At 42.4% G+C, this 246,079-nt stretch overlaps 1 protein-coding gene across 2 annotated transcripts; it reads left to right on the top strand.

The window, feature by feature from the left end:
• Positions 1 to 9,279: 9,279 nt before the first annotated feature.
• Positions 9,280 to 219,002, top strand: chchd6 (coiled-coil-helix-coiled-coil-helix domain containing 6). 2 transcript variants are annotated; one of them, XM_031901175.1, is made up of 9 exons: positions 9,282 to 9,440; positions 16,542 to 16,695; positions 16,787 to 16,850; positions 17,318 to 17,462; positions 38,643 to 38,744; positions 73,296 to 73,379; positions 117,733 to 117,803; positions 161,723 to 161,858; positions 217,884 to 219,002. In XM_031901175.1, exons 1-9 carry the CDS (start codon positions 9,357 to 9,359, stop codon positions 217,905 to 217,907), a joined length of 864 nt encoding a protein of 287 aa, XP_031757035.1. In that variant the 5' UTR covers positions 9,282 to 9,356; the 3' UTR covers positions 217,908 to 219,002. The 2 variants fall into 2 exon arrangements, with proteins under 2 accessions (XP_031757036.1, XP_031757035.1); XM_031901176.1 differs by lacking the exons at positions 161,723 to 161,858; positions 217,884 to 219,002 and adding an exon at positions 118,831 to 119,182 and having other exon boundaries at positions 9,280 to 9,440.
• The last annotated feature ends 27,077 nt before the right edge of the window (positions 219,003 to 246,079 follow it).

Below are 246,079 nucleotides of genomic sequence, written 5' to 3'. Positions count from 1 at the left end.
TTCAGATCTCCTACCTTAAGTTTGCTAATACAATTATTTAAACAGTAATTAAACCAAATAGGGATTGTTTTGGCTCCAATAAGGATTAATTATATCTTGGGATCAAGTACAAGGTACTGTTTTATTATTACAGAGAAAAGGAAATCATTTAACCATTAAATAAACCCAATAGGGCTGTTCTGCCCCCAATAAGGGGTAATTATATCTTAGTTGGGATCAAGTACAGGTACTGTTTTATTATTACAGAGAAAAGGGAATCATTTAACCCTTAAATAAACCCAATAGGGCTGTTCTGCCCCCAATAAGGGGTAATTATATCTTAGTTGGGATCAAGTACAGGTACTGTTTTATTATTACAGAGAAAAGGGAATCATTTAACCATTAAATAAACCCAATAGGACTGTTCTGCCTCCAATAAGGGGTAATTATATCTTAGTTGGGATCAAGTACAGGTACTGTTTTATTATTACAGAGAAAAGGGAATCATTTAACCATTAAATAAACCCAATAGGACTGTTCTGCCCCCAATAAGGGGTAATTATACTTAGTTGGGATCAAGTACAGGTACTGTTTTATTATTACAGAGAAAAGGGAATCATTTTACCATTAAATAAACCCAATAGGACTGTTCTGCCCCCAATTAGGGGTAATTATATCTTAGTTGGGATCAAGTACAAGGTACTGTTTTATTATTACAGAGAAAAAGGAAATATTTATTAAAAATGTGAACTATTTGATTAAAATGGAGTCTATGGGAGATGGCCTTTCTGTAATTTGGAACTTTCTGGATAATAGGTTTCCGGAAAAGGTGTCCGATACCTGTACCTATCACTGCTAACTGTTTCTTTAAAAAGTATGAATGTTGCAATCACAGTTCAGTTTATTTGTAAACATTAGGCAACTAATTCACCAATACTCCGGCACCATTTGCATTTTCCCAAATTGCACTAATATTCATCAGATACTTAGGGACATGGCCATTGTGAGCCCCCAGCAATACAACTCCCCACAAAGGAAGTGGTTTATTGTTCATTTTGATTTTGGGGCAATACACATATAAAAGGAACTTGTTTTAAAATTGCCTCTATCACCCATCACTTTCACAAAATAAAATGGATTGTTGGACATTACAAATAGATTTCGCTGCACAGCATAAATACTGAGACAGAGCTATTTATCTTATGTTGTGTCTTTATAACAACTTGAAACAGGAAATAATGACACAGAGAGTGGTGAAGATGGCACACAGAACCACATACAGAATTAGTACGGAGGCCTAGGAGGGTCTCATTATACATATGCAAAAAAAAAACAAGTTTATTGTTGGCTTCCATGTAGAAGTGCTAATTCAGCAGGCTGTTCCCTCTCATTTTTCTTCGTTATTTAGTCGGAGACAGAACAGGTGCAACAACGGCTTTGAGAAAAACAAATATGCCTGGGATATCACTGCATTTATCACTAAAGATCTATAAGCTGCCCATCTGCAAGCTGCTGCTCACACTGCCCATTCATTAAATCCTTACTCACCAATCACACCCATTCTGCTAAAAAATGGTGGATACCCCAGCAAGAAAAAAAAATAGATCTAAGTAGCAAATGGGCTAAATGTAGCTAAAGTGCTGAAGCTATACATTAGGTAAAAATCTGCAGAAATGACAGGATATATTTAGAAAAATCCTTATACACAGTGCTTAGTGAAAAATCTGTCACAAAACTAACTAAAACTTGTGTATTATAATAAAATAATGTACCCCCTGTTGTAATATATAAGAATATTAGAAGTTACCTCTGAATTTCATAACCTTTCTAAAAGCACTTAGCCTTTGGCCTTGGTGACTTATAGTATCCTAATATTTTACAATAGGGGGTACATTATTTACTATATAATGCACAAGAGCCTTGATTATCCTATAAATATATCCTTATAAACAGTGCTTAGTGTTGTCATCAGTTATAATCAGAGTACAGAGTATGTAATTTCTGTTACATGACTCACTAAAACTTGTATATTATAGTAAATAAAGTACCCCTGTTGTAAAATATGAGAATATTAGAAGTTCCTTCACCTGTATAAACACTTGGCCTCGTGCCTTTATATGGTCATGGAACTCCTCGGTGACTTATAATATCCCTTATAATATCCCTATATTTTACAATAGGGGGTACATTATTCACTATATAAACAGTGCTTAGAGATGTGATGTCACATGACTATCTAGTGTATTATAACAAATAATGTACCCCCGGTAGGTGGTCATGGAACTCCTGGTACTTATTTTAAATACCTGAACTTGAATGCTTTCTTTTATTGGAGAATTATAGTATCCTTATTAGACCCACCGGTTGCTTTCTAAAATGAAGTACAATTACAAATTGTCTCAGAATATCACAGTCTCTATTATATTGGAGTCCAGTTTAAAGGTGAATTTACTTTCTGTTTTATGAAACGAGAACGGATGTAACTGCCAGCCCTGTTCCCCACCCACGTCTGTGTGTTAAAGATAGAGACAGACATGGGGGAAAATGGGCATTGAAGCTATAAAGTTACGCTTTTTGGGTGTGGCTGTGCTCATGCATTAAGTTTACAGTGCTCTCCATAGTGAACAAAACCCATAACATTAAATGCAATGGAATACACAAAATATATTTTTTTAAAAATACAGTTTTTTTTACTTTATAAAAAAAAATAAAAATATATATATATATTATAAATCTAAAATTTTTTGGGTGTAATGGCTTAATGTTCTGTTACAAAGTTACAAATGTATTTATTTAGTACAGGATAAAAAAAAAAAAAACACTTGCCAAAGGTCACAAGTAGCTGATATCTAGAATTGGCCTATAAGGGGCCCTTGCTTGGAGATTCTGTATCAGCATGCAGCATTAGCCAAATGACCACAAAAATATATTTTTTATGTGCCATTTCATCTTTGCATCCTGCACAACAGAATGTTACTGTACAGATATTCATAACAGTGACTGATATTGTAGTTGTTTTCTCACACAAACACTAACATAACAATCTTTGTGGTTTTTTTGTTTTTTTTCCCCACCTCTCATTAATAAACTGGATGATGTTAAAGCCTGTGGGTAATGAAAGATGTGGTAAACAGATGTTCATATTGCTTCATTTGTAAATCAAAAATTCCATTTCCCAAGTGTCCTCGGAATCCTTCTTGTATTATTAATGTCCCTGGATATATGCTCTCATGTAAATGGCAGTGCAGAGTGCAGATGAAGGAATAGATTTTGTGTTTGCTAAAAGCAATATAAAAATGAGATGACTACTGTATTAATCAAAGGACTCGTTAGTTTTGGTCCTTGGCAAAATATGTGTGTGTGCAAGAGCGATGGGAAGGCAGCAGCATGGGAGCGGCATCCTTCACTGCAACTGGTAATTGTATAACTTGATGAATTTTATGAGCGCACACATATACAGACTCACTACATATAATACATATGTAAATGTTTTCCAAAATAGTCACATTGGAGCCAATTAACTTATACATGAATCCACAGGTTGCATCTTATCACAGCATCACTGTTCGAGAAGAGATGACTAGGGTCCCAGAGAGGTGCATATATTCAGGACTGGACTGGGATTCTAAATAGGCGATGCAAGTACACAGAGGTACAAACAGCCCCCACCAGCCCAATAAATAGTGAGTGTCTATGGCATCTGGCATGGGCCTGCATGTATTGGAAATATCTATTGGTTGTTACACTTCTACTTTGCAGCAGCATAACTTTAGAAGAAGCAGACCTATGACTGCTGGGGGCAGAATCAGACTGGGTTACTCTGGACCCGCTGCCACTCTCCACTGATGGCGGTGCGTTTCTCTTTGGAGCAGCAGAGTGGAAGTGGCTGGGGCCAGAGCGGGATGTGGGCAGCTGGCAGGCAGGGCCGGATTTGTGGCGAGGCCACAAAGGCCGGGGCATAGGGCGGCACCGAAATTTTGCTTCCATACAGAGCAATGGGGACCTCTCCCCACTGCTCCGTAAGTGAGTTTAAATGTCCGCTCGCACGAATGGGCATGTAGGAGGGGGGTTGATGAATGGGGGTGGCCTCGGGGCACCTGGAAAAGAAATCAGGCGCTGGTGGCAAGGCACACCAGGTTTTTTCACCCAGTATCCTGTGGGCCAATCTGACCCTGGCTGGGGGCCCAAGAGGCAGAGCAGAGCCAAATCAGACACTGACCGATAAATAGTTCATATACAGTGAAACCTCAGTTTTCTATATTCTGCCTAAAACTAAGTCCAATCCTTTAATTAAAAGTATGGGATCTATTTTACATGAACCAGTATCCAAAAAGCTTTCAAATACAGCTATGCTAATTTAAAAAAAAAAAAAAGTAATTCCACATTTCCGATAACTAAGCCATGTTGATAGGAAAAAACATGGTGAGTATCTGAAGCTATTGAATCCATGGGCGTCCACAGAAGGGGGCAAGAGGGGGCAAGAGGGGGCACTTGCCCCCCCCTGGAAAAGTAGCAAAAAAACAAAAACCTTACTCCGTTTCTGCACTTTCCCCTCAAGCCCGTTTTTGCTGTGCTCCGATTGGATCTTTCTTCTTGTGGATTCTCCAATCAGAGCACAGCTTCCTTGACAGACAGTAAAATTGACCAATCAGAGCACAGATGCACACAGGGATCGGGAGATTTTGCAAACTGGAAACAGAAATGAAGACTGAAAAGAAGCTGTAACTTTACCTAAGAACCAACTCTCAACTTTTGCTGCAGTTTTCATCCCACAGGTACTATACCCAGGCACTATACCCAGGCACTATACCCAGGCACTATACCCAGGCACTATACCCAGGTACTATACCCAGGTACTATACCCAGGTACTATACACAGGCACTATACCCAGGTACTATACCCAGGTACTATACCCAGGTACTATACACAGGTACTATACCCAGGTACTATACACAGGTACTATACACAGGTACTATACCCAGGTACTATACACAGGTACTATACACAGGTACTATACCCAGGCACTATACCCAGGTACTATACCCAGGCACTATACCCAGGCACTATACACAGGTACTATACACAGGTACTATACACAGGTACTATACCCAGGTACTATACCCAGGCACTATACCCAGGCACTATACCCAGGCACTATACACAGGCACTATACCCAGGTACTATACCCAGGCACTATACCCAGGCACTATACCCAGGCACTATACCCAGGCACTATACACAGGCACTATACACAGGCACTATACCCAGGTACTATACCCAGGTACTATACCCAGGTACTATACACAGGCACTATACCCAGGCACTATACCCAGGCACTATACCCAGGTACTATACCCAGGTACTATACCCAGGTACTATACCCAGGTACTATACCCAGGTACTATACACAGGCACTATACACAGGCACTATACCCAGGCACTATACCCAGGCACTATACCCAGGCACTATACCCAGGCACTATACCCAGGCACTATACACAGGCACTATACACAGGCACTATACACAGGCACTATACCCAGGCACTATACCCAGGCACTATACACAGGCACTATACCCAGGCACTATACACAGGCACTATACCCAGGCACTATACCCAGGCACTATACCCAGGCACTATACCCAGGCACTATACCCAGGCACTATACCCAGGCACTATACCCAGGCACTATACCCAGGTACTATACCCAGGCAATATACACAGGCACTATACACAGGTACTATATACACAGGTACTATACACAGGTACTATACACAGGTACTATATACACAGGTACTATATACACAGGCACTATACACAGGCACTATACCCAGGCACTATACACAGGTACTATACACAGGCACTATACCCAGGTACTATACCCAGGCACTATACACAGGTACTATACACAGGTACTATATACACAGGTACTATATACACAGGTACTATATACACAGGTACTATACACAGGTACTATACACAGGTACTATACCCAGGCACTATACCCAGGCACTATACACAGGTACTATATACAGGTACTATACACCGGTACTATACCCAGGCACTATACCCAGGCACTATACCCAGGCACTATACCCAGGCACTATACCCAGGCACTATACCCAGGTACTATACACAGGTACTATACAGTTCTAAAGAATCACTAGCTGACATTAAATTGTTTTTTGCCTGACCTGACAATTAAAATAATATATAATCTATCCCCTACCCTAACACATGGAGGGTAAGTTAACTCTTTCCCTCTGAAAAAGCTCATTGTGTGTTTATATATTTGTTGTTGTTTTTTGCACTTACTATTTTTTTTTTTTTGTCATTGTTTTGTTCATTTATAGTAAGTTACAGTGGGGCCAATGTTGTGTATCAGTGCCAGTGTTATAGTGCCAGGGCCTGAATATCTGCCCTCAGTACCCACTGTGTTTCACTGTATATAATGTGCTGGGTTTGTAAATACAGACTGCGTCTCACTGTATATAATGGGGAGTCAGTACCCACTGCCTTTCTTGCTATAAAACTAACATAAACACATCTAAAGGGGTGGTTCACTTTTAAGTTAACCTTTAGTATGTTATAAAATGGCCTATTCCTAGCAACTTTGCAATTGGTCTTCCTAATTAATTTTTTTGAATAATTTGCCTTTCTCTTCTGCCTCTATCCAGATTTCAAATGGGGGCCAAAAAATATTGCTCTGTGAGGCTACAATTTTATTATTATTATAATTTTGTATTACTTATTTTTCCAAGTAGGCCCCTTAACTATTCATATTCCCATCTCTTGTTTAAACCACTACCTGGTTGCTAGGGTAAATAAGACCCTAGCAACCAGATAGCTGCTGAAATACCAAATGGAGAGCTGCTGAACAAAAAGCTAAATAACTGAAAAACCATTAAAAATAAAAGTGAATTCGAATGCGAACTACCCCTTTAAGCTAACTGATCACAAACACAAATGTTTGCAGATCCCCTAACAGAAGTGCGCGTATGAATACTTTTACATCCTAAACATTTTAGGGTAAAAAAAAAAAGCACCCCCACCCGCACTTTTGTACAGTATCCCTGGAAGTCAGTGGGAACGGCAAGAGGTAGTTGGGAGGTTAACTTTTTACGCCAGCAGCGAATCCACTAAGTGTCACATTAGCTGTAGGTCAGTCTGTGTATGGGCCATCATTAGCCTCCCCTAGTATCATCCTGCAAAAAAAAAATATATATTTATAAATATATATATATATATATACAGTTCAAAATGTACAGCACTCACGAAATAGAAGGTTACTGATCGCCTGGGTGCAGTCCTCGTTAGCGTAGATAATAGGTGAAAATGGATCGCATCACACAGGACTTATAGAAAAAATATTAATTTTATTTGGGTGAACAGCAAAAAACTGACGTTTCGGCTACAGCAGTAGCCTTTCTCAAAGTTACACGTAAGCAAACCAAACAGAACTTAAATACACAGTGTGGCGGGAAACTACATCGTGACGTGCAAACGTGACGTATCCAATACAGTGTAAACCATCAGATCCCTTTACTTTTGTGCAAACATATATGGACATTATTTACATCAAAGTAAAAATAAAAATAAAATCATTTGCATGAATAAGAATAAAAAGATTTGTGTACTCAAAATATGGTGTGTCATGATTATTTCAACGCCAATGTTTATCTGATCGACTCATATACATAGGACCGCGGGGCTGAGAAGCCCTTTTCACAAATCGAGCATTAGGTAATTAATCAATCTTAATTCACGGGGATCGTTTTATAACATATCGCTAGTTAATTCATTATAGAAAACCCATTGATAGACTGTGCCATAAGGAAAGGCAGTCAAGTTCCTTATGGCACAGTCTATCAATGGGTTTTCTATAATGAATTAACTAGCGATATGTTATAAAACGATCCCCGTGAATTAAGATTGATTAATTACCTAATGCTCGATTTGTGAAAAGGGCTTCTCAGCCCCGCGGTCCTATGTATATGAGTCGATCAGATAAACATTGGCGTTGAAATAATCATGACACACCATATTTTGAGTACACAAATCTTTTTATTCTTATTCATGCAAATGATTTTATTTTTATTTTTACTTTGATGTAAATAATGTCCATATATGTTTGCACAAAAGTAAAGGGATCTGATGGTTTACACTGTATTGGATACGTCACGTTTGCACGTCACGATGTAGTTTCCCGCCACACTGTGTATTTAAGTTCTGTTTGGTTTGCTTACGTGTAACTTTGAGAAAGGCTACTGCTGTAGCCGAAACGTCAGTTTTTTGCTGTTCACCCAAATAAAATTAATATTTTTTCTATAAGTCCTGTGTGATGCGATCCATTTTCACCTATTATATATATATATATATATATATATATATATTTGTCTGTTGCAGGATGATGCTAGCTTACTTGCCCCCCCTTGGAAAATTTTCTGCGGACGCCCATGATTGAATCTATAAATGTTTTAATTTATTAGAAAGATTATTGTTTGGGCTTTACAAGGCTAAAAACCAGACAGATGAGACCAGAACAGGCCTAAGAAAAACTGAACTGTTCAGGTCAAAACTGGACAGGAGACGACCAGGGCTGTATTTATGTCTGGTGCTACCCTAGGCAAGGGACCTAAATACCACTATCACTTCCCCTGTCCCTCACCACCCCAAGCTCTGTCACCAGATTTCCTATGGAGGGCATATTTTTTTTTTTTTTTTTAAATAAAACCTATATATAGGCAACCCAAGGGCCACCCCCCCAAAACCTGCCACCCAAGCACAGGTACTCAGTTGCTTAAATATATATAATATATATATATATATATATATATATATATATATATATATATATATAACCTAACTTGCCAGGATTTGCTTTTTGTGAGAGGGTGCCTAAACAGTTATTCCACCCATTACTTGTAGTATATATATATATATGCCTATTTATATCTGAGCAATCTTAAATTAAATTTAAAAAAAAAAAAATATATATATATATATTTTTTTTTTATTTAATTTAACATTGCTCAGATATAAATAGGCATGTTACACAGCTAGCTAATGCTATTTTAATGAACACATTCGCAACAAATAACACAGTAACAGAGAGCAATAAACAAACTCATAAAGTAGGCTGGCTGGCAATAACTTCACCACAGTGCACCGCGCCCTCACAGTTCTGCCAGAACTACAACTTCCAGAAGACCGAAAGAGAACAGCGCCGCTCTTGATTGGTGGAAGCAACCTAAAGCGCTGCGATTGGCTATTGTGTTTTGTTCTCTGCCAATGAGCGCCGAGTGGTTGGCACATGCGCACAGGTTACTAGTCAGTCTCAGGGCAGCTGCCTGGAAGTGGTTGCCGTGGTAATCATCATGGGGGGCAGTGAGAGCACCGGGAGGAAGGTGTCCTTCGGGATGGATGAGGAGGAAAGGGTGCGAGTGCTGCGAGGAGTCAGGGTGAGAAGAGGGGCTTATCCGTATTATCGCAGTGCATGTGGTGGGGCTGCATCATTGTGCTTCTTGCGACCACCAGACTCAGTACCCTCAGGGGATGCTGGGAAATATCTTGTGCGTGTCAATGGATGTGCGTCCTTATGGCATGGCATGACAGCCCCTGTGCTCTGTGTGTAGCACAAACAGCTTTGCAGGTTGCTCATACTAAGTTTATAGACAAACTTCGCCTCTCTGATATTTGCAGAACGACAACTTCCCACATTCTGCGATAGTGAATCAAAGGTCGCCTGTTCCACTGCGATTAATGGATCTCAAAATAGTGGAGTGGAGTTATGTGGTTAATATATGGGGCATGTGGGACTGGCCAGTTGTGTTTATAGGGTGCAGCAGTTCTATCTACACAATTCTGCAGTCAGGGGAATTCAAATGAATGGGTTTAATGGGAATATTATAGTACTTACCTTAACACCTTGTTTGAAGCTGGGATTGTAGAAATGGAGCTGGGCCCCTGGTCATTAACAGATACCTAAGGGCCCAATTTAACACCTGTCACTCCCCATCTGTTCCTGAACAGCAACTTCTAGAACCCTCCCTGATAATGTAGCTACAAGGCAGTATGCTGGGTATTCCTGATATAATATATATATATATATAATGTTCCTCTCTGTCCTAACATTGGTCCTGGAGCTTACCGTACTTGGGAATCCTGTTGTTTAAATTCATAGTTCATACATCTGATGGTACATGGGGTATATTCTCTGCTTTTTCTCATCCAGTTGTCAAGTGCCCAAATGTGCTGCTTCCTTGTTAATTTGAAAGAGAAACATGTGACAGTGACAGTGCTATTATTCTGGGGAGGCAGAAGTGGTGGTGCGGGTCAATTGTCCACCAACTGAAAAGCCCTGTTAGTAAATAAAGCATGTGTCCCATTGTCCAAGGCTGATATCAAGCCCTATATTGCAGCCCTTGGGCAATTTTGTGTATATTGAAGATTGAGTGCTTTTTAACCCAAAAAGCTTATTGAACTTGTGCTTTGCAGGCTTTCAGCCAATCAGCTCTCTTTTAGTGTCTGAGTGTCACTGAGCATTTCCTGCTTAGTCAGCTAACTCTAGGGTCACTGACTCTAGTTGGGAGCCTTGTATTAGCAGTCTAAAACTGCAAATATCTCAGAAACCACAAGAAATAAAAAAAACATTCCCAGAGTAGCAATGTGGGGATGTTACCTGTTTTAATTGCCTTCTGTGGACTCCAGCTCTGAAAAACTTGCCTTGTCCTTGTCTTTGCAAATACAAGAAGACATTGCAAACCTTATCTGATGCAGAATGGGAATACATTTTTGTGTGTGAGGTTTTTATTACATGTGAAAATGATATATGAATATTATGTAGCTTTTAACATTGTTTTTCCTCTTCTTCCCATACTTAAAACATTAACAGTAACTGAGAAATTAGATTACTAAAAAGAACAAACATTGATTGAATTTATTTTCAAATAGCGTATGTATATACATGGAAGTTTACTATAACTAGCTTCATTGTAGCACTCAGAATGCAATAAATGAATAGAGCCAAGAAACACCTAGGGGCCCATTTAAGGACATTCATATTTTTTTTTGTTTTCCCTATTTGTGGTTTTTAGAGTTAAGACTAAATTGCATGTAATTAAATTTCATATAATTAGTAAAACATGAATTTTACTAATTACATGAAGTTTGTGATTTATTAAGTGAAAAAAAAAACAAAAAAAAAGGACAAAACGACATTAAAAATCTTTCAGGTCATGTAGAAGTCAATGGGATCTGTCCCAGGACAATTGTAACAATCTTTATTTAATTCTTGGTTTTAGTTTTCATGTTTTTCATGATTTTGTTTTGTGTTTTTATTTGTTCCTGCTTTTTATACTCAGATATTTTAAGTAATGACCAGACATTGGTCGCCCCCCCCCCCCATCCTGTGTGCTCATGTGCGACTTTGGCATACTGCCCCTACATTTGTGCTGCCCTAGGCCTGGGCCTGGTAACTTGGGCACACTGGGCCCCTCCTTTGAGGATTCCTTCCTCCATCGCCCCCCTCCTAGACCACTTGCACCTCACCTCCTGGCCCACACCCTTTAAGAGGGCGCCCCATGACCGTGGGGTCTGCTCTATAGGTAGCTATGCCTTCGGTTCTTATGCTGGAATTTAGTGTTTGCCTTTTTTTATTACATGGTCTTTAGTAAATGTTCTTATAAGATAGTAGAGGCTTTCTCTTTGCACGCCATTGTTGTTCAGTGCTTTCCTGATTGTGCACTGGATTTTTTTTTTTTTAAATGGCCTTAAGGGTGGATAGTTTGGTGAGGTTTCCAAATGAGCAGATCTTTCCTCCAGTATGCCCATAAGGATAGGAATAGGAGCCATCAGAGCAAGGCTATGGCCCCCCAATCCAATGCAAAAATCAAACCATTATGTCTTTGACTCATTTGTTTAACTGGGTTCTCATGATCTAGTTTTAAGACTTGTATGAAAAACAGATCGCATTTTAGGTCATATTTATGCAGAAATATTGAAAATACAAAAGAATTCACAAACTTTCAAGCTCCACTGAATGTCATATTAATAAGATATTGCCAGGTTTCAGTTTTCTTACAGGAATCTGTAAAAGCACAAGCTTTTGTTCAGCCACCAGGCACCTGTAGGTAGCCATGTTGGATACACATCAGACTGATGCCATGTTGGTACTGGGTGCAGTGCAGTGACCTGATATCTTGCATATAAATGTTTTTATTGGTGTTCCAGCCTTCTGTCTGTGGGCAGGTAATCAGGGTATGGCCTTTATAAATAAATGTTAATAATAATAATAATAATAACAACAACAACAATAATAATAATAATAAATGGCATTTGCAATAAAAAAATGAGAAATGTGTTAGTCACTTTAAGATTATTGTTTCATGATGCTATGTATTTCCCTCTAGTGGTAATATAATGGAATTGCATGAATAAACCGCTTGTCTTTTCCTTAAAAGAATGTTGTTCAATAGATATACTACCAAATCACTTTTTAACGAGACAAAAAACTTAAAGACTTAAAAGGATAAGATGAGAGTAATGATACCTTAATATTTTTTACATTTTATACTGGTCCCTTTGATGTGCTATTAGTTGTTTATTTTTGGAGGATTTTGACTAAATCCATAATTTTTGTTAAAAATTGATACCATATCCTTCGCAAAAGATTTGGCCAAATCTGAAGCTTAAAGGAAAACTAAACCCCCACAAAAAAGACTTAAAGGAACAGTAACACTTAAAAATGAAAGTGTATAAACGTAATTACAATATAATGTACTGTCGCCCTGCACTGGTAAAACTGGAGTGTATGCTACAGAAACCATTCTATAGTTTATATAAATAAGCTGATGTGTAGCCATGGGGGCAGCCATTCAAAGGAGAAAAGGCACAGGTAACTTAGCAGATAACAGATAAAACACTATTGTATTCTATATAGTTTTATCTGTTATCTGCTGTGTAACCTGTCTCTTTTTTCCTGCTTAAATGGCTCCCATGGCTACACAGCAACTTATTTATATTAACTATTGTAGTTTTACTGTAGCAAACACACAACTTTTGCCAGTGCCGGACAACAGTACATTATATTTTAATTACTTTTTGGTGTTACTGTTCCTTTATCCAGCAGATAGTTTATATAATATGAAGTGGCCTATTACAAAATCTTGTCAAATTGTAATATATATATATATATATATATATATATATATATATATATATATATCAGTAAATATTGCCATTTACATCTTATGCCTTGAGCCACCATTTTGTGATGATCTGTGTGCTCCCTCAGAGGTCACCTGACAGGAAATGCAAGAAGTAGTGTAATAATGTAACAGGAAGTATTGTGGGAGCAAAAGACAGAACTTTGTCAATGAATTGGTTTGTGACCTAACATATTTGTGTGCCCTCGGTTTGTTTGTGTGCACCCCTTATTAGTACAGTTATTAGTAACTGAAGCATGCAGGGCAGAAATGCCCAACCCCTGTGTCTCCTGCTCCTGATATTGAGGGGGGGGGGGCATCACATTCCCTGGTTATGGCCAATCAAGGAAACATGAGCTGAGCAGACTCTAAAGGTGGCCATACATGATCTAGTAACATAGTAAGTTAGGTTGAAAAAAGACATACGTCCATCACGTTCAACCATAATGCCTATATACAACCTGCCTAACTACTAGCTGATCCAGAGGAATGCAAAAAACCCATCTGAAGCCTCTCTAATTTGCTGCAGAGGGGAAAAAATTCCTTCCTGACTCCAAGATGGCAATCGGATCAGTCCCTGGATCAACTTGTACTAAGAGCTATCTCCCATATCCTTGTATTCCCTCACTTGCTAAGAATCCATCCAGCCCCTTCTTAAAGCTATATAATGTATCAGCCAGTACAACTGATTCGGGGAGGGAATTCCACAACTTCCTTCCTTTCCGAATATTTAAATGGAACCTCCCTTCTTCTAAACGGAGTGGGTGCCCTTGTGCCCATTATATATTTATATATAGTTATCATGTCACCTCTTAAGCGCCTCTTCTCCAGTGTAAACAGACCCAACTTGGCCAGTCTTTCTTCATAACTGAGACTTTCCATACCCTTTACCAGCTTAGTTGCCCTTCTCTGGACTAAAAACAAACATTCAGACTGAAATTGTAGGATAAAGCCTGGAAATGCATTGGTACGAAAATTATTGGGGGCAATAATTCGGAGCCCACACACAGTATGAAAATTGTACGATTATTTGAGTGCGTGTATGGCCAGCTTTAAAAACCCCTAAGCACAGATAGAGACACAAGTTGAATAACATTGTTGCCCCTGTAGCCAAAGCTTTATCACTATTGTATGAATAACTCTAATGGTTTGAATGGATTTGTTGAAACAGAAATGGTTAATATCTCTGGCCATTCAGCACTTCCTTGTTTACTTTATGTGGTGCACTTTATTTGCTTGGGAAAATGTATATCGCTAGCTATTTCTCCACTTCTATCAATCCGCCCACAATATATTTTTTAGATGACAGGTTCTTGACATTTTTCTTGATGTAAAGTTCAAGGGGTATATTAACTGTATTTATAGGTCTTAACATTTTTTGTTGCCAGAATTCAAGCTCCCTTGACAGTAATGAAGGTTTATTGCCATCGCTTGTAGAACATGTCTGCGAACTTTTAAATGACGGCTGGTGATTCAGAAACAAGAAATAGCGACTTCAGCTTTCCAACGCTCTGTGAAGTCTTAAAATTCACGTTCAAGCCTGATGCACAGCACATTATAGCTTCACTTGGCTATAGTGGTTTTCTTTTACTGAAATAATATTATTATTGTATGGTGCTGAATAGCTATAGTCTCTATATAAATAAATAAAGATAACTGTGATGATTTGATGGTCTTTGCACAGGAATGTGCATCCTGAGTCCCCCTAGTATGGAGGTTGTTGGTTTAGTTTATGCCCCCCATGGCGATCCAACCCTTAAGGTGGCCATACACAAGCTGATTTAAGCTGCCAATTCAAGTCCTTCAGACCATGTACGGGGACCCCAAAGAGGCCCATCTGACTGATTTCTGGCCAAAAATCAGCCAGATGTCAATTAGGCAGGTTTGATTTTCCCATCACATTGGGGACTGCATTGGGTTACTCCGATATTGCCCGCCTTAGATGGGCATATTGGAGGGAAGATCCACTGATTTGGCGACCTTTCCAAAGGAATGGATCATATAGTTTATGATCACATCTAGTCAGGGCCACTTTAGCTTATTACAGTGTTACAGACCAGTCCATCATCCACAGTTCCAAGGATATATTTCCAATACATATGTTTTCACTGCAAATATCACCCTAATTTACCTTCAGGTTGGGCTCACAGGTGTATCTAGGAGAGAAAATGGGCATTCTTCATGAATACCACCCTAAGGGGCTGATTTACTAACCCACGAATCCGACCCGAATTGGAAAAGTTCCGACTTGAAAACGAACATTTTGCGATTACTTTGCGATTTTTTCGTATGTTTTGCGATTTTTTCGGATTCTGTACGAATTTTTCGTTACCAATACGATTTTTGCGTAAAAACGCGAGTTTTTCGTATCCATTACGAAAGTTGCGTAAAAAGTTGCGCATTTTTCGTAGCGTTAAAACTTACGCGAAAAATGCGCAACTTTTCGCGTAAGTTTTAACGCTACGCAAAATGCGCAACTTTTTACGCAACTTTCGTAATGGATAGGAAAACTCGCGTTTTTACGCAAAAATCGTATTGGATCCGAAAAATTCGTAAAGAATCCGAAAAAATCGCAAAACATACGAAAAAATCGCAAAGTACCGATCATTACGAAAAAAACGCAATCGGACTCCATTCGACCCGTTCGTGGGTAAGTAAATCAGCCCCTAAGTGTCCTTCAAGGTAAGACCCCACCTTTGCACCATTACAAGGCTGGCCAGCCATTCAGTTTGGGAACCACTGCCCTAGATGTTTCCCAGCTGCAGTTCTCAATACCCTGCCTGTAAGGGAGATCCTGGGAATGAGTGGTTCACAAACTCAATGTCCTCTAGGCAGTCATCAAAGCAATGGCTGAGGTGATGTCTTTAAGGACAAGTAGTTGAAAATGCAGTGATAAATGTGGAGTTGTACTTCTGTTAGATGTACTTATTATGCCTATTTTAGTAAATGCCCCAAATCAGCTGTGTAACATTTATTTCCTGGTATTCCTTCATGTCCCCATAGGATCCAATGCAGCAGATGGGAGAGGGGAAGGTAAATTAGGGTGAAACATGTGGGTGAATGCACATGTATGGTCATGCTTTAGGTTGTTATGAACTAAATTGGACCACAAGGGGGGCCTTAACCTGCAAGTGTTTACTTTCTTGTATTCTACCTATCAGCCCATAGGTACACAATATAATCCACCCCTACAGCATTCAGAGCAGAAACCAAAGTGAACAAACAATCATCAGTGACTCTGTGCTCAATTGTCTTTGCTTATAAACTTGGTAAATGGTAACAGAAGTAATGGCACAAAGCCATGTTTATTCTTGGGTTCTGTTCATCTGTAAAGGATGCTTCTCTTACATCTTGCAGCTCTCTGATGAAGTCGTTAATAGGATGAAAGATTCCGACTTGCCTTCCAAAGACCAAAGTACATCGGCGGCCTCGGGGACGGCTTCAGCTCCTGCAGCCTTCCCTTCCAAAGCTGGGCCATCAGCAAGCCATCCAGCAAGCACATCTACTGGTGGTAATACAGGGATTATCTGGTGTAATTACTATGTAAGGCTTTGTGGGGTATAAATACACCTCATTTACGTATACTGTAATATATATTACAGGTGCTCACAAGCCAACGGCAGCAGGTGTAGGCCAACAGTATGCAGAGGAGGATCTCTACAGAAGGTAAGACTAAAGTTTTAATAGTTTATGCTAGATAGTCTGTCAAAAGGAAAATAGTCTGCTGTATCAGAACTGTCCCTATGTGGTCTCCCACAAAAGTTGTGACTCTGATACTTAGTAGGTTAACTTGGCCCTGGGAAGGACACAACCTTGGTGTTTTATAGGACAGAAAGGGTATTGGCTGTGGGCTCCCAGTGTTTGTGGGGTAGCTTGGGGAATGATATATAAAAGTACAAAGAACACATATAGGGGCATATTTATTATATGCTGCCAAGGAAAATACATGCTGCTGCTATCTGCCAAGTCTTTAGAATGCATTGACAGGAATGGAACATGCACAAACTGGGCAGATTTTGATATGGAACTGCATACTTTTATGAACTCTACCCACAAGTATGCACTGACCTAAAGTGCTACCAACACTTGGATTGTAAATGGTTTTGTGATGAGTTGCTCTGTTTGTGCCTTAGGTATGAGCGAGAACAGGCCATCATCCAGGAAGAGCTAGCTCGTCTTGCAAAGAGAGAGAGGGAGTCAGCCCATGAGAAGCTCAGCGCCTCCATCCTGCGGGAGAAGAACTCCACCAATCAGGAGCGCAGAAAGGCTGAACACTTGGTGAGTCTGCACTTCTTTGGCCTCATAACCCCCAGCATCCTGCAGGGAATTTGTTGAAAGCAAAGGCTGCACTTTTGTTTAAGCACTAAAATCAGTATTGGCTGTTAGTGGTTTCTGGCACGTGTAATTCAGATCCTTTAGGCATCGAAATTATTATTATACATGACAAGTGCTGTGGCATTTCTGTGTAAGATTAATGACTCTATCAGTACAATTAAGTACTTTGTCAACAGAGCTTACAGTAGGTTGTTTATGGCAGCTGCTTTCATACATAGGTTATATGCATACATAACACCATTGCACTAATATTATTTTTACATAAATGTATATGTGATCGCATTTGTTGCTGTGCGGTCATCTAATGGATTTATTTTCTGTGACATTGCATGGTATAAAAGAGCCATGGTTTGTTTGCTTTGCCTTGGTTTATCTGTCTTGTGTCTCCTACTATGTCACTAATAAGTACATATGCTGCATGGTAGATACTGTCACACAACTACCATTAAATACACTTTTACTTCATAGAACCAGACAAGTGCCTTTTGAGAAGTGTCCCTTTGACCAGGTAGTGCCCAGCTATTTTTAAGCATAAATAAGAACCCATTCCTAACTGGAAGTGTATTGTTGCATTCAGGATAGTTTTGCCTGATGCATCTGAATGAATGCAGCTGTGGGTGCATCTAACATTTGGACATATTTGCATCTAAAGTCTGTTAAAGTGGCAATATATGCCATTTCAAGTGATGTTATATAGTCACAAGGCGCCAATTAATTGCAACCATTTTGCACAAATATATGTTCGGCCGTGGTTGTAAATAAGCCTTATTATGTACATAAATAATTTTTTTGGTAGAATTAAGGTATGAAGATCCAATATTCTGGATAACAGGTCCCATACCTGTACGTTTTTCTTTAGATAACAGTAAAAGAGATGTGTTACATTCTATAGTGAATGACTTGGCTAAAGCAAATCTGCTCCCTGAATTATATACCTGCATTTCAGTGGATTTTGCTTCAGAGGAGCAACCACTCTGGCAGCTGCATCACACAAACTCTTGATGGAGTGGTTTACCTTTACGTTAACTTTTAGTATGTTAAAGAATGGCCAACTCTAAGCAACTTTTCAATTGGTCTTTATTTTTTTTTTATTGTTTTTGAATCATGTGCCTTCTTCTTCTGCCTCTTTCCAAATTTCAAATGGGGGTCATTGACCCCAGCAAACAATTATTGCCCTGTGAGGCTACAGTTTTATTGTTAATTTTTATGACTTATTTTTCTATTCAGACCCTCTCCTATAAATATATCAGTCTCTCATTCAAACCACTCCCTGGTTGCTAAGGTTATTTGTACTCCAGCAACCAGTTCACTGCTAAAATTCCAAACTGGAGAGTTGCTGAACAAAAAGTGAAATAATTAAAAAAAAAACCCACAAATAATAAAAAAGAAGACCAGTTGCAAATTGTCTCAAAATATTATACTCTACTTAATAGTACAGGTATGGGCCCTGTTATCCAGAATGCTCGGGACCTGGGGTTTTCCGGATAAGGGGTGTTTCTGTAATTCGGATCTCCTACCTTAAGTCTACTAAAAAAAATTATTTAAACAGTAATTAAACCCAGTAAGATAATTTTGGCTCCAATAAGAATTAATTATATCTTAGTTGGGATCAAGTACAAGGTACAGTTTTATTATTACAGAGAAAAGGGAATCATTTAACCATTAAATAAACCCAATAGGGCTGTTCTGCCCCCAATAAGGGGTAATTATATCTTAGTTGGGATCAAGTACAGGTACTGTTTTATTATTACAGAGAAAAGGGAATCATTTAACCATTAAATAAACCCAATAGGGCTGTTCTGCCCCAATAAGGGGTAATTATATCTTAGTTGGGATCAAGTACAGGTACTGTTTTATTATTACAGAGAAAAGGGAATCATTTAACCATTAAATAAACCCAATAGGACTGTTCTGCCCCCAATAAGGGGTAATTATATCTTAGTTGGGATCAAGTACAAGGTACAGTTTTATTATTACAGAGAAAAAGAAATCATTTAACCATTAAATAAACCCAGTAGGACTGTTCTGCCCCCAATAAGGGGTAATTATATCTTAGTTGGGATCAAGTACAGGTACAGTTTTATTATTACAGAGAAAAAGGCAATCATTTTAAAAATGTGAATTATTTGATTACAATGGAGTCTATGGGAGATGGACTTTCTATAATTCAGAACTTTCTGGATAATAGGTTTCCGGATAAGGGGTCCGGTACCTGTAATAGTTGAGTAGTAACTCAAAGGTGAACAACCCCTTCAACAAAGTGCTGATTATTTTTTCCTTTTACATATATTTGTACTGTGCTCTCCTCCTCGATATTTGAAAAGGTCTATTAGGCGTTTAAAGGGAAGGTGTTACAGAACCGGTGCCTTTGAGGATCATCTTCCCCTTTGAGTTTTGCCGAGCTCTGTTTCTGTTTCAGCTCCATAAATATTGTAAGAGGATTTAACGCCGTGATTATAAATGCTCCATTTTATTTAGTTTTGTAATTGCTTTTGCCTGGGGGCCATTTAAGGTATTAGCATGCCAGATCTATTCTGTGCCCCGGTGCTTATGCGCACCCCTCAATCACCGCTCTTAGCTCCCAGCTTTTGATTTATTAAGAAGACAAACAAGCTATGTTGAGGGCAAATTGAATTTCTATGTGATCAATGTACAAATCATGCCCTCCTTAACCAACATTTGTATTATGAGACAGAATCATGGAATCTGACACTTGCTAAGGTCCTGCTTGGCTTCTCATTTAAAGGAGAAGCGTAAAAAATGGGTCAGTTTAACAAAATCATATATTTGCACATTGATTTCCTTTCAGTAGCTATACCTTGTGGATATTTCTGTATCCAAGACTCTATTCCAATCTCAGTATGTCTGCATTTCACTTTTTTTTGTTCTGTACAAGGCTGCCGAACATGATAGTTTGATGAATGAAAACATTCTAAAAGTAAAATATCAGTTTGTTGATTACATTTAACAGAGGTCTAGTGAAGCAGTATTAAAAAATGATTTGACCTTGAAGCCTCACTATTTCCTTTTTAAAGAAGGATGTCAGCTCTACAAAGAATTAGTTTGGAGATGCTTTACTATTGATCCCCAACCAATGGCTCATGAGTACCATGTTGCTCACCCCCGCCCCCCCACGCTGATGTTACTCCCGGAGGCCTCAAAGTAGATGCAAATTTTTACATTTCTGGTTTGGAGACAAGTTTTGGAAGCACAGAGACACAGTTTTACTCCAATCAGGGCCTCCTGCAGGCCAGCAGTTCCCATGGGGGCCAATCACAGCCCTTATTTGGCATCTTCAAGAAACTTTTTTCATGCTTGTGTGGCTCATCACATCTGAATGTGGCTCACGAGTTAAAAAGGTCGGGGATCCCTGTGCTACACCATATTTTTTGACTTCTGAACTAGCCCAAGGCCACCAACAGCAGCAAGGGTGAAGACACATGGGCCGATTAGTTGCAGCGACTTTTCTGCCATAAGATAGGATAGCGGTTGCTGCGACTAATGGCTCGCGAGTTTTCGCTACACAGGTTAGTCGCTGAAACCTTTTAAAAAATTGCAGTGACTAATCGCCCTGTGTGTCTTCGCCCTAAAGATCTGTGCCACTGAAGATGCCGCTAGTATTTCTTCAGAACTTTTCAGCACATTCTCTGGTGTGCTGTCAGTTATCTTAGCTTAGGGACTGGCCAAAAATATACAGTATATACATTTCCTAATATAAAGATGTTTAGTTATTAGTTCAGGTTCAAATTACATGACAGTGTAGAAGCCAAATAAACAGCATCAGCTTCTATGACATATGTATTATCCCTTTTTGATAACATTTTGATGATTTCTGACAACCTTTAAAGGAAAACTATACCCCCCAAAAATGCAGGTGATTTTAAATTCATGACTATACATAAGCTAAAATCAAAAACTAGAGGCTGAATGATGTTTAAGGACCAAAATGTGTGATTGGTTAGTAATCTAAACTACCCATGCCCATTACTACTGACTGTTCCTGGGCCCTGTTGATCCTTACACCACCCCACTCAGTACCTAAGCACCTACATTTTTTTATTTGTGTCCAGTGGGTGGCTAATAAGGATTTAGAAACAGCCAGATCTGCTACAATAATAGTCAAGTTACCTGGTAATTAGTTACTTGTCTGGTTGCTGATAGGAAGCGCTATGGAAACTGCATATTCCCATATATTCCTTCCCAGCATGCCAGGACTGACGGATACTCAAGCAAAGAACAATAGAATCAATAAATTGGCTTTAGGAAAACCATTAGTACAAGTACTGGATAGGAATAACTGGTCATCAAAGTACAGATATGGGACCTGTTATCTGGGTTTTCTGGATAAGGGATCTTTCCATAATTTTGATCTCCATACCTTAAGTCTGCTAAAAAATGATTTAAACTTTATAAAATCCTGTAGGATTATTTTCCCACCAGTCAGGATTAATTATATCATAGTTGGGATCAAGTACAATATACTATTATTATTATTATTATTACAGAGAAAAAGGAAATCAGCTTTAACAATGTTAATTTTTTTATTATAATGAAGTCTATGGGAGATGCGCTTCCCATAATTCATAATGGGTTTCCTGATACCGGATCCCATACCGTACTAATTTTCAACATAATCGAGCACTTGGACTTGCAACAGTGAAATCATTGGATAACACTTAATAAGGGGCATTAGATATGACCAGGAGAGAAATCCGTTGAATGAATATTTAGGAAAGAAAGGGATTTTGGAAATTCCCTGCCGGTGTCATCCTCAGCTTTCACATGAGATTGCTATAACAAACTCTCGGCAGTTTTGCAGACAAGACATACTTTTGCACCGTTTCTCACAAATTTTATCTCCTCATCTGCTAAATTGGAAGCTAGGGAATCCGCTCACCTATCACAGGGTAATTGGGAGTAATCTGATTGCTCTGCATTTCACCGTTGTCAGCTGCAACGGGACGGCTCCAGAGAATACATCATCGCATTTAAAATAGAGCATAATAACATCACTTGGCAGCTCCATCCTCGTTACATTCGTCACATAATTCCCTTTCCGATAAGTTTCTTATTTGGAAGGCTTTAACAAGTGGCCTACTGTTAGGCAATTTCCAGTGACTGCCAGGAAATTTGTTAAGGCAATAGTAATGGATAACGAGATCTGGTAATATTCTCTGACACATTGGAAAGATTCAAGTGATATAAAAAGACAATGTACATAGAATCCCACATGGCACATAGCAGGAGCGAGTGCAAGGAGCTTATGGGAAGGCTGAATTGCAAAGTGTGGGGCTTGCAGCAACCTTTTTAGGATCTGGCCACAAAGGCCACAAAGAAGGGGACCCACTCATCCATTCAGTTTCAGTTGAATTGGATGATCTTCTGTTTTTGTGTGTGGCAACAGGGCTGCCATCAGGAATCCTGGGGCCTCCTACAACTAAAGGCAGTAGTACTAATACAGGTAGGCTTGTGAAAGGGCCCTATACACGGGCCAACATAATCTGTTGGCAGCTTTAATTGGGTTGTGTATGGTCACCTTTGGAAGTAGGAGGCCCAACAGCCAAGTAATCAGATCAATCTGATATCAAACAGCCAAGTGATCAGATCATTCTGATATCACTCACCTTAACGGTGGGCATGTCAGGGAAAGATCCTCTCTTTTGTTGACCTAGCCAGACTAGTGGGTCTTTCAGTGTATGGGCAATGTAAGCTAGCAGGGTCCTTTCCTCAGTGGGCCCCAGTTATAACCCATTGGTCACCTGAGGTCCTGGGCAGAGGGCCCTGCCAATATATAAAAAGGGACCCCAATGAAATAAAATGACCAGCACACTCGTGACCACACAACTAATTAAGTGGAAACCTTGCTCAGATCAACCCAAACCCTGCCAACTGCCCACAAGCCCTACCCTATTTACTACAACTGATTCACCCTTTTACATCTCTTGGGCCCCCTTCTGCCATGGGGCCTCTGACTGAAGTATCCCCCTGATAGCAGCCCTCTGTGGCCACAAATGAGCATTAAATACCCAAAATAGAAATGGCAGTTGACCAACTCATGCTTCATTATCCAGCCCTAAACAGGATGGAACTCTCTTTTATACTGACCTTATACAGTGCTTTCCAGCTTTTCTCAGGTGGCAGTGGGCCAGCTATCCAACAAAACATATGTATATAGGCCAGACTATGATAAAATGAATGTGTGATACAAAGTCAGTGATGCTCCTGAGCAGGCAGGAGGGCCATGCATGACCTATCGGCCTTTATTTTAATAACTTTAATGTAACAAACTGACGCACATATGGATAAATGGTCAAAATGCTTACAAGTCAATAATTCAAATGAAATTTGGCTAAGAGTTTTTCATATCAGGTTCTTAATCATCCAGAATGCTCATTTGGGGCCCTGCACATAGAAACACAATTATAAAATACACTTGAGATAGATTGCATGAACTGATTGATCTTTTTGTTTAAAGGGCACCATACCCTGAGGAGATTTGTTTAGTCTGTTGGCCACGCTGTACCAAAATGATTGGCCTTAAAATAGAGGGCAACAGGGAACTCTTGGCAGTGATGTTGGCCAAACACATTTAAAACTAACACTCTCCTTTATGTGGGCTGCCGCATTATATTTTCTATACGTAGCACTTTTACTGGAGCAGTAATTACTGTGTGCCTTTAGAAAGCCAACAGGAGAATGAAAGCCGCTCACATAACAATGTACACTGTTCTCACATTAAGCTTCTTCGTTTGGTGCTTTAAGCTGCAATTACCATCACTTATTCATTTCACCTGACAGAAGTTATCAGGAACAAACTGTTAGGAAGGACGCACGGCGCACAGCTAAAACCAAGGTCGTCCCACTCTCCCCGGTCTGACAGCTCTTCCACGCTCCCTCTTCTATGGAAAAATTAATTGCCACTTCTAGAGATAATCTTATTCTATCCTTAAATTTTATTAGCGTATATGTAATTATCACTTACCCTCCCGTCTGGCTGGAATTATACAGCGTCAGATGCCTGGCACATATTACCATCTGTGCTAGATAACACTTCTCACCTGCCTTGTCTCAGTGACCAAGCTCACTGCCTTCCCTGCCTCAGTCAGCCATGCCGCAGACAGGCACAGTCATCAGAATAAATCTACGGAGAGTTCCGAGGAGGAAGATGGAAATCATTCTGCCCAATTAGTCTGTTCTTCCCCTGCCGGTTTTAAAAAATGTCATTGATTCTTGAACTTATTTCAGACCCAGGCAAATATGTGCCTAAAATATATCGGCGCTCAGTATCTTTTTCAGAGCTTGCCGAGAAGCTTGTTGTGCAGTATTAATCTGCTTCTGTCGCTCTGGCAATGTATTATTTCTACTAATAGCCTGTGTTCCTTGCCTTTAGGTTCAGAAGGCTTTTTATTCTTTGGTAATAGAATATATGTTTTATATACACACATCTTATTGTAGAATATATGAGACAGTGGCTTAAAACTTAATTAAAGAAGTAGGATTATATTATACAGTATATTGTGTGCTCCTGTACCAGCTACAGCCCTTTAGCCGGTTAGATCTGAGCCCCTGAAGAAGCCCCCAGTAGCCCCCCCATCTTCTTTTCTGCTGATTCACTGCATATGCTCTGTGCTTACCTGAGGTTAGGGACCCACTCACAATATACTGTATATATTTAATTAACATTTTACAATACAAGGCTGTTAATAATTCAGATTATTAGTATATGGCAGCTCTGAAATCTGCAGTTTGTGTCAGAAATAAATAATCAGCCCTGTAGCATCAGCTTCTATGACATGGAACCTCATTTTCTGCTTGATAATTTGCGACAACCAGTAAGGTTAGCTTCTCAACAGCTGCCCAGAGCCCACTGAGCATGTGTGGTGCCACTGACACTACTAACAAAATCCAAGATGGGGAGCTCCTATGACAACTTTGAGGGCCTAAATTATTGCTACTATGGAGATGCTAAACATTTAGGCTGGTGCATTAAGTTTAGTATAGAAAATATGGAATTTCTAGCTCTATTCATATTTGGAGTTTAATTTTTCTTTAATGTGAGCTCAGACCCTTTTCTCCCTTTTGGTATGTATACAATCTACCTTCTTGCTTTCAAACGTGGTAATAGTCTGCCTTATATATTTGTATATTTAACCATGACTGGTGCTGCTGCTATTGCAGCCTATATATCTAAAATCTTCTTTGCTGGGGAAATCAAAGATGCTAACTGTATGTAAGCCTCATATTGAGGGATAAGTGGCCTTGGGCACTCAGTAGTTGCCTTCATCCTGAATTCAAAAATATACAACTGTAGGCAATTAATAGTGTGTTCTGAAGAGCTCACTAAATAGTGGTGCACAATTACAGGTGAGAATTGTGTGAATATTGTTTGTTCTGGCGATTTCATGGGATTCTCCAAAGGGAGATTGGAAGCAATTACCATGCTTTTAGCGATTAGCAATTCTATACACTCTGTACACCGTTAGCTTAAGGCACTGGCGTTCAAACGTCTTCATTTCAAGCATTACTTGAAGGTCCAGCCTTTAGTCATGGCCCCCCTTAGCTCATGAAATGATACAGGAAAATATAGATGTATCAGTCATTTAGTCATAGCTCCAAGAATATCTAGAATAATACATATTCACCCCAAATCTTACCCAAAGTGGCCTTTGGGTGTATCAAGGAGAGCAAATGGCTAGTCTCCCCTGTTCTCACTTTTAAGTGTTAAAATTACATTCTGCCTATTGTTTGTATTTAAAAAAACAACAACATATTTTCTTATTTTTTGCTATTATAAAGCTATAATTTGAAGGTCTGTGTGAACACACCTCCCTTTCCCTTTATAAACAGGGCAAATTGTTCAGAACTCCCTTTCTACCTTTAGATAGATAGATTTAGATAGCTCATTATCAGGGATTCTTAGTGGATACCCATAATTGGATCATCATGCTGTTTTGTGTGGCTTACAGTAATATTGCTACTGTAAATAACAGTAATATATTTGAATTGTTGAAACTTTAATTATAAAATGGGACTATATGCACTTGGCCATACACAGAGAAGTATCTTCTGGGAGCTTGTCAAATATTGACTTTATTGCCTGAGCAGTGCTAGGTGTATGGGTCCATCTGAAGACAGATTTGACAGGCCAAACTGCGGTCCCATCTGACCTGCAGAGTCAAACAAAGTGAGATAGGAATCTTAATTAAACCATGGTTGGTGCTCTAATAACAGTTTCTGACTTTTCACTGTAGTGTTTTGCTGTGTAGGGAGGAAGGTAACCACACTCTTCAAGTGCATCCCAATTAATAAGAAAAAGTGCGTTTAATCAGAGCTCTTTGTAAGATGTGCAGAAAGAGGATTAGGCTCTTTTAAACCGGGCTCAGCCATGTAGATCCAGCTGCCGGCGCTGACAGTACTTTCCTGTTTGAAGACAGATTTTATCAGGAAATGTATCTACCTAATAGAACAATGAAATTAATTCTGCCAGATGAAGCCTTGTGTGGGATTTGTGCAGAAACTAATAGGATTGCAGCCCAGCATCGGGTTGGCTATCTCTCAGGGTTTAATCCTCAGTGCGTTGGCACATTTAGGCTCTCTTCTGCTTTCTTTTCCACTTTCTTTATAAAGTATAAAAACAATGTGTATATTTAATAAAATGATCAAATGTTAAGGGATTAACAAGAGATCTGATTGTTGAATGATGTAGATGCATGGCACTCTGGAAACTGCTTGTTTCTTCAAGAGAAATAGATTTGGCCCAATTATTGCGAGTGACTGTGAAAGTTGGGTAATGTGAATTCAAAGGGGTACTGACATCAAAATTCTGCCTATTTTTGGGACTCTTATTTCCTGGGATGAAAGCTTTTTATGAAGATGTGGGATATTTTCCACCAGAAGTTCTTGAAATGTATAGTTCTTGTTTAGCTAGGTCATTAAGTAATTGGATCTTTGCCCAGTTTGGCCAGCCATACTCTGTGCCTACTTGGGCTGGTCCAGTCGTTTCGACAATGACTAAATTGTACCGCAGACTTACGGAGACACACCAGGAGAGTGTGCACCACTGTCAATGCGCCAATGATGTCCTTGCCCTCAATGGGGTTTTTTAACCTTGATAGATATAACTCTAATAGATATCTGTCCAGTTTATACCCAGATATTGGTTGGTGGGAGGTTCCCAATATATGAGCCAATAAGCTGCCAAGTAGGTCTTCAGGGGCCAAGTTATCAGATTTTTTTTTTTTTGGTCTATGACCACCTTTAGTGTAGTCAGGGATTGCATGGGCTGGAGTTTTTTTTTTTATATTTTCTCGGAATAGTAGACAATAGCAGAAGTAGGACACAAATTAAGTAGTTTACATACCACAGCTCCTTCCAAGCCCTCACAACCACTTTTGCCATGTAGCCCCTTTGGTTTCCCTTTCTTGCCATAGTAGCCATGGGCCAAAGGATTGTATTGCAACAACAGAAATAGGAGCCCATCAATGAGCCTATGCAGTCCTCGATCCAAAGGGAAAATAAAACCTGCCCAACTTACATCTGCCCGAAAAATTGGTTGGGTAGGCCTGTCTGAGGTCCCCATACATGAGCAGATAAACTGCTGAATTGGTCTGAAGGGCCCAAATTGTCAGCTTAAACCTGCTCTTATATGGCCACCTTTAAAGAAGATTGCTTCTTTTCACCGGGGAGTGTCGTAATGTTTTTTCCCCAGGCTGGCGCTCCTGTTAGGAGAGAACCATGCCAGCCTGTGTTGCCATTTTACTTTCTACTGACGGTCCCAGGCATCCCATGCACAAATTCCTGTTTGTGTACCCGAGGTTTTACTCTACTGTGCATTTGCAGAACGCCAAGTGCCACGGGAACTAAAAGCTGAGGTAAGCAGATGACAGCTTGGCACTGCTAACAGGAGCACCAACCTGTGCCTAACATTTCCCCCCCCCTCAGAAAATAGACACTTTTATGATTTACATGAATGTTGTATTTTTTTTGTGGTTTCTGAAATATTTGCAGTTTTAGACTGGCTGCTGCCAGTAAGGAGCTATGGCAGCACTTGACCTAACTGTGTAGTCAGTCAGTAAAGTCGCCATGCAGTAAAGTTTAAGGGCTACAGTGCCAGTCCACTCACTCGCTGAGCATCAGATTAGATCAGAACAGCCATTTAGTCTCACAAAGGCACCACATTATGCATTTTAAATTTCCTCCTTTTTTAACATACAAGCAATTTATTCTTATAGGGGAAATTATCACCTAATTTTAAATCTTCTCCCACAAGAGCAGATTGATAGTGAATTCATAAGCTGCATGAGCGGAACTGCTCATTCCTTGCAATGAATATTTATCTAATTATAAGTACTATGTATCCTGCTTTCATAGGCTCTAGCAGGCTGCTCTAATGAGATGCAATCTCCCATGGCTCAGAAAGGTCAGATGTGATCACTGAGGTTCAAAGTGAAAGGAAATTATCATATTACAATTTTTCAACACGGTTATTAATGAGAAGAACCAAAAATAACCCTTTTTACAATTAAAATTGAAATTTCTTATCCACCCCCTCCTCCTCTTCTCAGTCTCTGATACAGTTCATGCAAGTAATGTTGGAAAGTATCCTGTATATAAGAAGGGTTTATTTTCCAGTAGACAGCGTAGAACAGACATTTTCATTGTTAGGAATATTATACTCCCAGAATGAATACTTTATATCTTATTAAGTGGCCTATTAAAGGAGAAGGAAAGGCTAAGTCACTTGGGGGTGCCAAAATGTTTGGCACCCCAAGTGACTTAGATCGCTTACCTTGTACCCCGGGCTGGTGCCCCTGTTAGGAGAAAACAGCACCAGCCCGGGGTACCTGCAGCGAGCCTTCCTCCTTCCTCTCTCGCTGCCGGCGAAATCCGTGGGCCGGCGCATGCACAGTAGAGTGAAAAGCCGACTTCTATGTTTAAGATCGGCTTTTTCACTCTACTGCGCATGCGCACGCAGCGAATATGGAAGAGGAAGCGCTCGCTGCTACCCCGGGCTGGTGCTGTTCTCTCTGAACAGGGGCACCAGCCCGGGGTAAAAAGTATGCGATTTAAGTCACTTGGGGGTGCCTAACATTTTGGCACCCCCAAGTGACTTAACCTTTCCTTCTCCTTTAAAGAATCTCACCAAACTGGAATATATATATATATATATCGGTAAATGTTGCACTTTTACATCCTTTCCCTTGAGCCGCCATTTAGTGATGGGCTGTGTGCTCCCTCAGAGATCAGCTGACAGGAAATTATGCAGCTCTGACTGTAACAGGAAGTAGTGTGGGAGCAAAAGGCAGAACTCTGCCCATTAATTGGCTGACGTGACCTAACATGTATGTGTGCCCTTGGCTTGTGTGCACCATGAATAGTGCTATCCCAGGGGGCGGCCCTTGGTACTTATAGTACAATTTTCTCTTTAGGATTAACCAATAGCACATACTGCTAAAAAGTATATTTATATATGAGCTGTTTTATGCAATCACAAGCGCAATTTCTCGATGGGTACACACTCCAGACACGGGTGAAGGGGGTTAAGAAATAGCTAATCCTGACGCGTTTCGTGTCTTTCAACATGTAGTCATTGGACTGTTTTGTGCAATATATTTTTTTATAGAGACCTACATTGTTCAGGGGTATATTCTTCCTTTTTCTGGAGAAAGAAAATTCTTTCTTAATCCCTTATATGTGGTAACCATCATCCCTTTTCTTGGCTTTATTGGTATACAACCGACTGATGATATTCCTCTCTGATCATAACCTCTTGGACCCCCTACAATCTGGCTTTAAGGTCCCAAAACTCCACAGAAACTGCTCTAGCAAGGCTATCTAATGGCTTCATTCAGTGTCCTACAGTGGAGTATTATCTTCTGTTAGGGGTTCCTCAAGGCTCTGTCCTAGGCCTCTCTATACTTCTTCCTGTGGGCAGATAATTAACAAATGGTTTCCAATACATTCTCTATGCTGACAATATGTAACTCAATCTCACCTCACCTGATCTAAACCCAGAACTCTTAAATTGTGTCTGCTTTTTTATTTCTGCCATTGCTACTTGGCCTGGTGCTGGTGCTACAGGATACTGTATGTTGGTGCTTTATAAAAATGTGTAAATATTCAGTGCTAGACTAAATTCTCCAAGGACCCTCTGCCAACATTTTTTTGTGGACCTTCTGCAGGTCTCATTGCTGCGGTACCTGCTCTTCTTCCCCTTAGTGCCTGCAATAGTATTACTCCAGCGGAGCAGGTACAAGCAAGAGGGAGGTTGTGATCCCCTTCTTCACAGCCTTGGGACCTGCTGATAGGGAGTTACGCCACTGTCAATAAAGATATAATAACACAACATTTCTACAATCTGAGGCAGCAGCAGTAGTAATGGTTAAACCAATTACATGAGAATATTTGTTTTGCAGGGGCCACTCCCCTTAGCGATTATACTGCTGGGCCCCAGCGTCTGGGTTTGGTTTCACCCACACAAATCACTCCATGGACATGAACTGTAATACCAAGCTGTCTGGGTTCTGCCCTGGTCTGAGGCCAAAGATGTCCCTACATCTGCCTTTCTGTATTTCTAGATTTATTTCTGTTTTGTCCCCTAAAAAAGGCTCAATTATCACATTTAAAGTTCAGGTTGGAGAAACCATATTCACTTGTAATTTGGATTACCAAGCCGTTAAACATCAAATAAACCCAACAGGATTGTTTTGCCTCCAATATGGATTCATGCAACTAGTTGGTACTAGTCAAGTACAAGGTACTGTTTTATTGTTACAGAGAAAAAGAAATCACTTTTAAAAAAATACTTATTTGCTTATAATGGACTCTAATGGATACTTTCTTCCCATAATTTGAAGCTTTTTGGATAACAGTTCCTATAACATCATTAGATGTGAGTGAGATGTGACTCGAGTAGGAATATCAAGCTCACATACAACTGGATAAACTTTGCTTCCTTTTTATGCACCTACTGTGCCACAATTAGCCATCAAGCCAGAGATAGTCACAGTAACTGCAAGGGATGTTTTAAAAGGTAAAGTTAATTGTTAGTTAAAGGAGGAAAGGCTAATAAAGAGTTAATCTCAAGCTGCAGGCACCCCTTCTGTTGTCTCAATAGTACCCTTAAGTCTCCCCATATTTCACCTGTTCAGATGATCAGAAGCCAAACAGAAAGAAAAAAAAGCTGTGTAAAGAAAGTTCCCATAATGCTTCGCTCCTGCACAGACACCGAGACCAGTGTACATGCTCAGTTATAGTATAGTTACATAGTTACATAGTTACATAGGGTTGAAAAAAGACCAGTGTCCATCAAGTTCAACCCATCCAAGTAAACCCAGCACACCTAACCCACACCTACCAATCTATACACTCACATACATAAACTATAAATACAACCACTAGTACTAACTGTAGATATTAGTATCACAATAGCCTTGGATATTCTGATTGATCAAGAACTCATCTAGGCCCCTCTTAAAGGCATTAACAGAATCTGCCAATTACCACATCACTTGGAAGGGCATTCCCCAACCTCACTGCCCTCACCTTGAAAAACCCCCTACGCTGCTTCAAATGGAAGCTACGTTGCTCTAATCTAAAGGGGTGACCTCTGGTGCGCTGATTGTTTTTATGGGAAAAAAGAACATCCCCCAACTGCCTATAATCCCCTCTAATGTACTTGTACAGAGTAATCATGTCCCCTCGCAAGCGCCTCTTTTCCAGAGAAAACAACCCCAACCCTGACAGTCTAACCTCATAGTTTAACCCTTCCATCCCCTTAACCAGTTTAGTTGCACGTCTCTGCACTCTCTCCAGCTCATTAATATCCTTCTTAAGGACTGGAGCCCAAAACTGCACCGCATACTCAAGGTGAGGCCTTACCAGGGACCTATAAAGGGGCAAAATTATGTTCTCATCCCTTGAGTCAATGCCCTTTTTTATACAAGACAGCACTTTATTTGCTTTAGTAGCCACAGAATGACACTGCCTGGAATTAGACAACTTGTTATCAACAAAAACCCCTAGATCCTTCTCCATTAAGGAAACCCCAAACACACTACCATTCAGTAGATAGTTTGCGTTTATATTATTTCTACCAAAGTGCATAACTTTGCACTTATCAACATTGAACCTCATTTTCCAGTTTGCTGCCCAGTTATCTAATTTTGTCAAATCGCTCTGCAAAGCAGCAGCATCCTGCATGGAACTTATAGTTTTGCACAATTTAGTGTCATCAGCAAAAATAGAAACAGTACTGTCTATGCCCACCTCCAGGTCATTAATAAACAAGTTAAAAAGCAAAGGCCCAAGGACTGACCCCTGCGGTACTCCACTACCAAACTGGTCCAATTAGAAAATGTTCCATTTACAACCACTCTTTGTACTCTATCCTTCAGCCAGTTCTCTATCCAATTACAAATATTATGTTCTAGGCCAATATTCCTTAATTTGATCATTAACCTTCTGTGAGGTACTGTATCAAACGCTTTAGCAAAGTCCAAGTAGATGACATCAACTGCCATTCCAGCATCAAGGTTCCTGCTCACCTCCTCATAAAAGGCGACTAAATTAGTCTGGCAAGATCTGTTACGCATAAAACCATGCTGGCACAAACTAATAGTATTGTGAACTGCAATGTATTAAAGTACCCTATCCCTTATTACCCCTTCCAGAAGCTTTCCTACTACTGATGTCAGACTAACAGGCCTATAGTTTTCAGGCTGAGAACGGGATCCCTTTTTAAATAACGGCACCACATTAGCAATCCGCCAGTCTCTTGGCACCATGCCAGACCTCAATGAATCCTGAAAAATTAAGTGAAGAGGTTTGGCAATCACAGCGCTCAGCTCATTTAATACCCTGGGATGAATCCCATCCGGCCCTGGACCTTTGTTTACCTTTACATGTTCAAGTCTCTTTTGAATTTCCTCCCAAGTGACCCACGCGTCAGTAGCTAAATTACTAGAACTGGGCATATTAAAAGGAAAGCCTTCATTATCTGGCTCCTCAGATGTATAGACAGATGAAAAATAAGAGTTCAAAATTTCAGCTTTTTCCCCGTTCTCATCAACCAACTTACCCCCCCCGTGATAATAAAGTTCCCACCCCTTCTTGCTTCATTTTTTTACTATTCACATAATTAAAAAATAATTTAGGATTCTTTTTACTCCTAGCAGCAATATCCCTTTCCATTTCTATTTTAGCTTGCTTGATAGCTTTTTTGCATGCCTTATTTGCTTCCTTGTACCTGATGAAAGTTTCTGCTGTCCCAGCTAACTTGAATGCCTCGACACTAACACTTTTATTCAGCCATAAAGGTTTTGCTTTGCGATGCCTCTCCTTGCTTACAAGGGGGATATACTGTTGTGTATACCTGCAAAGCAATGTTTTAAAGATGTTCCATTTTCCTTCTGTGCCTAACCCCATGAAAAGCCTTTCCCAGTTGACACATTGCAGAGATGCCCTTATACTGGCAAAGTCTGCACGTCTAAAATTGAGCGTATTAGTTACTCCCTTATAGCGCTGTCTCTGCAGCATTATCTCAAAGGAGACCATGTTGTGATCACTGTTCCCCAAATGCTCACCCACACAAATGTTAGAGATGAGTTCATTATTATTAGATATCACCAGGTCCAAAATAGCGTCATTCCTAGTGGGTTCTTGAACCGCCTGAAATAAAAAGTTGTCATTTAGCATATTTACAAACCTACTAGCTGTTTCTGACTTAGCCACCCCATTACTCCAGTCAATGTCTGGATAATTAAAGTCCCCCATAACAACAACTTGACCCAGTTTTGAAGCCTCCTCCATTTGCAACAATAGCTGGGCCTCATCCCCCTCATCTATACGGGGTGGTTTATAGCATACACCAATGATCATTTTCTTTGTGACCTTCAGCCCTACTGAAATTTCTACCCAAAGAGATTCGACGTTTTCATTGGTAATGTCTTTATTACATGGCTTTAAGTCTGACTTTACGTAAAGACAAACCCCTCCACCCTTTTTAATCTCTCTGTCCCTCCTAAAAAGTGTATAACCAGTTAGTAAGACTATGAGTCAGCGTCCTGCTGATTGGCTCAGATCCACATTCCTAAGGGGGGGGGGGAATGAGTTCTTAGCATTCTTGAGGGAGGGGGGAGCAGGAGAGGGGAGAGAGTGGAGAGCTGTGTGTCTCTGGCACAGGAATTACAGACACAAGAAATCTTTTGACAGAGGACTCTGTGAGTGCTTATGGCTGTATTTACATAGACCTTTCTGATAAAGCTTACTTAGTTTTTACCTTTCCTTCTCCTTTAAGTTTGGGGAACTGTAGTAGATATTATCATGCATCCAAACTGCATTGACTGCTTATTCTTTAAATATTTAATCTTTTTAATTTTAATAACTGGATCTTTTTCATTTTTCTTATAGTTTTTTTAAATATGAATGGTGTCATAGTTTATCGTTGTGCTTCCTCAATATTATTTTCCTTCTGCAAACAGCCCAGCTATTCTGTGTGCCAGAAGTACTCTGCAAACAGGCTGGACTGGCAGTCTGTGGATTCTGACCAATGCCAGAGAAACTTGCTATAAGATGCAATAGGTGTTTACTGTTTATTTTTTAGCCTCTGTGTACTTGAAATGCCAGGGCCTATTTTGAATCCCAGTCCGGGCCTGATTGCAAATAGCTGCCTCATGCCGGAATTAGCCAATTAAAGCAAGGAAAACCTGTCAGTGGCTCACAGCATGTGTGTGGGTTTGCAACTGGAAAAATTGTTTGGTTGAGAAAATCACAAAAGAATTTATTAAACATCCACTACAGTTTAAAGGGCAGTTAACTCATGGTAATTTTATAGGAGAACATATTGCACTCAGAGTTGACAGGCCACTTCATGAAACTTTAAGAGACGAATTTAGATTTTTATTTTTTTCTTAACTGGAAATTTGACTCTTCTGGTGGGAATTGTGTTCTCTGCACTAGCGATTGTTCCTATTGTTGCCATCTTTTGACAAATCTAAATGCGGGCTGTGGCATTTTAGGGGTGGGCCAATTACATTTGTGGGTGGGCGGTGACTTGTGGGGATGGATCCGCGTTGTCAAGGGGTGTGGCAATCGCTGCATCAGTCCTGTCCTGTCTGAATTTTCAAATTTTCCTTATCCCGAGCAGGCAGTTTTCACCCGGACAGCCTTTCCGAAAACCGGGTTGTCTGGGTGAGAACCGGATGGGGGGCAACCCTAATTGCACCCCTCCTTGCATTGGTCCAAGTGCTGGGGTCTGGGATGTTTAGACCAGCATAGGGTGCGGCCAAAAGGCCAGAAGCCTCCCTGATTGCACTGTTGGGATGGTTCAGGGATGACACAGCTGCATTGTACATTCCAGATAGCAAGACGAAGCAGTTATGGAGGTGCATAGCTTTGATGAATGTGCATATTCCCCTTGGTGCTATCAGTGTGAGTTTATGGAAGAAGAATACTGTGGGGTTAAAGAGAAGCCGCTTTATTTTCTCCTCCCCTCCCTGCTTGGTTGAGTTGATTCCCAGCACTGTCCCTCTGCCGCTCCGGCTCTTATCTCACCGCTCTGAAGGTTAATTTGCGTTCAGAGAGTTTGTGCAGATTCCAGCAGCCGATGTTCTTGCAGCCAGTCCTGCTTTTAATGGCTGATGAGGCTCGGCGCAGTATTGCTTCTTTGCCCTTATTTCTCTGAAAACAGATTTACTGGGGAAAGAAAATCTGTTGGTGTAGTAAAGGTTTTTGGCTTGTTCTGTATGCGGCAGTGCTGATCCTCTGAAGCAGCTCGGCTAATTCCTGTGGGACTGTGGCACAACAAATAATTCTTTGGGGTTTAACATAGAAACATCTATTTGTTTATTTATATCAGTGTTTTATGCCAGAGATGTATAATGTGCAATCTTTTTGCTGCTGTGAACTATAAATTCTTACAAAGTTGCTAAGAATTTGTGGTTAACAGTGGAAGGGCACAGGCAGCCTCAGAATGGCAAATCTGTGGGTTCTGGCAAATGCCAGAGGGGCTGCTGTAAGATGCCATAGACACTCACTATTTATTGGGCTGTTTGGGCCTGGTGGGGGCTGTAATAAAAGTATTACCCCAAGCCTTAAAGGAATACTGTCATGGGGAAACATGTTTTTTTCAAAACCCATCAGTTAGTAGAGCTTCTCCAGCAGAATCCTGCATTGAAATCCTTTTTTCAAAAGCACAAACAAACAAATTTTGTTATATTTAATTTTGAAATTTCACGTGGGGCTAGCCATATTCTTCATTTCCCAGGGTGCCACAGTAGACACTTTTCAGCTCCTAGTATGTATCAGAATAGCACTCAGTAGTAAGAAATCCAAGTCCGGCTTGGGACTCCTCCAGTTCCATGGGAGTAGGAGAAACAATAGGTTAGCTGAAAGCAGTTCTAATGAGTAGTGCTGGCTCCTTCTGAAAGCTCAGACTCAGGCACAATGCACTGAGATGGCGCCTACACACCAATATTACAGCTAAAAAAATACATTTGTTGATTTAAGAATAACATATTAAATTGCAGAGTGAATTATTTGCTATGTAAACAGTGTAATTTAGAAATAAAAAGTATACAATAAAAATCATGACAGAATCCTTTTAATGTGCCGCAGGACTGTACAGCAAGCTGAATGTAAATATAAAGAAAAGCTAAAAGCTTTATACTGTAGTGGTTATAGGTAAAAACATAAAAAAGTGAAATTTAAGAAAAGTGAGTAGAGAAATCCACAGTTGTCCAATCAAAGAGTAGTTTATTAATGCCCCAGATACAGGTGCAGTGCAAGAGAAGTATGGAGTGCAATATTGTAACTCTTAATGTTCCTTCAACAAGTGCTTGTGTCCAGACCATACTGTATCTGCACTCTATACCTATTGCTGATGTAGTGCTGGCAGAAGTACTGGGGTCCTTTGTACCCTGCACCCAAGGGGGCTTCCTAACTGGCATGTCTAAATGACTGGCAAGTTATGGGGCAGAAGGGGGGACACTTATGTGCCTCCCCCTGCCTGCCTCTCATTAATACAACACTACCAAATGCAGGCAGTGCTCTATCCATGGACCTGCTCTCATAGTGCAAAATCCAGAGCAGGGTGCGAAAGTATAAAAAACCTAGCGGTTTGCACCCTGCCCTGCACTTTGTAAATGAGGCCGTAAGGGATTTTTTTTTATCACAGTAGCAGTTAAAACACATGTGCCCCCCTCAGTATATATTTATAAAGCTCCAACATATTCTGTAGTGCTGTAACATGGGAGGGTATATATAGTATATAGCAAATTATATAAATACAAATGATAAAGATGACCCTGCTCTTTAGAGCTTACAATCAAATGAAAGAATGAAACATGAGACAAGGGGGGGGGGCTCTAACAGACAGGAATCTCAGGACACTGTTGTGTCTGGGGCCCAACGGAGGCTGTGACCTCTACGGAGACCCCCACCTCCCTTGTGAAGTCCCTCCTTCTCCAGCCACCACATACCCCCCATTTGGCCATTCTTGCTGCTTTGAGTACTAGGAATCTCATGCCACTTGTCCCGCAGATTGTAGGCCAGTGGTTCTCAACCTTTGGGGGTCGAACGACCCTTTCACAGGGGGTTGCCTAAGACCATCGGAAAACACATATTTCAGATGATCTTAGGAATAATTTTATGGTTGGGGGTCATCACAACGTGAGGAACTGTATTAAAGGATCGCGGCATTAGGAAGGTTGATAACCACTGTTCTAGGCAATCAGAATGCCTGTGGCAGTGGGGCCCATGAAGGGTGGGACCAACTAGTATTTCTACCGGTGTCCCACTAACTCAGTTCGAGGCTTGGAATAGGAAGGATCTGTAAGCATGGATGGGCATATTTAGTGCTATAACTGACCCTGAGAGGACCGTGGCAAGCTAAGCCAGCCATATGCCGTCCACCTAAGCCCACTGCAGCTAACAGATTGTACAACTTACTATTATACTTAAAAGAGAAGGAAAGGTATGATCACTGGGGGATCACTGAAATCTGCACCGGTTCAGGGTACCTGGGCAAAAGTTATCCTCTTCCTTCTTCTGTCTTTGTGCCACTTGCACATGCGCAGTAGCGGTAAAAGCTGAAATTTACGAAAAAAGTCGGCTTTTTCATTGTAGTGCGCATGTGTGGGATCACAAAGAAAGAAGCCAGGAGGAAGAGGATCACTTGCTTGCAGGTATCCCGAGCCAGTGCAGTTTCCTGCTGACAGGGGATATCAGGTAAGTGATTACAATCACGGGGGGTGCCTTATATTTTGGCCCCCCATCCCAAGTGATTATACAGTTCCTTCTCCTTTAACTGTTTACATTGGGTATTGTTATAACTGGGTATAAAACACCTAGTGTGTTGTGGGGAAGTTCCTAGGGGGGCTATAGTAATAGGTCCAGTGTTTTATCTTGAGTAGACTTAACCTTTATTGTCACAAATTCATCATAACAAAAACAGTTTTTAATAAAATCAGTGTAATCATTTTATGCAGATCTGCTAACTGAGAATATTAAGAGAATTATAGGCCTCATTGCAGCTGAGTGCAGTATGCAAACTGCAAAAATGCAATCGGCTATCTGCAAATAACCGTAGGCCTCTGCTTTTGGAGCACAACGACCAACCACAAGGTCTTTGGATCCAACATTGGCTTATCATATAGACACGTGGGGTAGGGTGCATCAGGGCACAAAGCTCATATTGGGGCCTTGTCCTTACTCTTTGCCCTAAGGTAGGCAGTAAGGACAGGGCTATGCTGTGCGTTCTAACCATGCTCTATGCTACTGGGCGCTAGATTTTTCATCTGACAATCAGTGCAGAGCACTAAGGGGCACGCTTTTGACCCCTTATATGTGTAGCCTTGAGCTTGCCAATTGCCACAATTTCCTTGCCTGGCTTTTTTGTATGAAAATGTGGTTACGATTCGATTGGCTGCTATATATTCGTGCAATTTGCGGCAGTGCTTTGTACTGATGTGCGTATTTATTATGTGTTTGATTGGCTTTTTCTGCTGTCACTGAAGCAGCCAAACATTAGAGATAGCAGAGGATTAATAGGGAGATTATGGGTAAACTTTGTATTATAAGGAATCTGCTTTGTGCATCTCGGGCTGGAAAGTGCCACATCGCACATCTATTCCTTGTAAGGGCACTTAGGTATGACATTGATTTGTGCTGCTCTGCTCTCCTCCTCTCCCAAAACCTTCACATCATTAATTTCTGTGCATTCCCCCTCCCCTCGCTCTACTCTTATCTGGGGCCACCGGCACATGTGCTCAGGAGATAGCCGGGTGACTTCTTCCTTGGGATTTAAGTATCGGCCAATAGCTTACACAGACTCCCATTCTCTAGATGACTGCTCGGACATGATGTAGGAACCCTTATCTTAAGTCTGACACACGTTGGACATTAATAGAAATACATGCATCAGCCGTGTGTGCAGAATTTCAATCAGGCGCTCCATCCATGCCTTATGCTCACAGGGGCAGGCTCCTCTGGAACACTTTTAGTGCAGCGCATAGGGCTCAGTGTGTTTGCAGAACAGTGGGGTACATGCCCGGGGCACTGGGTACCCTGCACCTCTCTCTGTACCAATGTAAACTCCATACAACTCCCAGAGAAAATACGGTGCAGCACTTCAAAATGGTGAAAAAGGTGAATTTTATTTGTGCCATAGACAAGCCAACGTTTCGGGCAACCACACCTTTAAAGGGCACTGGGTACTCTGCTCTCTGTACCAATGTAAACTCCATCCAACTTCCAGAGAAAATACATTGCAGCACTCCGAAATGGTGAAAAAAGTTAATTTTATTTGTGCCAAACGTTTTGCGGTTGCGGTTGCCCTAAACATAATCTTTGGCACAAATAAAATTCACCATTTTCACCATTTCGGAGTGCTGCACTGTATATTCTCTATGAATTATGGATTGCCCCTGGCAGTGGGGAGGAGCCTGCCACTGGCAGTGGGAGGAGCCTGCACCCGACGCTACACAAAGTGCAATATAGTGGAAGCAACATTCTTTCTACTTTCTACTCCCTGAACCCCGCAGTGCCATCCATGGGGTGCTGACAGTTGTAATTCATCGACATTTGCCTGTCTCAATATAGTAAATAGGCTTGGAAAACATTGATTTTTGCTTTGCAAAGACTGAACAAAATCTGAACTTCAGTTCTCATATTCAAATGCAATAAACTGAGCATAATTCTGTCAACATTTTTTCCTGTCTTTGCCCTGAATGACAGTTCTCACTGAAATTACATTTCAGAGTGATGTTGACAGAGGGTAATTTATGACATTTGATAGTTGCTATGAATATGTGTAATATTGTATATATATCTAAATATATACAAAAATATATATATAAACTACCTCATATTGTTATATATCAGTTATCCATTCAATGTTTAATTTTTGCTTTTTATTAAAGTAAAGGAACGTCTCCAGTAACGCTCCATACTGTTGGGCAGCTTTATGCTGCTGCTCCTTGGAGATTAACGGGAGTTGGTCTCTATTCATTTATGATGCATGCAAGCCTGCGCTCATTGCACCATCTGCCACCGCTGCCGATTAGCTTCACACTGCACAGATTATGGCCTTCTCTGGACTTAGGGAGACTTTTTATTCAGTGTTTTTATGGGCTTTTGGCCTAAGATAATTTCAACCTTTAGCCGTAATTAGATTTAACATTGTTTATGTATATTTAACTCAGGCATAGTTAATTAGGGGTGAACAGTTACTAAAGTCTATTAAATTCAACCCCTCCAAACAAACTCAAATGCACATATATACACAGACACTTACCAACCAATCTATACTTTCTCATATATAAACTATATATATCAATATCTATTATACTAACTGTAGATCCTAAGATTACAATAGCATTGAATATTATACTTGTTCAAGAAATTATCCAAGCCCCTCTTAAAGACATTAATAGAATCTGCCATGCCAACCTCACTGCCCTCACCATAAAGAACCCCCTACACTGCTTCATATGAAAGTTCTGTTGCTCTAATCTAAAGGGGGGGTGGGCTCTGGTTTACCTTGATCTTTTCTATAGGAATAAAGATCTGTACTTGTAAAGTGTAATCATGTTCGAAAACATTCCAAATGTAACAGTCAAACCTTTTAGTTTCATTCTTCCATCTTCTTTACTAGTTTAGTTGCAGTCTCTGTACTCTCTCCAGCTTATTAATATCCCTTTTCTTAGAAACTGCACTGCAAACTCGAGGTGAGGCCTTACCAAGACTGTAAAACAGTACTTAATTTGCTGCAGTAGCCACTAAATTACCCTGCCTAGAGTTGCACAATATGTTATCCACAAAAATTCCCAAATTCTTCTCAATTAAGGACGAACCCAATCCCGAATCCTATATCATTAAGGAATATAACTAGCATTATATTCTACCAAAGTGCATAACCTTGCATTTATCCACATTAAATGTCATGTAATGAACGCCTGTAATGAAAGTGTAAGTGAATATGTAGGAAGAGCAGTTATGTACCCAGGTAAATAGTAAGTTACTAATGAGAAAAGGACAAGAAAAGTAGGTTTGCAGAAATCAGAGTATTACTATTAAGTATCAGTATTACTCAGAAGCAGGTAAGTTTAATGTTTGGCTGTAAACAGTGTTATAATTAGCACTGTGTAGGTATGGATAATAGGTATAAGATAATATAGGCCTACAATGGACAACATGTTGCCCATCAGATTTTATTGTGGAACAATAATTATAATCTCAATGGAAGAACACAAAGTTCCTCCTGTATTGTAAGGCTAGGGGCACACCAGGCGGATTCTCCGCCCCTTAAAATCCACTCCATGTGACGGCCCCTGGGTTGATACAGTGGCACCCAGTTGAGTGCAGGCACATCAAAAGTTGTTAGGGGCCAATTTCCAGCTTGCAGATAAATGCCTGGTGTGGCACTGAAGCACTGAAAGCAAATGCTACATTTGCCTTTAATAAATGTTGATCGGTGCTCACTACATAGCAATGCATGAGCTAACGGGCTGATTTACATAACTTTGATTTATTAAAGGTCAACACATCTCTAAACTCTGGCTGGACTAAAAGCAGCTCAGCAATTTTATACAGTAGCTCATTTTTATTTAAAAGGTTGTACTCTGACCGCCATAGATATGGAGACTTATTGTATCATACAAACTGATATGGAGCCTTATTGTATCATACAGACTGATATGGAGCCATATTGTATCATACAGACTGATATGGAGCCTTATTGTATCATACAGACTGATATGGAGCCATATTGTATCATACAGACTGATATGGAGCTTATTGTATCATACAGGCTGATATGGAGCCTTATTGTATCATACAGACTGATATGGAGCCATATTGTATCATACAGGCTGATATGGAGCCTTATTGTAGCATACAGACTGATATGGAGCCTTATTGTATCATACAGACTGATATGGAGCCATATTGTATCATACAGGCTGATATGGAGCCTTATTGTAGCATACAGACTGATATGGAGCCATATTGTATCATACAGGCTGATATGGAGCCTTATTGTAGCATACAGACTGATATGGAGCCTTATTGTATCATACAGACTGATATGGAGCCTTATTGTAGCATACAGACTGATATGGAGCCTTATTATAACATACAGACTGATATGGAGCCTTATCGTATCATACAGACTGATATGGAGCCTTATTGTATCATACAGACTGATATGGAGCCTTATTGTATCATACAGACTGATATGGAGCCTTATTGTATCATACAGACTGATATGGAGCCTTATCGTATCATACAGACTGATATGGAGCCTTATTGTATCATACAGGCTGATATGGAGCCTTATTGTATCATACAGACTGATATGGAGCCTTATTGTATCATACAGGCTGATATGGAGCCATATTGTATCATACAGACTGATATGGAGCCTTATTGTATCATACAGACTGATATGGAGCCTTATTGTATCATACAGACTGATATGGAGCCTTATTGTATCATACAGGCTGATATGGAGCCATATTGTATCATACAGACTGATATGGAGCCTTATTGTATCATACAGACTGATATGGAGCCTTATTGTATCATACAGGCTGATATGGAGCCATATTGTATCATACAGACTGATATGGAGCCTTATTGTATCATACAAATTGAGACAACAACTTCTGTGCATGATCAGAGGTATCTATATAGGACGTGGCAGTCAGCCTGAAATATCCCCTGCTGCCGAGTGAACGCTAATCCATCACCATGTATATAAATATTATCAGCTTGTGAATTATTTCTGACAGATGATCACAACAGCCTGACACCTGTTCCCAAGTTCACCGGCATGGCTTCCAATTAAAGGCACAATCAGCAAGGGATTGTGCCACTGTACAGCGAGGGGGATTAACACAAAAATCCTTTTTATGTCACGTAGGCTGAAGTCAGATGATTAGGCGCTCGCAGAACAAGCATGGAAAGAGTTGATGCTAACTGATCAGATTGGTAGTTTTAAAACATAAACTGGTATACTGTACCTTTTATCAGGAAGGACATTTGGCAGTTATAGTTCAGCAACATCTCAATGATCTCAAGGTTTTTGTATTTTTTATATAAATTCTGTACTTAGAAATACCCCCCGCATTCTGGTTTAAAAGTTGTATTTTGCTTATTTGGTTGGAACATGCTTTGATAGGCAGAAACCCAATTCACAGCAGGGCTTCCTTTCTTATTTCTTATCTACAATCGGATAACAGATTTTTGGATGTTTAATTCTGAAATTTGTGTCCTGGCATATTTTTAGTTTTCCAGATGCCCTCAGCCATGTGACTTGTGCTCTGATAAACTTCAGTCACACTTTACTGCAGCACTGCAAGTTGGAGTGATATCACCTCCCTCCCAGCAGCCGATCAGCAGAACAATGGGAAGGGAGCAAGATAGCAGCTCCCTGTAGGTATCAGAATAGCACTCAATAGTAAGAAATCCAAGTCCGGCTTGGGACTCCTCCAGTTACATGGGAGCTGGAGAAACAATAGGTTACCTGAAAGCAGTTCTAATGTGTAGCGCTGGCTCCTTCTGAAAGCTCAGACACAATGCACTGAGATGGGGCCTACACACCAATATTAGAGCTAAAAATATATTTGTTGGTTGAAGAATAACATTTTAAATAGTAGAGTGAATTATTTGCTATGTAAACAGTGTAATTTATAAATAAAACGTACCCCATAAAAATCATAATAGAATCTATTTCAGGTCAGATTCAGATCATAAGTTGTGTTCCCAGGCATTGCAGCAATGTCCTCTTCCAATGATTTTATCAGAAAGTTACACATCAAAGGTGTGGCAGTGGGGTATTTTATTTAATTTGCACGTTGTGCATCACACTTGGCAAATGGTTGCTATAGAGCCTACCTGGCAGCCTATTTAAGCACACCCTGAATAAAATGTGCCTTTTGGTGCCGAATCTTCATCCAATCTGATATTCTTAAAGTGGTATGCTCAGATTCTTTGCTTTGATTTTCTAACTGTTGAAATCTAATTGCTGATTGGTTGCCCTGGGCAACATCACCGTTAATGCTTCACTCCACTGTTTGCACAGCATAATAAATATACCTCTTAATGTTTTGGGCTTTTGTATCAGCCCATGGCCAGCACATCCCATTAGTACCAAAAAAACCCTTCCAATTAGCAGGGAAGATCTGTGCCCCCAAACATGCCCCAGTCGCCCCCCATCTTCTTTCCTGCTGATTCCCTGCACATACGCTGTGCTGCTGGCACTTACCTGAGCTTAGAGACCGACTCACGATATTACGCATACCTGAAATATAATGTTCTCAATACAGGGATGGCTAGTAATTTTCCCAAGCTTAGCTTCCAGAGCACACCGAGCATGTGCAGTGCCACTGACACAAAAGATGCCCTAATGTAATCCAAGATGGGGTTCTCCTGTGGACAACTTTGAAAGCCTGAATCATTACTGTTATAGGGCTGCAGTACCTCTGGGCTGGCACAGTAAGCTCATAATATAAAATACAGCATTTTTATCCAGATTCATTTTTAGACTCTAGCTGTCCTTTAACCTTGTGCAAACTGTCATTTATTCACTGCCTAAACTGCTGATATACATTTTTTTCTGACTTTTCATATAGTCTGTAGGCAAATTGTACTGGTTATATGGATTATACTTTAGGGTACTTGTTTCTAAAGCACTTGCCTTGAGTGACCCATGATTCTTAGTATAGTTTGTATTAAACTCCCAGGCCTCAGCTTTCCTACTTATGACTCCCAGCATGCATCAGTCAAATAAACCTTGGTTTTTGCACAATAAAAACATATAGAAAATATATAGTCATCTGCCTTCTGCTACATTGTTTCAGGAGTAGAATAAGCAGAATATAAACATGCAGACGTGGCATTTATTATGCACCGTTTCTTTGGGTGGTGTTCCCCTTTAAAGTATTTTCTTTCCTAATTTGTGCCTCAGTCTGCACTTGACCAGATTTGCTTGGTTGCAGTTTACTGCTAGTAGCCGAGTGTATATTTTATGTAGCATTTAGTATAACAAAGGCCCCAGCCTCCAGAATAGCATAACAGCTGCTTCACCCTTTACTGTTAGTGGGACAGAAATGCACAAAAGGATTTGTTTGCACTTAATTTGCCCAATAATACATTTGAGTCTTCATTTTTTTTTCTTAAAGGTATAGTGACTAAAGAAATCACACCTCTGTTATACCCAGGACCCGGTGTCCTGTGGAAATAATAAGGGATTTGCTCATTAGCGCTTACATTTTCTTGTCTCCCCAGCTTACGAGGGAATAGAAGGGGGGGCTGATGACACGGAAGGAAAATCAGGGTGTTACAAATTTACCAGCAAGTACATAGCCAGTACATTTGCAATAGGTTGGTAAAATACTGGTCGGTTGGCCCCCCTATTTTCTTACAGTCTTCAAGGTGTCCCCCATTGGGCTTGGGAAATATGAGATTGCTATATTGCTCATGTGCCCGGGGGCACCTGGCAGAACTGCACCCCAGCCACTACCGTTCTGCTGCTTACTTGCTGCAAAAAACAAAGATGGCAGTGCCTTCCAAAAGTGAAATGTCTGCCATCTTTATTTTTTTGCAGTAAGTAAGCACCACGGTAGTGGCAGTGGCTGGGGTTTCAATGGGGAGCAACTTTATGTCCTTGAGTTGGGTAGTCAGTGGGCCCCAGGTAACCCAGTCCAACTTTGGATGTTAAGTTGTTGCTCGGCAAACAGTACCTTTGGCTGGTGCATTTTTGTAGTAAAAGCTCCAGCCTGGGGTAACAAATTAGCACACATTCATGGTGAGTTTACCTATCCTTTAATTTACTGAAGCAGGAAGTGTCCCCTGCCATTTGCCTGCTCTGTTTTATTAATTGAGCTGAGCAAAGAAGCTGCAAGCTGCAAAAAAAAAAAAAAAAAATTGCATTAGTGCTTTGACATTTAATTAAATGCTAGGGTACCTTTAAGCATTTCTCATATGTATCACATAATGATAGTGTTTCCTATGTAATGGAAAAGGATAGTTTAGGGAGGCACCTACTTGGTTAGCACTCACCTTTGTTTACAGCTTATTCCATTCCTGCTAGATTCCGGTACAGCCCCAGCCCTATCTTTCACATTCTCTGCTGTGTGGATAAAAAAAATCCAGTGTATATAAAGTAAGCCATGCTTGGAACTAGGAAGAAGCTTTATGAAGCGAAACATGGCAATAGCGACATCCCAGCACACACAACCTTTCATATTTGGCTTTGTAAAGGTCATGAGAATAGAGAGCTGATCTCCAAACACACCGAACCCCGCACACACCTGCTCCATTCAGCTTCTTTTTTCATTGCACTTTCACAAACCACCCACAAGATGGCAGTCACGGGACACAAGCCAATCTCCAATCAGTTGCTTTAATTTTAAGGATAATAATAAATGAGAGAGACTCAGAAATGTTGACTCTGGCTTCTGCTATTTACACGCCTGACTTCAAAGGCTTCAAACAGCTGCTTTGTTCCATGAGGCACTTAACCATTTGCCTGTTAGTTTGGGCCACGGAGTGCGGCTTTGCAGGTATTTCTTTCCTTGCCTGTTCTGCAGAGAAGAGTTACTGTACAGCCTCAGATTAATCCAGACACTCAGCAGCCCTGTACGGAATGATCTTGTTAAAGACTGGTTTCCTATCTATGTGAGGGGTAGATTTGTTAGTAAGCTACTGGGCTAGGACTGAGTGAGGCCTGATATTGACTCCTGTTTCAAACGCTTGTGATCTTAACCATATCATTAATCCCACAGCATACAACTCCCAGCACCCCCAGACAGCAGAATATCGCCCAGCCCTGCATTATGATATGGGGCAGGTATTTGTATGCAGCAAATATTCTATTGTAAAGTGCTATGGGTTATTAGTAGTGCTGTGTTGGTTAAGTAGTAGTTGCATAGGAACAGTACTAAATGCAGCTATAATGCTTGCTTGCTACTGCCAGTAACTCCTATATCTAGGACAACATTAGGTATCAAGTGGAAGAAATAATCTGACACTTTACAGATGTACAGATTATAAAAAATGTATTCCCTTTACAGTCAAGCTGCAGTTATGGTAAATAGTATTCTCTCGTCTCCCGATCCCCATTTATATGGGTGTAGCCGGATTCTGAATGAAAACCATGCCCAGAATCTGCCCACCAGCTGTTTTAGAATCAAACTATCATTAGTTTCAGCTAATTTTTGGGTAACTCGGGAAGGGGGGAGTTGTAGTTCTGCAACAGGTCTATGGGGGATGCTTGACATCCCAGGTGACGGTTTATAACGATACTTTTTAAGCTGATTGCAAGGTTGGCATTGCTAAATAAAGATTTGACTTATTTTCCTTAGTTTTCTTAAAGGAAAACTAATACTTATTAAAGAATTATAGTAGAAAGCAACACCTGTTGGGCTTCTGTACCAGCCCACGGCCACCGCAGCCCTTTAGCAGGAAGATCTGAGCCAAATATGCCCCCCATCTTCTTTTCTGCTGATTCACAGACCTACTGCCTAAGCTTAGGGACTGACCCACAATACATAGTATATATGGTATATAATGTAATATTCATGGTACAAGGCTAATTAGTAATACATTCAGATTCACCTAACATGGCAGCTAAGAAACCAGTGCATTCTGCATCCGATTCTAGTAAATTATCCCTGTAGCATCAGCTTCTGTGACAGATGAACCTCCTTTTCTGCTTCAGAATTTCCAGTGACCCCTAAACTTAGCTTCTCAACAGCCGCTCAGAGCCCACTGAGCATGTGCAGGGCCACTGACACTCAAAACATGGCTTAACAAAATCCCAAATGGGAATGTCCTGTGGACAACTTTGAAGGCCTGGATGATTACAGGACTGCTGATACTCTGGGCTGGTACATTAAGCACAGCATTTAAAATGCAGCATTTGTGTGCTTGTGTATAAATAAATATAATTAAAAAAATATCAATGATTTGCTTTTAACTGACTCTGTGGGATAAATATACTCTATGGGGTATATGTATATACAGTCAAACCTCAATTTTACTTACCCTGATTTTAGGTTTTTCCTAATGTTTCACCATTTTTTTTTGAGGTCCCACCATATATATATATAATTAATGAGTGTGTGTGTATATATACAGGTATCGGACCCCTTATTCGGAGACCCATTATTCGGAAAGTTCCGAATTACAGAAAGGCCATCACCCATAGACACCATTTAATCAAATTAATTCACATTTTTAAAAATGATTGACCTTTTCTCTGTAATATTAAAACATTACCTTGTGCTTGATCCCAAAGAAGATAGAATTAACCCTTACTGGAGGCAAAACAATCCTATTGGGTTAAATTACTGTTTAAATAATTTTATTAGCAGACTTAAGATAGGGGATCCGAATTATGGAAAGACCCCTTATCCGGACAACACCAGGTCCCTAGCATTTTGGATAACAGGTCCCATACATGTATATATATATTCTGGTTTGTCCCTGAGGAAGAGCACAGATTGTGCTCGAAACGTTGGAATTTTTTCCAATAAAACCACTTTTTCTTTTGTATCAAGTCCCTATGTGTGCGGCAATCTTTCTATTATATTGTATATATATATATATATATATATATATATATATATGTATATATACCCCACTATTTTGAGATTTGTCTGGGGGACAGGGGGGCCCGGACCACAGGGTCTGCTCCCTTTATATAACTCCCACCCCCAGCTGCTCTCTTAACCTGGAGGGGCAGGAGGGTCCCAGCTCAGTGTTGTTATGCCACTGATATAAAAAATGGGACCCCACAAACCCTGGCCCCCAGCACATCCCCTGCTCTCCCCCTGCATTCTCTATGTCGGTGCGCTTCTGGGCAATCTACTAAAAAGCCTTGGATTCCGGCAGGGCGACTGCTCATTAATCATTCCCCGTACAGTAGCGCTGCTCGTTCGACATATCCGATAAGTGTGGATATTTTTATATTTTCCTGCGCTCGTTCATTAACAAGATAGCATCTAAACTGAACCTTCCTATAAGGGTTTTTATTCTGTTAATGCATTTCTGCTCCTAATTAATAATGCATTTTCATTCATGAACAATAACTCGTTATCGATTGGTCTGTGCTGCAGGACAATTAATGTCATCTGCCTATGGTTACAAGTCAAATGCAATGACAGGCATGTATAATCCAAAAACCCACCGGGGCAATTAAGAACCAGCAATCAAAATGTATTGATATATACATGTAAAAATATCATCGTGCCGGCCGCTAATGGTCAGCAGTCTGTGTTTTATAAGGCAAAGTTCTAGACTGTAAAACTGGTTTCCTGTGCAGCTTTATTTCTAGAATACTTACTGGCAGGTTGGTCTAAAGAATAAGTAAGAGAGAGGAGCATTTATATTTTTTAAACTATAAATGGGCAGATACTGACTATGAGTGCCTATAAGTGCCGTACCTGACTGATATCTGGCAAAAAATTGGGCACATATCAAAAATCTTTTTGGCGCGATGATCACATTAGCTTGTTGAAGTGGTCCTCACCCCGATGTCCTGTATCCCTGTTGTTGTTATCCAATCATTTGGCCCTATCAGTCAGTCACTCAGCAGCTTTAGGGGATGGCCCATGGGTGCCCAGGGGGCCAGAAACTCGCCTCAGGTGGCAGCACCGCCAAAGTTACCAGGGGTGGCAAAAAGCCGCTCTTGGTAACTTTAAGAGCGGAAATTACGGTTTTTAAAATGGAAATTCAGCTCTGCAATTGTGCTCTCTACACTAGTGATGCGGCCCCCCCTGAACCCCCCACCGGCGCTGTAAAGGTAAGTGCCGGGGGGCGGCATCAGTGGAGCCGCCTCGGGCAGCTCTGGGGCTGAAAACGCCCCTGTAAGTGCCTATAGAAACCTTTAAAAAAATTCAGGGTAGTTTACCTTTAACCATACAGAAAGACAAAAGGGATTGATCAATGCACATTCCCTGGTCCCCTGTTTCATAAGTAAATTGTCTATTAGTTTCATGCTAGTGCATACAGTATATTGACAAGAAACAGGGGTTTTTAGTTACAAAATTATGATCATAAGATTGGTAAGCCACCATACCACGTCAAGGTAAACCCCGTATGGTGGTCCTATCTATTTACCAATCTTATGATCATAATTTTGTAACTAAAAACCCCTGTTTCTTGTCAATATACTGTATGCACTAGCATGAAACTAACAGACCATTTACTTATGAAACAGGGGACCAGGGAATGTGCATTGATCAATCCCTTTTGTCTTTCTGTATGTTTGTAGTTAATTTGGCCAGATCAGTTGCACTTCCATTGTATTTGTATACTTTATTTAGCCTTGGAGTGCTCCCACAACCTCTTTTTGTGTAGTTTACCTTTAAGTTAACTTTTATTACTTTTTACAATAGCCAATTCTTAGCAACTCATTTACTGGTATTCATATTTTTATATTATAGTTTTTGAGTTATTTGCCTTCTACTGTTTCCAATTTCAAATGGGAGTCACTGGCCGAGCAGGCAAAAATGGTTGTGCTGGGAGGCTATTGTTATAGTTACTTTTTACTCATCTTTCTGTTCAGGCTTCTCCTATTCAACTTCCAGTCTCTTATTGAAACCCCTGCCTGGTTGCTAGGATAGTTTGGACACATAATAAAGATGAAGACCAATTACAAATTGGCTCAGAATAATACTCTCTACACCATACTAAAAGTTAATTTTGGGGTGAACAACTGCTTTAAAGGCTAAATTCAGCAACATAGTTGATGGGGGGGTACCCACTCTTCCGTATTCAGTAAATTCACAAATATTGTCCTGTGTATTTGTTGACTGGAGAAGGGAGGATATGGGCCACGGTCTTGTTCCCAGGGCAGAACAGTATATAAATACAGCCCTGCTCATTGGGCCACAGATGTGGTCTACTACTGACAGGTCTCCCATGGGTTCTGATAAAGTCCCAGGGCCAATCAGATCACTTTAATTTAGTCTATCACCACGAACAGGCTATTTGTTGGGGTTTTATTAAAGGGGAACTGTAATCTAAGGATTCTTCTGTAGTTACCCTCTGACCCTGGGCACAACTACCCGCTCAGCAGTGGCTCTCGGTGTTCCCTGCTGCCTCCATAACTAATATGCCGAGGCAAGCCTGGGTGACTGTTATCAAACCGCTGTTGATTGCAGTCTCAGTCTCTCCTTGCACATTGGTTCTGTTCCACCTAATTTGATTCCACTCCAGCATATCATCACTTAACTCAATAATGCCAGACTGGAAGTCCGCTTTCTCTCTCTCGGCCATATTGAGACTTAACCAGTTTCTTGCTGTAGAAGTTAATGGCACAAGTGCAGTGCAAGGGCGGTCGAGTTCCTAATGAGACCCAGTAGAGTGCATGTCCCTTCTGAGAGTGCTAATGCCGAGTGTTCTGTCAGACATCAGCCTTTCCCTGGGGGAACATGTAAAACACACTCGCCATCTCCCAGAAGGATCTTTAATACATTCATAATAATTAGTCCCCTAATGTGTCATTTAATCGTATTCATTCTGATTGGCATCTGCTGCTCCATTTGCAGTCTGCTTGGATTTTGCTGTTGCTGTCTCCAGCCTGGCAATAAAGCAGCACGCTCCTTATAATATTTCTTGGCTATGGCCTGTCCCTTCTGGATTCTCTGCTTCATATCGTGCTGTGTATTCTTCACCTGCCATCTTGGATGCCCAGTACCCTAGCCTGATGTGCAGCTTACATTGTTACTACCTGGCAGGTTTAAGCTGAATAGGAGGGTCAGACAGAAAGGCTACAGACCCAATCTAGGGTTGTACAACCTGTGGGGGTTGCACCAGGCTCAGACTGGCAACTACAGGGAATGCTGTAAGATGCCATACACAGGAACTGTTTATTGGGCTGTTTGGGCCTAAGCATTGTAACTACAGGTATGGTACCTGTTATCCAGAATGCTCGGGACCTGGGGTTTTCCAGATAAGGGATCTTTCCGTAATTTGGATCTTTATAATTTAAGTCTACTAAAAATAATTTCAATATTGAATAAACCCAATAGACTTGTTTTGCCACCAGTAAGGATTAATTATATCGTAGTTGGGATCAAGTACAGGTACTGTTTTATTATTACAGAGAAAAGGGAATCATTTAATCATTAAATAAACCCAATAGGGCTGTTCTGCCCCCAATAAGGGGTAATTATATCTTAGTTGGGATCAAGTACAGGTACTGTTTTATTATTACAGAGAAAAGGGAATCATTTAACCATTAAATAAACCCAATAGGACTGTTCTGCCCCCAATAAGGGGTAATTATATCTTAGTTGGGATCAAGTACAGGTACTGTTTTATTATTACAGAGAAAAAGGAAATTAGAAAAATTTGAATTATTTGCTTATAATGGAGTCTATGGCCTTTCCGTAATTCGTAACTTTCTGGATAACTGGTTTCCGGATAGGGGATCCCATACCTGTAACAGTACCCTAGGACTAGTAGAAATAATAAAATAATATGTAATGGCTTCCTGTAAGCAGTGGGAAAATAAGTGAAGTTCTAGACTGGGAAGGCTTCCTTATAACCCTGCCTTTTGTGCCAGTCAGGCATTCAGAAGGTGTTGCGCAGTAAATCCTCCCCACCATATTTAATACTTCTGCTAAGGTTTCTTTCGCATTGGAAAACAGAATAGAATGGGACTGCGCCACATGGCAGTTGTCGGTGGGTCAAACAATTAGCTATATTTGGCACAATATATACCGTATATACTCGAGTATAAACCAAGTTTTTCAGCACTAAAAATGTGCTGAAAAAGTAACCCTCCGCTTATACTCGCTTATATACGGTATATGGATTCCCAGATGAAATGCGCTCGTTGTGCGCGCACCCCATAGCCAATAAAATTGTGTTCTTGAACCAACAAATGTATTTTTTTGGTTGTAATATAGGTGTGTAGGCGCCATCTCTGCATTGTGCTTGGGTCTGAGCTTTCAGAAGGAGCAAGTGCTACACATTAGAACTGCTTTCAGGTAACCTATTGTTTCTCCTACTCCCATGTAACTGGGGGTGTCCCAAGCTGTACTTGGATTTCTTACTATTGCGTGCTATTCTGATACCTACTGGGAGCTGCTATCTTGTTCCCTTCCCATTGTTCTGCTGATCTGCTGCTGGCAGAAGTAGCGGCTGCACCCTATGCTTATACTCGAGTCAATAAGTTTTTTCAGTTTTCTTAGGTAAAATTAGGTACCTTGGCTTATATTCGGATCGGCTTATACTCGAGTATATACGGTATATATATGTATAGCAAACAAGGGAAAGTTGTGCTCACAGCTAAATTGTAAACCATTAGGCCGAGGTGCCATGAGGCTGTGACCACAAAATTCATACAGACAGAAACAAGAGATCCTTTGAACTCCCATTATCAATATATATAGGGCATTATGACACGTGTAGTGTGCAAACTGCCATATTTATTACCCATGCAGCATTTCCCCCATAATTCTGGAGTATCTAGAACTCTATTGCTTATGCATAGAGAGTTGCATCTGCTGCAATAGGGCCCACTGCATTTACACTGAACATAATTGTGCTTGTGTTTGTTAGCAAATCAATCAGCAGTGGGAAACTGGCAATACTTGTGCAGCCAGGGTGGTAGAATCTCCAGGGTTCCTTTGCCTCAGAATCATCAGAATAGGCAGGACGATGCAATGGTTTTTAGCACAGGCCCTCAGTAGGCACAATAGTTTTGCCCATTTTAGCGCTAACGGACGAGATCATAAATGTGACACATGCACAAAAAAAGTAGTAGTTGTAGTGGTAGTAGCAGTAAGTGCTTGGTGTGAGCCATAAAGTAATGTTGTGCAGCATCTATACATCAACAGGCTAAGATTGCAAGCTCTAATGTTACCTTGGGTACTGGCCAGTATTTGTGTAATGTACAAATCCTTCTCTTGTACAGCACTGTGGAATATGTCAGCACTTGATATTATAATAGCCTACATCTCTTAATGGCTTCTATAGAAGATATACAGCCGCCAGGTGCATGGGAAGTCACGTGTGCGGATCAAGGCCCCTCACTATAATGAGCCCTGTTCTAGCCTGTGAGTGGGCTCGGCATTTTTATATCATGTACACAGGCTGCAGTGCCTTTCTGCTGTTTACTTATTTACACTCTATTAATGCCATAAACATTTTTGCACATAATATTTACTCAGGATTTACACAGCATTGTGCCCTCCGCCCCCCTCAGCTGATGGGACTCGCTATTCCCAGTATCTGGCTGTGGCTGCTGGGATTCAGAATGGGCTGCAGCAAGTTTTACATCCTCGATGCAGAGGGATTTTATAGCTGGTTGTATTCATAAATATAAAAAATTCAGGGTAATTAAAATATTTTATGAGTTTTGTGATCTCATAAAGTCAATATTGTGCTAACTACACAAATTCTGCTAAACGGGACAAAGCATTTTATTAAAGCGACACAGACAGAAAGCTTGAAAGGGGGCTAAGCTTCTGTGACTGTGCCTTCTTGCCCAGTTGGGCTTAGTACAGGACAACGCCTATCCTAGCCATAGCTTGAGGGTATATATGTGTGTATATATATATATATATATGTGTGTACAGGCTTTGGGAAACCCTTTTTAATACTGCCTTGCTTGGTTTTTTTCTTGTTTGGCCACATTTCATTGGCCATTACCTTTCAGTTAACTTTTAGTATATTATAGACTTGCCTATCCTAAGCAATATATTTTAATTGGTCTTCATTATTTATTTCTTATAGTTTTTGATCTATTTGCCTTTTTCTTCTAACTCTTTGCAGCTCTCAAATGGGGGTCACTGACCCCGGCAGCCAAAACTATTGCTTTGTGAGGCCACAGTTTTATTTTTATTGTTACTTTTTATAACTTGTTTTTCTGTTCAAGTCTTCTCCTATTCATTTACTGTCCTCTCATTCAAACTGCTCCTTGGTTGCTAAGGTAATTTGGACCCTTGCAACCAAATAGCTGCTGAAACTCCGAATTTCCTTGTGAGGCAACTTCGGGGACTGAAGCAATGCGTATACCATCCCACCGGCGATGTACAGTCTTGCCGGTGGGTCAGCATGTTGGAGAGATAAGTGACGATTTATTGCGGGCAACTAAAATCCCTGTGTGCCTCTGCCCTTATATATCAGTTGCAATTAGCTTTGTAGCTCCATTAAACATGACAGATGTAACCTCACATTTTCGGAATGTTTGACCCCATTTCCGCTGACACACAAAAGATCAGTATGATGTTATGTCATTATACAGAACAGGGTCATAGGATAATACTTGCCCCATTTGCTTGGGGGACCAGGCAAAGGTATTGCTTTTTGCACTCTTAGTAAGCGATGGTTTTCACTTCATGGCTGAGCTGTCCCTTTAAATGTTGCACATTCACAGTGCCAACTTCTTCTCTGTAGTAACTTTTAATTTGCCCACTACCGAAATTCTATTTATAGAAGCCGCTAAATGGAAAGCATCTGTACCAAATAGCTAAACCGCATATATACCGTATATATATATATATATATATATGTACAAATCATTTTCCTATTTTAATTTCCTTTTTTACTAATGTGTGTGAAGACTGTTCCCAAGAAGTTGGTAATTATTTAATTATTCACTCTGCAAATTGTAAAATTAATGTTCAAGGGTTGTGTTGAATGACATAATTGCAATTTAAAAAGGGCAATTAATCATAAGCCATGTGTTTTAGTTGCTTTGCCTGCTTGCAGTTCCTTCATGCAGAGCTTTGGTCATTCCTGCAATAGACGTAACCTTTTCTACTCCAGACACCCTCCTTATGTTTCTGCATGTATAAATGTGGCATGGAACTTGCTTCAGCAGGTAGGTAGGTGAGCTACAGGGTAGCAGCCACATAGGAGGAATTTAGCCCCCCCCCCCCCGAATAACTGTTGGAGACAGGACACTCTTCAGTTTCAATTAATATTAATAATAAATTAAGAAAGAGAATCTGTATGTTATATCCCACTGATAGGTCCTGAATATATATATATATATATATATATATATAATATCAATCAACAAAGTATTCAGTGAAATAAACAACCATTTATTGGCTCAAAATTGAACAAACAATTAAAAAAAAGCAAACATACTATACCAAACAATGGATAGGTGCATCCCAGTGCCTCATGGTACCCACTCTGCAGTTTCCAATATCCCTCAAAATGCTCTCAGTGGGATTCTGGAATGCTGTGATATGTACATCCATGACATATATAATTTCCCATAGAATTTTTCTTCTTCTGTAACCAGCCCTGCCCTAGAGAAATAGAAGTGCCTTATTTAAAAAAGATAAGTAACAAACAGTGTAAAGGAAAACTATGCTCCCAAACAATGTAGGTCTCTATATAAATATATTGCATAAACAAGCTCATATATAAAACCCTGCTTCATCCAAATATACCATTTTCATAAAAATATACTTTTTTAGTTGTATGTGCCATTGGGTAATCCTAAATAGAAAATTGCCATTTTAAGAATTAAGGGCCGCCCCCTGGGATCATAGGATTCACAGTGCACACAAACAAGCCAAGGCACACATACATGCTAGGCCCCATCAGCCAATGAATGTGCAGTTCTGCCTTTTGGTTCTTCACTTCTTCCTGTTACAGTTAAAGCTGCATTATTTCCTGTCAGCTGATCTCTGAGGGAGCACACAGCCCATCACTAAATGGCGGCTCAAGGGAAAAGATGTTGGTTAAAGATTCATTCTGGGGGTATAGTTTCCCTTTAATCACAGCTGCACGAGAGAAGTAAAACAGAAATCACAAACTTTACTAAATGTGCAAATAAATGAGTATTTTCATAAGCCCCTGAGAATAGATACCAGGTACCCATTGATGAGTTTATACTGGACAAGCCTCGAGAAATAAGGGGTTCAAATGCTTTTCTGACCATATGGGGATGTTTGATTCTCCCCACAGTGAGTAAGTCACTCCTGGATCTAAACAAATACTACTCAAATTGAGCCTGGCCCTGAAGTTCACCAGGTCCACTCAGGATATTAACCATACAAAGGTATACATAAGTATTAAATAATAGTTCACATGGATTCCTTGTTCTATAGAAACATTCTAAGACCCTAGAATATATAATTAACCTTGAGTTCTGAAATCTTCTTACAAAGGCAGTAATTCCCTACCGGTGTCCTGTTTTAAATCTTTGTTCTTTGATACAGGTATGGGATCTGTTATATGGCAGTCCTTTATCCAGAAAGCTCGGAATTACAGGAAGACCATCTCCCATAGACTAAATTTTAATCAAATAATTCATAATGTTTAATAAGATTTCCTTTTTCTTTGTAATATTAAAACTTGTACTTGACTAGGATATAATTAATCCTTATTGGAGGCAAAAACAATTCTATTAGGTTTATTTATGTTTAAATTATTTTTAGTAGACATAAGGGATGGAGATCCAAATTATGGAAAGACCCTCTTATCTGGAAAACCCCAGGTCCTGAGCATTCTGGATAATAGGTCCCATACCTGTAAAATATAATATGTAAGTGTTTATAGCATGCACCTAAAACACCAATATCTACACCCATATTGCTTAGCTGTGCAGGGTCTCAGCCAATGGAGCAAAGGCACTTTGGCCAAGGAAGGTCATTTCTGACTCTCATGAGAGACAATTTAATTCTCTCTTTGCCTATGTTAACATTATATCCCCCCCCCATACCATGTGATAATTCATTGCACTGTTCAATGCCTTATTTCCTTTAAAGACTTTGGGCTGAGGCTAATGCTGATTTGATAAGGTTCTCTCCCTTTTTGTGTGTTTAATTTGAATTGCTGGCAATTTTGTGCTTCACGGACTTGAGCAAGGAATTAGCGGGAGGGTGGGGGAATGGGCTGGGGGAGGCGGCAGGGAGAGTCCCTTCTGTCACTGCCGATTGCCTCATTCCAGTGTGAAGGTGTGAAGGTTTATGAATTTTTATGGGCAGCAAAGCAGCCGAGATGCTAATGAAGGAAAGGTGCGAGAGAGAGAGGGGTAACAGCATTTTGTTGCATATAATTAAGTGACCCCTCTTGGTGCCAATGTGACAGATGAGGTGGAGGAGGGAGAAGATGGCTGTGCCGATTAAGACTTGCCCGGCATTGCACACAGCAGGCCCGCTTACCAGACCCAGAAAAGTTGTCAGAATAGAACTTATTTCATTGCAAACCATTCAGAGATACGCCTGTGCTCCAGAACTCATCCACCCCCTCTCTGCCTGTCTCGCTCACTCTAACAAATGGCACCTGATTGATTAATTAGGAATCCTTGATCTCGCAGCCTCTGTGAGATCATTCCATTCACACTGCAGAACACAATGGAACATCAGAACTTATTTGGACATCATGAAATGCATGCGTCCAATGGATAGTGGCCAAACGACAACTTTTGTGTCTACATGCTTAGAAGGAAAAGAATAGGCAATAGAGTATGAGATTACAATGTTACGATAGCACAGAATTTCAAAGAATGGCTTCCCCTCTTGATTTTAATTGGTCCACATCAAGGATCTTCATGAAGCTCAGTGAAGGTACTATACTTAGACCAAAAATAATGAATTTTCATAAAAATAATCCCTCCCCTTTTTTTTTTTTTATAAATGTGCTGTTAACAATTAGATATTCAAAGCTAGCAACATAAAGTCATATTTATCATCATGGAGCAGAACTGAAGTGGCTATACACGGGCAGATATTAGCTGCTCATTTGGCCCCTTCAGTCCAAGTTGGCAGCTTATCTGTTCATGTATGGGTCACTCCGTTTGGCCTACCCAACTGCTCTGTGGTCGAAAACTGGATTTGCTCAAGGTGTTTATATCTGTGAAAGGATCCGCTTGCTTGCTGACCTTGCCAAATGAGCAGATCTTTTTTAATGTACGGCCAGTTTAAGAGCTATTATCTCTCACTCCTCTTTCCTTTCCTCCTCTCTTCACTCTTCTCATCTTTCTCTTTCAACTCTGTCTTCCCTATATTTCCCCCTCAGTCTATTCTCTTTTCGCTCACCTTCCTCTCTGCGTTGTTCTCTTTCTGTCTAATGCTCCCTTTGTTCCTATCTTACTTTTTGTAACAGCGCTTATTAAACTATTTCAGCTCAAGTCGCCCATGAAGGTCTAAGGGCTCTGGCACACGAGGACATTTGTCGCCTGCGTTTTTCCCCCTGGCGCTTTGGCGACAAGTTGCCACGACAATACCCACGAAGAGATTTCATGCGAGTTGAGCTCCAGGCGATCTGCTACCCACGGTATACTCAACAGTTACCCCTCCCACATGTTTACTCAAGTCGCTCAGAAAAGGGTCTGTGTGCGATTTGAAACAGCAGGCGATTTGAAGTAGCCTCGTATGTTTTGACGCTGGCGATTTCCATTGATTTACATTGGCGTCTTGTCGCCAAATCGCTCTCTTAAAAATCGCCGGCGACAAATCTCCTCGTGTGCCAGAGCCCTAACACTTGAAAGTCCAAGTTTTGATCAGGACCCCCTTATACTTATGAAACGAGTACAGATACAGGAACATGTAAACGTATCAGTCATTCAGCCATAAATTCAAGGACAGCAAGTACATATTTACTCCAATAACTGTCCTTCAAACTGGGCTTTCAGGTTTATTTCGGAGATCAAATGGCCATTCTCTTTAGTTCTTATTGGCCCTTAGGCTAAGCCCCTCCGCTGCATCTGCAAACTTGAGAAGCACTTCTCTATATATTTATCTATACATGTACAATTCTGTACAGTTTTGTTTATTGCTATGGTAGTTGGAACATTGAGTGTTACCATCCTTACATACTGTGAGGTTTGATATAATATCCTATATTCTCATATCGATATAATCATATATTCATATATGCATGTATTTTGATAACTTTGGTACACTTTAATGCTTAGCATATCATACTCCATTTTAGAAATGTATCTCCATTTTGTAACAGCAAACAGCAAGGCTTGAACATCCCATAATAGTTGTTTTTCCCAAATAGTACCCTTGTACAGCTTGCACCTTATGAAATACTCATTTTGAAAAACAACTAACACCTCTTCTACTCCTTGTGTCCTCCTTAAAATTCCTGTCCCGCATTAGCCACTCTTGAAGGCCATCCTTGAAGCTAATGAGGTTCTACTCTTATTTTTTATAATGATTCCTTTGTATCTGCACATACACAAGGGGTATAAAAGCTATGATCACGTCAGAATAAACTGAACAAGTTTGAACTTCCATTGTGGTTGTGTCCTTCTTGTTCCCGTAATTACGTCTTTGTCCTGGCAGGAGGGCTCCCACAAGTCACTACACTTACAGTCTGCGCTCAGGAACCCTAACACATACAGAACCTTATGCTATACTAGTTTTGCATCAGTGTTGATGTTGTTGTGTGCTTATGACTATATGACTGTACTATGGGCAGGTGATTGAGCAGCACAGAAACCAGCGAGCCCAGCTTCTGATAGCGAGATGGTTAAGCCCCTTGTGGTGCTGGTTCCTACAGTCTGAGAGTGGGATTCATGTGGTTATACATACACAGATGCAAAGGAGTAATGAATCACTCTCAAACTGCGCTCCTGTAAAATTTAGTGCTGTTGCTTAATGTCTTTCAAAGATTCATTTATAATCTGCACATTTTCTGCCTTGTTACACCCGTCAGCAAAATAATGTTCTTGTTCTCTCCTCCTGAACACCGGCACCTCACATTATAGACCTAGTACTTTCTATGTTTATGGACATTTACGTTGTCATAAACAGTCATTTGCCCATCATACAAGCATGTATCGACAGAAGCAAAATGCCTTTAATAGTCTAAATAAAAGTGTGTGTGGGGGGGCACATTCATATGGAAATTTAGATACAACTGCTGAAATGCCGTATGGATTCAATCTCCGAAAGACTGTTTGGTGTCAATAGCAATAGAGCAGTTTTCCTGGAATTTCCTATGAAATGTAGGCAGTGATTATTAAAATACATTATTCTTTTGGGTGTATCATTATGCAGAAATGTTCCAAGCAACTCTGTCCATATTCTTTGAACAGTAATTTCTGTTTCTTGGAGTGATGCACCAATTCCATAATTTTAGGATTTGGCCGAAATATGAATCTACCACAGAAGATTTCCTTACTTAGAATCAGAACCCTTTCTTCCATATTCAAATATGAGCCAAATCCAATCCGCAATTTCTTCAACTTTATTGCACACACACAAGTGTCAGTCAGTGCTAGGGATGTTTGGGAAAGATACCGTATATACTAGAGTATAAGCCGATCCGAATATAAGCCGAGGTACCTAATTTTACCTAAGAAAACTGGAAAAACTTATTGACTTGCGTATAAGCCTAGGGAGGGAAATGCAGCAGCTACTGTTAATTTCAATAGTCAAAATAAATACCAATAAAATTACATTAAATGAGGCACCAGTGGGGTATATATTTTTAAATATTTATTTAAAAGAAATACATTAAACTAGCTCAATCAGCAACCAAGCTAAAACACAAAGAGTTAAACTATGTATAGATTATATAGAATATAAACTGCAATGTCTATTTCAGAATGGGACAGGTGAGGATGGTAGATGAAGATGAATTTTGGAGCGGGCAGGGCACTGGAGGGTCTGGTTGTGGGTGGCCTAATTTGCACACAAAGGCCAGAGGGTGCTAGTCTAGAGGGACCCATGGCACCCGACTCGAGTATAAATCGACATTTTCAGCACATTTTGGGTGCTGAAAAACTAGGCTTATACTCGAGTATATACAGTAAGTAAAGCGGCGCCCAGTGTGGTTTTTTTCCTAAAAGGAGGACTGGCCTGGAGAAAAATTGGATTTGACCTTTCCTTGTCCTTTAGAACCAAAACTGAAAGGTATTAGGGCACATGTGCAATGAGCAAAGTGCCTTGCTAAATTTCTGGTGTTCGGCATGTGGGTGACGCACATACCCTATTTTGGTGCAACTGAACTGCGTCAATTGATGCAGGGAGCTGAGGGTAGCTAGAGCTAATACCTGGTCTGGAGGTGGCAGTAGCACCAGGATTCCACACTGAATTCAGAATGGAAGGCAGGATCCAAGTAGTGAAAGTGGTTTTATACGCAACTGACTGTGGGGAAGGGTGGGGAGCACAGCTACTCTTGAAGACGTACATATGAGCCCTCTTATCTCTCAATTATTGGTCAACACATGTTCCTTTGGCCAACTATGCATCCAGACCCACCCGCAAGTAAAGGTGTTAATAACCATGTCTCCACGTATAAGTGAGAGATAAAACTGAGGCAGAAGGAGGCACTATACTACATGGCACAGTGGAAGGGCTTTCTGCCTCCTTTTAGTCCTTCTAACCCTAACCTCTCTGTCCCTCCCATCAGAATCTCTTGAAATATACTGAGAAAGATAAACTGTAGAGTCTATAATTTCACCTTCACAGCTCCTAGACCTTAATATGTCTCCGGCGCCTCCTCAGGAGGAAGAAAAAGAGAAGGTGATCTTGATCGAAATCATTTTTATTTAATCCTTATCTCTTATTATTAGAAAAGTTCAAGGACATCATTAAAACCATCTGGATATTTAATCTGAAGGAAAAACTGTTTCATCTGTAGCTTCTATTTTTCCCGATCATTTTAGTGTGATATTCTCAGCCAATTTCTTCCCCATTAATCTTAATCCATCTTGATTTCCGCAATGCTCATGGGTAATGTCCCTGGAGAGTAGTTCTTTCTCGTCTTATGCATCTCTGTATGAAACACCCCATTAATGTGTGTCTGAATCCTTCTGAATAGTCTCTTAGCTGTACATGTGCACTGATACTCACGTGTACCAGATGCTGTATGTATAGAACATATCTTGGGGCTCATGTGAATAAATCCTCGCCTTGGACCAACTGATCTGTAGCCTATGGACTCTATAGCTGTGCTGTTTCTTTATCCAAAAATCAGCTCACCTAATTAAAATGGATGTCAACATGATTCTCCACATTCAGTGCACTACTGGACAATTTTAATTTTGCATAGAATATTTTGCAATTGCATGATGTGATTTATATGGAATTTTGTGAAATCACCAGTGATCCATGCTCTTCCTACAATACTCCAGTTTCAGAAAATCCCCTCCATAGTCCATGTGTTACAGGTTATTGCCATTTTCATTTAAAATAATCATTAGGACAAATCTCACCCTTTTCTGTCTTGACTTTCCTGCATTCAAAAAGCACCCCCTGTCCATAACTCAGTGTATGTAATATTCATCTTCCTGTCAGTTCCAATTTAATGTATGTATAGAGTGATGGAGACTATTGAGATGTTATATAAGCAAACAAATAATAAATGATTAAGATACCAGGACTTTAAATAGTAACAGAGAAATGATAATTTTTTTTATACTATAAATACAAAGGATATTAGACGGCACGGAAGATTTCTGTAACCATATAAAGGCACAGCATTGCCTGGGGAAGCCTGTATTGCTGCACCGGTGCCCCGAAGCTCTAGGGCAGAGACTCCCAAACTAGGGCTAGTTTCAAGGCCAGTTAGGGGTTATTTGGGGTTTTCACCTATTGACTTCCTCAGACATTGGTGGAACTATAGTATGGCTGACAATAGCAATGTTTTTAAATATAAACAAAAGATTTATATAATTTGAGGGGCCCTAAATTTAAATTTAAGGAGAAAAAAACAATTCTTTAGGGGTCTGTTAGGCTTGAATATGATGGATGGATGATGGAAGTTGCTATGTTTTGCAATTGATAGGTCCCTCCAGAATAGTGTTTGTTTCTACAGGCAAGGTGTGCAGTTTGAGACTCAAGGTTGGGTAAAGGCCCTAGAGGCAAGGTGTGTGGTTTGGGACTCCAGGTTGGGTACTGAGCCTACAGGCAAGGTGTGTGATTTGGGACTCCAGGTTGGGTACTGAGCCTACAGGCAAGGTGTGTGATTTGGGACTCCAGGTTGGGTACTGAGCCTACAGGCAAGGTGTGTGATTTGGGACTCCAGGTTGGGTACTGAGCCTACAGGCAAGGTGTGTGATTTGGGATTCCAGGTTGGGTACTGAGCCTACAGGCAAGGTGTGTGGTTTGGGACTCCAGGTTGGGTACTGAGCCTACAGGCAAGGTGTGTGATTTGGGATTCCAGGTTGGGTACTGAGCCTACAGGCAAGGTGTGTGATTTGGGACTCCAGGTTGGGTACTGAGTCTACAGGCAAGGTGTGTGATTTGGGATTCCAGGTTGGGTACTGGGCCTAGAGGCAAGGTGTGTGGTTTGGGACTCCAGGTTGGTTACTGAGCCTACAGGCAAGGTGTGCGGTTTGGGACTCCAGGTTGGTTACCGAGCCTACAGGCAAGGTGTGTGGTTTGGGTCTCCAGGTTGGGTACTGGGCCTAGAGGCAAGGTGTGTGGTTTGGGACTCCAGGTTGGTTACTGAGCCTACAGGCAAGGTGTGCGGTTTGGGACTCCAGGTTGGTTACCGAGCCTACAGGCAAGGTGTGTGGTTTGGGTCTCCAGGTTGGGTACTGGGCCTACAGGCAAGGTGTGTGGTTTCAGATGCCTGTGTGAGGCGTGTATCCATCTGCATTCTTAGTATTCAGTTGTACAGAACCTAGTTCTTAAGTATCATGTTACTTTGAAGATCTGGGCAACTAAAGATGATCTACTTATGCTCAAATTAAACCTCAGATTTAGTTTAATATTTATCAGAATTCAACATTTTAAAATGTTGCTTTCCTAGCGAGTAGAACCACCTCAGTCTATTAAAGTTTTTCTTCATGATAATACAATATAAGACTTACATTCCTGCACCATATTCCTTTGACTCATATGCTTTTGATTTTTATTCTGATATGTTTGGAATACCTAGATTTTGGGGTCAGGTTATATTCAGCAAAAAGCACAAATGATCTTAACATGGAGAGCCAGTTATTTCAGTGAAGACTTTGACAAAATGCTCCCCTTCTCGACGTGTCACTCTTTGTCACTCAGCCATTAAGAACCAAGGGGAAAAGCACCACCCGTCAAGAATTAGGAATAAAAATGCATGAGGTATGTGGAGTCCCAGTGTGAGAACCTTCATTTATGCTTGCTGTGCCCAGTGCCTGCAGTTTGATAGCCCCGGCTGACATGCTTTGAGCCATTGTAAAATCTCCAGTGCCAATTCTGCCCCAACGTGTGAAGCTTTAAAGTGCCGTCACCGCTCACTGCTCTAATGTTTCTCGTTTCTTGAGCTTTCTCTACAGTTGGTGCACGCAGAGCTTTGTGCCGCAGAAACTCCGGCTTAATAAATCACTGACATTCTTCTTTTTTCCTTCTCTTTCCCCCCCCCCCCACCTTTTTTTTCATTTTGCAAAGCCTGCGGATTTGGATGAATGGGTAAGCACTGTTTGGCTTGTGTTCTTGCTTATTTCACTTGTCATGTTGTCACTGTGTGGGGACTGTTGGTAGAAACTGTAGTCAGTCCCTCTAATTTCCTTCCCTCCTTTTTTTCTTTTCCATTTTCCTTTAAACGGTTTTTAGCTTGTTATCAACGTGCCATTTAGCTAATGCAAGAGGTTTTAGAAGCTCCCTGCTCATGTGGAAAGGTCTCTGTGAAATGTAGTTAAATGGTACAATAGGGGGCTTGGACTCCAGTACAATAAGGTACACGGAGGCTGGGGCTCATCCAGACTAGACCTATTTATTCTGCAGTTTAAGGGTTGGGTTGCATTAATTCCATAATTTGTAAGACCTGGCCAATTGTGCATCCTCTTCAAACAAATTTAACTAATGGCTGAAAAAAAAATCTTAATTTGCTTAATAATAATGACAGACTAATAAGGATAACAATCAGGATAGGTGTAAATAAAATGACATGCCCTCACTGCCCTTAGTTTGGAGTTAATCTGGGTTTATCAGTTAATGGAAGGGGTTTAGAGATGTAGTCCAAGAATGTTGCAAGGTATTCATGCCTAAAGTGTTGCCTATCCATATGTTAGCCATTGTGACATGTAACCCTATAACCATAGTTTTCTCTGGAGTAGAAGTGGTCAGATGTTGCTAGAAGCAATGGCATTCATGGAATCCCAAGCCTAATCCTGGATTAATGTATCACTTATTGGTGCCCTTCTGTTCATACACAACAGACACTTTGATGACTGATATTTTGTGAGCAGATAAAATCAAAAGAACCTGTGACCTCAAGAGCCTGTGGCCTCACTAGATGGTTTCCATTGGCATCAGTTGGAAGCATTGTGAGTTTCCCACACACAGCTCAAAATTGTGTTACCTGCCCATGATCATGTCACTTACAGTAAGCACAGTTCCATAAAAGTGGATTTATGGTCTGATGCATTTTCTGAGCGGGCATTCTGTGCACTGGGCACACAAGAGTCTACCCCCTCCCCCCATATGTCATTAGTTGAATAGCCCTGCACAGAGTATGACTGGTAGCAGACTCAAGGGCCCACTGCTGCTCCCCGCTCTGCCCCAACCACTGCCGCTCCCTCTACTGCTGATCATGTTCCAGTTTGGGCCACATGGCCATCTTTGTTTTTTCACAGCAAGTAAGCAGCAGAGCATGAGATGGGGCAAAGCGGGGTGTGGGACAGTGGCAGGGCCCAACAGGCCAGCAGATTATCACCCCAAAACAAGTGCAGCCATACTTGTATTTATCAAAATGCCTAGACTACTCTAGCACACTCCTTTTTGTGTTTATATCTGATTGAAGAGGGCCGGCCAACTGCACTCTAATTGCCGCTGACAAGGTGAGAAATTAGTGCTAAAATGGCGCATGGAGAATAAGAAAGCTTTACCATAGACACTGTTCCAAAAGTAAACAAAACAAAAAAAAACCCAACATTTTAGTCCTTAATTCTCCTTTATATTAACATACAAATTATACAGTATTAAAGATAAACAGAAAAGCTACAAATTAAATCAGCCCTTTTATATGAGAAATGTTCTAAATGGGGAAAAAGAAATAGGAGCTGTCTATAATGTAAGGGTGTTAATTGCACACACCAGTTATTAGGACCTCTTAACACATTTCAAACATCAAGCAACAATTACTCAGAAGAGCCTTCCTATTGGTTGGAATCCCGAGTCAGGAGATCACAGGTTATCTTCCATAATGAGTTCTTGCATACATAATATTCATTAAATGTTGCAGCATGTTGCTCTTCTTCCTAATGGCGACTCGCTGTAGCCGGAGAGGTTAAGCGCTGTCTGCCACTTCCCCGTCACCGAATGAGCCAAACTGGCAGAATTTCTAGGCTATTCTCTGAATGTCGAATGTAGCCTTTAGGAAGCTCATCCTGGTGCCCGCACATGGTTATCACAACCCATTTCCTAAGGAGCTGGCACCACGTGCGCTGCAGTTCTTTCGCTGCTAAGGAAAAAAACAAATAATTCTACCCATTGTTTAGTTAGACTTGTTGTTGGCAGAAGTAAAAACATACACAGAAATTAGACTGAACCTCAGACAAAAACGAGAAGCCCCAAGTGCCTATTATAAATCATTAGTGCAGAGAAATATTTACACTTCTCAAATACAGGCATGTGGTCCTGGAAAGCATATGCAGATGCACACGTGCCGCCACTAATTACTCTCCAGAACTCCTCCCTCTTGATTGGCAACACTTTCACTGCCACGGGAGCAATGGCAGGCCTGCGGCAGCTCTGTGGTTTTAACTGTTGGGGTTAATTAGCCTCCTCAGCTGCCTACTTGTACCTACAGGGCACTACAGGACCCCGGGGAAATATTGTTTAGTCTTTGTCACGTGGTGATACAGAGGAGAAGCCAGTGTCACGTACTCTCACAGAGGAGAGGCTAGCAGGTGAGAGCCTATATGCTGGATAACCTGGGCTGGAGCCATAGATGGCAGAATGGAGACCAGAAGCCCCGATATGAATGAATGATAGGAATGAATATTCAAACAAATATACAGGCCAGTGACTGATGAAAGGCAGGCTGAGACGGACTCCAGTAATTGGGCCAATAGTCGGAGCTGGCAACGGTCAAGCACAGCACAGTCCAGTATTGGGCCAGAAGTTTTAACAGGCAGCAGGCAAACGGAGTTGAAGAACAGGCTAGAAGTCAGAACCAGGAGATCCACATGAACAGGGCTAGGAAGGGGCACAGGAGTACAGGAACAGGGCTGGGGTCACAGGAAGGGATTCAGGGACTAGGAACCAGGTGGGGGTCACAGGCTGGCTTATAAAGGGTCTTCATTAAATGATGAGCTACACAAGGGGCTAATGAGATAGGCAGAGGAAAGGGAGCAGACAGCAGTAATATAAAATGTACATAGAGAAACCCAAGCAGGATCAACACAAAGAGCCGCTAGTGGCTCAGTTGGGTAATTCACCAGCAGTTTAAAGCAATCGAATCCCGGTAAGTCCTTGACAGTCTTGGGACAAAGCAATCCAGCAATTATGAAAAAGTATCATTCACTATCATACAGCTATTGTTGGTCTGAGCTTGGCACTTCCAATAGCCTATAGCTTTGTTACCATCTGAATGGCAACCTTACTTCTGTAGGCATCAGGAACTTTAAATGCTGCCTTTTTGACTGACATGGAGATGAACAAAGTGGCCACCCAGAAATATATGGAGATACAAGTAGAGAGGTGTAGAGAGGTGTGACAGGACAAGAAAAGGATTGCACAAGTTATTTTTTGCTTAATAGGCAGTCATGATATAGATTTCAGGTAAGAGACACAGGATTCTGGCAGTTACAGGTATGAAATCCAGAAAGTATTTTAAATGACATGTCAACCCCCAAAATAATTTTTTTGCCTAATAAAAGAAAACATAATTCCTACTTTCCAATGTGCATTTATTGAAACATTTTACTGCTTTAAAAGTTATTTGTAAATGTAATTATTATATAAAGCAGCATTTGCTGAACTCCTGGTTGTTACTTTTTAAACAATGTTGCAAAGCTCAGTCTCCTCCAGCGAGTCAGGTCTGTCAGGCTGCTGGGTTGGGTTGCAATGGTTCAACAGTCAGAGCTACCAGGGAAGAGAATAGAAAAGGACTGGCAAACACTGCTTCTAATAGCAATTATATATGCAAATAAGTAAAAAACCATTGGTTAGACTTGTCCTTTAATGATATGATTACAAATTTTAAAAAATCTTTCCTTTTTATTTGTAATTATGAAATAGTACATTGTACTTGATCCTGACTAAGATATCACATATCGTTATTGGAGACCATACAGTCCTGTTGGATTTATTTAATGTTTACATAATTTTTTTAGTAGATTTAAAGTATGGAGGTGCAGATTACAGAAAGACCCCCTATCCGGAAAACCCCCAAGTCCTAAGCATTCTGGATAACAGGACCCATACCTGTACAATTTAACATACAGTACATGGCCAATTAATTAATGGCGTTGGAGATTTTAGCCACACCAATAATTTCTGACACAGGAGCCTCTATATCATACATCTGTATTTATTGACAATTCTGTGTTTCATACTTTGTGACAGTTTGAGAAAGGCCCTTACTTGTTTCAGCACAAAAATGTCCCCATGCACAAAGTGACTTTCAGACACAACAGGATTTGAATGGCCTACACAGAGCCCTGAAATCAACCCAACTGGGCTCCTGTAGGATGAATCGAAATGCCAACTGCGAGCCAAGTCTGATTCCCAACATCAGTATCCACATCAGTATGTATGAATGGGAGCAAATCCCACCAACCGTGTTCCAACACCTGGTGGAAACCATCTCAGAAGTGTAAAGGCACACGTAGAGGCAAAACCGACATGTGACATTATCGCGTCACAGTTTGTTGCCAAACTCAAAATAAAAGGACCAATGCCTGATTATAGAACTTATTCTGTAAGTGCCTGGGGTGTCCTAAATTGCCTTTCTGATCTGATCTGCTGGTTCCTGACTCTGCTATCCTGTTCTGACTATCCTGATTGCTGCCAGCCTCATCCTGTGCATGAAACTGACTCTCTAAACCCTTCAGATACCTCACTAGTGCTAAGTCATGCCTGCCAGTAATCAGCTTCTTCCTTGGTCCCAACTTCAACTTGGAAAAGGGCAGGACCAATGATGTACAATGAATATTCTGAATGTTGGAGACAAAAGCATTGCAAAAGCCACCCAGTCCAACAAATGGCTTCCAAAATGGTATCAGTCACCCACAGCCTGATCTGAATGTGAATTGGCATCCTTGAGCAGCAGTGATCTTTCCCCCTTACCCTTCCATTCAAGCATTCCTCGCCTGCAGGATTTCTTTGGGATTCTGTGTCAGGCTCATTGAGTGTCAGATGAGGCTGACATTTAAAACACGGCAAGTCAGACAGGGCCCTTTTCCTTACCAAATACACTCAAGCCTAAACTTCTTGAAGCCTTTTCTGTTTACCCATTGCAGTCCGCTCCTGGGGGAAGGAGAAAAGCAGGAAGCCTTCAGATGCAATCTTTCTCCCCTAACAATCCCTGCCAGCCTTCAAAAGACAAATCTTAGCCCTAGGGAAGCACTTACGTCTAGGCTATTTCATTCGGTGGTGGCGACAATGCTTTTCAGCTCATGGCATTGACAGCTCTTAAAAGTTCAGGCTACGAGGCAGAATCCTTTTGCCATAAAGCATCAGGGCGATGCTGTTGGATAGGGCGGCATCCTTCCAGGTGCGCCTTTAGACCTAATCTCTACTAATTCGACTTTGTTCTAATTTTTTTGTTCTTGTTGTCACACAGAACACATTAGAAAATAAAGTGATTTTTCTTTTATTTGGTTCAATCCTCCACCTCTGAGGGAAGCTTCAGCTAAGCAGTAAATTAGTTCTGATATTTGCCTCTTCCCTTATGAGAGAGGCAAGTCCTAACTCTGAGTATGCAAGACATTTTCCATGCATGTAAATAGTTACTGATACATTTATAGTAAGCGACAAGCTTTTCATAAGGAGCTCTTAATAGCTTTTCTTTTTTTTGCTTCTATCGATTTTATGTTTCCATTTTCCATTGCAGAGTGTTGTTATTCCATTGCACAGCATGCAGCATGCGTTGGCGCTTTATAATATGTTCATAATCCTCTGCTAACTTGTGTTTCCGTGGGAAGTTGGAGCCGCAATACCATGAAATCGGTTTAAGTTAACACTACGGAATCATTTATAGCTCCCTTTCAGCCGTCAGATTCAGGAATAATTTTTTCTTGTTTTGAAGCCTTGTGTATAGTGGTTAATAATGTATTATGATTTTATATATATCACACTCAGGGCTGCCAACGGGGGCCCCATAAAGGCGCAGCATTCAGATGCAGCCAAGTGTGTTTACCATGTTGTCGTATTATGTATCTTCCTGTTAATACTGGGGAGGAAAAAAACAGGTGGTGCCTGGTCTGTGACATTTTCTATTGTGTTTTGCTGGCAAGTCTAGCACCATCTACAGGCAGGATTTAACACTCAAAAATGGTGTCTGGACATGGTCAGACCAAATGTGAAAACTTGATGGCTGCATCCGTATACTGTATATAAAAGGAGTCATTTACGAACAGTGTGCCAGGCTCCGAGCTGCCACAGTTGCACTAAACCCGTGTTTTATTGGTAAAGAACATGGGAATTTGCATCTGAAATTGTACTTTGTACAGTTCCCTTACTTTGTAAATGACCCCATTTATACATATGTTGCTTCCTTATGGGTAAAAGGGGTTTCTAAAACCAGACACAATTGTGCTTTCATTTTGAGGCAAATTAGGACAAGTTTTTTTTTCCCACAATGCATTGTTTTCTGCAGTGTTTTGTTCTTAGTTGCATGCACTACAATTGCTCATAATGTATCGAATGGCCACAATTGCATTTTGACACGATTGTGTCACTTCCGGACTGTGTTCCAAAGTGTGGTTACATCCGATTCACTGGGCACAAGTCAGGTGCAGTTATTGTGGGTTTTGACACAAGGACCCTAATGAATAGCGTCAAAATGTGCTTTCCATTGTAGGTGCTCTTGGTAACCCCACGGCCACCTTGCCCTCACGCTCAGTAATAATGGGGGTGGGAGTAAAAGTCAAGCAAGCAGTGTGGGGACAAGAGACAGTAGAGGTATATCCCTAACCCCAATACTGTTGCACCCTAGTCTCTTCCGCCTATGCCTAGTTCCAACCCTGCATTGCGTCCATTGTAGAGCGCCCTGGGGTGTCACTAGGTAAATTTCATTCTGCTTATGGCACATAAACAGTGAGAAGTATCCTTCACTCTGAGCCGCCATAGCAAATGTTACAGCCGTTCTATTATTCAGACATCCCCATTGCTCCCTAGTGTCCTGCTCTTAAAATTGCTGTTATTTTTGGTGCAAATATTATAATTTTTTTTCCATATTTCCTAGGCCAAGGAACTTGAGCAGAAAGAAGCCGAGCTGCAACGCTTAAACACTTTCTACAGGGAGCAGCTGTCCAGCATTGAGAAGAAGGTCAGTGTCCATTCAGTAGAAGATATTATTATTATGTCTTGTATACAATCATTTCTTTCATTATTATGTTCATAGGTTACTGGTGAACCCTTGCCTTGACTACTGTGTATATAATTAATATGTATGTATGTATGTAGAGCTGTATTAATATTTATTAATGTGCGTCACAGAGATTGTTCATCATACATATATCATACATATATTACACAAGAGCCCTGAATAACTTGGAATTATTATAACTTATTGTAAATAAAAAACACAAGCTGATGGAGCATGCTTCATTTGTTTGTACAAAAGAAAGAACCTGAAGGTTGAGGGAGTGATAAAGAAGTAAATAAAAGGACTATTAGTGACAAAATAAATAAAAAATTCTGTCTCTTTAACAGGGTATAGGACATTGTTATAGCACCCAATGCCATGCCAGGATGAAGTGCACACTTCCCTTTGACTGTTGTTTCGCTTGTGCTGCCACCATGCACTCACAGGAGTAACACTCACAGGAGTATCACTCACAGGAGTAACACTTCCCTGAATAACACAGGAGTAACACTAGTAACACTTCCCTGAATAACACTCACAGGAGTAACACTTTCCTGAGTATTCAGCAGGATCTGAATGGAGCTTGGACTAAAGCAGGTATGGCCAACCGTCCCCATCCTCCTCCTTCCCTTCAGCTATAGAACTGCAAGTCCCAGAATTACACTGAGACAAAGGCCAAGAGGGTCCAGACCCATTTGTATTCTGTTTGGTGCTACTAAATTCAGTTGTTTCCTTACACATTCATTATACTGCCCTTCTGCTATTGCCTTCCAGCTATTAAGCCGCCAATGCTTCACTACTCCAGAACATGTCTGGGTCAGCCTTTACATTGCCTGTTTTGTCTGTAACTGTTTTTGTTACATATTCCCACTGCTTCTTTGCCCCCAAAATTAATCTTTGTCAGCCCTGAGTTTGCCCCTTAGATTCCAGCCAGTCACTCACACAAACCGCTTCTGTTTGTTTGCCCAGGAATAAAACTGCCTGCCCATTCATTCCTGCCAAGCCTGCAGCACTGCTAATAGGTTTCAGCTCTCAGTAGTCTCCCACTCCCCTTTATTTATATATAGCATCTTTTAACAGCCAAGAACTGGAAGCAACAGACTGGACCAGCCATCAGTTTTGGACTGGGGTGTCCGGTTCCACCAGGGCTGCCACCTTAGGGGCCCCCACCCTAGATGCAAAATCGTGTCTCCATTTATGAAACCTGCCACCAGCCTCCAACTCCCCCCCACACCATATCTTTTCCCTCCTTGCAACTGTAATCAAGGGTGGAGCAGGGAGTGAGTCTGGGCTGGCAGAGGCCACAAGTGCCCCAGTGATCCTCTAGCGGCAGTGCCAACCGGGGTTTTTTTTTTCTGGTGGCCTGCCGGCCCTGTCCAACCCCGACTGGCCTGATATATGGGAATACTTATAACATATTGTCTTGATATGCTTACTGTGCAACAATTACACAAAGTTCATTGCATTACAATAGGAGAAATCAGTGCTTTATTGAAATGAACAACACCAAGTTCTAAACTCATTGTTTTAAAATGATGAATAATTAGAAGTTCCCTGCAGAATAATAATAATGTGTGCAGTGTTGGACTGCTGTGATCTGCCACAATTATTATTTTTCTTTGTTTCTGAAGTCCATGAACTGGAATTTTAGCTTTAGCTCTAAAGAATTTTAGCATAAAGTTAGTAAGGTTGTTTTTTTGTGCTGCCAGTGGCAGGTACTGGTGCTGTTAGACTGGGCTCTGTCTGGTATTTCAGCTACCCAAAGGCCCAAATAGCCTCACACATGCCAAATATAAAGTATCAGTCTGTGGCATCTTATAGCAGCCCCAGTGGCATTTGCTAGAGCTTCCAGATTGCCATTTTGGGCCTGGGCCTTCCCATAATTTAGAGCTTTCTGGATAACAGGTCAGGTACCTGTATACCTGCTGTATTTTGAGGTCTATTCTGTATAACTTGAAATGCTAATAAAAATTATTGAAAAGAGATGAGAGCTCTCCTTTATATGAATAAAGGATGTCCCTTCACCTTCATCTCTCTTCACTCCCAAACATCAGTTTAATGACAGCTGGAGGGCTGCAGGTTAAAACACCCTGATGGATATACTTTTTGTCTGCTTTTTCTCCAGTAAAGGGCCCTTGTGTTACTGGGGGCTCAGGGCAAACACAATCTCTCCCCTTCCCTAAATCCATCCCTGAGTTCAGCACCATTATCCTACAGCCATTTGTCTCCAAAAAGCACCTTGGAATACAGGTATAGGACCTGTTATCCAGAATGCTCGGGACCCAAGGGTATTCCAGATAAGTCTACTAAAAAATCAATAAAAAATGAATTAAACCCAATAAGGTTATTTTGCACCCTGTAAGGATTATTTATATGTTAGTTGCGATCAAATACCAAGCACTGTTTTATTTTTACAGAGAAAAAGGAAATCAATTTTAAAAATCTGAATCATTTCATTAAAATGGAGCCTATGGGAGACAGGCTTTCCGTAATTCGGTGCTTTCTGGATATCGTGTTTCTGGATAACGGATCCCATACCTGTACTTCTATTTCTCCCAAGCATACATATTACCTTTACTTCTCTGCAGTAATAAATGGGGCCCCTGTGCAGGCATGAAACCTAATGCCAAGTTCTCCCTAAAATTCTTCCAGTTTAGTTGCTTTCTGTATAATTGCAGCACCCTTCGGTTGCACAGAGAAGGCTTTAAGCTGTCACTCTCAGCAGTCGCATGTATAAATGCACGCTGAGCCAAGCTGCCTGTATGCTGGGGATGATAAACAGGGCACAGCACACACCAGCCAGCTCTAGCTGTCCAAAATATAATTGTGTTTCTGGAACGGTGACACGTGCCGGAGCCATCGGCGCCCCCATCCACATGCAAACGCACCAGGACAGCGCTTTTATCCCTTCTAACTAAATAAGCAATAGAGCCGCTGTTCTTGTGCCCTGCTAAGGTTAAAAAATAAATTTGTTCTGTTTCTCCCTCCTCTCATTAATCACTATCAAATGATTCTGGCAGAAATATGAATAGATTTAGTAAAGGGGGGAGGGGAATGTGAATGAATGCCGCTTTATTAAAATATCTATACAACAACTGTACCTTTGGGTTAATCATATCTTGACTGTAACTACTGTAATTGAGAGGCGGTTACTGGACATTAAAGGATAAATAACTTCGCCGAATTGGAGGATATTAATGGGGACGTAAACCCAAGTGTCACATTTGCCACTGTTAAGTCGAATGGAATTACGAACCATTTTCCAATACAGATTCATTTTCAAGTTATTTAGAAATTGACATAATAAAAGCAAATGTAACTCTTAAACAACTTAACAGTATGTGTTTTCAATTATTTGAAAATTGTTTGAAAATGAAATGGAAATTGCTATTGAAAGCAAAATCTGCCTATTCTTTGTTGCTCACTGCACTGCGCTTTGCACTCCAGCCAATACTCTTATGTTCCACAATGCATGGGATATTATGTGAGACCTGTAAAGAAGAATAGCAGAAGGCTGCAAGGCATTGTGGGAGGGGAGCTGCTGCAGGAGTGTTACATGTAGTCAGAATCAGCAGTGTAAAGTATAGGAACAGACAGGTACAGGTACATTTATAAATAACTTTAAAATAATTTAAAATGAATAATGAAGGTTTATTGGGAAGTTGTTTACAGTTACATTTGCTGCTGTGCCAAATGTTTTATTTGGCTTAATATTCATTTTAAAGGAGAAGAAGGAAAGGTAGAAACTAAGTAAGCTTCATCAGAAAGGTCTATGTAAATACAGCCATAAGCTGTATTTACATAAGCACTTACAGTCCTCTGTCAAAAGAAACACAGGATTTCTCTTTTTTTTTGTAAACATGATGTTCCAGTGTCTGACTTCCTCTCTCAGAAACATCCTTAATTCCTGGAGCCAGAGTCTGCGCAGTTCTCTCCTCTCTCCCCTCTCCTGCTCCCCCCTCCCACCAGAATGCTAAGAACTCACTCCCCCCTCCCTTAGGAATGTGTGATCTCAGCTATAGTGGCTAGAGCTGCAGCAGGAAGCTACCTAAAATGGAAGCTGCTATCTTAAGCAAACAGAGAAAGCTTCTAAAGCTGTTTACCCAGGTACAGTAATGGTTTCTGCAGAATAAATATATTGTTCTAGGTGGTACTAATGTGGCAAATCTATTGGCAATAAAACGCAAAAATGCCTTTCCTTCTTCTTTAAGAGTAGAATGGATAATCCTTAAGAAGCTTAAACAAACAACATAGATAGCAGCAAGAGTAAAAAGAGCCCTTCCCTCACATAATTCCTACCTAACTGCTATCTGACCCACAGGAATACATCTGTCAGTGGTGTAAATATAGAGGAAGCAGACCCTGTGGTTGTGGGAAGGCTGGCCCAGGGGACAGAGTGGCCTGGATCGCAGGGTCGGAAAGCGAACAGGCGGGAAGCAAGTCACCCTAATGAGCGAGTGGGCTGGCAGGCAGGAAAGGGAGCGTGGGTAGGGGCTGTGGTGAGCGCTGGGCCTATCCTAAATTTTTGTTATGCCACTGGTACCAGTATTGAGGAAAAAACAAAGAAAGTTCACCCAGCACACCCTTACCTCCTCCAACAATTCTTACTCGGTGCACAGCCCAGAGAGTCGGCACTCCCAGCACAGTCCCGCAAAAAATAGTTGACCGGCACAACAAGTGTAATGCAAGCGGGGCTTAGCCCCTGCGTGCTTATTCAAAAAATAGCAGCAACGTTTCAGGGGCATACCCCTTCATCAGGCATCAGTATTGAGGAGCCTTGCAAAATCCATATTATTACTAATGTAGCGGGCTAGTCAGAGTTAATATTGAAATAATGCAGGATTTTGCTTATTTTTGCTCATTACTACATTGAAAATTATATCAACATTGGTCAAACTTATTAAATCATTTCTAAAAGGGGGCTTCCAGCATCTAAACACAGTGTGTTACTAATAGTAGGTAGTAGCTTTATAGGGGTCTTTTATTTACTCTACCTTAGTTGGTTTTTCAATATTAGGGCTGTTTTTGTACGTAATTGTTAGTGGAAGTCCCTAAACCTGACTGTTTTGCCAACCTGACTGTCCCTTCTCAGCCTGTCAGTTATAGCTTCTAATGCTAACGGCCTCCTGCTGAACAAATATGGCCGCCCCCTCATAGAGGAACATGGGGGATCAGATAGGGAATGTAAAAGCATTGGGCAAATTCTTAAAAGTTTAAATTATAAACAGCATGCAAAGACAATTTTATGATAGATCTAAAAAAAGGTTTTGTTTCTTGTGTCAGTATCTCTTTAAAATCCCATTCATTAAAGGCACTTGGGTTAAAATGTTGCATTTATTGACACACGGGATCCCTAGAGATACCACCACCTCTGGATCAACACCAACTGGAATTAAAAAATGTCCAGCACAATTGTGTCTGATTTGTGTGCAGCTGTGATGCATGGGCCTCAGTTGCAACTCCCCCTCCCAACTACAACAACAAAGGAATTATGGGAAAAAATGGAGATTGCATTGGAAACTTTGCACTGTGCACTTTGTGCATCTCGGGTACAGCAGTAAATGACCCCCTACAACTCTATTACTGCTGTTGGTTAGTTGGTCTGTTTAGTCTTTTTCCATTGTCGGGTCTCTGCCCTGTGCTCAGCATCAATTAAGTAGGACACAATGCCCATAAAAGCAGAGTAATAATATATTAATATAGGTTTGAGAATGTGTAAGGGATGTGACAGAAGAATAAACACACAACATGGAAACCAAAGTACTTCCAGTTCCAGGAATTAGACCAGAAGGTGAGGGAATTGCAGATGAATAGGAATTGCTGTAAATCAATTGATTCCATTTATAATTGAAACAACTTGGAATGTATGAGAATATCAGAGATTCATTATTTCGGTCCATGAAATACCCCCTTGCCTCATGGTTAGAAAATAACCTGGCGGAAAGCAACTCATTTAAGCTAAAAAGAAACTGTATCCATGTTGAGGGTCTTGGGGGAGGCTGAGCAATAAGCAGGAGAATGCCTTGGTTGGAAATAAGCTTGCGTTCGGCTTTGCTAGCAGCTCAGCAGGAGCACAGGAATGAGAAGGGAGAAAATCTCCACAAGAATGACGATTGCCTTTCAAAAACCCATCAGTGAAGCCAAGACAATTTATGAAGTTTGCCTCTATGAAGGCTTAAAGCAGCCAGCAGTAAGTTGTACAAATGTGTTTGGCTGGATCTCGCTGCTGATTGTTCATGGAATCGCAGTATAAGGATAATGGAACAATATGTGGCCGATATTACGGGCAGCCTGGAAGGGTGAAAGATTTCTCTCTCAGATGATTCTGATCAAAGAAGACATTATGAAGCAGTGGTATGCTATTTATCTTTCATAAGGGCTGGTTTGGCAAGAAGAGCCAACCTTCCTTCCTTCTTCATAGAGGCCAATGCTTGCACGCAGGAAACATTTATCTGAGAACAAAAATAGAAAAGGGCATTATATATTATATCTTCTATACATCTTGGCCATGTAACCACACCTAGCATTATTAATTGGCAGTAGATTATAAGCGGCTGGGCATGAAAGCAACTGCTCGTTATTCAATTATTTAATCTGTGGGTTGAATGGTCAGAGATCTGTCCATCTGCATTGCCATTGGTCAGTTCATTAAGCCTAAATAAGTAGACCTGTGCAGTAATCAGAGGTAAGGGGAAAATGGTGGAAAATGACCCTTACCCCAAAGACATGATCAAAATGGGTGGAACTGCTTAACCATCAAGGGATATACACATTGGGCAGCCTGTCACCCCTATTGCCCTCCATTATATCATAGTGCGCTATAAAGAAACTAGCAGGAAGTAGGCTTTGTAACCAGAGGTCATTGCTTAACTTTTAGTATGTTGTAGAGAGTGTTGTTATAAGGCAATTTGAAATTGGTCTTTTTTTATTTGCTTTTTTCTAATTATTTTGCTTTTTGTTCAGCAACCAGAGTGGATTGAATTCAGTGGAATATGAATAGAGGAGAGCCTGAATATAAAGATAAGAAATGAAAAGTAATAATAACAGTAAAATTGTAACCTCACAGGCCAATAGTTTTGTGGTTGCCAGGGTCAGTGACCCACATTTGAAAGCTGGAAAGGGTCAGGAGAAGAATAAGGCAAATAATTAAAAAATAAATAATAAAAATCGATTGAAAAGTTCTTTAAGATTGTTAACAGGCATAACTGCAGCAACCCCATGAAAGTGTCCATACTTTTTTGACTGAGCAGCCTTCTGTGATGAAGAACTGATTGGCACTGTCAGAAATTAATTGGGAAGACAGAAAATCCCAGGGGTCCAGAGCCATGTTGAGCCATTGATGCAGTCCGTTGTTGAAGGGTCGGCACGACAGGTTCAGTTATTGACTTAAGGGTCAAACAATTAGATTAGCACAACTTGGACCGCCACCTGGGTGGCTGAAAAAATCAATGTTAAGGTTGTCGGGGTTATGCTGGGAGTTGCCACTGATATACCTGATGTATATTATGTACTTAGTAAATCTAGCTATGTTTTTGTTGTAAAGTGGCCATGCTGATTATGGGGCCCCAGGGCAATTGCCCCTTCTGTCTAGCTCTACAATCACTGTTCATGGACATATTTGAACATCTGGGTGCCAGACCTCGTACACACGGCCCAAAATGTCTCCCAGCACCCACTGGTTAAAAGAACATGGAACATATCAATTTTCAGCAAGCAGCCAAGTACCCTTGATTCTCTAATTATTTCAGAGCTCTCGTACTGTAGCTTATATAAGTGATTGGGGAACTAAAAACAAATGTGCCATTTCCCGCACAGGAAATAATGTAGCTTTTTCCAAATTGTAATGTTTTTCAGATGTAAAGTAGTTCTTGGCTGCAGGAAGCAGAGCCGAGATTGTACAAGAGATGTAATGTGAGATAGAGGGTCGATATTGTTGTTTCATTACATTTTTAGTAGTTTGGGGGTATTGTTGCTACAGAGTTTGGACTTCTCAGGTATCAGCTCTGTTTGCCAATTTATCATTACTGCCTTGCAAAGGAATATGCAAAAGCATGAAACCCCCCACAATATATTAATGTTTAGTACATACCAATAATAACTGTATTGCTAGGGTTCCTGTCCTCTGTGTAATACTGTTCTGAGCTGTCCCTAGTGGGGTACTGGACCCTGCTGGCACTAGCTATTACTCGGTATCACAGTCCCCAAACCCAAAAGACGACCCTTGCAGTGTCAAACCGCCTGTAGTCGTGTGTGCGCATGTTTTGATAAATTGGATAGGATTACACTGACATTTTTCTGATTTGGGATTGCTTTGTTTCCAGTTCTTGGCATCAAAATGACATTGCAGCACAAATCTACTGCACTTATTGATAGTGGCAACCAAGGAAACTTCAGGGATCTTGAGCCTAGGAGCCCAATTTGGAACAGAATTTAAGATGCCTGCAGGGGCATCGAGGGCAACCATGTGGGAGTGCAGGGAGGATTTCTGGATACAAGTACCTTTAAAGCAATACTGACACGTTCCATTGAATATTCAAAAGAATGTGTCAATATTTCTAAAAAAACAATATGCCCCAAAATGTATTCTCAGAAAGTTATCTCCGAAGGTGCCCCAGCCCAGTGGAAAAGCACCAGGTGCTCTTCTTTTGGTCCAGCTGGGCGGGAAATTGTTCCATAAACTGAAGTACAAAGGAAAACAGTACTCTAGCTTACTGAATAGACATCCAGCAATGTCAGAGTGTTGGCTGTGGTATGAACCGCTAGGCTGGGGAGGCACCTTTGGAAAAAAGCAAAAAAAAAAAATTGCACCCAGTCTTTTTAGTAATACAGACATTCTCCTATGACTTTTTATATGGATGTATCAGTATCTCTTTAATGACATAAATTCACACGAATGTGTCCATTTTTGCTCCTACTTTTGTGCTTGTAAAGTAACCTGATTATGTTTGGGTTCCTTTACTGCTTTGCTTGGGTGGCTTTACTAACTTTACTTCAATGCCAAAAGGCCAAATACAGCCCTTTAGCATGGAAGATCTGTGCCTCTGAAGTTGAAGATGCCCCCCATAGCTCCCTATTGTCCTTTCTGCTGATTTACATCATATTCTCTGGGCTTATTTCATGCTTAATGATTTCTATCAACCTCTAAGCTCTAACAGCAGCCCAGGGCACACTGAGCATGTGCAGTGGCAATGATACAACAAAGATGGTCTAGCAAGATCCAAGATATCCAAGATAGAGAGCTCCTGTGAACAGTTTTGAAGGCCTGGATAATTACTGGTATAGGTTTGCTGTACATCTGGGCCTGGACAATAAGTTCAGTATATATATATATATATATATATATATATATATATATATCCGCATTTCTTGCGATATATGTTTACTGTAAAGGTTTTAGTTGACCTTTAAGGCAGGTGCCAGCCTTGTGCAGCTTTACAAATTGCAGCTTCAGCAAAAAAAAAAAAAAAAAAGCCTGGGGGGGTATTTTACACTTGGCTTGACACATTAAGGGCCTTCTTAAGTGTCACCATACTAAAATTGGTTGAATTTTACAGATTTAGCCATTTTTTTCCAGCTTTTACTTCTTCATCTTTAACTGAAATTTCGCATTCTGATACAACCTTCGACATTGGTCAGATGTTACTATAAACTTTTGAATCTTTATAATAGGCATTTCCACATTTCCAGCGGAAACTGACAGCTGAGAGCTGGCACTTACTGTATAGCCTTTCTCGTGCCGCCGTACGTACTCATTCAAATGTTGATAGTGAGGTGTCTTATAGCGAAGAAACATCTCAGTCACTTTAATTGAAGCGAATCAAAACAGAGGTTGAATCCTTCTTAAATACAAATGAGTTCCTTGGAAGTACCGGCCCTTTCTTGTAAAGGCTTTTCCAGTTTTTTGGCTACTGTGTGTAAATGCTAATCGCGCCGCTCGGCTGTCCTTGCCATGAAATGATATGATCATTTTCTCTCCAGTCTCCAGGGGAGGCAGGAATTAAGATTCACCCTATTCCCTCCCTGTGGCGAGATCATTATTCTGTGAGAAGGGGTTCATACTGAGGCTTGCTTGCAGATCTTCGGAGAACGCCTAATTGAATTTGAGTATTGTTCCCCGGACCCCCAAGCAGACTTATCTGCACGCGCGGTCAGTTCCTCTTCCTTTTATCACCTCTGCGGATAGGATGAATGCAGATATTCAGATAACAGAGGATTAGGATTTTGAGGATAGTTATTTTTTTTTTTGGATATCTGAAACAGCAAAACGTCTGATGTCGTCTTAAAATTGCCTTTAAAGGAGCAGTGACACTAAATATGGAAATGATTGGCTTGACATCTTATTCAGCTGTAGCCAACTGGCTGGTAAAAAAAAGATTGGAAGGTGGGAACCCTATTTATCTTCATGCACCAACTAGAGGCGCTTCTGGATCTGCTGCCAAACTTACCCCCAGCTTGGGCCGAGCCCCACTCTTTATAAGAAAAAGCCACAAAAATGTGGCATCTAAAGGAGATGGAAACCAAAAATCACTGGTGGGAAGTATCAAGTTTTTAGGCACTCCTACCCTAGGCCAGTGCTCCTCTTCATCCAAACACAACACCCTGGTTTACTTTATGCTGAGCGCCGTTCTGCGGTGTTGATCTCCTAGTTATCTTCTGCACCTAGGGTTGCAAGGGCACCAGGAGAACACCCAGGGGCGTTGCCTCCCCAGGCCCACATCCTGCCCGGGACTGGTTTGGGAGGATTGGTTTGCAGTGTCTGTGATAGGACAAGGTTCGTGACAGAGGTGGGGGACCTCAGTGGTTGGGGTGGTGGGGCCCCAGGCACCCCAGTCTGACATTGCCTACACTGATTCTAAAATGGCACTTGCAAGAGAAAATATTGGGCTCTGTACATGTACTTGCCCAAGGCGGCCAGAGGATTCTAGGGAGGCCAGAAAAAGACGATGGTGTTGTTCTCAGCATAAAGTACCCTGGATCAGAGGCTAGCATCACTTGGGGGTGCCTAATAAGTTTTAGGTTCCCTTGTCCTTTAAAACTGTCATTAAATAAACACTGCCACAAAAATATTTTTATTACTTTTATCTCTACACCATTAAGACATTTACTTTGAAATAGGTAACCAGTATGCTACCTGCTCATTGGTGGCTATGGCTTACTAGACCTTTTTCAGCTTTTATTATATTGCCCCCAATTGTATTTATAAATGCTATTAGGGCATTTTGCCTTTCCCTTTCCTTTTGTTACTGTCTCTTTAATGAAACACCAAAGATGATATATTTTACTGTCATAATTGGAAATAAATGCAAGCCTTGTAATTTCAGCCATATGCTACAGGGTCTTACAGTATGTGCGGAACATCTTTTGAACATCCTTTTATAATTAAATTTAAATGATTGGGAAAAGGACCAAGTTATAATTAGAAGGAAATAATGCATTAGGAATAGATCCATATGCACCATAAACAAGAGGATGTTGGCAGAGGAAATAATAATTATTCTATCATGCAGTGCCAGGGTTAGGGGTGAGGGGACCCCTGACAGTGCTGGAATAGTTTGGCCCTTATATAAATAAATGATGTCCAATCTGTAACTCTCTAGCTATTGTGGGACTGCAGCACCTGCTTAAGGGCTTTGGGTTTACTATCTCTCATGTATTAACTGAAAACATCTCCTAATTGTTACGAACAACAATATACTTTTTATATGTTTTCTGCCAAAGGTGTCCTGTAATGTGAGGTGGGAATTGGGTTGCCACCAAACCAGTATTTTTCCAGCCTAACAAGTAATGGATCTGATAGGAGTTCAGTTGCATCCTGTACATTGATTCAGAATCACATAGTGGGCAGCTACATGGCAAAGTAACATAACAGCCTTGTGCCCCTAGAGTTTTGAGCTTGAGTCTCATCAGGGGTCTCCACTGATCTTGTATGTTCTTCTTGTGTCCACTCTGACTTCTTCCCACACTTTAAAAATGTTCTTGTGGGTAAATTGATGGTGAGATTGAAAGAAGTGTATATTTAGTTGCTGTTCCACAGATTATGGATAATATATTTGCTACCTTGGCACTCCAAAATAAAAAACACGTATTTGTGGTGCTTGAACCATTCCATAGACCCTTGGCAGGGTCTCAATGTAGATAATAGTCTAAACAATAGGATAAAGGGAGCCCCCCCCCCCAAAAAAAAAAGTTTAATACTTGTCACATCTGTGGCTAATAAACCAGCTATGGTCCCTTTTGCATTTTAAGTGTGCGCAGCTTCCAATCTTTCTGACTTTTGTTGTGTCAATGCAACAGGAAAATTAAATTGTAAGCTCCACTAGGTCCAGGGCTGATGTGACTCTAAGCCGAGGATCAGGAAATGTTGGTTTGATGTATCGTCGTTTCCTACTTCGTGTTCCTATGCCAGTTCCACCTAAAGGGTGAGGCGCACAAGTCGATGCTGAATACTGTAAATGACGCCAACTGGACATGGAAGAATTTCACCGAAATTCTGTACAAGTACAAATGCAACTGCATCAATTTTGGGCCTCAGGTGCAACTCCCCCTGGTAATTTCAACAACACTGGAATTATGGCAGATAATGCAGCACTGTGGGGGCAAAAACATGACAATTGCATTGGAAATCTGCACAGCAGTTGGAAATAAAATTTTGGAAGCAGTTATTCTGCCTGTTGATGCTTTCTAATTTTAACATGTCATAACTCCCCCCTGGTGTCCACAACAACGCTGGCATTTGAGGGGAAAAACACTGCATTATGGGGAAAAATTGAAAATTGCACCTTTGCCCACTGCATAAATAACCTGTATAAACTGAGTTTCCAAGAATTGTGGGAAAGGAATTACTACAAAGAACCCATACAGGTACAACATCAGGTATTGGGAATTCCAGTATAGTGTTTTTCCACTCTGCAAATGCACTTTATTGTAAATAAATTCTGTGTATCCCTCTATGTAATTTGTAGCTTGTAGGCTTGAGCATTAATAGGAAGGGCAGGAAATAAAACAATCTATTATTAATGGACATGATTGCACAAATACAGCTGGCTTAGGCACACTGGCATCAACATAAACCCAAAAATATGCCGGTTAAGGATGTTTGTCAATGTAAATTGGGTTTATAGAGTCCCTACTGATTGCTTTCCTTTAAAGCCCCATCAATTTTCTAAGCGGAGAAGCCTATTCTGCAAATAAATACACACCCTGAAAGATCCCGTCTCTGCATTTAACACCAGCGCATGGTGGCTAGCACTAGGAGATGGCTAAGAGTACCCACTCGCTAATTCTGCCATTATCCAATACTTGCTAAAACCCATAAAGTTCAGAAGTGGGAACACCGAGGAACATTTCCTTTCAAACCATTAGCAGAGAAAATGACTAGTAATGTGATGAACTCAAGAAACATTTCTATTAGGATATATAAAACGTAGCAGATGTCAGATGGCGCGCCGCTCTGTATATGCCCATCTAAGTGCCTGCTTGACTGATGTACTGTACATTACCTCAAATTACATGCAGCCACCATGCAAATAGCAGCTAAGTGTTTGCTTCTGTATCCCGTCTCTTAACGCTTTATTTTAGTCTTAAATTGTGTCCTCGGAGTAAAAACGCCTTGCTTGAACGTTCACATTTCATTTATGGCTTTTCCCTCTTTACAGCGTTCCCATAAAGCAATCATCACCTTGAAAAGAAGAGCGTAAGCACCCTAATTAGCGGCAATGGGAAAAGCTGCAGTCTGTGTGGTTTCTGTATAGAACCCAAGGGAGCAGGAAGTTCAGTGTGCAGGGAGGCAGCAAAGATTGGCATTCATGGCAAAATAAATTACACTATGACTTCCATGTATATACTGTATAAGGAGCAGGTTTGACGGTACTGTGCTTCTGCTGGAATGCAGTGGCAAAATTAGCTATACAGCAGACTGTATTGCATTCCCTCCTCTCCTGGCCATTTTCTAACTTTTTTTTAAAATACCAGCACAACGCATTGCGACCCAGGGAGGTGCGATGCGAGAGGAAGGACTGTTCCCACAGTCCCTGGTTTGACCAAGTTACACCAATGTTGGAATGTCTTCCATATGACTTCCAGCAAACACTCACAGGGGAACAACACAGATGGTGCACCCCATGTTCTAAGGTACTAGCCTGCTAGAGATTGCAATTTCCCTTGTGTGTTCAATATAAACAGCTGATGTTACTCTATAAGAAGCAATTCATACACAGTTTCATTAATTTGCTAATTAACGGTCATTTCATTTGGGGTCAGTGGAGTTTGTCCTAAGGCTGATGCCACAAATAGCGTATGGCATATGTTTTTGGCAAGCGGAAAAACGCTTGCCGAAAATATCGCCATACGCTCCTACCTGTGCCTGTACTTGAATGAATGGAATACGCTTGGGTGTAGGCACATTTAGCCAAAATACGCATAAAAACGTGAGACTTTGCATTCTCTCACGTTTTTATGCCGATATCGGCCCCATGTGTCTGCACCCGGGCTTATCTCATTCATTCCAGTGCAGGCACAGGTAGGCTTATGTACACTGGCATATGGTGCATATGGCGCATATTTTCTGCAAGCGTTTTTCCCCCAACCAGTGGCTCGGGGCAACATATTGCTCCCTAACCCCTTGGATGTTGCTCCCAGTGGCCTCAAAGCAGGTGCTTATTTTGAATTTCTGGTAAGAAGGCAAGTGTTGATTGCATAAAAACCAAGTATAATGCCAAACAGAGCCTTCTGTAGGCTGCCAGTCCATAGGGGCTATTAAGTAGCCAGTTATAGCTCTTATTTGCACCCCCAAGGAACCTTTTTCATGCTTGTGTTGCTCCCCAACAATTTTTTTTATTTAAATGTGGCTCACGGGTATAAAAAGTTGGGGATCCCTGATATACACCATACGCCTGGTGTGGCATCAGCCTAAGTTTAAATCCAAGTCTTCTTGCTGTCATTGCTTGATATGGAAGTTACGTATGTTTTTGTTGGCACAAATAAAATTCACCCTTTTCACCATTTCGGAGTGCTGCACTATATTTTACCTTGTGTATGTTTTTGCATAAGTTACAAAGACTGTGTACGTTTAGGGGCCCAATGATCTTGCTGTGGGGCCCAATAACTAGTCAGTAGTATAAAAATATTGGGGTTCAGTGGAGTTTCTTTGAAAGTAATGTTTTTGCATAACATATGTAACTTATGCAGTTTATTGGGGGTCAGTGGAGTTTGCCCCTTCCTGCCCCTGTCAAGCTTCTCTGCATGGTCTTTTAGTTTCTAGGCCAGTTATGTAAGTTTCTAGGCACTTTTTGCTGAAGTTGTGTAAAGTGTGTAAGTTTTGACATAGCTTTATACATAACTTATGCTATTTGTGTAACTTTTGCGACGCGGCCGGGCCCCCATTCGGAAGCAGATTTTGCCGGGCTGGGCAGAACACTACCCTTTCTCCCCCCGTTAGCGGCCCCGCTAGGCTTTGTCTTAGCTCGTCTCTGTAAGCTTTCCTGTGGCATAAGCTGTGTGGTTACTTTGGCTAGCATAATGGCATGCCTTCCATTGTTGCCCACCAACAGGGCTGGCAATATCATATAGGATCACTCTGGGTAACTTTGCCATCCCTTGGCACCAAACATAGCCAAACAGTAAAATGATTTAAGTCAGTTAAATATGGATTTAATGGCCAGGGATTGTGGTGACATTATTCCCCTTTCAGAAACTCTGTGCTGAAACACCGCTCAAATCAATTCTTGGATAAACGGATCATGCCGTGGTAGCAATGAAACTAATTTGGTCCAGTTTCTATATCACTTCTTGTAATTGTCCTCAGTGGCGCTTTCTGCCTGCCTTTATACTGTGTTGTAGCGTCAACAAAACTTACCTGTTAACCTTGGTGGGGAGGTCAGACCCAGATCCTTTCAGCTGTTTTCAGGCCATCCTGTCCTTGAAAGTTTCTTCCATTAATGCACCTTTTGCCATGAAATGTTTTCCCTAAGCCTGCCCTTACTTATTGCTGTCGCTCTAGTCAAAGCTAATGGGATGATGGGTTTCTTCAGGGTAAACAGGTAGTCAATCACTTGCAGTCAAGTTACACTATATCAGTGGCTACCAAGCTGTGGGGTTTCTATGGGGGAACTTGGAGCCATGGCCAGTTAGGGTGAGAACTGAGGAGAATGGCCTTTGGCTTTCCTATAAACACCTGAACGCTTAGCTCGTCAGTCAGGGTGAAAATGTATTTGCTGCCTCAGAATATTTTCCAAACTACGGGGCTGATAAATCAATGTTTCAATTCAAACTTCTTTCAAAATTCAATTTATTTAGCAAAAACGCCCCAATTCGAATTATAATTCCCAAAACTTGAATGTTACCTTTTTTTATAAAGCACAATAGAAAGAAAGAAATCCAATGTAAAACATCAGCATCTAGAAGCTTGCAAGGTCATGTAGAATTCAGTGGAAGCTGTCCTAGGTAAAATGTATGTGGTTTTTTTTTTTTTTAATACAGGTATTGAATCCTTATCCGGAAACCCATTATTCAGAAAGTTCTGAATTACGGAAAAGCCATCTCCCATAGACTCTATTTTAATCAAATAATTCACATTTTTAAAAATGGTGTCTTTTTTCTCTGTAACAATAAAACAGTACCTGTACTTGATCCCAACTAAGATATAATTACCCCTTATTGGGGGCAGAACAGCCCTATTGGGTTTATTTAATGGTTAAATGATTCCCTTTTCTCTGTAATAATAAAACAGTACCTGTACTTGATCCCAACTAAGATATAATTACCCCTTATTGGGGGCAGAACAGTCCTATTGGGTTTATTTAATGGTTAAATGATTCCCTTTTCTCTGTAATAATAAAACAGTACCTGTACTTGATCCCAACTAAGATATAATTACCCCTTATTGGGGGCAGAACAGCCCTATTGGGTTTATTTAATGGTTAAATGATTCCCTTTTCTCTGTAATAATAAAACAGTACCTGTACTTGATCCCAACTAAGATATAATTAATCCTTATTGGAGCCAAAACAATCCTAATTGGTAATTTTTTTAGCAAACTTAAGGTAGGAGATCCAATTTACGAAAAGACCCCTTATCCAGAAAACCACAGGTCCCGAGCATTCTGGATAACGGGTCCCATACCTGTATTGACTTTTCAAATTTTTATAATTTTTTGTAGACCCTTTGAAAATGATACCAAAAATACAAAGTCAATGCATTCAAATTTTTTTTTTTTTATATTTTTTATTTATTTATAAATAAGCAAACATTAAAAGTTTGGTAAAATTTTGAGTTTAAGCAAACTGATAAAAAAGCCTCTATGACTAATATGTCATTATTTTCTTGTATCTGTACTCAGAGCCGGGCCAAGACGACTAGGCGCCCTAGGCAACCCAGCCAGCCATCTCTTACATCATGTGGAGGTGCATAAACAAGGGCCCGGACCAGGGGTAGGAGAAGAAAAAAATACGTGCACATCACCCCCTTATCGGCATAAGGCACATGCCTCTTCTACCCCTAGTTGCGGCCCTGTCTGTATTTATTCATGAGTTCAGGGGGGTCCTGACCAAATATAGGACCTTCAAGATGGGCTTTGGCTAAATTAGGTTGGACCTTCAAGTGTATCTCAAACTGAAAAACTTTGGCAACCAGTGTAGTTTGGCAAGCACGCTGCCCATGGCACATTGAGTATGGCACAATAGAATGTGACTGCCAGGAGATGAATGCATTTTGTTCTTCAGATTGATTCCAGAGACATTCTTGATCAAAATGTCTTGTGTGCTGTTGCCTAAAGGCACAGGAGGACTCAAAGAAGTCATGAAGAGGATTATGGGGCATTGATAAAACACTATTCCTCCTAACAAAGCAGATCTGCAAGCCCACTTAGAAATGCTTTTATAAAAGCAAAGGAAAGCCCTGCAGCAGGAATATGATTTTTTAGATTTGTTGCTTAAAACTTTCATTAGGCAGATACAAGGAGACTACAATAAAAACGACTTTGTGTGCCTTCGTGCAGCCACCGGCGGTTTGCTAGTTTGTTAACCATTTTCTTTTGTTCCACACAACTAAAGGGCAATCTTCCACTCCGTACTTTTCATTACAGAAAGGGAACAGGGGTAGCATCAGCCCTTTTGTCAGTGCATTCTGAAAGAGTGACTTTCAAAACGGCCGTTCTATTCATGGAGTCATGGGTTATCCACAAATGGAATTTAATGTTTTCAATGCAAACTGTCACTGCTTAAATATTATCTTCTGCCTTTTTGAGCATAAAGTGTCATTTCCGCCGCTCTTTTGTTTCGGGAAGAAATATTGGAGGACAAATGACTCTGATATACATGTCAGGCGTGACAGTCCTTGCAGGAAATCACAACAACAATATAGAGGCTGTCTGTTCCATCAGGTAGAAATGCCCATTCGGTAAAGTGATTGTCACTCTGAACATTCCACATAACTGACCAAACCTTGTGAAAATAATTGTCTTGCTCCAACATCTTACAAAGAGGAGGCTCCTCTATACAACTTCCACTTCTATAATCTGCTGTAATGGTTGTTTGTGTAGTACTGTGATAAACAGAGGGGCGGCAGTCTGTCTGATTGGCCGAGGCATGGTGTAGCCCTCTTCAAAGTGCGAGAATAGGTGTAAGTGTAATGGCGCAGAATAATAGACTTTGGTATATAAAGCTTAAAATTATAATGGCAGCTTTTAACAAAAAATAATAGCCCCCCCAAATAACTGTGTTTAGATAGGGAACACTTCACTCCCCTGCTGCCCAATGCTCAACAGAGGAGGCAGCTGCTGTACATGGCAGGGACTAGAAATCCAGGTTCAGGAAGAAAAGTTGTATCTAAAGATAGTCAAGTATAAATAGTTAGCATGTGAAATTATTTCTAGAACAGTTCTTTTGGGTCCTGAAGCTGATTTTTAAACTTTATTTGGATCTCTTAGAGGAAAACTATGGCCCAACATCTTACAAAGCTAATATATATATATATATATATATATATATATATATATATATACAGGTATAGGACCCGTTATCCAGAATGCTCGGGACCAAGGGTATTCCGGATAAGGTGTCTTTCCGTAATTTGGATCTCCATACCTTAAGTCTACTAAAAAATCAATAAAACATTCATTAAACCCAATAGGATTGTTTTGCATCCAATAAGGATTGATTATATCTTAGTTGGGATCAAGTACAGGTACTGTTTTATTATTACAGAGAAAAGGGAATCATTTAACCATTAAATAAACCCAATAGGGCTGTTCTGCCCCCAATAAGGGGTAATTATATCTTAGTTGGGATCAAGTACAGGTACTGTTTTATTATTACAGAGAAAAGGGAATCATTTAACCATTAAATAAACCCAATAGGGCTGTTCTGCCCCCAATAAGGGGTAATTATATCTTAGTTGGGATCAATTACAAGGTATTGTTTTATTATTACAGAGAAAAAGGAAATCAGTTTTAAAATTTTGAATTATTTGGTTAAAATGGAGTCTATGGGAGATGGGCTTTCCGTAATTCGGAGCTTTCTGGTTAATGGGTTTCCGGATAAGGGGTCCGATACCTGTATATATCTAAATAAACCTATTTATAAATAGTGTTGTGCCATTGGCTAGTCCTAAATAGAAAACTGCTGTTTAAAGTATTAAAGTACTAAGGGCCACCCCCTGGGATCATAGGATTCACAGTGCACACAAACATGCCAAGGCACACATGCATGCTAGGCCCCATCAGCCAATGAGTGGACTTTTACCCCCACACTACTTCCTGTTCCTGTTAGAGCTGCAAGAGTAAATTGACTTTTAGTATGGTGTAGGGCAGTGATCCCCCAACCAGTGGCTCGGGGGAAACATGTTGCTCGCCAACCCCTTGGATGTTGCTCTCAGTGCCCCCAAACCAGGTAGTTATTTTTGAATTCCTGACTTGGGGGCAAGTTTTGGTTGAATAAAAACAAGATTTCCTACCAAATAAAGCCCTTGTAAGCTGATAGTGTGCATAGAGGCCCCTAATAGCCAATCACAGCCCTTATTTGGCTCCTCCATGAACTTTTATGGTGCTTGTGTTGCTCCCCAAGTCTTTTTACATTTGACTGTGGCTCACAAGTAAGAAAAGTTGGGGAACCCTGGTGTAGAGAGTGTTATTCTAAGACAATTTGCAATTGGTCTTCATATTTATTTATTTTTTATGGTTTTACAGTTATTTTGCTTAGCAGCTCTCCACTTTGGTATTTTTTGAGCAGCTATCTGGTTGCAAGGGTCTTATTTTCCCTAGCAACCAAGCATTGGTTTGAATGAGAGACTGGAATATGAATAGGGGAGGCCCTGAAAAGGCAGATAAGTAAGCAAAGCAAAGGTAACATTGTAGGATCACAGAGGATTCGTTTTTGGCTGCTGATCCCCATGTGAAAGCTGGAAATAGGCAGGAGAGGAAAGCAAATCATTTGAAAACTATAAAAAAATACACGATGAAGACCAATTGCTATGTTTCTAGGAATTGGTCATTCTATAAAATACTAAAAGTTAGGTTAAAGGTGAACCACCCCTTTAACTCCAGTTCTACTTCCAAACCACTGCCTGGTTGCTAGGATAAGCCCTAGAAACAATGTGTCAGTTTACATTCCAGACTAAAGAGCTTCAGAACCAAAAGGTCAGTTCATTGCAAATGATCATATATATAAAGTACTCCTTTAAATATACAAATGAAATAGTTTGTGGATGCGCTCTTTCAGTTGCGTTTTTGCAACATTACGACCATAGGGCTCATAACGAAAGTGGGCGAATATTCATGCTAATTGTCATGTTTTCTACCCACAGTGGGGAGTTACCTTTCTGTATTGGTAATTTATGTTCAAGATGTGGCACCCACTGGGCCCACCGGGGCTGCTGTCTCAGGAGCCACTGCACCACCACTGTGGCCTTCACACCCCCCATAGGTCCACCCCACCACCCGGTTGGCCCCTTCCCCTAAGTGTGCATAATTTAAACTTGCCTTCAGCGCATTGGGGGAGGGACTGGGCCTGGTTGGGATTGGGTTAGGGCCGGTGGGGCCCACCGTGTTCTTTACCAGTACCCTGGTGGCCCAGTCCCACCCTGGTGGCCCAGTCCCACCCTGGGCAAGGTGAATTTTGTAATCCAGTCGCCATGTTTTTTCCCCCATAATTCCAGTGTAATTGTGGCCACGCTCCGAATTGCATCCTCCGCATTGCGTCGAAACACATGACTGCCCTTACACTTCGACACAAATCTAGTGCAGTATTCTGAATATTTTGTGTCCGATACACCTATTGGCATAACTTGTAGCGGAAACGTCAGTCTACCGGCAGAAGGGGTAAGATGGACATGTTGGCAACCATATGGAAATATAGGACTGTATTTGCACTAAAAAGGGGTAGGTCACCTTCAAATTAACTTTTAGTATGTTATAGAATGGCCAGTTCTTAGAAATGTTTTAGCTGGTCTCCATTTTTTATTTCTTAACATACTCTTTTCAGCTTTTAAATTTGGTTATTGATTTCAGCACCAAAAATGTATTGCTCTGTGAAGCTGCAATTTCATTGTTATTGTCACTTTTTATTACTTATCTTTCTATTCAGACCCATTCCTATTCATATTCCAGATTCTCATTTAAACCACTGCCTGATTGCTAGGTTAGTTGGGACCCTGGCAACTATATAGCTGCTAAAACTGGAGAGTTTCAGAATAATCCAGAGGGCGATGACACAATGGCTTGTATATTAATCTATGGAAACTAAATCGCAGTAATTAGTCACCGCGACTAATCGGTCCGTGTGTCTTTGCCCTTAAATAATTAATAAACCACAAATAATACAAAATGAAGGCCAAATGCAATTTTTTTGAGAATAGCACACTGTACAACATATTAAAAGCTTTGTTTAAAGGTGACCAACCACTTTATGTACCCTAATAAATCTGTTTCAGAGCTCACACTTTTTAAAAAACAAGCATTAATACAAACACTGTTCGATGGTAAAACTTTATTACTTTCGCACAGAGGAAATATTTTTGCCCAAATGAAGACTTTTTTGCATTCTGCTTATTTCTATGACATGTTCCCATATGTAATACAGTGATCAATTGACTGCAGGCAGTGGTTAGTAGCAAGCCAGGCCTAGTTGGCAGCTTGTGAGTTAATAATAATAAGGGAGAGTAAAGGTTATCAGGACAGAGGAAGTAAATTATATATGAGCTGTTTTTCTTTCATTTTAATGCAGTATTACTGATTTATTAGCGGCAATGTAGCCAGGCCTATAATCAGATCCTCAGAGACCCCCGGGCTGAGCGCAAATGCAGTTCTGGGGAGAATCTGTTCCTTCTCTCTAACATCAGTCTGACCTGCACCTCCAAGTGCACTTCAAGCTCAACCTTGGCTGCCAGTGAGATCCTGAGGGTTGTAGTTCAACAACATCAGAAGGAATACAGGTTGGTCATTACTGAGCTTTCTCAGAGCCGTCAGTGCCACAGGTTTGTAACGGGCTCTCCACGAGCTTCCAGCCATCTGCTGACTTGTCACATTTATTTCCCTTGCTTAAATGGAATCTCAGAGACGTATGGGAGAAATCGTGTCTAAAAGAGTTACTGTCACATGGAGCCCATTTATCATTAAAGGCTCAGTAAACCTTACAGGCAAAGGAACACTGTACTCATTTCTGTGTAGGGTTTATAATGCCATAGGTTAATCCCGATAGGGAGCCTCATTTATCTGTATATTCATATTTATCTATATTATTTTTCTAATGCTATGCAGGGGCTTTAATGACTGGTGCCCTCGTGTGGCTGCATTTTTGGGATATTTGGTGGAATGGTTGCTTGGATTTGCCAAGGCATATTGTTCGAATGAAACATTTGAAATTTGCGCCATTTTGGTAATGCTTGTGGTAGGGATGAGAGCCCTGCTACTCGGCCTGATTACTCCCCATGTTGTTGCATGGCTCAGCTCAGGTATTAGTGCTGAGAGCAAGAGTTATAGACAAAGAATATATATTTAAGTGGTTGTGTATAAATGTGATACTTGTGTAAAGCACAAGTGGTGCAGAATAACCTGTAACTGGCACCTGGGTAAATGGCACCAGGGAGCACCTTCTATGGGACCATGCTTATACCTATCCAAGTCACCATCTGTCTGGAAGCTGCATGGTTCTGTAACTTAAATAAACAGGGGAAGCCAATCTATACATCCAGAGGGGTGATTGCAAAAAAAAAATGGCATCAACCATTATGTTTTTGCATTTTTCCTCCCTGCACTGCACTTTGCATCCAAGGTACAATTCCCCAATGAATAAAGCACTGCCTGCATTCTGCAATACTGTATTTATGTGGTATGAAGGGGGGGCATCACTCCTATCCCTAACTTGATCAGATGCGGAAGTTAGGGAGCCCTGATGGGTGCAAGACTATGGCAGAAGGCTGTGCCAGACCAAGTTGTATTGGTGCCTAGGGCCTGGTGTCCACCAACCCACTCCCAGCCACACGCCATTCCTTGCTCACTGACCTCCCCCACTCATCGCTAGCCGCTGCCCCTTGTGCCCGAGGCATGTGCCTCTGTTACCTGCCCCTAGTTAAGGCCTTGTCTGACGATAAGGATTGGGCTGTTTTGTGCCACCTTTGCTGTGCACCATGCTCTGTATTTTTCATCATATTATAACCAGTACACTAGTTCTTAATAAATGAGCACTAAAGGGCATGATTTTTTGGGGGCATAAGTAAATAATTCCTTATGTGATTCTTTTTACTCTCATAGAGCACTTTTATCATGTATATGATCTTACGCCACCATAAAGCCCATAGCTGCGCTGACAGTACACTTGGTCTTCCATGAAAATGGCCGCAGCCATCACGCGAATCAGCCGGTAAATGTGAAGCCTGTTGTCCCTCAGCGGAAGATAAAGAGACTAAAGAGGAAAGCGCCTAATAAAATGAAAAGGCTTTCTCTCCTTGCCCGAGGCTAGCTTTTCATGCTCGCCATTATACGTTCTCCAGAGCGGCTTCTTCTGAGTCCTGATGCTCAATCAGCACGTTAGGAGCCTGTTTACCTGTACCTGTCAGGTTGAATTGATTGCTCAAGTGAGCGCCCTGCATTCCCTGCCTTGGAATCACTGCCAGTAATTGCAAAATGCAAACCAGAGTGGGGGGGGGGGGCACAAATACCCCCTTTCTATATGATTGCCACTTCTTACTCTTGCTACACAAGCCTTGTCCTACGCTCCCATTTCCTCTCAACACAGACACAGTTGTTTATTTCTTTTTTTTTTTTGAATATTCTTTATTTTTCCATTTTTTAACAGGGGATAGGTGGGGGTACAGAAAGAAAAGAGGGGGGGGGGGAAAGGGAGTATGTTTATTTATTTTTTTAAAATTTCTTTCCGAAAACTGAAATTATCCATCAAATTTATTGTTTTGGAAATTTAAATAGGGATGCACAAAATCCAGGATTTCTTTAACTCCTTCCTCACCTAAATTAGGATTCAGATTCAGACGAAACTTACGTGCAGGATTTGGGGTTTGGCTGAATCTTAAAATAATGCATCCCTAATTCAAAATGATCTAAATAAGAAAGGGAGCTTAAAATGTAGGAAAAAATTATATGTGAATTACAATAGTAGATTAGATTGAGAAAGAGAATCTATAAGTTATATCTCACTGATAGGTCCTGAATAAATATATGAACAAATAACAACATATTTCAGTGAAATTAACAAAACATTTTTTGGCTCAAAATTAAACAATAAACATACTATACTATACCAAACAATGGAAAGGTGCATCCCAGTGTCTCATGGCACCCACTCTCCTAACGCGTTTCGCACCATTTGGTGCTTCAGAGGTGGTGGTACATAAAATATATCAGTACAGACATAGACTTCAAAGGAATCTGGAATTACCACCAGCCCCCTTCTGGGGGTTGCATCGGTAGCTGCTAGGGTTACCACTTTTTCAATGATCTATACGAGCTGGTTGGAGTATGGTCACAAAAAGGGGTGTGTTGGTGATGTCACTGTGCGGGGTATGATGTCACAGGGGTGGGGGCACAAAGGGGACAAGTTGCATCATCAAATGTGAAATCTGGAAAGGATTAGGAGAATATGTAAACTAGAAAGGGGCGGGCTGGGGCCAAATTGAAATTTGATTATAAATTTACATTGTAAACAAATTTGTAATACCGGCCCCGTCCTTGGCTGGTATTTTACCGGCCAGGTGGCAACCCTAGTAGCCGCAAATGACTTTTGTCAGCTATAAAATGTTATTAAATACTCCGTGCATGGAAGAGACACCCTTCCAACATCAATGCTCAGGAAATGGCCTTCATCCCAACTTGTGTGTAATTTATCAAAATCAGTGCTATTTTGCCTCTGTATTGGTACATCATGGAAGTTTAGGCGGATGCAGCTTAGTGTGTCCCCTCAGGCTGGAGTTGGTAAAAAATATGTTAGTTTGCATCCGGATTTTGCAGTGCATTCAAAAAGGACCCTTTATGTTTTAGAAAATCTAAAATTAAAGGGGTGGTTCATTTTGAGGTAACTCTTAGTATTTTATAGAATGTCCAGTTCCTAACAACTGTGCGATTGGTCTTCATTATTTATTTTACGTATAGTCCCCAGTGTGTATAATAATATAATGGGACCCCAATTTGATCTTGATTGGAAGGCTATCATTCAGGGTCTGTACATGGACCATCATAGTCTTAAGTGCTGAGTTACAGTACGGTTACTTTTATTTTCACTTAGAACTTAATTTGTTGCTGTTCTTGTTTTTGTTGGCAGTTGGTCAAACGGCACCCCCTCCCATATATGTCAGATTGTCTGATCTATTTTCTGGTACAGATATGGGATCCCTTATCCGGAAGCCCCTTATACAGAAAGTTCCGAATTATGGAAAGGCCATCTCCCATAGACTCCATTACAAGCAAATAATTGGGGGCAGAACAGCCCTATTGGGTTTATTTAATGGTTAAATGATTCCCTTTTCTCTGTAATAATAAAACAGTACCTGTACTTGATCCCAACTAAGATATAATTACCCCTTATTGGGGGCAGAACAACCCTATTGGGTTTATTTCATGGTTAAATTATTCCCTTTTCTCTGTAATAATAAAACAGTACCTGTACTTGATCCCAACTAAGATATAATTACCCCTTATTGGGGGCAGAACAGCCCTATTGGGTTTATTTAATGGTTAAATGATTCCCTTTTCTCTGTAATAATAAAACAGTACCTGTACTTGATCCCAACTAAGATATAATTACCCCTTATTGGGGCAGAACAGCCCTATTGGGTTTATTTCATGGTTAAATGATTCCCTTTTCTCTGTAATAATAAAACAGTACCTGTACTTGATCCCAACTAAGATATAATTACCCCTTATTGGGGGCAAAACAAGCCTATTGGGTTTATTCAGTATTTAAATTATTTTTAGCAGACTTAAGTTATGGAGATCAAGATTACGGAAAGATCCCTTATCCAGAATATCCCAGGTCCCGAGCATTCTGCATAACAGGTCCCATACCTGTACAGATCACCCAGTGCATGGGTTACCCACCAATGATCAGACAGCTTGGTAGGAAAATGGCTGAATTATTTGTACAGGCGTGGCCCCCTTAATGCTCTGATTGGCCACCAGCTCTGTGAATGGTTTAATGTTTTGTTATGGCCCTGCCTATCTCATAGCTTAGGAAAGAGAGATTACAACAGGCGCACTCAGCAAAAGACCTTAATATAGTGATAAATGTGCCATATGCAGATATTAATCCAGTGGCTTCCAATGCAGATTTATGTGGCCACTGAATTAAATGCCTTTAAAAAGGCCACAAAAGCTGTAGCTCCTTCTGTTCTGTTACCCATATGGCAAGGTTGGCCCCCCAGCTTCATTCAATGCTGGGTGGCATCACACAGCCTTTCCAAATTTGCAGCAGGAACCCAAGCACCCGGCGTGAGTCAGCTTTTGCTTTCGTACTGGAATGCTTCCCTCGCCACCCCCACGCAATTTAGGCTTATTACTATAAACAATAAATGAAAAGCCTGGCTCTTTCCCACTGCTTCCCAAGTCTCTGTGTAATGCACCTGCGAGCAGAGTCTCCCATTATTCAGCTCCTTTTCCAGAGACTGTATTCTGGCCGCTGTGGAATTACTTATATGCACTTACATGAGAAGAATAAAGAGAGGAAGGTTCATTGCTGCTATTAGCTGCATTTTCTTATTCAGATGCAACTTTGGGGGAGGGAGAAAAACTTTGAAAACCTATAGATCCATTGTTTATTATTTATAGAATTATTGCTGGCCAAATGTACCTTTATGTTATATTGCTGCATTGTCTGGATGGAGCCAAGCGCATGTGGGTTATTTGCAAACTACCTCTTCCCACACGTTCCACAGTGTAAGTTTAGGTTCTGTGTTTAGTGCTTTTGTAGGCAACGTGTGGGGCTGGGAGGTGTACATGCATTATTATATGGAATTAGGCCCGTGAATGGAACCTTAGGTGGCAGTGTAATAAACTGCTGGCTAGCAGTGGGTTAATACTTCTGCTGTGTTAGTTCAGGTACAGATACACACTGGAACTTTTGATATATTTATTAGAACATGGCAGGTAGATCTGGCCTGCTCCATGCTTGCTTTCAGCTTAACAGGAAGCACACAACAGGATCAGGAATATCATCATCAATTAATGGCAAAACAGCAAGAATGCCATTAACCAAAATGTCTATACAAGCAGGTTACTACATTCCTCCCTTTTTAGCAAAAAGTAGATCTCAAAAATATATATATATTATATATATGTAACCAACAGTTATAACTCAGTTCTAAACATTTTAAGGCAGAAATGTCCAAGTTAACAATAACATAGTGGCATTATAAGTCCAGTCTGTCAGGAGGCTTGCGTGCCCGTATCGGATACCTCCGTTCACCCTCAGAGGCTGTAGCACTGGTTGGATTAGATGGATTGTTGGCATCTGGTTCCTGTGAGGGCGCTACAGGTACTTGAAAGTCAATGGTAGAAAATGAAGGAGGTACAGGTGACACACTCTTATCTGGAACCAGATGCTCCACATGGACATGAATGTGACGATTACCAATTTGAACCTCATACGTTCCCTGGAGACCAAAGGCGCCCTGAGTGGCGGAAGTCTCGAACCAAGACCTTATCACCTGGGTAAAAGTTTCTGATTCTTTGTCTGGAGCTATTATGTGCTTTGACTTGTTGCTTCTGATGTTTCTCCACTGTATCAGCTAAAGAGGGTTTAAGCAAATCCAACCTGCTTCGGAGGTGCCTCTTTAAAAACAGTTCCGCTGGGGTACTTTCAGTGACTGAATGTGGCGTATTCCTATAATTAAACAGAAAACGGCAAAGTCTCAACTCTCCTGTAGTGCGAGCGGACTCACTGGCTACTGAGTGTTTCATCCAGGCTTTTTTAAATGTCTGAACAGCCCGTTCAGCAGCACCATTTGAAGCTGGGTGATAAGGTGGAGTTAATTTGTGCCTGATACCGTTTTGTTTCAAGAAGTACTGGAATTCCTGAGATGTGAACTGAGGTCCATTATCCGAAACCAATTCCTTTGGCAGACCATAGGATGCAAACAAATTACGCAGCAAGGTAATCGTTTTCTCGCTTGTACTCGTTTTAGTGGGTAACACCTCCAACCACTTGGAATAGCTGTCTATAACCACAAGAAATGTTTGCTGGTTTATTTCGGCATAGTCAATATGGATTCTTTCCCACGGCGATGTGGCCCATGTCCATGGGTGAAGGGGTGCAGTGGGTGGCTGATTTTGTACAGAAGCATAAGCAGTACACTGACTTACAAAAATTTCTATATCTTGATCCAGGCCTGGCCACCACAGGTAACCACGAGCTCGTGCTTTCATCCTGTTTACACCTGGATGGCCTTCGTGAAGTTCATGCAAGAGCCTCTGACGATATTTTGGGGGAATGACAACCCGTATCCCCCACAATAAACAACCTTGATCTATGGAAAGCTCATCTCTCTTTTCAAAATATGGCTTAAGGATTTTGTCAGAGCTGTAGTTCGGCCAGCCTTTGGAAGTAAAGTCCCACACTTTTGCAAGAAGAGGATCACGACTTGTTGCAGCTGCAATATCTTTGCAAGAAATAGGTAGTTCCTCTGCAAATGAAACTTGAAAAATGACACTTTCGTCATGAACATCTGTTGTATATGGGCACGGAAGCCGTGATAGAGCATCTGCATTCCCATGATCCTGAGAACGTCTATATACAATATCATAGTCATATGCCAATAGGAGTAGTGCCCACCGTTGCATTCGAAGTGCTGCCAATGTTGGAATTGCTGATTTTGGCCCAAGAATGGCCAGAAGTGGTTTGTGATCAGTGACCAGTGAAAACTTCCTTCCATAAAGATATTTATGAAATTTTTTTACTCCAAAAATAATACTTAGTGCCTCCCGCTCTATTTGAGCATAGTTGCGCTCTGTTTGTGTTAGGGTTCTAGACGCAAAAGCAATTGGATGTTCTTCTCCATTAGGCAGTATATGTGATATAACTGCTCCAACTTCGTAGGGTGAGGCATCACATGCTAATCTGAGTGGCTTACTAGGGTCATAGTGTGCTAGCCACTTGCTGTTGGTTAGTCTTTGCTTTGCATCCTGAAATGCTTTTTCACACTCGGCTGACCAAGCCCACTTGGTATCTTTCTGCAAAAGTTCATGTAAGGGTTGTAATAATGTTGACAGATTTGGAAGGAACCGTCCATAGTAATTTAGCAGTCCTAAGAAGGAGCGTAGTTCAGACACATTTGAAGGTGAAGGTGCATTAACAATAGCAGTTAACTTTGTTTCTGTTGGGTGAAGACCTTGTGCATCTATGCGGTATCCTAAGTATTCTACAGACTCCTGGAGAAAGTGACACTTGGACAATTTTACTCGCACCCCAGATGCTTTTAATTTTGATAACACCTTATCTAACAGTGCCAAGTGCTTTTCAACCGTTGAACCTGTAATTAAAATGTCATCCAGAAAACAGACCACATGATCAATTCCTTGAAGAATCTGATCCATTGCATGCTGAAAAATTGCTGGAGCTGTAGATACTCCAAATGGTAAGCGCTGGTATTGGAACAACCCCTTGTGTGTGTTGATGGTAAGAAATGGCTTTGAATCCGGATCCAGCTCTAGCTGTTGATAGGCATTTGATAAATCAATTTTGCTAAAGTATTTACCTCCAGCAAGTGTAGCAAACAAGTCCTCTACATTTGGTAGTGGGTAGGGTTCTGGTTCAATACAGCGATTGACAGTGACCTTGTAGTCACCACAAAGTCTAATAGTTTTGTCCTTTTTTTGGGACCACTACAATTGGGGCAGCCCAGCTGCTGTATTTGACACGTGACACAATACCATAATGTTCCATTCTTTCTAGTTCTTTCTCCACAGGTTCTTTAAGAGCATATGGCAAGGGACGTGGCTTATGAAAAATGGGCTTTGCATCTGAATTTACAGTGATAGTTGCCTTTAGCCCCTTAATACTGCCAAATTCTTCCTTAAAGAGGGAGTCATGTTTACTCAGGATCTGTTCCAGATTTTTGTGAAAGGTAGCTTCAGTTTGTTTGATAGTAAATATTTTAGCCCAATTCAGCTTTAGGTGCTTCAACCAATTTCTGCCCAAAAGGGTGGGCCTGTCGCCCTTCACAACCACTAAAGGCAATGTAAATGACTGACCTTCATATGTGACTGGTGCTAGAATCTCACCAAGTACAGGAATCTTCTCTCCAGTATAAGAAGTGAGATGTAAAAGTGAGTTCTGCAGTGCAATTCCACCTAAACAGTTCTTGTAAACAAACTCTGATATGAGTGATACAGATGCACCTGTGTCAAGTAACATGTTTACTGGATGCCCATCAATTTCCAGCTTAATATGAATGCCATCATCTCCCCCATGTGTAGTATTGACTGTATTCAAGTCTGTGCAGTCACTTTCCTGGCTGTCACAATTAGTCACATATTGCGCCCTGGCCCTGCCTAGTTTGCTTCTGCAGACACGAGCAATGTGGCCTAACTTTCCACAATTTTTACAGGTTTCTGATTTAAATCTGCAGTTCAGTTGCTGATGCAGGCCCCCACAGCGGTAGCAGGGTTTGACCCTTTGTGTCTGAAATGCCTGCTCACCTGTAACTGACACTGTAGGCGGCTGTGGTGAATTTGGTGAAATGGGTTTAGACTCTGTAGTTATTTTAGGGATATCTGTAAATGAAGAACTATTTTGCTCTTTGAATTGCTGACAGTCACTTCTGGTTAATTCTATGGCCAAGGCAATGTTACAAGCAGACTTGAAAGTGAGATTTGCTTCATTTAGCAGCTTATGCAGGTAGAACTCATCATGGAGGCCACATACAAACTTATCTCGCAAAGCCTGATCCAGGAATGTACCAAATTCACAGGAGGCAGATAGCCGTTTTAAATCCAAAATATAGTCTGCAAGGCTTTCCCCCATGTTGTGATTTCTCCTATAAAATCTAAAGCGTTCAGCAATGATGATAGGCTGGGGTTTATAATGCTGAGAGAGGGTCTCTGTAATTCTCTCATAGGACAATTCAGTGGCCTTTGCAGGAGCTATAAGAGTTTTAAGGAGACTGTAGGTTTTTGCTGGCAGTGTAGCAAGTAAAATATCTGCTTTCTTTTCCTGACTAACAGCATTTGCAGACAGCCATCTCTCAAATCTTTCCAAATAAGACTCAAATTCTTCAGCAGATTCTGAAAACTCTGGGACTTTCCCAATGGCAGACATTGTAGCAAGTTACTCACTGTGCAGAGAAGAAATCCTGCAGCCTGTGCAGCCTGTTTGCTCTGCAGCTGAGTCTGTTTCTGAGTCCAAATACACAAATCCTCGTCGCCACTGTAATAAACTGCTGGCTAGCAGTGGGTTAATACTTCTGCTGCGTTAGTTCAGGTACAGATACACACTGGAACTTTTGATATATTTATTAGAACATGGCAGGTAGATCTGGCCTGCTCCATGCTTGCTTTCAGCTTAACAGGAAGCACACAACAGGATCAGGAATATTATCATCAATTAATGGCAAAACAGCAAGAATGCCATTAACCAAAATGTCTATACAAGCAGGTTACTACAGGCAGTGCCATGCCTTGGCTTGCCATCAGTAAACAGAATAGCCCTCATTTCCCAATATCCTAATTTGCACTTAATAGCTGGAGTAACTTTGTGAGCAACATGTTGTTCTCTAACCCCTTGGATGTTGCTCCCAGGGGCCTCAAAGTGCCCATTTTTGAATTTCTGGCTTGGGGCAAGTTTTGGTTGCATAAAACCCAGTGTAAAGCCAAACAGAGCCTTCTATAGGCTGCCAGTCCACATAGGGCAGGGATCCCCAACCTTTTTTAGAGCAACACAAACATAAAATATGTTCCTGTGGGTGCCAAATAAGGACTGTTATTGGCTATGTGGTAGACTCTATGTGGACCGGCAGCATACAGGAGACTCTGTTTAGCAGTACATCTGGTTGTATGCAACCAAAACTTGCCTCCAAGACAAGCATTTAAAAATAAGCACCTGCTTTAAGGCCACTGGGAGCAACATTAAAGGGGTTGGAGAGCAACATGTTGCTCACGAGCCACTGGTTGGGGATCACTGACATAGGGGCTACCAAATAGCCAATTATAGCTCTTATCTGAACCCCCAGGAACTTTTTCCATGCTTGTGTTGCTCCCCAATACTTTTCCCATTTGAATATGGCTCATGAGTATAAAAGGTTGGGGATCCCTGCTTTACCACATGAGCCTGATACCATTGCTATTCTTGCCAAGAGCCCCTCTCTGGGGATGCACACAGGTACCTTCCCTGCACTATATTGCCCTAGCCTTGGCTCTCTCCCTGAAGTTGGATGGAATTGGCTACTGGCTTTGTATAATGTTCTGCCTTTTCCTATCACAAGGACCATTACTTGCAAACAGAATAATAAATACACACAATATCCAATAATATTTTTTTTTTAGTAAAAACAGGTTTTTCAGCTGGAACTGTGTTCTAATCTAATTTGCAGAATGAAATTCAGCATTTGCCCGGTCCCTTCTTTTCTTCTCCTTTCTCCTTTTTATCTCAGGATTGCAGTCCCTTGGAGAAATCAGAGAAAATGAAAGATGAAAATTGCCAGGGCAGTAACAGAAGAAAACAATTTGATTTATGGAGCTCCCGGTGATGATAAGCCTCACACCTACTTATTCAGATCATTTAATTTTTAATGGCAAATTTAATTAACAGTTCAAGGGGTCCGTAAGAAGCGCCAGGTTCCGAAATAAATAAGGCTTCTTCTTAAAACAGCCATTATCTTTCTTCAGGTGATTGCCATCCTCTCGTATCTTTCAATCTTCTTCTAATTCTCATTAGTGATTCCGGCTCTGTGTGCATCCAGTGCACCATGAGAAATGTACACGCACTGTCGTCATGTCACTACCTGCCAAGGAGAAAGATCATCTGCTATTGCTGGGCATTGGAAGTGGTTATTTTAGTTTATAAAACTCCCCTGTTTAGCCTGATGGATGGCCGCTGGTGCACTCTGTCTTTGACTTCAATGGAACCCACCTGGGTGGGTGGTATTTTGCCTAAAAATTCACATATTGAGCATAAGAACCACCTTTACTAGAGGTGTCTGTTCCATTTAGTCAACATGTCTCTGTAGTGTAGAAGAGACCACCAATGGCAATCTATCCCAAAGCAAATATGGATGGAGTTATTGGCAAGATTCAGGGGCCACAGATTGGCCTGAATTGGCCATACACTATATGATACATTGCAAAAAACCTGGTGGAAAACCATGTAGTTTGTGTGATGGTTGCTTCACGTCTAAGTAAAGGAGATGTATAGATAAAGATAAAAAGAAAGAATGTGGTAACCTATGTCTAAGAGTGTGTTTACCTTTATTATTTTATCATGTAATGCATTTTAATACAGTGTCTTGGTGGGTGGAGCCTGTAAAAACAGTTTATAAGAGGTGCTTGATGTCTAGGATTATTTTACCTTTATTCCCTGTAAGGTGCATGCTACAGTAGGGAAACCGTTGGAGCCTTGGAGATGAATGTGTAATAGAATGGTGCATGAAGGTTTGGGGTTTTTAGCTACAGACTCTTATTCCAAGATGGGCCACCCCTCAATGGTGATGATTCAACTGTATGAGAGGATGGCTAGAAGCCTGGAGCAGATTTTACACAGTGGGGAGGTGGAAATAATAGAATACCGGGGAAATAGTGATCTTATTTAATGTATGTTAAAAAAACAAATATATATATATTGGGTCAAAACGTTGATTGACACATTAGGTTCTTGCTTGAAAATACAGAACTCTGATGGTTGTCCTTTAAAATTATATGAAACCATTGCTGCTTTCAATGTATTTTCTTACAGTAGAAATGTTAAGATTTAGGACCAGTGCATGTCATTTAAGGAAATATTAAGAAAATACTGAAGTCTGGTCAGATGCATCTTTTAGAATATATAAATACAGCAATAAAACAAGAAAAAGAAATAGGAAATGAGGAGCTGATTGCTTTACATGCAAAAGTTAATCATACAAATGTTTATATATGTCAGTAGTAAAAAGATGTGGGTTAGAAATGTATATACAAGGGACTCTGAAAAAGCAAACTTACTAAATGTATTTTTCTCAGGATATACAATAGAGATACCAGGGAAATAGGACCAACTCTGTAAACATATAGACAGCTTATCACAAACAAATTTGATTTCAATTTCTTATTTCCCCAGACTCCCTTTCATCTGGCACTGTACCAATGGATCGGAGAAAAGCTGATGTATATCCAGTATTTAAAAAGGGATTACAATCTAAACCTGGCAGGGGCAATTAACTTGTAACTTTGACATCTGTAACGGGCAAGTTATTTATAGGTTGGTTTTGAGATCACATTCGAGATTATGTTCTGGAGAATGGAGTTATAAGTAGTAATCAGCATTTCTTTATGAAGGATAGATCTTATCAATACATGCTCTTTATTATCAATACACGCTCTTTATTATGTAGCAAGTAGGAAGTTGGATAATGGAGTAGCAGTAGATGTGATATACTTTGGCTTTGCAGAAGATCTTGATAGAGCGCAGCATAAATGTTTGCTTTCTAATCTAATATCTGTTGGTCTTGGTGATGTTGTTTGTACGTGGATACAAAACTGGCGGAAGGATTGTGCTCAGAGAGTAACGGTCTATATTGGGTCCACTTGTGTTTAATCCGTTCAGGGCTTCAAGGGTGGCAATGAATGCAATATATCTGTTTGATGATGGCAAAAATGTGTGTAGAACAATGTAATCTATCCAGGATATGGCATCGTACGGGGGAACCTCAATGATGTGGGTGGGTGTCTAAGTGGCTACTAAGATTCAGGTTTGATAAAGGTAAAATGATGCACTTGGGATTTAAAGACATGCAGGGTATTTATACTCTTAATGGGACTAAGGTAGGCAGATCCTTCATGAGAAAGGACCTTGGAGAACATGTGGACATGAAGAGTTTGTAGCAAGGAATGCCATTTATCAAAGTATTGTTTAGTATTTAAAGGGATATTGATTTGTGTGGTGAGTGGGTAACTGGTTAGGCCCCATCTTAAGTATACAGTGCAGTTTTGGTCTCCAGTACTTAAACAGGGTATTATTGAGTCTGGACAAGAGCTGCTACAGTTATAAGGAAATGCTGGCTTAGTTAGCATTGTAAAGAGGTGCTGAAAGTGTGAAACCCATTCTAATAGAAAAATGAGTGAAGGTGGCCATACAGAGGAAGATTTGGCCCCTTTACAGGCAACTTTAGAGGCAAAATTTATAAAAGAGCCCAGTCGATGGGCCTGTAATACAGATATCTGGCTGTTATGGGACAGGTTTAAAGATTCTGAGAAGCACATCAGCCTGTTGACGTGGCCTAGAATGTGGGTGCTCACTGGGGCCCAGATCCACTTGTTTGGCAACCTCATCAAATGAGCAGATCTGGCTGTGTATAGCCACTGTAAGTGGGCAGATCCTGTAACAAATCATTTTAGGAGGTGCTTCTGTTGTCTAGGGGTCTCTTTGCCTTTATTCATTGATATACTGTACCATGCAACGTGATTACAATATCTAATACCCAAGGGTTCTGCCTCCAATTATTTAGTTATACCATGAGGAATAAAAACAGGATGATGTGTGTTGGAGTGTACTGGGTCGGCTCTGTGTTCCTCTGCCATTGTGTGTGAATATGTAATGTGTATGGTGCATGGCTGCACAATCTCCCTCGGAGTCACGCACTTACACGTATTCCATTTCTGCAGTGTGAGTTTATATTGTGACAGCCGTTTGTAAGCAGTACCCACTGTCACCTGTCATTCTCATTGTCACCGCAGGGAATACACAAACTCAGGGGAACATGGCTTCTATTTATAGGCAGAAAGAGCAGCTTAGCTGAGCGGAACAGCAGGTCCCACAATGGGGTGCAGCAGCGGCGGCAGGATGGCAGAACGGCAGGCATTGTCACTCTGTGCCATTAACGTGACTTGTTTTGGCCTCCCAGGTACTGCGCTCCCCATCATTCCCCTGTGCAGGCTGAACCAACAGACCACAGTCCCTTAACTCTTCATTGTTCTAAACTTTCTGAAAGGTAACGAATTCCCAAAGAGCTAAGTGGGTCCCCTTGATTTATATGAAACAAGGCAGTGATAGGCAGATTCCTTAATGCAAATGACAGGCTGCACAATCAGGGTGCTTAGCCGTTTGACTATAGTATGTCTTATGTGCCATGAACCTTAAATTGCTGACTCAAGAGTGGCCATGCCAGCAGCCTGTGTAAGGGCACCTTTATTTACAGCCCCTTCCAACAGCCATTTTGTCCCACAAGCCAGCCAAGCCCTCCCACAATTCTGCATATGGTTGCTGCTCAGTGGGACATGGGGCACTCAGCCATGCTTACACTCGATTAAACATGACATATAGCATAACTAGAAACCTCTCCAATCTTGTAGGCAATAAAGTACAATACATGGTTCTGGTGTTACTCTGGGCTAAAAATGTATATATCTTTGAAAATGGCCCCTTTATTGGAGCACCTCATATAGTTACTCTGGTCCCTGTCCATGTTTCAAATAAAGGGGGGGGGGGGGCTTGTCCTAATAGTCCCAGCCAGAAGCACAGTAGGAGGGGGAAAGCCAATCACAGCCCTGCAGTCACACAAGCAAAGACAGGGCTTAGTTCTGTATCAGGTCAGCCTACCTGCTGATTGGTTCCTATCCTACAGTGCAGTGTGCTGAGTGCCACCAGCTCCCCTGCACATCCTGGGAAAGGAGGCAGCAGAAAGTGGAACAAGTGGGCGGGACTAGTAGGGTTTTTAGGGAAATATTTAATAAACCAACCTTAAATACATCTTTTTTTAAACACATTCCTTCTATATTTAAAAGAGTATAATGCACTTGTACATTCTTGTTTTTTTACACAATATGTCCCCTTTAAAGATGGTATTTGTATGGTCATTGTTCAATAACCTCCAAACAGCATTCTCTCTCCCTCGCTATATATATATGTTTAGTAAGTAAAGTGAATTTGTACAGTTCAAGTATCAGAAAAAAAAAGAAACATGCCAAGGACATCTACAGGTTTATAGATAAAATCCCTATTATTTACCTCCTGCCCTTATTCCTGGTGCCTCTCTTGCCTTTGTTCTGCCCCACTGTGATTATCCTTCTCCCCTGCTCAGTTCCCTGCAGTTCCATATGCTTTGCTCCCTACCATATGGGCCTGATCACTGCTTGTGTTAGAGCCAATGTGCCCCTGAGTGAAGGAGACTCAGCCAGCAGTGGCATTTCCAATTATGTTGATATAATATAATTACATTGATCAGCAGCATACAGGGGCCAATTGCTTCTTTTCTGCTGTCACATTTTGTGTTTCTACTGAACAAGCAAATCCCCAAACACATACACTAGTACAGTCATTAAAATGGGTACAGTTTGTTTTAAATCAGTCTTTTAGCCGAAACTGCACAGAGGGATCCAACAAGCTTTAGCGCACACAGTTCACCCTTCATTATTTGCCTTTTTATGGTGCCCTTCTTCCTCCTGGAACTTACATTTCTAGCTGGTTGTTTGGGTCAGCGACCTTGGCAACTGCAGAACAGTGAAGTTGGGTCTTTTTATTATTGTTATCTTCTGTCAAATGCCAGAGGGGCGGCTGTAAGATGCCACAGACCGTCACTATTTATTGGGCTGGTGGGGGGGGGGGGGGGCTGTTTGTGCCTCTGTGTACATGAAATGCCAGGGCCTGTTTTGCCTCTCAGTTCAGACCTGGCCCTATCCTATTCTGTCTGCAATTTCAGCCAGGGGCTTGTAAAAAGCGAACAAATATTAAAAAAACCAAAAATGTTATATTTGTTAACAAGCATGTTAACTGCTTGTGAGCTGGGCCACACAACTGCTCTGTAAGGTTGGTAGGTATCTATGCTATTAACAAACTGCCCCGTAAGTGAAAGCTAGTTTAGTTTCTCAAGGGCAGGGAGTTCCATTAACAGAAAATTTGCAAGACAAAACCTTTTGACTTAGACTTCACACTTTTTAACTCCTGGCCCCTTACCCCACTCCGAACCACATCAACCCCACTGCCTAAAAGTAAACTATCCCCATACTTGTTCCTGAAATACAAAGCTTCACAGCTACTTTTGGCAGATGTACTCTAGACTCCATTGCAATGACCACGGAGCAGGAGCTTGGCACACTTGACCAGGAGGATGGGGAACCTTTCCATGCACATTCTCTGGGTTGCCGTCATTGCCGTGGAGGCTGGGACTTCAGAAAACATGACAGCTGCCAACCTTGCTGTTTTACAGTAGTGAGCTATGGGTTACAGTACAGATGTGTAAACAGTGGCTGTACCCTGCCATCTTCCTTATCTACCTATTTTTGGTATGTTATAGTTGCTGGGTAATGTTAGGAAAGCAATATGCTCAAGTAGATGTGTGGATAGTTTAAAATGATACTCTATATGGCTAACATCTAATCCCATCTCATCCCCAAACCAGGGAGATTCATATGAAGTTGGTCCTCACTTTGCTACTATAACAGCCTTTATGCTTGTGGGAAGGTGTCCACTAGATGCTGGAACATTGTTGGTGGAATTTGCTTTCATTCATAAATTAGAGGTTGGGCAGTGATATTGGGAATCAGGCCTGCATCACAGACAGGGTCCCAGTTCATCCTGCGGGTTTAGTTGGGTTAAGGCCAGGGCTCTCTACAAGCAAGTCAGGTACTTCCACTCCCATCTCTGCAAAGCCATTATATATGGCCCTGCTGTGTTTCTACTACTCCATAGCCCAATGTCAGTTTCCACTGCTCCATAGCCCGATGTCAGTTTCCACTGCTCCATAGCCCAATGTCAGTTTCCACTACTCTCCATGCCCAATGTCAGTTTCCACTACTCCATGTCCAATGTCAGTTTTCACTGCTCCATACCCAGTGTCATTTTCCACTACTCCATACCCAATGTCAGTTTCCACTACTTCATACCCAATGTCAGTTTCCACTACTTCATACCCAATGTCAGTTTCCACTACTCCATACCCAATGTCAGTTTCCACTACTCCATACCCAATGTCAGTTTCCTCTGCTCCATACCCAGTGTCAGTTTCCACTACTCCATACCCAGTGTCAGTTTCCACTACTCCATACCCAGTGTCAGTTTCCACTACTCCATACCCAATGTCAGTTTCCACTACTCCATACCCAATGTCAGTTTCCACTACTCCGTGTCCAATGTCAGTTTCCACTACTCCATACCCAATGTCAGTTTCCACTACTCTCCATGCCTAATGTCAGTTTCCACTACTCCATGCCTAATGTCAGTTTCCACTACTCCATGCCCAATGTCAGTTTCCACTACTCCATACCCAGTGTCAGTTTCCACTACTCCATACCCAATGTCAGTTTCCACTACTCCATACCCAATGTCAGTTTCCACTACTCCATACCCAATGTCAGTTTCCACTACTCCGTGTCCAATGTCAGTTTCCACTACTCCATACCCAATGTCAGTTTCCACTACTCTCTATGCCTAATGTCAGTTTCCACTACTCCATGCCCAATGTCAGTTTCCACTACTCCATACCCAGTGTCAGTTTCCACTACTCCATGCCCAATGTCAGTTTCCACTACTCCATACCCAGTGTCAGTTTACACTACTCTCCATGCCCAATGTCAGTTTCCACTACTCCATACTCAATGTCAGTTTCCACTACTCCATACCCAATGTCAGTTTCCACTACTCTCCATGCCCCGTGTCAGTTTACACTACTCCATACCCAATGTCAGTGACCTTTACACCACTCCAACCACTTGGTAGGAAAGGTAGAATCTAATTTCAATAGCAGGAGAAGACTACTTTTTTTTTAAAGAAAGTAAAAGACTCCCACCACAGCCATGCCATGAATTAAACTATCCAAGATACAAGGCTGCCTTCAATTTGCAGTGTAGGAAGGCAAGCATTCTTGCTCAAGAACAGCTGGGGGGCCACCACTAGGACATCCTATACTTCAGTACTAAAACGACTTGTTATTTAATAGATGAACAGGCCCCCTGAGCTTGTGCCCTTGCCAGATGCCATCTGTGCTTCACCCTGTGCCAGAAAAAATATGTGTAACTCTGTAAAACCAACTGTACTATAAAGAATACAGATATTATTCTGTAATCACCATCTAGTTCTGCATCTCCCAATCCTTTAATAACCATATTTGGTTGTACTCCCCCTTTAATTAATAAATGAATTGATAGTATATGTGCAACTGTAATTACTCCATCCCTATATAAAGGGTAAGCCTGGGAAAGTGAAGAGTTATTTATACTGTATCTTATTCTCTCAGCTCTGAAATATAGAAGCAAGGCTGTACAGATGAGAATCTTAAAAAATGCATTGTGTTTTCTATAATATGTGTCAATCAGCAACTCCAATATACATAAGTACAGAATTACTGTCATATTACAGTGACAGCAAATAAAAATAAGCTTGTAACAAGGTCTAGACAGTATTTTTGTTTGTTGTGTCAACGACACACGCAGAGTTAAATATCAATATGTTTTATCTGAGCTGCTCAAATATTTCCAGTTTGCTGTGCAACTCAATCCATACTATTGCCATCCTGATATGTTACCAACCGGGGCTCGGCTTTATCAGATGCCCTATTTTGGTGAACCCCCTCATGTTGGGCAGATTCAGTCAACTCCCGTTGCTACGACCTCAAGGCAGCTGATTCTGTATGGCAGTGGTTGTGACTAAAGTTGGGAGTACACAGGCAGATTTAAGCTGCTGATTCAAGTCCTTTAGACCAATTGAGCAGCTTATCTGCCAATATATGGGACCTTCCGACGAGCCTACCCGAGCAACATCTGGCTGAAATCAGGCAGATGTCTTTTGCCTTTACAGCTGGCTCAGTTAGCTCATAGTTTCGCTGTTGTGATGTGAGACAGTTGTCCCTAGTGCCAAATGATCGCATTAGCCTGATATATGGAGAAAAATCCACTCGTTTGGCAACCTTGCCAAATGAGTGAATCTTATAGTGTATGGCCGGCTTTATTCAGCTCAGTCTTCTCTTGAAGGTCCATTCTTTGCTCAGGAACCCCCTTAACAAGGTGATAGATAAATCAAAGAAACAAATACATAATAATACTGTTGTGTTCTAAGAAGATCTAGGACAGCATGTGTTGGCACCTGGCAGATCAGACAGGCGACTAGGTTACGCAAACCCCTGCCATGTCATTGCTGATGTCACAGAAAATCTTAAAGCATTTGGCTGCTCTACCAATTATGGTGAAGTCCAACCTTCAACTTAGTAACTTGGGGTTTCCCAACTGACTAAAAAATTGTGCTAGCAGCTTGAACAGTGATTGTCTAAAAGTTAAATGTGTAATTTACCTTTAAATTAACTTTTAGGATGATATGGACATTGATATTCTTAGACAGTTTTCATTTTTTATTACTTTTTAGTCAGCAACCCCTTAAGTTTGACGTTATAGGGCATTCTGTAGCATACTAAAAGTAAACAAAGGTGAACCGCCCCTTTATTAGTAGATTTTGATATAAGCAGGTAGGACAACTGCCTCGGGCCCCAAACTCCATGGATCTAAGAAATGTAAAGATACCAAAGCTATAGCGATGGGTACCACCAAGTGCTCATCTGCTATCCCTATTGGTCCTCCGTCTTATTTTTTTTATGCTTTCTATTACTTCTTGCACTCAACAGGGCAAAGGCTGAAACCAAAATCAGTTTCACTTTCCAAGTCCCTGGTTCTTCAGGCAGCTGTAGGTAAAAAAAAGGTAGTTACTAGTAAGATAAGTCTCTGTAATGAAATGCTTATCTGAAAGCCTGATACACACTATGGTGGTTAGAAGGGGTGTGTGTGTTTATACAGAGCTCATTATTTCTGTTTAATCAAAGTATACTCATTACAGGCAAAGACAGGTGAAGGGAGTACAGACAGCAACAAATACAGCAATCCTATAGTGATTTGTTATAGCAAAAAAAAAAAAAAAAATAAGGATTTTTTTTTTTTAATTAAAAGAATATTCAATTGTATGTGGACATATACTGCCCCTGTCACCCAAACATAAAAAGCTGTATAATAAAAGCCCTTTTTAAATTAAACATGAAACCATGTATGTATGTATGTTATACATACATACATACATGAAACCCAAAGTCTTTTATATATTAACACATCCATACATCCATAAAGGCATTTAAAAATCCCAGCTGTCAATCATATATTGCTTGCCCCGCCTCTATGCCTTAGGCAGACAATAACCTTAGGTTTTCATCCAGCACTTTCTAGATGTCACTGCACCCCTCACTGTCTAATTGTGTAGCCAGTGCATGGGAATGGGCATCTGCTCCTCCATTCTATCATATAAACAAGATTTTGGCATGATGTTAAGCTTGTCTTACTAACAGTGTCCACAAAATGGCGCCTGCCTGCTTGCTGTGATTGTGTAATTCCAAGACTGAAGGAAACAAGATTTACATTATTTATATAGCGTAAGTGAAGTTTATTTTGCATAACATGATAAAAATAAATTTAGAATTATTTCTTAGGGTGACAGGTCCCCTTTAAGAGCTACTGAAGCATTTATAATACAGGAATACACAAGCAGATGTGTAAAGGTTAAATCTCAGTTACACAATGACATTTTGCTTCCCAGACCCATGCTTCTGTTTATATTTGTCAAATTACACAACATGGGTAGTGCCTAACTAAATTTATGTAAAAAAACAAAAAGAAACAAAAAACACATTTTTAAGCCATTCTATTGTGTGCATTTTAAGAAAGCGTCATATTTATTATTGGCTTTTTTCTGTATGCATTGAAGTACCAAGGCAATGGATTAGATACACATGAATAAGCATTAGGTATTATAGTTCTGCAGAACAGGCAGTTGTTAGGGCGGTGCCACGGAAGCTGTGCGACACAATGCTGTATTGCTATAGGAGAATTGTACGTTGCATAAAGAACCCTGTGCTGCATGGACAATACTGCAGCTGGAGTGCATGGAGGTTCTATGGGAGAATGAATAGGTGGGGAAAGGGAAACATTCACGTTTACATGCTGAGTCCGGGCAAAATCACTTCAATGGGAATATGAATCCAAGTAAAACCTTTATAGTTTTCTTTGAAATAAATTTGTAAATAGCGAGGTAGCAGAGCAAAAAAAGCAATATTATTGTAGCAGCATTGGAGGCATCTATTACAGACTTAAAGGGATGGTAGCCGGAAAATTATTTTCCAATGTGTTTCCATTTAGCCCATTTGAAAAATTTTGCATGAATGTAATACACATGTAATATAATAATAAAGGATGTATCAATTTTAAGATAGTTAGTGCTGTCACCCCATGTTGGATTTTATTGTAAGCACTGCGTGCTCTTTCTTTGGGCAGCAGCTTTTGGAGACAAGTGCCTGTTTTACTGTACCAGCCTGACCAACAGGTATTGGGCAGATTGCAACAGTAAGCAGGACACTTGTCTCCAAATGCTACTGCCCCAAAGGCAGAAAACTCTGCTTGCAATATCATCTCATATGTGGTGCCCCAGAGGGACCGAAAGTGCAATTTTAGCTGCAATTCACCATATTTTATATCCTTGGTTGAGAAAGGGAGATGCGCCTAACACAATTGAGTGGTGAATCACTGCAATACAGGGAGCTTTAAACCAAAGTGGTGCAACTGCAGCTGTGGTTGCCATTAATATAAATACTTAAAAATATAATTAGCCTTGGTAGCCCAGAAGGAGCCTGAGTATCCAGACCTTAGTCATTTGCCATTTTTCTTTCTCTCTTTCAGAACTTGGAGATTTACAGACTGACAGCAGAGCAGTATCACACGGCAGCCACAAACGCAGAGCTGCGCGTAAGGTCAGCGGTCACTTGTAGCTGCAGCCAATGCACTGTATTGAGATGCAACGCAAGGGTCAATCTCTCATTAATGTTACTGTTCTTTTTATATATTTCTATAAATATTCAGCGTTCTGCTATGTGGCGCAGCTTCGCTGGTTTCAGAAATACCAACTCCTAAATGCAAAAACTGCAAGCTTTCGGCATTGATGATTCATATATTCTACTTTTATTCTCTGCTTGTTAGACTTGTACTGGAAGCTGCCATACCTATTGCCGTACCCAAGTGAGGCTGGCTGTATAAGGTAACTAGCCTAGCCAGATGCCCTTTGCTCTTCAAACTATCCAACTGCATAAAAGAAAAGGATGCTATAATGAAAGCGGTGTAACAGTGGCCCTAGTCCAAAGCACCTGTGTGGGGCCCTTTCATTTATATTCAAGTTTGCCCCCAGATCTGGTATGTCTTGCTATAACTGATCACCACTTGTATGACCTAAAGTGTCCCAATTTTCCAGCTGGGAGGTATCATTTTTCTCAAGAAGAGTAATTTGGGCCATGTATTCTCCAAGGTATTTGACCTCATTGAGTCTCTCCAATGACTAATATTCTGCTTATTATATAACACTGACATGGTTACCCAGCTCTTACTGCCCTGTTGAGCTTACAATCAAACATCTGTAGCACAGTTATCCCGACTGTATGTTTTTGGAGTGAACCCACATCCTTGCCGACAGTGTCCCAGGTCGGAATCAAACTCAGGGCCCCCAATCTGTAGGCAGCACTGCTAATTACTCAGCCACCATAGAATTCAACTTTGCTTTTTAGATTGTGCTCAGCTTGATGATTCTTCCATAATAACAAGCTGAATGCAGAGGCCTCCGGTAAATGGCTGCAAATTGCTCCCCGTACTTGCGCATTCTGTGAGTGATAACACACACGGCGCTCTATTTATCTCTTCCATTTGATGCTCGCTGTGGCTTCAGTACATTGCAATCCCTTTGTGCGTTTTACCTTGACACTTTTATTTATGTTTCCATTGTCCCTATAGCTATGCACATGGCATGGAGCACAGCAAAGCACAAAAGCCTCTTGCTTTATGGGAGATTAACCCCTTTCGTACGGCACAAGTTGGCGACCCCCATTTAAGGCGGAATCATGTGAGAACCTTGAGAGAGGAGGTTGCCAAGTAACAAAGTTTCAGCCGTCAGTTTGCAGAGTGATAGGTAACAAAGGCATCAGGTAGAGACATTGCACTGTCTGGAATATAGCCCTCCATCTGTAGCTAAGTGGCACCGTCTTCTCAGCTGTCACTCCCGTTGCACATACAGTCTCAGCCGAGAGGTCCTTGAAAGTCAATTGGAAGAATGATTTATGCAGAATAAAAGCTTTTTTTTCCTTTACTAATAGCCCAGAATTTCTACGATCTCCCATCAGACACATGGGAGACGGTGTTGTTGCTAGGTAACTTGGTGACGCAGATTGCATTTTTCTCTTTCCACTTCTGAAAGAATTTGGTAAGGTGACCAGGAGTGCTAATTAAAGGTGGCGGAGAATGCACCATGGACCTCCGAGGGGCACCTTATCGGCGATTCCCTTCTGCGCCCCTGTGTATAGGATAAAAGTTCCGGTCTATAATTTGCCCTTGCAAGAAATAAATATATAAACCCAAAATGAAGCATTCTCTTTAGAATGTGCAGTTCCCAACTGCTTGGAGGCTGGGTTTAGCCCGGTAGTGCTCAGCATGGCAGAAAGTCAAGCTGTTACAGTGTGTTTAATTGTGAGCTTGTATTTCACTTATTGCTGATGGCTTGTACTGAACATTAGCAATGCAGCTATAAAACACACAGAGAACTTTTACAGAGAAACAGAGTTCAAGGCACAGATGTTCAAGCCAAAATCCAAGAATTACCCCCTGATGATGGTTTCTGGGAGTTGCAGCAGTTAGTGGGTCATAATGAAGATGGTTAGCAGGTCTGAACTGGGAGTCAAAATAGGCCCTGGCATTGCAAGTACACAGAGGCCCAAACAGCCCCCCAGCCCAATAAATAGTGACTGTCTATGGCATCTTCCAGCAGCACCTCTGGCATTTGCCAGAACCCACAGATTGCCAGTCCGGGTAATGGTGGTTAGGTCAGACCCTAAACCCAAGAGGCAGTCAGCCCCCCCCATAAATACAAAAAATAGGCGAGGCAGTAGAATAGAAATGCCACTTGAATACTAAGGCATTTGTGTTGCATTGTTCCATTAGTTTAGTCAGATCTCCTGTGCTTTGTCTCCTTGGCTAGATTTCAGTCCTGTGAATGGAATGTTCCATTGGGACCAGAAATCCATGATCCACAATGTTGCAGGGCTTTAGGTCTAAGCAGCCCCCACCAATACCATATACAAGAATGGCATCCGTTATCCAGAAACAGATAGTTCAGAATTATGGGAGGGTCCATTTTAATCAAATCATTCAAAATTTAAAAATATATTTGCCTTTTTCTCTGTAATTATATAATGAATCCTTATTGGAGGCAAAACAATCCTATTGGTTTTATTTAATGTGTAATAATGTGCACACAAGTATGGAGATCCAAATTACAGAAAGATCCCTTATCTAGAAAACCCCAGGTCCCATGCCTGTCTGGATAACAGATCCCATACCTGTCTGGATAACAGGTCCCTTACATGTACTTCCCAATGTTTGGGCAGTATGGACAAATTGGTAATACTGCCCAGGTGAACTGTGCCACATTGAGAGACAGAGACAAAGCTGCCTGGCATCTCTCTCTATATATTTGCCACCACCCTGCCTCCTGGTTGCCCTTTATCTTGCTTGCTTTAGGGCTCTGGCACATGAGGAGATTTGTCGCCGGCGATTTTTAAAACAGCGATTTGGCGACAAGACGCCAATGCTAATCCAATGGAAATCGCCAGCGTCAAAACATACGAGGCTACTTCAAGTCGCCTGCTGTTTCAAATCGCACACAGACCCTTTTCTGAGCGACTTGCGTAAACATGTGGGATGGTTAACTATTGAGTGGTACCATGGGTAGCAGATCGCCTGGAGCTCAACTCGCATGAAATCTCTTCGTGGGTATTGTCGTGGCGACTTGTCGCCAAAGTGCCAGGGGGAAAAAACGCAGGCGACAAATCTCCTTGTGTGCCAGAGCCCTTATTCTTAACCACTGACATTTTATTTTTTTTACAATTGGATTCGCCTCACAAGTGCTCCACTGGTGGGAGAAACAATTTGGGGGTGACAGGTTCCCTTTAAGTACCCTGCCTGCATCTTATTTGGGGCCCCATTACTGATCCCCCACTCGTAAAAAAAAAAAAATAACTAAAATGCCCGAACCTTAACGCTCCCTCCTTAGCTCTGTGCTACTCCATGCACTTTCCTATTCTCAGTGCTCAGAGATCCATGACTCCCAGCTTTGCTTTTTTCCTTTCCAAAGGACAGTTCCTTAATCCCCTCTGCCACTGGGGATAAAATGCCATTTCATTTCCAGCTCTATTAATGCCCCAGCTCTGAGGATAAAAGCAAGGTTCCCAAATGGCAGTGGCCAAATGTTTTGCGTTCCCTTTTGTCTCCTTCTGAGTGTTACATTTAGATTAGTTTGCTATGGATTAAATGCTCGTACTGGTGCTGAATCAGTAAAATAAAATCAGTGAAGGGGATGGAGCTTATTGGCAGCATTGTTGCCTTTATCCTTAAAGTTGCCGCTGCTTTTTCTACAGCCCAGCTTATCTTTCTTTATGTCTTGCGCAGGGCCCGGCTCGGTTCCGTGGGATGGCGCACCTGCCTTTCATTATTCCCTTTAGAAGGTAGCGCTGCGGAGAAAGGATTAAGGAGTTGTTAAGTGATAAAATTATTCAGAGCTAAATTATGTTTTTCCATTCTCACATGCCATTATGAATGGATGGGTAACTCCCTGCCAGAGAGGCTCTTTCCTCCCGTTCGACTGTATTTATTTTTAATTTAATTGCGTATATAGTGCAGCTAGGGCATATAGGAATAGCCACAGCGCCGACCCACCATTTCGGACCTAAATTACTGACAGTATAATTATTTTATTAGGCCGTTAATGGGATTTGTGGTGCACGATAGTGTAAACTGAAGCTCGGGCATAGAATTTAAAAACCGCACGTGCAGAGGCTTAAATGGCCAATAAATTGTAATTTCCTGTTTTCCCTTTTGTATTTGGTTAATGAGAATTGATTTATAATTATATTTTTATTAGAGGATTTGCTTGGCTTGTGTATAGATGTTAAACTGGCCACCCATAGCAGCTTGGTCCATTGATTTCTATATGAACTGCATGATCATAGGTGGATGTTAATGAAGGCTAGGGAAAACTTAGAACCGGCGCTTCTTGCCCTGGGAGGTAGGATTAGCATTGTATTTAGTGGGGTTATTATGGATGAACTTGGCACAGTACTGTATTTTCCTAATATGTTTTTTGGGGCATAATATATGGAATTGGGTCTGCATTTATCCTACCGTTTGTTCTGTTGTATTGTATATGGAATTGACAATGGCATACCATACAACAATCCATGGAGAAAATATTTTTAATTACCCTCCCCAATTACAACAAGCACCCTCCTCCTATAAAATTGTGGGGTTGGTGATATGAGATCCTCAGGTCGAGCCATTAGATCACATTAATGGGATGCAGTCAGACAGTAGTAGGACTGGAGGACTTGTGCCCAGATATGGGTCAGGCAGGCCTCATACCTGAGCTGATAAACTCCCAACCTTTGGCAGCATTTATTGGCCACCTTAGGAGAGAGAGGAGGTAAGACATAAGGGGAGGGTAACCAGTATGGCTGTAGAGTTCCTTTTGGTTAGTAAAGTGATGGTAAGTGCAGAGTAAGAGATGAATACCATTAGTTAGTAGTAGAGTGTGTGAGTAGGGATTAGGGGAGTTTGGTGAGTGGTCTAGTTGCTGAGGTTTATAGGCTTTAATAAAAAGGTTTTTTAAGCAACCATTTGAAAGCCTGGAGGCTCCAAGGTGTCTAATAGGACATTGGCCCTTGTGCTAGAATAGCTTTCTGTTCTGTTTTTGAAGTGTTCCCATTCAGGGGCAAAAACTACTCAAATGCAACATGAGATTATTACATATTGCATATATTTATTTAATATGCCATTTCCCTTGCAGAGGGGCTAATATTTCTGGATAGTGAACCAAAATATAGTCCAAATTTAAATCCAAAACATGGATGCCACTGCCTGCTGGCCCACCTGAGTAGCATCATTAAGGGGGAATGAGAATAGGGTTGCCACCTCTGCCGGCTCCTATCTCTGGGCAGGGGGCAGGCAGTGATATCACAAGGGGTGGGGTTGGCCAGTGACATCACAGTAGCGGGGAAGGGGCAGGTTGGTGACATCAGGTGGGTGGGACTAAGACATGACGATCAGTGATTAGTCAATGGCAGTGTCAATCACAGCAAGACCTGCCCGGAAAAACCGGGCTATCTGGGTCAAAACCAGATGAGTGGCAAACCTAAAAGAGGAGGGAGTTTCTAAACCAGGTCCCCACCAGAGATTTTTTTTGCGGGGTGTCCGGCCTATATAAATAAGTAATAATAATAATTAGGCCACTCTGTCTGTCCCACAACGGGTGTGTATCTTGGATTGTCTTCATGGAGCCCTATACGCATGCCTGCCCTGCATTGATGCTGGCTGTGGTGGAAGTTGCCATAGTATTACCGCCAGTGGCAATAAGTTCTGGACAAAGCCTCTAGCAGGTCTTATTTTCCCTTACAGAAAAGCCGCGCAACCTATTTATCTTTTTTCTAAATAAGCAATAGGTTATTATGATGTCATTTTAACTTGATGGGCCAATATTCAGTGTAAATAACTGTGAGTATTTGCTGAATGGTTTCTGCCGGCTGAGAAGGCCTCCCTGCCAGTATTAATTATTGCTATGGTTATTTATAAAGCAAGAGCATTCACAGGGTTGTTTGTAACATGGGGAGCGCTGAGAACAAACAGTGCAACATATAGAAACAGATGGAAATAAATGGTCAGAGGGAAACACTTGACTAGAACAGGCAATGAGCTAAAATGCATGTCGCTTTGTATTAGATTGCAACGCAGAGATGTGTATTTTTAATAAGGAGAACATGTCAGTGATTCATTCCTGGGAGCAGCTGTAAACACAAGCCCCGCACTTGTTCTGTAGTCTGGAACAGGCGCCGGTGTCCTGTGGTACTCCAGATGTTATTCACTACTACTCCCAGCAGCATTTGTAAATCAGCGGCTGCTATAGGGATGTAGATCAACAGCACCAGTCTACAGTCCCTTCCCAGAGGTTATTATCCCACTGCTACTATAGGCACCATCTCTCCCTACTATACCTGCTATCCCACAGCCCCAGTCCCTTCCCAGAGGCTATTATCCCCCCACTGCTACTACAGGCACCATCTCTCCCTACTATACCTGCTATCCCACAGCCACAGTCCCTTCCCAGAGGCTATTATCCCCCCACTGCTACTATAGGCACCATCTCTCCCTACTATACCTGCTATCCCACAGCCCCAGCCCCTTCCCAGAGGCTATTATCCCCCCACTGCTACTATAGGCACCATCCCTCCCTACTATACCTGCTATCCCACAGCCACAGTCCCTTCCCAGAGGCTATTATCCCCCACTGCTACTATAGGCACCATCTCTCCCTACTATACCTGCTATCCCACAGCCCCAGTCCCTTCCCAGAGGCTATTATCCCCCCACTGCTACTATAGGCACCATCTCTCCCTACTATACCTGCTATCCCACAGCCCCAGCCCCTTCCCAGAGGCTATTATCCCCCCACTGCTACTATAGGCACCATCTCTCCCTACTATACCTGCTATCCCACAGCCCCAGTCCCTTCCCAGAGGCTATTATCCCCCCACTGCTACTATAGGCACCATCCCTCCCTACTATACCTGCTATCCCACAGCCACAGTCCCTTCCCAGAGGCTATTATCCCCCACTGCTACTATAGGCACCATCTCTCCCTACTATACCTGCTATCCCACAGCCCCAGTCCCTTCCCAGAGGCTACTATCCCCCCACTGCTACTACAGGCACCATCTCTCCCTACTATACCTGCTATCCCACAGCCACAGTCCCTTCCCAGAGGCTATTATCCCCCCACTGCTACTATAGGCACCATCTCTCCCTACTATACCTGCTATCCCACAGCCCCAGCCCCTTCCCAGAGGCTATTATCCCCCCACTGCTACTATAGGCACCATCCCTCCCTACTATACCTGCTATCCCACAGCCACAGTCCCTTCCCAGAGGCTATTATCCCCCACTGCTACTATAGGCACCATCTCTCCCTACTATACCTGCTATCCCACAGCCCCAGTCCCTTCCCAGAGGCTATTATCCCCCCACTGCTACTATAGGCACCATCTCTCCCTACTATACCTGCTATCCCACAGCCCCAGCCCCTTCCCAGAGGCTATTATCCCCCCACTGCTACTATAGGCACCATCCCTCCCTACTATACCTGCTATCCCACAGCCACAGTCCCTTCCCAGAGGCTATTATCCCCCACTGCTACTATAGGCACCATCTCTCCCTACTATACCTGCTATCCCACAGCCCCAGTCCCTTCCCAGAGGCTACTATCCTTAAGTGAAATCAAACCTTATACACAGGTATCACTTCTCTTTATACATGCACATCATAATAACCTTTTGTACATTTACTGCAGAGGAATATCAGCTTTGTATTTTTTCTATGTTTCTGCACTATGTTGGAAGCAGACATGACTCTGTATCTCAGCGGCAGAGAGTAATTTCTGCCTTTCATTCCACAACTGGAAGGAAACAAGCAGAAAGAAAAGGAATCTAAAAGGCTTGCATGCCGGCTCTGTGTGAAACAACACTTGAGAAATCACTTGTTTACAATGGTCTGTAGTGACCTGATTGGTAATTACGTGCCCCAGGCAAGACTAGGGTCCCTCTCCAAGCAATCAGGCCATTAATTCAGCCGTTTCCTTCTCTCTGGAATAGTAATTGCTGTGTGTGCTTGGATTACACATTGCACTGCTTAGCCACTGTTTGATTTGTTGCATAATGATAGCAGTGTCCATTTGGAAATGCCAGCATTTGTGCCTCTGTTTATAAAGAAGTCTAATATTAAGCACTCGGTTACATGGATGTCTTTATTGTTTTAATAGGGTCATTCACCATTACTATCAAATGCTGTACCTCTCTGGCTATTTCTTTTCCCTGCATTGCTAGTCATGACTTTTGAAACTGCGTAACAAGACTCCAATACACATGTGTTTTTTCAATGAGCTGATATTCACAGAAGGCATTGTGGGAACTGGAACCCAAAGGTGCCCATACAGGGGCAGATTTAAGCTGCTGATATGGGCCTTTTGGACTGATCCAGCAGCATATCTGGCCATTTATGGAGCCCTCCGGAAGGCCTCCCTGACCAGTATCTGTCCAATAATCTGCCCAGTGTTAATTGGGCAGGCTCAGTGTCTCTGTTGGATTGAGGACTGCCTTGGCACATTGATGCAAAGCTCACTCTGACTTTTCATATCCCCTGCATTGTAATGTGCTCATTTGGCCCTAGGGCCAAACAATTACATAGCACATTATTGCACACCATTGGGGGAAAAATTTGCTCATGTGGCGACCTTGCCAGCCAAGGCTGGGGTCAGTATTGCAAGTTTAATGGCAAAATACTTGCTGGTAAATTTGTAACACCCTCTCCTTCCTCCCCTGGCCACCCAGTTCCTGTGTAAATTTACCTTTTTTGGCTCTTCTGACTCTACAATCCTTCCCATTCAAACCCTTGTGCTCTCTTCATCATCAATAGTCCTCCCCTTTACGTTGTTGCCTCACCCCCACAGAGTTATCAGCCCCGCTATTTATCTTCTTAAAATGTGGCAACCCTACTGCTATATTGTTTTAAGAGTCAGGGGACGCAGTGCGGAGAAGAGAAAGGGACAGGCAGATAAAGCTTTAAAATAGCAATTACATTTAGTAATAGGTTTAGAATTACATTTTCATTCCGCACAATTTGATTTGTTTTTTGGATGCACTCCATCATTAACACTCAATGCAAGCATCGGGCAGTTCAATAAGTTTTCATGACACACAGAGCATGTACCCATGTGATCCCCATTAATATATATATATATATATATATATATACACAAAATGTAAATGCAAAAATAGAAAGGTTTATTACTCGACGTTTCGGTCTCACACAGAAACCTTCATCTGGACTTTGTTTTTCACTCCAGATGAAGGTTTCTGTGTGAGACCGAAACGTCGAGTAATAAACCTTTCTATTTTTGCATTTACATTTTGCTCACAGTTCTTTAAATCCTACGAGTGCTGTCCTTGTTCCAGTGCATTTTTTGTACTAGCACCCAGGTTTTGTTTCTGCAAATGGTGTGCACCCTATTTTTGTGCACCCTAACCTTTTTTTTTTTTATTCCTGGCTTGGAGACAAGGTTTGGTTCCATAAAAACCAGGGGTACTGCCAAAGAGAACCTCTTGTAGACTGCCAGTCCAAATAGCCAGCCACAACCCCATTTGGTACCCCTAGGAACATTTTTCACGCTTGTGTTGCTCCCCAACTCTTTTTACATTTGAATGTGACTCACAGTTAAAAAAAAAGTTGGGGATCCCTGCCATAAAACATAAAACAGTCTAGATGAATGGCTAATTCCATGTATTACGCCTCCCAGAACACGTGGCAGCAAAGATACAGACTATTTCATTATTATTAACCCCAGGGCACATAGTAGGATACATACAGTGCCAGTTCTGGTTCCATGTATAATACCTCCATCTATAGTTATATAAGCATAGTTACACCCCTGCTAATACTGACATTTGTGTTCACGTGGCAAACTCTTCCTGTTATTAGGAATAGTTATTTTACTCCCACAGTCCGGGCCTGTCCATTACTCAAGTTTGAACCTATGAACACTCCGAAAGAGAATGGGGTTGTACCCCCGCGGTGCCAGGCAAGTCTGTGTACAGCAGGCCTCCTTCCCATCACTCATTGCAAGCTCCCCGCTGCCTGATTAATGGAAAGTACCTCTTGCAGTGAAACAGATATCATTTGCCGCCCCTGAGTCTGGATGATCGCTTGTGATTCCAGCATATTAGTGAACTTTAAGCCCTCAAAGCCCATCCCTAAGATTGTAGCCCTCTAAGCTCTTTATTATACATTTCATCCAAATGGCCCTTCTTTAGCAGAAATTAAAAAAAAAATGAAGTGCTCCAATCTGTAGTGCTTCTCATGCTAATAGGAGCTTAGCTGGCTTTCTCTCTGATTTACTTCACTTTATGCTGCTGTAATAGTCAGACTATTCCCTCCGTGGGTCCTTTGGGGTAAATGTGCAGTGTGAAATAATAGAGACTCTCATTACTGAAGCGCTGTGTGAACTGCCTTGTAAACTGTATTAAGTACAAACTGGGCACAAGCGTCCAAGGTACATAACCTGCTGGGGTCCTTTAGCGTGTGGATCCTGCACTGGCCTTAAACTACAGGGAGCCTAATTGGGTTACCCAGCCCCCCATCCTGCATATATTAATCTCATAGGTACCTATTACATTGGATGTGCAGGGAGGAATCACTGCATTATGTGTTCCACTTAGGTAAAGTAGTCCTAAAATGTGATCTGAATATTTCAAGCTCCATGTGTGGCTTAAAGTATAATCACATGGTAACCTTTCACCTTTTATCTGCCTTTATGGCTAAAATTCTACATTGCTTTATTATGTTTTTTAACCACAGCGATCTGATCCTGTCTGAAACCACTGTGTGTCCCTGCAGGAGAATATAAATAACTCAACGGTAGCTTTTAAAAGGGCAATTCGGCATTAATGGTATCCATTTATAGGTGACCCTTCCTTTGAAATCTATTATTATACACCACAAGAAACAGCGTACTTAAAATGTAGGATTAAAATAATTCAAATAAATGTTTGGGAAACACATAGCTGGTCCCATGTCCTTTGTCTTTCGTCATTTATATTAAATAGAGATGGAAGCAGCCTAATGGCACATCAGCTTGCAGAAGAACACCAGCCACTAACATGGTAGTAAGGGTGTGCCATGTTGCTATGCCAAGGGAAGTGTAGCATTACTATGTGCTCCATCTGTGCTTGATGCCGTATCATATCTCTCGTATCATACATACATTCACTAAAAGTGACTGAAAAGTGTCTGGCACTATCTCTTTAGTATATATACCCCAAGCACTGTAGCTTGCAACAGCATTTTCTCTGCAGTCCACTGAGATAATGGTAAGTAGCGGTAATGTATTCCTCCACGCCACTCAAACCTCACCACGTAGCGCCATCTGTGTTCTGCCCGTCCCTCCAAGGCACTTGTGCAAAGTGACACAATCAGGTTGAGAGCAAGGAACTATCTCCGATTCCATCTGCCCTGGGGACTGTCCTGAATCGGTAACGAGATTAATGAGATGAAAGACCTGCTTTCCCATTCAGACAAGGATATGTGCTACCAAGTACAGGAGGCAACAAGCTGTATGTTTGTCGTTGGCACACAAAGCACTCGCAAACCCCAATTTCCTTCCCACATCCTCCCATCTTGCCAAGCCGATGCCTTGGGGGTTTTTTTCTCTGTGCAATGAACTGTGCCAGCTTCACTGGGAAGCAAAGAACTTAGAAAATATTACCAACTCCCATTACCTTTTTTGTGTCTAAAATAAATAAAAGATGGAGACATAAATCCCTTTATTCCCCATTCTCAAGTGTAAAAAAAAATGTGCTTGTTACAGAACGGAAAAACCAGCCCCACACACACCACCACACTCCTGAACGTTCATGCATTACATTTATCTTCTGTGCTATTGGGTGAGGGGGATCAGCAGGGGAGCTCCTATGGGGATCAGGTGTGGGTCAGCGGGGCCCAATGGGTTTTTCTTGGTGCCCCGTTGACCCAGTACAAACCTGGGGGGTCACTGACCCCAGCAATAAAAAGACTATTTCTCTGTGAAGCTACAGTTTTATTGTTATTGTTGCTTTATATTACTTATCTTTTCATTTAGGCCCTCCTTTATTCATGTCCTTGTCTCTCATTCAAACTACTGCCTGGTTCCTAGGTTAAATTTGACCCTAGCAAACAGATCATGAAATTTCAAACTGGAGAGGTGCTGAACAAAAAGCTAAATATATAAATATAATAAACGAAGACCAATAGCAAATTGTCTTAAAATAGCACTCTCTATACCATGTTAAAACTTAATTCAAACCACCCCTTTAATGGTGCACAATTGTGAAGTGCGGGTCAACTAAAACTTGACCCGCCCCCGGCCCTTACCCACTCGTTCCCAGCCTTACCCGACCCAGCTGGTTCCCTCTATAGACCCATGCCTGACCCGCCAATCAATGCTGTCACAAAAGGAGCGGGGCAGGTGCCTATAAATCAGAGAGCCGGAAGTCGGCAGTGTAAGGTCGCCTGTGACCCGCAAATGTTGTATTGAGGTTTACCCAAACCTGGGTCTGTGAGTATAAGTCCGGCCTGCATATCACTAGTGCACAATGTAGGGCAGGGGTCTCAAACTCGCGGCCCGCGGGCCATTTGCGGCCCTCGGTACAATATTTTGTGGCCCGCACCAACGCCTTCTCAAAAGCAATGAATGGATCGTGATTTTTATTGCGATTCAAGGGATAATGCAAGTTATTATGGGAAGATGTTCTGTGTGCACAATTAGCTGCTAAGGAGCTAATTGTGCACACAGAACGTCTTCCCATAATAACTGTTATGATGGCATAACGTCATTTGCGCAATCAGCAGCTCCCGCCCGCCGTGCCTTGCATTATCCCTTGAAAGCCAATTTTTTGTGAAATCCCTTATGCGGCCCAGCCTCATCCTGACTTTGCCTCCTGCGGCCCCCAGGTAAATTGAGTTTGAGCCCCCTGATGTAGGGGCATGCAAGGGGAATATCCCTTGTAGTATGCACCACCAGTTGCCATTGCTGCCTTTATAAACAAGCGCAACTGTTTGTGGCACATTTTGCAAGTTTAAAAACATGTACATTTGGCTAGCAGCTGCCACTACCATGGTGCCAAAATACAAAAATCATGGCATTTTGCAGCTTGTGCCATGTTGTAAATGAGCCCTGGAGTTTGCATTGCAATTTTACCTCCCAAAACTGCTGGTAAAATCTAGTATCCAGATCTGATTGTCTGGGAATGTACAACATTGACAGCCCAGTTTGCTTCAATTTCATAGTCAGCTGCCGATGACCCCTCTCAGCGTGAGGGAATGAGAGACGACGCTGCTTCTCCTCACTGCCAATCAGATTTACAAGCAATGGAACAACACCACTTAGACCAATTTCTCAATTTCTGTCCATTTAAAACACAAGATGGGGGTTTTCTCTAAGGTTGGCAAGTTTATGGCCATCCCAATGTTACTGCTTGCACCTTGTCACCCCACTTACTATCTGGGTTCCTCCTAATTTTTCGCATAGAACATGTACAGTTGGCTACTATGGGGTGCAACATATTGCTGTACTTGCTCTTGGCCCAGGACATGTAAATACATGGGAACCATTATTCAGAAAGCTCTGAATTACGGGAAGGCCATCTAATAGACTTCATTTTAAACAAATAATTCATAATTTTCAAAATTATTTTTCTGTAATAAAATTCCTTTTTTCTGTAATAATAAAGCAATACCTTGTACTTGATCCCAAATAAGATATAATGACCCCTTATTGGGGGCAGAACAGCCCTATTGGGTTTATTTCATGGTTAAATGATTCCCTTTTCTCTGTAATAATAAAACAGTACCTTGTAACTGATCCCAACTAAGATATAATTACCCCTTATTGGGGGCAGAACAGTCCTATTGGGTTTATTTAATGGTTAAATGATTCCCTTTTCTCTGTAATAATAAAACAGTACCTGTACTTGATCCCAACTAAGATATAATTACCCCTTATTGGAGGCAAAACAATTCTATTAGGTTTATATAATGTTTCGATTATTTTTTTAGTAGACTTAAAGTATGGGGATCCAAATTATGGAATGATCTATTATCTGAAAATTCCAGGTCCTGAGCATTCTGGATAACAGGTCCCATACCTGCACATGGAATACTAATCCTACTCCTCTGGCCTAACTCCAACATGGCTCTTTTTTGGCAAAATTCTGGTGTCTATTTACGTTGGGAGGAGAAACTTCTAGGTTTCCTTTGGTTAGCGATATATCTGCCTTACATCTGTGGCACTCTCAGATAAATAAACTTTCTAACATTTTTATAAATTAGTGTTTTATGGCATCTGCAGTGTCTACTGTAGGCCAGGGGAAATGACAAATGAAGAATTTGTCACCAGATTTGATAAAAAGATTCATGCTAATAACCTTCTGAGGGAAATGAGAGCAATGTACCAGAGCCCTGCCTGTGGGGCCTGCTGGGATTGGTTCAACCTTTCTTGCAGGTTAAATTCTCTCGGGGACCTGTTGGGAGGTAAATGACCTAAATTACCATTTAATCCGATCCTAGCACAAATACCGCAAGTTAAAATATATGTTGTTTTTAATATGTAATTAGGAATATTTGACATTACTGGCAATTATACAGGCACTAAAAACATTATTATCATAGGCTCCACATGCGTCTCTAATAGAAAGATGTAGTTTCTTCAAATGATGTTTCTCTTTGTAATAATTCCATTTCATTGTTGCAGAGTCTTTGTGTAGCTTTTCGCTTCATAAAATATTCTGTTAATTGCTCTCCGTGCACTCATGGTATAAATATAGTTCTATTGAATCTTAAACTGCTAATTCATGACTAGACTTATCTGATATTAATTGGATGGATCTAGGGGCCAAAGAATCAATGAAGAACGTTCCCACTGAAAAATTGGAACAGGTATAGCACCAACAGCTTGTTGGTCCATGTATGAGCCCAAAACTAGGCCCTTCCCTGTTGATTAATGCTCGGGACTTGTTCAGATGTTGTTTGGATAGTTGCATTGTTGAGAACCATGTTAGGTCTGAATTGGCCTCCATTGACACACAGGGTCAAACAACTGCATCTGTCTGTTGAGTCAGATCTACTTGTGTTGGGGGTGACTATATATGACGAGGATTAGAGATCCATTTGTTTGGCCCTAATGGTTAATGAGTGGGCTGCTAAACTTGGAGGCACCTGGAACATTCAGGTAGGCCAGTGGCACACCCACCAACTGGAATCATTAAACAACCTTACTGGCCAAGGACTCCCTGGTAGGGCTTATTGCATTCTGTTGTATTTGTGAATCCCAGTGATAATGTTGGGCACGATGGCAATTGTCTCAAGGTATTTTAACATGAGAAAGACTCAGGCAACTCAAGTTGCCTGTGGTTTCCAGCAGCAGAGGGAAGACTGCAACTTTACAGACGGCATTCCCAATGAGAATTAGAGAATAGAGGTTTAATGGCCATTGCTGGTCTAAAAGATACGTCATAGATTCCACCACAACTTTTAGGGCTGTGACAGATGGGGAGATTAGTCGCATTTGCATTTGCCAAAGTCGCCAAAGTTGCCTTGAGAGGAAACTTCGGCAATTTTGGCACCACGTATGCCATCCCACCGCCGATTTACATTGTGGCCGGTGGGATGGCATATCGGGGAGATTAGTCATCCGCGACAAGGGAGATTTGTTGCGGGCGACTAATCTCCCTGTCTCTCAAGGCCCTTAGCAGATTTATCTAGGCCCGGACCCATAGAATCTGAACAGTGCCATTATCTGCTTAAAGGAACAAACCCCTGCTCAAAACTAATTACACCAGGTAGGGCTGCACTCGGTTACTTTATCCCCAATTGTGGCTTCAAATGAGTATATTGTGATAAGTTGGAAGTAAATACAAGTAAAGAAAATCAATTTCCCCAAATGCACCCAACATTCTCATTTGTAGGTCCATCTTAGCTATGTCCCAGCAACCTCTGCTTTCCCTTTGGGATGGAATGGTCCTATTAATCACTTTTTCCACCATAACTTGTCATGAAGTCTTCTCAGGGCAAATAAACCATTTTTATATAAATGACAGGGCGGCTTTAACTTTGTTGTAAATAGCAAAAGCTGATAATGTATAGATAAACAGGTTTGTGGTTCCGGGCCTTGTCCCCACAATGTATCATATAATGTATAAGTAATGTATGCACATATATAGAGGTTTCCTGTATAATGCTATTTGTCTTTATAGATATTGGCAGTGATTTAATTATCCATGAGTTTGCACATGTTTTACTTACATTATAGCCAGAAGTGAAGAGAAAGTGTCTTTAATCAGATATTACGTTGATGCATGTATTTGTTTTACAGTTTTGTCTTGTAGGCATTGTAAATCGAGTTATTTCTTTAGAGAATACAATAAATGCAGATTCAGGTACATTTGTATAGTTCCGCTGATAAACATACAGGAGAATATTCCCTCTATAGAAGCAGGTTTGATATACCCTATCCTTACTGAAGTGATCATGGGCTTTCTTCCCAGAATTCTTTCTGTCTTATATATCCTTAACAGACACATAAGGATGTTTATTACTGTGTTCTTACCACATATTGTAATTTATCTATCATAATATATCATTTAATGCTGTCTATAGGATATTTGTGCACCCAAAATAGCAGCAAAATTGCAGCCAGTGCCAGTAATACATTGCAGTAGCAGCCAGGGAAAGCAAAGCAAGAGGGAAATAATTATACCTTTACCCCTTACGTTTCCTTAAGACACGTATAAATGGAATATAATAGAAGGGGTACAGTGACAACTTGTAAAAGTACATTTTATTTATTCCGAACACTGTATGTCCCCTGTAAGAACTCCTGACACTTGAGAAATACCCCCAAGGTTAAGCTGGCCATATACCAGCTGAATTGACAGCTTATTGACCTGTGTATGGGGCCTGCCAACCAATGTCTGGACAAAAATCAGGGAGATTTCAGACAGGTTTGATTTTCCCATTGAAGTGAAGGCCTCATGAAGCCATCTTCTAATAGCCTGCAGTGGCGGCCATTATGATCTGATCATTTGCCCAATGGCCAAACCATTGGACCATTGGATATCACCTGATATTGTCCAGCTGAAGGTGGGCATTCCGGGTAAAGATCTGCTACATCCTGTATAGCAGGTGTTCTTATCCTACGGGTCACAACTCAAAAATGGATCAACATTAGGTCTTGGGTACTGTATTGCGGTGGGAAACTATAATTGCATTAGGGGCTGAATACCCCATGGTCAATAGGAGTGCAATGACTAGGGCTTGTACCGAAACGTACTATTGTTTTACATTACATTACATTAACATTTATTTATAAAGCACCAACATATTCCGCAGCGCTGTACAATAAGTGGGTTACATACATTGGACGTACAGAGTAACATATAAAGCAATCAATAACCGATACAAGAGGTGAAGAGGGCCCTGCCCAAAAGAGCTTACAATCTACAAGGAGAAAGGGTTGAGACACAAGGTGTGGGAATGGGCATTACCAGAGTTGTGAGAGGTGGGGCACAGGGTATTGCTAAACTAGATTAGGGTAAGCCTCTCTAAATAAATGTGTTTTTAGAGATTTCTTGAAGGCAGAGAGATTGGGAGAAAGTCTGACAGTTTGTGGGAGCGAATTCCAGAGAAGGGGGGCAGCCCTTGCAAAGTCTTGAATGCGAGCGTGTGAGGAGGGAATGAGAGAGGAGTTGAGGAGCAGGTCAGTAGAGGAGCGTAACAAGCGGGTTGGTTGGTACCTAGAGATGAGTTCAGAGATGTAGGGTGGGGCAGAGTTATGGACTGCTTTAAATGTGAGGGTCAATAGCTTTAATTTTATCCTGGATGGTAGGGGAAGCCAGTGCAGGGATTGGCAGAGTGGCATGGCAGAGGAGGAGCGGTTGGAGAGGTGTATGAGCCTGGCAGCAGTATTCATTATGGACTGGAGAGGGGACAGTCTTTGAAGGGGAAGGCCAATTAATAGGGAGTTACAGTAGTCCAGGCGAGATATTATAAGAGAGTGAATAAGAATTTTGGCAGCATCTTGGGTGATAAATGATTGGATTTTGGAGATATTTCTTAGGTGAAAGTGACATGATTTGATAAGTGATTGGATATGAGGGGTGAAGGACAGGGCAGAATCAAGGATAACCCCAAGGCACCGGGCCTGGGAAGATGGGGTGATGGTAGAATTGTTAACCGTTATAGATACCTCGGGAACAATGTGGGCGTTGGATGGGGGAAAGAGAACCAGTTCAGTTTTAGAGAGGGTTAATTTAAGGTAACGCTGGGACATCCAAGTGGAGATAGCGGACAGGCAGGAAGAGACGCGAGTTAGAAGCTCTGGGTTGAGATCAGGAGAGGAAAGATAGATCTGAGTATCGTCAGCATAGAGGTGGTGCTGAAAGCCAAAAGAACTGATTAGTTTGCCAAGTGAGGAGGTATAGAGAGAAAATAGTAAGGGGCCCAGGACAGAGCCTTGAGGAACCCCGACAGAAAGAGGCAAGGGAGAAGATGATTCCCCATTGTAAGAGACACTGAAGGATCGATCTGAGAGATAAGATGAAAACCAGGATAAGGCAGTGTCACGAAGGCCAAGAGAGCGGAGAGTCTGGAGGAGAAGAGGGTGATCCACAGTGTCAAAAGCAGCAGAGAGATCGAGAAGTATTAGTAGCGAGTAGTGTTTTTTGGCTTTAGCCGAAAGGAGGTCATTTGTTAGTCGGGTTAGAGCAGTTTCGGTGGAATGTTGTTGTCTAAAACCAGATTGTAGGGGATCCAGGAGGTTATTGTCAGAGAGGAATAGCGCCAGTCGGTTGTATACTAGGCGCTCAAGCAGTTTGGAAATGAATGGGAGCAGTCATGTTATTCGATTACCAGTGTACAGATAAGCCTCATGGACACTTACATACAAAAACAGTCACAACAAAAGGTGAAAGGAGGGGGTTGTATAAAGGTAATCTAATTATCTACCTTGCAAGGACCAAATGTGGAGGAGCTTCGGTTTCCCTGTTTGCCCTGTTAAGTTCAAGGAATAACAAAAACCATACATTTGTCATGATTAAAGCAATAAGCAAAATAAAATGTTCAGCACAAGCCCTATTGATTGCATTCATGTTGAACAAGGGGGTGTACTGCCTCTTTAAAGAGGTGTTTGGGGGGCATGCTTTGCTTGACTCTACTTCTCCTTTAAATGTTACTCAGAAAGAATTCAAGGAAATGAGCTGCAGAAGAATTCCCCATTCCTGCATTCAGATTATTATCATAAACATTGTTTTATGTCATCCAATAAAGGGCCGATCTTAGAATTAATGATTTTATGCTGCTAAAAGCATCATTTCAGCACATTTGACTGGAAGCAAAAGGCTGGAGAAAAAAAAAAAAACATGGATGCTCTTCAAAATCATTTGTGATAAATATTCTGCTCTGTGTGTGCCAATGGGAAATGAGAGCTGGAGAGGCAACGTGAAATTCATGCAGCTTCTAATAATGAAGCAAGGGAAGGAATGGGGAGGAAAGAGGCTTAGCTCATATAATGGAGTCACAAACGGCAAAGCCATAAATGCATCTTTTCTAAATAAATCCTACAAATGGGCGATCTAATCAGCCCTCTGTATTAAAATAACTACAAGGTGAAGCCCGTGCTTACTGGGGGAGATCACTTTTACGTTAACATTTAGTATAATGTAGACAGTGATACTCTGTGACAAACTGCAATTTGTCTTTTTTTTTTATATTTCTTTTCAGCAGTTCTCCAGTTTGTAGTAGCTATGTTGTTGCTAGGGTCAGAATTATCCTAGTAACCGGGCAGTGGTGTGAACGAGAAACTGGAAGATAAATTAGAAAGGTAATAAGAAGTAACAGATACAATAAAATTGTAGCCTTAGGGCTCTGGCACATGGGGAGATTAGTCGCCCGCAACAAAACTCCCTGTTCGCGGGCGACTAATCACCGGTGGGATTTACATTTTCGCCAGTGGGATGGCATTTGGGCGACTAATCTCCCCGTGTGCCAGAGCCCTTACAGAGCAATAGTTTTTTTTTTTGCCTGTAGAGGTCAGTGACCTATTCTTGCAACTTTTCAGTTGGTCTTCATTTTGCTTTATATGCATAGGTCACTCTCTAATGTGTAGGCGAACTGTAGAATTAATGCACTCTGTCCCTTGAACATGAAAGGAACAACCAAAATGTTTTAAAGTAATTAAAATACAATGTACTGTTACACTGGTACAACTGATGTGTTTGCTTCACAAACTCTCAAATTGAAAAAAGGAGAAAAGATTCCCATTGTATTTGTTATCTGCTATGTAACCTGTGCATTTTCTCCTTTTTCCAGCTTGAATGGCTGCCCCCATGACTACACATCAGCTTATTATATAAATTATAGTAGTGTTAAGGTCCCCATACACTATAAGATCTGCTCGCTTGGGGATGTCGCCAAGCGAGCGGATCTTCACCCGATATCCCCACCTACGGGTGGGCGATATCGGGTAGCAAGTGGCTTGGGGCCAAACGATCGGATTACATTTGAGGCCATGGGGCAGTCGGTTCGGGGACCACATCAACGAGCCGATGCAGTCCCCGATCCGACTGGATTTTCTAACCTGGCCGATCTGGCCAATTTCAGGCCAGATATCGGTCGGCCAGGCAGCTCGTTTCTGCCCATACACGGGCCGATTAGCTGCCGAATCGGTCCAAGGGACCAATATCGGCAGCTTCTATCGGCCCGTGTATGGGGACCTTAACTGAAGCAAACACACAACTTTTGCCAGTGCAGGGCCACAGTACATTATATTTTATTTACTTTACATTTTCTGGTGTTACTGTTCCTTTAAAAGGAACCTGTCACCCTAATAAATAATTCCAAATTCTTTTCTATTGTTTTTGTCAAGCAAAATAAACTTCACTTACTCTTTATAAATAATTTAGATCTTGTTTCTTTCAGTCTTGGAATTACACAATCACCTTACAGCCTTACAGAGCAATAGTATTTTGGCTTCCAGGTCAGTAACACCCATTTGAAAGCTGAAAAGAGGCAGATGAAGATGGCAATTCATTTAAAAATGATAAAAAAGAACAAATTATGTTTGTATAGAATATACATAGGCCTGTGCATTTTTATTGATCTACAGCAACATTGTTCCACTGCCAGGGTTGTGTCTTTCCCAGAGACATACAAAAAGCTGTCTTTTTGCAAACAGTCGTGACTTCCCTAAGTCCTGGATAAACTGTGGACCGAAAGGCAGCTGCTTTGGGTAGAAAGACTGGGTTAGGACAAGGAGGCAATGGCAGGGCAATATGATATTATCAGTCAAACTTGTATTGCTTCAGTTATAGCTGAAATCTGAATTTGGGCACAAATATGCTATGCGGTGCCCAGTGGGGTAACTTCCATTTGGGTAGGTGGTGCAACTCCACCCAGTCCTGCCCCCACATTAATATAAGTCCCAACTTTCCCAATGTTTGTGGGACAATCCTGATTTTAACAGCTCAGCCCGCAGTCCCCAATTTTTACTGAGAAGTCCCTCATTTCCCTTTGATCTCCTGCACTGTATGCCAAAAAAGTTTTTCAAACTTAATTAGATAAGTAGCTTTTGGTATAGAGCCCAGAATACTCGCCCCCTGCACTGAGATACAATTGTAATAATCTAAACAGGTCTCTTGGGGGAACTTAGACTCGCAGCTTCAAGGGCAAGTTCACCTTAATTAGCAAAACTGTAATAACACGTCCCCAAAATGTGTTCAAACTTTTGTAAAATGGGAGAGGTATTTAAGGGGTGTGGATGCAATAATGGGCGTGACCAAGTGCAGTGCAGATATAGAAGCAATATGCGCCAAACAAATACATGGAATCTTCCAAAACCTTTGGAATAAAACAGGAGCACTGGATAGTGAAGAATAGAAAATAAAATCCCAACTGGGTATAATCAAAAACATAATATGACAGATAGTGGTGTATAACTAATCACTCAGGGTCCAAGCGGAAGTTACAAATTCCCCTACGCGTTTCATGGGGTCCGCCATGCATCCTCAGGACGACATGCTGGTCTGGCACCATAGGCCTCACAGGCCCCTAAAACTGATGAGGTCCCAGTCAAGAGCCTAGGGAGGCACGTGCATAATCTGCCTCTACTTTAATCACCCTGAACATAAAATGCCAATCTGTGCTAAGAGCACTAGAGACATAATACCCTGAATAAAATGTATAAAGAAGCAGATATTTCATCCTAAACTTTTTCCTGCGCCGGATCTACTCCCAGAGCTGGCAATTTGGCTCAGCGCTAAAGGGAATGGAGTTTTAATATTCATATTCAGAATAATGTCTATTTAATGTGGAGACAATCCATAAAATAGCTCTTATTAATAAATGGCACATTAGGTAATAGAAATCTCTTTGTTCCCGACCTTTAGGCGTCGTGTGAGATTTCTCCACAAATCAAGGCAAATATTGACAAATTTATGGTCAGAACCGCACAGGAGATTTGATAATAGGGGAGACTTTAATGTGATAATACGCTCAGTAATTGATCTCTTATGTGCCACCTACACAATAAAATATCACTTTACAGAAATGACAAATGCCTAATTAAATATTACACGGTGCATGGAAGAAAAGATAACGAACATTTGATTAATCTCTTTGCAAAGCGGAATGTATGTATATTACTGATATTGCACTCAGAATAAGGATAAGAGCCCAGTGGCTTTGTGTATATATGTGTAGCCACTCTCTTATTGTATGTATGCTATAGCTGCCTTGCAGTGCTGGGGTCCTAGGTTCAGGCTAATTTACCCTAGTGTGTGTGAATGTGATAGGGCCCTATCACAGGCGCTATATAAATAAAGGGTATTATTTATTGCTGCTGATTTGGCCCATTCAGACCAGGTGGCAGTTTATCTACCCATTATTGGGCCCTCCGACAGGCATGCCTGACTGATTAGACAGGTTTAGAAATCCCATGGGAACAAGGACTGCGTTGGGTCATTGATGTAGTCCTCTCCCCAAGGGCCTGCATACCGATGCTGTTACCCATCGGGCCAAAAAAAATCAGATGAGCCCGATATCACGCATCTCAAGGTGGACACATTGGTGAAAGATCTAATCATTTGGTGACCTCACCAGACGAGCGGATCTTTACATGTATGTTCAACTTAATTCTATTCTCAGACCTCCTTAGGAACCACTTTTCAACGGAAGCATCTCAATAGTCTCGCCCTACAACAGCACAACCCTGACTTATGCACTTCTTCCCCTCCCCATTTCATCTTCTCTTCCTTATAGGCTGTAAGCTCTTCAGGGCAGGGACCTTATTCCAACTGTGAATTGAACTTCCTAGCACTTATGTATTTATGCACTCCACACTCGTATAATTTATTATAACCATACTGCTTATGCCATGGTGGTGCTATATAAATAGATACAATACAATATAACATGCCTTGTGTATAGTACGCCAACATTATGCACCATGTTATTCCCTAATGGACAATCACCACTCGCTGTAGCCATACTTTCCAGATTGCCCCCCTTTCTGGCAGTATGTTTTTAGGCAGCCCATGGCTTGCAAGCCAAGCAAGCTTCTGACTAGCAACAGGCTACACTCACATAACTTAGATTTGTAAATGCAAAAGCTCATATCCCCATGACAGTTCCTGTTTAGAACATCAATCAGAGAACGAAATGGACTCGTATAACCTAAAATACAATCTCTATAACCTTCTGCTTGGTCTCCCGGAAACTTGTTATTAGGAGGACAATTATTAGTATGACCACCGCTTATGGAAAAATAAAAGGAATACCTTGAAAGAGCGCACAAACGATTAACCAATTTAGGATCTAAGAGTGGAATGAATCAGTTTATGCAAATAAACACCAATGCGCCGTGAGGCAGATTGGAATTAAATCCAGCATTGGGAGAAATACATAAAGTCCTGTAGGAGACACCGCTCAGGCACTGTACTGTACGATAAAAACAAATCACGGCCCAACACTGAGCCGAAATGAAGCATTTGCATGATAAATAAATAGCAGATAAACGGAGTCTATTACCGGAAGTCGTAACTAGGGGCTCTCTTTGGATATGACTCCAGACAATGTAGCCGTATATCAAGTGCACAGTATGATCCATTAAACTCTCATATCTCAAATAAAAGAGGCTCTCTGGGAATCTCCAGAGTCTGTAATATCATAGAACATGTTGACTATTGTTCTTACAAGGAGAAACTAGCAGAAGAGGAGCAGTAAAGGAATAAAAGCAGGTGATGTCTCCGGTCCAGATGGCTTCAATAACAATTCTGCATAGTACTAGCCCCAACTTTACTGGCTCACCCGGTACATGTGTTTAATGACCCACTTAGTGCGAAATGCTTCTGTTGTGCAATGCTCCAAGCTGATATTACATTCATTTAAAAGACAAAGAGGCCAAGATTGTTTACCGGCTGGTAGCTATGGACCAATCTAACTTTATTTAGGCGCCCTATTTATCAAGTGAATATTCTCATGACTGATGTTGCATAGTAAATATAAGTTATTGATAAGCAGGAGTTTAATGTCTGTGAATATAATAGCACTTCACCAATACTTTAAACTTCTTCACATAAGTGAGAGCTTCCATACTGCTTACCTTGCTTAAGGCATTTTACCTAGTTTTCTATAACAGCGCCCCTAGTGGTTATATAGATTTTTCTTTTCCATATGTTTTCTACAGACATTAGGGCTCATTTGTGAGCCCAGCTGCAGCGGTAAGGACAGCTCTAGCTTGGGTGCTCAGAGGGCAGCGCAAAAGGGGGTGCAAGTGCTCCTAGAGTGAGCCCTAAGGTGTGCGCTTTTGCACTTCCACCCCCCCATGGTCAAAAACAGTGTATTAGTTATTTTTAGTTTAACCAATCACAAGTCGTGGCTGTTTAATGTAACACCAATCATATGTTTCTCTGTCTGTTTGATTGGATGTACAGCCCCATCCCATAAATTGTGTGTATATGTTATTTATGTGCTCAGGCATTGGAGTGTTGGATATTTGTTACCAACACAATGAGTAGCACACACCTTAGTATGAAGCTTCCTCAGAACCGTGGGATATCAGGGGCTTAGCCGGCTTTTCCCCCGTAGTCCTAGCAGCTGGGAAGCTCAACAACAGGTTAGATGTCCCAGATTTATATACTGAAAATATGAAATTGTTGTTAATCATTATAACAAGTCCTTTAGATTTTAATGCACATTTTCCCATCTGACGGTGGGTGCCCAGGCCAAATACCCTTTCTCCCCTATTCTTGCTCATAATAAGTCAAATATAAACCAATAGAGCTTCCATCATACTGAATCTCTGCCTTCTTGTTCTTACCCTGAGCTACAGAGCCTCCTAATCCAGACAATAACCAGATACTCGTGGGAGATTCTCTAATTACAGAAACCACTGTAATATAGAGATAAATCAGCTGTAGCCCATTGAGCCGTCCCTTTCCATTCAGCATCCCTCTTACAAACGCCAGAGACTGTTGGTTGTCTAGTGGTCAGAGAGCAGAACTATCCGGGAAGAGTCCATCAGTTAAATGGAGATAATCAATGGGATTTGAAGATTATATTAAGATTGTGGATTTGGAACAGGTGATTAATCAGTAACTTGCCATATAAATTGGGCTTGCTCGCTGCAGAGCCTCTGTGCAGGGCAATTCCAATGTACGGCTGCTGGGCTGTTCTCTTTCTATATAAAAACATAACTGCTGAGGGCGGTTCCAATATTCTTTATTATGTAGTGTAACGCTGGTATATTATCCATAATCTCATCAGGTTCTGCCCCAGTGCCTCCTACAGTCCAAGTTGCCCTACCTACGTGTGCACAGACTATTTTATTAGGTGTCTGTTAGTTGCTAGTAACAGTAGGAAGAATCCAAGCACTCTAAAGGGAACAAAAGTTTGGTTACAACCCAAACTCAAAAACCTTAGGCTGATGCCACACGGAGCAGATTCTTGGCCTGTGGATAAACGCATCGGCCCAGGTGCTGAAATGCACCAAAAAATGCCCCAAAATCTGCTCCATGTACCTGCACCTGGGTTGACCCAGTGGCCTTGGGTGCAGGCTGATGCCAGAGTAGGTGCTGATTTAGCACCGTACATACACAGTGCCCATGTTGAGATTGAACGCAAATCACAGCTCTGCAGAGTGTATCACTGTAACAACCGTGTATATAACATTAAACAAGCAATTTACTATAGGGCATCAATTATTCTTTGGCTCTCTGTTTATTGGCCATGTCTGGGGCCATACCTGTGGATTCAGGTAAATGCCAGAGGGGCTGCTGTATGTTGCCATTGACAGTCATTATTTATTGGACTGGTGGGGGGCTGTTTGGGCCTCTGTGTATTTGAAATGCCAGGGCTGATTTTGAATCCCAGACCTGCATATTGCTTATCTTGGCTTTGCCAAAATGTTCCCTATAGCACTGCAAAGAGTGCCACCTATTTATAAACACTAGGGGTGCAGTTGTCTGCGTTTGCAAGCAGCTATAGCAGATACAAGCAATACGGCAGGCCTTGCTCATACCGTGTTTTCCCGAAAATAAGGCATCCTCCAAAAGTAAGGCACTCCCCCCTTTTCACCCCCCCCCGGAAAGTAAGGCACCCCCCGAAAATACGACTTCCTGTTTCCCCTGTGTGCTGCCTGCGTGGTCTCTCTGGCGCCGTTGCGCCGTCATAACACATTGAGTGGTGACGTAGCGACGGCGTGAGAGAGACCACGCAGGCAGCGCACAGCACTGCTAGTCACATACCCGTCATTCTCTATATATCAGATATGAAAATGATATTCGGTCTTTGAATTTGTAGCTGTTCCCAGACATGTTCAGTTAATTCCTCTCTGACTTTCCCCAACCTGCCGGGAGCCTATTGGCTATTCCGCTTCAGTAAAATGTTCCTTGGTTGTACCGTCGGCTGCAGCCTCTCAGCTTGTGCTCAACAGCCACTTGTGAGTTAATGATACATCTTCCTGGAATGCCAAGATTGCCTGTGACTATGATGAATGGCTAATTCAGTGCGAGCATGCTTTGTGCTTCCAGCAATAAAAAGCTTTGCCTCACATATTCACCCCGCTGAAGATGCTGCTCCTAAGGAGCCCACGCAGGAGCCAAAATGACCTGATTGATGCTGACTGTAATATTAAGGGAAGGGTACGGTGATGAGATTTCATTTAGAAGGGGACACAGTCCCAGACATGGCTCCGCTGGTGTCACTGGGATGAGCCGGAAGCACAGAGGGGTAGCAAGGTAAAGGCTCTCCCTGGGGAATGGCCGCCTGGTCAACAACAGACAATATTGACAGAACCTTTCCTCTCCCGGATTCTTCATTTTTCATTAGAAATCATTTGCGGCTACTGAATAGAAGAGGGCAAATATCTTCTGTATATAAGCAGTGTTCATTGTTTATGATGGTAAGCCTTAAAGCGATACTGACACCAAAAAACTACTCTTTAAAATTGTAATGTACATTAATAGTCACCTATAGGTCATGCTGATCATTTTTCACAGATGGAGCTGCTTGTGTCAGTAATTGTCAGTTACAGCTTCTAATGCTAACGGCCTCCTGCTGCACAAATATGGCCGTCCCCTCATAGAGGAACATGGGGTATATGACAGGTTATGTAAAATCATTGGGCAAATATTTTTGTGGCGAAATTATAAACAGCATGCAAAAACCGTTTTATGATATATGAAGGTGAAGACACACGGAGCTACTAGTAGCAGCTTACTGTCTCGGTTACTACAATAGACAATGCTGATCATTTACTGATAACTGTCTCTGTGTGTATTTTAGCAGAGGTAATTCTCAGTATTGTCTATGGCAGGGGATTTTCTGGCATTTAGTAGCTGCTACTAAGTAGCTCCGTGTGTCTTCACATTCGAATTTTACCCCCAAAATAAAATTCAAGGATAATTTATTCAGTCTCAGCCTAACTGAACACAATATCCCATATTAATTTGTACTGAGCGGTGTGTAGTCTTGTTTGGCATGGTGCTCCATTAAACACCTACGACCCAAGCATTAAGGATAGTAGAACCCATAAGGCTGAATGGATGTTGCTCAGGTTGTGAGCAGTGTTGGATTGGCTGAGCTGCTGAGTCCCTGTTGGGGAGCATCTCCCGACAGCTATTGGCTGCAAGTTATAGTCCAATAACAGCTCAATATTTACAGACAAAATTTATAATGGGGTCCCAGTTCATACCCCTAGCAACAAGAGCCCTTTCTATACATTGCATTGATAACAAAACCACCCCAAGTGCTCATAATGTTTTCATATTTTTCTAAGCTGATATAAGCAGAGAAAAATGTACCCCCTGTCTACTAATATAGTGATACAGGTAGAAGAAGTCACATCAGAGCTCCATGGCCTTGTGGCTTTTAAACACGTCATGAAACTCCAAGATGACCTAAAATATCCTCACATTTTACAACAGGGAATGCATTATTTTTTTATAATGCACAGGTTACAATGGGTCATGTGACACAAATGACATCACTAATTATAACTGATGACATCACTAAGCACTATGCGCAATGAACAACACAACCATTCCCCTGAGCAGAAGGGCTCTGTGTATATTCACTAAGGGGCATGCTGATGTGCTTCTGCCCTGAGGTATAGTAAATGCCCCCCCCCCCATTGTTTTCAAGTGCGTATGCTCAATCTCCATCAGAGACAGCTGAACTTTCAGGGTTGGTATGGGGCAACGGAGTTTGATATATGTAAGTTGTACCAGATAGATAGATAGATAGATAGATAGATAGATAGATAGATAGATAGATAGATAGATAGATAGATAGACAGACAGACAGACAGACAGATAGATAGATAGATAGATAGATAGATAGATAGATAGACAGATAGATGATAGACAGATAGATAGATAGATGATAGATAGATTGATTAGCTTTTGGGTAGGTGGTGGTAGGAATCCTGGACCTCCTCACCTGTATTCACCTGTTTAGCCCCCATATTTATGTGCATGCTGGGGGTATGGGGATCAAGGAATGGGTCCTGTTGGTGTAGGCTGCAGTGGTCCAATGAGTGTGGCTCGCTGTGAAGGTCTGTGTACATGAGATGTGGCACAGAGAGGTGCAGTGGGCATTATTTTGTGGCAGGCAGGGGTGTGTAACCCCACCTTGAGGATATTTGGGTTGGGGGTATTAGTGTGGTGGCGGTAACTTCCAGATGGTCATGATGGGGCAGGCAGTGAGGGGGTATCGGTGGCTCCTGGGTGGTTTTGTTAGTGCCGGATAATAACATGAACGAGGCCTGGGGAACTTTGAGATACACAGATTAGTATGCATGTCTGGAAGTTTTAAATTGCACTTTCTGATGTAGGAACACACCATTTATCTGCATATAATTTACAGTTTAGCCCTTAGGGAAATATAGGCTATATACAGTATAAAGAAGTCCTGAGAGGTGCACTCGCATAACCAACTATACCAGCTTGCCTGGGTGCAAATGAAGGAAAATCTAAAAGCCAAGAAAATAGAATTGCATGCTGAAGGTCTAAACCAAATAGTATTTTTTTAATTTTATTTGCAAAAAAAAAATCTTTATAACTTTATCAGAGCAGTGCAAATTCCCAGTTATGCACTGTATACCCTAACCTCGTGATAAATGTCATTCACAATAATGATAAACCTTTATTACTTATTATTAATTACCCCAAATATTTTATAGTAATGGTTTTACAGTTTATGTTACAATACTGTACAACAGAATAGCTCTCTGCCCTAACAATAACTGCAATACCTGAGTTTGGGATATTTATTGTCCTTCTAAATAAAAGGTTTATTTTATTTAGCAACAACTGATGGCATGTATTTCATGGTTCCATTTCTGAATGCATTTCCGTTTTGTCAAATGCTGCATTCATGATTCATTTTGGTGATCTTATTCCCTGGTGATTTACTTTTGGTGCAGTTATTGTATGGGTGGCTTCTGACACCCATACACACAAGTGTAAAAGTGAGACACATTTAACTGGTAAAAGTGTTGGGGAGCAACACAAGCAGGAAAAAGGTTCCTGGGGGTGCCAATAAGAGCTATAATTGGCTATTTAATAGCCCCTATGTGGACTGGCAGCCTACAGAAGGCTCTGTTTGGCATTATACTTGTTTTTTATGCAACCAAAACTTGCCTTCTTACAAGAAATTAAAAAATAAGCCCCTGCTTTGTGGTGACTGGGAGCAACATCCAAGGGGTTGGTGAGCCACTGGTTGGGGATCACTGGTGTACAGTGTACCAGTACAGTATAATGGTGTTCATTTACATAAAACCTCATTCTGAAAATTTCAAACTGGGCCCAAATAAATCTATATCTAAACAAAGAGTACCAAATTCTAGCAATAAAAAAACACTTCACTGACAGTTGCACCATTGGTTGAATTAGCACATGTTTCTACATGTGAGCAGTAACGCCACGTCAAGGCTTCAACCCTGTTACTGGCATTCACACACCATTCACGCCGGGTGTAACACCTCAGAGAAGAGCCAATGGGAATAATTTGCCATTGGCTCCCCTCAGTGAGATGTTATTTCACTTGTAACACAAAACATGACAAAAGGAAAGGGCGACACAAGAGGCTTAAACTGCACGTGTCTATGTGTCCCAACCCTTTGCTCATTTAACTTTAACCTTAACTCATTTAACTAAATTTGCAGGTGAAGGTAAAAAAAACCCTATCTGAAGCGGCTGCCAATTTGCCTCAGACAGGGGAAAAAACCCTTGGCCTGGAAACATTACGGAACTTCAGAACTAAATACATAACTAACAGCGTATGGGCTCTATAGACATGATGTGCAGGAAGGCAAAGCAGGCTGGGATCTTATCATCTGCTCGCCTTCTTGTTACACCCGTAGCCTTTCCTATCTCACATTCTCTCACACACACACATTCGCTCACATATATTATACCTACCTGCAGGGCCGCCATCAGGGGGGCACAGCGGGGACAGCTGTACCGGGCCCGGGCAATTTTTACTTTTAAAGGGGGCCCGGCGGCGCTACAGTTTTCTTAGTCGCTCGGGCCCCCTTTAATAAAATCCGGGCCCTGTCATTAGTCATCTGGATGGTTGCGCCCCGTGCGTACATGTGACGTCAGTACGCACGGGGCGCAACCTTATAAAAGGGCCTGTCTCCATTCGCGTGGGGATGTAAGTGCAGAGGCGTCGCCTGTGAAGGATCGGAAGATGCCGCTCGCTGAAGATGCCGCACGCTGAAGATGAACTGCTGCAGGTCGCCAATGTGTTGGGGGGGGGCTGTGGGGCACACTGACCACCAATGTATTATGGGGGCACTGCTGCTGGCACCAATGTATTATGGGGGCACTGCTGCTGACACCAATGTATATGGGGGCACTGCTGCTGACACCAATGTATATGGGGGCACTGCTGCTGGCACCAATGTATATGGGGGCACTGCTGCTGACACCAATGTATATGGGGGCACTGCTGCTGGCACCAATGTATATGGGGGCACTGCTGCTGGGCACCAATGTATATGGGGGCACTGCTGCTGGGCACCAATGTATATGGGGGCACTGCTGCTGGCACCAATGTATTATGGGGGCACTGCTGCTGACACCAATGTATATGGGGGCACTGCTGCTGGCACCAATGTATATGGGGGCACTGCTGCTGACACCAATGTATATGGGGGCACTGCTGCTGGCACCAATGTATATGGGGGCACTGCTGCTGGGCACCAATGTATATGGGGGCACTGCTGCTGGGCACCAATGTATATGGGGGCACTGCTGCTGGGCACCAATGTATATGGGGGCACTGCTGCTGGGCACCAATGTATATGGGGGCACTGCTGCTGGGCACCAATGTATATGGGGGCACTGCTGCTGGGCACCAATGTATATGGGGGCACTGCTGCTGGGCACCAATGTATATGGGGGCACTGCTGCTGGGCACCAATGTATATGGGGGCACTGCTGCTGGGCACCAATGTATATGGGGCACTGCTGCTGGGCATCAATGTATTAGGGGGGCACTGCTCTTGGCACCAATGTATTAGGGAGGCCCTAGCTACCAATGTTTGTGTGTCCTTTGTACTGATGGGAGGGGTCACTGGGGGAGGGGCCATTGGGGGCAGGGCGTGGGAGGAGAAGGGCCCAGAAATTTTCGTTGTGAGGGGCCCCGTGATTTCTGATGGCGGCCCTGCCTACCTGCATACTTACCTCTCATGCGCCCAGGTGAGTGACTGATGTTACCTAGGGAGGAAATGCAGGAGATGGCACGGCCTTCGTGCTGGTCTGATCCTGAAGCCCACAGATATGCCCTGTCCTCTGAACTTATATACCTACAGTATGCTAGATGGAATAGCATGTTAGTATTACTGGCTGGATGACGCACATACATACTTACTACAGCCAGGAGGAATTTAGGAATGAAAATCCAGAGACTATGTGATTGTCCCCTGATGCAGCTTCATCCTTCTGGGGCCCAAGGAACGACAGCTCTTTATCATACGGCTGGAATACTTTCTCTGATGGAAAAAGAATCATTTTAGCCAAGACGATACAAAACAACTAAATGAAGGATTTTTAATAGCAGCTACTTTCTGTTTGCCATGTATTTCACATCACTATACAATAAAGATTGCAAAGCAGAGAAGCACCATACTTTTTCCTTTACTGAGTAATCTTTTGCAGATTGCAATGATCCTAGTGGTGGTATAGGTTCACTTCTTTTTCAAAACTCCTTTTTCAAAATTTCAATTGGTATTCCCCAATCACGTACTTACTGCTCTCGGCTGGAAAAGTGTTTGGGCTCCTTCCTCTTCCAGCGCCACCCAACTGATGGACTTGTAAAATGGGTGGCGTCTGATATCCCCTCGCAAACCAAGACGTCTTTTTGGTTTCCTTTTTAGGAGCTAAAGTATCAATGGACAGTCACTTTAATGATCGCAATGGAGCAGAAATGGAGCATAAATATATTTGATAATGTTACAGTACCGCTATAACACTGTTGCTACCCACCCTTTTCAGAAGATTTTTTAAATCTTCATCCAGCCAGTGAGGTATCTCAGGCTCAGTCTTGATGGTCGAATTAATAAGTTCCATGCTGTTGCTATATTCAAAGGGGCACGTGCCAGTGGCCATTTCGCAGACGGTGATGCCAAATCACCACCAGTCTACTCCTGCGTTATATGGGTGTTGTCGTTAAGAAAGGGGAAAAAATAATTTGCTAAGTGGCACATTCTGTCTGTTCGTTGGGATGATATTAGCAACAGAGGTCAGTGTATTTAGCTGGCCATTAAGTGTATGAAGTACAGGCAGTAATGCATGTAAGGCATATTCATAGAAAACAAATGTACCCATATTAATCCAAATACGCCTGTTAATAATTATTTATATTACAGTGGAATGTCTGTATCTTTGAAAGTCATCAGCTGGATTATAGACTCTGTTCTGTTGTCCAAAGCACACATTTTTTTTCTTTTTTCCACTTCAAATATACCAATATCATAATTGCATTTCTTACCTCCGGGGCCATGTATCACCAAGTTCCGGCCCAGCCAGTGATGGTGTCGCCTTTAAAGACGTTTTGCTTAGCCAGGCCAAAGTCTGAGATTTTAGCATGGCCTTCACCATCCAATAAGATGTTCAGGGGTTTAATGTCTCTGTAATATAGAGATTAAAGGAGTTACATAGAAGAAGACAAGGGCTGCAGAACAACCTGTGCGTGGCCTCTGCTGTAGAGTGTTACAGAGGCGAAGAAATCTATACTGACCGATGGATGATCCCCTTCCCGTGCAGGAACTGCAGGCTGCAGATAATCTCCGCAGAATGGAACCTTTTAAACAGGGAAATCATGGTTAACTCCATAAAGATTACTCTATAATAATAATAATATAATAATGTGGTCAGAAATAACTGACCACAGGTTTGGAATCCATTATTCAGAAACCTGTTATCCATCTTACATAGACTCAATTTTAATCAAATAATGCACATTTTAAAAACATATAAAGTTATTCTTGGTGTTATTGTACTAGTACCACAGGCGCCACTTACAGCACTCTGTCAATGTCCAGCCGCTCGCGTTTCTCCAGCTCGTCATCCAGGCTTCCCCCACTCAGGAACTCCATGATGTAGAAGGCATGCCGCTGGTTACACAGACAAATGGAAAGTGTTAAGAGGAGGAGGAAATGGCACAACATCATATGGTAGAACCATTTGATTCATTACCAACTGGTACAAACATAAGTAAAGGCAAATAGAATGGGGCATGAAATCCTATATTTTTATCAGTAATAAATACCCATGCCTGCACATACAACAGGGAAAGAATAATATAATAGTAATACTGTGGGCAGTTGGTGGTCATCCTTCTGTTATTAATCTCTGCAGGTAGAATGCAGTACTGGGTCCAGTATATAAATCCGTCCAGTATATAAAGGCAAGCAGGCCTTATATAATGTGTATAGTGGCATTAAGAAGTCTTTTGGAATTGTACTGTGTAATCTGTTTAGTTGTTATGTTTGGTCCTGTAATGATACTGATACTATCATTCTAGAGGATACAGGGGAACAGAATTACGAACTTAATGGCGATATGGAGCCTGGGTACCTGGGTTTAAACAGCGGCATAGCCTTGGCAAAGGAACTGGCACTCGCTCAAGATCTTCAGGATTTGTGCCTCGGTGACAATGCTGTTGTACTTGGTCTCCTTTGTTTTTTTTATGTATTTTAGAGCCACGTATGGCTCCCTGTCTTTTAACTTGGCCAGCATTACCTGACAAAGGGAAGAGTCAATAAATATTACTGCGTAAGCCCACTAACATGGAAATATTACTCAGATTTGAATCTTGTTTCTTTTACAGATAAGGGTAACCAACCACTGGAAACCAACCACTCACTTTGCCGTATCCTCCTTGTCCCAGCTCAGAATAGAAATTGTAGCTGGAGGCAATGAGTGGTTCAAGCCTTGAAGGTTGAGCTTGGGGTCTCACGCCGTTGGCTCCTCCTACAGGGGAAAAGAGATTTTATTTACATCTCATGGAATAATGATACAGTTGATGTATATGCTACTAAAATTTCAAGTGGGCTCCAGTCAATGCAAATTTGATGTTTTTAAAAATTTCAATGGATTTAGAAATTCATAGGGCTTATTTATGAGCAGGAAATCAGGGGCAAAAACAAGGGTGCAGTCTGCTATTTTAGGCGTACTTCTCCTGCCCTGTACCCCTACATCTTGCACATCATTTAGAGTTAGGGCAAGTTAGGGCTCAGTGGGATCATGTAGTTACCCTCTGCCCTGTGGCAGGCTATAAGGGCAAAGCTGGGGAAGAAGTGCTGTATGTAGGGGTTTAGGGGTGTGCTCTTAGCTTATAGAAGCTGATCTCTATTATTTTAGAAGGTTTCTTGGTGTTGAAACTAGGAGTTAATGTATCTTTGCACTTTTTCCCATTTTTGCTGGTTTCAGGAGACTTTAGAAGTATTTCAATGGCCAAGTATCAAAAACTCAACCCTCAGTGTCTGATTTCACTGTATACCCTTATATGCTGTTTCTAAGCACAGGACTGCATAGATATATTTTAGCAAGCCATAAATCCCACCCGATTGCTTATTTAATGGCAGGTACCCAAAAGTCATACCATTTTAAAGTGTCCAGCTATATATATATATATATATATATACAGGAACGAACGGAGCACACCCTATTGAAATTCAAATGCCCAGGGTGCTAGCAAAAAAATATAAAGCAAGAAAATAAGCTGCACACACCAGGACTTGGCAAAAGTGTAATAAATTTATTTAAAGAAAGAGATCCAACGTTTCGAGCACTAACTGTGCTCTTCCTCAGGGAAGAGCACAGTTAGTGCTCAAAACGTTGGATCTCTTTCTTTAAATAAATTTATTACACTTTTGCCAAGTCCTGGTGTATGTAGCTTATTTTCTTGCTATATATATATATTTGTCCCCAGGGGGTTTGTCCCTGAGGAAGAGCACAGTTTGGTGCTCGAAACGTCGGATTTTTTTCATTAAACTTTTTTGTTTTTTCATAAAGTCCCTATGTGTGTGGTACTCTGTTTGTTTATATATATATATATATATATATATATATATATATATATATATATATATAATGCAATTTGTTTCTGAACAATAATCTATTTCTACTTGACCAACTGCATATACTGCAAGTATTTCATTGGTCAGGTATCCAAAAATCAGACCTCTTTGCCTGATATATCGCTTAGTAACCTTATAGCTTACTTATCAGTAATGGCAATTGTGCGAATAAGCCCCAGTAACCATTCCAATCCTTTCAAACATGTACAAAATAATATTTCTGGGTCCAGGAAGGCGGTTAAGCAGAGACTTCCCCCTTATGGTTTGGGGGGGGGGGGGGGGGGGGGGGTTATATAGTAAAAATTCAGCAATTGGCATTGATTGGTGAGCTTGTTTAGGGGTTAGGGGTTTCTGTACAACTGCACTGTTTGGACAGTATATAACCATCTTTACCGTCAACACTCTCCTCCCTTTTCAGCTTTTCCCCCCTGCAGCACTCATCTGGAACTCGCTGCTCCTCAGGACTCCTCTCTCTTCTTCTTCTCTTCCTCTTTGTTTTCTTCACTTTCTGTTCTTCTCTTCTTTTGGGAGGGCCCAGGGCCCGAATCACTGCAGCTCCTCTTCATTCTCTCGTCGCGTAGGTTTCTCTTCTGCTGTGTCTCTTTCTCAAGTCTTCTCTCCAACTGTCACTTCCCAATGGGTGAGGTCTTTTACCCTGTGGCAGGTGCCACTTGGTGACATCATCACCCTGGGCACAGACTGGAAGATACTATTACAGCCCAGAGCCAGGTACATATCTCACCCTGGGCACAGGCTGGAAGATACCATTACAGCCCAGAGCCAGGTACATATCTCACCCTGGGCACAGGCTGGAAGATACCATTACAGCCCAGAGCCGGGCACATATCTCACCCTGGGCACAGACTGGAAGATACCATTACAGCCCAGAGCCAGGTACATATCTCACCCTGGGCACAGGCTGGAAGATACCATTACAGCACAGAGCCAGTTACATATCTCACCCTGGGCACAGACTGGAAGATACCATTACAGCCCAGAGCCAGGTACATATCTCACCCTGGGCACAGGCTGGAAGATACCATTACAGCACAGAGCCAGTTACATATCTCACCCTGGGCACAGACTGGAAGATACAATTACAGCACAGAGCCAGTTACATATCTCACCCTGGGCACAGACTGGAAGATACAATTACAGCGCAGAGCCGGGCACATCTCACCCTGGGCACAGGCTGGAAGATACCATTACAGCCCAGAGCCAGGTACATATCTCACCCTGGGCACAGGCTGGAAGATACCATTACAGCATAGAGCCAGGTACATATCTCAGCCTGGAAGATACCATTGCAGCACAGAGCCAGGTATATAGCTCAGCCTTGGCGCAGGCTGGAAGATACCATAGCAGCACAGAGCTGGGTACATATCTCAGCCTGGGAACAGGCTGGAAGATACCATTGCAGCACAGAGCCAGGTACATATCTCAGCCTGGGAACAGGCTGGAAGATACCATTGCAGCCCAGAGCCGGGTACATATCTCAACCTGGGCACAGGCTATAAGATACCATTGCAGCACAGAGCCTGGTACATATCTCAGCCTTGGCACAGACTGGAAAATACCATTGCAGCACAGAGCCAGGTACATATCTCAGCCTTGGAACAGGCTGGAAAATACCATTGCAGCACAGAGCCAGGTACATCTGAACATGGGCATAGGCTTGATGAAACTATTGTAGCGCAATCAGGTTGAATTTGGGGTTCCAATCCAACACTGTATGAATATCTAATAATACAAAATTTGAGGGAAAGGAAAAGTAAAATCAATGAGTCGGTGCAAAATGTTAGGTACCCCGAAGGAATTATAATCCCTTACCTGATACCCTGGGTCAGTGCTCCTCTTTTGATTGTCTGTGGCTGAAAGTAGGGTTTTTTGTATAGCAGGCAATTGGTGAGGTTGATTTGAGCAACCACTAACCCTGATTTTCATTTTGTGGACACTGATGATAAGCTTATCTTAAATACTCGAGGGCCTGAGGCCACAATTCATGTGCAGCTTTATTAGCCACAGTGTATATTGTGACAATCTGACATTATAGCTAAATTAGAAATCCATTTGTGTGTGTATGAGTAGTGATGAACGAATCTGTCCTGTTTCAGTTCGCCCGAAAAATTTGTGAAACGGAATTTTGACACAGATCTTTGCCTATAAAGTTGGACCCCAAATTTTGCACAAATACATTTTTTTAACGGTTCTCATATATTTATGAGCAGGGTTAATGTTATATATATCAACGTATCTTTTAATTAGGAGTGCTTAATAGGCTGCTGTTAATGGGTTATTATTGCACGCTGTATGTATTAGTGTATAAAGAGCAAGGTACATTATATTTATAATTATATATAATGGAGCATTATCATTTCATCAGGCACTTCCTTAATGTCTTTGGTCCTTCAAACTGGCGGATGGTGTAAATGTCATTCTGTCTTCTGCTTGAATCCACAGTATATAATAAGGACATTTTCTGGCCAACCTTGTTATATAGCGTGGGGGTAGGATTTACCAACACCTACATTAATGGAGTGAGTATTCTGCCTGAAACGCCATGGTCTGTTCCCCTTTGTAATTGCATATTTTACTTACTGTACCAGTTAAACAAAAACAAATTCAGAGTAGAAATACTGTATCTGCTTTCTTGCTCTTTTGTGTAGTTATCCGACACTACATAGGGTTAATTTATTAATGAGGTGCAGGGGTTGATAATGTTGCGCTTTTCCCAGACCGGCCATGTTTGATTCCCATAGTTCTGCATTTTTATACTGAATGCTCCAAATACAGTTTGTGACTATAGGGCACATGTCTGGTAAGCACGCGTTGGTTTATAATCCTTACATATATATACGTTTTATAAAGAAAAAACAACCTTTACAGTTCATTGGACATACCAAATATATATATCCTAGGAAAAAGTCCCAAGAGGGACTGAAACATTGCATTCTTAGGGATGTGGTGTGAAATAAAGTTCGATTCAGGGATGGAGTGCTGGTCCTTCAACAAATTATGTACTACTTGACTTCAGCACCCACCGAGGCTCCAGCCTGAGTGCTGTCCCTTTTGGACATATAGGGGCTGATTTACTAACCCACGAACGGGTCGAAATGAGTCCGATTGCGTTTTTTTCGTAAAGATCGGTATTTTGCGATTTTTTCGTATTTTTTGCGTTTTTTTCGGCGTCTTTACGAATTTTTCGTTACCAATACGATTTTTGCGTAAAAACGCGAGTTTTTCGTAGCCATTACGAAAGTTGCGTAAAATCTTGCGATTTTTCGTAGCGTTAAAACTTACGCGAAAGTTGCGCCTTTTTCGTAGCGTTAAAACTTAAAAGGTGCGAAGTTTCGCGTAAGTTTTAACGCTACGAAAAAAGCGCAACTTTTTATGCAAGTTTTAACGCTACGGAAAAATCGCCAGATTTTACGCAACTTTCGTAAAGGCTACGAAAAACTCGCGTTTTTACGCAAAAATCGTATTGGTAACGAAAAATTCGTAAAGACGTCGAAAAAATCGCAAAACATACGAAAAAGTCGCAAAATGTTCGTTTTCAAGTCGGAACTTTTCCAATTCGGGTCGGATTCGTGGGTTAGTAAATCAGCCCCATAGTGTGTATACTGTATATATAGATATATATATGCCGCACTCACAGGACTTAGTGATGAAAAAATAGACTTATTTATTTTAATGTCAATCTCATATATATATATGCAGATATGGGACCTGTTATCCAGAATGCTCGGGGCTTTCCAGATAAGGGATCTTTCTGTAAAGGTCCCCCAGTGGGACCGAAACATTGGAATTTTCAGCACGATGGTGGAATAAAAGCACAATTATTATTTACGATAAAAGGCATAACCCCATCTTGTGGATGTTTGGGTGGGGGGTATTAGTGTGGTGGCAGTAACTTCCAGATGGTCATGATGGGGCAGGCAGTGAGGGGGTATCGGTGGCTCCTAGGTGGTTTTGTTAGTGCCGGATAATAACATGAACGAGACCTGGGGAACTTTGAGATACACAGATTAGTATGCATGTCTGTAAGTTTTAAATTGCATATTCTGATGAAGGAACACGCCATTTATCTGCATATAATTTACAGTTTGGCCCATAGGGAAATGCTCAGGGACTTGGGGTTTCCCAAATAAGGGATCTTTCCGTAAAGGTCCACCATATATATATATATTAAAACAAACAGGCTGCTTCACACAGGACTTATGAAGAAAAATTGTGATTTATTTGAAGCATAGCAAGACTGGCGTTTCAGCTGTTCCTACAGCCTTTCCCAAAGTTGAGAAACTTTGAGGGTAGTGTAGGGTAGGGGTAGTGAATAGTGTGGGGTAGTATAAACATGGTTGCAGCCAGCTCTCATTGTGTGTATATCTCTGCCAGGCCTTGAATGAAGAGAAGTCTAGACATTTGGTGGCTGGCAGCAAATAATAAAGGCTTTTCCCTAAGTTAATAAATGAGGCCCAGTGGGAGGCCAAGCATACTGAGGCGCAACTTCAGTGTTAACATGAAAAATATTAATGTACACCTGCAGGGGTATTGGCCTGGTAATGACCAATGTGGAGAAATCCCTAGTTAAACACAGAGGCCAAATGAGCAGTAATAAATAATTTTCTCTTATTGAATGTCAGAACCAGGCCTCCGATCCCTTCTGTAGTGAGATAGCAGCATGTAAGCTCATTTTTCTTTTCCGTTGCCTCTCACTCTCTAATGATGGTCTCGAAGCAGCTGAAGTCGAAATTCTGTTGATTCTTTTCAATTAAGTTTTATAGAACCCCAGCTGATTGGTACTACCACCAACTGACCCCTGCAGTTATGGCAAGTCCAGGGCTTACAGGGCAGAAGTTTCTATGTAGAATCACGTGTGATTGCGGAGTAGCTTGCTGCCATTTGGGGTGATGTATGCCATGTAGTGGGGCAGTTATCTTACATAAAAGCACTGCAGCCTTTAAGTGCTAGGGTCCTAGGTTTGATTCCAGACAGGGAACTATATGCAAGGAGGTATTATGTCCTCCCTGAGGTTGCATAGGTTTTCTCTGGGTACTGCAGTTCCTTCTCACTCTCAAAATACATACTGTATTAAGGTTTATTGGCTCCTGATAAAATTGACCATACTGTATGTGAATGAGATAGGGACCATAGATTATAAGCTACACTGGGACAGGGGCCCATGTAAATGTTGTATAATCTCTGTAAGGTGATGCTAAATATGTCAGTGCTATAAAAATAAAGAATAATAATACCCTTATGTTCCGTGTCCTAGAAAAATAATATTCTTTACATTGGACTATGGCAAACAAAGGTAACACTTGTCCTGTAGTTGTTCTAGTACTGAACCTCTAAGCACCCGGAAATACCGAGCGACAGCTTCCGGGACACTGGTTACTCGTTTTTTGTTAAAGGGGAAATATTGCTATTTTTAAGAAGATGGGTATATTTTAAAGGGATTCTGTTGTGATTTTTATGGTGTAGTTTTTATTACTAAATTACACTGTGTATATTACAAATAATTCCCTCTACCATTTCAAATGTTGTTCTTGAACCAACAAATGTATTTGTAGCTGTAATATTGGTGTGTAGGCGCCATCTCAGTGCATTGTGCCTGAGTCTGAGCTTTCAGAAGGAGCCAGCGCTACACATTAGAACTGCTTTCAGCTAACCTATTGTTTCTCCTACTCCCATGTAACTGGAGGAGTCCCAAGCCAGACTTTGATTTCTTACTATTGAGTGCTATTCTGATACCTACTGGGAGCTGCTATCTTGCTCCCTTCCCATTGTTCTGCTGATCGGCTGCTGGGAGGGGGGGGTATCACTCCAACTTGCAGCGCAGCAGTAAAGAGAGACTGAATTTTATCAGAGCACAATTCACGTGGCTGAGGGCACCTGGGAAACTAACAACATTGCTAGCCTCATGTCACATTTCAAAACTAAACTTAAAAAAAACTGTTTGCTCTTTTCATAAATGGATTTTTACGCAGGATTCTGGTGGAGTAGCGCTATTAACTGATGCCTTTTGTAACACAGTTTCCCATGACAGAATCCCTTTAAGTCTCCCCCTGCTGATTAAAGAATGTATTGCATGGTATTATCTGTAGTAAGTCCTTAAGTGCCATCAGCGCTTGGCTGTCTCCATCAGAACCCCAAATATCCATTTAGCGCACAGTCCTGACTTGGGTCCTTTGCCGTCACAGTAAAGTGCAAATGTGAGGCTACGTAGGTTGCCTCGCTGCCTTATTTTTCCTTTTGCTGGAGCCATAAAAACCCAATTAATAACTCAAGACTCCAGCACGTGTAATAACCTTTATTGAGCAGGAAGGAAAAAAAAAAAAAACATTCCAGGGGGATTTGAGCTGCCAGTTCACCTTTGCTCCGGCGCGGAGTTGATAAGGGAAAAGAGCAATGTGAATTATTTCTGTACCTCAGCAGAAAGCCGCAGCGGCACAATGATTTATTTAGCGTGGGAATTTGCAGATGACAATCATTACTAGGAGTAAAATGAATAGGCGGAAAAGAGACCTTGTAAAAATTTCAGGCAGCCGCTTTTTAATGTTATCATCTCTAAATGGGGTGCGCGGCACAATTTCAGCCGGGCCCTTTGTATAAAAGAATTTGCTATGCCCCCATAATTGCTGTTGTTGCAACCCTGCCTTGTATTGCATAGTTGAGCTGTTAAAGGGACACTGTCATCAAAAAAACAGTTTATCAGAGCCTGGCCAAGAGGTACTGCCGCACAAGGCATGGATGCCCCAAGTACCTGCTCAACCCCCCCGCCAGCCTGCCCACTCACTCACTTGCCAACAAAACCCAGCGCTTGTCCTCTCTTGCTCCATGTTGTGTTCTTAGCTCTACAATACCAGCGTGAGATACAGAAGACAGCAGAGGCTTGTACCTAGGGTCCAGGTTACACCCTACTAGTTGCACCCTACTGGTTACACCCTACTAGTTGCCTCTATTGCCTAGTTTCCCTGGTTTGCATTTGTGCCTTTAGCACAGGGGGTATTTTGACCTTCTCTGTGCTATTGTGAAGACAATTAGGGAGCATCCACTCTGATTCCCCAAAAGTTGGTGGACTAAACCTCCCAGCATTCTTCCCCATATATCTAGGGTTAGTTCATGCTGGTAGATGTAGTCCAGGAAAATATGGGGAGCCAAGATTAAGAAGCACGGGATTAGAGGCATCCTGAGTCCCAATGTTCTACACAAGAACAGAAGCCCAGACACTCCATCTGCAATAGATCCTTATATCAGTAGAACAGGATCAGACAATCAAGGTAACACTTGGGTGGTGCCTTTCCCTCGATGCCTGGCAGTGGCTGCTTAACCCATTTATTCAGCCATTACCACCTTAATGTTTTGAGGGGCTCCATGTGACAATGGGAGGTAGATACTCAAGTGTCTGACTGAAGACCCTTGGGTCCATTGAAGGACATGACCTCCAGCGTCCCTCTTCTATCAATCACTCCTGCAACCACCCCCGCCAACAACCCCTTGTTCCCCCTTCCCCTGAAACAGATGCCTCCTGCCCCACTTCTGCATCCCCCCCCCCCCACCTGCTTTGCACACATGGACCAGGATGGCGGCGCCGGCAGGATCTCTCCCAATGGCCTGGTGTACCAGTCTGACACTGGGGAATACTCCCAGAAACATTGGGGTTGCACTGGCTGAATAAGTGGGTTAAACACCTACATACTATTTAATGTGTGCAGCTCCTGTTTGTACCTTTTATCTGTATATCAGAGGATTTATTCTAAAGTCATAAGAAAATCAAAAATGTATAAAAATGAAACAGAAATATTATTAACAAAAAATAAAGTTTTTTTTAACTAACAAGATTTTTTTTGTGCTACCCATTTTTAGGCAGAGAAGCTACGACCCAGTATGTATGAATCTGCAAGCTGATATCCTGAAATGTTACTCTGAAAATAAACAGGAGCGGCTGAACTGCAGCAATCTGGCCAAGGAGTATCGAAAGTGTGTGAGCGCGGCACAAAAGGTAATCTCTCGGCACAGGCAACTGTCACTTCCGAGCGTCCTCGGAGAGGTGTAATTCAGCTGGAAGGGTTGCCTTTGATTCACAGGCATGCAGGATCGATTCTCTGATTCTTTTCCATGGGAAATTGAGTGAATATAATAACTATTTTCCTTCTATGGACTCCAGAAGCGGAGTCTACTCTGCAAAGGTCATAAATTCCAGGGCTCTGTCACCAGAGAGTCTGTTCAGCAGAACAGGTCAGGCATACTCAGTAAAATCAAGAGAGCTACTATGGACTGGTTTAACTAAACTCATTACATGTAGATAATCTTATGTGGGTGTAATGGGAACCTTTAGTTCTCTTTTAAAGGGAATCTGAATCCAAATATGGAAATTTAACATATGACAAATTGTCGATGGTTTTGTGCCCTTATACACTCTGATCACACCCAGAATGTCCATCACCCCCACCCATATTTACACATTCAACGCGATCACCACTGGGGTCTTTTCTACTCTTGGGCCCTTTGCAGTACCCATTAGGTCTGTTGGCTATGTTATTACACCAGAGGGCACTGTGAGACTGCCAGGGCTTGGAGCAGTGCCAGTAGGCAAGGAATGAAAAGATATTCTGCTGCCATAGATATTCTTGAAACTATGACTGTTAAACCAATATTTTCCTATATCTGTATTCATTTATGAGTTAACAGGCCCCTGAACAAACGTTGAAGCTCCAAGGGGGGCTTTGGCCAAAGATTAGACTTTCTAACCAAAAAAAAATGGCAACCACTGCCCTAGGGCCACATGATGTAAAATCCAGCAGGCTTGTTATTGGTTGGGGAGATATATGCCCTGCAGACACAGGTGACACATACCTGGAAATGGAGAAATTGATGGACATATACATTTGTTCAGTCTAACATGCTATGTTACTATGTATACTGGGGAAATGGGCCAAAGTGTAGTGCATCAGCAGCTTGTTCAATGCCATTTAACAGCTTGTTATCTACTGGTAAAATCAATGAGAGCTGCACCTAACGTCTTTATAGAAGACAGCTGTATATCTAGTGGGCGTCTGCATGAAATTGAACCGGCTGCAAATCATAGGAAATGCCGCTCTTGGAAAGTCTGCCGGGCACGGGGCATTAGCCAGTGGTGACTACTCTGGCCGTCCCTGGCCTGTTTATAGCATCCATCAGCTCATTGGCATCAGCTCATTGGCACTGTGTGTCAGTTCTGCTCAGAGCTAAATCTGCTTGCTATGATATCACCGGCTTCCAAAATAGAATATTGCCTTCTCAGTAATTGGTCGGCAGCCAATGGGAGTCGGGAAAGAACAGGCCTCTATCATTGTTTTATGTGCTTTAAGTGATGCCAGCAATCATACAGACTGGGGCGGCATGCATGGTGACGTGACTGGCAAGGGGGGATGTATAAAATGGGGAAGATGGTGTGGGGGCACAAAGAGAGGCGAGGAATGAGGACCTCTATCTATCTATCATCTATATATATATAGCTGTATATGTCTATTTATCTGTCTGCCTGCCTATCTATCATTATATCTGTCTGTCTATCTATCATCTATCTACCTATCTATTTATCTATCATCTATATATAACTGTATATATCTATTTATCTGCCTGCCTGCCTGCCTGCCTGCCTGCCTATCTATCTATCTATCTATCTATCTATCTATCTATCGTCTCCGTTTGTCTATCTGGCCACACAAACATATAGCCCTGAAACTGGGATCAGAGAACTGTCACTCTTCCTTTAGGCATTAAAACCTGTGGGCCCCCCGTCCTACCAAAGGCTGATATAGGTGGAAATGTTGCAGGGCAGCAAGTTGTCCTTGCTTGAGTTACATGGTCTATCAATATATAACAGTCAGGGATGCTGGGAGTTATAGGCAAGAGTGATCGGGAAGCCAATTCGGGTCCTATATATGTACAGTATACAGCTGTTATACTATTTATAATGAACTTGAGCTTTGAATAATCAGTAAATACTTATAAACAGTGCCTAATGATGTCATCAGTTATAAAAATGCCTTATGAATGTAACGTGGCTCACTGAAACTTGATTATATGATGTGTATAAAAGCACTTCTATATGAATTAGGGGTATATTGTTCCCTATACATTACTCCTTGTCACCTTGTGTAATACAGGTGGGTGCAAGCTCTTGCGTCCTGGCGAATAAGGGGTTACAGATTGCCAGCAGGCACTAAAAGTCAGCTCTTCTTATTGAGGCTGATGTGTGAGGCAGAGATTCTCTCATTCCCATTAGCATGTCCAGAGAAGCCGTATTCCTGATTAAAGTCTTGCCTGAGCCCAGCTGCCAGTAAGGCTCCCTATAGAAAGGCAGACAAAATGAGATGAGAAAATTGTCAGCTTGCGTTAGAGCCGGCGCTGCCTGCCAGCCCTGGTGGGAATTCGCTCGCTTTTTCTCCCTCTCTGCTTCTTGTTTACCGAGAAGGTCACTGCGTGTCTTTTAATCATGACTCTTGTAACATTCATTTACAAAGAACATCTCTACTACATTCTGGGAGCCTCTATGTCCACTGGGCTCTCGGCACATATAAGCAATATTATATTTTACTGGGTTTGCTCTATACCTTTGTCTAGTAGCAGAATCAGGCCTGGCCCAGGAAATAGTAGTGCAGCACAATATGGTTCCCACCGTCAGCAGAATAAGGGGGATTTCTGGGAGTTGTAGTTTTGTAGCAGCTCAAACAGCAAAGGTCACCTAAGCTGATTTAGTGCCTGACTCAATAGTACAAATGTCTGTATATTTTTATTTATATAGCGCTATTTACATATGCAGTGCTGTACAGCAGAGCAATGAGTTAATGAACAAGTAGGGGCCATTACAATAATAGATAAACACAGAGTATAGTAATGATTAAAAATAAATTAAAAGTATAGTTGCATTAAAGATTCCACAGAGCTAAGTGACAAAGAGACAAGAGGACAAAGGTCCCTGCTCTGTAGAGCTTACACTCTAAATGGGAGTGTATTTAGTGCTGCAGGTTACAGTGGGTAATATTGCAATATAATTGCCAGTTCCCAGTTCAGGTGCTGTGCTAGTGCTCCATGATAAGGGCAGGGATACCCTAAATCAGACGGCGCCCGACTCAGCACATAGGGTCCCAGCTTGAAACAGGTCAAACTTGACAACTTTTCAATTGGTCTTCATTTTTTATTTTTTTCCAGATTTTTCATTATTTGCCTTTTTCTTCCAGCTTTTAAATGGGGGTCACTGACCCCAGCAGCCAATAACTATTGCTCTGTGGGGCTACAAATTTATTGTCATTGTTACTTTTTATAACTTATCGTTCTATTCATGCCTCTCCTATTCATATTCTAGTCTTTTATTCAAACACCTGCCTGGTTGCTAGGGTAATTAGGACCCTAGCAACCAGATACCTAATTGCAAATTTTCTCAGAAAATCACACTCTGCATCATACAAAAAGATGATTTAAAGGTGACCAACCCCTGTAAGGAAGAGTCCCCCAAGCAAGCATATTGGGGACCCAGCATTAAAGCCAGTTAGTGTGAGATAACGGGTAATTTTATCTGTTCCTAGTGATATGGTACAGAGGTGTATAGGATCAAGGTTTCATGTAGCTATAAGGTTGGGGTGACATGGGGTGAAGCCCAAAAATGCAGGTAGCTTGTTGGGGCACTCCAAGGCTAATTAGATTCTTATAGGGGAAGTTCTACTGATCTGGCAATAACAAGTCGGACCAATTCACATTCACTGGCCCTATGATTTCCCACTGTGCCCAAACAGTATGTATTCTTCATGTGACACAGGAGCCCCACTGATCCCTGCAGCCGCTGGTAGCCGACCTCTGCACTGTCTGAGCCACAACCTAACTGTGCGCTCTCCATGGTGCTGAATGGATTCAGGAGCTCTGTGAGCTCTATACTAGTCAGTCAGTGGAAAGGTTGGTCCCTTAAAGCAAGAGAAGGAAAAAGAGAGACATTGAGATCTCCATTGCCTGTGGGGCTTACACTGTATAGCAGAGAGTTGTTTGAACCCATGTCAGCATGGAACATATTCCACCCACACACCCTGTAAATAATCAGCCTCATCCCCCAGTGCAGCAACTAATTAGCTCTGCTGTTGCCTCCCCTCGGGTGCTAGAGGAGTTTAATGACATGGAAACAGGAGTGCCACCCATGGCCAGTGCCCAGCTGGGGGCGCCCTTCCCTTGGTTAATAGAAGGCACCAGGCTTTTGGCTATGGCTTTCCTTCCTCCTGTAGGCCTGGCTAACTGAACATATGATAAATAGTACTATTTACAGATATTGCCTAATTATCTCCTTTGTGACATGGAGATGCATTTCAGCTTAGACTTATTGTCAGTGACTAGCTTAGCTGTTACCTAGGAGGCTACAATTCCTTCTGGAAAGGAGTTTCAATACATGATGTGCAGCAGTGGGCTACCAGAGACCCTCCACATATTATAAAATGACAACTCCCAGCACCCCAGTGTAAAGCTTGAAGTTGTGGTTTAAAAACATTCCAGTTGGCCCTTCCTGGAAAGTTACAGTTTGGGTAAGACCTGCACTAGGGTATACACTAATTTATAAATATCATGCACAGACTGTAAAAAATATCCTTATAAATTCTACTTAGTGATGGCATCAGTTATAATCAGTGTAATTTCTGTCACATGACTCACCAATAATAATATAATAAATAATGTACCCCATGTGGTAAACTATTAATATTATTACTTGGCCTTCTGCCTTGTACTTTTATATAGTCTTGGAACTCCATGGTGACTTATAATATCCTTATATTTTACAACAGGGGTACATTATTTACTATATGTTTTTCCTGTGACTGTGCTCGATGCTAACCCACGTACCAATCACTGTTGGTAGCAAAAGAACTGGAAGGTTTCAGGCTGGACACCCCTGAAATACATAGTTTTATTAAATACTCCCGGAAAGTGAACTCACAGGAAGTTCTGTGGAATGAAAAACCCCGCATTGGCTGACAGGATATTAATGGCATCTCCAAGCCGGGCGAGTAAGACAAATGTTTGTGCTCCATGTGCTGTGTGAGATAGCGGGAGATGCACTATCTGGGCTGCCACAAGCAGAGCACGGCTCTATGTGATGGAGCTGCCAGGCACAAGGGGAATTGGGAGTGAGCTGAACACAACCTGCTGATCTTATTAGGGACCCCTAAACCTATTTACATGGGTGCGGGTCTGCTCTTTGGAACACTTACCCAGTTAGTATAGATTTAGAGCGATGGACAGTTGGATGTAACATGTGGGGTTCCCCACCTTATAGGGCACTAGAGTAGTATGAAGGTTCCCTTGCAGTTAGTGCCTTATACCTCTGTGCCTGTGCTTTCCAATGGGGCAGTTACAGGTTGCACTTGCCCTTGCTTGGGCTTTGTGGGGGCCTCCGGCAGGGAACAGGTTATCAGCGAGTAAATCTGCCCTTTATCCATGCGCAGGATATTCTCGTCTGTGCCAGTGATCTCATTCCGGCTGCCTGGGCCTTGCCAACATCAATTAGTGACATTCACTTTGTGTCTCGTAATGTTATTGTGGTGCTCTCTGCAGTATATCTTCACCTGACCCATATATCTTTATTACTCTCCTCCCAAACCCACAATGGGATTACCCAAGACAAATGGCTTGTAACATGCACAGGCAATATCCGCCAGAGTCTTGCTGCTCTCGCCTTCCGTACTCGCTGCCGCTGATCAGCAGGGTGACATTACCTCCCTCTTTAGCACGGGGGCTGAAGGGGTTAATACCAGAGCGGTACAATCATCGGTGAGTCACAGCCAAATACCTGCACAATTATTCACTAATTATTTGTGGAACATTCCAACGTTTAATGATTTAATGGCAAAAAAAGGCCATTTCTCGCCCGGTTTAGCAACAGATCAATTAATTGCACAATTTGCAATCACATTTATTGTAATTATAGCTTTGCTTAATTAGCCCCTGCAATAGTGGTACAAAAATTAATTTTTAAAGACAGATGCTTTTTAGCATAGACTGTGTATAGGGAGGAGGAGTGTCAGCCCTCGTGAACTACAACTTTCACCAGGATACGCAACATAACAATGATTTTAGACTTAACAGATCTCCAATATACATTTATCATTAAAAACAGTTGAGGGCCAAGCTGGCCAGGCACCCTAAGCTACGAGATTGGGCAGTGGGGGGACAAGGGCACAGATTGTGGGTAGGCAGGGGAAGAGGTATGTGCTTAGCGCCCCCTCACCTTTGTGCCCTAGGCACGTGCCTTTTCTGCCTACCCCTAGTTCCAACCCTGATTAACACATTTTTACCACTATTCAAAGCAGTATATTTCTGGCTGTTTATATTCTGAAACATTATAGCTGAAGCCATCAGGTTGACAGACATAGAGGACAACTGACTTATGCTTCATTGCTTCAAGAGTCAGAACCAGAACAAATACTGCTTTCAATAGCAGCTACATTTTAAAAAAATAACTTAATAATAAACCACTTAAAATTGAATATATATACAGTGGTGTGAAAAACTATTTGCCCCCTTCCTGATTTCTTATTCTTTTGCATGTTTGTCACACAAAATGTTTCTGCTCATCAAACACATTTAACTATTAGTCAAAGATAACACAAGTAAACACAAAATGCAGTTTTTAAATGAGGGTTTTTATTATTTATGGAGAAAAAAAATCCAAACCTACATGGCTCTGTAAGTAATTGCCCCCTGAACCTAATAACTGGTTGGGCCACCCTTAGCAGCAATAACTGCAATCAAGCGTTTGCGATAACTTGCAACGAGTCTTTTACAGCGCTCTGGAGGAATTTTGGCCCACTCATCTTTGCAGAATTGTTGTAATTCAGCTTTATTTGAGGGTTTTCTAGCATGAACCGCCGTTTTAAGGTCATGCCACAACATCTCAATAGGATTCAGGTCAGGACTTTGACTAGGCCACTCCAAAGTCTTCATTTTGTTTTTCTTCAGCCATTCAGAGGTGGATTTGCTGGTTTGTTTTGGGTCATTGTCCTGCTGCAGCACCCAAGATCGCTTCAGCTTGAGTTGACGAACAGATGGCCGGACATTCTCCTTCAGGATTTTTTGGTAGACAGTAGAATTCATGGTTCCATCTATCACAGCAAGCCTTCCAGGTCCTGAAGCAGCAAAACAACCCCAGACCATCACACTACCACCACCATATTTTACTGTTGGTATGATGTTGTTTTTCTGAAATGCTGTGTTACTTTTACGCCAGATGTAACGGGACACGCACCTTCCAAAAAGTTCAACTTTTGTCTCGTCGGTCCACAAGGTATTTTCCCAAAAGTCTTGGCAATCATTGAGATGTTTTTTAGCAAAATTGAGACGAGCCATAATGTTCTTTTTGCTTAAAAGTGGTTTGCGCCTTGGAAATCTGCCATGCAGGCCGTTTTTGCCCAGTCTCTTTCTTATGGTGGAGTCGTGAACACTGACCTTAATTGAGGCAAGTGAGGCCTGCAGTTCTTTAGATGTTGTCCTGGGGTCTTTTGTGGCCTCTCGGATGAGTTGTCTCTGCACTCTTGGGGTAATTTTGGTCGGCCGGCCACTCCTGGGAAGGTTCACCACTGTTCCATGTTTTTGCCATTTGTGGATAATGGCTCTCACTGTGGTTCGCTGGAGTCCCAAAGCTTTAGAAATGGCTTTATAACCTTTACCAGACTGATAGATCTCAATTACTTTTGTTCTCATTTGTTCCTGAATTTCTTTGGATCTTGGCATGATGTGTAGCTTTTGAGGTGCTTTTGGTCTACTTCTCTGTGTCAGGTAGCTCCTATTTAAGTGATTTCTTGATTGAAACAGGTGTGGCAGTAATCAGGCCTGGGGGTGACTACAGAAATTGATATTGAAATTGAAAATTGAAATTGATAAACCGCAGTTAAGTTATTTTTTAACAAGGGGGGCAATCACTTTTTCACACAGGGCCATGTAGATTTGGAGTTTTTTTTCTCCCTTAATAACGTAAACCTTCATTTAAAAACTGCATTTTGTGTTCAATTATGTTATCTTTGACTAATACTTAACGGTTTTTGATGAGCAGAAACATTTAAGTGTGACAAACATGCAAAAGAATAAGAAATCAGGAATGGGGCAAATAGTTTTTCACACCACTGTATATATATATATATATATATATATATATATATATATATATATATATATATATATATATATATATATTGGTAACTTGCTTTCAGTGTTGGTCTGGCTTCTTTGAATATCCTGGTGGGTGGACCTTTGGCAGTTGGTCTGTCTCCTACACACACTGCCACCTCAACTCCCTGAAATCAGCCTCATTCATCTGCCCATGCATTACATGCGGCCACAAGCCTTTAGTGAAACCTTTACATGCAAAGCAGTGCCCAGTGGCGTAACTAGGGCCATATATATCATTGGGGGCATATTCTCTTTTTTTTTTTTTATTAAAAGAAAAATTACTATAGCCTCCGCAGCGGATTTCCCTAGGAGCTGGGGGCATAAGGGGGTAGGGGGATTGGGACACTTATTGTAAGTGACCCGAATTAAAAGATTCCATCTGTGAACCCCAATATGCTACTTTGCTTCACACACACACTACATGGTTCTATATCTTTCCAGTACGGTGCATGTCATTGTCACTGCATTACAGCAGCTAGCCCTGACATTACTGGTGGATTGGCCTGCCCCAGGTGCCCCAGCCCAACACTGCTTGGCATCACATTTGCTTATGGGGTGGATATTTCCCGTTATCCAGAAAGTCCCCACTAACAGGAAGGCCCTCTCCCATAGACTCCATTATAACCAAATAATTCAGATTTTAAAAATGATTTCCTTTTTCTCTAATAATAAAACAGTACCTTGTACTAAGATATAATTAATCCTTATTGGTGGCAAATCAATCCTATTGGGTTTATTTAACGTTTAAATGATGCTTTAGGATTTCTAAATTACAGAAAGACCCCTTATCTGGAAAACCCCAGGTCCCGAGCATTCTGGCAGTGGGCACTTATTGGTGACACAGCTGTGGTGGAACTATAACTGCTGGCAGTCCCTGGTGGCTGTGTTAGCTAGTGCTTGCTGGGAGTTGTTCCATAATACTGGGCTGGGTGTAGGGCTGCCTGGCCCGGCTCAGCTGATCTCCTGTTATTAACATTGAACCCAATTACCTGTATTTCTCCTCACCTTCTCCCTCTGTCTCTCTGTGCAACAAGCAGCGGCGCAATTAATCTTTGTACAAAACACCAGGGGGCGGTGTGAGATATAACACATGTCATGTTAGTTAAGCACAAGTGGAATCTGCAGGCGTGACTCACAAATCTTCACTCCGCACAATAAAAATGAGGCAAGTGATGCACAGAGACGTGGAAGAGGAGGGCGCCATCAATATCCCTGGGTGATGCCTGCGCTCCTTGGATTTTAAAGTCCTGTCAGCAGTTTAATAATGTCAGGCATATTCTTAGTTCTTAGAAACCTCCCAGCAGAGCTGTATTAATGGGGGGTGGTGGTGGTTTAAAAAGGAGAGACCACTGAGAATACCTAGTTATTGGGGCCACCAGAGCCAATGGTGCAGCTGTAGGAATGTGTGTATAGTAGGGATGCTGCAAGGGTAAGGGACTGGCAACTGTCTGTATGGCAGGGCCGGCATTAGGGTTAGGCTCAGGTGGCAGTTGCCTAGGGCACAACTCGGGGGTGGAGAGAGAATTTTTTTTAAAAGAAAGGGGGAGCTGAAGCAAGTAAGGTACTTATCTTGGGTGCAAGAACCTATTGACATGGCCCTGCTGTATAATAAGGCAAGATGACATCAATAACATTCTATTTCAGGGCTGCTCAGTATCCAACTTCCTGCTGCATCACCAACCATATGCACGAGGTGCTGGGAGTTGCACTGTAACAAGGGTTGGGGCTCTTTTAGAAATGGGCCCACACAGGGTCCAGAGAAGCCATAAAGGGCCTATACCTTGTAAGCTCTTTTGGGCAGGGCCCTCTTCACCTCTTGTATCGGTTATTGGTTGCTTTATATGTTACTCTGTATGTCCAGTGTATGAAACCCACTTATTGTACAGCGCTGCGGAATATGTTGGCACTTTATAAATAAATGTTAATGTAATGTAATGTAATACCTTCCTTTGCAGTTTTCCTCCCCCCAAATTTTGTTGGACAAGCTCCCAGTATTCATAATATTATCAAATGATAAAACCCAATATAAGATATGTTCAACAATAACACAGCATTCTCCAGTGAGAATTGGTCCTGCTCTGTTGACTCTCTGTTCTTGTTTTCATATAATAGTTATTGCTGAACAGCTAAACAACTCTATACTCAAGTGTGGTCAGAACTGGTATCAGACAGGTATGGGCAGGCATAGGCAGTGGTCAGGGCTGGCAGCAGTGTGAGGCATGGCAGTCAGGGCAGGGTAGAGGCAACATGGGATTAGTCAGCACAATGTGAGCTCATATACAAGCTCAATAGCAAGTTGAAGACACTAGAACAATATCCAAGAATACAGGCCAAGGTACCAAGAAGATGGCAACTTTGCAGTTTGGCCACGGTATGCCCATTGCCTGTAGTCCATAGCAACAGTATGCTTACTTTCCACCTTTTAACTGCAGTAGGTTAGTGAAATTACTGTAATTAAGCTCTGTAGTTTCATTAGTATTTTAAAGGCCGCCGAAATGTCATTTTTAATTTTCCTTTGTATTTATGTAATGAAAAGATCGACAGGTGAATGTATTTTCTGCTTGCTTGGTATTTCATAACTCCTAGGAAGGTGTGACAAGGGGCCAGTTTAAGGTGCAGAAGAAACCACTTTGCCTTATAACCTGTACAGGTTGATGCTAAAAAGCTGGTAGGTAACTCATGTTCTCCTTGTACTAAGCACAATCTAGAACAAACATAGATTATATTGGCCTTTTAATCTGTGTTTATTTACATGATTCACAACCATCTTCATTTAGAATGGAAACATACTGTAAATAGCCACACCCCAAACTGATTTATGTAATCCCCTACCTGACAGCCCCCATTATAATCTGATTGGTTTTAGCAAATCATCTGATTATCCCTACTTGAGCCAATCAGGTAGAAATATGATTGTTTGGTGACACTGGCAAAGTAACTCTTCTCAATGCCCTGCTTATAGGCTTGGCTCATTTACACAACCAGGAAACAATTTGCAGTTGGTCTTCATGGATTGCAGAGGGTCTGACTAAAATGTAACAATAACAATGAAACTGTTGCCCCACAGGGCAGTTGTTTTAGGGCTCTGGCACACGGGGAGATTAGTCGCCCGCGACAAATCTCCCTGTTCGCGGGCGACTAATCTCCCCGAATTGCCATCCCACCGGCGACAATGTAAGTCGCCAGTGGGATGGCACATGCTGCGCAGGCGATTTCGGCAAATCGCCGAAGTTGCCTCGCGAGGCATTTGCGTGTGCCATCCCACCGGCGACTCACATTGTCGCCGGTGGGATGGCAACTGATGGCAACTCGCGACAAATCTCCCTGTTCGCGGGCGACTAATCTCCCCGTTTGCCAGAGCCCTTAGGGTGAAGACACACGGAGCTACTAGTAGCAGCTACTTGTCACGACTACAAAAATAGACAATGCTGATCATTGAGTGATAATTGTCTCTCTCTGTCTTTCCCTTTATTCTCAGTATTGTCTATGGAAATAGCAATAGAAATGTATTAGGCTCATTTCCCAGTGTATTGTGCCCCTCCCCATGGAGCTACTAAATGCTCAGGCAACAAAACACCCTGAATCGCCCTGTGTGGCATTGCCCATAAGTGCCAGTGTATTGGAAATCCAAAGTGTAATCGTTGTCTTCGAAGAGAATCCAGTGTGTAATCCTGGACCCATTTCCTTTATAATAATAATAATAATAATGGTGTATGTGCTAGAACCGGGCAGAACTCCTGGCTGCTGATTTGAATGCAAGGAGTGCGGTGCGCGCCCATTACTATTCCGCAGCCTTAGGATTGCCTGGGAAAGGAAGCGGTTCTTTATTCACGACGAATGTTGTAATTTTAAAATGTAAGTAAATTGACCAGTTATTACATTTTATCGTTCTTATTATAGCCAATTCTCTTTTTCTTTCCCGAGAAGGAAAGAAAAAAATGAAAAAGAATTAAACTAAAAAGGAGTTCATTTGGGCTCGTGCAGTGTTATTCTGCATACAGTGGTGCTTGGAAGTTTGGGAACCCTTTCAATTCTATTTTTATATGAATGTGACCAAAAACATCAATAAATACACGACCAAATATAATCATTTTTGTGTCATTTGTTTTATAGATATGGGATCACTTATCCGGAAACCCGTTATCCAGATAGTTCCGAATTACGGAAAGTCCATCTCCCATAGACTCCATTATAAGCAAATAATTCTAATTTTTAAAAAAGATTTCCTTTTTCTCTGTGATAATAAAACAGTACCTGTACTTGATCCCAACTAAGATATAATTACCCCTTATTGGGGCAGAACAGCCCTATTGGGTTTATTTAATGGTTAAATGATTCCCTTTTCTCTGTAATAATAAAACAGTACCTGTACTTGATCCCAACTAAGATATAATTACCCCTTATTGGGGGCAGAACAGCCCTATTGGGTTTATTTAATGGTTAAATGATTTCCTTTTCTCTGTAATAATAAAACAGTACCTGTACTTGATCCCAACTAAGATATAATTACCCCTTATTGGGGGCAGAACAGCCCTATTGGGTTTATTTCATGGTTAAATGATTCCCTTTTCTCTGTAATAATAAAACAGTATCTGTACTTGATCCCAACTAAGATATAATTACCCCTTATTGGGGAAGAACAGCCCTATTGGGTTTATTTAATGGTTAAATGATTCCCTTTTCTCTGTAATAATAAAACAGTACCTGTACTTGATACCAACTAAGATATAATTACCCCTTATTGGGGGCAGAACAGCCCTATTGGGTTTATTTAATGGTTAAATGATTCCCTTTTCTCTGTAATAATATAACAGTACCTGTACTTGATCCCAACTAAGATATAATTACCCCTTATTGGGGGCAGAACAGCCCTATTGGGTTTATTTAATGGTTAAATGATTCCCTTTTCTCTGTAATAATAAAACAGTACCTGTACTTGATCCCAACTAAGATATAATTACCCCTTATTGGGGGCAGAACAGCCCTATTGGGTTTATTTAATGGTTAAATGATTCCCTTTTCTCTGTAATAATAAAACAGTACCTGTACTTGATCCCAACTAAGATATAATTACCCCTTATTAGATGCAAAACAATCCTATTGGGTTTATTCAATATTAAAATGATTTTTAGCAGATTTAAGTTATGGAGATCCAAGTTACAGAAAGGTCTCTTATCCGGAAAACCCTGTGTCCTGAGCATTCTGGATAACAGGTCCCATACCTGTACTAGATTTACATTTACTTTCACAAACTTTCAAGCACCAGTGTATATTAAAGAGCAACTATACACCTTTCTGTTTCTGCAGAATGGAGCTTGGTACAGGGGAGAGGAATCCCTATGCCAACCTGGTGGCCATGACTTGGCCTTGAAGGTCTAAGTATCAGTGAACTGACTGTCTAGGCGCTTCCTGTATAGTCAACTGTACAGTCTAAACTTTTCCCTAGATTTCTCTGCGAAAAAACCCCAATATGGGGAAATGTATTATACATTGTAATATACATTTCCACAAATGGATAAAACGGTCAACAGTAGGAAACTGACTGTGAGTTGTTACGTTTGCGCCAGTTCACAGTATATGTAATAAAATTTCTTAATGGAAAAATCGTTATTTTTGTGCAAATGATTACACCATCTTCAAGCACGTCTGAAACATATGCAATGCGCAATTATAATTCGCAATGCAAAAACATTCTAATGAATATTACATTGCGAAATGCAATTTTTTATTTTTATTTGCGAGCGATTTCTTCTGTTTATGAATGTTATTACCTTCCCCCCCATAGACTTCCAGTGAGCAAAAAAAAAAAAAGTTGCGTGGAATGGAAAAATGCCCATTGACTTTGCATTTTGTGAATTTTCGTTGCTTTGTGAATTTTTTGTGCAATAAAGGACAGATTCGCTGATCAATACAGCCAACCCTTGGGTCACTGGCACTGATTTTCAGTGAGAGCTGTCGAGCTAAAAGTCTGGTATTAGCAGTCTAACCCCATGTTATAAAAAGGCACAAAGTTTGCCCAGGAGCAGTAACCCATAGCAACCAATAAGGTGTTTGCTTCTAAACAGGGAACTAGTAACTGCTAATTGCTGATTGGTTGCTATAAGTTACTAATCCAGAGCAAATTTAGTGCCTTTTATTACATAACCCCATAAAGCTGCTTAAAATTGCTAATATCTTAGAAACCTCTGGAAAATATAACATTAATGTCAATTGGAGGGCATGTTTCCCATTAGCTGTTATAAATCCTATATAGTAGCCATCTTTAATCTTGCTTCCTTCTCACCTTTCCTCCATTGCCTGGTCCTTAATGTAACCTTACATGGATTTTCAGTGCCCTGTTTATATCAGCTTTTAACTGCGCTGTCAAGAGTTTCTACTTATATAAAATGTTATTTTAGAAAGTACTGTAGTTGCTGCATCCCTGTAATCTTACTTAGCACCTCGGCTCTGCTTAGCAATTCTATTAAAGGGAAAGTTCAGCTGAAATTACATTTCAATTGCTAGTCGTCGTTTGTTTTGGAGCATAATAAAAGTGTTTATTGCCCACTTGGTGGTTTCAGTGTCGGAGTGGCTGTAAAGGCAGAATAGCCAAGTAAATTGCAATGTCATTATATTACTGACACGCTGCCGGAAAGGAGCATTTTCATGTAAGGGCTTAGGTGTGCAGGGCTAGGCAGGGAAATAATTGCAACAGTTCAATTTCCTATGCATACTCCTATAAGGAGAGCCATCCTCGCCACTGGTCCCAAGGGTGCCCCCCACTACACCTAGGAGCAATTGGGTGCCGGCTTTTTCTGTATACGTTAGCTGCACTAGGTGCCATCACCCTTGATGAACATGTTCATGATAAGAGGATAGGAGATAGAGGCTAACACCTCCATGATTTATGGGCCAGCCCTTGTGTCGGGTTCTTTAGTAATGGGAAGGAGAGAGCGCTGTTGGTATAATAGTCATTGCAGGCTTTCCCTTTATAATTTCCAGCCAGCGCCTATTGTAATTATTTTTTTTTTCATCCCGCGTACTTATTAATAATAATAATACTTGCCATTTGTCCTCCTCAGCCTCTCCCCTTTGCACTACAGAGAGATGACAAAGGTCCCCGTTTGAATGTCTTAGAAACTAGAAAATCTACAGCCCTTTGTACTGGCGAGGCGTCATGTAAATCAGGATATTGTTATTATTAAATACACTCCTCTTCTGCCATTTGTTTCCTGCTATTCCTCCGCGTCTCATTTCCCGTAATCACTGCTTTTGTGTGGTACCTGCCAGCCGGAGCCGAGGACTCAAGTGTTCCACTTACCCACAAAGCGAACGGCTTTACAGAGAACTGGCAGGGTAAGCTTGCTGGGTGACAAAGGGTAATGCAGTCTCTCGGCTTATTCGGCGCTCTCTCTGCTGAGACTGCCAATTAGATTGCCAGCCAGTGACAATAGCAAATGCTTTTTATTATATATTCCCTGCGATTGTGACGAAGATACCTATGTATTTCAGAGTGGACTGTAAGTGCCAGCTCATCTCCCGCAGAGCACTGAAAGGCTGTCAGATGATAATGTCTCTTGGCCATTGTATTGTGACTCAGCAAGCCAAAGGGAATGGAAAGACTCTGCTTGCCAATCCTACAAACGCTTCTCTTACCTGGTGCTTGAAATGCAGGCAATATGCAGTAATAAAAGGGAATAGATGGAGCATCTCAAGGCTCCTAAAATTCTTAGCCCTTATCCTTTGCAATGATTAGAGCATGGGTGGGCAAACTTTTTGGATCAGGAGCCACATTGACTTACCGACGGGCCGGGCTAGCGTCACAAATCACGGGGGCTCTCAGCTCCCCCCAGCGCCCCACCCAGCATCATCCACTCCCCAACATCCTGCAGCTCCCCACCCCAGCATCCTCCAGCTCTCTCTCAGCATCCTGCAGCTCCCCACCCCAGCATCCTCCAGCTCCCTCCCAGCATCATCCAGCTCCCTCCCAGCATCATCCAGCTCCCTCCCAGCATCATCCAGCTCCCTCCCAGCATCCTCCAGCTCCCTCTCAGCATTCTGCTGCTCCACCCCCAGCATCCTCCAGCTCCACCCCCAGCATCCTCCAGCTCCACCCCCAGCATCCTCCAGCTTCATTCCCCAGCTCCTCCCCAGCATCCTCCATCTCCCCCCCAGCTACGTGCAGCTCGCTCATCTCCCCCCCTCCCAGCTATGTGTGGCTCGCTCCATCTTCCCCCTGCTTCTGATCCTGGCTTCCCGCTGCATGCTTTATATGGTTGCACCCCGTGCGTGCTGATGTCACGCGCACGTACGGGGCGCAACCAATCGGGCCAGAATTCTTTTAAGGGGACACGACTCGGCGGGCCGGATTGAAAAGGCCAGCGGACCGTAGTTTGCCCACCCCTGGATTAGAGATATAATGGGTTGACCTTCCTACATTGAGGGAGACCCTGTGCAGTGCCCAGTGGGAATAATGTGTTCCTGTTGGCCCAGGATTTGCTATGGGAATTCTCTGGAATATAAAAGGAAAGGAATCCCATAGTTGTTCCTCTCTCTGTGAAAGGAGTGGGTGCTGCTGGAGAGCCTGGGGCAGGAGGCCTCGGTAAGAGCCTAAAATAGGAGGTCTCAATAGAAGAATAACGCAATGCGGGAGGCCTCAGTAGGACTATGGGGCAGGAAGACTTGGTCAAGCCTAAAGCCTATGAGGCCTTATTAGAAGAGTGGGACAGGAGGCCTCATAAGAAGAGTGGGACAGGAGGCCTCATAAGAAGAGTGGACCCCTAAGTGAAGGTCAGTGAATGAGGGCTTGTGAAATAGCAGGTGTCCCCTTGAAAAATAACTGTACCCATCTTTCCTTACCCTTTCCTCATGAGTGAAAACTCATGAGAAAAGGGTAAGGAAAGATGGGTACAGTTATTTCTCAAGGGGACACCTGCTATTTCTTGAAGACTTTATGCCAAAAAGTGGAATTGTCTAATGACCAGGCCATTTGGTAGCCATAAGGGAATTCCTTCTCTTATTATTAACCTTATTAACACTTGTTAACACTTAAGTGGATAAGGATGGGTAGCATTGATTATGTGTATAACATAGACATTAACAGAATGGTTTGTGTTCACAACTAGCGAAACCCATGTACCTTATTGTCAGTTAAAATAATAATAAAAACCCTGTGTATTTATATACACCAGAGCGCCATTAGCTATACACTGGATTTTTGGAGTGGGGAATGTTCCAGAGCTTTATAAGAAGGCGACAGGGATCAGGTAGAGAGCAGAGAGCTCCATACGCAATGACGAGGCTGATTTGCTGCTGGGAAGAGGCTGTTACAGGGAACTTGCTGACTTAACTGTCGCCTGGCCAAAATGAACAGCTCAACTAATTCTTTCCTCTAGGCCTTTAGAGCTCCCCTAGAGAAACAGGCCTCATAAATCAGTTGTTATTAGCTGCATTTTAATAAAGCGCTTTTTATTGCACTTGCCTGCAGGGACAGTTTCAGCCCAGGCCAGAGAGAAGGCAGATGTTGTGGGTCCTCGCCATCAGCGGGGCCCTTATAAAAATAATATTTACTGTAAAAAGTACAAAGGACAGACAAGGGCTTGTTGACTAAAGCACATGCAAAATTGCACTCAACTGAATGCTGTTGGGAAAGGTCCTTAAGTCTATTATTTGCCTGTTGCATCTGCTCTGCTGAATGAAGTGCAAGTTGGTTCTGGGTGCACCCATAGCCCTGGAATTAGTGCTGGCCTTATTGCTGCCTGCCCTCCGGTGATGCCAAAGATGGGTCGGATGCAGGTATTTGAGGGACAACAGTTTGCTGGGCCAGGAGAGGCTGGGTGAGGATCAGGTGCGGGGCAAAAGGATTACAACACAACTGTTCAGCAATGCCGTGTGCAGAGACAACAGGGGCCATTTTGTATTCCTTAGGGCGCAAGTGACACAAGAGGAACGTCCCTTAGTGCTCATTTAAGGAGCCAGGCTATATGGTGTGTGAGTTAGGGGCTGGGAGATGGGGTGTTCCCTTGCTTATAAGTCCCTTTCTGTAATGTCCAGCACATTCCATACATTGCCCATTCATAGAGGCAGGTAGCCCCGGGGCACAGAGACACAGCTCTTCTGACTAATCTCCAGTGCGGTCAGTGGAAATAAATGGGGAAATTCTCTCTTTGCGATGGTGTCAGCTGAGCAATTCACAGACAAGTATGGTGGCGCATTATATAGTGGTGGATTGTACTTAGGATGATGGATCGGATCAATACGATGTGTGCGCTGCTAAGCTATTCATTATTCATAATCATGTAAAATTAATCAAGTTATTCCTGTGCTTTGGTTCAAGTTATGGGTGTAGGGGATTGCCATGTCTTCCTGGCATATCATGAGGCTGAGATATAATATTCTCAAGGACTCTGGGATATGAGCACATACGGGGGGCGTGGGAGGGACTCAGACAGATGTTAGTGCAGCATTAATTCCCATAAATCTACTCAGAAATACATCTGTGTTCCTATTCTACATACAGGGACTCATTTACAACAAGGTGCAAATCTCTAAGGCTGATGTCACACGTGGCGTTTTTACACTGCGTTTTTTCTCAGCCTAAAAACGCCGCACAAGCCACACAGCCCCTGACTATGGTGTTTTTCAGCCTAGTACTGGTGACGTAACAAATCCCGTTTCCATGGTGCTAATAGTGCAAAATAGTAAGAAACGCCGCGTATTTCAGCTAGGTCTGGCAGCTGCCTTTGCGTATACATAGGAATAGCTTGCTTTGCAAATACTGGCATATTTCGACCTACGCTTGAAAAATCCGTGCTAAGGCGTTTTCTAGCGTATTTCCGCATTGTGTGGTTTGCTTCGAGTCTTTTCAAGCTATTTCTATGGATGATGATATCGGGCGTTTTTCAGCCGCCGAGAGAATTAGAAAAAACGCAGCGGAAAAACGCCACGTGTGGCATCAGCCTTAGCCTTCACAGTGCCGATATCTACTGTGAGAGTGATTAAGAGGCCTTAATGAATGGGGTTTTTCATGCAACTCTGCAGCCAAGCGCAACTCCAAGTAATTGACCCCGTTCCTGATTTGCATTCAGTTTGCATGTGCGTTAGTAACATCACCTTTTAGTGATCAGTGGGGTGATTCACCTTTAAACTTTGAATGTGTAATAGAGTGTCCTGTTCCTAGCAGCTTTGCAATTGGTCTTCATTTATTTTAGTTTTTTTATTGCTTTTGAATTCCTTTTCTACATCTTTTCAGCTTTTAAATGGGGGTCAGTGACCCCGGCAACTACTCTATAAGGCTACAATATAATTGTTATTTTTACTTTTTACTCCTTTCTATACTTACTTGCTATTCAGGCCCTCTCCTAGTCATATTCCAGTGCTAAGGTAAACAAGACCCTAGCAACCAGATAACTGCTGAAATCCCAAACTGGAAAGCTTCTGCACACAAAGCTAAATAACTAAAAAAAACCATGAAAAGTAAAAAATGAAAAACCAGTTGCAAATGGTCTCAGAATGTATATCTCTTACTAAAAGTTTATTTAAAGGTGAACTACCCCTTCAATATAATGCACCCTACCCTGATACCAGAACTCTATTTGATATATATTATATGTATATATACACTTCCCGTCATGGCTGCCTGAGCTTATATCCCTGGCCTACAGTTAGTACCAGTCTGGGTAAGTATTTTTGTAGTATTTTCCATCTATTATACAGAAATATATTAAATCTTTTGCACTTTCCAAAATATATTGTAAGAAAATTTAAAACAAAAAAGTTGCCCAGTATGGCGCCCGCTGCTCTCCACTTCCTATTGGGTTAAATGCTACAGCTTGTGCCCTTCATGCTTCATGCCCAGAGCCCTCCTGTCGCTTCCCGTTACTGCTTCCCATCTGGCTCGCCATGCTATTATCTCCTTCTCTAGCCTGCCACTTCACAGAGTGCATCAACTCGATCCAATGACCAAGTGTATAATCATGTCCAGTCTTCCCTGCGAATCCGAAAGCCTCTGAAAATCCCTGCGCTCCCTGGAACCAGCGCTAATGCCTAGTCATGCCGGGGCTATTCGGCCCTCTGGGAATGCCAGTTGTGCTAAGCACTGTCATTCAATAAACCCCTTGGAGTGGCTTGTATGGTCTGTAAAGTGGTAACGAACGCCTGAGCAATTACATGTAGAGAGCGGCATTCGCTGATAGTACCAATAATAAAATCATATTGCACAGGGCTCACCTTATTGTGCAGCCACTCCATTAACTATAATAACTGAAATGATCTATTTATTTCATATCTCCCTTTATATACAGTATACTAGGACCTGCTTTTTACAAGCTGCGTTTTGGAAACTACAAAAAGACCATTTGCTCTGGGTACCCAGCATCACATGGGCCCTGGGTTGGACAGAGGGCATAGATAAAAACAAAAATGGCTTATTACAGGGCTAGGGAACTAAAGGCATCAGGACAGGACAAGACCTCCATACACATCATTGTTATATAATATTTACGCACCCCAGACCTGTTAAAGGAAAACTACACCCTTGAATAATGTAGGTCTCAACAGAAATATATTTCATTCAACAGCTCATATGTGAAGCCCAGCTTCATCTAAATTAATAGTTTTCATAAAAATATTCTTTGTTAGCTGGATGTGCCATTGGGTAATCCTAAATAGAAAATTGCCATTTTAAGTACTAAGGGCCGCCCCCTGGGATCATACGGTTCGGTGTGCACACAAACAAACCTAGGGCACTCATTCATGCTAGGCCACATCAGCCAATGAATGGTCAGAGTTCTGCCTTGACAGGAAATAAGTACTCCCACACTTATTTCCTGTCAGGTGATCTCTGAGGGAGCACCCAGCCCATCACAAAATGGTGGCTCAAGGAAGGGAAAAGATGTTAAAGGGCTATATTTAATAAAGACATACAAACTTACAGAATCCTCTATCAAAAGACATTCAGGATTTAATTTCTTCTTTTGTGTATGCGTGTTCTTCGTTATCAGTCTTCCTTCTCTCACAAAAAAACCTTCAAGGCACAGCATGAATCTGCTTAGCTTGCTCCTCTCTCCCCCTCCCTTCTCTGCTGTAATCTGAGCTACCAGCATCCGGAGCTGCAGCACGGACGTTACTGAAACCAAGCTAAAACGTCAGCTGCAATCTTAAACAGAGGGAGCTTCTAGGGCTGTTAACTCAAATATGGTAAAGCTTTCTACAGAATAAGTATAGCATTCTATCTTGCACTATTGTGGCTACCTATTTGCAATAAAATGCCAAAATGCCTTTCCTTCTCTGGGGGTGTAGTTTACCTACATGGAATACCTTAGACAGCACAGACATTGGATAGTTAGGATAGTTTAGCGTGCTGTACTAATAAAGGCAGCAGTTACATTATATCGTTTATAGATTCCACGTCAGAATCTGTCAGGGTAATGAATAAGGACTAACACTAAATCAGTAAAAGGTAGGGAGTAGCTGGAAGCCTTGCAGTCTAAACTGCAGCCCCCATTTGGCTTTTGGGGATTGCTGGGAATTGTAGTAGAGAAAGAGCAGGAGGGCCACAGATTGGATAGTGTTATTTAAATGATATTCAGAGCAGCAAGGGGAAGCTGAAATTCAGTCATCATTCCAATAGCTGTGGAAGGCTTGTTTAATTTGCTGTAAAACCATAACAGATGTTGGGAGGTGAGGAGTTGCCGTACACACCAAGAGCCCGGGGGGATGAATGAAAAACTCAAATCGTTGATCTGTGACGGGTAAAAAATATTATTTTAGGTAATACAAGATGCAGGTGAACAGATGACAGGCCCTGGGGTGGGTTTCGCATTGTTCCAATAGCTGTTTCTTCCCCCCACACCTCTCGTTCCATTCGCGCCCATTCCCAAATCACATTTACTGACAGACCCAGCAGTGAGGAGTCAGAGACGCAGAGAGGCAAACATTCAGCACTCAGTGTGCAGCAGCAAAAGCCCATTTATTTTATGGAAACAAATTAAATATGGCTACGGCCTTTATTCTGGCAGTGTATAGAGATGAGGAGGCCTCATGTTGCAGGGTTAAAGCTGCTGGTCTGTCAGCTTTGTAGTGAACCTAGAATGATAAAACTACAACTCCCAGAATCCCTCTAACAATGGAAGGCTGAAAATTGTAGTTTAGTAATATCTGGAGGTCGGCTCTGCTATAAACCATCTTCTTGAAGATCATTATTGACTTGTTGAAGAGGTAAATACAATGGTGCCCTTAATGAAATCTCTATTGACCGGGAGCCCCCTAGAGAATTCTGTCTACCCTAACCCACCCTTTCTTACAGGAGGGGACAGGCACATTTCCATAAATATTGGTGCCATAGAAGCTGGGAAAAGGGTCTGTCTCTCAACCTGTCTGCGGCCAACCAAGGGGTTATATTTCTGACCCAAACCTGCCCGACTTATGGTGTTTGGGCCAGCCTGCACATCAGTAAGCCACTAAGAACTTGTATTCATGCACAGGGGGCCTAGTCATATTTATACCACTCTTGAGTATAAATATCTAACCCATATCTACCCGCTGCAAATAGCAGAAGAAGTTGGCGCAACCATCCCAATACAAAAGAAGGGGGGGGGTACCTATAACTTCACCTGACTGCCACATACAGTTATGACAACCAGTTGAACTGAAGAGGCCACTCCGATGAGTGGTGACATGTTTTTAAGATTCCTCTGCTAAGTGCTACTAGATACAGTCATGTTGTTTGCAGATGGACATGTCAGACTGCTAGGAAAAGGAAATTCAGGATACTTGCTCTCTCAACCTAACTATGTTTTCAGGTACAGTCAGTTGCTCCTGCTGTCAGTCAGGGACTCGGGGAAAAGTTTATAATTTATAGCCAGTAGGAAAAAAAAATGTTGTGCAGGGGACATGCCCCTTACTATAACTCTTCAGAAACTATATGGAATACACAGTAATAGCCTTATGTGGAAACAGGTTTATTTGAAGGCACCTATATCCACCCATATAGCTGTAAAAGTGCTGAGCATGTTTGCAATTTATATTATTTCATGATATATGCAGTTTTACACTACCAGTATCATGAATGTGTAACAGAGGTCCCCTTTTTGTTCTGTCTGATTGGCAGGACCAAAAGATTAAGTTACTGATGCAGAAAGCGTCCTCTGACATAGACTTCTGATATCAATAGTGTAAAACTGCAAATATCATGAAAACGAACAAAAAAAAAATATTACCTGCAAAAGTGCTCAGTGTGGGCAATGTTACATTTTTATATGGTGGATATGTATCCTGTTTAAACATCATTTACCTACCTTCCAGTGGTCCCAATAATTATGGGACAGTCCTAAATCTCATACCCCCCAAAAAAGGGACCAGGTCCTAGAGGATACTGAATGGGGCTTCAGGTGGGCTGGGGTGTGGTTGGGTGGATCAGGATATGGTCAAAATTGTCACATTTGTTTATTACATTATATTTGGGTCCTTGGAAATAAAGGCTGGATGGAATTTCGTTGATCTGAGGGCCAAATACAAGAAATACCTGCTGCTCCAGGAGTCGGCGAGCTACAGGGGATCCGATAATATTCCCTCCAGTCTCTAATTCCAGCCCGGGATTTCCATGAGACTGTCTAGTTATAATTTCCCTCCACTGCCTTTTTATAGCTTGTTTCTCAGCGTTGCTTGTTTCATTCATTAGGCCCAGAAGCTGGCATGTTTCATAGAGAAATCTGCACTAAAAATTGATAGAGCAGTAGTTGTGCTATTGTCTCCCACTGCTTAATTTAACCATTCCTCTGGAAACAAACAGCACGCTCATTACTCTTGTGCAGCTACGCAGAGTCCAGGAGTCAGAACCGCAGTGCGAGGAGGAGTTTTATACTATTGAGAATACCTGTATTGCACCCCCTCTGGGTTATCAGCCGCCCCCTTTCTCTGCTGTATTTAGGGCATCTACAATATGTAGGTAGGGTATGTGCAGTACGGTGGTCCCCAGGCACCCAACAGTGTATTAACAGTAACTGTTCTTTGAAAAGGGTCCCTAAGGGACAACTAAGAAATTCACAACTAGATCAGTTCAAAACTGGGAAGCTGACAACCCTAGATTTGTGGGAGATTTCCAGGTACCCTGCATGGTTACCCAGGTAATCATACCCCCCAACTGTCCCTCTTTCAGCGGCTCCTTATACGGCGGCGACAGGCTCTTTTATAAGGGGCGCAAGAAGGAGCATCTATGGGGCACTGTGTATGGGGGGTACTGTCTATAGGGGTCACTGTGTATGGGGGACTCAGTCTATGGGGGCACTGTGTATTGGGGGTACTGTCTATGGGGGCACTGTGTATTGGGGGGTACTGTCTATTGGGCAATTGGGGGCACTTTTTATGGGGGCATTTTCTATTGGGGTACTGTCTATGGGGGCACTTTCTATTGGAGTACTGTCTATGGGGGCACTTTCTATTGGGGTATTGTCTATGGGGGCACTTTCTATTGGGGTACTGTCTATGGGGGCACTTTCTATTGGGGTACTGTCTATGGGGGCAATTGTGGGCACTGTGTATGGGGGGTACTGTCTATGGGGGCATTGTGTATGGGGGTACTATCTGTTGGCACAACAGAGACACTTTCCGCACACCCTGGCTCTCCAAAATAATAAACGCCCGGTACACACTGCTGGAGGGATCGGCACCCTCCCAAAACCAAATAGGAAAAAAAGCAAATGGCACACAGGGCTATAAACTAGGGAACAAGCCCTTCAAAGTTTATTTGGGGAGGTGCAACGTTTCGGGGCCGAATAACCCCTTGACAGTACCCCAATATCTGTTGGGCCTTTGGGGGCACTGTGTATGGGGGGGCAAAACTGGTACATAGTTATAACTCACTTATAACTGACTGCCTTCTCTCTATATTTGTATTTTATATGTAGGAGGTGCTATATTGTTTTCCTTAGGTAGTACAGTATGAGGGTAAAGCACATTTTGCATCTGATCCCACTATTTCAACTATATAAAAGGAGTATTTTTTGGAAAAAAAATGGATGTTGTGTGGCAATTGGGGCGTGGCCACAAAACACAGCAGCCCTATGGTAGCAACAGGCCCGGACTGGCAATCTGTGGGTTCTGGCAAATGCCAGAGGGGCTGCTGTAAGACGCCATAGACACTCACTATTTATTGGGCTGGTGGGGGGGGGGGGCTGTTTGGGCCTCTGTGTCTCACTGAATGCCAGTTACTGTTCCATTTGTAGCTGTCCTAGATTATTCCTTTAAGGCCCGTGCGCACAGCTGCCAATAAAAGCAAGCCTCTAGGTAAAATGTGGATAAAATGTAAAGTAAAACAAAATGCCAGCCGCTAGATGTAACCTTTGCCAATATCATTTGTCTTGTTCAGAAACATCAGCAAATAGTCCCTGTGCCGGGCTGCAGTTTGGGCTTTGTGCCTGCGGAAGGCTCTGTCGATCTTCAGAGTTTCATAAAATAAAATGATTATTATTATGTCGGATGGGTAAGTCACGCTGTGAGTGTACCTGGCTATTTGTTTCATTTTCTCCCAACACCCCGGGGAGAGTTGCATTTACTGAACGGAAAGCGCTGATGATTAAAAGTTTTTCCTTCACTGCCCTCCTCCGGATCCTGATCACAAGCCCTGCGTTAAAAATTGGGCTTTTTACTGTAGCCTGGTTACCCCCCCCCCCCCACCTCGCCAAAGTACCCGGTGTTCTATACCTATCACCAATTGCCGCTTGTAGCCAACATTGTGGGGAAGAAATAAGCTCTTATGTGATTCACTGCAGATAAACTCCTGGCAACAAATAAATAATCATACTGTACTAGCCGTCACTCTGGCATCTATTTGTGATACTAATATCTACAGTTAGTATTAATGTTTGTATATATAGTTTATGTATGTGAGTGTAAAGATAGGTCAGTATGGGTCTGTATGTGAGTGGATAGATAGGTCAGTATGGGTCTGTATGTGAGTGTATAGATAGGTCAGTATGGGTCTGTATGTGAGTATATAGATAGGTCAGTGTGGGTCTGTATGTGAGTGGATAGATAGGTCAGTGTGGGTCTGTATGTGAGTGGATAGATAGGTCAGTATGGGTCTGTATGTGAGTGGATAGATAGGTCAGTGTGGGTCTGTATGTGAGTATATAGATAGGTCAGTATGGGTCTGTATGTGAGTGGATAGATAGGTCAGTGTGGGTCTGTATGTGAGTGGATAGATAGGTCAGTATGGGTCTGTATGTGAGTGGATAGATAGGTCAGTATGGGTCTGTATGTGAGTATATAGATAGGTCAGTGTGGGTCTGTATGTGAGTGGATAGATAGGTCAGTGTGGGTCTGTATGTGAGTGGATAGATAGGTCAGTGTGGGTCTGTATGTGAGTGGATAGATAGGTCAGTATGGGTCTGTATGTGAGTGGATAGATAGGTCAGTATGGGTCTGTATGTGAGTGTATAGATAGGTCAGTGTGGGTCTGTATGTGAGTGGATAGGTCAGTATGGGTCTGTATGTGAATGGATAGATAGGTCAGTGTGGGTCTGTATGTGAGTGGATAGGTCAGTATGGGTCTGTATGTGAGTGGATAGATAGGTCAGTATATGTATGTGAGTGGATAGATAGGTCAGTATGGGTTTGTGTGTGCTGGGTTTACTTGGAAGGGTTGAACTTGATGGACTCTGGTCTTTTTTCAACCCTATGTAACTATGTAACTATTTAGCTGAAAGCCTTTAAATGAAACCAGATCTAACCCAGTGATCCCAACCTTGCAGTCATTATCCCTCATTTAGTGCATTTGATAAATGACGTTTGCCTGCCTCTAACGTAATTATATTCAGAGGTGACAGCCCTCCATGGGCAGCAAATAACCAACCACAAGACCAGTAACACGCCCCTTTAAGAGCTTCATTTCCTATTCTAAGGGTTGTTTCAGTTGTTAGAATGTTGGATGTTTGGGTGGATGGACTTCTCCCTCGGTTGGCATTAAGGCCTGGTACACCTCTGAAGACGCCCTCATTGCCAGTATATACCCTTTCAATAGTGATGTCACTTCTGATGCCCGAAAACACATCAACATACAAAGGAATTAATGATTCCCAAATGACCCTCTCAATAATCTGATGCTTTATGCACACATCAATATTAAAAACCTTTTATTGAGCCACAGAGACCTGGCGAAGGGTTGAGATGGCAATGGCTGAATAACTGGTCAGGCACCTACATCAATGTCAATGTGTGCAGCTACCATTCAGCCCCAGACTGGCAATCTGTGGGTTCTGGCAAATGCCAGAGGGGCTGCTGTAAGGTGCCATAGACACTCACTATTTATTGGGCTGGGGGGGCTGTTTGGGCCAGGGCCTATTTTGAATCCCAGTCTGGGCCTGCTCCTATCTTAATTAATTGCTATTCTATTATAGAGATATGGGCAGACATCTAGGGAGCAGCAGCACCCAAAAGATTCATACAAGTTGAGTGTGGGGAATGTGGTCATGATAATTAAATGTTTTTTGTGTTTCATGTATTCCTTTTTGCAAGTTTACAGAAAATTACCTACCCCACAAAATTGGACCCAAATATTCATTATATTCAAGTATAGAAGGGTTTTTTTATGTGAATTTATAATGTGTAAGTTAGGGACTGTTCTTAGTTATTTTCCTATGGTAGAAGGCAAGGACCTGACTCCCAATGGATGTGCTATACCCACAGTTTGCTGTGTAGTCTCACTACCTCCACTTACAGAAAAACTCGCCTTAATTCTCTTTTATGTTCCTCAACTTATTGCGATAAATATTTTGAAAGGTAACCAGTCATTTCTTTCTTCTGTCTTATTTCAAATGAAGGCTTTTTTATCTAGTAAATATTAATTAAATAGGATTAAAAATGTTCAAACATTAGCAGATATGGCACTTGAGTGAGTGTTTAAGTACAAAGTTGGGCAGTGAATAGAGATAGTAAGTAATTGCACAGAGGCTTTCTAGTGTAATTGTCCTTTCCAGGAGACTAATGGCTCTTTTATGGTTTTACAAACAAAATAAAGAAAAATGATTTCAGCTTTTATTTTCCCATTCATGGCCTTGCCAGCTGCAGAAGTAGATGGCCGGGTTAGAATTAGTTGCCCATCTTAGTTGATCCAGGGTCTTGGCTTTAAGGTCCCCATACACGGGCCGATTCTAGCTGCCGATATTTTTCCCTTAGACTGATTTGGCAGCTAATCGGCCTGTGTATGGGCACTACCAACGGGCCTGCCCGACCGACATCTTGCCTGAAATCGGGCAGGTTAAAGAATCGGATCGGGGACCGCATCGGCTCGTTGATGTGGTCCCGGAACCGACTTTGCCTATACCCGTCGTTATAATTCGATCGTTTCGCCCCAGGGCCAAACGGTCAAATTATCCTATATTCTCCAGATATCGCCCACCCGTAGGTGGGGGATATCGGGAGAAGCTATGCTCGCTTGGCGACATCACCAAGCGAGCGAATCTGAAGGTGTATGGCCACCTTTAGTCTTTACTAGGGTTGCCACCTTTTTAGAAGAAAGTTAATGGTCAGCAGGGGGGCAGTGACAAATTGGGCAGCCTGTGAATTAAAAGGAAGGGGGGGTTGATGAAAGAGGTCAGACTCCAGGCGGATCGGGGAAGAGAAAAACTGTAGGTTTCTGCTAGATTCTGAGCGGATCAGGGGCTTGAGGGGGCCGGCCAGGGGCTAAACTAAAAGGTAAATTTGTAATACTGGCCCCGGCATTGGCAGGTATTTTACCGGGTACAGGCCCAAATTTGTGGTTAGGTTGCAAAGGCCCAGGCCCAGCCACATTAAACTTTGCTCACATACAGAGGACTGGAAACAGGACACTCAGAAAACTTCTGTGCGTCCTGTCCCCAGAGCTCCATATGCACACTAAATAGATAAACATGCGCGATCCAAGGCGGGGAATGGGGGCGGCCTCTGGGCACCTTCATTACAAATCCAGCGCTGACCCAGTAGGTTAGTAAAACACTGGCCAGGGGAAACCCCAGCCTTTACCCAAGGAATATTCCATTTGTGCTGGATAATCAACAGATTTGTGGTATCCAGACTTGGCCATTGTGCCTGTGGCTTACACTTAATCCTGTCACTGAGCCCCCCGTGGTGTTTGAAGACATAATGGCTTCTGATAAACCCGTGTGGCCTCAGTCAGACTGTATAGTAAAAGCATCAGATGTCTCACTGCTACCCAGTTTCCAGCTGTTATGTTTTAATAGCAACAGAGAATTTTGCAGTCAACAAATTACTAATGTCAGAGAGTGGCTTCTATAGCTCAGGCGTGCACCCTGCCGCCGCTCAACTAAAGATGCCAAAAAGAACCCAAGAGACAATGTATTCGGAATAAACCTTCTAAATGGCCATTAATTATTGTCTGTCAGGTACGGAAGAACTATCTGTACTTCTAAAGGTGCTTTACAAAATGTTAGCATTTATGCCTTTCCCCCAAGTTACTGAAATGTAAAAGGGTTTCTGACAAATGGAGCCAACTCAGGGAATGTTAAAACAAGATCATTTTGAGAAGGTTTATTACAAATAGAAGCACAGGAGTATATGTTAAATGTGTACATATGGCACATATACTGTATCATCAGATTAGTGAGCAAAGAAATTCCTGCAAAAAAAAATGTCTGTAGTGTGAGCCAATAAATACCATAAGGCTAATCAGTAGCTTTGCAGCATGGGCCCCAGGGTTGGAACTAGGGGTAGGCAGAAATGGCACGTGCCTGGAGCGCAATGGTTGGAGCGCGAGCAACAAACCACTTGTCTCTGCCTACCCTTTAGTTCATGGCGCCTGGGGGATATCGCCCTGCTTGCTCTCCTATGTCACACTCGCCAAGTTCTTTAGGCACAAGGGTGCTTAGTAGGGAGCCCTAGAGCTACCGCCTGGTAAGGAGACCATCTCAACTATCTGACATTAGTAAATTGAAGAGGAAGGGCATATGCATAGGCGTTTGAGGTTGTGCTGTCATATCTACATGACTGTGTAGCCTTTACTTGAAAAGAGAACTAAACCCTAAAAATGAATATGGCTAGAAATGCCATATTTTGTATGCCAAACTTACTGCATTAGCCTAAAGTTTCAGCATCCCTATAGTAGTAATGATCCTGGCCTTAACAGTTGCCACAGGAGCTCCCCATGTTGGATTTTGTTAGAATGTGTCAGTGGCACTGCACATGCTCAGTGGGCTCTGGGCAGCTGTTGAGAAACTAAACTTATGGGTTGTCATAAATTAACAAACAGAAAATAAGGTTTGTCTGTCCTATAAACTTTTGCAATTGTATTCATTTTTTCTTATTTTGGTTTTTAAATGCTTTTTCTTCATTTACTCTCCAGTTTGGAATTTTAGCAACTAATCGGTTGGCAATAGTTTGAATGGATAACCAGAGTATGAAGGAGTGGGTCTGAATAGAAAGATAAGTAATAAAAAGTAACAATAACAATGTAATTGTAGCATCAAACAGCAACAGTTTTATGGTTGCCGGGGTCAGTAACTGCCTTCGGAAAGCTGGAAAGAGTCTGTAGAGGAAATTATTTAAAAATGTTAAAAAAGCAAAAAATGACCAATTGAAAAGTTGCTAACAACTGTCCATTCTATAACATACAAATGATTTTACAGCTGCCATGTAGTAATTATCTGTATAAATTACTAATAAGTCTTATATTGTGACATTTATATTATGTATATACGGTATATTGTGGGTCGGTCCCTAAGCTCAGGTAAGTGCCAGCAGCACAGAGTATGTGCAGGGAATCAGCAGAAAAGAAGATGGGGGGCTACTGGGGCATCTTTGGGGGCACAGATCTTCCCTGCTAAAGGCCTGTGGGGGCCTTGGGCTGGTACAGAACACAAACATAATGTACAACATTTCTAGCCTATTTCTTTAGTTAGGCTTTAGTTCTCCTTTAATTGTGCTTGCCCAAGGTACCCGTGTAGCAATGGGAACATGAGGACAGGGGAAATCCACTGAAGAAGAGTAAAAGAGCTAATTCCAGTTGCGCTGCAGGACAATATCCCTGACACATCTACACAGTGTAATAAATACCCAACCTGTTCTCTCTGATCACGTGGCATTTTGGCTGTTAATGCAAAGAAAGCAACTTGCACATCCCATTTGCTTAGAAGAGTAGAGTTGGGCCGGGTTAGTGGAGCGTCCCCGAGCCTCGCCGTATCCATTCAGGCATTTGGAGCTTCATATTTTGCTGTCTAAGAATGTCGGAAAGATCCATTCGTTTTGTTTGCTTCAGCCAAATGCCTAGCCATCTGTGAGCCCCTATCAGCTGGTATTAGCAGTCTTTATCTAATTAATCATCTGGGAAGTAGCTTTCCTTCATTTCTTCTTCTTAAAAAAAAACAAAAAAAATGTAGATGTATTTCTCTCATATATTTCATACTTTCAATTGCAAGCTTTTCAGCTGAGGAAAGGTATAAAACTGACTTTCATTTCATATTGCGCTGTACAGGTATGGGACCTGTTATCCAGAATGCTCGGGACCTGGGGTTTTCCGGATAAGGGGTCTTTCCGTAATTCGGATCTCCATAACTTAAGTCTGCTAAAAAAAATTATATGAACAGCCCAATAGGTTTGTTTTGGCTCCAATAAGGGGTAATTATATCTTAGTTGGGATCAAGTACAGGTACTGTTTTATTATTACAGAGAAAAGGGAATCATTTAACCATTAAATAAACCCAATAGGGCTGTTCTGCCCCCAATAAGGGGTAATTATATCTTAGTTGGGATCAAGTACAGGTACTGTTTTATTATTACAGAGAAAAGGGAATCATTTAACCATGATATAAACCCAATAGGACTGTTCTGCCCCCAATAAGGGGTAATTATATCTTAGTTGGGATCAAGTACAGGTACTGTTTTATTATTACAGAGAAAAGGGAATCATTTAACCATGATATAAACCCAATAGGGCTGTTCTGCCCCAATAAGGGGTAATTATATCTTAGTTGGGATCAAGTACAGGTACTGTTTTATTATTACAGAGAAAAGGGAATCATTTAACCATTAAATAAACCCAATAGGGCTGTTCTGCCCCCAATAAGGGGTAATTATATCTTAGTTGGGATCAAGTACAGGTACTGTTTTATTATTACAGAGAAAAGGGAATCATTTAACCATGATATAAACCCAATAGGGCTGTTCTGCCCCCAATAAGGGGTAATTATATCTTAGTTGGGATCAAGTACAGGTTTTTTTCCGTAATTCAGATCTCCTACCTTAAGTCTGCTAAAAAAAAATTATATAAACAGCCCAATAGGATTGGGCTACATAGTGTCTGTGTATCTGTGGGATATTGTGCATACAGGGTTTGTTATATACAGGGCTACATAGTGTCTGTGTATCTGTGGGATATTGTGCATACAGGGTATGTTATATACAGGGCTACAAAGTGTCTGTGTATCTGTGTGATATTGTGCATACAGGGTATGTTATATATAGGGCTACATAGTGTCTGTGTATCTGTGTGATATTGTGCATACAGGGTATGTTATATATAGGGCTACATAGTGTCTGTGTATCTGTGTGATATTGTGCATACAGGGTATGTTATATACAGGGCTACATAGTGTCTGTTTATCTGTGTGATATTGTGCATACAGGGTATGTTATATACAGGGCTACATAGTGTCTGTTTATCTGTGGGATAATGTGCATACAGGGTATGTTATATACAGGGCTACATAGTGTCTGTTTATCTGTGTGATATTGTGCATACAGGGTATGTTATATACAGGGCTACATAGTGTCTGTTTATCTGTGGGATAATGTGCATACAGGGTATGTTATATACAGGGCTACATAGTGTCTGTATATCTGTGGGATATTGTGCATACAGGGTATGTTATATACAGGGCTACAAAGTGCCTGCACAGGGCAAGCTGCTATTTGGCCCAGTGAGCCAGTGTGATGCCCCATTGAGAGCCTGTGCAGTAGTTGCTATACATCCCATGGCTGCACCCCTGTGTTACATTCTATGTAAAGCTGCAGATAATCACAATCATTTCTTGCACCGCACACACTTGAATGCAAAGGAACCTTATTTTTTTTTTTTAATATATTTTTGATCGCTCCCTGTGGCTCCATTTAGGTTGTGCTATTCATATGGAAGGAAAGTGTTAGATTTGCTTTCAACAACAACCAACATCGAATTATTTTGGGAAAAAAAAGCAATGCCAACAGCAAGGAGGCAACTGCTGCAGTTTTATATTTATACATGAACTAAAAATACAGCTAATAATATTTCTTGGAAATTGTGGAACAGTAAAAATGATATTACTGCGACAAAACAGAAGCCAATGTCCCTCACAGAGGCATAAAGAAGCCAAACCATTGGTCCCTCACAACTTCGACATGAGCTTGGCTATACAGAAGGGCGGCCACAGCTCTGGGTGGGAACATTTAGGGCAAAATATGAAAGAATGCTTTTTCTGATGCCCTAAATGTTCTTAGACTAGGAGTGAAATTGTTTTTGTTTTTCTGGAGTTTTGGAACCAGAAACCTTTCTTAGAAACCTAAAACCTTGACCGTATTTTGTGCAGTAAAATGAATTTAAGCCCAGGTAGTATTTCATGTATGACAATGTATAACCTGGAGACCCATCAAAATGTATTGTAAAAAAGATAGTGATATGTTCTCCCCCTTTGCTCTGATAATAGGGTTGCCACCAAGCCAGCAAATCGCCAGTTAGTGCCAGTATTACAAATTTACTGCCAATATATTTGCCAGTAAATTTGTACGGGCAGCAACCCTTCTTATAGATCCCTCCCTTGCCTCCTCCTTTGCCCGTTTCCCCGCCCCAACCCCAACCCAAAAGACAGTATTACTGGTGAAGAAAGGTGGCAACCCTATCTGTATCCAATGCCTGACAGAGCCGGGCGCTACCCACAGGCAGTGCATAGGGGACCTGTGTTGGCCCAGTTGGTAGTGACCCTTCCTCACTAAAGTGCTCTCACAGCTGGCCCTAGCGAATGGAATAGGCGAAAGTGGGCACTGCATTTATTTCTGGTATGGCCATGATTCTGCTCAACATTTGATAATACCTAAATGTGGCAAGAAATAGAACCAAATTTAGCCCTACTGTCTGATGGCGGGCGCACTTATGTGATCTATTTGATCTGTTCAGATATAAACTGCTGATGCCATCCACCCATAGCTTTTAAATAGTTTTGTCCCATTGGGTAAAAGAGAAGATTAGTGCAATATGGCCAAAATCATCCAAATCATCCAATGGTTGGCTGCATTTTATTTAGGGAGAGCCATTGAGACTCGTTGATATAGTTATACACAGTGTCTTACTGGCCCACCTGGATACCTGGAACAACTCCCAGTGAGCCCCGGTGTCGGTGGGCCCTCCTGCTCACCCAGCCATATGCTTTGTATACCATGGCCGGTATTTAGTTCTAGATAAGAAGAAATGGAGGAAAGGATAGATGATAGTATTTAATAAGAAGTAATTAAGAGATAAAAAAAAGTGATAGAACAATATCGGAAAGTTTGGAGTGTGGGTCTGTGGTCTGAGGTTTTCTGGTGGGCCCCTGGCACCCAAGTCTGAGCCTGGTTATACGCTGCCAGTAGTGCAGTGGTCTAAAGTCACGTGATATTAAGTGTTAGGGTTTGGTTTAACCTGGCATTACAATTCCTTATAATAACTCTACATTGGCATGAATGAGATCTTTACTATGTGGGAGCACCAAATCCCGGATTAGGTTCTGTATTCGGCCACTAGTAGAGATCTATTTGGAGTTGATCTTCTGAGGGAATCTCGCTGAACACCTTTGCGTGAGCTCTAGCCTGGGCTGTGCAAATACAGATCTGCATACCAACTAACATCAACATCCAGACCTCAAGCATAAGAAAGAAAAGACATTGATGAATATGCATTTCCGTTCCAGCAACATCAGAGGATTCTGACATATCCACAAGCTGCTTTTGTTATGTTGCCAAAATGCAATGAATATTTAAGCTCGGATCAGACTTCGTGAGTAAAATGCAAAAGAAATGTCTTTAATGTCATTCATTATATAAAAATGACTTAAATTTGGGTAAATGAATGCATAGCATACAGGAGACTTCTGGGCCGGGAATGTCAGATATTCAGCCCTCTAGCTCCCGCATCCTCAGCTGACCGAGGGCAGACTAAAGGTCCTATTGACTGTAGCACTTGGGTTTCTGCCATTGTGTGTACTGGCACTCACATAATACGCAGGGGATCACATGTATCAAGGGAATTGTGGTGTAAAGTCTTTTCTCTGTAGTTTGCACTTTCATATGGCCGGTTCCTTGATGCCGTGCCAGTTATTACACAATATCCTCTGTCCAACAGTCATTAGTGCGGTGCTGCTGCCCCCAAACCCCTGACATTGGGGTTATCCTTCCATTCCTTATATCCCTAATAAAGTACATGATATGGATCAGCTATTAACAACAATAAGGAGCCATTTACAACCACAAATGCAGTTGCACTAAAATGAACGCAATTGTGCAAATCAGCCACATTCATTACAAGTCCAAACCTGCTCCTTGCACACATTGTGGCGCTTGGCATTGGTGCATCTACCCTGCCTCCTCTTGCCAATCGCACGCATCCGCATATATCGATACTGAGGAACCCTGGAGCTGCCCTCACCCTAAAGGTAGTAATAGCGCCACAGCAGCCAAGGGTCAGAAGGCATGGCGGGCTTGTTGCAAGATAATCATGCGCCAACCTGTTATTGGGAGTGATGCAATACCAACTTCGAAAAGTTTCAGCGCAATTTCTGCGAATTGCATTGGATGCAGCTCTCCCTCACACCCACAATTATGCTGTAATTATAGGGATAATATATAATAAGAAGGTCATTAATAACCCCTCATCGATAAATTTGAAAATATTTTGGGTACAGCTGGGCCACACACAGAGGAGTAACTACAGAGAAAGTAGACCCTGCGGTTGCAGGGGGGGGGGGGGCAGGAATGTAGAGGGCACAGAAAAGCCCTAAATAATGAGCAATTTCAATATATCTTGTTGAAATAGGTTTGAATGAGAGAGTGGTATATGAATAGGAGAGAACCAGAATAGAAAAGTAAGTAATAGAGAGTAACAATAACAATAAAACGGTAGCCTCATGGAGCAAGAGTTTTTTGCCTATTCGGGTCAGTGACCCCCATTTGAATGTTGGAAAGAGTCAGAAGAAGATGCAAATAATTGAAAAACTATAAAAAAATAAATAATGAAGACCAATTGAAAATTAGCTTAGAACTGGTAATTCTTAAAGGTGAACCATGCCTTTAACTATGCAACAAATTCAATTCTTCATCATCTCTATGGGACTGTTTTACCTGAGAGCAGTGATCCCAACCAGCGGCTTGAGAATGTTGCTCACTTGGATGTTGCTCCCAGTGGCCTTAAAAGAGGTGCTTATTTTTGAATTCCTGGCTTGGAGGCAAGTTTTGGTTGAATAAAAAACCGATGTACTGATAAACAGAACCTCCTATAGGCTGCCAGTTCATATAAGGCCTACAAAATAGCCAATCGCAGCCCTTATTTGGCACCCCAGGTACATTTGCTTGTTTTGCTCCCCAGCTCTTTTGACATTTGAATGTGGCTCAGGTGTAAAATATGTTGGGAATCCCCGCCTAAGAGAAAGAGTTCAATTTTGGAACCCCAATCTAGTACAAGTGGGGGGGTTCTTTTTCCCCCTCCCCCTTATTACAAATGATTTGAGCAAAGTGCCTATATAGCAGATAAAACAGCTGTGTTGGATATGATGGGGGAAATGAGTTACTGGGTTTGAAATCTTTGTGGCAGCTGTTCCATGTGTCTGTTCCTTGTTAGAATGTTCCGACGGCACCCTTGTTTTATCTCTCTAAGCCAGTCTTTCGGCTGCGACTATACAGCAGCCTGTGCGCCGAGCAGCATTCATCTCTGGGCTAAATAGCCCTCGCTGACACCGGCTTTGTGATCAGAATGGAGCCATTGATGTCTCACACAAAGCTGACGGCGGCAAAAATTGAAAAGTGGCTTCTTTTTTTAATGCACTTCTTTTTAGAGCCTTCCAAGTGTGTCCCTTTCTTCCCTTCCCCTCACGTGTTTAAAGAGGTTCCAGGAACAATTTATATTTCCTTAAATTGAGCGTGAAACGCCATCCCACAAAACCTATCAATCTGGAGACGTCTTCTTCCCTTTTTAATTAGGGACGCCCCGCTGAAAAATGTACCCATCGCTCGCTGAAGGATGGCGCATTCTCCGGTTCCTGGCATAAATCTGCAGCTATGTGAGTGCCAACATCGAGTCAGAATTGTCAGCTTTGTGACAAATGTTGCCAGCTTCACAGTCAAATCCATTATAGCACCACAGCGCGGTGGGCAGCAGAGATACAGCCGCTCACACACACCTAGCTTTACTTCATTACATTCCCTTCCACAATGAGGAGCAAGGTCTGATATAACATCTAAATATTATACAGCACATTTTCCGCTGATTAGTCAGGGATATTAATTCTGCCCATTGTAACCTGCTAAAGGGAAACCCCAAGGAGTGAACATTATCTAAGGCTATTTATAAAGAAATGTACTTATATTTTTGACCTCAGACATGCAGCCCTAAACCTCCATTGTCAGGATGATAATAGTCTGTCTCATACAGCACATTGCTCGCAGTGGGGCCACCTTATACCATAGCCACCTGCAGACTCAACTTACTGAATGCCAAGTGCACCAATTTACTCCGGGCAAGCAAACATGGAGTTGGAGGTCTTCCATCCATGCAACAGGCACAACTTTGGCCCTATGTGTGTTACAGACAATATGCAGTATAAATGCTCACTAGATATAGGGAGGCGACCCCACGGACCAAGCACTGGGCTTATATTTGTATGGGTTTTGGGTGGGCTAGTGAATTTCTCTACTTTGCCCAGTGACATTAAGGCTGATGCCACACGGGGCTGATTCTTGGTCTGCGGAACCATTGTGTCGGCCCGGGTCAATGCAAACTTTTGCGTTTCTTCTTCAATATACACCACGTGTGCCTGCACCCAGGCCGACACAATGGTTATTATTATTATTATTAACATTTATTTATAAAGCGCCAACATATCCCGCAGCGCTGTACAATAAGTGGGTTCCATACATTGGACATACAGAGTAACATATAAAGCAATCAATAACCGATACAAGAGGTGAAGAGGGCCCTGCCCAAAAGAGCGTTCCGGGTGCAGCCAAGGTTGGAGGTGGATGCCAGTGGCTGATTCTCAGTCACTGTTTTTCCACAGCCTGTAGAGAATCAGCCCTTGTGGTATCAGCCTAAAGGACAAGTAAAGTCATTATCAACTGTTTCTCACCCCTGGCTGATGCATTTTTCATTAAAGAGGAGCACTGACCTTGGGTGAAAATAAGCAATTTTATTTACAAATCTTCAGTTTCCCAGGGATTCCTTGGGCCACCCTTGGTAAGTGCATGTACAGTATAGTAAATTTTCCGACTTCCTACAATAGTGTACACGTGACAGCTTAGAGTGACCCAAGAGATCCGTGATATCCAAGATGGCAGTGCTCCCATAGAAACAACTTAGTTCCATGCTCCTCTTCAGTAATAAAAAGCATTAACATGAAGTACTTTCTGTTGGTGGGCCGCACTTCTATCTTGACTCAATTCAGCACTGGCCCAGGGTTAAAAGTAAGTTATTTTGTCCATTAAGGAGTGTCTAATAAATCGGAACCCCCAGTAAATGACTTTCTTGTCATGGGATCAGATGCTGTTTGGCTAAGCATAAAAGTTTTAATCTAAATCCTGCAGAAAAGTCTTAACTAAGTCCTTAGTCCGGTGCCCAGTCACCTATTTATTTGTACAGCCCTGGTTTCCTTTGCCCAAAGATGGCTGCCTTGACCGCTATAAGGTACTTAGGAGCAAACCACTGTGTAAATCACAAATTGTTATTATTATTAACGGAAGATTGTCTTTCAGAAGCCCATAAAGCCCATGGTGGAATATTTGCAGGCGCGCTGAATGATCCATAGCTCAAGCACCGATTCACGCCTAATGAAATACCCCACTAAAATAAATCCTAATCTCCGTGGTGGGGCTGTGCATGACAGAAAGGCCGAAGCTCCGACCAAGTGGAAAGTTTCTCGGCTCGAGATAAAACAAACTATAGATCATATTGGGCTATTTGCCATGTGAATTGGTAAATTAATGTTTACACAGCTCCGTGGTTGTTTTGTTGTCCCAGAAACAGTAAATCTCATTTGCTTATAAGATTGAATAAAGCTTCCTGGCGACGTGCGAGGCTTTTTCATTTGTGAGCTAAATGTGCTCTGCGCCCATCTATCCATTTCTATCTGTTAGTCACCTTTAGAGTCTCATTCATATTCCTTCTCAATGATGAGCCGTGTATCAGTCACAGATCACTGAGGGACACATCACTGCAACTTTGTTTGACGCATTGCACCATTTTATATTTTGTTACTGGCTCTACCGCAATTAACGTTCCTGCCGGACCATGGTCAGACTGAAATATGCGCCTCCATTTTGCCATCATTATGGGCGGGGAGTGGATATCTTCCTTTCAAGGCAATCTGACTTCAACCACGTAGTGATTTAGACCTTGTGCCCACTGGTGACTCTATATGCAGTCATGTCTCGCATGTCCAATTATAAGAATTCTAAAAATCCCATCCAGTTGGAGTCTGACTTCTAAAGTTGCATTGGATCAGATGCAGTTGCTCAGCAGGCCCAATTGACGTTAGAATTAGATGGTATTTAAGCCTTAACCATTAGACCAGGAGAGCAGTTTGTGAGTTCCCTCATCTCTGATTTACTCTCATCATCATTTATTTCAGGTTTTCACCCTGCCCTTCCATCACAACCCAGCAGTGCTATTGGCCAACCAATCAGAGCTGGCAGAGACCTATTTAAACCCTACCTTGACCTTTTTTTCCTTGCCTGAGCATTAGCCTCTGATATCTTAAAAAGAGTATGTGCCACCTAATCTTGCCCTTTCACCCCACTCAGTTCTGCTCCTACCTGTCCTGTTCCTGAGCAGTCACATTAACTGGTCCCTCTCTTAAGGACTCACCACCCATCTAATCCCTTACAGTTGATGCAGTATCTAGAGGACTGTTTGGGGAGCAATGCTCAGGTTGGGTTGATTGGAGAAGCTCTTAAAGACATTAGCTATAGGAAATTTATTTCACATTGACTTCAGCCAAATTTCAGTATTTTTACACCTAGGTTTACCCAGGATTTCCCTGTGGCACACAACCTATTCCTTAAGCAGATCCTGGTAGGGAAGAGCAATATGGTTCCACATACAATCAAATGATAAGTGGATTGGAATGGTAATAGATTGCCTTTGTTTTGCCGGAGAGGACGGCTGGAATCTCCAAAGGTCAAAAGTAGTGTAAGGCATTTTGATTGCTGCTGGTTGTAGTTGTGAAAAAGAGCAAAATGTTGGTATATATTGCCTCCAGTTACTGAGAATGAGAAGTGGAGTGCTGACTTTGGGACCAGTTATAGACCCCCATAGGCACACACCTCATCAGAGATAGCTGCAGTGCTTTCCATGATGGTCCACTCAGGACCATTGGAGACAAACAGCATCTGTGATGTTGCCCATAGCAACCAATCAGTAATTAGATTTAAATAGTCACTTAGAAGTTAGAAAACAAAAACAAAGATCTGATTGGTTGCTATGGGCCAGTGATGTTTGTCTCTAGTGTTAATAAATACTCCCGTGATTGGACCATCATGGAAAGCACTGCAGCTATCTCTGGTGAGGTGTTAGTGTATGAAAAATTAGCAAAACGTGACTTTTTTGACATGCGCAGTTGTGACCACGACTTTCTTGACGTGACCATGACTTTTTTGATGCAACTGCAATGAATTTGATGTGACCCCAACTTTTTCCTTACTCTGCAAATTTTTTTCATGCCGAATTTTTGTGCCCGTTTTGCAAAAAAATCTGGCAGTGCGAATCCATGTCAAACTTTTTCCAAATGACTTTCTGCATGGCCCAGGCATCTCTGCGCTGAGTGAGCAACGCTGGTGGAGAATGCGCCATCTAAATCCTGAATCAAAAGATTGTTACTATGGATACAGAGTTTGTCCGCCCAAAGAGAACCAATATGGCTACAATGAGCCTTGTTTTATTGTCATGTTTTAGTCGTGACATTACCCTTAATGGGATTATTTACATACAATTCATTGAGCTCGTCAGTGCCCAAACGCATTTATTCTTTAATGGGATTAGTTACATGTAATTTGCGAGGTTCTCACAATATGGGAAACGCTAACGACTTTTCTCAGCATGAAGTCGTACGGTATGTACAATATGTATGTCACACAGGGCTTAGACTTCATTATCCCTGACTTTATTACGCAAATTCACTCCGTTCTAGACAATTCTACTGTATCCCAAACATCGTATTCTTTAAATATACATGCGGGGGTGTTTGTTTATTTACTGAAATACTTACTCAGTGTTTTAATGAGGTGATTTTTTTTTTTTTTTTGGTGCTGTAAATTATGATTTTGCATCTTTCTCATCACATTTGCTGCACAGCCCGCAGGTGTCAGAGCGTGAATTATGGTGGATCGTTGCCACGGGAGTATTTTGGGAAAAGTTGTCAAATCAAGGTTGCTTTGCTGTTAGAGCGAAAACTTTCATTGTGCTTTTTTAGCCTCAAACTTTGCACAGTGTTAATTGATGGTTGGAATGACTTTTCTCCGCTACAAAAAGGGGTTGGTGACCTTTAATTAACTTTCATGATATAGAGTGATATTCCCAGACAATTTGCAGTTAGTCTTCATTCTGCTATATTTAGAATTTCAGCAGCTATTTTGTTGCTAGGGGGCCAAATGAAAACCAGAAAGAGAATGGAAGACCAACTAATGGTTAACTTAAAAGTAAACCCCCCTTATAAGTCTATGGTATATGTCAGGCATGGGAATCACTCACATGTTGTTGCATTACGTCTCCAAGCATTACACCTCGGTCTGTACTTATTGGTGCTACTTGTATTGATTGGACCAATGCTGTTCAACCATTTCCATAGACTGGAACATTTTATTTTAACTCTGTCACATGTTCGGAGTAATAACATGATGATCCAAACGGGCCAGTAGAGTCAGTAGAGCCATAAATCTCTTGGAAGGCCACAGTTGGACAATACTAACTTGGACTAACAATGAATTTTTTTCTGCTGTGCATTTCCTGCTGTGAGAATGATAATAACCCCTCCACCAAAAGTTGGTGGCACAGATAAAGGAAAGAACCAGATACACTAGATGCACCAATGGGTAAGTCAAGAGCTGACAACTGTTCAGTATATATTAGAGCCTCCAGAAACAATACCACCTCCAAGGACCAAGGGAAGTGGTATTCCCTGGGGTATGTTAGGCACCCACAGTGACTATAGTTACCCCAGGTGAGCTGTCCTTTTCTCTGAAAAACACATGGCCCAGGGTACATTCTATGTGAGCACCATGCCACCATCTTTGTTCAGTCTCCCCGGAATTCCATGGGCTTGTCGTGCATACTAAGGTTCTTGCATTAGTATAGTAAAACATCTACTGGGAGGGCACTGGTCCTGGATCATCGCAAGGAAACTCTGAGACTGAACAAAGATCAGACAGTGCAGAGCTCTTACACCACCTAGGTTGTTGCGCAACCCTCATTATCTGTTAATTACTACCAAGGTACCTGAGGTTTGGTGGTACTGCTGGACATTAATCAAACAAGTGGTAAAAAGCAGGAAAAACATCATATTTTCTCATTGCCACGGAAACGTACTTTTGTAGCACAAAACATACTTATGTTGCCCTCTTCAGCTACAATATGGTCTTTGTTAAGAGCTTTTATCTATCTAAGTGGGGTCTCACTTTTAGTTTCTCCCATCTTGCCATCAAATGATCATCCTGGTTGTAGTTAAACAAATGTCTCGAACCCCCGTTATTCTCCTCATTTCATATAGAGCCAATCCCAGCTGGGTGGCATTTTCTGCCCTTAATGTAGTCCAAGAGGCCCCAGCCTTTAATGTGAGCTGTAATACAGAGTGCAGCTGCCGAAGGCTTCCATGTTGCCTGTGCAGAAAGTTCCAAGCTTCTTACACAAAGCCTTTAATATTCCCCCTGCTGCCATGTTAATACTTTCCTCTTTAACAGGAATTAACAGGGCCTCTAGAGTCCATTTTCCATCTCTCTAGGCCAAGCAATTAAGAGCAACACTTAAATCATGGCTCAAGATAGCCAGAAATGGGCTTTTCCTTTCAATCCTTTCCCAGGGCTTTATACATGGCGGCCGCCTGTCCCCACTTATGGCATAATGCCTTTTATACAATACAATAAGGCTCTCACTACTTGTTTTCTGACTTTAAAAACATCTTGTTGCACACAGAGCAACGCATCTTGGCTTGTAGAGCAGAGGCTAAGTGTAGGGTGTAGGGGAACAAAGCTTTCATTATCAGATGTCACCAGGACAACCAGTTACTACAATGTCACGGTTTTCCCCATATTTTTCTATTTTTCTCATGGATAATAAAGAGAACTTCTGAAAATAGTATTACTTTGCATTTGGCACAACCATTATGATTTAATATCACACGCCAATATTCATTATAGGCAACTGACTACATGCTAAGGGGCTAAGCCCCCCAAACCAACATCAGTACATGGAATTGGCACTTTTTGCTCTAAGATATTGGCACTACATATAACTGGGGTAATTAGAAACAAAATTGGCACTGTATTTGTATCTTTGGGGACAGATATATCCTACAACGCGTTGCCATTAGCCACCCCAAACTCAATGATTCCCCATCTCCTGTGGTACAGCCACTTGACCCTAAGCACATGGAAGGAGGCAGAACCAACAGGCCAGACTAGGAACTACATGAGGAGGAAGATTGGATCCCAACCTTCTCTTTTTTGTTCTGCTGAACTTGTGCCTTTAAACTCATGACTTACACCTTTCATGAGTAAGAGCTTTAGTTCCCCTTTAAAGATAACTACATAGTATACAGTAACAGACACAGGATAGTGTCACAGTTATTACACACAAACTCATCACAGCTCAGACTGTCTGGGAGTCTGCCCAATGTCAGAGAATCCCGGCTCCATTCCAGCCTCCTTGTTCCAGGGACAATCAGTTGCACGGTGCCCTCCTCATCTCTTACCGCAGACCTCAGTGATAAATATATTAGTGTTGGGTTATTACTTACAGCACACTCACCTCAGTGATAAACAAGATTATCAGGGACCGTGACCAGTTGCCTTTATATTCCTGAGCCCTGAGCAGGGAAGAGATGGCAAAAGACAGAATCATTTGACCACAGCAGTTAAATAGAATATGACAGCAGATAATAACCTACAGGCCCATCTGGACTTTCCATTATGTAACTGTCTGAAACACATATTACACTATTATTGTTCCATCTTACTTCATTCTCAGCTGTCTGTTCCAGGCCGTGCTGAATTCTCCAGCTGCGCTGGCCCCTGCGAGGCTCCTTCTTAAACTGCCCCTACGAGGCTCCTTCTTAACTGCCCCTGCGAGGCTCCTTCTTAAACTGCCCCTACGAGGCTCCTTCTTAAACTGCCCCTACGAGGCTCCTTCTTAAACTGCCCCTACGAGGCTCCTTCTTAAACTGCCCCTGCGAGGCTCCTTCTTAAACTGCCCCTGGCAGAGGCTCCTTTTTAAACTGCCCCTGGCAGAGGCTCCTTTTTAAACTGCCCCTGGCAGAGGCAACCTTATGTTGCCCCTGAGTTTTCTACTTTTCATTAACAATTGTTCTACTTGACTTTTTCTTCTTGAAATCTCACATCTTTGCTTCTTGCCCCTGTTAGAAGTAGGTGGCCACTGTTTGCTTTAAAGGCACCTATGATTTTGGATAAGGATTTGCCACCATCACATGTTAACCTATGTGCTCAATGTAACAGCCCCCAAATTTCAAACCAAATCCAAATCCTTATATGCATATAAAAATATGAGAAAAATCACAAAATGTCATCATTTGTGAACAAACATTTGTTAAGTTTAGCTGTTAGCTTAAATGTCAAATGGGTTTACATTTGTTTTAGCTGAATATTAAACAAGAAGGAAAGGTAAAAAATAAGTAAGCTTTATCAGGAAGGTCTATGTAATACAGCCATAAGCACTTACGGTAATGCTGCGTATAGAGTCCTCTATCAAAAGAAACACAGAGTTTCTCTTCTTCTTTTGTGCACACATGTTCTTCAGTATCAGGCTTCCTTCTCTGAGAAAAATCCTTCAGGGCACAGTACGAGTGTGTGCAGCGATCTCCCCTACCCTTCTCTTTCCCCCTCCCATCTCAACTCGCTCCCCCTCCCATCTCATCTCACTTTCTCCCCCCAACTGTACTGTGTAATCTGAGCTACCAGCAGCTAGAGCTGGAGCACGGAAGCTACTGAGACCAACATAAAATGGCAGCTGCTATCTTAAACAAACCAATGGAGCTTCTAGGGCTTCTTACTCAGGTATGGTAAAGCTTTCTGCTGAATAAATATAATGTTCTAGGTGGCACTAATGTGGCGAATCTATTGGCAGTAAAAAGCCAAAATGACTTTCCTTTTATAAAGATCAGGCTCCCTACTCATGTACCTAGCAATACGTGCGCAGTCACACGAAACATGTTAGGTTTTTATCTTTAATAAAGCTTTTTTGAAGTTGTATCCGCTGTGCTGGAGTCCGATGAGTGCATGCTGTTTTGTGCTGGCTATTGCAGTTGAATCTCCCCATGCTGTGGGTCTGGGGTATGGCACCCGGGCCACCAAAAGGAAGCGGTGAGTGAATATCCTGCATTTTGAACTTACATATGAGCATATACTCCCCAGAACGAACAGAGAAAAAAGTGATAAGCAAAAGGTTTGGGGCATAAGCACCTGAACCTACTATTTAATTGGGTGAGCGCGAGTGCTAATTGAAATATAAATCAGTTTTTTATCTGTAGTGGGAATGACTGTGAGCCCCCAAACAAACAAATAGTACAGGGACTCATGGAAAAAACACAAGTAAACAGAAACATAAGGTTCTATTTGCAGAATCCCCTGTGCCAATAGGTTTTCTACTGTGCTGTTACGGAGCATTTAAACCTGTATAAACCTACTAAAGGTATATTTTTCTTTGAGCCTTTCAGTGAAATGACCCTACGAATGGTTTACACAGTTGGATATCTCAGATCAACTCCTTGTGACCCAGTTGGCGTGTAAGCGTAGCGAGGCATAACTGTATTCACAGGCCAATTGAAAGAAATGTTCAAGCGCTGGCAAAATTACCCTAAAATCATAGCAATAAGCTACAATTTAAAAGAGACACCGGCATACGAGCCCCCCCCCCCCCCCGGTGCATGTCAGCCAACAAAATAGGGGTCAAACCATCAGAGAGGGGTCAGGGGAGAAGGGGGGCCCTATTGCCTGACATTTATTTTACTGTTCCTCTTACAGTAATTACCTAATGGCTATTGAAATGTTCCCTCTTTGAATTACTCTACTGTACGATGTGTTTTTGTTTTACTCAGCGCAACAGGCGCAACGCCCCATTGATGTTTTAAGCAATTGCAACTGAAGCGCAGCAGTCACCATTACCAAAATGTTTATTTATATATTTATATATATATATATATTTGTGAGACATGCCTCCGGGGGGGGCGAGCAGGTCCCTGTAAATAATCATTTTATAGAAAGGGAATAAAAATACCGTTCTGATTTGAAACTAGCGAGTTGGGCGGGTTGTCAGCGTGGAACAATAGTGGCCGGACCCCCAGATAAAATAAACACAGTTGTTTAAATGGAAGACTTTTTTTTTTCCAGTTGAAAATGAAAACTAAAGCGCAAGGCTCACAAACCTTTTGTGTGACGGCCTCATTTTTTTTCCCTGCTTTTCACTCAAGCGTGCGTTTTTCCCATCTCCCCTGGCAGAGGAACAATAAGTAATTCAGCCATTACGCCTGTGACATGTGGACAGGGTGAAATTTCTCTTGCCACTCTAAGCTCTCCCGCTGAGACTGGGGGTCAGGGGTGCCGGGGTAGTTTGTGGAACGGAGGATTCTATTGAAAACCTGCGGCCGGCGACAGCATTTCCCTTCAGGAGCCGGCGTGCCTGATACAGTATATCATTAATACAACAATGGCGCTCCTGCCCAGAGCAATTGTCATTGCTGTAAGTGTGACAGATTTCAGCAGCAGATTTCATTATGGTGCCCCCACCCAGTGTTACCGGGACACATTGGTCTGAAAGTATTTCCATTCTTTCTTGAACATAAAAATACCCTCGTCACCTAAACTAAAAGCTTTCACAATGTTTGCGCTGAAGTCGATTTGAAGAACTTGGCTTGACTGTGTTACGGCTCCATGTCAGGTTGTGGTGAAAGCTCGGTGCCAGATAAGCAGGCAGTTCCAAGGAGCAACAATGGCGGGATGCTGGGTGGCCATTTGCCAGCAAGTACAGACGGCCAATCTGTCCTCAACAACATCCTTGGTAAAAATATTTACTTGCCAATATTTGAAATGAAGACATCAAGACATGTAGATGACAGCTCAGATTTACTTAGAATATGACACATCCAATATGGCACCCACCAGTAAGCTCCATCCTTCTCCGTCCTAGGACATTGGCTTTAACTGATGTATTAGATGTATATTTAATTATTTTGTTCCCCATATTTCTCTTCTCTCTAGCTTTACCTCCATGTTAACATGTCTTAGGGTGACAGGTCCCCTTTAATGTTGTGTAAAATCCCTGGGTGGTGGGAATATCACAGACCTACTGTGTATTGTACCATAAACATTTTGGGGAAAGCCTTCCTTTCATTTGATGAAGACATAGGGTGCCCTCTGTGCCCTTGGATAAGGGTGCTCATCCTCTGTGCCCTTGGGTAAGGGTGCTCATCGTCTGTGCCCTTGGGTAAGGGTGCTCATCGTCTATGCCCTTGGGTTAGGGTGCTCATCGTCTGTGCCCTTGGGTAAGGGTGCTCATCGTCTGTGCCCTTGGGTAAGGGGGATCATCGTCTATGCCCTTGGGTAAGGGGGATCATCCTCTGTGCCCTTGGGTAAGGGTGCTCGTCGTCTGTGCCCTTGGGTAAGGGTGCTCGTCGTCTGTGCCCTTGGGTAAGGGGGCTTATCGTCTGTGCCCTTGGGTAAGGGGGCTCATCCTCTGTGCCCTTGGGTAAGGGGGCTCATCCTCTGTGCCCTTAGGTAAGGGGGCTCACCCTCTGTGCCCTTGGGTAAGGGGGCTCACCCTCTGTGCCCTTGGTTAAGGGGGCTCACCCTCTGTGCCTTTGGGTAAGGGGGCTCATCGTCTGTGCCCTTGGGTAAAGGGGCTCATCTTCTGTGCCCTTGGGTAAGGGTGCTCATCTTCTGTGCCCTTGGGTAAGGGGGCTCATCCTCTGTTCCCTTGGGTAAGGGGGCTCATCCTCTGTGCCCTTGGGTAAGGGTGCTCATCCTCTGTGCCCTTGGGTAAGGGTGCTCATCCTCTGTGCCCTTGGGTAAGGGTGCTCATCCTCTGTGCCCTTGGGTAAGGGGGCTCATCCTCTGTGCCCTTGGGTAAGGGTGCTCATCCTCTGTGCCCTTGGGTAAGGGGGCTCATCCTCTGTGCCCTTGGGTAAGGGGGCTCATCCTCTGTCCCCTTGGGTAAGGGGGCTCATCCTCTGTGCCCTTGGGTAAGGGGGCTCATCCTCTGTGCCCCCTGGTAAGGGGGCTCACTGAGCCCTATTTTGTATGAGAAGCCAGGGTGTGCTGGCATTTTTCTTTTTGGGAGTCTTCAGTGTCAGTCACCATGATCCTGTCAATATTCCCTGCTACAGTGCTAATGACAGTTGTGGCATGTGGCCTACCAAATCCTCTGTAGACTAAAATATGGGGTATTTTGTAAAGCTCAAAATGACACTTGTCCTCACCACAATATACCAGTGTCTGTATAATCATGGCTTCCCTTCCATTGTGTGTCGATTCAAAGGTATGAACTCTACACTGTGATTGGGAGAGTCCCCTAATTAGTTATTGGGGGGGCAATAAATCACGTTCTTCTGAGGCCTCACTTCTCGCCAACTAGTCCAGATTTGCCCTTCTTAGTACAACTCTAAGCCTGGCAAGCACTTCCTGGGCTCATGTTCATGTTCTGGGCTCATGTTCATGTTCTGGGCTTATGTTCATGTTCTGGGCTCATGTTCATGTTCTGGGCTCATGTTCATGTTCTGGGCAGGCACATAAGATGTCCGTGTATATCATGCAAACCGGTGCAATTATTTGCTGCATTTGAATGCTTGAGCCTTTGGTTTTTATTCTGCTAATCTCCATGCTTTCCTGTAGCCGCGCCAAAGTCATTTCTGTAAATGGGAGCACCTCTCAGCGTTACATTTAGCAGACCCTGCTGGTAATTCTTTCTGGATCTATGGATCCGTTTCTCTATAGATATAGTGATTTATGGAAGGCAGAGCAGTAATTGAGTTCTCTTCCTCCAAAGAAGTTCTTTAAAACCGCAATCTGCCGTCTCATGTAATCACCAAATTAGTAGAGACGTTTCCATCCAAGCAATGGGAAAAAAATCCAGTTTCTCAGCGTTATTACCTGTCGGGGAACATTTGTATTTAGGAATTCCTAGCTGCTCCGGGGCTCTCTCTATATATTGGAAATCAGATTTAAAGCATTGCTCCAGCCAATTAGAGCCCTGCATAACTAAGAGATCTAGAACTTCTGGGAAGAACTTGGGGTGTCACAGCAAGTTACTGCTGAGTAATACTAATGGGGCTAAAACATAATCATTCCAGGGATGTTCCAGACATGAGGTGACCTGAGCACCCTGTATAGATAACGCAGAGCCACCCAATCTGAGTCAGGGTGTTTATCTTGGCACTTGGGGGCCCCTTTCCCTTTAGCAATTGCTTTCCAAAAAACTTCCATAAGCAATAAGCAGGCAGTTGTACTGAAACTGCATGGATACAGCTGGTTGCTATAGCTAGCTATGGGAGTGATTCGGTTGGTCCCCAGAGAAACTTATATAAAAACTTGTATAAAAATAAAGGTCTGAATTACAAGAAGGCCATCTCCCATAGACTCCGTAATTTAAGTTTTTAAAAATGATTCCCTTTTCTCTGTAATAATAAAACAGTACCTGTACTTGATCCCAACTAAGATATAATTACCCCTTATTGGGGGCAGAACAGTCCTATTGGGTTTATTTAATGGTTAAATGATTCCCTTTTCTCTGTAATAATAAAACAGTACCTTGTATTTGATCCCAACTAAGATATAATTACCCCTTATTGGGGGCAGAACAGCCCTATTGGGTTTATTTAATGGTTAAATGATTCCCTTTTCTCTGTAATAATAAAACAGTACCTGTACTTGATCCCAACTAAGATATAATTACCCCTTATTGGTGGCAGAACAGCCCTATTGGGTTTATTTAATGGTTAAATGATTCCCTTTTCTCTGTAATAATAAAACAGTACCTGTACTTGATCCCAACTAAGATATAATTACCCCTTATTGGGGGCAGAACAGTCCTATTGGGTTTATTTAATGGTTAAATGATTCCCTTTTCTCTGTAATAATAAAACAGTACCTTGTATTTGATCCCAACTAAGATATAATTACCCCTTATTGGGGGCAGAACAGCCCTATTGGGTTTATTTAATGGTTAAATGATTCCCTTTTCTCTGTAATAATAAAACAGTACCTGTACTTGATCCCAACTAAGATATAATTACCCCTTATTGGGGGCAGAACAATCCTATTGGGTTTATTTAATGGTTAAATGATTCCCTTTTCTCTGTAATAATAAAACAGTACCTGTACTTGATCCCAACTAAGATATAATTACCCCTTATTGGGGCAGAACAGCCCTATTGGGTTTATTTATTGTTCTAAAGATTTTTTTAATAATCTTAAGGTATGGAGAGCCAAATTACAAAAAGATCCCTTATCTGGAAAATCCCAGGTCCTGAGCATTCTGTATAAATGAATATCTGTACTTGCGCCACTAACTGATCCTCTGATCGGGGGCAAGCAGTAGCCCAGGGGCCTCCATGTGTTTTCCCAGTGTCCCACAGGCCCAGTCCGACTCAACGTTTGATAGAGTCATGTTTGGATTAACATTGAAATGAATTTTATTGATGACTATTTTTTTGGAGATTGTTGTTGACAAAAAGTAGCGAAAGGGGGGCCTTATAATTAGTAACCACGTATGGAGCTTGTTACACAGTAATGTATTAGCCGAACGTACATATGGATGATACAATATATGTTAAGCTCCCCTTTATCTGCAGGGAAAGTGCATTTGGCTGTTGCTGTATTTACAAACTGGCGCAGGATAAAAGCTTCTAATCATTTGCTGAGGATTACGTTGGGTTTGTGACAAGGTTCCTGCCGTGCGTTTGTCAAGGGTGACAATCAATTGCTGAGAAAGTGAAGCTTCTCCCTTTGTGCCCTATAAATAAGCTTGGGAAGGTGCTGGGGAATGGAAGTAGCCTATTGTATAGCCGGATGCATTAGTTCTCATACACTGACAGATTTAAATATTCTTTCTTCTGCGGGGCCATCTCCCCGCTCTTGTCTTGACAGAATCCATTTCCAAGCATAACTGTCGCTGTAATTCGGAAATCAATAACGTGTCCGGGCCGCACACAAAGGAAGATGAACAATTCAGTGTAGGAACACAGGTTACACATATGTTATTATTATTATTATCAGCTTTTATAAAGGAGTTTGTTCATCATTTCCATCAGTCCCTGCCCCCAGGGAGCTTACAGTCTAAGCTGGGTTGCACCAGGAGCCAATTTAGCTGCCTGTACTGTAGGTTTGTGCAGTGTGGGATGAACCCGGGGAACCGGGGAAACTACAGCAGAACATAATGCCCTGCTCAGAATTGAACCCAGGCCCCTCGTATTATAAGGCATCGATGCTATCCACTGCACCCCGGGCTCAGAAATAGTATTAATATCCTTTATATAGTGCCTGCCCCAGAGGAGCTTACAATCTAATGTTCCTATCACAGTCACACACACAAGGAGCAATTTTATCAGGATACAATTATCCTGCCTATATGATTTTGGAGTCTGGAGGAAACCAGAGTTTTTGGAGAAAAATAGTCCCCGGCATTCCAAGTACACAGAGGCCAAAACAGCCCCCCCACCAGCCCAATAAATAGTGTCTGTGGCATCTTACAGCAGCCCCTCTGGCATTTGCCTGAACCCACAGATTGCCAGTCCAAGCCTGAACCCCAGCTGGAATTGACCACGCCTAATTTGAGGTGACCACGCCCTTTTTTACGTGACCACACCTATTAATTTTTGCAGAAGTTTTGCAAAAGGTAAAATGTGGAAATTCGCTGCGAATCCATACCCGCATCTGACCTGGCAATTCACCTGTATATATAGACCCTTGCCCTCCCTGCCCTGTCTCTGATGTCACAAAGGGGGCGGGGCAGGCAGGTATGCACTTATAAATAGAGGCTTCTGGAGGTAGAAGTGGGGCACAGTAAGGGGGGGGGGGGGCAGAAGGAAGAACTCGGTCTGAACTGGCCCACAACCCAGAAATCTTGTGACCCCAACTTGTGAGTCTCAGGCCGGCCCGCACAGCGCTACTGAGGTATGACGGTGCTTCATAAATACGTGATAATAATAATAATCGCATGTTTAATAGAAGAGGGGCATTAAGCAATTACTTCTTGCAACGTCATATTTGATTAATAACTCTAGAAAGTAAAAGAGCTAGCGGCCTATTTGTTACCCACCCATTTATTTATTGTATGCTCTTCAGGCGAAGGACTTTCTTTCTCCTTACCCCCAGTTCACTTATAACCAATGAGATGTTTGTATGAATATTCTATATGCACTACATCAAACGCTAATTGCTCACTGGTTACTTCCTGTTGCCTTAGGTTATTACCCCACAGGACCCAGTGCTGGGAACACTCCCTGCCATCTAGTTGCTAAATGCCGCCTGAGTAAGTTCTCACCTTGCCTCATAGTGGAAACTGCGCTGGATATAAGGATATACTGGCGCTGAGCTCATTTCAGTGTGTAAGGCTCAGGGAAGTTGGACAGAACCAACATGGCACTGGGATTAGTTTACTACTATAATTATATCCCACTGTGAGGAGAGATTGGGCGTGCCCAATGGTGGGGTTGGGGGGGGGGCAGGGGGAATGGACTCATCTGATTGACATTTGGTTGTGTTTTCCTTTAATGAAATAACTCAATGACATGAGATGGGTTTAATCCCAAACAAATAATCATTTTCACAGAATTGTATCCCTGAAGGGTTAAATACATTACTGTTACATTTCTCGCTCGCTTTGTGTTCCCTTCTCTTCCCAGGCCTGGATTCTTTATCTCCCCTTACTATGTCCTTTCATCAAAGGAAGCTTTACTGATAGCTATATTGCCAGTTAGTGATAGAGATCTGCTGGTTGTCATGGTGAAGTTAGCAACATGTATTTAGTGGGATTTAACCCTATGGAGAGTTATTGGGTTGCTAGTTGGCAGTTAACAGAAGACTATTGGATCCGTGTAATGTTCTTTATTGTGAGCCATTTGTTAACCATAAAGCCGACATTTCCAAATGGGATATTGTACAAATCAAGAATTTGAAATCCATGATGTCAGTGCTGTCCAACTGGCGGCCCCCCACCTGTGTGGCTGCTGTGGCTGCTTACCTTTGTGTAAGATTTACATGGTATCAGTACTGAGAATAACTGGCCCCTAATGTGAGTACGGTCTTGAAAAGCTCTTGTGATAACATGGGGGGCTTGAAGTGAGTCTGATTTAAAAAGGGGGAGTAGTCAAGTCTGGCTTCCATTATCGGCCCTCCACCACTTAGGCCAGAAATATCCCGGCCCTCGGTACCACAGCATTTGGGCAGCGCTGATGTAAGGGGGCAGTTTGGGAGGGGCAGAAAAGCCCTCTGCCTCCTAATTCACCCAGCAGGGCTCCTTGGTTACTGCCCCCTTGTGAGCAGCACTGATATTCCTGGAGAAACCTTGAACCTGCCGCTAAATTCCAGGGTTCCCTCCACTTCCCCAGCTTTTGAGCACATGAAACCTTACTCACTGCAGATACAGAGGCGCTAGAGGTAACCCTCACACTAATCCCTGGTGGTCAGATCCCTTTAAGATAAAGGCCACTTAGTTCTAGGGTCCCTATGACCCCCCCCCCCCGGCGTGTGTGCTGGAGACCATGGATCCCTGCTCATACAGAATTGGTAGAGATGCCCCTCAGAAATCTACTCTAATCCCTGGTGGTCAGATCCCTTTAAGATAAAGGCCACTCCCCCAGCGTGTGTGCTGGAGACCATGAACCCTTACATTCCGGATATACAATAAAGGGAGAGATGGCCGACAGAGCTCTCGGCTAAACCATGGGGATACTTCAAATCCCAGAGCCATTTAAGGGAAAGCCAGTTAGTTCCAGGATACCTAGCACTCCCTTAGCCTGTGGGTAATAAAACTTTACTCATTGGTTACACAGAGGGCAGAGAAATGCTCATTAGAAATCTTGGCTAATCCACGGTGGTACTTTAGGTTTCAGACCCCTTTAAGATGAAGGATTATCATCAGTAGGTCAATAGCACATAATATAATCCTTGGATTGAAGGATTTTCTCTTTATACCTTAAGGGCAATGATATATAAGGCGCTTTGCTGCCTGAGTTAAATCAAGGGGGGAAAAACTTCCAAAAAATAACCTTTCTGTTGCGGCAATGGGAACCCCCGGTGTAACTGGCCAAAATAAAAGGTTTGAATTTTCAAGCAATTACCCAGACATTCTCACTGCCGGCAATGGAACATTATTTTGGCACATTTTGGCTAAATGCCTCATGTCGTTGCCCCAATTAATACATGGAGGAACATTTAGGTAAGTTCTTTATTGGGCCATCAGGGAAATGTCTCTGCTTATAGAGAAGGGAAGAGCCTGCATGTCACTGCGCCTTGGGGAGGGGTGTGGGTTGATGGCTACCGGCTCTGCAGATTCCCACATAGCGTGTTCTCTGTTAATGTTGGGTGTAACGGGTCACGTCATGGTGGGAATGGGAAGTCCCCTTAATCTGGACAATAAGTTCCATATGGGGCAAGTCACACAACACAAACACTGTTCGATCCTATTGCTGTTACACACATTGAACATTGAACATACACACTGCATTGAACCCAGAAGTCAGAGGCTTGAAGAGCAACCACATAAAATTACCATCAAGGGCCAAGCATTGAGATGGGGTTCTCAGCTGCCATTGGCTCTTGTCTCTCTCACCTTGATAGCCATTCTCACTCATGTTTAGGCCGACCTGCTACTTTGTCTGGGGGTTGGGTTGGAGACCCTAGATTTTTATTTTTTTGCAGAGGGCCCAGGCCAAAAAAAAGTCTCCTCCCACAATTTGTTTAAGCCACATGTGTAGCACAAGGTACGTGAATACCTTTTCGGCTCCCTTGGGCCCTTGTCACCCTGATTGTTACTTTGTGCTTGTGTTCCAGTTACTCCCATTGTTCTTTATCACTGGGGATTATATGGATTATTCTTCTTAGAATGGTTTAGGGCTAGTGCAAGTAATAAGTGCAACAACAGATGGGGAGAGAAGCCAATAGGCACGATGAGAAAGCAAAAAGGCTTTGCGGCTGCTCATTTTACCCTGCCCCTTAAGCTGCTGCTCCGACTCCCACTTCCACTGCTAAAAACCAATGTTTTGTGCTCCAATAAAGAAAAAAAGAACATTTTTTTTAATTTAATATTTCTTCGGGCTCAGTGACGTTCCGCTTTAGGTATAATTATGAAATTCCCAGTGCCGAGGTGGTTACTTTTAATGTTTAATTCATTTTATTTTGTCCATGTGTGCAAGTGTAATTATTAAATATCAATTTCTTTTGTTTCTTGTAGAACCTGCTGTTTAATCACGGATAATTCCTCGGGAAATGGCGGAGAGAGCAGAGGAGGACTGACCGTATCACCGCTTATACTTTATAGCAAATGCAGCAAAGCAGCAAAGCAAAACCGCCACTTATTCCTTATACATAATATTAACTGGAATGTATGTGTGAGTACATGATTAAAGGGGAAGTTCACCTTAGAATGAACTATTAGTAAGGATGTAGGCATTGGTATTCCAACTGGTCCTTCATTTTATGGTGTTTAAATGATTGACATATTTTTGGTTGATCAGTTTGGCCCCAACACGAGGGTGAAGGAGAGAAGATGAGATTTTTCTGCACCAGGGAACATATTACTATGGGTGCCACTCGCTGTAGGGTCAGAGCTATAGAGGTGACTTTGGGTTGAGGTGCCCTGCTTGTTCACATTGGGTGATAAACTCAATATATTACTAAATTCATGAATTTAAAATTTTAGGTTAGGACCTTAGCAGTGGCGCGAATAGATATAGAAATCCCTCCTCCCCAGCCGCTCTCCTACCTAAGAGTGGGCGGGTAGCTAGGGACGCGATTGGACAGGAGGCAAGGGGGTGGGTCCAGGTAGGGTTGGCACACGTAGTTACCCAGCTGGACCTTAGCAACCAAGGAAGTATCTGGGGTTTATGGAATGGTATGGAACTGATGGGAACTGGCACTCACTGAGATTAACCTGAAATTTTCCTAAATATAGAACTATCATTAGGGTGAAGACACACTGGGCTACTAGGAGCAGCTACTTTTTCACTGCTACTAAACCCCAGAAAATACCCTGCCATAGACAACACTGAGAATTGCCTCTGCTAAAACACACGTAGAGACAATTATCAGTAAATGATCAGCACTGTCTATTTTAGTAGCCGTGACAAGTAGCTGCTACTAGTAGCTCTGTGTGTCTTCAGCCTTGGGTGCTGCCTTTGAACATTCCCAGCCAGTAAGTGTACATTCGGCCCCTCCTCCAGTCTAACAAGACCGCACATATCGGCTGTATCTCTGCCCCCCTTCCTGGAAGGTCACATGTCTTGTTGTTATTAGAGATGTCTGCTAAGAAATTGTGTAAGAAATAAAAATGTTGCTTGGTGAAACTGCCCGGGATGTTGATGTTTGTGACACTTTATTTCAGTGTTATCAAATACAGGCGCAATGGGCCAGGGGCCCCCCCTTTGGGCTACTGGCGCTCTATGTGTTTCCACCACTTCAGTTTGGCTCTGCTCTTCCCCTAATGCGTATGTGCTATAATCCATTTGTGAGTCTGCGCACAAAGCAGATTTCAGCCACAAAGTGCTAAAGTGTTAGGGTTGTCACCTTATGCAACAGGGAAGTCCAGGCAGGGGGCGGGGAAGGTAGAATTGGGGGGTTGGATTATGATGTTGTGATCAGCAATTGGTTGATCACTGTGCCAGTCACATCAAAGTCCTGTCCAGAGTTTATAATTTGGGAAACCAAACAGGCAGTTTTTGCCCAGACAGTCCCCTACCAAGTGTGCCGTGGCGCAACTATAGAGTAAGCAGACCCGGGGCCGGGGTGTGGGGTCTGCTTCCTCTAGGGTTAGGAAGTAAATTGTTATTCAATTTCAGTTTCATCCCAAATAACTATGTAATGATCAGCATCTTTGTACAGGTATTGGACCTGTTATCCAGAATGCTCGGGACCTGGGCTTTTCCGGATAAGGGATCTTTCTGTAATTTGGATCTCAATACTTGGTCTACTAAAAATCATTTAACCATGAAATAAACCCAATAGGGCTGTTCTGCCCCCAATAAGGGGTAATTATATCTTAGTTGGGATCAAGTACAGGTACTGTTTTATTATTACAGAGAAAAGGGAATCATTTAACCATTAAATAAACCCAATAGGGCTGTTCTGCCCCCAATAAGGGGTAATTATATCTTAGTTGGGATCAAGTACAGGTACTGTTTTATTATTACAGAGAAAAGGGAATCATTTAACCATTAAATAAACCCAATAGGGCTGTTCTGCCCCCAATAAGGGGTAATTATATCTTAGTTGGGATCAAGTACAGGTACTGTTTTATTATTACAGAGAAAAGGGAATCATTTAACCATTAAATAAACCCAATAGGGCTGTTCTGCCCCCAATAAGGGGTAATTATATCTTAGTTGGGATCAAGTACAGGTACTGTTTTATTATTACAGAGAAAAGGGAATCATTTAACCATTAAATAAACCCAATAGGGCTGTTCTGCCCCAATAAGGGGTAATTATATCTTAGTTGGGATCAAGTACAGGTACTGTTTTATTATTACAGAGAAAAGGGAATCATTTAACCATTAAATAAACCCAATAGGGCTGTTCTGCACCCAATAAGGGGTAATTATATCTTAGTTGGGATCAAGTACAGGTACTGTACGGAAAACAAACAGAACAAAACATGGCAGGACCATGAATAACCACTAACATTAAGGGGCAGATTTATCCAAATGTGAGTTTAAAGTTTAATACATGAAAACTCACCCATCTTCTATTCATTTCTGTGTGATTTTTAGAAGTGCATTTATCAATGGGTGAAAGTTAGCGCTTACCATTTCATAAATACGCTTCTAAAAATCCCATAGGAATGAATAGATTGTGGGTGAGTTTTTAAGAATTAAGCTCTAAACTCACATTTTGATAAATCTGCCCCTAACTATGTCAGCATTTGACCAAAATGCCCCAACTGCCCAACCCTTATACAGATAGCTAGAATCTCAGCCATAAAGCATGACCTAACTGCTGCTTAGTGACAGAAAGGTATGAAACATAACCACTTTTAATTCACTTTGGGCAGAAACTTAACCTTTATTTTATTATAGCCATGTGCCTATAGAAGTCATCCTTGCCCAGATGGCTAGCTGAGAATAAAGGTATCTGGCTAGCTTTAGTGGTTTCTAGTGATTCTAATAGGGAACAGTGGAGGGACCCTTGTGCCATTGCCCCCTATACTTCCTTGTTAAGGAAAACATGAATAAAATATAGGTTTTTATATTAACCCTTATTGTCACCACCTATTGTGTTTCCCTTGGTGGCAAGCATATGCCTGACGGCAGAGAAATGGTTAAGCCCACGTTGGCCGGCGGAAGGGCAATTAGAGCTGTGCACGTTCAGCTATTCCCACATTAATCTTCACCTCCCAGTCTTTGCCACAAGCACCCACCGGGGAAATAAGGAGAGAGCTTCATTAGAGGAGGGACCGCCGCCTGGCCAGCGGCTATTGATTCTGGTTTGTTGGCTCGGGGTGCAGCCCACCCCGCCTGTCCTCATTTCACTGCGCTCGGCATTGGGCTGGTGGGGAGTTCTGGTTCTGCGCTGTCAGTAGGAGCCTTGGGCCTGACCGTTAGGGCTGCTTCTTGCAATATAAAGTCCCCTCTGTGGCACGTTCCTACCGTCTATTCCATGGGGATGGGTGTAGGCTGAGCGGCCCCCCGGCATTGTAAGGGCCCTTTATTAAAAGTCAAATGACTGATTATTAAATCTAAATGTATTTCCCATACACTAATGGGCTTTTATATCAATTTTCAAGTTTGTGAATTTGAGTTTTTTTCTACTTCGAATAAACTCACGTATATTAAAAAACTGGAACGTTCATTTATTTATTAAACCCAAATATGAAAAACTTGAATTTGTGAGTTTGCAAACCCCAAAAAGTTGAAAATCGCAAATTGAAAAAAATGGTTTGACTTTGCCCAGAACAACTCCCATTGACTTCTACATAAACTCACAAGCTTCCAGTTTTTGTATTTTTTTCACTTAATATAAAACGTTCGTGTTTTTGAACCATAACTTGAATATTTGCGGAATTCCATTATACCCTACTGTACTGCTCCCCCACACTCCTCCCACTGACAACTGCTGCTCCGTGGGGCCCAACAGGCTTCTTAATAGGGCCCTGCCATTGTCAGCAACCGCTGTCTGGCTCCCACAGGGTATCTCTGTGACAGGCTGATCATTCACGCTGCTCTTGCTGTGACTTGGGACCCTAGCACTCGGGGGGGGGGGGGTTCTTTTATTATGTTCTGCACTTGCATATACTGAACCCTAATTCTCCATTACCTGTTAGAATCCCAAATTAGAAAATAGCCTCTACCAAGCTTAGTGTGTAGATAGATAGATAGATACAGGGGCGGGCCGAGCCAACCTGGCACCCTAGGCAACCCGGTTGGCTACCTCTCCCCTACACCTGCGCTAATGCACCCCCAAGCCCCCCCCCCCCCCCGTTTTGCGCAGTTCATGAAACTTGCCACTGGCCTACACCTAGAAAACATGCTGCTTATTTGCGGCTGTGATTAGGGTTGGGGGAGGAGCACCTGGCTGTGAGTGGGGGGGGGCGGGGCCCACCAGCTTTTTCATTGGTGTCCTGCTGGCTGGTCTGGACACTGTATCCAGTGGTTAGCAATGATAAATGCTTGACCACACTGACCAAAGCAGAGATGACTGAACAAATGATCACTCAGACAGTCAGACTTCATTGTCTGTCACTGTATTGCCCTTTTCTAGCACCACACATTTAAGGCTCCTAGCAGATGGAAAATCTGTGGGGGCAACAAATCTCCCGCAAATGCCTTCCCATTGCCTAACATTTCAATCGCCACAAGTTAAACACATTACTCACAGCAATTTAGCATTTTTCTACAATTAAGGAGTAACAATTAAGGATTGTCGGATAACTTGCCAAACTTGTGCCAATATGAAGGCATTTTCAGAAGATCTGTTTCCAGGGTCGGACTGGGGTGTGAAGGGCCCACCGGGGCTCCCGTCCCAGGGGCCCTGCAGGTGCACTCAGCTGGGCGTGTCCTCTAACCACCCCCCCGTAGGGGCCCCCCTAACCCCCCTCACAGGGCCCCCACCCGACGTCCTCCCCGAGCACATTAATTTGACGCGTCACAGAAGGAGCGTTCGGGAGGGGGAGCGCCGGCAAGGGTCGGGTCTGGGCCGCCAGGGCCCACTAGAGCCAGGGCCCACCGGGATTTTCCCGGTGTCCCAGCGGCCCAGTCCGACCCTGTCTGTTTCCCACGGTTAAACAATTTACCACGGCAACAGATCTCACCATGTGACATTGCAGTAAATGCTTTACACCTTACAATTACAGGCTTAATGTTCCTTCTTTTTCTCCATTAGCAATGAGTGGGGGGACAATGGGGCTCTGTGGTTTCCCCTTGGTTGATCAGTTTCCACTTCCAATACAAAGATAGGGATAAGAGGCAACTGAAAGGCTTCCATGCATTCTTGTAAGCTCACCTTGTACTGAGGTTCATTGTGCTACATAGAGAAAACAGGCCCTGCAACTGCTTGGGGGCCCCGGGAGGTATTGGGGGCCCAGTAGGGCACTGACTAATATGTAGTGTTGATACATGTTTATAAAATGAATGCCTTATTCCTGGCTTTTAGTACTAAAATGATGTTTCTGTGGGGCCAAATAATTTCTACTTCCCCCACAGGCCACATTGCTACTTTAATGCACCCGATAAACATACATTTCAGTCATGTTAAATTCATTTTTATTCCCCATATGAAAAGGCTGATTTAAATGTATCCTGCCCTAATTTAATTTGCCCTATAACGTGTGGCACAAGTTTTTACTAGAATATCTTCTAACTGCAGTAAATGCAGCTGTTTGTGCCCATTTTCCTACTGAATGGAAACCAATTCCTATTTTCTGCAAACAATCCAAGTAGCACATACCATTCAGTCACTGCCTAACATATGCACTACTTGGATTATTTGTTACATTATATAAACATTTTCGCATTGGTTTTCTCACTAGAATTCCCCTTTGAGAAAGGAGTTGTTTCCTATAGGAAGATGATACTTAAAGTCTTGAAAATAACAGAAGAATTAATGGCACCTTGGTAATTAGGCCTGTTATCACATTTGTACTGGGATGTTTAAATGAGGGTTTTTCTGTAGCAATTACATTACACAGCAGTATGATTGGAGAATGCCACCATGTGTAGTAACCAGCATGAGTAGTGCCAACTGAATTATTCCTTTCCAAACTAAGGTGTGTCTGTTGGTCTTGGAGATAATTCATTTTTGTGCATAGAAAGGGAACTGGCTAAAGGATTTTTTACAGAGAGTACTTACACCCAAATGGATATTTATTGGAAATTTCCCAGGGCTCCAAATTCAGTAGGCAGAGGAATGACACTAGAAGCAGGTAGCTTGGTCTATTTTGATCAGCTCCTAGAAGTATTAATTACCCTTGTCTCACATTAGCTCAGTCACCTTTAGCACAATCAGGCACTGGAACCCTCCCTCACCCCCTTAATATTTACCATATGTATTAAAGAAAAACACAGAGACGTGGTTATGGTTAAATCAGTTGGAATCACAGGATTTATTGAAATCAGTAGCCATAAATAAATAGAGGTTGTGCACTCCCTAATGCCAGGTGCAGCTCCCAAACATGGCTCAACCAAAGGGCAGGGATTGGGTATCGCGCCCATAACAAACCAACCTTCTCCCTCCTCCTGCCCTTTCTCTAGCCCTGCCCTAGGGATGGACTTCTGGCTAGGCCTGCACGATGGAAGGAGCTGAATTGATGCCGGGACCAGCAGCTGGCTTTATGGAATGCACCGGGCCATAAACAGGCAATGATTCAGAGGAAGGCAAAAAACCATCTAGCGCTAAGGGCCAATCTGCACTATATGGCAAAAATTCCTTCCTGACTCCAAATGGCAATCGGTTTTACACCCTGAATCATGTGTAGCTATAACATTTACCATTTATTATTATCAGGGATGGAGACAGGGAGAGGAATCGGGGATGGAGAAAGGGAGGAGGATCAGGGAGCAGGAGGGTTTTGGAGATGGGGTGGGAGACAGGGAGGAGGATCAGGGAGTAGGAGGGTTTTGGAGATGGGGTGGGAGACAGGGAGGAGGATCAGGGAGCAGGAGGGTTTTGGAGATGGGGTGAGAGAAAGGGAGGAGGATCATGGAGTAGGAGGGTTTTGGAGATGGGGTGGGAGACAGGGAGGAGGATCAGGGAGCAGGAGGGTTTTGGAGATGGAGCGGGAGACAGGGAGGGGGATCAGGGAGCAGGAGGGTTTTGGAGATGGGCTGGGAGACAGGGAGGAGGATCAGGGAGCAGGAGGGTTTTGGAGATGGGGTGGGAGACAGGGAGGAGGATCAGGGAGCAGGAGGGTTTTGGAGATGGGGTGAGAGAAAGGGAGGAGGATCAGGGAGCAGGAGGGTTTTGGAGATGGGGCGGGAGACGGAGGAGGATCAGGGAGCAGGAGGGTTTTGGAGATGGGGTGGGAGAAAGGGAGGAGGATCAGGGAGCAGGGGGGTTTTGGAGATGGGGTGGGAGACAGGGAGGAGGATCAGGGAGCAGGAGGGTTTTGGAGATGGGGCGGGAGACGGAGGAGGATCAGGGAGCAGGAGGGTTTTGGAGATGGGGTGGGAGAAAGGGAGGAGGATCAGGGAGCAGGGGGGTTTTGGAGATGGGGTGAGAGAAAGGGAGGAGGATCATGGAGTAGGAGGGTTTTGGAGATGGGGTGGGAGACAGGGAGGAGGATCAGGGAGCAGGAGGGTTTTGGAGATGGGCTGGGAGACAGGGAGGGGGATCAGGGAGCAGGAGGGTTTTGGAGATGGGCTGGGAGACAGGGAGGAGGATCAGGGAGCAGGAGGGTTTTGGAGATGGGCTGGGAGACAGGGAGGAGGATCAGGGAGCAGAGGGTTTTGGAGATGGGGTGGGAGACAGGGAGGAGGATCAGGGAGCAGGAGGGTTTTGGAGATGGGGGTGAGAGAAAGGGAGGAGGATCAGGGAGCATGAGGGTTTTGGAAATGGGCTGGGAGACAGGGAGGAGGAGCAGGGGGGTTTTGGAGATGGGGTGGGAGACAGGGAGGAGGATCAGGGAGCAGGAGGGTTTTGGAAATGGGCTGGGAGACAGGGAGGAGGAGCAGGGGGGTTTTGGAGATGGGGTGGGAGACAGGGAGGAGGATCAGGGAGCAGGAGGGTTTTGGAGATGGGGTGGGGGACAGGGAGGAGGATCAGGGAGCAGGGGGGGGTTGGAGATGGGGTGGGAGAAAGGGAGGAGGATCAGGGAGCAGGGGGGGTTTGGAGATGGGGTGGGAGACAGGGAGGAGGATCAGGGAGCAGGGGGGGTTTGGAGATGGGGTGGGAGAAAGGGAGGAGGATCAGGGAGCAGGAGGGTTTTGGAGATGGGCTGGGAGAAGGGAGGAGGAGCAGGGAGCAGGGGGGTTTTGGAGATGGGCTGGGAGACAGGGAGGAGGAGCAGGGAGCAGGGGGGTTTTGGAGATGGGCTGGGAGACAGGGAGGAGGAGCAGGGAGCAGGGGGGTTTTGGAGATGGGGGTGAGAGAAAGGGAGGAGGATCAGGGAGAAGGAGGGTTTTGAAGATGGGGTGGGAGACAGGGAGGAGGAGCAGGGAGCAGGGGGGTTTTGGAGATGGGGGTGAGAGAAAGGGAGGAGGATCAGGGAGCAGGAGGGTTTTGGAGATGGGCTGGGAGACAGGGAGGAGGGTCAGGGAGCAGGAGGGTTTTGGAGATGGGGTGGAAGACAGGGAGGAGGATCAGGGAGCAGGAGGGTTTTGGAGATGGGCTGGGAGACAGGGAGGAGGATCAGGGAGCAGGAGGGTTTTGGAGATGGGCTGGGAGACAGGGAGGAGGATCAGGGAGCAGGAGGGTTTTGGAGATGGGCTGGGAGACAGGGAGGAGGATCAGGGAGCAGGAGGGTTTTGGAGATGGGTGGGAGACAGGGAGGAAGATCAGGGAGCAGGAGGGTTTTGGAGATGGGTGGGAGACAGGGAGGAGGATCAGGGAGCAGGAGGGTTTTGGAGATGGGGTGGGAGACAGGGAGGAGGATCAGGGAGCAGGGGGGTTTTGGAGATGGGGGTGAGAGAAAGGGAGGAAGATCAGGGAGCAGGAGGGTTTTGGAGATGGGCTAGGAGACAGGGAGGAGGATCAGGGAGCAGGAGGGTTTTGGAGATGGGGTGGGAGACAGGGAGGAGGATCAGGGAGCAGGGGGGTTTTGGAGATGGGGTGAGAGAAAGGGAGGAGGATCAGGGAGAAGGAGGGTTTTGGAGATGGGGTGGGAGACAGGGAGGAGGATCAGGGAGCAGGAGGGTTTTGGAGATGGGGTGGGAGAAAGGAAGGGGGATCAAGGATCAGGAGGGAGAAAACCTGGAAGGCGTCTTCTGGTGAAACGCTGGAAAAAATGAAAACAAAAAGGGTTAAAGGGTTAAAAAAGAGAATACATTACATTACAACATCTGGAATGGCACTGTGCATTCTTATATTAATCCCCTTGTTACAGTGGCCCTTTAAGATACGGCTTAGTACACTGAGTAAATAATAATAAGCCCTTATAAAAGCCTTTATATATAGAATGGGTCCTTCAGTCTTTATATATAATTATGCAACTATGAGTGAATCCCATGGTATTATTGAGATTGTCTAAAAGAGAATTACAGAGACATTACCCAGATCCTCCGGAATGTTCTCGATATGGCTTTTACAAGCCTCTTCCTGGTGCTCAGCCTGGGCACCTCTATCACTGGGGGATCTTCTTCTTGTTCTTCCTGTGTCGTCCTGAAAAAAAGAATAATGAGCTAATATTGTTTTCTGTTTCAAAAAGTTTTAGACTAGGAACATTATCACTGATGTATACGCTGCTAGACATTTACCATAATATTACAAATATACATGCAACTAATCTGTATCCTCTGTACCAAATGTGGGTAACTACTGAGCTGAATAAATGTGCTGTAGGGTACAGGTTCTGGTGTAGGGATGGGTCTCATAGCACTGAGGAAGCAGATGGAGGGACTCACTGGGATCCAGGGATTAATAATAAGGAAAGCTAAACTGACAAGTACAGCTAGGGACTGGCCTTGTGAGAGTCAGAGACCATGGGGCTGATATTAGTGGTTACTAACTACACTTTGCTCCAATAAGGATTTTGCATCAGTCTTATTTTTCTACTTTTAGTGCATGGAACTGTTATTCAGTGGAAGGATATAAAGGCTTCAGCATTAACAGTTCTCTGTTACGGATGGGAATATAATACAATTAGATCAGAGAACAATTGTTTCTTTATCCCGTTTTTGAGTTATATTAGATGCTACATATGTTTATTCTGCTTGTATTTCTGAGTTGACTGAGATTTTCAATGTCTAAAATGTGGGGCTTTGGCACATTTTGTTGCTGTTCCAATATTCTGCTTAGCTATTTGCTCTGTCGTTATGGGAATTGTAAGACTCTGGTTACAGGTATACAGGCAGCTGAAACTTTTTTCTTTATTTTGCTGTGTGTCAAAATTGTAATAGGCGTCACATGTAAAATACATACTTCGCAGCTTCTTCCAGCTCCTTTTGCCTTGCCACGATCTTGTTGTTCAAGGCTTCGAGCTTAGGGCCCAAAACCTGTGAGCAGGGGGAGAAAGGAGGAAAGAAATTATACATTGGTACATATCCATGTATCCATGGTCTGCATTAACTTACAATAAACAGTATCGGGGAAGGTGGTGCATATGCCCACATACCCTATGGCATTTTCAGTACACTTTGGGGCCAAGATGGTGCTTGACAGTCATTGCCTCTTTATATAGTACTGTCTTATTATTCAATTAGTTGTGAGCTTTCTGGATAACAGGTATCCAGATAACAGAACCTATAGCAGTATGCAAATAAGGATTGAATACTCATCCAAAATATGCAATTAGCAGTTGGTTGCTATGAGTTAAGGCATTACTGTTGTCTACAATATCCCCCTGTTTCTGTAACCTGCACAGATGTACACTAAGCTTCTTTTTGAACACACACACAATACTACATAGTGTTCCCTATAACCTGACCAACATTGAGTGTATCCTGTAAAATGTAACAACAAATCACACAGAAAAGCCTTCTAGACAGTGACCAAGGAACTTACTCTCCGGGCTTGCTGCGTATTCTCATATTGGGTGAGAATATGTTCCACGTCGTGCTCCTCCTGTGGCAAAAGAGACTCCATGTTAAACAAGCACGGTACCAGTTTCATTAATGTGCCCCTGTAAGCACAACTGCCAAGAAGAGATACATAATGTCCCTAATAATATAAATAATGGAAGTTGTTGGGCATATGGTGAGTAATAATGTCCCAAATGCTAATTATGGTAGCTACAGGTGATACAGTATATAATAACCTCAAATATAATAATGACATATAACAAAAATAATAATAGCACTTACTTCAGATAAAGCCAGGAGTTTGTGGATGTGATAAAGAGTCATCTCCAGCTCCTCAAGATGTTTCTGTAACATAAAATAATGTACCAGTGTGAGGAAATTATTAATCAGTGCTATTCCCCTTGTAATCAGACCTATAAGGCAGAATAAGTTCTCACAGACCTGAGAAGTCATATTAATCCTCACTATAATCATGGCTGCCTGATTGACCAGTGGGGCTTATACATAAGGAAAGTTGCAGCACCGCTATAACCTCATTGGCTAGTATGAAGCAGGAATATGGCACAATGAGACATTATAGGGTGGCTGGCAGTGGCCTTCTGCACTTAACTGCTAGCCCAGGTTTATGGGACCCAGTAGCCAAAACTCATATATTCTCCACCTATATTTTTAAAATGCACACTGACACATAGGTCTATCTGACCCCATTATCATTGATTACACTGGATAAAAGTTATAGTTTTAGTCTACTCATGCAGTGTAATATCCATCCAATTACATTTGCTAAACCTACATAACATTTACTAAACACACATGACATGTTCTGGAACAAGAGCTGGCAATCTAAACAGTATTATCTATACTTCTCTTTTGGATTCCTTACCCGATAGGCATCCATGCAGATGAAAAGGGCCATGTCCCGAAGATGCTCCACATCATTGTCAATATAATATTGACTGAAGAAGTCTCCCCTAAAAAGCAAAATCCCAATGGAGCATTAATGGCACTTCCAACCGCTATTTCACTGTATTTCTACTGTACATACACTTTTTCATTTGAGTGGGTACAATATGGGGCAAGCACAAAATGTCCTACAATAGATTGTGGGGTGCAGGAGGGATATTACATGTAGCTGTCTGGGCGCTGAAATAAGATAATTAATAAGATTATTTTCATGTTACTTACAAGTCGTCGTTGGCTCCATATCTCCAGACGTAGTGATGTTCTGCAAGGAAAATACATTTCCATTAAGGCTAGGCACACATGCAGCACTGCCTCCCCCGGTGTAGATATGCAGTGGAGACAAGGTCAGTCCATTCCCATCTGCCCAACTTGTATGCAAACTGAGAGGCACAGCATTGGCCCATCAGCGCACACACGGGGTGAATTTCTGCTCCATAATGCACAGTTTGTGGGGTTTTTTGTGACAAAAGCCACCCTGTGTCCACGTTGACAATGCTATCGTGCCCCTTAGTTCTCTGCACTGTCCCCCCTGGTCTGTTATAAATAATCCCTAGTATTTACCATAGTAGGCAAGGATGGCCTCGTCGAATGTCCTCTCCTTCACATACTCCTCCAGGACACTGAATAGCACCTGTAAGTGAAAGGAAAGAGCTTTGGGGACTCAGAAGCTGTAACTGAGGGATAGTGTGTAAAGTAGGGCAAGAAGGTATTGGGGAAGAGACTGTAATTGTATTTTAGTGGGCATAGTAAGAGATAGATTGAGAGAGAAAGAGCACTTTAGATGAGAGCAGAGTGGCAATTTGCCTTTATTTGGGATGAGAGAAGAAAGTGATTCCTTACCTTAACCTCTGGCATTCTGCTGTCGCTAAGTACAGCCACCTAAAGGCAAGCGATACAAAGGGGCATTATATTGGCAGCACAGACACAGGCAGTCTCAGCAATACAATGTGTGTGTTTATGGCTTTCTATTCTCAGTCACATTTCAGTAGTAGCCAGTATTGTGAGCAGCATGGTGGCTCAGTGAGTGGCACTTCTGCCTTGCAGCGCTGGGGTCACCTACCCTCCAAAAAACCCTATACAGGCAGGTTAATTGCCTTCTGACTAAATTGCCCATAGTGTGTGTGTGTGAATGAGAAAGAGACCTTAGATTGTGAGCTCCTCTGGGGAAGGAATAATGTGAATGATGAATAATCTGGGTACAGCGCTATGGCAATGTGTTGGTGCAATACAAATAACGGGAAATTCTGCGCAGACTTGCTACATAACAAATGGTTAGAGCCCCATAAGACCAGAAAGATTACCTCTTAAAAGAAGTGAGCCAGACGGTGCTGTTGGAACCAGAAGTGCCAGATGTTAAACTCTTCTGGTTCGTATAATGAGGGGTTCCTCACACTTGAGGGCCGGCACAAGGCCGGGGAACCCAAGGGAGACCCTCAGTAGAAAGTGGCTTCTCTCAAGCTCAGATCAGAATGGAAAAGATCAAACTTAAAGAGAAGCCAAAAATCACTCAGCAATCGCTAGGTAAAATCGCACGGTAGCACAGACCGCAAAGAGTTCAGCAGGAGCAGCACTATAGCAATCTGTATAGAGAGACAAAAGAATATAAAGGGCAAGTAAACTTCAGAGAGAACTTATTTAGCACATATTTGCATAGAATACAGAGTTGGGCAAAGACCTGTTTTCCCTTATTGAGTTGTATGTATTAAACATGAGAAACAAGAATACCAAATTATTTTATTTATAAAACAGGTTTCCAGACTTTTAGTTTATTATTATTATTATTTAGTTTATTATTAGTCTAAATGACAGCAGTGTGGTTGCCCATATCAGCCTATTTTAGCAATTGAAAAAGGGGCTAAAAAACAAGCCACAAACCAAAAGTCAAATACATTTTAGGGGGCTGATTGTAAATATGAGGCATTTTATTCTGCTGCCCCCAGGGGATTTTTTTTACAACATTGTGTATTAAGCAGGATTAGGCCTAAATAAGTGCAATTGTGCTGGAAATAATTGATTTAGATGACCCCTTGTACCCCTTAATACACCAGGGCTGGGCAGCCATCAGGGGGGAACAGGGAGCCCAAATCTAAGCCCCATCATTTCCAGAAACAGAAATTGCTACTGTCCAGTACAACACTGGGGACCTCAGATATCATATTTTATGGAAAGAAGTGTGTTTTTGATGGTAGCCCTGCCCAACTGCCAAATGCTGTGTCTCTCACCCAGGATTAAAGTCATCTCCAAAGCCCATTTTAGAAGAATATTGCCCAAATGAAGTAAAACTGAATCCCCGCTAGTCTCAGGGGTACAGTACTATCACTATTTCCTCTCTTTTTGGAATAAAATATTGTTTTTTTGGCAAAGGATCTCTCTGAAGGGAAGATCTCTTACCTCTCACCACAATGCCAACCAACTGAATTACTGGTAAAGCGCTGATGTCACAGGAGCCACTTTTAAAGGGGAAACGTACCCTGTTCATGAGTGAGGTTTATATGCCATTAGTTTGACCTTGTATGTGCAGTACCTACACAGCTTATTGTGTACACAGAACATTGCTTTGTATGTGTGGCAGTTTGAATCACTACATTTACTGTTCTGTTGGAAAGATCCATGAATCCATCAGCCATGGTTTATCTACCTGCTGCTGCTAAATCAGGTGTAACTGGGGCTCCTTAGCATGAAGGGTGTCCCTTCCTTAGCCTGAATAGTGGGCAGAAATGGGGGTACACTCACCCTCAGGAGTAGGAAGGGGTTTGGCCTTAGCTGGTGAAATGTTATATACAATGTATGGGGGGGCAGTTTCCTACTAAGTAAGGGTGCAGGTGGGTGTAGGAACAGCGCAGCTCATTCATTATTGACCAGGCTGCCTGATTGCTGGTCCCTAAACTACTCAGTAAGTATAAACCATTGCATCTTGGGAAACAGCAAGCGTTTCTGCATCCAGAGAGATGTGTCAGTAACATAGCACAGTTTACATCCCCCCCCCCCATACTGACTTAGGCAGCCAACTTCCTATCCATACATAAATACTAGCAAAGGTACTGGCCATTGGGCACTTATATATTTTGTCCGTTTTAATATATAAATAAATGACCCATGTGGATCAATGATTGCCCTGGGGGCACTACCTTTGCCAGTATGTATTGTTCATTCATGGAGAGAGCATATATATTCAATGCTGTCAGTTTATGTTTGTCTGTTAAATCTAATGATCATTAAAATAAAAAAGCATTTACAAATTGTATTCTATAACAAATAAAACTTGGGGGTTAAATGAAACGGATCCTTTTTTTCACTTCGGTGGCATTTCAGGCACAAATAAAGTAGCACACTGGGTAATTAGTGATGTCAACAATAATTTTCTTTAGTACAAATACAGTGAAATCAATCACATTTCTTATCTGCCCTCAAGGCCCTTTTAGTTTATTTTTTATTCTAAAGCATCTTTTATTTTTATTATATAGGCACCAATGGGGGTCTATTTGTAGATTTATATCTACGTGAAGCAGAAGCTAATAGATTTCAGTGTTTTTGTTTTTCATAAAAAGGCTGTACAATGTCTTTATTAAGGCTTTAGCATAGTTGGTGCTCGCAGAGGCACCGGAAGAAGCAAACTAGGAACAGGAAACCTGCCGCTTGAAATTTGGGCGACATTGCGAGTTGGGTTGGGTGCAGAGTTCAGACAGAGCAACGGGGGATTTTACTGACTGGGTTGCAACCCTATTGTCCCTTTAAAGTAATGCAGCACGGGGAAAATACTGAGTTGATTTGGAAATGAAGTGCTGCTGTGCTACCCTGAGTCATTTCTTCCTCATCTGCTTTTGTTCGGTTCCTCAGATAGGTGGATCAGTTGCTAAATACCTTCTTTACAATTAAAATTCTCCTGTAAGCAGCAGAACATATTTTAGGAATTTGTGGGAGGAAGTAGAGGAGAAGCAATGTTTTTGCCCATATATATATATATTACTAGGAGGGTGGCACACAAATATAACACATCAGGGTTTATTCACTAAAGTGCGATAAGTTTTATCGCACTTTTTTTGCGTTAAAATAGACGCGACAATTAGTGCGCGATTCACAACAGTATTACCGCGTGCGTTAATTTGCGCACAGAAATGAATACGAATGCAAGATTCACAAACACTTAGACGCGCTAAATATCGCACTGGTCTATGCAAAAATTAATACCTACTTGATGCAGGCGATAATTATAGAAAAGTACAGTAAATGAGCTTTTGGCAATAAAATATGGACTTAGCAGTGTTATTTATTCAAGTATGCGTTGGCCCTAGAGTGATGCAGCCGCCAGTTTGCAGGGAAATTGTCATTTTTAATACAGTAATTTTACGAAAGTATTGGCGTGTATGGCTAACATGGCGTGCGTTTATTCGCATAATATTCGCTACTATAGCGGTAAATATTTAGTCGCACAAATACATTACTAGGTATAATTTGGCGACTCTTTTGTCGCAACTTTGTAATCTCGTGACACGCACGACTTGCGGCCATTTTGTCACAACTTTGTAATCTTGTGACATGCGTGACTTGCGGCCATTTTGTGTCATAAAGCCTGCTGTCACACACTGAGACATCATGCCTGGGGTTTCTGAGCTGCTAGACAGGGAGAGGCGCTACATAGCCCGCTATTTCCTGCGTTCAGGATATGACAGGCTGCTGCTGGGGCCCATAGGGGTCCATGAGAGGAAGAGGGCAATCCTGCGTGACCTAATAGACAGGTTGCGCAGGGGCTTTAACCTTGAAATGGACCTCCGCCTGCTCCAGCGGATATGGTCGGACCTGAAGCGCAGGAATTTCGACCTAATAGCGGAAATCACTGAAGGTAATTATTGTACTTTAATATGGTTTTACACAATACGTTTATTAAAAGATTTAGTAAGTAATTTGAACTAAAAGTACAAATGTAAGAAATGTATATTCTATATATACAGTATATATGTATGTATACAGTATATGCATGTTTTTTCAAAAACACACAATAAAGTTCACAATAAAGAGGGAATTTTAAATATGTTGTGGTTTGAAAAAAAAATACATATACACACATATATATATATATATATACACATCTATTTTCAAATACTTATGCATAAATAAGTTTAAAGCAGGGGGGAAGCAGCAGGGAGCGGCCCATAGTGTGAGTCATTTGGGGAAGGGCCACAAATGTTTTAGGGGGCCCTGGCTAACAATGTCTGTGTGTCCTTTGTATTGATGTGAGGGTTCACAGGGGGAGGGGCCATTGGGGGCGTGGGAGGAGGGGGGCTCAAAAATGTTCTTGTGAGGGGCCCCGTTATTTATGATGATGGCCCTCTGTGTATGAATGTATATATATATATATATGTATAATAGATTTAAATAACATCTTGCAATACTATCTCACAGAACTTCAGATGGATTGTGGCGCCTCTTCTCCCTCCAGAGGCCCAACCCCAGGGCCCCCAGGCTCCAGAGACCCCCCAGGCTCCAGCAGCCCCCGAGGCTGCAGCGGCACCCGAGGCCCCACAGGCTCAAGAGGCCCCCGAGGCTCCAGCGCCACCAGAGGCTCCAGCGGCACCCGAGGCCCCACAGGCTCAAGAGGCCCCCGAGGCTCCAGCACCACCAGAGGCCTCAGCACCTGAAGAGGCTCCAGAGCCTGAAGAGGCTGAGGAGGCCCCCCGAGCCCCCAGAGGCTCCATCAGCCCCGGAGACTCCCCAGGCCCCGGACACTCCCCCCCTGGAGTTCTCCACTGGAGACAACTCTCCCCAGGCCCTGGACTCTCCCCAGGCCCCGGACTCTCCCCAGGCCAAATGCTGGGCACCAGGTCCTCCTGCGGACGAGGGACCCTCACGACGGACCGAAATTTTAACATTTTATTAGTGTAAAAATAAAAGTTTTTAGTTTTGTACTTTTGAACTGGGTAATGTCTAATTATTTTGCCTTCCTTGATATGGTATTCTATACTTTCATGTAGTTTCCCCTACACTCTTACATTTATCAGTAACACATCAATATGCTATATGGGTTAAATGTTTGCAAATATTCTGCCAACAATTTTGCCTTTAGCCCATGTTGCTGAATAGTAAAACTTGCGTTAATTAGTACGTAGCGTATTTTCTGGCGAGTGGGATAACTACCAATCCAATGTTTTGTTGCCAGATTAATTGCAATATTATATTTGTCCCCGTTTAATAAAGTGCCCATAACATATTTGCCATTTATTCTGTGTCTAAAATCTCCCACTTAATTTAAGCCACTTTAGCAAACGGACCCCTAAGTATTTGGCTAAATATTCTTAAATGCCCCCCCCCATTTTATTCTCTCTAGCACTTCTGTGCTCTCCCAGGGCAAATGCGCAAAATGGCGCAAGTTTTATGCTGCCGCGTGCATCAAGACAATTAGCGCACACAAAAGCTATCGCACTTGCGCTAATTAGCGTGCACGCGAAAAGCACCGCGCTGCGCGTGCGTTATTTAACGCATGTAGAGTCTTCGCGACTAAAATATCGCATGCAGTATCGCGCGTAAATTAGTGCCAGTGTGCTTATAGTGAATTGTGCGTTAAGTCGCGAAAATTTAGACGCAATAAAATTTTTAACGCACGCTATAAATATTGCACATTTGAACGCACTTTAGTGAATCAGCCCTAATGAGTTCAATGAGCGCAGACTGCAAATTATGCTTTAACTGAAATGAGTGCAACAACCTCATTTATAGAAATGGCAGCTAAACAAACACCTTGGCTACTGGCTCGGGACTGACATCATAAACCTGAGGTGGGCACATATTAACCTGTTCAATAGAAAATGACCATCTTAAAGATGAGATTGCACACGTGTTCTATGTGTAGTTACTATATTGTGTAGGAACTTCTATAATAAAATGCTGTCTGTATATTCCAATGGACACCATCAGTGTTGGACTTGAGTGGCTGGGGCTGTCTCTTTAGCAGGGGCGGGCCGAGCCGACCTGGCGCCCTAGGCAACCCGGTTGGCCACCTCTCCCCTACACCTGCGCTAATGCACCCCCAAGCCCCCCCCCTGTTTTGCGCAGTTTGCAGGGGGGTAGCGAAGCAATAGTTCGTTGCCCCCGCCGAGTAATCACAAGCAGCGGGGCAATGAAAACAGAGAGCACAGACTAGGGGTAGGCAAGAGAGGCTCCTGCCTGGCGCCCAATACCGCCGCTCCCTATACGCAGAGTACGCACTCTGCGTAGGGCACCAACTCCCAGGGGGGCACCCAGGACTGCCGCTCCCTACGCAGAGTGCGCACTAACATACCAGTCACCGGTGGCGGCTCCTTCGCTTATGCAGCAGCGACGGGCCCTTTTATAAGGTTGCGCCCATGCGTATGACGTCACACGTCAGCGACGAGGCGCAACCTTATAGAAGTGCCTGTTGCAGCGGCATAAGCGAAGGAGCCGCTGACGATGACTGGTCTGTTGGGGGTAATTTCTATGGGGGCAATTGGGGGCACTGTGTGTGGGGGCTACCGTCTATGGGGGGTACTGTGTATGAGGCAATTGGGGGCACTGTTTATTGTTTATGGGGGCAATTGGGGCACTGTGTATGGGGGAAATTGGGGCACTGTGTATGGGGGCACTGTTTTGGGGGTCAATTGGAGCACTGTGTATGGGGAACTTTCTATTGGGGGCACTGTGTGTGGGGGCTACTGTCTATGGGGCAATTGGGGGCACTGTGTATGGGGGCAATTGGGGCACTGTGTATGGGGGCACTGTTTTGGGGGTCAATTGGGGCACTGTGTATGGGGCACTTTCTATTTTGGGCACTGTGTATGGGGGCTACTGTCTATGGGGCAATTGGGGGCACTGTTTATGGGGGCAATTGGGGCACTGTGTATGGGGACACTTTCTATAGGGGGCACTGTGTGTGGGGGCTACTGTCTATGGGGCAATTGGGGCACTGTGTATGGGGGCACTTTCTATTGGGGGCACTTCCATAATATTTGGGGGAGGGGGCACAAAAATAAATTTCTTCTTAGGGCACCCATTTGGCCAGCAGCGGCCCTGCTGGTGCCCCCCAATCGTTGCGCCCTAGGCAGCTGCCTCTTCTGCCTACCCCTAGTTCCGGCCCTGGATAGATAGATAGATAGATACACAGAGAGACAGATAGATAGACTAGATAGATAGATAGAGAGACAGTATCTAGTAGAATTAAGTCTAAAACAACTGGACTTTTCTGAGTTTTTCTTGAAAACGTTTCACCACTCATCCGAGTGGCTTCTTCAGTTCAAATGACTGGTAGGGAATTCCCCGGTATTTAAACTCTTGATGGTAGTAGAGTCACAGACATCCAATCACAATGGTTCCATTGAACTTGTTCAGTTAGGTGTTAGCTGAAACTGACAGGTGTAAGAAGGTATGATCCAATCACAATGGTACCAAGATTCTCATTGATGAAGGTGTTAATCCTTCAAAGTACATGACTGGAAGTGTGAACTGTTGTGAAACTGCCGGGGTAAGGATGTCAACGCGCCATTGTATGTTGGTGACAAGCGGTGTCTCAGGCCCCCTCCTCTGTTCAGGGATGGTTTTTCCAGGTTGGCATAAATGGCCTCTTTCACACCTCTTTCAAACCATCTGTCCTCTCGGTCCAAAATATGCACGTTACTGTCCTCAAAAGAGTGACCTTTTTCTTTGAGGTGTAGATAGACTGCTGAGTCTTGTCCTGAGGAGTTTGCCCGCCTATGTTGGGCCATTCTCTTACAGAGAGGTTGTTTTGTCTCCCCAATGTATAAGTCAGAGCACTCTTCACTACACTGGACAGCATAGACCACATTACTCTTCATGTGCTTGGGTGTTGGGTCTTTCGGGTGCACCAGCTTCTGTCTCAGGGTGTTGCTGGGTTTGAAAAACACAGGAATGCGATGTTTGTTGAAAATTCTCCTAAGTTTTTCTGATGTTCCAGCAACATATGGAATTACTATGTTGTTTCGCCTGCTGTGTTCCTCCCTTCTGTTTGTAGGTCTGGTCTTTCTGTTGGTCTTTAATTTGGTTTTGATGAAGGCCCAGTCTGGGTACCCACAAGTTTTCAGAGCTCCTTTTAGATGTTTATATTCTTTCTCCTTGGCCTCTGCATTGGATGCCACAGTTTCAGCCCGATGATGTAGAGTCCTAATTACACCCAGTTTATGTTCCAAAGGGTGGTGGGAATCAAACAGCAAGTACTGGTCTGTGTGGGTGGGTTTCCTGTATACTTCAATATCCAGGTCCCTCCCCTCTTTGATAACTATAGCACAGTCCAAAAAAGCCAGTTTGCTGTCTTTCACATCTTCCCTTGTGAATGTGATGCTTTTGTCCACCGAGTTTATGTGTTTGGTGAAGGCTGGAACCTCGCGTGCTTTAATTTTGACCCAGGTGTCATCCACATATCTGAACCAATGACTTGGTGTTGTTCCCTTGAAGGTGTCCAGGGCTTTCTTTTCCACTTCTTCCATGTAAAGGTTCGCTACAATTGGAGACACAGGCGAACCCATGGCACAGCCATGTTTTTGTCTATAGAAAACTTCCTTGTGCTTGAAGTACGTGGTATTGAGACATAGGTCCAGTAAGGAACAAACTTGTTCTGGGGTCAGCTTTGTTCTGCTGCTGAGGGTGGTGTCTTGTTTCAGCCGTTTCCTCACTGTATCAATTGCCTCGGCAGTGGGTATGCATGTGAACAGAGATGTTACGTCATAGGACACCATTGTATCATCGATCTCCAGCTTTAACTCCTTCACCACGTACTTCAAGCACAAGGAAGTTTTCTATAGACAAAAACATGGCTGTGCCATGGGTTCGCCTGTGTCTCCAATTGTAGCGAACCTTTACATGGAAGAAGTGGAAAAGAAAGCCCTGGACACCTTCAAGGGAACAACACCAAGTCATTGGTTCAGATATGTGGATGACACCTGGGTCAAAATTAAAGCACGCGAGGTTCCAGCCTTCACCAAACACATAAACTCGGTGGACAAAAGCATCACATTCACAAGGGAAGATGTGAAAGACAGCAAACTGGCTTTTTTGGACTGTGCTATAGTTATCAAAGAGGGGAGGGACCTGGATATTGAAGTATACAGGAAACCCACCCACACAGACCAGTACTTGCTGTTTGATTCCCACCACCCTTTGGAACATAAACTGGGTGTAATTAGGACTCTACATCATCGGGCTGAAACTGTGGCATCCAATGCAGAGGCCAAGGAGAAAGAATATAAACATCTAAAAGGAGCTCTGAAAACTTGTGGGTACCCAGACTGGGCCTTCATCAAAACCAAATTAAAGACCAACAGAAAGACCAGACCTACAAACAGAAGGGAGGAACACAGCAGGCGAAACAACATAGTAATTCCATATGTTGCTGGAACATCAGAAAAACTTAGGAGAATTTTCAACAAACATCGCATTCCTGTGTTTTTCAAACCCAGCAACACCCTGAGACAGAAGCTGGTGCACCCGAAAGACCCAACACCCAAGCACATGAAGAGTAATGTGGTCTATGCTGTCCAGTGTAGTGAAGAGTGCTCTGACTTATACATTGGGGAGACAAAACAACCTCTCTGTAAGAGAATGGCCCAACATAGGCGGGCAAACTCCTCAGGACAAGACTCAGCAGTCTATCTACACCTCAAAGAAAAAGGTCACTCTTTTGAGGACAGTAACGTGCATATTTTGGACCGAGAGGACAGATGGTTTGAAAGAGGTGTGAAAGAGGCCATTTATGCCAACCTGGAAAAACCATCCCTGAACAGAGGAGGGGGCCTGAGACACCGCTTGTCACCAACATACAATGGCGCGTTGACATCCTTACCCCGGCAGTTTCACAACAGTTCACACTTCCAGTCATGTACTTTGAAGGATTAACACCTTCATCAATGAGAATCTTGGTACCATTGTGATTGGATCATACCTTCTTACACCTGTCAGTTTCAGCTAACACCTAACTGAACAAGTTCAATGGAACCATTGTGATTGGATGTCTGTGACTCTACTACCATCAAGAGTTTAAATACCGGGGAATTCCCTACCAGTCATTTGAACTGAAGAAGCCACTCGGATGAGTGGTGAAACGTTTTCAAGAAAAACTCAGAAAAGTCCAGTTGTTTTAGACTTAATTCTACTAGATACTGTATATCATGACCTGGATGAATGAGAATCTTCATAGACATAGAGAGACAGACAGACAGACAGACAAATAGACAGAGAGACAGACAGACAGAAACAGGAGCCCCTCTGCACTCACCCATTATCAATATATATAAGTTATAGGGCATTAAGACTTTCTGTGCATTAAGCTACCAAGCAATGCCCTCCCCTTTAAGCAAAACAGGGATTGTTTGTCCATATATAGCAATATATCCAATCTGGCCAACTGCGTTAGTCATCCCCTGTCTGGCCAGTCCTACACTCACTTTTATCTGATTCATTATACATTAAAAAATAAAATTCTTAAAGTCATAACCTATTGGACAGAAGTCACCCACTATATAAATGAATATTTGCTTCTCCCTGGCATCAGGTCCCCTGAGGACTGCTTGTTAGGGATAGTAGATTAATTAGTGCCCCTCAAAAATCTAGAACAGGGGGGGGCCAAAACGATCAATTGTGGTCCACCAGTCGATCCCCGGTGGATTTCTGGTGGGCCACTTTTATGTGCGTTTATTGGGTATGCGTACGTACTCTGCGTCATGTACGTACGCTGGGAGTCAAAAGTAGATTGCCAGGGGAAAAAGTCTGGGCACATTATTACGCTCTCATGATTTATGCAAAAAAATTGTGATAATGTAGTGGATGAGCCCCATCCCTCCTGCACTTCAACAGTGGGTGGGGCTAATAAATGGTACATCCCCACTGATCTAATTAATATACAATGCCCGGGGTGCACCTGGGAAATCTGAGTAAATATGGGATCCCTGGCTACATGCCAGCCCCAGTATATCCCTAGTGGATAACTAACCCACACGTAACCCTTTGTGTTCTCTGACAATTTGAGGCCACACTGCTTTTTAATCTTAAAAACCGCTGCCTGTATATATATATACTGTATATACCATAGACCCGTCTGTATGAGCTGAACAGCACGGCTCCTATATCCAATCATCTGGAAGCCTCGCTGGAAATTGTCACTTTGTATAAAGCCTGCACGATGGACTCGGGGAAAGCTGGAACCTAAATAAGCTGCGTGGAGCCCCGGACACATGAGGGGCACTTAATGGCACAGGGAGGGGGGTAATAGAAAACACAGGTTAATACAAGGAGGTGGGGGAGTCATATAATCGCCACTATGTACTCTATTTATCAGGGGTGTATTTGCCTTTGCATGACATTCCGTATGTATAAGGAAAAGCACAGGCTGCTGAATATTTAGCAATATTGTCTCCTATTCATTTAATAACAAGTACAGAATAGTCTGATTGATCATTGGGACTGGAGGCACACAGAGCTACTGACCCCGCAGTACTTACAGTCAAGGCCACAGGAATCGTGCAACATACATACATAGCATTGGGGGATTGTACATAGCAATGCAAGTGCCAGCCGGATGCAGCATCCCCTGAGCAAGGTGTGAGGTGTGAGTGCCAGCTGGCATTCTTAGCATTGTTGCAGGCCGAAATGGCAATCTATATATTGTGGCCCCTAGTCACTGCATTTGGGGTGGCCCTAGTGCGTTGGCCTGTTGGGCCTGAGTCGGCTTTCTTTTCCTGACTTCGACTCTCAGCCTTCACCTTAATGACTCCGACGGGGAATCAATATCTTTCCAAGACCAAATTCCCCTGCCTTACTCTGTCAATGGCCCCTGAGATCAATGCAATTATTTTAAGGAGGCCCAGGCACATTACACCCGGCTGAACTCTGCTCTCTTGTTAATTTGTAGCCTTGTGACCTGCTGCGACCGGGTGATTGGACTGGAGACCCAGCATGAAGTCTCTTTATGATGTGCCTTGGGCTAATGCCCTCCCCTGCCTCATAAGCCAGACGTCTGCTACGCAGCCTGCATCTGGGGAGCCTAAAAACATGGGCCCCCAAGCCCTTCAGCCACCAGTGCTAATAAAGGATTTTATGAGCCGGCCCACCCGGCCCACTCACTATATTATATTAAATTAAAGGGTAACTTCACTTTTATTAGAGTAAAAACTGCCCTGGCCCCATACAGAACCATGACTGGTTTTAAGAAATGATTAAGTTCTATTCTGTTTAAACCCAAAGGAGAGGCCATCTGTGCCCGTTGTGCTGGATATCTGAGCAGAATATTGTTTTTATTCCCCAAGGAGTTGCCTTTATTCCTGCACTTGCACTGTATCTGTTTCCCCCAGCCCAACATTCTCTAGCTGGAATGGATCTTTGGCCAGTAAAGCCGGTCAATATTAATCACGGCCAATGATTATTAATAATGGCTGCCGCCCCATCTCCAGCCATGATTTATTTACTGACACAAAATACAAATTCACTGCAGTCGAAGCCGTCGACCAATCACCGCTTACATGGATTTCTGATGTGACACCGGTGAAGTCGGGGTTAATTCTCCTTACTGTTAATCCTGCTTTGGTGACTTGATTTATTTCTCTTTCCAAACGATGATTGCTGGGGCTCCGTGTATTATAGATCCGAGCCAACATCACCTCGGAAAACAGCAGAAGGATCCTGAGTTGATACTTTTATTGGCTAAATAATTATGCAGCAATCGTGGCACGAGAGGAGGTGAGCGCTCGGCCTCAGGGGACGGGAATCCAGGGGATGGAGAAATGCTGAGTGCTAAAGTTATAGGCCAAGAAGTCCTGCGCTGTGAGGCCTACCTGGGAGGCTGCTGAATTCAGCCATATCTATACCCCAATGTACATGAGGGACTCTTGAATCCAACGCTTGAGCTCCATCTCCAGCAGAACAGGGTGCCATGTTCCCTCAGTGACCCAGTGACATGGACTTGGCATATAGACCATTCCATACAGTAATTCATTTAAGCCGCACTCTATCCAAGAGCAGAGCACATTGGGGCCCTTTCCAGGGTGTAAGGACGGGGCTCTTCTGCGCCTCCTTATCCGACACTTGGTGCAGAGAGCAGCATTCTCCGGGGTGCAAGTGCTGAGTAAGTGAACACTATGGAGAAACAAATTATAAATGACCCCTATGTTTTATAGATCCTAGGAAAATTGGTCGTTTGTACCCCCTTTATGCTCCAGTGGCTACAGTGTCTGGAGGGTGGGGAGACTGGGGGGGTGACTGAGCAAGGTACAAAAGATACGGACAATTATAGGGTAGAGCAGATAGGGCATTTGCCTGTGCCCCCAGCATCACAGGCCCCTTGAAAAAAATTAGACATTAAACTGATGATTTCAGCATGTATGTCAGGGTTTTCTAACCTTCAGCCCTCCATCAACTCCCAGCCTCCATCTTACAGTCAAAATATATCATTTCTTATCCCCTTCGATAGTAGCCCCGGCCTCCCTGTGTTACCACTCGTGGTGCTGATGAAACGCTAAAAAGCAAAATACTGAGGGCAGGTGAGACAAAGGCCAATGGCTGACTGACTATGGAGATATATTGAACAAGAAATGCTGGTAATGGCTTCATTATTCATACATCTCTCAGGCAGAAGAAGAAGGTTACGACTACATTTGGACCTGATGTTACGACTGTCGGAGCGGAGCACCATTAATAATGGGATTATTTACAGTATGAGCCTAGATGTTACAGTGACTGTGTTGGGAAGATGAGTTAGTGTTACAGTAATCCTGACGGGAGAGGATGAGTGCATGTATTAGTGTTCTGAGGGTGTTTGAATACTGGGGCCGACAGGACAGGAACAACAGCAAGCCAAGGATTTGGGGTGTAGGAATAATATATCAGGGAGCTGATGAAATCTTCAGAAGCAGGAGGACACAGCAGTTAGTGGTATTAGAAGAGAGAGATTAAGAGTTTAAAGTTTAAGATGTGGCAAGAAAATATCAATAATTTGGGGTCTTGGTTTGATTCCAACCAAGTATCACATCCAGGAAACAGTTGTGTAGGGCACTTCCCACAATCCAAAAGCACACAGACCCATTAGCTCAAAAACAACAACAAGACAATTAGAGTGTCACCCAAATGATAAATAGCTCCGTGCTTATCCATTTGTACAGTCATGTCAACGTTTCCATCCACACAGGGATCTTCATCAGGGTAAGAACATTCATTCATGAATTGAAAATTTGGTTTAATGGTGATATTGTTTGGTCCATGTTGGAGTGAATTCATTGTTGGCCCTTGGGACAAAGATAGAATCATAAAGGGGTCCTAGGGAGAAGAGGAATGCATGCGGTCCTTTCTTAATGGGGATTGCCAGTTTGCCCAATAGAAATCTACCCAATTTTGTGTGTCGATATTGACCAGGCAAGGCATCAGAAAGGTTTTATAAATCCAGGGATGAGAAAAAGTCAAGAGGGAAAAAACTCACCCTGTTGATGAAACCCAACAAACTGATGAATCTGATGAGTGTTAACAGTAGGGATGATCGTTAGATGGCAATGAATTTGGGAAACTGGATGAACAGATAGTTCCTTCAAGTGAGGAAGCCATTTATTTGTATTAGTAGCTGAAAGGAAAAAAGATCCAAAGGGAGGTAGAAAATAAAGCTGTGGCACAAAGAGTGGAGAGACAGTGTGGAGATGTTGGGAAAAGGATGGAGAAGGCATCATTACTGGGGAGAAGGGGCACAAAGATCTTATCCTCTTGTACAGTAAAGAAAGGAGGCTGGCATTGGGAATTAGGACATTGGGGACACTGATTTGGGCAGACTAGGGCTGTAGGGGATGGAGGGGTTGAGGAGAGACTTTTACGGTTAGAAAGAGATGTTGAGGACAATGGACCTCATTTACTAAAAGGGGCGCAATTCCCAGCCCAGATTCCTTGCATAAAGTTCACTCATAGTTGCTTGTGCCTAACGTTGATCCATCAGCTGTGTTGTGATTGGGTCGCTAAGAGCAGCTCATTGCTCACACATTCCTTGCATTATACCCATAGCGTATGCCCATATAGTATACACAGCGCTGTACAGTGTTACTATGCCGGAAAGTACACACAATGAGGGCAAGCATTATAATAAATAAGTATAAATATCCAGAGATTATGTTCCATGTGGCAATAAACAGCAACCATATGGGGGTTTTAACCTTGAAAGCAAGTAAGTTGCAGGTAAAGCTTAGTCCCTTGGCTAAATGTATATTGAAGCAGTAGAATTCTTAATGAATCACATAAGTGAGTGTAGGACTGGCCACAGGGGGTGACTGTGACGTAGTTGGCCAGCTTGAAGTATATTGCAATATATGGATAAACAATCC

This window comes from Xenopus tropicalis, chromosome 4 (assembly GCF_000004195.4).
Source record: "Xenopus tropicalis strain Nigerian chromosome 4, UCB_Xtro_10.0, whole genome shotgun sequence".
Lineage (NCBI taxonomy): Eukaryota > Metazoa > Chordata > Amphibia > Anura > Pipidae > Xenopus > Xenopus tropicalis.
This window is presented reverse-complemented; position numbering and strand designations above follow the sequence as displayed.

Coding starts and splice junctions, on each gene's coding strand:
- chchd6 (XM_031901175.1), top strand. CDS start 9,357: ATGGGGGGCAGTGAGAGCACCGGGAGGAAGGTGTCCTTCGGGATGGAT. Junction 16,851..17,317: donor GAGGAGGATCTCTACAGAAG/GTAAGACTAAAG, acceptor TTTGTGCCTTAG/GTATGAGCGAGAACAGGCCA. Junction 161,859..217,883: donor GTGTGAGCGCGGCACAAAAG/GTAATCTCTCGG, acceptor TGTTTCTTGTAG/AACCTGCTGTTTAATCACGG.